Below are 288,358 nucleotides of genomic sequence, written 5' to 3'. Positions count from 1 at the left end.
TAACAATGATACTAGTAGCATAAAAAAACGTTATGGAGGTGGACACCCAAAAACAGCAAAATCGACAGAAATGGTTCGAAAGGTTAAAGCCAAAATTCAACGTAATTCACGACAAAGTGCAGTACAATGAGGAAGTTAAGTAGTTTTTATTTTATTATTAAACTAAGCCAATTTTTTTTTTAAATTTTTATATATACTCATAGTATTATCAGCTCTACGAATTTTTTTCGTTTTGTATTTTTTTGTTTTGTATTTGTGGAAACAACTCCGCGTGTGACGTCATAGGTTCATTTCTGCTTATTTTCATTCAGTTCTTCGCATTAGTCCAAAAACGACAAGCAGACTTGAAATTTTCCATAGCTCTCAGATCAAATGTTAATTTATATGAACCTGTGACGTCATTCAAAGTAGTGCGTTTTTATTATTTTTTCCGTACATTTTCAAGAAACTTTGCCCTACAATTTCATGCTATAATTTTTACCCCGCGCAAGAGAACATTTTTGTATTCAATTCCCCGTAGGGCTGAAGTTCCTCATTGGCGAAAAATGTCAATGTGTCTGTTTGTAGCATGGGGCGCAACAAGACTCAGCGCCATCCCCCATAAAGCCCGTATAACCCAACGTTTTCTACAAGAAAAATATTCCAGCTTCATTTCATCACAACAGTGGCCTCCATATTCCCCGGACTTAAACTCAATAGACTTTTTCATATAGTCCACTCTAGAGGCCAATGTATCAGCTAAAAAATATGAGACGGTCGACGCCTTAAAGATGGTTCTTCGCCGAGAATGGGACAAAATACCATCAACCCACATTCGTGCAGCGTGTGAAGCCTTTTTGGATAGACTTGATGCTTTTATCCACGCTAAAGGTGGCTACATCAAACAATAACACTTTGTGTGGCGACCCCTGTAGTTAGTTCATTTCTTGATATCTCATTTTAAAAAAAATTGAGTTTTACAGTTTGCTAAAGTCCGTGAACGTTCCAGGTTCCAATGCGCATTTCTTTCCTTAATTTTATTTTACTTCCAGTCGTATGGTTTCCACCAAAAGCCTGGTTGCTCGCGCACCCGTGGCCGGTAGCCAATTTCACACCACGCGTCCCAGACACGACACGACGCCGATCGTCAGTCGGATCGCACGACATATCTGTTCCTCTTTGTTGTACTGCCATAACTTTTTTGGGAAGGGTTAATGTAGTGGTTTATTTTAACAACAAATAAGTATTAAAAAGATTTTACATACCTTATTTTTTGTAAACCTATATTATATTTATTTTCTCTCATTTGAAAGAAGAAAGAAAGGATGGCTGATCAGAGGTTACTCCGTGTACATCCGTTGACGAAAGGATTTTTTAAGACAGAGTCAACAAAAAAAAATATCACCATTATGTTGTTTTTCATTATTATTGCTATATTAAATTTTTTTACAAGTGTAATTCCACTTGTAATAAAATGACCCATGTAAAGCCCAATGTACCCGTGTAAAGCCACTCCGTATAATTCTAAGGAGTGGCTTTATACGGGTACGCTCTTTTTGTTTTTGCATTGTATTTACAAATATATAGAATACTATAATTGGCCCGTAATGTTGGTTTCTTTCTTAATATGGTATTTTTTAAAATTGCAAAAGCTGTTGTTTTCTTTTAATAAATAAAATAAATTACTTTAAGGAATCTTCATCGTTCACTACGCAAATATCGCGAGCAGATTTATTTTCTTGATTGAACGTGATCAGATGGAAGTGTTAAAAAGGCTCACTTTCGTCTAATTGACTTTCCATTTGAAAGGTTTGTAATCAAATAAAATAATACACACACACGTAAAAACAAACAAAAGATCCCATTTAAAATATAATTATCTTTCCAATGAAATTTTTGATTTAACTTTTAGAGCTCATTTATAAATTTGGAAGCAAAACAGACAAAACTTATATAAACACCTAATATTTTGTAGAAATTTTAAGTAAATGTCACCCATGTCTGTTGAAATATTTGTCGACGAGATTTATTAAATTTTAAATCAGCTGTTGACGTCAAGGACGACAATTAACTATGCTGATGGAACTCGGTATCGAAAATGAATCGCCCGATTTGACGAAATAGTTCGCCAAGGCTGTTTCGCATAGCCCGAACGAGCGAGCTAAAGGGGTGGCCGCAGAAAGAGAGTCCCCGATAAGGATACATGCGCCAAACGGAGCCTTCGGGAGATAACGGGAGACGAGATAACTGGGAAGGAGATGCGGAGGCAATACGGGCAGATAACTAGAACGTCTCGGAGAAGACAAATGACAAACGACCCTCACTCGCGGGGGTGGAGAAACCCTAAACTTATTCCACTCCCTATATACATATGTTCAAACTATTCCACAAAGTTTTAACAACTGATTATAACTTGCTGAAAAAAACATTTAAAATATTCATAAATTACAAAAGAGGTGAAAAACATTTTTTAGAAGGGAATATAAAAGTTTATGCGCTTATTTATTTTATTTTATTCGGGATTTGAATAACTATTACATAAAAATAAGAAGAAATATATAGCCAATTTAATAAATCTACTGTTGATTAAATAATACATAATATTACTTAGCTAGAAGTTAAATGGATTGTCTCATTCTTTTAAACCAATATTAAATCACCTGCTCTACAAACGTAGAGTTTGTGTTATATTATTGTTCTCTTATTGTGCGTTTTATAATATATAATTTTAATTACTTTTTTAAAATATAATATATTTATTATTTAATAAGAAATTAAATATAAACAAAAATAAGTTGTGTTTAAAACTGTTTGTGTATTTGTGTTACATTTTGTAATTTCTCTTTGCATAAGTCCTCTTTGTATATTCTCACATTAATAACAAAATTAAAAAAGTATATTGTTCAGTGTCCTTGGCACGCGCAACTTCAGTAAGGTCTTTTTTCGAATGTTTTATGGTTTACAATGTCAAAAAGATGAATAAATATTAAAATAAATGTAAGAAACGAGTTTACATGATGTTTTGTATGTGTGCCCCGCCCCGTCTGTCTTCATGTGTATATGTGAATGTGTGTTTGGGTGCGTAAGTAAAAAAAATAATAAATTAAACGTTTATTTTTAGGGGAGAGGGTATCGGAAAAAGTTTGGTAAGAGGTTTGATTATAAAATATTTTTGTTAAGTAACGTTATGTTTTTTGATTGTATTTTTTAAAATTATGGTTAATTTCAAAACCTTATTTTAAAAAGAGCATTTTATTTTAAAACTTAATTGGTACACATTTAATAAATTAATAGAGCTTATTATCCATCATTGGCTGGTTTAAGTGGAAGAATGTTAGAATTGTGAATGTTACGCAGTATTTAAACTGACAACTTAAATCAGCCAATGACAGGTCATAACTTCTGTTCATATCTAAACTTTTATATTCCCTTCGATACAATGCTCTTCATCTCTGTTGCAATATTTTTTACATTCAAACATAAACCCTGTTTAGAACTTATAAAATTCAATAATTAAATTATTAATTTTAAAAAGAAAGTACTGTCAGCGACACGATATCCTTATATCTTTATTGCAGTAATGTATAAATATTTTATCCGTTAGAGCGTTATTATGGTCTAAGCCGGTTTCTCAGCATGCAACTCTATGTGCATAAAGAAATAAATTGGAGAATGTATATATTACTTGGTTGACTAGTGTAGATGGAATAGCTCTCCCTTAATCCAATAATACATGCGGAAGAAAAACACTAAAGTACAACAAACCAAAAATGACAAATATGTTCCTATTAAATATAAAAAAAACAAAAAAACTCAGGCTCAAGAGACGTATTCTGAAAATCTGACTTTTAGAACGTGGTTTAAATATTAAAATTTTTTCTTTTTTATTTGGACAATTTTTTTTTCTACGTGTAACATATTTTTGATGCACATGAGAATACATATTTTCTTTTTTTTCATAGTAATAAGAGTATTTATATGTTGTAGAATTTAAGAAATATGATCATGTATATTTATTAGAACTTAACTATAAGCACTTACTGACGAACTGCATTTTATGCAGTTCAGTAGGATAATTTGTATTTAATTTTTTGTATGTTAAAAAAAAAAAAAAAAATTAAAATAAATAAAATAAATAAAATAAATAAAATAAATAAAATAAATAAAATAAATAAAATAAATAAAATAAATAAAATAAATAAAATAAATAAAATAAATAAAATAAATAAAATAAATAAAATAAATAAAATAAATATAATTAATAATATAAATAAAATTAATAAAATAAATAAAATAAATAAAATAAATAAAATAAATAAAATAAATAAAATAAATAAAATAAATAAAATTAATAAAATGAATAAAATAAAATAAATAAAATAAATAAAATAAATAAAATAAATAAAATAAATAAAATTAATAAAATAAATAAAATAAATAAAATAAATAAAATAAATAAAATAAATAAAATAAATAAAATAAATAAAATAAATAAAATAAATAAAATAAATAAAATAAATAAAATAAATAAAATAAATAAAATTAATAAAATTAATAAAATTAATAAAATTAATAAAATTAATAAAATTAATAAAATAAAATAAATAAAATAAATAAAATAAATAAAATAAATAAAATAAATAAAATAAATAAAATAAATAAAATAAATAAAATAAATAAAAAAAAAAAAAAAATCAAATAAATCAAATAAATCAAATAAATCAAATAAATAAAATAAATGAAATAAATTAAATAAATGAAATAAATTAAATAAATGAAATAAATGAAATAAATTAAATAAATTAAATAAATTAAATAAATGAAATAAATGAAATATAAAAACTTAAAAAAACGTGTTTTTGTGCATCAAATAAAATACATTTTTCACGTGAGCTCGCTTGCCTACAGTGCAGGTTGTAGGCGAGGATAAATAAAAGTCCTCGAAGTTCAAGTTGAGAGGTGAAAAGGCCATTAAAAAACGAAGAAGAAGAAAATATTGAGTCGCATTTATCTGTGTAACTTAATAAGTTACTTTAAACACTTTAAGTTTTTCAGTTTTATAAAATCACTGCCATCGAAATAAATGAAATTCCGACATAGTTCTATTCATTGGAGTTTTAAAAGGAACGTTTATTAGATGCGAGAAAAAATATCGTTCAGCAAGTAGGTTTCAGAATAAGGCCCTTGAAGGGGGCAATCAGAGTAACTTCTGAACGTTGGATCATGTGTGGTTATATTTTATGAACGCAAAAAAGATTTATGGCTTTAAAAAAACGTTTTCCATGTTCCAATGTGGCGCTTTTTCAGAACGAATGTAAAAAGAAAATCCTCCTTTTAATGTGAAATGAAATAATGATTTGAAACTAAAACTCTGTTATTGTATTTTTTCGTTCTTATTTATTATGATTGCATGATATATAAAATTGTTTTGAATATGGATAAAAACTGAAATTTATAACTTGTTTATTTATTGATACTTTCTTTATAACTGGAGTATTGTTAAAACTTTTAACAAATTGGTAAAATAATTGGGGTATTTTTTTGTTAAACCAGCCATTGACAAGTCACAAACACTTTTAGCCTTTTAATGGTTTCTGGAAGCCATAATTAATTGGCATTCTTATCATAAAACATATTTTAGTAAATTTAACCTAAACAATCTAAGAATCTTAGCAACTAATTAAGAAACCACATAAAGGTATAGTAGGCATGATCATGGCAAGATCTAGACAGACATGGAAAGGGTGTCGTCTTTAAAAAAGGAGCAATAACATCGTTTTCTTTTTAAATACTTGCCTGTGCTGTAGAAACACGTCGGCAGTACTGTTTTAAGTGAGCTTTTGAAAACTGCTCTGCGGCCTTATTTTGTAACTAATTCGTTTCGTATCGAATATAGGAAACGAGAGCAAAATACACTTTTGATTGCGTTAGAGTTCCAGGATCCTAGTTTTATTTCGCTCATTGCTGTATTTTCAGCCACCTGGAGATGAATTATACAAACTTTCATCTGAGTCAAAGGACAAACCAAAAAATGTACGTTTAGTTATATAAAAATATAGTTTTTTTTTTTTTAATCATTTTTTTTTAATTATTCTTTCTACCACCGGTTTTAAAGCTTCACAAGCTCATTTATCCAGTTATAATAAATTCATGGATCTAACTATATTTTATTTTAACAGGGTTTTTAAAATATCAAATCTTAACATATGGAACCAATCTCTTGTCATGTTGCCTATCTTTACAAGATCAACATGACAAAAAGACTTGACTTAAAAGCTCCGTATGTTAACATTTAAAATTAAGTAAAAAATGATAACATTTATATGTTAAAATACCTTGATAGAGAAACTTGCGTAACTTTAAAACTGGCCGGTAGAAAAAATAATAAAAAATAATTGTTTAAAAACATAGTTGTTTTGTATTCATTTTGTTATAATGAATAACCACAAAATTAGTGCTTCAAAAAAAAAAAAACATAATAAATTATGAATATTTTAGCTCAATTTTATTCAATTGTAAAAATTACATTTATTTTAAAGTTATTTTATTCAAATTAATTTAAATTTTAATAAATTGCATTAAGAATACGTATAAAAAAAAATCATTTTAGTCTATTTAACATTTATAATGTTTGTTTTGAGATTATCGGTGTTCACATATAATTGGTGAAAGATGCTTAGTGTTATCATTTTTTGTTTTGTGAATTGTATACCTATTTATTGTAAAATAATGTAAATTGACATTGTGTGTTTATAATTTTTCTAAAACCGAATTCGCATTTGAAAAGAAAATTCAAATTCTGTTAGAGATAAAAAGTAACTTTAAATTTTTAAATATCGTGAATTCAAACAAGCACAAAAATAACTTACAAATTAAACGTTTTTGCCTGTACTCATTAAAATAACGGCTTTAACAATTTAATGAACTAAATAAAACACCAAAAATCTCTTATTTAATGCCTTAATTATTTTGTATAGCGATAAAAAATACACGCGAAAAATACATAGAGGTAACAAAAAATATGGAATCAATAATAAAATACAAAAATATTTTACAAGAGAATTTTAGAGAACGGAATATGGAAGTCTTTTCATTTACAAAGCTTATGATCTGTCATTAGCTGGTTAAAGTAGCTTCTTGACTGTATAACATTTACCGTTTTGCTTGTGTTTGAACATTCATATTCCTTCAATTCTTCAATTTGTTGATTTAAGTGAGATTAAAGAGCTGAAACCTTTATTGCCCGAAAATAAGAAAATAAATAATCTTAAATGTATTCCATCCCTGAGGTGGTATTTTGAATCTTTTCTTCCAAAGAATGATTTATATAAAGTTTTTTTATTTTTTATTTGCTTCATATAATGGCCACTCTAGTGATTAGACGTCAAATGGTGTATAAAACAGCTTCAAAAACGGAAAAAAACGAAAATGTTTCGGTCATCAGTGTAGCCATAATTTGAAGCAAAAAAAGAAATTCAAACCTTAAAATAAATCACCCTCTAGGAGGTAGAGAAGATCCAGAATACCACCTCTGTTGTTATAAGTTATTCTCAACGGCTCCGTAGGGGGTGAAATCTAGTCTTTCGTCTACAAACATTTGGACAAACTCAAAATATAGTGAAAAAATATGTGTTCATTTAAACCTAAACTTTCTACGTTTACAACATACAACAACAAACAAGCTATCACTCCACGCCGTTTCCCAATAGAGGAAGGCAGAAGGGATAGCGGGAAACTACTTTAGTATGTGTTTACATACAGACACCGCATCTTTTATATCGGTTTTTTGGCGTGCAATATTTTGATGTTCCATGGCTGGCACCTGAAATGTAAGAAATTAAGATAGGTGCAATCGAATTATCAATTTAGTGCTCTATTCAACAGAAAAGGGGTTGATAATAATGATCGACAATAAAGTGGTGAGTAAGGGTTGTTTTATCAAACTTAGTATTTGCAATGAAATATCAGCATGTCATCAAGGTAACAGAAACATATACTTTACCCATCCACCTAACTATATTTTAGAATTATCTATCTTCGTATTATGCTGCGGGTAAAATTTACCCACCCTGTCATTTTAGCCCCTATCGACAATATGGTGGTGACAAGAGGGATGTTTTATCAGAGTCCAAATCGTGCTGATTGTAGTAAACCAGGTCACGGTTTTTAAATCATGTTTGCCTGTTGTTAAATTAGTTTTAAATAGATACACCTCAAATTAAAATATGTACAGGAATTCGTAGAATTATTTTTTTTTAAATTGCGTAATAATCCATAAATATTTATTTTATTATCTTTGAAGTAATCACTCTTAGAGTCAATACACATTTGCCAAAGTTCTTTCCAATCTTCATAGCACTTTTTGTGGGCCGATTTCGGAATGGCTTTTAGCTCCCCGTGTTATTATTAGTGTATTATATTGTGTTACCAAAATGTTTAAAGAGAAAAATCCCTGCAAAAAAACTGCTTTTGCAGTTTAGCGGGAATAAAAAAAAAAGTTTAGAAAAATGCTTACGTGAAAAAAAATTTCAATAAAAAAATATAAAAAATCTCCATTGTAATATGTCAATAATTAAACACACATGACAACTTTATGAATGCAATGGAATCAATGAATCAATTAGCCTCTCAAATAACTTAAAGCATGGAAAGGTTAATTTGTCTTCTGGTTTTATAACCTTCTTTTTTTTGAAAATTATTATTTTGACCTTACGACGAGTCAGTTGATATACAACCCATACACACATAAACTCTGACCGGAGTATCAAGAAGAATAGCATTCCAGATAAACTGGCTGTTTCTCTACGCAAACAGCGCACTAAATTCAGTGAACGTGCATTTGCGAGGCTGCAAAAGTAAAGTGATGTTTCAAAAAAAGCTTAAAACCCACTTGTTCTCCAAATCATTCGAATAAATCCGTAGCATGTCATAACGAAATTTACGTAAATTACAAATTTTAAAGTTTCAATTAAATTTATTTATTTGTCGAATCACTTTGCAAAGCGCCCTTGAGGTAATATAGTACAAAATTGCGCTTCATAAGTTATCCTTCGTAATAAAAATATCCTTCATTTTGAAGTCATATTTGACAAACTTGGCCTAAGTGTTTTGGATGCGGGTGAAAAATAGTTTGAGGAAAGCTATTCTAAGGATGATTTAAAGAGTCACCGAGATGTTTGAAGGACTCTAAATTATTTTACGCCAAGGGAGCAATTTTCACTTAAACCTCGATAAAAACCGATGAGAAATGATCGAATATGACGCGCACCAAAATTATCTAACATTATTTACAGTCCTTAGAAACAAAAGAGGCCAAATCGAATAATATTAATAAATGTCACTTATTGACATAAGCCATTTAGATATTCCCACTTGTGAAAAAAAATATTTAAACATTTTGTTGACAATAAATATTTAAAACACTCTTTATAATTTTGATATTCAGTTTTAAATTGATTTTCTTAAAAATAAATACATTTAACAATATTTTGAGTTTTTGCCATTTTTTGTAGACAAGGACGGAATTCCCCCTAGAGAGCTATTATAATGAATATGTTACTACTGGCTAGCTAAACCAGCCAGTGACTACTCGTTCATAAGCCCTATAAATGCCTACACTTCCATATCCATTTTTTCAAAATTTTCTCCATTTCTGTTGTAATTTGTTAATCAGAATAGCTCTCAAGCGGGTTGAATCCTGTCCTTGTACACAAAAATTTCAACGACGAATTCAAAATATTGTTGGTATAACCAACTGGTTCGATGAGAAATATATATTTTTTTAAATAATTTCATATTTCGATCATTTGTTATATGAAAACATGTTTTTAGTCTTACGTATTTGACGATAGTGCGGATACAATAAACTATTATAGTATCAGACAACGTTTTAAATAAATATAAAAAGTTAATCTTGCCAGAAATCAAACCTGGGACCTCAAACGCTGAAGGCAAATGCTCCAACTACTAGCACTACAATATATCGTGAAGTGATTCAATTTTTACACAACTGGCTTATTTAGAGTTTTTACTTGTGAGCTGCCCTTGAGTCGAAAAAACTCGTCTAGGGTAGGTACTTGGTGAGTATAGAATGGTGATGATGATAGTTTAATAAAAATAAATTATTTTAAGTTATTATATATTAATATGACGACTCAAAACTAAATTTAAATCTCCAGTAATAAAATAACTCAACTTACATAATGATTTAATAGTATTAACACTTTGAGCACCGGCCAAATACACACAGAATTTACTCTGTGCCCGGCTTATTTTTGTGAAATTTCATGCTTTGTGAAGGGTTTCTTAAACGTGTTATAATTATAAAAATGCTGTGTTTAATCAATTTTTACTTCTCATATTTATTTGAAACCATTAAATAAGTCATTTTTGTATGTAGTTTTGCCAACATTGGCCTTTATGGAGAACCACATTGCAATGTTCGCACATATACCTGCAGCGACTCACTCCTTTTTTTGTTCTTCGTATCCCGGAGCCGTGGAAGCACGTGATTATAATAACCACGCGTTGTGTCTCGGTCCCGTGTTTTCACGTAGTTTACCAGCAACGAAAAAGTACTAATAAAAGTCACTAGATATCAAAATGCACTTTTTTGAACAGCTGGTAAATCACGTGAAAACATGGGACCGGGACACAACGCGTGGTTATATAATCACGTGTTTACAAGGCTCCGGGATGCAAAGTGTTAATACTGAAAGTTATAACTCGTAGCAGATTATTTCAATTTGGTCACGTAACGCCAAGTAGCGGTCATATGAAATTACTGAAAGCACAAATGATATTTTGATGATCCCAAACTCTTGAAGTAGACTGAATCTAGAATACGGAGGATATGAAAGTAATGAGGCCGTAATTCAAAATCGACCCAGAGGTCATTAGATATTTTTTCCTCCGGACTTTGATGAAATAAAAAAATATTGAATATACTCGAAACCACAGGAGAGAGAAATCGTCTATTTTCGTGATGAAATTGAACCCAGAAAAACGGGGAAAAAAAATATCAGCGTTAAAAATTATTTTTATTAAAAACATTATTCAACTCACTATCTAAAACATTTAAGTTTGTAAGTTTAAATTCTTGATGGAAGTTCATTGTAATTTATTATGTAAATAAAAGACGAGTGATACTTTAATCCACAAATTTGGAATATCCAGTGACCGGTTTCATCGCTTTCGCGACATCATAGAGACTGGTATCTTTATTAAGGAGTTCAATGTATTTATACAAAACAGAGGTAAGGATAGATAATTCAAAGTTATATGAAAGTAAATCAAATAAAGTTTTTTTTATCTTAAGGATCATTTTCAAAATGTCACTCATTAGTTAACCCGAAGAAAAATTTTTGGATAAATTATTCAACTCCTTACAAATTTTATCATATTGATGTATTTTTATAATAGTAGGTATATTATTATACAGGGTGTTCTTTAAACTCTGTCACATCCGAAACCACGATGATAAGTATGGGCAAGAAGACATATTAGCATATCCAAAAAAATATTTAGAATAAAGATATTTTTTTAAAATGAAATATTAAATAGAAAAAAATGGTTGCTTACTTCTGCAGGGGAGAAGCGAGGGGGGTGCGGCCGTGTGATCTATGGTGTATCAGACTCCCCCCTCCTCGTTTCTCCCCTGCAGAAGAAAGCACCCATTCGTTTTTTTAAATATTTTATTTTTGTAAATTTTATTCGTTTTAAAAAATTATTTTAATGTGCCAATATGTCCTCTTGCTCATACTGATCATCGTGGTTTCGGATGTGACGGGGTTTAAAGAACATCCTGGATACACATTTAATGTAGGTGATTTTTAAATTTTGAAAAATAAAATAAATAAATTTAAACAACTTTGTTATTAACGTATATATATTGTATATGTATATAAAGTGTTAAATTAATAACATAAAATATGTATATTATACACTTTGTTTTAGTTTTCGTATAAATATGATTGTTTTACTTTTGGAATTTGAAACAGAGAAACTTATAAAAAAGTTTTTGTTTTCCTCATTACGTTGAGCATTGTTCTTTTGATATATGAGTAGGCACTTTCAAGAGGACTTTTAAATTGGCTCTATGTACAATAACCATTGAATGGTGTGCTATTTTGCTTGCTGCTCTCCATAAAATGATACCATATTTAATTTGTGAATGGCATAATGCAGAGTACAATATTTTGGCAATTGCTGACTTTATAATGCCTCGTATTCTTTTAAACACACCTATGTGTTGGTTTCATAATCCAAAATCGATGACTCACTCGTGTTAAAACGTTTCACCTGAAATAGTGTGATGACCGAAGAAAACAATGTTATCATTTTCTATAGAATCCAATACAGCAACTCTGACAGTATTGCACATAAAATCGGAGGGCTATTATTCTGCAGTACATTTACATTGTCTTAACCATGAAGAAATGAGCTACAAAGAAATGTGGTATGTAAAGAGACCACAAGACGCAATGCCCGTCAGTCAGCCCAACAAGTTCAGTCAACCAGTTAACTGTAGTCAGTCCAGTTCACTCAGCTCTAGCACGCAGTTCAAGTGCAGTTACTTCAACTCCTAATCTTCGTTACACTCATCCAAAATAATTCATTATTTATTCACCATATAATAAATGAACATCAAACAGCCACCTCGTATCTCTGTCAATCTCTTTCTGGGGTAGCAACTTCCTCATCCAACCAACCCTCAACAACCTTATCCCACATATACGTTTCTTTAGTCAATTTGTTATTTGTGCTATGTTTATTAATTTAAAAAAAAAAGAAAATTACAATTTATCAGTAGCACGCTTTTCAATCTGCATATTATCGATAAGTAATTGAAAACCTCCCCGGAAGAAAGATCTATATAGTACATGTGGACAAAAAGTGATTTTTTGATGAAAAAATTATCTATATAGCATTTTTTTTTATTTATATATATGGGAGTTGCTTTATTATCTACCTTGCTTATAATATAAAAGTTTTATATTTCAAAAAGTGGATTTTTCTGCAATTAAATATCTTAAAACTTATCTTAACTATTGGGATCAGGAGGGATAGATTAATGTGGGCTAATCAGGAACTTCTCAGCATTTGCTCACGTGGAGAGAAAACCACTTAAAACTCTTCAGGAGAAGCCGGCCTGTTGGCAGTAGTCAACAGGCCTTCCGTTCCACTAGAGGAGTATTCGGCATTTTGTTCCCTACTTTGGTTTATTTTACCAATTTTCAGGGCTATATATATCTATATAGCATTAGGTAGGTGTTCGAATGTTATTTCTCTTTTTTACACTGATTTTGACTCATATCTATGGTTGAAGTATTTTTTTACGCGTATAAGAATCTATGTGAATCAAAATGGCGGATACTAACCAGGTCAAGCTGTCTTTTTTTTCATAAAGACCTTTCTTCCGGGGAGGTCTTTAATTATAGATACCGACAAAACCTTTGGCCTCCGTGGTGTAGCGGTGAAGACGCTTAACTCACGCACGGAAGGTTCTGGGTTCGGTTCCCGATGAAAACACAATAATTGAATGTTATTTTTCTCCAGCCTGGGTGTTCTGTGCTGTAATTAACCACTGTAATTGGGCCTGTTGAGGTGCAAAAAAAAAATAATGGAAACAAAAGATTTTTTACGTTTATCATTGTAAAAAAACTTCCTTAAGTCACTAAATGGAAGCCTGAGGTTACCTTAAGTTAACCTTTACCTTAGTAATTTGAGGTTAGGAAATGATAATCATTGACTCTTTTCATCTTATTTCAATTATCTGCGTCGTGATAAGTAATCTACATCTCTTTCTCACAAATGAATGTATTATATAATATTTAGTTCCAAATATTTGTACCCAAATACATGATCTAATATTTCTCTAATATGTTAAAGTTGACTTAAAGATAAATTTTTTAAAATGTGTTATTTTTCATAGTTGACTGAACAGAACTACTGAGTTTAATAATAATACATGTGCCAGCCAGGATTTGTAGACGGTACCACCTGTTTCATGAAGCAATAAGTAAAACATCGTATGTTAAAAATGCTTTTTTTCGTAGGACTTTTTCAGTGTACAATACAAAATTTAAAGATGAAAATTACATAAACATTACTCTGTCAGATTTCAATTTTACACTAAAAATGCATAATGTAACTAAAGAGGCATTGTAATAATAAATTTGTACATCTCACTTCCCCTCCTTATCCTCTCTTCAAGCATTTTTGTCCTAATCCCGCCCAATTTACAATAACTTACTGTATAAACTTATATGTATTTTTTTTTTTTTTAAATAAATATTTGCGTTCTTATGATTTACCCAAATATTTACTTTTGAGGGACATTTTCAACGAGTTGTAAATAACTCACTATTAGAATTCTCACTATTAGATTTATTTAACATGTAATATATTTATATATATTTTTAAAAATTTTATTATTAATAAAACACATAATACAAAAAGTACATATTTTACTCCAAGGAGTTATTAAAGAAACTCATTTGGGACCGTACGTAAGAAAACACATTTTTTGACGATACATAATATCATACAAATTAATACATCCGAAATAAAAAGAAAACATTATTGTATAATAAACATAAAACACCATCTTATATAAACTACATTAATAATTATCATTTACAAAAATATTTAAGAAATATTTTTTAATTGCGAGACTTCTGGATTTTTCATTCAATTTTTCGTGTCTTAGCTCATCAGCCAGTTTATTATATTCAGAATGGCCAATATTTTCCAAGGACCTACTGCCAAACTTTGTTGAGCGAAACTTTGACACAAGAAGATTCCCTGAAGAACGCGTATTGTAATTATGAATATTATGACCAAATGTGTATTTTAAATTTGAGTGATCAGAAAAGTTTATGATATTTAAAATGGTATTGGTTATATCATGCAGTGGCATTACCTTGAAAGGAATTATCTTTGTTGGTCGGTAGATATCCTTGACATGGGAATCCCATTTAAGTCCAAGAATGTTTCTTAGATCTCTAATTATTTTCATTACTAACTTTGTATACTTTGTGGAAATCTGCTAATAGTTCTGAGTTTATACACTATATCTGTTTGTTTACTATAAATATGTATGTAGGACTGTTGATTTCCCAAATCAAATAAAATAAAACAAAGTAAAATAAAATATAAAATATAGTAGTTGCCGATATATTAATTCATTAAGTGAAATTTGCAATGCCGCGCCGGTTACATCACAGGAACGGGTGCATTAAAAAAATGTATTTATTTTTGGCACTACAATAGGTCTGAAAGCTCAATTACAGCAGTGAAGTTCAGCACAAAGCACTCAAGCTTAAGAATAATAACTTTTTTTGCTTTTCCCCGGGAATCTAACTCCTAACCTTTCGTGCGAGAGTCCGGTGTAAAAAGTTATGCTATTTATAAACACAAACACATGTATGAAAGATTTTTAGAATCTTCAAACTCAAAGCAAAAAAACTTAATTTTACTACGCCACCCATTGTTAAACTTAAAATGTAGTGTAAAGAATAATAAAATTACAAGCCCGTTAAAAGAGCAGGGCATTTCGATAGAATACTTCAACAACTTTCAAATTTTTCGACTTCGTAATTTTATATTACTGGCTTCAAATCCCAAAGCAGTAAGTAAGAAAATAAAAGCAATAACTAGAAGACATCAAATGAAAAAAATCCCTTTAGAATATGTCATCAGGGACAGCAGGGCCTCGGTTGAAAAGGATGGTATGTAATAATAATATATGGATTCGTCCAATGTAACCTTTTCGGATTATACTTTAAGGTTATATTTATATTTGTTAATGTAATTATACGATTTTAGAGACGAGCAAAATAATATATCCACAGTATAACATTCTAATGGGTGTATAATGATATTCTTAAAGTTGAACAAATTTTGATCACAGTATAGGAAAAACCTTAAACTTTTGGGTAACCTATTGAAAAACAGACTCTCACTCAAAGGGACTAGACCTGGGAAGGGATGTAATGATTTTTAGAAAGGTTTACCTTTTGAAAATTTAACGAAATTGATTTTATTCAGTATTGTAGTCATTTGAATGAAGTTTCAATCTGATTGAAATTCAGATGTTTGATGTGATTAGTCACTCATCAAATGACTCGAAAAAAACAGACTACAAAAAAAAAGAAACTACCGGGTGGTAGAAATGAAATGGATTATATCATTTAACTCTACTGATTTTGAAATCTCCGCTCTAGTTAATAAAACATTTTTTTTCTTTAATTAATATAAGTCATACGTATGGAGAACTCGGAAACAATCGTAAAACAGTGTATTTTATTATATTCGTAAATATTATGTATAGAAGTAAATTATTTCTTTACAACAAAAATACATTTTTATGTAAAAGTGTCCGCGGCACCGTTTACTTCTGTAGGGATATATAATTCACTAATTGACTTTAAGTTAGTATCATAAATTAATAAAATTACAGAATCGCACAACACATATTTTGGTCAGAAATTGAAATAAATAAGATTATTTTACAACATTTTAAGTGTGTCTAAGTGGAGACTGAATTCAGTTCTGTGTGTGAAAAAGAACCAGAACCTTGGTAGGGTGTTATCAAATTGAGTGTTACTCTCTGCTAAAATTGTCGCATTTTGTCATCATGCTCGAGGTTCCGGGCTCGGTTTCTAGCAAGGTAAAAAAATAAAAATAAATATTTTAATAAAAATGTACTACTTTGAACGATGTCACTTGTTCACATGAACCAACCAATGATTTGAGAACTGTGAAGGATATCCGGTTTGCTTGCCGTAAACAAATCAATCAGGAAAACTGACAGAGAATAACGTTTGCCGTCACGCACGGAGTTATTTCAGAAATACAAAACTTTAAAAAATCATAGCGCTGACAAAACGATATATAAAAAAAATTTTTTTTTTTGGCTTTTTTTAGCACTATATTAACAGATATAAAAAAATAATTAAAACACTGAACTTTCTTATCGGGCCTCCTGGTCTGTTGTGATGCAAACAAGTAAAAAAATTAAAATAATACACATATAGCGTTAGAAATTTTATTCGAAATTCGCTTTTTAAAGCCTTTAATCTGGATGTAGATAATACGTGCCTCGTTAATGGAAGGATGATAAATTTCCAACAAAATTAAATAAAATTTGTTTTTCACGCATCCTTATCTCGTGTACTGTTGTCTGTTTTTATGTACGGCGTTCATTAACCCTCAGTATGAAGGGTTGTTTATTAGCCACCCTGCGTAATGTTCCATGAACGTAGGCTATATACACGTCTTTCGGGCTACCCTTAAACCAACTACCCCTGTGAATTCCAGGGCCTGATACAACCTTCAGCACAATCCTTCTATTTTACATTTCTGTAGTGAAGTAAAATACGAAATTTCGGTAATCGTAGGGAAGAACTTTACCGCAGAAACATTTGCATAATTAAACTCGGATTGGATGAATGAAACAAAAGCAATAATATTTTTAACGATCTACACACACTAAATATTTAAATCATTGATTCAATTACTGGAATTGGTTTAAACAAAACACCAGCATCTTCTTTGCCAAATATTGTTTATTAGATAAATTTTATCTTCATTTATTTCGTTTTAATCATTGACAATTTTAATTGCGTTTTCAGTTTGCTTCATATTATTTACAATTTTAACAACGAATATTCAAAAATTAAAAATCAAAACTTCTAGTGACACAGTTTTAAATAGTGAATTTGTTGCTTAAAAATCCACAATTCAAATAATACACAGAGTCCCGATACAGACATCTACTGAAGAAATATTCCACAAATCACAACTTATGACACCAAAACAATTATACGCTAAAACAATACTCACTCACATATTCAAAAACTACTCTTACTCAAACGAAAGACATAACCTCCACAATACATTACATATAAATAATATAATCACTATATCCTCAACACAAAAACAACTTAAAGAAATACTAACTAATACCACTCTCGGACAAAGGGATTTTGAGTATTATTTAATTAAAATCTATAACCTACTGCCACTATCTATTAAAACGAATAGTTACGAGAAAATGTTTAAAAAGGCTATAAAAAATATATAGTGGAGCTAGATAGAAGTAAAATGGATTGTCTCATTCACCCAATTTTAAATCAACCGCTCCACAAGTGAATAGCTTATGTTCGGTTTTTGTTATTTTCATTGTGCGTTTTGTAATATAAATAATATAAATGTACATATATACCTAGTTTTTAAAACTGTGAATATTTTGTTAGTTATCTCAGTTTAATAAATAAGTATTATTTGTTTATTTTTAAATGTAAAAACATTTAAAAAAAGTATATTGTTAAGTGTCCTCAGCACAGGTAACCCCAGTAAGGTCACATTATTTTCATTATCAATTATATTTTGTAAGAGAAAAATATGGATAGATAAATAAATTTAAAAAAAATGATACCCAGTGTCAAATTTTAAACAGATAATACTTGAGGATACTCAAACGATACTCGAACATGGTTGTAAATCTTTAAAAGATACCCAAACGATACTCTATCTCCGTGAGATTTTAAATAAAAAATAAACGGAACATTTTAAAAGACCTATTAATAGATGAGAAAATAAATAATTATCAAACAAATTACATTGTAAAATTTTAATGATCAATTTTTCGAAAGAGTTTTTTACAAAAAAAATGTTTAATTAATACAATTTTTAACAATGAAAGGTAGTCAGTGTGCCAGTGAACGTAAACACTTATCAACTAAATTAACACCAACGAAAACTTAATTATAACAAATGCATTTTCCTAAAAGTTCCCTAAAAAATAAAATAATAAAAATAAGTAAACTCAAATCAGTATTTGATTTAAATATAACAATTATAAAATGAAGTTCTACATAATAAACGTAAAAAAAGTGTGGTGCCTCAAAAGTAGGTACCGCCAACCGTCGGGCATAGCCTTCAAACGCGACAATCGCAACGTTGGCAACGCGCAGTATCAGTGACGTAGGTGGCTCAATCAAAGTACCGACGCATTGGTTGCTCGCTCTTCTCTCTAGTTTCTGATACTTGCCACCTACTACCGGGATCAACGATCGTCGCCTTTCGAAATTATTGTTAATTGCGTCGAAAAATATTCTTAAAATGTAAATTCAGTATTCAGTAATATATCTCATTAATTTTACTGTACATATTTTATATTTGCTAAAATAAATCGTATTCTCATGTTAGTACGACTTCTTTTCATCAATTATATTTGAAGTAATTTTTTGAAGAGTAAAGTGAAGGCCACGCTTGAGATGTGGATGTAAGACTTCGAAGTCGGGACTCTTCGATATATAAATCAAAAATATTTATTTACATATTACAGGTAATCAAAAACAATATGCAAAATTATCAAAACAATACACAAAATAATAATCGAAAAATATACAAAATAATAATAGAAAAATAAAAATAATAAAAAATTATAATACATGTCGAAAATGGAATCAAAAGTTATATAATAATACGTATGACAGTGATGACATACACATATACGATATATATAGGATAAAAATGAAAACAGCAGCGATGTTATGCATTTATTCCCGAAGCAATCTCATACAGTGGTCTCTACCCCTCGATACAATCCAACTATGGATCTTCATCTTAAATATAGACGTTGTTTTGGAGAACTTAATATGTTCATCCAAGATGTTGAACACTTTTGGAGCTATATATGAAAAGTGTCTCCGAGCAAACATCGTACGCGTTCTCGGTATTAAGAAGTTTAGGTTACGCGAGAACCTCGTACGGGCATTCTGTTGGCAGTTGGGAGCTCCTTCCGTAGTCGCCTGACCAGAAAATTGTCAATACATTCTTGATATAGATTTGACGAATATCAAGAAATTTTAACAATTAAAATAATGGTTCAGATGGGTAGGTCGGAGGGCACCGAAACATAACTCTAAGAATAAGTTTTTGCGTCTTGATTAGGGGGTTCATGACAACTGTCGAGCAACCTCCCCAGCCAATTATGCCATAAACAGCCACCGATTAATTTATTAATTAATTAACAGTTTTATATACACACGTATATGTGATAGTATTTTTTTTCATTATTGTTTCATACACCTATAACAGTTTTTTATAACATTACTTAAAAGCCATAAAATTACTCTCCTGTTATATTGTGATTATTAAATATTGGCCTTTTTAAACTCAAGCCACAGCATTTATGATGTAAAATTGCTTCAAAATCATAGCTATGAAGCTTGAATTCATAATCCTTTATATGTGGGTTTATATTGCCACCAACAATGGAAAACATCTCTCTTAAAATCGTACAAAATAGCCTGTGAAAATACGAAAACTAAAATTTTACGAAAACGTTGAAATAATTAATTCCTGTTTTCATCGGAGGACATGCTTTGTACGCTTGAAATCGCTCATGGCTACGCTTTTGAAACAAAGTCCATAACACCGGCTGAGCAATTTTGGACTGGGGCGACCAGCATAGTGTCAAAAGATAATGACGTGTCTCGGTCCATGTCTATGCGGACGGCGCACTTTGCATCAACGAGCTTTTACTACGAAGGAACATCGTTTCCGTTAACCTTCCTTACACGAGGTGAATTTTTAAGTATATGATAAGTTCAGTATCTACGGTGTTAGAAAATTTTCAAAAATAATGTAAAGAGAGTGCTTACTTAAATTTACTAGACGCAATTTTCAATTTTATTTTTTAATAATTTATGAGTAAATTTTGTTTTGTCTGCAAACTCTATGCACAGTTCTATGTTAGCAACAGAATTATTAATTGCACTAGAACTAAAAAACGTTAATGTTTTGTATTTGTATTTACATTCAATAAAACCGTAAACTGGGGATGAATAACTGACCAGTTTAAAAATATATGTATTTATTGAAAAAAAATCTTGACAAAATAAGTATGAAATTACAAAATGGTTGGTACGTACACAATAAATAGTTCCGTTTTGACCTCTCTAATTGAGTGAAAACTTGTGTTTAGAAATGGAGTTTGTTTTACATTTATTTTTAAACATATATATATATATATATATTTATTTATTTATCAAAAGCATACAAAAGTTAACATATAAATTATCAAGTCCTACTGAACTGCATAAAATGCAGTTCGTCAGCAGGTGAATATAGTTGAGCTCTAATATATATACATAATCTTAAATTCTATAAACATATAAAAACTCTTATATCTATGGAAAAAAAGAAAAATATGTGCATCGAATATAAAAAATTGTCCGAAAAAGAATCTTTAAAGAATCTTTAAATAAGACAATACATTTAAGTCAATTTAAAAACATCTTTAAAATTAATGACACATTGTAGTAAGGGCAGCAATATACTTATTGATTTCATATACATACACAATATAAGTAATTAAAAGTAGTTTAAAAGTATAGTGAGTATAGTACAAAAAGATAAAGTAGGACCCAAGATGGAACCCTGAGGTACTCCGGCAGTTACATATTTAGTCTCAAGTTTTATAAGTATACATAGGCACATATATTTCAGATTTTATTTTCATTTAATTTTTTTATCTAAAACAGATTGCTTGAAATGTTAAATTTAATAGTACCATAAAAATATTTTTAAATTTATAATTTTAAATTCCCGCAAAAACGGTCAATGCATCGGCCACGTAACGATTTATGTTAATTTTTAACTTTGTTTGCAACCGTTTAATTTTTTATAGAATTATTTTGTCATGAATCTTTACGTCACAATTATCAATGCCAAACATGCCGCCTTATTCTGGGAACATATTTTTTATAATTTATTTTTCAAAGTTATGCATGAAATAATTTTTCCACAATATCCATTGTGATTTTAAAATTACAAATAATTTTTCTAAATCCATTTCACATAATTTTATCTGTTTTTGTAGTACGTGATAATTCCCTTTTGTAAAATCAAAGGAAATTCTTATTTAAATAACTTTCAATAAAAACATTTAAAAAATACACTTATTGTAATTTTAGAAAGTATAAGTAAAATTGTGTGACGGGATAAAATTGATCACATAGAATATATTGATCATATAGAGTCTGTAAAACTTTTATTTTAAACCAAAATAAAACGGCAAAATCGCGTAGTAACTATATAAGTATTGAAAAAAACACATTTTTGTATGAATCTTCACAATTATTGTCTTTAAATATTTATTACTATTTTTATGCATTTAACAGATTTATTTCTGCCTTTTTTTTAATAAACGAAGTCTGTTTATAAATGAAATAAATGAGATAACATAAAAACTTAAATAAATAAAAAATATTCATATAAATAATTGCAAGAATTTTTTTATTTTTTATTCTTATGTTTATAATACAAGTTTATTTTAACATTTTACAACAGAGATGAAGAACATTTAAGAGAAGGTAATATAGAAGTCTAGGCATCTACAGGGCTTATGACCTATCAATGGCTGGTTTAAGTGGCCACTTTACACCCTGTGTTACATTCACCATTCTGTTGTAGAATGTTAATATAAACAGCTCCCCAGGGAGTTGAATCCAGTCCTTGTCTACAAAAATTTGGACAAACTCAAAATATTATTCAGGTTTATTTTATTTTTATTCTTATGTTTATAATGCAAGTTTATTTTAAATTAATTTATTTTCAAGTTCCATAATGTTTGTATTAATAAATATGTATCCTTTTTTTCAATTAAATAATAATAATTTTATTTTTATCATCAGTTATTTATAATTCAGCTGTTTTAGTTTTCTTTATTATGGTGATAGTAAACTGGTAAATAACTACTTATAATTTCAAACACAAAAAATTTCCATCTAAGATTAGACTGAGCCATGTTAGACGAAGACTAACCTAAGCAGAGGATACTCTATATTAATGGTAAAAATGCTCTAGCATCATATTGATTCCCCAGTAAAGTAATATGAATATTAGTATGTGCAATAAATCAACAAATGAACCACTAAGTTAAATTATGAGCAATATTATTACAAATTTATTTTGTGGAAAATAACTTTTCTTCTATATCAAAATTAAAAAGAACGTTATTTCCTGGCAGCAGAAATTCAGTAATTTATCCACAGAGGATGCAAACGCTGAAGCCAAAGACGACGAAGTAAGGGGGTCTCTTATACGCCAAGTAAAAAAATAACGTTCAGGGAGCTTTAAAAAGCTACACATTAAAGCTCGCTTAGTAGCTTCACGTCAGTCTTACTGTGAATTTACCGCTTCAGTTAAACTTCTCCTTAACTCCTTATCTCGTTTCTACACTACACCGCGGCTCTTAGAGATTTTTTTTTTAGCAAATTGTTATTTGATGATTTGACGGGTGATATTTGACTGATTTTGATTTCGTCGTAAATCTTGTACGAGTCAACTGTTCAATTAACCAGATTGTCGCTTTAACATGACTTCATCAGCTCAATTTTTAAAATATTATTTATTATTAAAACATCAAAATTGATACCATTTTTCGATACTCCGTAAAGTTTGGTATAGAAAACAACTAATTCTAATCAGTGAATCGTTTTATTGAAGAAAAAAGTTTTTAAAAAAAACGATTTTTGGATTTCGCCGATTTCGATACCAAACGACTCAAACGAAAAAAAAGTTTTTAAAGCTTTATAATTAATTTTAGTTAAATTTCATAATTCATAACTTATTTGTTATAAAAATCTTTTAAAAGTATTGAAAAAACTTATATAATACTTTTGTATTGAAAAAACTATAAAACGTGTTATAAATTAATATTCAGAGAAACAAAATATCGGTAGAAACAGATATATGGTTGAAAATTTTTTTTTTTTTAAATAGATATTTTTTGTGTTTTAAAATGTTTAAAACTCATAAATATTTTATTACTATTTTTTATCTCTTTATAAATGTTATGTTAATTATATTAATGTTCATTTTGTGTTATTTTTCTATTATCTTATTAACTATTGTTTTGGTATATTGCTTTTTTATTTTGAAATTTATGAAGCAATTATTTTTAAATGTTTTTCACGTCAAATTTTCTTACAATATTATTTGTGAAAGTACTTATATATTTTTACCTCAATTCGTAATTTCATATAATTTGTTTTTACTTAATCAGTGTTAAAAATTGCAAACTACCTACCTTTAAAAACTTTAAATCTGCCAATTGCTTACAACAATTTTAAAAAGTGTTTTAATTATAAATGCTGGCTGAAGAAAATAATTCGATATTCGAAAATATCATTTTTAACTTGCACAATAAACGTCCGTTGACAAGTTTCAAATAAATATGTCGCTGGTTATTCGCGCCAATTTATGGACTGCGCTTCCGCAGTTTTTGAAATGGAAAGCGGTGATTGGCTGACGGCTCGCCTAATTTCAGTAGTGTCATTTTCACGTGCTACCCAACGCAACCCCCACCCTTTACAAGCCTTTTTTTCATTTTTCCCATTTTTTTGGTACAAAGAACAGTCGAACAGTAGGCAATAGTGAGCAAGGTGCAGTCCCGATTTTGTACTGGCATCGTGTCATGCAGGAAAACTAGAAAATTTAAGGGTACGGGCATTTTACAATTCACGTTTTCTAAAATAAGAGAATCAAAAGACATTCTATAATAAAATTGATTAGTAAATATTTTTATTTTAGTTTTGAGTATTTGAATAAAATGTATGTCAAATTAATAATTGCATTTGGTTAATTATGTATATAGAAATAACAACACGTTCTTTTTTCTTTATAATCATATAAATGAAGCATTTGACAAGAATTTTAATAGTCTTGATATTTTTTAAATTCCATATTATAGGTACAGAAGAGAAAAAAAATCTATATTTTTATTTTTTTGTTCTTTTTTACAATATATAAAAGAGGTAGAACAAATTATTTAAAAAATAAAGGATAATTAAGCAATATAATACATATTAAAAGTAAACAAAAAATCCCACAAAGGCATGGCTGTTCGTCGGTATACAAGAAAATGTTAATGAATTTTCGCTTCTACATTAAAAAAACAATTATAATATTTTTGTGTCGCATAAGAAAGAGAAAATAAAATATTTTGTAAAAGATTGTACGGTATTTTTTAAAAGTAATTAAAATATAAGAAAACATAAAAAGATTCCATATAACAAAGGGCAACAAAATATATCATGGAAAAAATGAGCTCATTATCTTTAGTTTGAATCCAAGATAATGCGTCGTAATTAAAAAGTATAACAGAGAATAGACGTTTTGTTTCTTTTCTTGCTCTCAATCATTAAATCAAATACAATTTTTTACTCCTACTTTCCTTTATTCATTCTTTACCATTCCTTAACAATTTTCCTTCTTTTCCTTCCTACTATCTCCTTGTTATGTCCATATTTCTTAAATTTTAATACATGGTAAATTTATTGTTTCTTTTTTTAGGTGTACTTTAACACATACTTTTTTCTACAAAACCCTTAGTTAACTCTGAAAAGGCTCCTGCAATGGTAACCAAAACTATAGAACAAATCCAACACATTCGGTATCACCCAAAAAGAAACATATTGATAACAGTGACCGTAAAAACCTTCGCACCCAAATAGTATATTTATAAAGTTTAAAGCGTCAGCGTCGTCAGTTTATTTGTATTATTGTAGGCTCTACTATTTAATCCAGACTTTTTTTGATAGTTTCTAATTATAATCATTTCACCTGTACGTGGACATCTGTTTGCATTTGAAATAAATAAAATGAACGTTTTTTTGTAATGATATATCTATTTATTTATTAAAATCTACGCCCATGTACACATTAATACAGTTATAATTTATTACAATAATTATAATCCGACTTAAAATTATAATGAACAATTAACGTAATGTATTATTGCAAAACTAATTTGAAAAACAAAACATCACCAAAAATCTAATATGAGAAACAAAGTTGAATTGTTTTTACAAAATAATTAGGTAAACAAGTATATTAACATTGTGGCTGAATTGCTACCGGCGAGTTTGGCAGGTCCACAACGTTCACTAGGCAGTCCTTTCCGCTGGTTGTAAGATAGCGGAAACCGTAGAACTGAACCCAGACTAGCCCTTAACTAGATTTAAAACCGATTCGACTTTTTAAGTTTAAAAAAAGTGCCGCATCCGTAAATTAAGAAGTCCAGTAGTCGAATCCAAAGGGCAGGCGTAAGTCTTGTGAGTCGATATCAGTAGATGGTAGAGCGGAGAGATGAGTCTAACATGAGTAGTAGAGTGAGACTGATTTTTTATGGGGCCTTGCGGCCTATTTATACACAAAAAATACGCACGACCTACACCGGCCGGCCAATAGCGGATATGAATAATGAGTCGACCAATCATACACGAGAGGGACAGCGCGCTGTTCGCCCGCTCTATCTGTCTCCCTCTTGCCACGTATAAGGACTACCTCTCTCCCACCGCCCGACCGCATTAGGGTGTGGACCGTGCGGAAAGCAACATATTCGACACAAAAATATAACAAATAATGATTTTGGAGCAGTGTGTTTTTATTAATGCATTATATTATCTATACCTAATTCTTTATGTCTCAGTATAGCAAAGACCACCCCTGAAGGTAACAAATAAGATTTTTTATCGAGGGGACAGTATTTCGTTAACAAATACCGAGATATCTTAACTATAACAGTCACTCTCCAAGCACAAGAGTAAGTCTCATTTTTTGGAAAGTTACAGTTATAACATTTACTAGATGTATAAAAGTAGGTTTCTTTAGATAAAAAAATATATGTAAAAAACTTAAAATCTATTTCAACCAGGTATGAAAAGACCTCAGTAAGGGCCGCTAAGTTCAGATCTCGTCCATCAAATACATACCTTTGTAAGTTTAAAATTGAAAAAAAATATTACTTATTACTCACCCACAAAGATAATGCCTCTACGCTGTCGTTAAATTTCCTTTTTAAATAAATAATAATTCTAGTTGAATACATATATCTCACTAGGTTTAAATTGTACAGGGGAATTTATTTTATTTTATTATTTAAAAAAAAACAATAGGCATTACAAAAATGACAATGTTATCAAAAAACCCAAATGAGACGCCAATTATTGTTTTTTTTACGTAACGTAATGCCAAATATTTTTTTTTTTGTTAGGGAGCTATACTTATATTATTGTTATCAAAAACATAACTAGATATAATTATGCCTATAAAAACATGTTACGTGTTAAAACATGTTTTTGTGAATATTTTTCATTATTTAATCTTTAACTGATTAACGTGCAGTTTTCAGTGAAATGTAGATCTTTGCGCTGCGCGTGTTCGTAGATATTAAAATTGTCAATCTAATTTGTAAAAAAATAGTTAGAAGCAAAAATCATTTTTTTATCAACCTACCAGGGTTGCATTCGACAAAAATGCATTTACAAAAAATGGAAGGGTGTTATTTTTTTGTGTTTAAAAAAAGTTTGTTTTTGAATGTTTACAAACAACATTCGTTTTTTACGGATCCCAATTAGATTCCTTCCTTACATTCCTTATAATTTCTTCCCATTCATTTCTTTTTACTAGATTTTTAGTCATACTACCGTAATATTAACTGACATTCAAAACATTTTTCAAAATCATATTCACGAATAAAGTGCACCCTTGTTGATGAAAAGAGCTAAGTTCGACATTTGCAAAAAGAATTCTGTTTTTGAAAATGAATTATTTTATGTTTTGGTATTTAACCATAAACAAGTACCTAGGTACCTACTTAAATTCACTATTTTATTAATAATAATTTTTAGTTTTGGAATTCAACCATAAACAAGTACCTAGTTATCTACTTATCAATGAAAATACTTTTTACAGGCTAATAGCAGGCAAGCCAACGTTCGGGCAAGACAACGACTGTCGGGTCCGCTAGTGAACTATAAATTTGACTAGTTAAAAACTATGTGTTTGCATAAAATTTAAATGTATCTGTCTTATTATTTTTGCTAGTTTTGTTATAAATTTAAATGCAATATTTACTCATTACCTTATCTGTAGATGCTTTAAAAAGTTTGTTTCAAAAAATATCAATACACGTTTTCATGGAATTTCATTGAGATAATATTGAACAAAACAGTGTTATTAATATGTTCGATAAAATTATTTTACGGAATTGAAAGTACGCAGCAAAAAAATGCCCTAATTAACGGTTTTGAGAAAATGTGGGCGCCAGCATTGTGCCCTTTGTGAGGTGTTTCCTTCCGCGTATTACATTTATTATGAATGTTCAAAAACTAAATTCGTGAAATTTAAATGCCACGGCCATGCGTATGACATATTAGCATACTTTGGTGAATAATGATCTTATTAACCGGAATTTTAAAATTTTCAGACTTTCTTACTTAGAGGAGGCGCTTGAAAAATACCGTGAGCTATTTTAAAAACTAATTTTAAGTAAAATACAGTAAGGAGGGTTGTAAAAACGTACACCAATGAAGGCACATTTTGATGATAAATGACAGCAACGTAAAATGTAAAGAATGACGTGTCGTTTTGTCGCCCACTCGACAATAGTCGAGTGGTCATTTCGATTGCTTGGTTAAATTGATATTCTTGAAGGTTCTTCCACTGTAAAATAATTAATTGAATGAAAAAGTGTTAATACTAACAAATACGTATTTATCTATGGATTTTGTTTCACTTTTAATCTTCATCAAAATCATATTTCCATTAAATTTGCTCTCTTATATATTTCTTTTACTTCTACTTTTATGACAAAAAACAATGTTTTTCTTTAAAAAAGCTACATTTTAGTCAATTAAGCACACGTTCACATACAAGTATTATGCAAAACATGTTATACTTACTCGCTTAATGCGTTTTAAAGCTTATTATTTTATCAATGTATTATCTCAAATTTGAATTTTAAAATAAACAAGGATTAAATCATTTTAAAATCGTGTTTTACATCAAAAGGGATTAAAAATATGAACAAATTTATTATTTGCGCATTTCTCGATACACCAAAACCATAAAATTCATCAATGCGGTTAATTGTAAATTAAATTCGTTAAAATGTTATTGAAATACTCGTCATTCAAAGATAAATGGCGAGCGTTTTATACGAAAAAAATTTGATAACTGAATGTACGATGTTGCATTCGATTCTTAATGTCTTGTGCTTGGGGCACTTGAGATAAATTCGACTGGTTTTTGATCGATTTTACTCGCATGGGTGTTTCAAAAATACTGTCATTCGACAATTTACAAAAGTTGGGTGCCATTCTTAGGACAAATGACTTAAGCGTAAGGTCCCAGTAAAAAATAATAAAAATAATAATATTAGTAATAATAATAATAATTTATAAACAAAAATTACAATTTCTTTATCTACTATATACATATTTAGGTAATAGATTTCTCTGGATTACGTCTAGTCTGCCTAACTAAGTACAACCAGTTTTAAGGCAGACATTTTTATGCAAAAATAAACAATAACATGGCTACCTACTAGTTAATTTATTATAAAACAATTTATTACAATATAAATCCCATTTACTATTGTAGAATAATAATAACCAGTCGTATGTTTCATTAAACAAGGAAAAATAATGATAAGAGTGGTCAAATACCATAGTTATTTCGTCATGTTATTGAACGCACGTTGTTCTCTACGGATGCGAATTGTGTAATCTCACAACAGCCTGAAACTACAATGGACCAAATTTAAGGAAAAAATGTCCTAAAAGAATCTCGATACTGCGGTGGTTTGACTTTATAAAGAAGAAATAAGATAACGGACGCATCAAACTCCAGTGACAATCTGTCACTAAACGTGATGATACGGTTGGCTTGGGAGCATACCGCAGATACCTTCCGTTAACCTGGGTTGGGAGGATCCACACGAGCTGGCAGCTAACAGAAATGCCTGGAGGCTCTTTGTGGACACCATATGCTTGAGTAATTGGAGCAGTTTGAACCAGGAAGCGTATATGGAATGATGACGATTATTTTAAATGATAACGAAGGAATTGTTTTTCATAAAATTAAAAAGCATTTTTAACATTTAAATAATGATAATATTTATTTTAAAAGTGGCCACTTAAACCAGCCTTTGACAGGTCATAAGCCCTGTAGATGCCTAGACTTCTATATTACCTTTTCTTAAATGTTCTTCATCTCTGTTGTAATATGTTAACTTTGTATTTGAAATTTAAAAGCTCAGAAAAAAATATAAAACCCATTAGCAAATAAAATTCATAACTGTAGTACAGAGGCAAATATTAATCGTTATTTTTACTACCTAATCAGCTTATTGCATGTTAAAATTAAGTAAAAATGAGTTAATTCAGCACAATTTTTTATACCATTAATCTTTCAACTAGATCGTTTACATGATTTTAATTGTTTGCTGCTAAATTGATGGTCATAAAATATTGAATGTTGGCCAACCTCCAATTTGTTCTCAGATAATATTTTAGATATTTATTATTCTCATGATTTAGATGATCGTTTTCTTAAATGAATGCTTCACTTTCCATATCTAGGCCCCAACAACTTTTTTAAACACAATTCAAGCGTTAGTAATTTCAACTTCCAAGCTTTTATCCTGGGTGAGAATTTGTTAGAGATCTCGTGGAACGGTATACATTTTTGATTTCATGGAATTTCATTCATGACGGTTGAGTTGGCTGGTGGTTGCATTCTGAAAGGGGGCGGGGGAAACTCGATGAGTCAATTTTTTGTTTTTAAAATGAAACTCAAAATAAAGCTTTCACGTAATAACTTCTCTTGGATTTTCACACTCCCATTTTATTGTTTTACAATGGCCAAAGAAGAGCCCAATGAAAAAAAACAGAGTGACCTTAAATTGTCTTCAAAGTGAAATTGAGTTTTTTGTACACAAATATGTATTCATACAATAATTTAAGCTTTTTCGTCGGTAACAATTGAACATGTTTGAAAAGAATTCTACCTATGAGTAGTTTTTCTTACAGAAAATTCAATTTCACTTTATTGGCGATTTAAGATAATTCTGTCAACTTTTCATTGTAATCGGGGCCGGGATAAGTATTTTAGACTCAATGACTACTTTTTGGTAAAATTAAAAAAAAAACAAGGAATAGATTTCTGGCTAGGTCGATTCTGATTGATTCTGATTTATAAGATAGTTTAGGAACGTAATATTTTATCATAATTGTCAACTTGAAAAAATTACAAAAATGAGCGTTTGGATCACTTCAATGTAATATTCAAATGTCTCTGGACTTATTTTTCTTTACTTTCATATAAAAGAATACTGTGATTTGCCTAAGTATACAAACGCAGTGCCTTATTTAAAAAAATATTTTATTTAAATTTAATGTTGTGTTACAGTATATTATATATTGTAGATATTATTACCAAAAAAAACAAAAGTCTAACACAGCACCAATTACGTACACATCACGATATACTCGTATAATACAATTTCTGAACAGGCAACAAAATGTGACGAGAACATTTTTAACAAGTGACTCCATTTATATCTATAGTTTTAAACGAGAAGTGTGGTTTGTGAAGTGATTTGTGTGACATGTGGTGTTTGTTTTATTTCCATTATTTATTCAAAAAGAGGGTAATGTTATAATTATTAATTATTAGTATTATTAATAGTATTATTAATAGAGGTTACCATGAGATTGCTTGAATTTTTGATTGGTTTACATACTCTCATTAGTAAGCCTAACATTATATATGATTTTAATAATATTTCTTCTACAAGTATATGAGTATTAATATAATTTTTGTGTCCAAGATGACTCCCAAACCCCTGCAGCTGTTTTTGTTTTGGAAATAAATGTTAATGAAATTACAGTATATTTACCACTTGACACGAATAGGAACAACAATTTTAAAGAATTATCGTCAACACACTTTTTTTATTGCTCTGTTGTTATTTTAACCCAACTATTTTAATTGCAAATTAGAGAAGCCTTTTCAGCACAAAGCCATCTTGTTGAACTTTTGTTTGACTCGGTAAAACTTCACAATACAACTTTTACACGTGAGTGAATCCCTCAAAAGTTCATCGTTTGACCTAAAGTTAGTTAGTCTCTAGTGGCAACTAATACACTATCTTATTTTAAAAACCCTTCTTGAATACGATAAACACTTCTAACAAGAATATCACACTTTCAAATGAGTTGAATATTTTTTTCCAGTTTTTGTTAAATAGAAGTTAACAGTAGAAAGTTCATGGATTAAATTACTACTTGTTACTTTTTTTCTTAAAACAATCTACTTTAATTACCTTTTAATCCTTTATCGAACGAATGTAATTTTTGTTTAAAAAAGAGTATCCATGTATATGTTAGTATTACAGTATATGTGTTACAACTGAAAATTGCATGGAATGCTAGACCTGCAAACAGAGGGCGCTATTGAATATTATTTAACGAAAACAGCAGATAAATCGGATTTGCTAATGAACAAGTCCTGGCTAATTGGTTAAGCAATCGTAGCAAACTATTCTTATGTTTTAAAGTCAGTAAAAAATAAATTTTTCAGAATAATTTACATCGTCTATCATTACCTGATTATTCTTATAATTCTGAACAACCACAATTAATTAATCTCAGTAAACAGTATAATGACAAAATACGTTTTAAAAAAACCGTCAAAAAATTAAGTTTACTATATATAATTTACGCTTTGAAAATACATCAAACAAGGAAAGTGGTGTGGTTATCAATAAATTTGTACATAAATCAATTGTTTCCTGTAGGGGCAATAATTTCGATTTAGGTTACCCATATCACCAAAAAAATATCGTCTAAAAATTAGTTTAAGAAAACTAATGTTTAAAAAAAATTACATGGCTTGTCACAGTTTTATTTTTTAAAAAATGATTGATTATTATGAAATATGAATGACAAATGTAAACTTTCTTTAAAATTACCAAAGGTGTTACCTAAAATATATTTAATGATTTTTTTCTGGTACGTGGTATAAACTTTTAAGTATTCTTACAAACTTTTCTGAAATATAAAACAAGAAATAATTATGCAACACAAAAAAGACAGCATTTGAAAAATACTATAAGGGCCATTAAAATTGTTTTTCAGTTAAAAATAAATAGTTTGTAAATAATAATTAATATGGCGGTTTAAAAATTTTAAGAGTTTTATTTGAAAATAGTAAAATTACTTTAATATTTATGTAAGTAATACTTAACAGGTTTTATAAAAAAAACAACGTATATTGTTACAATAAATAATATCATATAAAAATTAAAACATGATTGTGAAAAAAATTGTAAATATTTAAAAAAAAAACTAATTTACGTAATAGCAGTTATTTCTTTATGGACTCATCAATTAAAACTTATTTCTCAATTTGTCTGTCAGTTAATTTAAAGTTAAAAGGATTAAAAACTGTTTTCGGGGAAGACATTCATTAAAAGTTTTTGCTATAAAAATCTCATTAAACATTGTTCACGGACTTAAAATCTTGGCAAATTACTATTTTCCTCGCGAAAACCACTTAGTATATAAAATATTTTGTTTATTTCTCAGCTTTCTGCAAATCCTTTCTTTGGTTCTAGTAAGTGTCTTATAAATCACAATTTCTGTCGTTTAGATATTAATATTTCTCACTTTAAAGTATCACCACGTTTCAACAGTCTGGTGTAAGAAACCGCTAAGCTTAAGTGGTATAAATGTAACTTTATTCATCACAGTAAAATGGGGTGAGTTTTTTAGCCAAGTATTTCATTTTAAACCATGCCACTTCTTAACATATTACAACAGAGATGAAGAAGATTTAAGAGAAGGTGATATAGAAGTCAAGGCATCTTCAGGGCTAATGACCTATCAATGGCTGGTTTAAGTGGCCACTTTACACACTGTGTAACACTCGCCATACCCATATATATCACCATTCTGACTATATTTGAACATCTTTATTCCTTCAATTCTTTCATCTGTTGATGTTTGTGATGTAAAAGAGCTGAAACCTTTATTTATGCAGGTGAGATTCATCTAATTGAATTATTTCACCTACATACTAGGCAACGCCTGAAAATGTTATTTTTTCAATTTCTATACTTCTTCATGGACCAGGTAATTTATCAACAATATCAAGAAAGGGTAATATAGAAGTCTAGGCAGAAGTCTACACAGTGTGTAAAGTGGCCACTTAAACCAGCCACTGACAGGTCATAAGCCCTGTAGATGCCTAGACTTCTATATTACCTTTTCTTAAATGTTCATCTCTGTTGTAATATGTTAATATAAACAGCTCCCCAGGGAGTTGAATCCAGTCCTTGTCTACAAAAATTTGGACAAACTCAAAATATTTTCATGCCACTTCTAGTGGAAATCCGAACAAAAACTAAATTTGTATTTTTGTAATTAATTTTTTAATATTTAACCTGATTGATACAGTGGCATAACACTAGGTTCTCAGTATCCAAATAAATTGTTGTATAAAAAGGGCCTACTCTTTTAAAGTATATCTGTATCAGTATGAAAATTACTCCTAATTACTGGAATATCAAAAAACAGAGTTTAAATTTGAATCGGGAAAAAGAAAAATAAAATTGTGTTTTGTTTTTTCAATTTATATCAACAACTTGCCCATTATTTTATTTTATTTTATTTGGGAAATCAACAGTTCTACATACATATTTTTAGTAAACAAATAGATAAAGTGTATAAACTCAGAACTAATAACAGATTTCCACATAGTATACAAAGTTAGTAAAGAAAATATATTACATATCAAATAAATACATACAATTTATACATATGTGTTATTTTTATGTACTCAATAATCAAAGATTTTTTAAATATTTATTTTAAGAACATTAAGTTACTGTAAATTGGGCGGGATGAGGATAAAAATGCTTGAAGAGAGGACAAGGAGGGGAGGGGAGATGTACACATACAAACAAGTATCATACGCCGCATTTGAGAACAAAAGTCTCTTTTGCTCCCACACACAAGGAAAAATTTCTCGTTGCCGAACGAGAAAAGATGCCCAAAGAAACTCTCTCCAATCTTGCAGCCCTGGTTTAATTTTTTAGAAGAAGGTTATCCAGAAAGACGTCGAATGCTATTTATTTGATTAAGGAAGAAAGAAAAGTGGTTTTTTATTGACTTGGATGAAATTAATTAAACTTTATAAATTTACCAACATGTTTACAAAACTTTTTAAAAACCTTGAATTTATTTTCGGAAACCACAAGATCATTACATATGACAGGACCTATAAAAGGGCCACGGATACTAGGAAAGAAATTCATTTGGTATTCACAAAGAGAGAAAAAGGACAGGACCCCAGGATGTGTTCAAAATATTGATTTGGATATCCACGGCAGCACAAAGGGGGATTAACAATAATTACTTAACAAATATATATTAAATTCACCATGACCTGATAAAACTGAATAGTCCAACGGATTACATTAACACTAATATAAAAAAAATCACTACAGTGCTTTTATCACAAATGAGGGTGTCGTTATTGTCCAACTCAACCATAGCATTAAACAACATAACTGAAAATTTCAATCCTCTAACATAGATTATTATGCAGCAAACCTCTGCATCCTCTCTATCACTACGGTCTCTCATGTGCGGCCGTCTTAAGGTCTACATATGATCTGCAGTTCATATTTTTGCATAAATTTTCCAGGTATTCTCGGCGAGGGTATCTCCTGTAGTTTATCCCCTCGGAAACCCTCTTATTACCTCTTGTAGGAGACCTCCGTGAAAAATGAATATCGGTTATAATATCGGATTTATAAATCCTTCACTAAACTATAAGCAGAAAAAAATAACTTACATAATTGATGCCAGTATTTTTTAATCAATATATTTAGTATAAAAATAAGTTGACTTTTTGAGAATGAAAACTGTTCACTAAAACAATATTAGTTTAAGTAAGAAATTAACAAATCATAACTAAAAAGTTAATATTGGTCTGCCTCGTAGTGTTGTGATTGGCGCATTCGTCTATCATACATTAAGTAGCAAATTCGATTCTTGGCAGAAGAAATGTAAAAAAATAGTATTTTAGATGGTTTGACAAAACAATATTGCATTGTTCCCTGGACTGGTACCCGAAACGTTACACTGATTACCTTACCTTCTATGTAATAAAATCAATACAGATACGCTGCGATTAAATTACCATTGCGGTGCCATATGCACCAATGTCAAAATAGTCACTAAAAGATAAAGACTTCAGAAGTGCAGAAGAAATGAATAATTATCATGTATGCTCCACTGTAATGATCAACGACTTAAAAATGCGCTTAAAAAAATGGTTTTATTTTTTTTAATATAACCGGCGGCAATAAGGGTTTGAGTTTTCAATTTTCAAAAGACAGGGGTGTATTTACACAAACAATGTAGTCTGAACAAACCTGTCAAAATCACCTGAGGGTATGAAATCATAAAATAAACATTACGGGATCCGTCAAGTAGTTCAACATTTCTATGATAAAGGTACCTTTAAGGGATGCGAAGGGTGTGGATTGAGACAAATAGGTAAACATATAAGGATGTATCTCGTATATAAAGTATAAGAAGGAAGTATTGCATTGTCACAATCAATATTGAATGCCTGGGTTTTCCTTTTTTCAGTTTATATATTCGGCGATTTTCTCGAAACTTTTCCATTCCTTGATCAAGATTTAGAACCCCGATAAAGTCCGAGCTTAACGAAAAACGAAGAAAAGCTCGCTACTGTATGGTAAGGTAAACAGCTTTTTGCTCTTTATACTTGAAGGGGGGTCTTTTATTCATCATTCCTTTTAATAAAGCCTTAAAATTGAGGGGGCTTAAATGTTCACTTAATAAATTTATCGCGGGAAACAATTCTTGATTGCTCGATTTTTTTAAATAAGAATAAAATTAAAGTAATTTCTTAAAACATTTGAACTGTTTATATGGCGTTAATACAGCGTAATATTTTAATTTATTTTTCAACTGAAACATACATTTTTGTTCATTCATTCATTTTTTTATTATCTCTTATTTCTCTTTTCATGTTTCTGTAGTACAAAAAAGTTTTTTTTCCATTTACCTGTTTATTTATGCTTTATTTAGTTAGTTCATAATAGCAAAACTTTTATTTACATTAAAATTTGTATCGAAATTACTCAAAAATACATTTAAAAAAAAATATATATATATATTTCAGTGCTTTCAATTTAGTTCTTCAGGTAACTCATTGTACAGATTCAATCTCTTATGATTGTCAATCCACAATGAATTTTGAGACTCTTCTTTGAGAGTTTTTTTTCTTATCATTATCTCATCATTTTTTCATCCCTAGTTTCATATTTACGACATTGTTGGTTCAATTTGATTTCAATATTTTGAGTTTGTTCAAATTTGCGTTGAAACATTATTTTTTACACCTTTGAAGACAAAGCTATTTCGACCATAACTTATGTGAAATTTAAGAAATTTAATATTATGTTGGTATCTGAGTGACTTATTCATTTCAAATTCTTTTATTTTTTTCTTTTTTTATATTTGTTTAATAGAATTTATTTTCTTGAGTGTCTACAGTATGAACCTTAAATATTTTAAATGGACTTTCCGTATTGCATGTTGAGAGTTTCTTTAATAATTAATCTTTGTACTAATTTAAGAGGGTTAAATATATGCGTATGAATCACCCCACTCTACAATACCATATTGTAACAAAGATTGTACAATTGAGTAATGAGCGATTATTAAATAATTGATTTTAAAAATATTTCTTAATCTAATAAATATGTATATACACTTTCAAATTTGTTTCACTAGTTCACTAGTATGGTAGTATGGTAATAAGCGGAATGGGGAATGTTGTGAAACGTAAAATGGCCACTCAACCCAGCCAATGACAGGTCATAAGCCCTGTAAACGCTCGAATATCGATAATCCTGAATTTGAAAAAAATTCTACCTCATCTCTGTAGGAATATTGATAAAAAAAAAATACACTAGTATGGTCTTTACATTTTAAGTTTTGGTCTATGTATACACCGAGATATTTAATTTTTTCTGTTATATCAAGTACTGAACATCTAAGATCGCAGTAAGTTTTGTTACAATTGCTTTGGTGACTAATTATTTTTTACTACTGAATCTTAATTTGTTTTGTTAATAAAAAATAGAATGATTTTTGTCTTTTCCGTATTTAAAGATAATATATTTTTGTCAAACCATAATTTCAATTTATTTATAACGTCATTAGCTACTAAATTTACTGAGTTCCAGTTAACTCCAATTATTTTTAGATTTTGCATTACCTCCGAATCAATGAAATAAAAGATTGTAGTAAGTTAACAATTGCTTTTTAATTATATTTATAGTCTTATAGCATTAAATACATCCCTATCATAACAACTGAATAACGTTTGTTCAAAAAGATAAAAATAAATATTATAGATAAGCATATTCCTTGAAAATCGGCACTTATTATTCTATAAAATTGCATTCATTTGCCGTAAAGAAATCACAAATTAATTGATATTAAAAATAAATCAATTGATTACAAACAAGAATAATTCACATTTAAAAATGTGACCTTAAACCCCATCATCAATATACCATGCATTTAATAAAAAATACATTCATAAATATTACAAATTGCCTTTAAAAATATACTGATGAAGTTATCATAACTTTGACCTATTGAACAAATAAAATTATTGCATTTGCTAAATATCTAACTGAATTTATCTCAACTAAGGTAGAAAATCATCTGAAATAATTCATTAAAATTTTACCAAATGAAACTATTATTCTATTTAAAAGAATTTTCGCAAGTTAACATAATTTAAGTTTCTAAAAGAATTTGAAGAACATTCAAGAGAAGGTAATATATAAGTCTAGGCATCTACAGGGCTTATGACCTGTCAATAGCTGGTTTAAGTGGCCACTTTACACACTGTGTAACATTCACCATTCTGCCTATATTTGAACATCTCTATTCCTTCAATTCTTTCATCTGTTGATGTTTGTGAAGTTAAAGAGCTGAAACTTTAATTTATGCGGGTGAGAATTATTTAATTGAATTATTTCACCTACATACTAGGCAACGCCTAAAAATATTATTTTTTCAATTTCTATACTTCTTCATGGACCAGGTAATTTGTCAACAATATTTTGAGTTTGTCCAAATTTTTGTAGACAAGGACTGGATTCAACTCCCTGGGGAGCTGTTTAAATAAACATTTTACAACAGCTCCCCAGGGAGTTGAATCCAGTCCATGTCTACAAAAATTTGGACATTCTCAAAATATTGTTAAAAGAATTTGGTTCAAACATATGGTAAAACTGGAGAGTCAGATGTTATTTAACTCTTTGTATGATGAAAACACATGTGGCGGATTGATGATTTGTGTACATCGACGAAATTTGGGGAATTTGTCTTGCATCTCTTCCCAAACCTTCAAAGTTTTACATCAAAAAAGATCTTACAACATCATGGAATGACAATAACTTGACAGTTTGTAGAATTTGAGGTTGGAGTTTGTTTATATGGAACTGTTCCCCCCTTGACACGTGCTGAGTGCCATGTTATATGTTTAAATCGTCAATTCAACCTATAAAATATGATTTAATGACTAAAAATGTAATATTTTGGTGATTTCGCATAATAAAAAAGGAATATAAAATTTTTAGGGGTTTTGTGGAGGCCCAGATGACAAATAAAACACAAAATTTGTCAAGAAATCAATTTTGGAGAACTGCATTATTAAAATTAAATATTAATGTAAATGTTATTAAATATTTGTATAAAACCACTTACCGACTTCTTTATGTCCACCAGTTTCAAAACGTACCCGTTTCTTCATCAGGACACCAATTAAACCAACATGCAAAACCTACTATACACCTTCACCATAGTTGTTGCACAAAAATATAAAACCAACACGACATGCATTTTAATAAGCACATGCACTGATTAGGACAAACATGAGCTGATTAAACGGAAAAGACGGGTACGTCTCGAAGCCCGTAGACATAGAAAAGTCGGTAAGTGGTCATATACAAATATTCAATAACATTTAGTAAAATATTTGACCGCAAAGCTAATGCTTTAAATATTTCAAATGTGTAAGACTAACTTCAGCGTGCGGACGCCTCACTATTACTTATTTCCGATTACATTTTAGCTTCTAACCAACAAAGTACTGCAACCGCTTCTTTTTTCGAGAGAGAATAAAAAATCAAACGGCGCGGTGTTGCCAAAATTCTGCTCCTACAACGCAGGTTTGTTATAAAAAATCTTTTGTGCTGTCAGTGACGGGGTTTATTGAAAAAACGTTCCTACGCATCTAAAATGACTCGTCACAACGTGTATTTGGAATGCATTAGCGTGTTACTATTATTTTCATTCGTACAAATTAAATTACGTTTAGCAATTAACTGTCGTTATTATTTTGTCAAAAAACACACTTTTAAACCCAATTTTGAAAAACACTTAACTTTCTCGTTGAAACACAAGCTCTCAAGCTATTTTTTTGCTCAAAACTGTAACGCTGAAAAATTTGCACGAAGTAACAAAGAGTACCCAAAGCAATTCGTTACTGACAGTTTTATAATTACTTAACACAACGACCGCATTAATTAATGTTTTTACTGAAGTCAAATGAGGCTTTTAATTATTTATATTGCTACCTACGCGTTTCAGGGTCTCGACTTTTTTTTTCATCTGCAGTAAGGGTTGCCTTTTGTTCGACGCTGCATTCTTGCGACATTTAACGCTAACGATTCCAAGCCAGCTAATTACATGACAAATAAAAAAGCATTTAATTCCAGAACGGAAAGTCTCTTAAGGGTAGGATCAATTGTGTATTCTCAAGTTATTAGAAATAATATTTTAAATCAAAACCAAATACGTTTAATTAAATATACACTACGGACGTGAAAAAAATGGCCTTTTAATTAGTGGGTCAATGCTTTTGGGTATTTTTCAAACTGATTTTCATGATGATCTCACGGGTGCTACGAATAATCATTCCACTGTGTGTGATAAAAAAATGTATAAACTACGCTTAAACTCTAGAAAAGTATACAGATATATTATTTGATACTTTAAAACAATCCTTTTAATTAACTAATTGGATAATTAGTCATATTTTTAACCTGCCTCACACTGTAATGTAGCTGACGTAATAATTATTACCACAAAATATTTCATATTATTCAAGTTAACTTTAAAATATCGTTCTTATTCTCAAAGTACCCTTTTGATATCCATCCAAAATTTCTTTCTTCTCTAACTCACGTAGTGTCCACGCAACTTGACTGTAAAATCATCTAAAAAAATTGAACCTCAGGTAACCACACAGTGACTCGGAGGAGTTTTTTTACACAGTAAAATAGTTAAATAGGTTTTTTGCCATTTGAAAGTACACAAATAATAACAGTGACAACTTTCAGCTAGTGTTGTTAATATGGTCAACAATTCAACGTAAATAAATAAGTATTTATTTATTTCTTACATTAATGGTATGTGTGTCTTCATTGGATATCTTTTATTTCTGATTTTTGAGGGTAATGCCATATTTGCTTTATCTCAGCTGTAGCTTATATGGGAGTAATGTGTTTATTTATTCTACGTCAGCGCTAAAAACCTATTTTTTTATTTGTTGTATTTTATTCTACTGAGAAAAAAATAGTATTTCGTTAAACTCTTAAAAGACTGTGGTTAACAATTCTTTTGCGCGCGGTGATGTAACATCGTGTTACAACAAGCAAAATACGAAATATTCTCAAGTTCAGACATTAAAAAAAAAAACATGGAAATGTACTGTTAAATAATTCCTTTTCCATAATTTATAAAAATTAATTATAAAATTAAGCCTCGTTATATCAGAATTAATATAAATACGCCGGTCATCTTACGTGCATGCGTGCATCCCCCATCACTGTCAATAACCGACTGAATATTTTTTCACACAAACACCGGCCACAGAACAGCGTCTCTGTCTTTCTTGCAATGATCCCTTTCTTCATGCTCTCTCTCATACAGATTTATTGTTGTATTGGCGTCAAAATCGTTCTACGCGTAGCGAGGATAAATACTTTTTATCCAGCATAGTTATACAAATTTTACATTCCAAATTCGGAGTGTCCATTTGTAGATTACAAAAAGTACAATTTCATAGTTGAAAAACATAAGAGAGATATATCAAGTCTTGTATCGTATATAGACTAGTGTGACATCACAGAGACGCGGCACAAGAGCAAACATTAATCATCTTACGTACTTTTATGAAAAATAAGTTGTATGTATATAAAATATTCACCAACTTTTTCCATTTTTATTGTATTCTAAAAGAGTTTTTGAGGTCCGGCGTTTTTTTTTTACTAAAAAATATATTATGATAATTATTGTTGTAATCACAAAACAATTTTGATGAATGCTTTACATAAAATACAAATAGTGATTTTTCGATCGGTTCTATGTCAAAATTTATGAATTTTGAAGTAAGAATTCCATTGTTACGACAATTATGGGCTACATTACCAGAAAAAAATACTTAAATTACTGATACTAAGCCCGTTACAAAAAAGCTTAAACATTTGACATTTTTCCTCAAAATGCCATCAAAAATCCTTTACACAAGCATTTGATGATGCCAAATTACCTAAATGTCTTGATTGCGTGTATGATTTGAGTTTAAAATCTAATTTAAATGTCGTATTAAAAAAGCGCCTTTCATCATAAAAACCGACAAAACACAAATAACTGTTCTTCTCTAAATGATCAATTTTTATTACCATGGTTACTTTGAAAGGATGACGCCACAACGCGACGGGTGAAGGGGTCAAATCAAAATTAATTACAGCACAGAATATCGATGCTTCAGGAATCTCACATTTAACTATCATTATCCTACCAGTAATTAACCCTGAAATACTCAGTACGTGAGGCAAATGTTTGAGCTAGGGAACGAGAACCGCGATTTTTAAAATTAACATGTTTAACTCAAAGTGATCTCCGAAAGCGTGAGCATCGACTGTTTTACTTCCTGGTTTCCAGAACCAACCTGCTTCTGGTTATGTCAATTGGAAGAACTGTTAGGCAGCTAAACATTATCACTTCGGAGATCGAAATCATTCACTTTATGGAAACTTTGTTACGGAGCAAATACTCTAGCTATTGGAGAGTATAATCCCTTAATAATATCAAATCATTGCTTAAGGGTTCCTGGTTTGATATAATCTCCAAATTAAACGTCTTGAATATTTAAAATGTTACTTTGGTAAATAAATTAATTTGAATTTTAATGAAAAATTTTTCACAATATTATAAATGTCAAAATACTGTTTTATTTGCTTTATTTCCGTATGACATTAAATAAATAGCATACATTTGTTAGTGAAAAAACATGTGTTTATGATTTTCAGGTGAAACTATTTTCCGCGTCCTTAAATACTAAATTCTTTCACCAAACGAGTTTATGTTTTCCATTTGGTAGAAGCAAAATTGTAATGAAAATATTTTCGTGCCCAAGTTACTTGGCTTCATTTCACCCCTTAAGCATTTGTTCAAAAACCACGAAGGTTGAGGGCGTAAGAAGTTACTTAAAATAATTAATCGCCCCTCTGAGGTGCCAAGGACCATGAAACACGATACAAGAACACAAAAAAAGCAATTCATCTTGATTAAGTTTGTGGCATTCTGAGGTACTCTTTATATCAATTATCGAACGTCAGGGGATGAAAATTGCGGTATTTGTTGCAAATTAGAACGGAAAATTAATTTGTTTAAATTTCTGATAAGTTGTTTTTAGTTAAATAAGTTTACACGTGACATTTACAAAATTAAACACATAAATGGATTAAAATAAATAATAATTATGTAAATGAATAATAATCATTGCACAAATTATTTAAAATATTATGTACTAGATTTATGGATAAATTGTATTCTCATAAAAAAGAATAAGAAGTGCGGCTAGGAGTAGCAGGCGCCACATTCTACAGTACAAAAGCTGTCTGGAGATCAGAAAAGAACTAATTGATAACCAAATGCTACCGAAATAACGCGAGAGTAACACCTATTCTCCTCTACAAATGTGAATCGTGGCCCTTCACTAGGGCTCAAAACAGCCAAGTACTGAGTGTTGAGAATAGGTGTTTCAGAAGAATTTTGGGCGAGTGGTGGTTTGACTTTGTGAGGAACAGACGCAGCGAATTCCGGTGACAACTGTCACTAAGCGGAAGCCATACGGTTAGCTAGGATAAATATTGCGGATGCCTCCTGTGAGCCGTAACCACGCTTGCCTACTTAACAAGTCATCAGGCTCTCGATGTATCAGACGTCCATCGCCGACTGTTCATCTCCATATTCAAGCATTTGCTGGATTCGATCGTGCCCTGTCTTTCTCGGGTTTCCTCGTTTTCTGCATTCGTCAACATTCGCAACGTAGATCGTTTTTTTTATGTCTCTTCGTTCTACATGTCCAAAGCAACGCAGCACTTCTTTCTTGATTGAGTTGATAATGCTTTACTTGACATGTATGAATGAGATAAATAATGAAGCTTTATAGTTTTGTAAATTTAGATTGTTGTCGAAAAAATATCAATAATATTAAAACAGGTTGATGTTCATTTTAATTTTAAAACATGATTGAAATATTATGAGGAAATTGATATAAGCATAAATGTAAAAACTATAAGGCTTCATTAATTATCTCACAATACACACTTGTATGTCAATTAATACTTACTTTGTTATATTTTCCCCGAAATTCAAATATAAATACCTAAATTCCCCATTACCTATTAAACACTTAGCCTCACACTTAACCATCGGTTTTTCCCTCAATTATGATTAATGTACATGCTATAGTTCATAAGATTATTTTTATTTTCTTCTTAAGTACCTTGAATTATATAACTATATAAGGACATTCAATCCAAATAATCTTCACATTCGTTTGAAAATGCCCTAATAAGGCGAAACAATTGTCACGAAGTTTTTATTTTTATATGTTTATATTTGTAAAAATAAAATAAAGTGTTCAGTAGACTCAAATCAGTGTTTGATTTCTAATTATAACTTTGGTTTGTATCTAAATACCTGTTTCTAAATGTTATTAGGTATTTGTATATATTTATAAATGTGTATATATATATATATAGGCGAGTGTTGCGGATTAAGTGGACGGCCAGACGTACAATTGCATCTATTCTCCAGGAACTGGACATAAGAGAAAGACTGATACCCATAAGCGAAAAAGAATCCTGCAGATCTTTGGGCATATTTCCAGGGAAGACTCTGATGGTTTGGAGAAAACTATTTTCCTGGGAAGTGTCGAAGGGACAAGGTCGCGTGGACGTCAACCAACAAGATGGAGCGGCACAGTCACTGAGTTATCAGAATCATCACTGACGAATGCCTATTGAAGACCACAAGACCGTTTCAGATGGAGAGGGACTGTCTACAGACGAGCCATGCCTGGAGTCAGGCGTAATAACCATCCTCAGATATCAGACACGGATATTGAAGAGATATATATATGTGTATATATGTGTATGAATGTATATATGTGTATGTGTTATGTGAGTATGTGTATGTGTGGATGTATATGTATCAAAATGTGTAAACGTGTATGATTATATTTTATTAGTATGTGCTTTCTATTAACTTGTACACTATTATCGTGTATGAAAATGAAAATGCCTAGCTTGGAACGGGGTATGTACCCTTGATAGCTGAAAAAAGTGAACATAAAATTGTATTTATGATAAAATGTATAAATAAAAAAATAAATTTATAAATAACTACTTACCGACGCTCCTATGTCTACCGGTTTCGAGAAGTACCCGTCTTTTCGTCAAAATACCAATTAAACTAACATGCAAAACCCACTATACACCTTCACCATAGTTGTTGCACCAAAATATTAAACCGAAATGCCATGCATTTTAATAAGCAACCCCAACATGCACTAAAAATATTTTATGGGTTGTATACCTAAAAGACTTACACCCCTTCCTTCATCTTCTTCCTTTTTTTTTCTTATTTTTCATTGCATCACAACAGGGTATGAGGCCTTATCACAGTGATGAATTACAGCACAGGACACCCAGGCTTGAGAAAATTCTGTTTATATTTTTACGTTTCCTCGGGAATCGAACCCAAAACCTTCCATGTATGATTTAAATGTCTTAGCCATTTCACCACGGAGACTCTTTACTAATAAGAGTATAAGCATTTGCCTTCGATGCAAGGGGACTCGGATTCGATTATTATCGTGGTTGACATAAAATATTTCTTATTAAGGTGTTTTTACACTGGAATACATCATAGTCGCTAGAATGGCACCTTAAGCATAAAACTGATAATTTTGCCATAATAAATCTAATAAATGATCATGCTTCGCTGCGATAAGAGTACTTATGTAATGCCCTAAGCACCACTAGGTGTGGAAAAGGAATGCTGATGAATTAGATTACTAAAATGAATCTCCAGCATTTTCGGATCTCTTGTTGGTCTTACAAATTTAATTGTTCGTTTTTAAAATAAAAGACGAGTAGAAAATTTAAATTTTCGTCGAAATTTCCCACTTAAGCATCGTCACCATGAAGGGGTGAAAATTGATTCCTTAGAAACTTCCATCCATCACCACGTGACGCGGTGAAATCATCCCTAACGCCGCCCTTTGGATGGATGTTACCCAGTGAGCAACTGCGATATCTTGATCGTTCACAAGGCTCCGGTGATCAAAGCCTCCGGGCTTCAGGAATACTAAATAGACAAGGGGCACTGTTTGTTTATTCAACCCCTTATACCGGATTTTTCGGGAATTTTCAGGGTGGTTAAAAACATGTCTTGAATTTGTCACCGCTTAAAGGAAATCGAGATTTCTCGAATATCTGTGAGGCTTCGAATATTTCAATGTATACTTTTTCCTGTAATAGGGAATAAATCTGAATCTGAAAATAAAAATTTAGACGTATTTATTTAGCCCAACGTTCAAAGTTTATTTACTGCGAATCGCCTGAGGGTCCAATCAAACTACAGCGTTGCTACACTTCAGCAGCACTGCGCGATTTTGGATGAAGTGCCACGCAGTGTAGCGCAGTTGCAGTGCGGATGTTTAATTCAAACCATTGCAAAGAATATTTCATGTTGCCAAAACGCGCCGCGCAGTGCTATGAAGTGATGTTTTAGAGTGGTTTGACCTTTCAGCCATTATTTTTTACATACTAAAAACGCGTAAAAAGTGGATTTATGAAACTATTTTGTATTAGTTACGACTTTGTGCAAGACGTAAACTGCCAGCGCTAATAGGAAAAAGTCTGGATTCACTGATTTTTGTTTTGCAGCGGCTGGTGGCGTGTTGTGGACTGCCTGGCGTTCGATGTTACCGGTGGTGTCCATAATGTTAAAGTTATAAAATAAAATTATAATAATAATAATTACGTGATTAATCAATGCATCTTGATATAAAAGTTTGTGTAGCTTCGAAAACTTTCGGTAATAAAAAAAATATAAAATAATTTGAAACAAAGTTTATATTCTGATTTTAATTGTGTTTTTTTTATATTAAAGCCCTTTTTCAAATAATTTGTTTTAAAGGGGAAATAAATAAAATAAGAGCAGCGGCCAGGCACCGCTGTGCAAAATGGAATTAATTTAAATCTTCAAAGTGCAAATTCCCCACTTGGTCAGCACCGTGCTGAAGTTTCTTGTTTGTTTTCACTCTAATTAAAAAGAGTTTTGCTTGAGTTTTCCCGCGTTTAGTTACTTGGCATGCACTAAGTTGTAGGAATGTCTGCATGATAGCTGTGTCCCGTTTCTCTTAGCTTACGTTTAGAAAACATTTTCATCAGACAGAAAATTGAATTCACTTAAGCGCCTGCGTACCATCCACCATTTAAATGAAATCTTATTTCAGAAGACTTATTCGTGCATTTTAAATAATAAGTGTTAATTAAAAAGAAATTGCTTTTCTTTGATTTCATAATCGAACATTGCAAACGTGTGTGATGAATAAATACTTAACTTACAATTTACAATCCAACGATGAAAAACGAAACAATTAAACAGTTTTTTTTTATTTTTAAATTTATAGTTTTTTTACAATAAACATAAGCAATAAAACGCAGTATTAGAAAATAAAACTAAATAACATAGCAATGAAATCCATATTAATAGTAAAAAAAGTAAACAAAAAAATCGCACAAAGGTATGGCCTGCTCGTGTGTATACAAGAAAATGTCAATGATTTTTTGCTCCTATAATAAATAATTGACAGTTATAATATTTTTGTGCAACATAAGAAAGAAAAAAACTTTTATTCTGTAAAAGATAATATGGTACTTTTTTTGGTAATCAAAAAAGGAAATAAAAAATATATTTAAAAAAACACAAAAATATTCCTTATTATTAAAGGGCAACAAAATAAATCATAGAAAAAAAGAGTTCATATTTTTAGTTTGAATCCAGGATAGTGCATGTTTTTTAAAAGAAGGAAAATTTAAGTTTAATTCTTAAGTACCATCCAATTTATCAAATAAGTTACTAATAATTAAGCTTGGACTTGTAACTTTTTTGCTTTTGTTAATAAGTTTGAAACCAATATAATTGATTATGTGAATCATAAAAATCATAAATTTTAGAAGTTTGTCTATGGATCACCTGTCATCTTAAAGTTTTAAGTTAAATATACAAATTTAATCCTTAAACTGGCGGTACACAACCAACAAAGGTGCTGTTTTAACAATTAACATCCAAAAAATTCAAGAAAAAAAAATTATTTATCGTCCCTATAGTAAAGTACAACCTAGAACTTACTGCGTATGTTTTCACATACTTTTTTTGCATCTATTTATGTAGAGCCACACTAAGTTAAATGCAAGTTGTGGTATCAGAAGGGTATCGCAACCGTAGGCAACACAGCAAAGAGCGAGAGCTAGGCGATCCACGATCATTCGTTTAAATATTTTTATATTCTCTCAAATGACAAAACACCACCTCGCTAACACCACTCACTTTATCTCTGACAAGGTATATACATATATACATACAAATAATACAAAGCTAGCACAACGTAAAGGCTTTTCAGTACCGAGGTTTGTAAACAAGTATTGCCCAAGAATATTTAATTATACAATTCCTAAAATTTTCAATAAGATTTCTAAACCAATCTTAAAAAAAAACATTGACAAAACTTTAAAGAAAAAAATTAATTAATGGCTTATATGTAACAATGCTTTATATTGAATATTTGTTTAGGTTAACAGTCATCTATTTACCTTCTCCATTCAGATTTATTAGATATATCCGCTCCGAGAAGACAAAAATCGTCAGAAAAATAGTCTACACTATTTAACGCTGCTAAGAATGTAATCTTAAAAGCATTTTATCGTTTAAAAATATTGACAAATTACAACAGGGATGAAGAATACCTTAGAAAGGGAATATGGAAGTCTAGGCATTTACAGGGCTTATGACTTGTCATTGGCTGATTTAAGTGGCCACTTTACACACTGTGTAACATTCACTATTTTGCCTATATTTAGTCAGATGAATTTATTCACAACAATAAAGGTTTCATCTCTTTACCTTCTCTAAAATCAACAAATGGAAGAAATGAAGAAATATGGATATTAAAACATAGGCAAAATGGTGAATGTTACTCAGTGTGTAAAATGGCCACCCTAACCAGCCAATGACAGGTCATAAGCTCTGTAAATGCCTAGACTTCCATATTCCCTTTCTAAGGTATTCTCCATCCCTGTTGTAATTTGTCAATCTTAATGACTCCCGAGGGGGTGAAATTCAGTCTTTTGTCGACAAACATTTGGACAAACTTAATTTTTTTTTTAAATATATGTTTTTTTAACCGCAGGGAAATATAGACATCTAGGCATAAGAATTGAATAATTTTCAATTAATTTCACTTATTTATAAGTAAAATGTTATTAAAAGTGTACATTTCTTCTGAATACGATATGAACTAACTAAAGAAAGCAAAAATAAATTAAAAGGGCTAATCAACTGCCAATGGCTGGTTTATGCGACCTCTTACACTCTGTGCATCATTCTAGATATCGAAATATGAATACATTTTCTAGACGTTTTATATCTAGTACCTACTTCAGTGAATAAACGATAAACGGGGCACTAAATTCGGTGAACGCGCATTTGAGGTCGCAGGCCCATGGCATGGAAAACTCTCGCAGCAGAAGCGCAAAACTGTGAGGGTGAAGTGATGTTCCGGAAAAATCGTTAAACCCACTTGTTCTCTAAATCATTTGAATAAATCCGTAATATGTGATAACCAAGTTAATTATTTTATTAAAATTACATATTAAAAAAAATAAATTTAAATTTGTTGGACTTAATAAATAAGATGTTTATTAGCGAGTGAAAGCGATAATTGGTCAAATAAATAAGTGAAAGTGTACCAAGTTTTTTTAATTCGTAAACAATATTTAAATATAAGTTATAACATCATTACATTAATTGGTAACTAATTTCAAATATAAATTATTACATCATTACATTACATCTCCTTTCTCTTCCTTAATCTCTCCTCCTTTCCTCTTTCCTCTTTTTTCCCTTTTTCCCATTGAGCAACAGTTTTGATATAAGGTAATTTATAAACGAATAAGTTTATTTCTATTTTCATATTTCTTTAGCTTTTTAATCTTTATTTTCTATTGAATATGTTATTTAATTTGAATTATAAAAATAAAACTATAATTTTACTGGTTGGTTGGAAGAAATTGCCTTTTGGCAATAAGCCCGCCAATGTACAAATAACGTTATTTACAAAAAGTTAAATTAATTAACATCAAGAATTAAACATAATTGTGCAAAAAGCAGCCAGCCATAGAAAAATGTCATTTTTGTGAAAATAATGAATAATTAAATCTCAGTTGGAGTGTAATCTACTTTGACAATTGTTTCCTACGAAATATTACGAAAAATGGTTAAACTTTGTATTTAACCAGTTTAACCAGTTTTAATAATTTTTATAATCTGGCCGATCACAAGAACTTAAATATGCATTTTGTAGAACACAGCCAGATCTTATATCGAATGATACCTCATTCAGACATTAAGTATATGAGCTGACACAATGTATTAAAAAATATTTTTTTTTACAGCAGGTGTTTCTAAAGTAATGAGTTTATAAAATTAAAATTAAATCTTCTTAAATTTATTTTAGAGAACTGGATTTCCTGAAGTATTTATCTATACCGGAAGATTTTTCTAGTGTTTTGGGTATTGTCTCCAAATTGAGAAATACCGTTTTTGTGATCAATTCTACTTTCAGAACGTGATTATTCTAGTTTTTTGTATTAAAGTGGCTGATCTGTTTCAAGAAAACCATAAAATTGACCTTATTGCACTTGATTACACAAATGTTGATTTTTTTCGAAATTGTGGCCTCGCTGTTTTCTGCATAACTACGTTAAATTGTCAATAAATAACATAACTTTATTTATTTATTTAATAACTTTGTACAGCGCCCTTGAGGTATAACGTTGCGAAAATGTCACTTTATAAGTTAGCTTTTATAATAATAAACGCAATACTTACCTACTTATGTTGGCAGATTTTTTTATTAAATGAGGTGTTTTTCCACTACATAATTATTTGATAATTTCTAAGCTCCAAAAAAATGGGCAGTCAACAGAATTATCTTCAATTGTCGGCAAAGTACAATTTTATTTTAATGAAAATTGGTGTAATTTTGTTAGATTTTATAAAAAAAAATTTCAATAATAAATGTACTCGTACCTATATAGATAATTCTGTTTAAATTTGTTGCAACATAGAGTTAAACATTTTTGAGGAGGGAATATGGAAGTCTAGGCATTGACAGCGCTTACGACCCGTCATTAGCTAGTTTAAGTTACCACTTTACACACTGTGTAACATTCAACATTCTTTCTATATTTGAACAACTATATTCCTTCAATTCCTTGTCTAAAAAAAAATGGGAAACCTAAAAATACTGTTGATAAAACAAAGTTTTATACGCTATTTATATAAATTCCATTAAAAAGATTCGAGTCATATTTTTTTAATTTCTACACTGAGATTTACTATTCGATTTCTTGTTTTTTGTTTTTAGGGCAATTTATTAAATTGAGAATGGCCAATATTTTCCAGACACTTTTTGCCAAACTTTGTTGAGCAAAATTTAGATATGAGAAAATTTTTTGAGTTTTGTGTGTTATGGATTAGAAAATAAAAATTAATCCCATTATACAATTAATAAATAATATAACACCCCATCTTTTTATTAAAGGAAACTTTATATTTTCCTTGCGTATTCTTTCAAATAAAGTAACATTTATAACAGTTATTATTACATTTTATACAAGTTGAATTATTTGTTATTTCTTCATAATATTCCTGATTAAATCGTTAACTCAAATGCATATGTATTCGTTATTTCAAATAAATACAAAAGCTTTCTACATCATTTCGATTTCTATGTCCACACACAATAATAAACAGTACAAAACATGTATACAACAATCGTCACTATTAAAAAAAAAAAATACTTAAGTACAAAAAAATTATAATGAACCAGATTGTGGTTGGAGGTTCAAACCCCGCTTCTCCCCGTTTTTTTAAAACTCGTTGAAAATGCCCTTTGAAATTTAAATATTTCGCTTAGTAATAAAAATTCCTGTAAGTTTTACGATCTTATTAAAATAATATTATACATTTGAGAACAAAGTATTTTTTGGTTCATTAAACTTTCGCAAAAATGTACCCAATAGACATTGAAGGACGGAATATTTGATTTAAAAACCATCAAAATGAAAATTTAGCTCAGAAAAGATTACCAAACCCTTGAAATACACCACATATATATAATACTGTGTAATACTAGAAAGCCATTTTACTTTTCTGAACCCAAAATGAAAAAGTACATGACAAAGTCGTGCTGAAAATCGCAAATCCTCTTGTCACCATTGGGAGCCAGTGGGTAGGCTATACCTGGTTCAAATATGACCCGTCTCTCATAGAAGCCTTCCAGTTAATTCAAGCCACAGTCCTCTCCCTTGTCGCTAGTATAGCCTCCGTGGATAATGCTCGGAAGGCTGCGGTAGCGTCCGCTAGAGCTTTGTGAAAATTAAAGTATTGAAGGAACTTCTCAACGCGAACTAGAATTCAGTCTAAAATACAGATTCTCAACCTTTCAATAGTCGTGACATCTCTTGATGTTCAGATTATTATTTTTAATTAAAAAAATATGATTGAAAGTTTAACACACTTGTGTAAATAATGAATGGATTAAAATTTACGGCCTATGATTAAATATACATTTGACAAGCGCAAAAATGGCATTTCAATTTGTAATAATTCGGTAATTTATTTTTATGGTTTCATTATCTAACATAATTTTATTACGACGAGACGTAACGCTACATAGAAATACGCAATTTTATGTGATCAATAAATGCTTACTTTAATTTAATTTTATATTTTATTATATAAAGTTATTGCAGAATAGAAGTATACATATTTTATAACAGGGAATTTTTATAAAACAAGTGAAAAGAGAATGAAAAAGGAGCGGTCTCTGTTTAGGATAGTCTCTATTTAACATGGCTCACCCTGTTATAAGATGGAGATTTTATTATCTTTTAAAGTATACATAGTTTTCACTAATATAACAATAACAAAAAGCTAAAACTACTTAATTACATTGCACTCTTATTGTGGAAAACAAAAGAGTTTCGATTTTTTTAAGTTTTATTCGCTTATTCACATGCTATCATTAGCGTTTTGACAAAGAGACGGGTTTTTCTCATAACCGGGAGACATGGACAAATTGGTAAACATTTTTGTAAATAATTTTAGTATTATGATATTTTACGAATTTTTACTGACATTTGAGCACAATTTCTTCAAAATGGTTTAAATATTCATAATAAATAAAAAAATCGTATTTTTAGAATAAAAAGCTGATAGGAATTAAATAATTTATCAAATCGGATTAAATTGAGTCTCGAACCAATTAATATTTTGTTTTGACTAGTTTATTGCTTTATTCAATATTAAATACAAACAAATTGTTTTTTTTATTTTGTATTTTTTTCTTTCATTAGAAATGCCTATATCCAAAAAGGCTAATAAATTAAACTATAATTTAAATAAACATACATTTGTTTTAACTCCACATTGAGAACCATTGGTACAAAACAATACGTTTATATTTTGTCTATTATGAAAAAAGAATTCTATCAAGACTATTCTTCATTGAACTTTATTAGAAAAATTTAATAGAAAAAAACAAGTTTCTGTAATTCAAAAGTAGTTATATGTTCTTACTGATTGAGCTCTTTAGTTATTAGTTAAATAAATAAAATAATATTTAACAATCTGTAACAAAAGTAACGTATTTCTTTTTATTTTTTAATATTTTCAGAAATATGTAACGATGGTAAAACATTTTTTCCATTTGTTTTATTTTGACAACACTTTATTTTCATAAGATATGAATGTACTTAATCGCTCCTTGATAATCATTTTTAGTTCTGAAGCGCCAGTCTTTTTGTTATTCTACGAAATGTATTTTTTTTTCAAATGGGCGTTCATGATTGAAGAGCTTATTATTTGCGAATGATAAAAAAATAATAGTTAACCCTCTAAGGACTGTGCTTAAAAATTCCTCTGCGAGCGGCGCTGTTACCTCGAGTTACATTAAACGAGATATTTTCAAATACCTGTTTAAAAAAAAGAATCAATATGGGTTTCATAATTTATTCCAATAAACATATTATTTTTATCATGCCAAAAAATATGACTTTTTTGTTGAAAAAAATATATGAGATAAACCAAGTCTTGAATTTTATGTAGATTTCACAGCCACACAAAAGTTAAGGTACGCCCGCGTCCCTAATACGTCACGATTCGATTTTTAATTTATTTTGCTATTTACAATCGGCCTAATTTATCTTATTATTTTTATAAATTATGAGAAAGGAATTTTTTAACAGCATGTCCCTTTGTTTTTTTTTCAATGTCTGAACTTCAGCATCTTCTATCTTTTGCTCGTGGTAATACGGTGTTACATCGCCGCGTGTAAAATCATTTTTTAGCACAGTTTTTTAAGAGTTAAACTCAGTTCTACTTTAATACAAAAATCTGTTTTCTAATTCATCATAATTTATTTAATGTTCAGTTACATCCACTTCAATTAATTTAATTTATTTAAATACTTTGTATACATAAACAGTAAAGTGAGCAGATGATGTATGAAGTTTTTATTATTTTTTATAGACATCAAAGTGAAAAGGTTCTTTAAAGTTGCATTTTGGATCATATTAAACGTAAACATTATTTAAAAAAATATTCTATACTACTTTTGGCCTACTAAGTTTATAATTGTATTAATATTTTTTTGGTTTGCTATATTGATAAAATTATTTTTCGTTAGTAAAGATATAACTTAATCACATTACAAGTTCAAACATATTTTAAAACCACCGAAATGCAAAACATTTTTACACCGCGGAACTGATTCCGCTCAGCGCCTGGCTAATATTGACTGAAACATTGGCTCATTAAAACAATGCCATCCATTTATTACAAAACAAAGTGAAACTTACGCTCTAAGATGCTTATCAAATAAATATTAATGCTCATTACAAAATTTAATTGGACTAATTTTTTTACTTGAATACAAAATGGCAGCCGGTTTAGCCCAAAAAAATTACTTTTTTGAAAACTTCAAGCTCTGGGTGAAGGCCAAAAGTTGTATCAAATAGTTTTTTGATATTTTTTGCACCCCGAGTAATCTAATAGGCTGATTTTTAGACCTCTTTTATTTTAAAAATTTGAAAAAAAAATATCGGTCCACCCTAATCACACATGTACAATGGTAGGCATATTTCCTTGAAGCTGTTTTTTCTTACTTATCCAAACCGTTGAATTTGAGAAGATCAGTGGTATCTGAACATATTGTTGGGATATTATAATTTTTTTATTCTAGAGCAAAATATTGATGAACATAAAAAATTTTACTAAATATTTACACTTTACGATAAATTTAAAGAAATCACATTCAATTAGATGTATTTATCTAGCAAAACTGTTCTTCTAACCGACTCAACGGGAGCCAGGAACATCACAAGTGGAGGAAAACCATCAATTAACTCTCTAATAGTATTATTTGTTGCACATACTTCCTCTCGATTCTTCTGCAGTATGGACTCCATTGTTTTCTGGGCGGTATAAATCAAGCCAGGGCGGAAAATTCATTGCCTTGCTAAAGATTAAGCTTTGCCGTCGCTCTCGGTAGGTGCTCCTGAAAGTTACGTAAACCTGGAGTCCTAAATTTCAGCACAGGAAAAGGGAGCTTTATAAAAGAGATTGTACGTGTTTATTTGATTTATTTAGGAAATGCAAAAAAAAACACGTGAAATTAACACATAATCATCGTCATCATTTTCCCTTTTCCACACCCAGTGGTGCAAAAGACACTGCATTGGTAACCTAAAAGCAACATTTACCGTTTTACCTATATTTAAACATCTATATTTCTTCAATTAGTTCATCTGTTGATCTATCTGATGAATTCGGAACTTTATTTTTGATGCCCTGAAAGTAAAAAACAGCAGATAAAAATAATAATTAATGGAACCAAATAAAACTGCTTAAAATATTTTTTTAAATAATTCATAAAATCAAAGAACAAACACACATTTCATGAAAGAATTTTTTTTAATACATTTATATTTGAAGCACTTACTTTGCGATTATTCATTATAATGAAATAAATACAAAAAACTTTGTTTTAACCCATGTTTTTTTTATTTTCTCTACCCATATTCATTTAATTAATTGATCATACATTTCAATTTCAAAGCTTATAAAAGAAACGTAGTGGATGCTCATAAATTCAAACAGAAAAAAGATAGAAAAAAAGTAATTAGGTATTGAAATTTGAAATAACTTTTGTTTTTAGATTGTTTAATTTTTTTTTTCACCTTACGCAATCAAACATTTTTTTATCGACAAATATAATTTTGATAATTAAATTACCTTATAACGATGATCCAATCGCTAACAGCATCGTTTTGGATGATTATTTAATTATTTCTATGCAGCTCTTAATTGGATTATTTTTCCTTTTCAGTGACAAGATCGGAGGTAGACGCTGTTCTAGGCAGAACTGCCACTCTTCCTTGCAAAATAGAACCTGAAATAAGAGAAGACAGAGTGTACATGGTGCTTTGGTACAGAGAAGAAGTCGGGAAGCCTTTGTACAGGTAATTTCATTAAAAAATCTAACTAGAAATATAAACACATAGCAAGTTTTACTAAAAATATTTAATAGTTATATTTAGTAAAATATTTTTTTATATCTTTTCCTATGTCTTTTTTATTAATTTATTTCTATCCACGTACAAATATATTTTTTCTCATGTCTTTTACTATGTCTTTTGATATGTGTTTGTTTTAACCACGTATTTTACTAGGTTTTTCAATTATATTTTTTCTATGTTTCTTATCACATTTTTTACTATGTTTTAATACTATGTATTTAAATATGTGTTTTTGTATGTTTTTTCTTATTTCCGCTACCTTTTATTATTTTTTCTTTGAATTGATTACTGTTTACATTTTTTTTCAACTATCTTAAAACTGGGTAAATAACCCTCAGTCAGACAGTCGAAGCAACTTTGCATAGATGTATAATTTTATTTAAATTGTATGTATAATAAAAAAATAAATAAAAAAACATTAAGTATGTAATGATAAATGACGACTAAAAGAAATGTACTATTTATTTGAAAAAAAGACTATAATTCAGAGAGTATATATTTAAATTTTGTCGGCCTCGTGGTATAGCACTCAGTGTGTTTACCTCCCATGGTAAACCAAGAGGTCGTGGGTTCAATTTCTGACATATTTGACATAAAGTATTTATTTATAAATGTGTTTTTAAACTAAAATATTTTATTTTACCTGGACTGGCATCTAAAGCGTGAAACTGATCGAATGATGAAAGTAAATGATGAAAGTGATAATGTTGTATAAACAATTATTTTTAATACAGAAATTCAATCGCCCAGTTTATTAAAATTACTTAGTTGAATGATTACCTAAAATTTAATATTGTCGATATGAGCACGGTTTTTTTGCTGCCGATGTTTTGGGTTGCATATTAATTTGACAGTAAAAAGTTTGCTAATAAGGATGAATATATTGAGAAAGGTATTGAAAGGAGGGTGAATGCCAGGAATGGAGTGAACGGTGCATTTAAATCAACCTTGTCATATAAATGTTTGTCGTGGAAGACTTTTAAAAAGTTTTTTAATCCTTTCGGCAAATTGCTCGTATCCAATCGATATGATCCCAGTCGGTGATTTTTTTTTTCCATATATTTTTCAATCCATGGAAGGATATAATATTATGTTCTTCTGGATTACTTTCTTTCAGCGCATGGATACTAAGGCTACTAGGTCACAGGAAGTTCCCTCAAGCTGATTTTCTCGTTCAGTAAGGAGAATTTTTTTATTGAATGTAGGCGGTGTGAGGTAAATGGAGGGCAAACTTTCACTAAAGTTCTATTCGACCCTGAATAATAAAAAAAAATGGAAAATTAAAAAAACCCGGGTAAAAAATTTCATTGCTTATCAGTTCATGGTTTACCTCTTCGTTCTAATTCTCAAGGCACTCTCTTAATACCCATCCACCACTCTTAAAACTTGGGTGCAAAATTTCAACGCTTATCAGTTCATGGTTAACCTCTTCGTTCTTATTCTGAAGGCACGTTCTTAATACCCATCCACAATTCCTCTTTCTTCTCTAACTCATATAGTGTCAATGCGGCTCGACTGTGGAATCATCTTCCATCCACCATCAAATATGTTACTACATTATCTCTGTTTAAATCACGTCTGAAGAAACATCTCCTCCCTCTTCCTTAAACTCTCCTCCTTTCCTTTTTCCTCTTTCCTCTTTTTTTCTTTTTCCCATTGAGGAATAGTTTTTATTTAAGGTTATATATGAACCAATACGTTTATTTATATTTTTATATATCTTTTGCTTTTTAATATTTTTTGTCTATTGAATATGTTCTGTAACTTGAATTATAAAAACAAAACTTTTATTTTATTGGGTGGTTGGAATTAATTGCCATTTGGCAATAAGCCCACCAATGTACAAATAAAATTTAATACACAAAGTTAAATAAATAAATAAGAGTAAGCTAAATGCTGTCAAAATGCGATATCTCAGACGAATGTATGACTTTGTGAGTAAAAAATCAACTACCACAAACTTAGTGGAATATGTGGACTTTTTGCAAAGCACTGTAGGTTCCAGGGGACAAGTTGACGCAATTTATACGGACTTTAGAGAGGCGTTTGATAAACTATCACATTCTCAAAATAAAACTTGAAATTATTGGTATACATGGTGACCTATTGCGTTGGATTTAGTCATATAAATCAAAAAGGTGTCAAGTGGGGGTCACCAATGTAGGATAAGATGAGAATGGACATCGTTATCAACCTGCATCTAACCTAACATTGCTGACCCTGACATCCACACTCATCAAATCCTACATATTTGCAGAAATTAAATAAATCGCTTTAATAAAATGGTTTCCTCGTTTACACCATTAACACCTTTACATTAAATCACCCGTCTAATGAATTTAAAAGAGTTAATTGTATCAAAAAAGGTGGTAGCCAGCCTCACTGATTCAATTTTAGGGGTTTGCTTATGTAAAAGGACGGAAAACTAAATTAGAGCTTTCAAAGACGCCTAAGGACGATATTACGTAACTTGGGATATATGAACAAATACAGAAACTACGACGAATTTCGGTACGCCCACAAGCAAAATGTAATCACATATTTCCAATCTTTACTTTCAGTGAATTAACAAAGAAAATCGTAATTGTATGGCAGAATATAAATAACTAAGTAGTATTTTTTTATTTTATCACATCCATTGAAACCTAGGTAACGTTGATATATGATACCGGAGAATAAATTGATGTTCATCAATGAGAGATAAATGATGTTTCCAACGTCTAAAATATATTTTAAATCTTCAGTACTTGTTTCTTCACAACTCAAACTGCCATAGTCAAATAGAAATCAAGAGATTCCATTTTGTAAATCAACACTAGGACAAACTAAACTTTAAAACTCCTACATTCAAGACGCGACAGAGAATATTAAATTTATGTGTTAACTAGGTCACAAATATAAATTTCAATGATTTTCATTCCAGATAAACTTTTTTTTTGCTTTTGTAACTATTTAAAATTTAATTATATAATTTTATTTCGTTCATTTTATGCCTTTATCCCTGTTTTTTAATATTTTTTTAAATCCCACTCACTCTTTGAATTTGGCTTTCTCTTTAAATTTTTTATTTTAAATACTTCTCAAAACAGTAAAAAACGGAATTGTGATAATGTAATAATAATAAAAATATGGATTCAGCGGTGGTCTAATTGTTAAGTAAAAGCGCCCGCCCCAATCCCAAAACACATAAAATTAAAAAGATCAAATTATAAGGCGATGCCCTCCGATTTCATGTGAAATACTCAGAGTTGCATTTTACGAATGTATAGGATTCGATTGAAAATGATGACATTGCATCGTCGGTCATTAGTCTCTTTTAGGTGAACTAATTTAACACGTGTCTGTCATCGACTATGGACTATGGACTCTACAGAAACATCAAAAGCTTCAACTGAACTTCTTACTGCAGTATTGTCAGTTTGGTTTCTTTTTTATTTTATATTTTGTATTATTATTTTTAAAAATTTTTATATTTAATCATCATCATTTCCTTTCCGGACCAAATGGTGCATAGTTCAATAGCACCAATCGCAGCGTATCTTGATCATTTTTGTTACATAAAGGTAATATGATCAGTTCTATTTTTCATGTTCTAATCCAGAGACTATAAAATATAAATATTTATTTTTTATATAACCCGAAACCCCTTGCATGGTATGCAAATGGGCTAACCTTAGTATTAAGTAATTGCAAATTCGATTTTTATAAACGCCTCTCTGTGGGATTGATGTAAAGTAATCTAAAATTGGATGAGATTTTACAAAGACATACGTTGGAATGCAATCAATTTTTTACGTTAAATTACAGAAACATCTCAAACATTTGAATGATTACAAGAACATAAAGTTCCCTCGCGTGTTGATTGTTTATCTTACGTGAAATTGTGATTGATTATATTTAGTTTGTATGGGATAACAAAACAATACGGTAGTCTGAGGGAAAACGCCACCCTGGAGTAATCAGAATTCCATATATTCCCTGTCTGTAGACTAAACATACTTTTGCATACTCTCTCATTATGCCCCGTGTTTATCAAAGAGAAATAAAAAATATAGTCGTTTTATTTATTAATTACATGCAAATACGATTAAATTATATTTTTAATTTTCTGCAAACTTACACGATATTTTAAAGGCCTCACGCTGCTGTAATAATACCTCCGTGAAGAATTTCCACGCTTACCAGTATATGGTTTACCTCTTCTTTTTTATGCTCAAAGTGCCCTCTTGATTTCATTTCACAAAAGAGTTTTTCCACAAATATGGGTTTTTACGTTTCTAATGATAAAACATTATGTTTTAATGATATTTGCGATACTAATATCTAAGAGAATAACAATTATTCATAATTGTTTCCATCATTATTCTATCAGGGGTGCTGGAATACAATACTTGCTGATTTCTGCAAGTATATAATTTAAATTTACTGAAAGGGATCAGTTTGTTTGTTCCCTACAACTACACAAGAACGAGATCTCATGCACTGGTTTACGTACTAAGTAATACGAATTTATTATTTTTGCAATGTTAATTATGATCAAATTTAAATGAATCTTTAAATATGTATCTAAGTCATTGAAATTATGTTAAAATACATTTAAAGGAATTGACAAATATCCTTATGGCTTAAAAAAATAAAATTATTAGTAAATGTTTAAGTGATAATATTAAAATAAGGAATTCTCGTGGCTCGAAAAAAAAAATCAATAAATATACAAATACTTTTGTGATAATAATAGTATAAAAAAATAAATTCTCATGGTTTATTTTAAAAATTAATTATGGTAAATGACTTGTGCCATTATTATCGCTGAAGTGCGAAATGGTTTACCATATTTCATCACTAGAGAAAATACATATGAATGTTCAATCATTATAGTTAGACTTTAATTTGCATACATTAGTGTCATAACATTATTTTCATTATGAGGTAAATTCATCCAATAGTTAATTATACTTTTATCGGAATGTTCAATTTAATTTAATGTCAATAAACAGCTACGTTAATTTTCATTATTTGAAATGAAGATTTAAAATTCATAGATATTCAAACATAGCTGCGCAAGAAGAAAAAAAATATGTAAAATATTTTCTAAGGCATATGACCCGACAGTGACGGGTCATATGCCTATTAAAATATTAAAAATTATCCATATTATATTATATATCCATATCCATTCAATTAACCATATTAAAATTATCATGAACAAATGTGTTAACTATTTGTAAATGTTGTGTTTTTGTTGTAAAGTCTGTTGTTTTCTTGAAATAAATAAAAATAATAAAATGGCACTTTCCTGATATTTCCTTTAAAAATAAAACTAACAAATCTTTTTTTATATGGGTTAAAAGAACATTTCATCCTTGTTGTGTTAATGAGTTTTGTATAATTAAGGAAATGTTGTACTAAATTGGAGTTTAAATTTAATCCAGTTCATTTAAGTGAAACCGAAGCAAACAGCCGTTTCTCGCGGGGTACATGTACGTAACATTTATAGGTAAAGAAAACATATTTATTATTACACATGTTTCTTCCTAACCCCTAGTTTCTTAAGTCAGTCTCGTGTTAAATGTAAATGCGGATATAAATCACCCACGCTATTTCGTTTTTGATCCAATTCGGGGTACAGGAGTCTTGTAATAACAGGTTTGGGGTTCTAATTCAGCCGATACACCCCCTTAACCCTAAACGGTACACGAATGGCATTTGTGATGATATTATGGGGTTGTTTACTTTACATTCGTCACGGAAAAAAAATATTTTAGAAAAATATATGTGAAAGCAGAGATAAGAACTTGTATTCGCTCTTATGTTATGCAATGTATTTACTAATCATTAAACGAACTGAATTTTTTTATGTCATGAGCGCCTAAAAGGCATGATAGGGTATTTTTGCAATCACGAGCTTGATCATTGAAACCTTTGTATTTAAAACGTTTCGGTATTTAAAGTTCTGGTATGATTAAAAAAAAAAACAGAAAAATCATCATTATTTGTAATAAAAAATGCTGGTTTAATAGGCAATATTTGGTTTAAAATAAATAAATTAAAAAATATTGGTAAATAGGACACTGGTTTAAAGAAGAAAAAATAAAAGAATTGTTCTCAAATCAAACATTCACGCTTTACTTAAATACTTGGAACATATTGTATTTTTTTTATTTTGAAATGTACTTGAGTATTATTCTTTGAAAGTATATTGAAGTTACTTAAGATTGTGAAAAAATATCTTTATTTATATAAAATGCTTAAGATGAAACGTTTCTCGGACCCTCTAGAAAAGCTTTTGATACAAGAAAAGAAATTTAATGAAAGTTTGTAGAGCAGAAATTGGATTTTGAAAAGGTTTACATTTTATAAAATTGACAGATAGCGGGAGCTTATTTTAACTTTCTTCCTATTTATGTTACCCGGAAACACTTAAGAAAAGGTTTTCATTAAAATTATAATTTGTCTTGTTTTATTTTTTTGCTTTAATCAATTTAACAATTATGTTTATAGACGAACTTTAAAAAGAAGTTTTTTTAAAAAAAATCTTAGTTGTAAATAAGGCTGAAGTCGGGTAAAACGCACGTAAAATGAGAAAATCATACGATTTTGCCATTTTAAAACAGAGGATTATTTTGAAATTGTTTTACGGTTTAAAATTAAGAAATAAAAATAAGATTAGTACAACAGTTTAAATTTTTGTATAACTGAACAATAATTACTTTTGGACCGGTAGATAACGCCATTTCAAATTTTGAATTAAATTTAGTTTGATATGATTCTCATATCAAACCAGTTTAGTTTGAACTAAATATTGAAATAAAATTTGTTCAAATAATTTAAAGATAATAGTTTAATAATGAAGGGAAAACGGAAAATCTTAGTTTTTTATTTTGAAAAGAAAAACAAGCATTTTAAATCACACAAGTTTTTGTGACATTTTGTTTTATTTCTCCGTAAAATTATGCCTCCGGTGATGAAACATTTTAATTTAAACCTATTTTATAGAACAGTATTATTTTAAGAAGATAATTCTAGTGGTAATGTTCAATTTCTAACAATATCTTATTTAGATTTTAATTACCTTCATATGTGTGCCGGTAAGGGGCTGGTATGAATGTAATAAAAACCTTAATAAGGTAGTGTTAGAAATTAAATTTTACAAAAAATATCCTCTTTTTCTATTTAAATAATGCAATCCTTTAAAAAAATTCAACTAAAATATTTCTATTTAAGTATTACCGAGGGCATAATTTACGCTGAAATAAAAGAAAATGTCACCATAGTATTTCGCAAAATAGTCCGTGGACTTGTACCTGAAGTTGAAACTGATCATCTTACCTTCATGTAACAAAAAAAATGTAATCAAGATACGCTGCGATTGATGTACCAATGCAGTGCTCTTTGCACCATTATGTGCAGAAAGGGAATAATGATAATGATATTTATTTTCAAAAACAAAATTTAAAAAAAAAAACAATTTCTTCGGCCATTATAATTCGAAATCTGCCAGTCGAAAAGTAATTATATTTTGGTTATATAAAATTTACAAGTATACTTTTTTGATAGAAATACGTTTGAAAATTATTGTTTTCATCAAATTTTTTTTTTCATTTTAGAGCGATTTAAAAGAACATTTGTTTTAAAGAGGCGAAATTGAATGATTTCCTCATTTTTCGTGCATTGTACCTGACTACAGCCCCAAGTAAATCACTCATTTTTCTTGATAAAAATGAATCCCCTTAAATGCTCACAATATAGAAATTTACAAATGGCGTCTCTTTATAGTTTTATTTTTTGGGTAAATTGTTTATTATGGAAACTAAAGGCATCCATGAACCCTTAAAAACGCCCAGTTTTATCTGTTGTCTTCGGACGTGCGGTATACAAACACGATAACTTTTTTTTGGTAAACACAAACAAAACATACCGATACAGAAAATAACATTCTGATAATCTTTTTAAAAAAATAACAAAATCGGTTCAGGTTGGAGGTGCGGAAAACGGGAGAGCGAAAACTTGATTTCGACGATTTTAATTAGGTATAATCAATCCGTCGTGTCATGCAATGAGGAATTCCAGCCCAACCCAGAGTTAAATTTTAAAAATGTTTTCGTGTACACGTGAATATTTAAACATTTTGGAGTAGAAAGAAATATTTTAAAAACGCACGCATAGTAAATAAAAAATGTTAAAAATAGTATTCATTTTAAAATCGTAAATAATGACGTCATTCCTTATATCTACGTGTTGTATTTCCGGTTTCCGCTTCAAAGCCCCCGCATCTTGTGTAAAACGTTTTGACCATAGAAAAAAAGTATAATTTGTATAATTTGACATTTCAACCAGAGATTATGTTAACTCTCTAGGTTTTTCTAAATCGAAACGTTCGTGAAAACAACCATAACATAGAAATGAGCAAATTACGATCAACTAAATGAAGTAATCAAAGCAATATTCCATAGATTCTTGTCAGTTTTGTGATTGGCTGGAGAAATGCAACTTACCGCGGTCAGTGAAAGTAAGAACGCCAACCGTTTCATGACGTCACTACTGAAAAGTGACACACTAATTACCGTCATTTGGCGCGGTATTTGATAAATGTAACTTTAAAAAATCATATTTTTGTAAATAAAGCACAAAAAAAAATATATATATATTTTTGCTTAGTTAAATAGTACGCTAATATAAAAAAAATAAAAATGAAATTCCTCATTATTTTTTTTTATACATTATGGAGCATTTAACTGTGACAGGAAAGCAATGTTACAAATCATAAAAACAAAAAAAAAATGATTTACCAACAATTTTTAGAATTTTACAAAATTGTTTGAAAATAATAGAAAAATAAACATTAAAATGGAACCAGTAAATAAATGTTAACGAGAAAAATTGAAAAATTCACCGTTGTGCATATGTCATAATTGGAGACGAGCAACCGCACATGCGCTCTGAAGCTGCAAGACATGCTGGGATATTTATTTATTGCACACCGCCCTTGGGGTGGTTTTCACAAAAATGGCGCTATACATCCAAATATACATAAATTTTAGTTTAAATATTTACATTACCTCAACTCTTCCATCTGTTAAATTTTGTGAAGCAAAGAGCTGAAACTTTTATTGATGTTAGTAAGATTCATCTAGCTGAATTATTTAAAATTCTGTTTCGCTTCTGTATCATAAATACGCCAAATTTCACTTGCTAACGTCATCATTAAAGTGTTATTTCAGCTAAATATCTTTACTAATCTGCATTTCTGTTTTGTCTGTGGAATTTGGCGTAGCTTCAGGCGAGGGCTGCGAACTTAGTGGAATTTGTCTAAGCGATTTCGCTTCTTCCGAGCGCGTCTTCGTCTCCGCGTCATAATGCCTAAATTTGTAAATTAAAAAAGTCACAAAAGTTTATACATTATTAATGAGATCGTCTGGACAAATGGCGTCCCGTGTTATTGAATGCCGAACGTGATCCGGGAATTTCAAGTGATATGAAATGCTAAATATTTTCTTAATTTGTTGAATACTGTCATACAATTTTGCAGTGGTATTTCTTGGTTTGGCAGGAATCGATTTCATGCATGGTGCAACTATAAAACACTACACAATAATACGGATAAGTTATTTTTCTGCACATTTTCTAGAGATTAGAGTACATGCAGGTATGGTAATCATTCTTACTCTTTGGGTGTCAGTCCAGGGAAAATAAAATATTCCAGTTTAAACAAACTTTTAAATCAATCATTCACGGCCCCGGGTAATGGATCGAAACCACGACCTCAAGAATGATAGGCAAACGCGCTTACCACTACGCGAAGTGAACTTGTCTCCATTCGATTTCCTTATTCAGCATTTTTATCTGAGATGAGTCATCGAGCCGCAATGTCCTGATTTCTGGCTATATTTCTCACACAAAACTGTAATATTGACCGTGGAAATGTTTTATTGGCTTTGTGATAGGTAAATGCAATAATTATTATTTATTCAATCTTTTTTGTAAAAATCTAAAATATTTTATTTTTTTTGTAAAAAAAAATGAATGTTTATCTTGATTTTTAAACTTGGGAATTGAATCCAGTACAAACGTACAAACTTAGGACATAGTTACTCAAAACATTTTCGATGTTTTTGAAATTCAAAAAAGTTCAGCTCATAGGGTTTTTTTAAATAACAATATTTTAAAAAAGCTTGTGTAGAATTTCGCTTGTCGTATTACAAACTCTTATTTTGAATATATATTGCTACTTACTTACGATTTTACGGTGTAACTATATATCTTGTAACATAAAGTAGAATGGAGTTTCTCATCGTTACTATGAAACTCTAGGTTATTTTCCAATTTGAGAAAGCTGTAGACGAGAGAACACACTTTAAAACGAAAAATAATTTTGCAAAGTGTTTTTTTTGTCAGAAAACCTTATTCTGACATATTTCCTTTAAAAGCGTATTTTTATACACCTTTTATTAGAAGCTCCTTTCTTTTTCCCCATATGAGAATATCATCTGTTCATAAGAAATGATTTTATCGTATGATTTAAGAGTTTTTTTAACTTTATATATTAGGTGTTAACATAACATGTTTCCGTTTTTCCCAAATGAAGAGAACAAAAGGACAAATAACAATAAACTAGTCAATTATTGATTTCTCCTTTATTACCGCAATTAAACGCAAGCAGAAGTAGGTGTCGAAAATGCTCACTTTCATCTACTTGATATTCCATTTTGAAGGCTTGTATGTAACGTAAAAACAAACACATTGTCCTGTAGAAAATAAAATTTTCTTTCAAACGACCTTAACCATTTTATTGTGCTTTGGTGAAAATTTTCAATTTTGAAAAAAATCAGACAAGGGTTATGTTAATATTCAGTGCACAATAGATTTTACCCGCAAGCTTCGCTCGCGTATTAAAGGAGAAATTAGTATTGTCGATTAACAAAAATAATTTTCCAAATAAAATGTTTTTTCTTTTCAACAAAAGTAGCCTGTATCAATTGCCGGCCTTCCAACTATCGCTATGCAAAAAAAAACAACGGTGGAGAAAGCAGAGAAGACGATTCTGAAGAGACCACGCTGAAATGATTGGTCCAGCGAGGAGTCCTAAGACTATGATGCTCGAGATCCCAGAGGGATGCTTACCACCAAAGAGATTAGAGTAAATAGGACGTCTGTGCCACAGAATCAAGACTAATATCCTGCCAAAACATATCGCACGAAGTTGTCTTCGATGATACCATACCTATTGTTAAGTAAATTACAGCATTTATCAATATTTTTCCTGACCTAACATCAGGATAGAAGAAATTTTTAAGGATTTAAAACCAAACAAAACATCATTTTTGAGAATCCATTGCATTGCATAAAAAGTTATTAAATTCATCGCGCGTCGTTGTAAACATCGTTAAATTTCATAGTGCATTTCATCATTCAGTGCCCGAATTGAAAAACATTCACATCATATCAAAGGTAGGTGTCCATTCCATGTTCCTATCCTTTATTCAAATATTCCCAACTCATCACAAAACTGAATGAAATTCGTTTTTCCATTACAGTCCGCCTTTTTGTTAACGCCTATAGTAATTCTCCATCTCTCTTATAATAAGATATTTACCAACACATCTATCGTAGCGCCATTAACAGAAGCTGTGGATTATTTTTGTTCTAACCCCTAAACGAAAATGAGTTTCAATGAGAAACATGGATTTTTGTAACAATAATTAATTGGATTTTCGGCTTTCGTCCTTATGCCTCTATCAATAAACGCGTAACCCAATTTAGAGAGGTTTTCTTTGATTTATGGACATGTAATAAATTGATCAAATTTAGCGTAGTATTGACGTGCGGATTAACGTTCATAAGATAAATGAGTTTTTTCACCTGATTCCGTATTTGTTTCCAACGGGGGTTGTTATTTTCAAATTGAATTATCTGATGATGCGACTTAATAAAATGACAGCGAATAAATATATATCATGAAAAAATAAACCACAAAACAGATATTTGAAATTGAATCTACCACATCGGTGAAATTTGTGGTCATAATTATTCTTTCCGCGCCCACTAAATTATGTAATGTCCCAAGTTTAATCCAAAAGGGCATTTCATTTGTAAACCAAATAAAGCGTTTTTTGATAATATGTTACATTAAGGTAAGGTGATCAGTACAACGCTTCAGATGCGCCAGTTCAGAAACAATAAAATATTTCTATTTCAACAGTCTTTGAAACCAATATTTCACATGCGCCTTCCAAGAAATCGAACTCTGGATCTCGAAAATGGAAGGTGAACTCATCTATCTCTACTTGATTTTCCTGTATAGAATTTTCGCCTGAGAGAAGTCATTATTTCAAAAACACAATTCCATGTTTCTGGTTCTATTTCGCACTTAAAACTGTATTATTTATCCGCTTAGACACAGAAAAGATATTTGTTTCATGATATTTTAAAAAAATAAAAATTTCAACCGGCAGTAAAGTTATGACGCAAATTCAATCCTTTATGATATTTTGTGTTTCATAATACCAGTTACTTAAAAACCAGTCGCAACGCTTCTATATACCTGCGTGAAAAAATTCAACGCTTATCAGTTCATGGTTGACCTCTTTGTTTTAATTCTCAAGGCACTCTCTTAATACCCATCTACAATTCTATTCTCAATTATATTAAGAGTCGCAATTAGAACTAGCTCCCTCGGTATATTTGACAATCTTGATGTCAAATCTATAAAACAACTTAATGTTAAGTCTTTGTTACTATACGCACGTAAACATTATTCTCTACCTTCCGTTACAAATACAAGAGTTACTAGATACTTTACCCTGATGCTGCAAAAAAATAAATACAACTATCGGACAATCTACTTCCATTATCCATAAGGACAATTAGTAAGTTCTCACAATATAAAATTACTGTTGAGAAATGGATAGTGGAAGTGGGTTGCACACGGATCGATGAGTGGATCAAGTCAAATAGGTAAAATGTGTGTACTGTGTATGAAATTTGTTCTTTTGGTCTATATAAATTGGTTTTGTTTTTTATTTTTTATATTTTTTATTTGAGTTTATATTGTTTATTATGTAAATGATAATTAGGTTGATTGGATTAATTTCGTTTTTTTATTGTTATTATTATGTTAACTTTGTTTAATTGCAAATTTAAGGCATGTTTCAAATTTTGTAAAATGTTTCTCTCGGCACGGGACACACCAGTGAGGGGACGTTATTCTGTATAAAAATAAGAATACAAACAATGTAAAAGTATGAATAAATAAATAAATAAAATAAATAAATCTGTTTTTTAACTTGACTTTTAAAAAATAAAAATTTTATTTTATTGGTTGGTTGGAAGAAATTGCCATTTGACAATAAGGCCCGCCAATGTACAATTAATATTACGTACAAAAAGTTAATTAAAAAATAAAAATGAAAAAATATACCCAAACAAACGTTAGTCCACCGGCTATGTTACGGATGCTATGGAATCTTAGTTAACAGCATCATTAGGTTCTGAGTTCGCTAAATCCACTTAATAAATCGGTCCCGAGTTACGACAGGGTAACTTTGCTGGTAGCTTTATCCAAGTCTAGGGCGGTTAAGTAACAAAAGTTTGACGGTCTTTTCTCTACTATCTACGGCCAGCATGTTGATATGTATTGTATTTATACTGCAAATAAGAAAAGGTGGCTTGAAAACGCTAAATACGAGGCGATAATGTTTTTTTTTTAAATAAACTCTAAAATACCATGGTAAATAATTCCTTTGCGCGCGGTGATGTAACATTGTGTTACCACAAGCAAAAAAATATTCAAAAGTTTACATTTTTATTTGTTTTATTATTAAAAGGAAATATTTGAGTTCTTATGATTCACCTTAATATTTAATTTTTAACGAGTTGTTAATAACTCGTTAAAAATGTTTAACAATTAGAAAATGGAAATCAGGTTGGGGTTCGATCCACGAGCCGTGAGTCCAAGACACTTGCTATGGGACGACAATCTTATATATTTTTAAACATGGAGACATATTGCTTAATAATTCCTTTTATTTACTTTTTAATTTATATACTTATTTTTTTTTTAAATATTTTCTTATTTAAAAAATATATATGTATATTTATTAATTAACGGACATTTTTGATTTATACAATAATAAGGTTTATAAATATAGACTTATAATTTAGCCTTGTTATAGTAAAATAAACTAAAAATCATAAATACGCCGCTTATAATACGCGTGCGTCTCCCTTCACTGCCAATACCCGACTGAATCTGCTTCACATAACACCGACCACATAACAGCGTCTCTGTCTTCCTTGATATGAGTTCTTTTTTGTGCTCTCTCTTATACATACCTATGTTTTGCTGTTTTGGTGGACATTTGTTCTTTGCGAAGCAAAGATAAGTATTTTTTGTATTATAATCCAGTATACTTGTAGTTCTACAAATTTTACTTTCCGAATTCCGGTGTGAAAATGTGAACTTGAAGATCGAAAAAATACAACTTCATAATTTAAAAAAATAAAAGAGAAATATTAAGTCAAAAATCGTATGTACACTAGTGTAACATCACAGCCACACAAGAGTTAATGGCGAGGGTGATATGCCTGTGACAATGTGCACCAATACGAATATAGATCCTTGTATAATAAATAACAGCATTTATTATTATTATTTCTGGCCAACTACTTTTCCATCCTTCCCTTGACCCATCCTTACCTACCTTACATAAAGATAAAAGAATTACAAAATTAAAGCATTTGGATTTGGAATAATGGATTCGGATAGTAATAATGGCGGCCTCCGTGGTGTAGTGATCAAGATGCTTGACTCACACACGGAAGGTTCCAGGTTCGATTCCCGGGAGAACACAAAAAATTAAATGTGATTTTTCTCAAGCCTGGGTGTTCTGTGATTTCATTCACCACTGTAATTGGGCCTCCTTGGTGACCCCAGGGAATGAAGAACGTTCATTCGTTATTTTTTAAATTATATTGACTGATAGAAGAACTTTACAACAGACAATTTTAAAAATTACGAGTACTTCAATTTTAACAAAAAGAATAACAAATATTGATTATTTTTATCCTAAAGAAAATTTAAACCGTGTTTATAAAAATAAATTATGAGGAATATTTTGAGATTATCAAACTTTTTGAAGACTTGCAGAACTTTCTAGAAAATTTTGGACAAACTAAAAACATTATTGATAAATCAAACTGATCGTAGCAGAAGTAAACGAATTGAAAAATATTTCCAGGCGTTGCCTACTATGGAGGTGAAATATTTCAATCAGATGAATCTCTGCCGTATTAGTAACGGATTAGGCTCTTTAATTTCCTTATCTTCAACAGATGGAAGAATAAAAAAAATAAAGATGTTCAAATAAAGGCCAAATGGTGAATGTTACACAATAAGTGAAATGACTTCTTAAAGTAGCATGGATGATCGGCCTCGTGAGAGAAGTCTACACTTACGGAGAAGTGGAGTAAAAAAAAAATGTTAAAAATCTTACATCTACAATAACGTAGAAATAGCATTGACTCCAACTCTGACACGTTACATTGGCTGCGAAATAATAATGTGTTGTTCCTTGATTACCACAGCACAAACTATGGCTTTCATGCACCAATGTGTCGACTGTGTTGGATTGTAAACTCGAGACAAGATCTGAACTTTGTTGGTGTTAATCGTTCTAGGTTTAATCAATTATAAAGAAAGACCAGATAAACTTGTCTCGAAGTAGTATTTTTTTGTTTTAGCTTTAATTTTCTTTGGTTGTATTTTATTTCAGTTGTACCTGTATGTATTATTAGGAAATGTATTTGCTATTGTGAAATGGACTTAATAAGTCCGTAAATAAATACATAAACCAGCTACTGACAGGTCATAAGCCCTGTAAATACCTAGATGCTTTATCCCCTTCTTTAAAATGTTCTTCAACTCTGTTGTAATATGTTAATAATAATGATGTTGAACATTTTTACGCTTGTTAATTTTAAGCATTTTTCATACATCTAGTATCAGCTATTTTATGTTACATATATTCTAGTCTTTTGCGATCAGATATACGCTCCAGAAATAATGAAATATTGCAGTTTAACCAACCTTTACAAACCAAAAAATCATTCCCACTTTGCAGGGAATCAAATTTATAACTTTAAAAATGATATAGAAACGCGTCAGCAAGTACATAAAGAAGCGCACTTGTTTCCACTCAATTTTCTTATTGAGAATTTTTACCCTAAAGCAGCCATATAGTCAATAAACACATGCCCAGAGTTCTCATTTTATTTTGCACACAGAACTGTATTTTTCAGCATCCTGGACACTGCAAAAAAACAAATAAGTTGTAATGATGTATACGAAATTTTTAAAATAATATAAATTGGCACTAATATGTTTTCTTCTATTATTTAAAAGGAAATCATGCTTCGATAACAGTTGGCTTATAAAATTCATTTGAGAATTTTATAAAAAAAAAGTCGTGGGGTGTGTGCTTTAGTAATTAGACATGCTACAGTCAATGAACATTTTAAATCTAATGGTCAAAAATAAATCAATTGAAGTGCGTGCGTTTTAAGAAAAAAATCACAAAAGGTGTTTTTTTTTTGGTGGAGATAAATTCTTCCATTTGCGTATTTTTGACCATTAGATTTAGACAGTATAATTTTTATAGCTTCTCCCATGTTAAATTCTAAAATTCAATGTCATATTAAATGTCCAATATTCAATGTCATATTTAATGTCCAATATTAAATATGACATTGAATATTCCTTTTTCGTCCCACTAGACATACTTAATTACTGAGCAACGACTAGGATATTTTTTTTCAGGTAGAGCAATTAGTATTTTTTTTTTCTTTGAGAAGATGTACATATTGATAAATGACAGCTGGCATGTTTGCAAAACTCACACAAACGCATTTAAAATGGACGGTGATTTAAAAATATTATTTTTAATTTATTAGTCTGTCCCCTTCTTATGTGTTATCTAAAATTCAAATGCGTATTTTTTTTTAATCCACGTAATATAAGGGTTGTAAATGTGAAAAAAAAAATGTTTTAGAAAATGTAATAAACATTAAAAAATATTTTTACAGCAGTACATTTTACATTTAATATTTAGTGCTCATCATATTGTAGTAAAAACGAATAAACTGTAATTAAAATGCATACCAAGTTATGTTTTTATAGTAGATTGTTTTAAGTGTATATAATAATGGGATTTATTGTTTATCAGTATGTGTGAATACATATTTTCTCCAATATAATATATTGTACCGAGAATAACTTTAAATTTATTATTATTTTAATGAAAACAAAATAGTAAGTAAAAATGTACTTTTTAGAAAATAAATAAAAACATGAAATTTTCTTGACTGATGTTTTTTTTCATTTACACAATCCTCTATTTCAAAGGTGATTTGATTAAAACATAGAATATAAAACTAACATTAAATACTTAAGTTTTTTAAAACAACATTCTGTGCATCAAAAATGCGTTTGTGTAAGTTTTGCGAACGCGCCAGCACTAGATAATCAATATATGCATCCGTTACTATATTAAATGAGAAAGTTCATTTTTAAACCAGTGTTTTTAATCCATAGCTTTATACCATATATTCAACACAAATTATTATATTTTAACTATAAAAAATCGCAGCGAAATAAAGGTTTCAGCTCTGTAATTTTATGAAAATCAACAGATGGAAGAATTTAATAAATATGGATATTCAAACAAACAAAAAATGGTGAATGTTACACACTGCTAAAAATGGCCACTTAAACCAGCCAATAACAGGCCATAAGTCCTGAAAATGCCTAGATTTCAATTTTCCCTTCTATAAAATGTCCTCCATCTCTGTTGTAATTTGTTGATCTTAGTGACTCCCTAGGGGATGAAATTCAGTGTTTTGTATACAAGGATTTGGACAAACTCAAAATATTGTAATAAATGTTTAGTTTAGAGCGCTAGATTGAAATTCAAGTTGAGTCAGTATTTTTGAGACAGTTTATGTTTCATTCAACATCCGGCAGACTCAAGTTATAAATAGTATCCCGATACCACCCGTCTTAGTGATTCCATCTATATATCTCCGTCGTTGCCCCTCCATTACGGCCAATGAGATAAATTATCTCCCACCGAGGTACAACCGACCTACCCCAGCTCTAGTCAGGATACCAACCTACCCAACCAACTCTTAAAACTACACAGATTTACTTAAAAGTATACTCTTCTAGAAAAAAAAGGAGTTTTCTTAATCATGAAATCATAAGTTCAATACCTAATTACTAATTCCAAAGGATAAATTGATATCCACAATGGGTTATAAACAGTCACAAGGCCCAAAAAGGGCGATATTACAAGTATTTTTCTAGAGAAGACTTTTCAATTAATTCATGTAGAAATTTATACACATATTACGGTAAATTTTTGCTCAAAAAAATCTTAAAGCTACTATATCTGATCTTCAGGAGCTTTTTTCAAAAAGGTGCCTTGCGGTGACCACGATTTATCTAAATTGAATCATCTTAAATGAAAAAAAAATGGAGTTCGTAAATATAATTTATTATTTTGTAATTAATCGAAGTAAGCAATTTTTTTTGACATAATGGCGGCGCGGCTTATTACAAAAAAGTGGTTCTTCACCAAAAATTTTCACTTACATTGTTTTAAAAAAAACAAATATTCATTTGTTAGATAAAACCTCCAATGTATTACTGAAAAATATACTTTTTTAAATTTTATTATTCTTTATTTGGATAATCAACAAGTAAATTTTTCTGAATATAAAACAAAATATATAGGCCAATAACAGGTTTTCACAAGTAACATCACAGTAAGTTAAAAAATATTCTCGAACATAAAACGATCAGTAATCTAATGTAAATTAAAAAGAAAAGAAAAAACACAACAAATTATTTCGAAAGCAAACGCCGCACGTCATTATGATTATTTGCAAATAAATCTTTGTTTAATGATTTTGTTAGCACATTTAAATAATTAAAAGTTTGCCATAAATATGAATTTTGCTTATAATTAAACGAAACAAGAGGAATGTGAATAAGTAGGTTATTCGTTGGTTAATTGGAAGAAACAATTTTATAGATTTTGTAAAGTAGTTCAGGACAGTCAATTGAACCAGGGGAAATTTTTAATCGATAAATTATATCAGCTATTTCACGATGTTTTAGCAGAGGTAATAAGTGATGTTTTTTACATATTTGAATATATTGATCGGGTTTAAACTCAAGTTTCAACCAGAAACACATGTACAAAACGAATTTCTTTTGGAAGTTTTTAATGCGTGATATCTGCACATTGTACATAGGATTCCATATTTGTGATGCGTATTCCAGGTTGCTATGCACCAATGTACAGTAAAGGATTTTGAGTGTCTTTGCCATAGTGAACGACGTAGAGCTACGCATAAAAAGCTTGCTTTAAAATTTAAGACAGATCGGCTCAGCTGTTTCCGAGAAATCTTGGTCACCGACTTAAAAAACCCAGTTTTAAGAAAAAAGCGTTTAAAATTTCAAAAACACTTTATAGAGTATTAAAAAAAAAAAACTAACATCGAGTCGTCTATTTCAGGGCCATATTAAAATACACCTTCAACCCCTTTGGAAGCATCTAATAGCTCAAGCTGGTGTTGTCTGCGGACCATTTTTCTCTCTCGCGAGCTCTTAATAGGCAAGTAAATGAAAGGGACGGCGTTCTAGGTAAGCTCTATCGCTCCAACCTCCTACTGGAAAACGCTCTGACACGTCTCTACAAATATGCATGTAACTTTAAAAATAATAGCCGGATCGACGTTTTGTGTGTGTATAAAGGTATATGTACATTATGCTAATATACTTTTAAAAAGTCGTTTTAAAAAAAGTCTAACTGTATAATATAACCTATGATTCATATTTAAAGGATTATCTTTGAGGTCAAACATTTTACTAAATGTTATTAAATATTTGTAAATTACCACTTACCGACTTTTCTATGTCTACCGGTTTCGAGACGTACCCGTCTGTTCGTCAGGACACCAATTAAACCAACATGCAAACCATCATGCAAAACCCACTATCCACATTCACCATAGTTGTTGCCTAAAAATATAAAACCAACACGACATGCATTTTAATAAGCACATGCACTGATTAGGACAAACATGCACTGTTTAAATTATGAAAATGTTATCTTGTTTGAAAATTACGAAAAAAACTAGAGGGGATGGAGGGAGGTGATAAGCTTAATAGGTTTTATAGGGTGACCATTACAGTAGAACATCGTATAAAATATTTCTCATTAGGAAAGCTTTAAAAAATAATGTTCTTTTGATTATTAATCAAACAAACTTCCAATATAGTCTATTAATAAGTTAGGTAAAAAGTTTTCCTGTCACATTATGATTGATTGATTGATTGATTGAATTTGGTTGGCATTGTGATGTCATGGTCAGCGCATTTATCTACCATTCAGGAGGTCTCGGGTTCAATTCCCGACGTGGTTGATATGAAATATTTATTTAAAATGGTGTTTTGACACTAAAATATTTCATAGTCCCTGGACTGGTACGTATCGTGGTGAGACGTATCTTACCTTCATGTAATAAAAATAATCAAGATACGCTGATTGGTGTACCAATGCAGTGCCTTATGGACCGTTAGGTGTGGAAAGTGAATGATGATGATATTCTTGAATCGAAAACTACTCAAAGCTCAAAGATGAGAAATGTACTACTCGACTATTTTTTTAAGGTAAAATAATTCGAACATATCGCAACCGAGATGGTCAACATTTCAGAGGATGGGATAAAGAAGTTTAGGCATCTTCAGGGGTTATGACTTGTCATAGGCTGGTTTAAGTGGCCACTTTACATCCTGTTTAACATTCGCCATTCAGTATGTATTTTAACATCTCATGTATGAATCTCAACCACATCAATAAAAGTTTCATTTCTTTAACTTTATCAACATCAAAAGATGAAAAAACTGAAGAAAAATATATGATCGAACCCTGAAAATGCGTAGACTTCTATAATCCTTTACCAAAAACGCTGTTCATCTCTGTTGTAATATTTAAGTAGTAATAGCTCCCTAGAGGGTGATCTAGTTCTTGTCTACAAAAATTTAGAATGACTCAAAATATTATCGACAAATACTTTTATTCATTTCATTAAACATAGATTTTTTTAATTATTGTCATGCTTTAGAAGAAAAGATTCAATTAATTATTCCTTTTTTTATTGTCCTGTATTTGCATATACTAGTATATGTTTCTAAATTGTGCGTTTATATTATAATGAATCCTTGAAATAGCTCCAATGATGTTTAAAATAACGTAAATAAAAATCATCAAATAGGCAAATCAGCATTATGGTGAAAGTTCTTATCTAGAAGATGGCTATCGAAAGTTTTACAAAGGTATCAACTTACTTATAAAATAATGAATTCCGAATTAACATCGGTTTTAAAATGAATTTATTGGTTGCAAAGACATTAATTAATAAAATATCCATTTCATTATCTTACAGAATCTCTAGTTATATAATATATTTATTTACATTCTTAAACAGCTTCTAAGCCTGTTGACTGCTAATTCTTGTGCCTAAAACATAATAAAGCTACGACTCTATTAATATATCAATTTATATTAAATGGTGTCATATTTAAATCGAGATGTAGTCCCGTGGCTAGTGTTGCGGACTCACGGATCAGAGGTCCGAGGTTTGAATCCCACTCTACCCAAACTTGATTACCATTTTCTATTATTGAGTTATTTACCTCTCGTTGAAACTGCCCCCAAAATTGAAATATTTGGGTAAATAATAAAAAAGCAAATATTTCCTTTTTTAAAAATAAAATTAAATATTTAAACAGAATACAACATAGATAATATTATTATTAGTATATAAAGCGTTATTTTTTTGGTCAAACATTTTATAAAATTTTATTTAATATTTGTATAAACCACTTACCGACTTTTCTATGTCTACCTTTCAGTATAGCCCATTATACGATTTTATATTGTAATGGTCACCCTATACCTATTAAACTCACGCCTCTCACATTATCTCTTCCCTCTTTTTTCAATTGTTTTTCCCAAAACTTCAAACATTTTCATAAACTAATCAGAACATGTATTGGTTGCCAATAAAAAGCATGCCATATTGGTTCTAAAGTTTTATGCAATAACTGTAGTAAAGGTGTTTAGTGGGTTTTGAGTGTTAATTTTACTAGTGTACGGACGTACAAACGAGTACGTCTCGAAACCGGTAGACAAAGAAATGTTGGTAAGATAATAATACCTTATTTTATATTAAATGTTAATTATTGTAATTTATTTACGGCGCTACAAATTGGGACGAATTATTAACAGAGTGAATGGGTTGAGTGAAGATGCCGGGCCATTAACCCGTTAGAGCATGCTAACTTAATTACAGGAGTTTTTAATCGAATTATCTTCACTGGTAACACTGTTTTAAAGACGGGAAATCTTTTTTTTACCATAAATAGTACAATTGAGAACAAAACTTATGCATCATATTGCTTTACCACAAGATTTATTATAATTATTCTAGAAAAAAAAACTTCGTTTTTGTTGTATTTACTTCAAAAGTTATGTGCAAAAAATATATCAACACGACTTGTAGCTACAAGGCTAATATGCAGTACAAGTAAATCTGAAGGGATTCAACGTCTTTCAGCTACAGAGCGCGTGTCCGAAGGGTTGGAAATCTAACTTACTAACTAACTAACTAACTAACTAACTAACCATCACGCCATTTCCCCAGAGGGGTAGGCAGAGAGGATAGAACGCCACACCACTCTGTCCTGGCACACTTCCTTTGCTTCCTTCACATTCATACATCTTCTCATGCACGCACGTCGATTATTCCGACTTTTCACATGACCACTTTCAAGAATTTGTTGTACTTGATCATGCCATGTCTTTCTCGGCCTTCCTCGACTTCTACAACCAGACACATTCGCATCATAAATCTTTTTAGCCGTTCTTTCATCATTCATTCGCTCCACATGACCGAACCATCGCAAAAGACCTTTCTTAATTTTGTCGATAATGCTTAACTCAGCCTTGCATTCTGCTCTAATTAATCCTAATAGAAATCTAAACCCTATATACTGTTGAAGTTTACGTTAAGAATAAATGACATGTATATTTGGAAGCTTATAATAACTGAAAATCTTGCAGCTGCAAAACGCATGAACGAATAGAATTCTAGCAAAAGAAAATAAAACGAAAAATAAAAAAAATCAAATGTTCACGATATGACGGCATAAAAAACAAACATTTATTGACAATTCTTGATGGAATTCCACTGTAATGATGTAATACCTTATATTTCCATTTAAGTTATTAATTTTAACAGTCTAAAGATGCTCATTAGAGGGTGAAAGCGCTAATTGGTCAAACTAAATAAGTGGAAGTGTACCAAGTATTTTTTTAATTAATAACTTATATGTAAATATAAGTTATAACATTATTCAATAAAAAATGTTGGTTAACACTATGATAAAAGCGATGACCGTAATTAATGACGACCCTTTGGTCATCACAATGATTTTTTACACCAATAAAATTAAGAACGGAAAGCTACCTACAATAATTGTAGGTAATCTCGGATTCCGAAGGGTGCGAAAAGGGTTAACAAGGTACTTTGTGGGCGTAACTACTGGCATATGGTAAAGTATTAAAACATTTTGAAATATATTCGCTAAGAAAAAGGAGTAATGTTTTTTATTTCAACATGTTTTTTATTTCAACATGGCGGCCTCCGTGGTGTAGTGGTCAAGACGCTTGACTCACGCACGGAAGGTTCCGGGTTCGATTCCCGGTGAGAACACAAAAATTTTAATGTGATTTTTCTCAGGCCTGGGCGTTATGTGATGTAATTCACCACTGTAACTGGGTCTCCTGGCCTGTTGTGGTGCAAAAAAATAAAATAAAATAAAATGTCAAACGTGCATATTCCATGTCAAACGTGTATAACATATCAAAATATAGAAAATAGCGCTTAAAAATACCCTAGCCGTAGGCACAGTTAAAAGTCTAACCTAAACGTTAACTTTTTTTTTATTAATCCTAAAAATATACCAATATTTTGAAGAAGATTAAGAAAATAAACATTAATATGTGTATAAATTTTGTCATTGACTTAACTGTATTTTTTTTTAACTCTTAAAAAACTGTGGTAAATAATTTCTTTTGCGCGGTGATGTAACATCGTGTTACCACTAGTAAAAGACGGAATATTCTAAAATTCAGACATTTGGAAAAAAAAGCAGACACACTGTTGAATAATTCATTTTCCATAATTTATAACAATAAACGCTCTGTCAAAGCAAAAAAAAAAATCATAAATACGCCGCTCATATTACGCGCGCGCGTCACCCATCACAGTCATCAATCGACTGAAGACCGAATTTGTTTTACGCAACACCCGCCACAGAACCGCGTCTCTGTCTAACTTGTTATGAGTTTTTTCTCTATGCTCTCTCTCATTCAGTGTTTCTGAATTAGCGAACATTCATTTTTTGCGTAACAAGGATAACTATTTTTTGTAATAACATCCAGCATAGTTATACAAATTAAACAATCAAAACCCGGTCTGAAAATGTTCGTTTGAAGGTCACAAAAAATACGAATTCATCATTTAAAAAAATAAGAGAGATATAATAAGACTTGTGTCCCAAGTTGACTAGTGTGACATCACAGCCACACAAGAATAAATATTTGAAGCACTAACATTGTGGTTATTCATTAAAATAAAATATAATGAAACAGTTTTGTTTTTTACCAATTATTTTTTCTACCGAAAGGTTTCAAAGCTACAAAAACTTCTTTATCAAGGTATAATCAACTTATAATAATAAATATATTGAGAACTTAGTGAATATAATATTAAAAAAATAAATATTATTAGCAAAGACACAAATAAATATGTAATCGTATATTCTACTCCCACAATAAATAAAGGTTACCCACTTGAACAATTTAGGCGGATTATTTTTATAAGTGACAATTTTTCTTAACAATTATCTTATTTCTTACTGTCAAACATAAAACTTGCATTTTACACAACACATAATTCAGGAACATTGTTTAAAATGACAAAAATAAAGCCATTTAATGCAATAAATCTGGTTTATACCAATCAAATTGAGATACTTGAATAACCTAAAATATACTTTAATATTAGAGTGAATGAACACTAAAGGTGCCGCAATTATATTTTTTTCTCTTAATTCGCAAAACCATTTGATCACAATTTCAATAAAAACACTGTGTTAAAAGATCTTCATGTTGAAAAATTAGACAACTTAGAAAAATTATAAATCAAAAAAGCGATTCATAATAAATAAAACAAACCAAAGAAACCATTTTTTCTTAATTCCACTCCTGTCTAGTTTTAAACGTATCCATCTCAAATGACGCTTCCCATACTTACAGGACAAAGACGCTTGGTTTAATTGTACCATATTAAGCACAATATTGATAAAATGATATAGGATAGAATTCATAAGTTAAGTATACCTTGATAAAGAAGCTCGTTAAGCTTTGAAACCAATCGATAAAAAAAAATAAAATGGTTTTATTTATTTTATCAAAGTAATTTTATTTATATTTCTCTAAAATATAACAATCGTAAGTTTCTTACAATACTATCAAATAAATCTTTTTAAGAACATTTTAAATGTTTTGAAAAAAAAGGGTTGGCGTGTTAACAACAAATGAGTAAAATGACGTGTGTTACTCAGTTTATTACCACATTCGCGATGAATTAGATTCATCATGGTTTTAGTTTGAGGTGAATTGGAAGCTTATTCTGCCACAATTTCGTTTCGTAAGTTCGTTTGTTAGTCATATATCTATCTCACTCTAACGCAATCAAAATCGTATTTCGGTCTCGTTCCCTCTCAAACGATACCAATGAATTTACGAAACGAATAAGTTACAGAATAAGGCCACTGAACAGTTGAATAAAAACGCGGACTAATTCGCTTACGTATTATCCAGCTATTTAATTCATTTAAAAGCCTTTGACTATTACAGGGAATTGGATTATCTTAGCGCTAAAGAAAACGTGATAATTTCAGTCATGAAATACGATTCGGAGGTTATTTTATTACTCTTATTATTCGAAACCTAATATGAAACACGTTTTCAAATTACGAAGTTATTTTGAATAATTTATTACGTTGTCTTTTGGACAAATTTCCTTCAATGCAATATATAAAAAAAAATGTTGATTCTGTTTCGCCACTCAACTTTCGGTCAAAGAAAATTGGCCTACTACTCGGTTAAAGTGTACAATCTACTTCCATTATCCATAATGACAATAAGTTAGTACTCACAATATATAATATTGCCATTAAAAAATGAATAGTGGAGTCGGGTTGCGCACGGATCGTTGAGTGGATAAAGCCAAATAGGTAAAAATTTGTGTACTGTTTATTAATTTGGTCCACAGGTAAATTGGTTTTTTTATGATTATTTTAGTTTATATTGCTTATTATGTTAATGATAATTAGGTTCATTAGATTAATGACGTTTTTATATTATTATTATGTTAACTTTGTAAAATAACTAATTTCAGGTATGTTTTTCTTATTGAAAAATGTTTCCCTCGACACGGGACACCCCAGTTAGAGAAAAATTATTATGTTTAAAAAAAAAGAATGCAAACATTGTAAATGTATAAATAAATTAATTAATAAATCAATATTACATTATTTGTAACATGTGTGAGTTTTCATTTTAATTTATTTATTTAACTTTTTATACGAAATGTAATTCGTACATCGGCGGGCTTATTGCCAACTGGCAATTTCTTCCAACCAAGCAATAAAATAATAATTTTGTTTTTATAATTTAAGTCACAGAATATATTCAATAGAAAATAAAGATTAAAAAGCTAAAGATATATAAAAATAGAAGTAAACGTATTTGCTTATAAATTACCTTTAATCAAAACTATTACTCAATGGGAAAAAGGAAAAAAGAGAAAAGAGGAAAGGAGGAGAGATTCAGGAAGATAAAGGAGATGTTTCTTCAGACGTGATTTAAACAGAGATAATGAAGTAACATCTTTGATGGTGGATGGGAGATGATTCCACAGTTGAGCCGCATGGACACTATATGAGTTAGAGAAAAAAAAGGAATTGTGGATGGGCATTAAGAAAGTGCCTTGAGAATTAGAACAAAAAGGTAAACCATGAACCCATAAGAGTTGAAATTTTTCAAGCAGGTATAAAGGAGCGTTAGGACTATGAAGCATATTGAACAAAAGTGATAGGGAGTGATAGTCTCTCCACTGTCTAATTTCGAGCCATTTTAGTTGCCTACGATAATCTGAAATGTGGTCATATTTCCAAAGACCAAAAATGTACCTTATGCATGTATTCTGAAGGCGTTCAAGTTTATAGAGTTGCTTATGGCTTAAATCAGTTATGGAAACATCAGCGTAATCTAGAATAGGTAGTAGTAATGCTTCTACATGTAGTACAACGTAAAACCATTTATAGATTTATCTGTGTCGAACGGTTTCAAGAAGCAACCATCTCTTTTTTCGGGATTCTGGACATAATATCTAACTATAAACTAAAAAAAATGACTTAGAAAAATGATTAATTCTTATTACCTGGCAACATGTTAACAAATTTTTATCATATTAAATTGATTAACAGTGGCGTGCATTTAGATGAACTTTGTCTTATTGTAAAATCTAGGCCTGAATATTTTTGAGTACACAAGAAAAAGGCCACTTTCATAACACTAGGAATTAAAGTAAATTAAAAATTCCATTGGAGAAACAATCATTTATACAAAGAGGGCCCATATACATGGCAGAAAAAAAATATGATGAGATTCCCAAAAAAGTTAAGGAATTTTTTTTTAATTGAAGGAAAGTGTTTCTAATAAAAAAATATTTCTATACTGTTAATACGGATTTTGAAGATGCCATTGAATCAATTTTAATTTAGTAAATGTAAACAATAGGCAACCTTAAAATAAAAAGTTTTTAAATACTTTTTTTATTTATTTTTTAAATTTTTTTTTTATTGTAAAGACGATCAGGACATAGAGAGACAGAGAAGAGCCATTAATGTCAGGGCCTCTATGCTAGCGAGACGCTTCTTTCAATGCAGTAACGAAGTGAAGAAAATCATATTTACTTCGTATTTGACGTCCATGTATACAGCGGAACTTTGGAACAACTATACGCAAGGAGCGTGGAATAAATTAAGGATCACCTATAACAACTTATACCGACAATTATTCGGATTGCCTAGGTACTGCAGTGCCTCTAAAATGTTAACAGCTGGACGAATAAACACCTTCGCTGCCCTGCTTCGCCAAAGAGCCTGGAGCCTATGGGAACGCCTAAAAAAGTCTAATAACGAAATTCTCCAAGCCACTGCAGAGTGGATCCAATCACCGTTGTTCAAGCGATGGCGCGATATGTTAAGACCACCATAAGTGCTGCAATATAAAAATTTATTTTATGTTTATATTTATGTTTATTGTTATATTAATGTTTATTGTTATATTTTTGTTTATATTTATATTTATGTTCATGTTTATATGGTAGAATTGGCTCTGCACTTTATAGCCATTTTACTGGAGTAAAAATTTAAATAAATAAATAAATAATAATGCAAGTGTGTTTTTAATTAATCATTTAATTGTTTTTTTTGTTTTTTGTCAATTTTTATTATAAATGTTATTTTTATTTGTTTTTGATCAGGCTGTTAGAAATTGCAAGTGGCATTAAATCCTCCATTTAACCATGTATGTCTTTGTTTTATTTTTGTATTTATCACATTTTATACTTATATTATGGTTAATTTTTATTTTTTTATACGTGTTTTTCTGCGCCTTTTTATATGCTCTTTTTCCTTATATTTTTTTATTTAAAAAAATACTCTCAAAAACAACAGATATAAAGATAAATATATACAATACAAATAAAAATTGAATTCATTTGATATATAATGGATAAAAAAGAATTAATATTGCTAAACACAATCAAAGAAAGTAACCTAGAGTTCTTTGGACATTTTATGCCAAAAGATAAGAACAAAATAGTCAGAATCATATTGCTAAGAAATGTTGAAGGAAAGCGCAGTTTAAGTAGAAAATGGCTTCTCGCTTTTCTTTTTAATGGGAGTTTCTTATTTTTTCTCACGTTTATTATGAGCAAGGCTTATATTTACTGGAAGCAAACGACTATAAATATTGTGTGAGGATCTAAGAGGAGAATCGGCAGTGTTTTTGTTAAGATTTTTTTCGTCTTTTGCTCAATGAAGAGGAAACCACGAAAAACACATACACGAGAAACTGGACTGTTGGCGGACATCTACACACTTTCCGTTTCACTAAGGCTGTGTTCGGCTTTATGTGTCCTTTTATTTGAACAAATGTCATTATTTTTTTACAATGTATGATATAACCTCACGTGTTAAACACTTACGACTTATTTTAGCTAAGATATTCTCCAGTTCCTCAATAAAACTGCTACATCGCCCCGATAGCTGCATTCGCTCTAAACCGAAAGAGAGATGATGTATCAACAAATGAAGGATGTCGTGGAGTGACTTATAATCACATGGCACCTTTTTGTTTTAGATACCTTAAAACGGTGTAAAATGGTCATGAAACCACTGCGGCTGGTTAACATTTGGGTTTATAATTTTCTAACTTTCAAATTTAAGGAAAAATGGGACCATTTTGGCTTAAAATTCTTATTTAGAGCGGCTGCGGACAAAATAAAAAAGTTGATTGCCGACATCAAACGTGTATTGGCATTAAAGGAATGCGGTATTGATATGTTTGACCATCGGCATCTTATACATTCATTATAGATGTGATTAATATGAATCCGACAATGTTTGATTATGTCAAATGCTTGCAGACTGGCTGGATTTCCTCCATAGGGAGTTGTTCATATTTAAATTTATTTCAACAGAGAGGGAAAAATTTTTGAGAAGGGAATATGGAAGTCTAGGCATTTACAGGGCTTATGACCTGTCATTGGCTGGTTTAAGTGGCTACTTTACACACTGTGTTACATTCACCATTCTGCCCAAGTTCCCTTTTCAAAAAATTTTCCCTCTCTGTTGAAATACATTTAAATATGAACAACTCCCTATGGAGGAAATCCAGCCAGTCTGCAAGCATTTGGACATAATCAAACATTGTTGAATTACTACCTGGTAAAAGAAGAAGTATAAAAATTGAAAAATTGTTTTCAGGCGTTGCCTAGTAGGTGATTTGGTTCAGCCGGATGAATCTCACCCACGTGATAAAGGTTTCAGCTCTTTTACTTCACAAAAGTCAACAGATGGAAGAGTTGAGGAAATGTGGATGTTCAAACTTGGGCAGAATGGTGAATGTTACACAGTGTGTAAAGTGGCCACTTAAACCAGCCAACGACAGGTCATAAGCCCTGTAAATGCCTAGACTTCCATATTCCCTTCTCAAAATTTTTTCCCTCTCTGTTGAAATAAATTTAAATATGAATCCGAGCTACAGATGTGAGACAAAAATCAGCATTGTATTTTAAGCTGATGACGTCATCATAATTGCAAAATCCGAGGATTTTCTAAAAAAAATGTTTACAAGTTCGACTTGACATTACAAAAATACAACATGGAAATACCCACTGATAAAACAAAAACTCTCACTATGCCAAAAATCCGGTGTGATGTTATCAAGCTGTAGATATTAAAATCATCAAGTAAGTTATGGAAATTAAGTATCTCGTAGTCGACATCAGTGGTAAAGGTGATTTGTGCACTGAAACAAATTAACAAGGCTGAAGCAATATCAGGGTACCTCAGAAATACCGTGTGGAGGAATAAACGCATGAGACTAGAAAGAAAAATGAGAATTCTGAGATGCAAACTCTCTGATCCGTAACCGGGAACACGCTGCAAGACCACACGAGAAACATCGATATTCGGAGCACGTGCATGCGGAAGAAATTGTAAGATGGGCAAGACAATAAGAGCAGTACTGGAATAAACATGTCAACAGAATGGCGGAGGACAGACTTCCACGTATCGCACATTAAGGGAACCCCGAAGGAAGAAGACTTCCAGGCAGACCCCCGAAGAGGTGGCGAGATAACTGGCAGTCAGCATCCCAAGAGAAAACAGCGGCACAAACAGATCATCAAAATATATAGAAAATATAAGGATCTTATAAATAATTATCATAATGTAGAAAAATCTCGTTGAATCTATTCCTAAAACATAAGGATCAACGATTTCGCTATTTATATTTTGTGTTAAGGGAAATATAGGAAACGATAAAACAAATTATGGGTAGATTCTTGAAGTATCAACCATCGACAAGATAATCAAATATCACATCCCGCATGGTTGTGGTACTGTCGACCCTTTGTTATGAGTTTTCTCCCAATTTTCGTCACATATTTGTGTCTTTTCTGTGGATTCTTTGGAAAGAAATACCGCTGTTTGTACCTTTTCGTGTCGAATTTCTCAATTGCTTTTCTTTATAGGAAGCGTTTTTTATCCTTACTATTTCTACCCTATTCTGTTCACTCACTGACTGGAAATTTAAAAGAAATTTATCGGAAGACTTGCCAACATGAGAATCTTTTGGGACAATAATGTTGATAAAAATATTAAGTAGAAGAAAACAATTTTCTTAAAAACAATTATTTCATATTATTTATGTTTAAAGCATCAACTTTATGGTAAAACATTTAAACCAATGATAGTAAATATACGTAGATAATTACTTACCGACTTTTCTAGTCTACCGGTTTCGAGACGTACCCGTCTCGATGTCAGGACTCTCACTACACAAACATGCAAATACTAAAATACACCTCTACCTTCACCATCACCGTAGTATATATTGAGTATTTCCAAAACTTCGCATGCAGATTTATAGCAATGCGAACACCACCATGTCTAAACATGCACACTAAACACGTCCAACAGTGCATGTTTAGACATGTTGGTGTTTGCATCTCTATAAATCTGCATAAGATTAATGCATTTTAGGAAATACTAAATATATACTACCGTGGTGGTGAAGGTGGGGGTGTATTTTAGTACTTGCATGCTGGTGTAGTAAGTGTTTTGACGAATATACGGGTACGTCTTGAAACCAGTAGACTAAAAAATTGGTAAGTGGTTTTATACTAATATTTACTAGCATTAGTTACAATTTTTTGAATTATTATGATTTCACCGCTTGATGTCCGGGCTGATAAGAATAGAGATCTGTGAGTCAAATCGAACCATTACTCCGGACAAGTATTTTCCGAGAAAATTCAATCTTGTAGTGTAGTGGTTGGCGCGTTCGTCTACGATCCTTGAGGTCCTGGGTTTGATTACTGGGAGGGTTAGCATAAAATATTGAATAAAATAATTTGTGTAATGAACCTGGACTAGCAACTTAAGGCTAATCACAATTTACCTAATTAATAAGTATGTTTAAGTACATTTTTCACATATTTAAAGTAAGTGAATAATAATAGTGACAGCCAATGTCGTATCTATGGTAACAAATTGTACAGAATCACATGAAATCGTGAAATATCATGTGTGTTTATATCTTTTATCGAATTGTTGACGGCAGCGCTATATTTGCTTAATCTGAGATAAAGTTAGTAAATCAATTACTAAACCATGTTTTGAGTTTGTCCAATTTTTTGTAGACAAGAAGTGGAATCAACCCTCTAGGAGGATGTTAATATTCACATAATACAACAGAGATGAAGAACATTTAAGAGAAGGGAATAAGAAGTATGGGCATCCACATGGCTTATGACCTGTCATTGGCTGGTTGAATGTTACACAGTGTGTAAAGTGGCCACTCAAACCCGCCAATGACAAGTCATAAGCCCTGTGAATGCCCAGACTTCTTATTTCCTTCTCTTAAATGTTTTTCATCTCTGTTGTAATATGTCAATATTAACAGCCCCTAAGGGGGTTGAATCCAGTTAGTTTATATTATTTTATGTTTATACTTTACAAATTGATTGTAGATCACTTTGTTGATCCGGAATATAAAAAAAAGTTTCCCACACTCACAACACTAGATTAAAAACTAAGGGCTCCCGGTCTGTTCCCTGAATTACAAATTACTTCGGAGAGCGAATATTAAAATGCGTTGTTCCAAGATTGTTCAATAATCTCCTACAAACCATCATTAACATAAAAAATCTTTAAATGAAAAAAAAAGAACTGAAGAAATATCTTCTAGATACTTTAAAGTGCCTGTTTATAAATAAATCTATAAAATATAAATAAAATAAATGAAATATAAACCTGTCATAAAAAAAAAAATGTGTCCCACCGAAAAGTCTTTAGACTTAGTGGGAAACAAATTATAATATGTATTTTTTAATTATAAAATAAACGCTGCTCTGCAGCTCTGAAACTGAAAAAACTCACAAAAATCACCTATAATAGACTCAATAAGAATACGGGATATGTATTCAATGCGTTGTAAAATAATGAACCTATGTTTAGAAAAGGGGATTTATCCCGATTCGCGACTGTCTCAACATATCTATAACAAGACCCATTTGGGAAGAAAACATGCACATGGAATACTTTTGCTGCAGACTAACATCCATTTTAATGTATAAAAATATTCTTGGTTCAGAAAATAACAAAATATCTTAAAAAGAATACAATTGAACGTAGTTATGCAAAAAGCAGCCAGTCCACAATTTTGAAAAAATGAGATATTCATGTTATTGGGTGCAGGAAAATCAATTCTATGTTCTGCTAAAAACAGCCAGACCGCTTTGGTACAAAAAACTGTATTTATCACCTTCTGAAAATGGTGTCGATCACAAAAAAAGCATTACTGAATTTGCAGAAAACACCTACAATCAACACCTAAATATCAATTTTGGGAAGGATAAGAAGATTTATTGATAAGGACTCTTGCAAAACTATTTACAAAGCAATTATTGAACCACACGTTAACTACTGTAGTAGCATTTTATTTTTATCAAACAAAGAAAACATAGATTAACTAACTGTATTACAAAATAAAGCCTTTAGAATCATTTTGAAAAAAAACAGATACACGAGGGTAAAGTCGATGGTAAATGAAATGAAATTATTTACATATAAACAAAAAATATTTTACAATACAATGATATTTGTTCATAAAATTATAAACTCTAATAAAAAAACAGAATTTCGGAAAAAAATTGATCGGAACCAGCATGAACACGATCACAATACTAGAGAAAAGAACAAAATTAGACTTCCATTTAGGAAAAAGGCAAAGTCACAAAATTCCATTTTATTTAAAGGAATTAAAAAGTATTACGAAATGGAAAAAAATATTTATGAAGAAAAAAACATATTAAAATTTAAAATAATGGTCAAGACATATGTGATAAACATTTTATAAATTAAATATATTTGCAATGTTATTATTAGAACACACATTACAATATGTATGATATGTGTGCCCTACTTTAAGATTTAAATAAATAAAAAAATAAAAAAAAGATAAATTGTTAAAATATAAATATAGGTTCCTCTTTTAATTGGAAAGACTAAGTTAAAACAGTTTGTAATTAGCTAAGAGTATGCCAAATTACCATATTCAGTGCTGAGACTAGTTTACTTGCGGCCATTTAAGCTGATAATTCAATTAAGATTAGGAAAATATGGCCTTAGTATCAAGTCTTATACTTTTAAATTTTGAAAACTATCGTAACTGAAAAAATATAAGTTGAAGCAAAGCACAATGATTAAAGTCTTGTTTGACTTTGTCAAAGTTTTGCCCATTGTTATTGCCCATATATTTAAAAAAAATCATAAAAAAACAGTTAATGATTGTTAGGTATGCTTTTTTTTAGAGCTCGGAATCAGTGCTATTCAAGCTCCCGACGTCACTGCGACTTGTGAATATCTATTGGGATGGATCTCCGTAAATAATTCAAGACGATATGCTTTATATCGTTTATCTATACGTACACTACGGAAGATAGTAAAACAGATGGAAAAAATATAATAACCAATTATTTTTATATAGTGGCAACATTCTTACGCCTAGATATTCTTTTATGTTAATAGGGCAGAATTAAGCGACATTTTTTTTTGCATCTAGCCACCCGTTTCGGAAACTGACATTAATGTCAGAATTTAATTCAGTTTCTAAATTGACTCATTCCCCTCTTATATTTTGAAAAGGCTTTTATTTAAAAAAACGCCAACCTCAAAACGATTAAAAATTTAAATCAATCGTAATTTAATAAAAAATTGCTCGGTGGAACAAAATTTTTGTTATTTTTGATGCGTAGATAAACGTGTCGAGAGATTCTAGACCCAACGGTATAAAACGGTGTACTAACATCAAAATTTGACGGTGGGGGATCGGTAGTGTATCTAAGTAGTCGGTTGGGAGACTTTTATCTTCAATTATGACGTAATATTGAAGCTGTGTCATTTCAGTGCGTAGATATGTGTACCGTGACGTACGCTTCTTCTTGTTTCATATCAATGTACCTACTCAAAACTTGAAGGTGGGGGGTCGGTAGTGTATATTTGTAATCGCAAGAGAGAATTTATCTTCAACTATACCGTCAGGGTAAAGGTATGACGTCATTATTTTTCCATCATAATCGAGGCCCTGGTGTCGTGTTGCTTTACTGCACGTGGTGTTGCTAGTGCCCCTACTGAACTAAAATAATTTACGAGAAATGAATATTAAAACTAAAAATAAAGTTATTGACTAGTTTTCTTCTTTTTTCTCATTCAATTAAAACGCATTGAAAGGAAAATAGCCTATTTATAACTCGTACAAGGTATATAGGAAGTCCATTTTGAAAAGTATCTCCGTGGTCCAGTAATGACAATAGACATTCATCCTCGCAAAGTTCTATTTCCACGCGTATTGTGGATACGTAGTACGGAGAAGGATCTAACTATTGATGGAACTATGAAATATCGGGGGCTTTGTGCACCTTAACTCTGATTGACGAGCAGAATTACGGAATTTTCCGCCAAGAAATAAGTGTTATTTGGACTTTATTTTGATAATAAAAAACTTTGCTGTTATACGATTCTTACAAGAAAATGTTCAACGAAAACGTTTAAAATACCTAGATTATAAAAACAATATAACGCTTCGTACTTACAGCTAATCTGCCAAACAACGTGGATTTTTTACTCTTGAAAATAGACGCACTGTATCTGAATTAAGCCATTTACATATATTATTAAATAATAATGTAGGCTCTTTTAACGTACTCTCCAAAATTAATCTTTATGTCCCCTTTTCGGGTGACAATTAATAAGAATTTATTCCATCTGCCAGTCTGTAGCACAAACTATACACAACATTCTTTTTTCTATCATTTTTGATCTACCTAACGTTTTTTTTCATCTATTAATATATTTCACATGCCTTTTAATTTACTGAAATATAAATTAAGACTTATTATTTCTGGCTGCGATACGATCCCACTTAATATTTAATGATGCACACACCTGAACACTTACTCCCACACTAATACACATAAATACACATCTACACTTACTCTCATACAAATACACATAAACCCATCCTTTTGTTGTAACACAATTTAATCATATGTATGATTTGTATTTAGACTTGGCTGGTCTGTCTTTAAGCCGTATCTAAAAAAATAAAATATTATATCATTGTCGACTGTTTGTTTCTTTAAAATAAATAAATAAAATCATTTGAAGGGCTCCGCAAATGTCAAAAAGGAGAATGTTTTGGGATACAAAGAGCATTTTTTGGATTTTACTAATCATTTTATTTAACAGTGTTATTTAAATCATTTATTAAAATTACAAATTCTAAAAACGTTTTTATTAAATTGAAAGGTTTGTTAAAAAAAAATGACAATTTAAATTAGAAAAAACCAACTAAATTAGCAAATGTACAATATTTAGGCATCGACCGACAGTTATAACATATAATAATTAATAAGAAAGTATCATTTTATGTCATTCAATAAAATATACTAACCAAAAAATAAAATAAAATTATAAATGAAACAAATTAGTGATAGATTTAAACTGATTTATATAATTCTATAATGGCGTACATGAAATCAAGGACATTTAAAAAAAATAAAAATACATAAAATTTAATTATTGAAATCTACAGTCATATACAATAATGAGATTTTAAAATAATAGGTTCCTCAAACAAGACTAAAAATGATCTAAAACTTATAATTATCAATACACGAAATGTGACAAAAATATAATTTTTATTAAATAAGCACGAGGTGTAAAGTGGGTTTTGAGGGTTAGTTTAATGTGTGTCCTGACGAAGAGACGGGCACGTCTCGAAATTGGACATAGAAAAGTCGGTGAGTGGTTTTAAAATTATTTTAATAACATTTAGTCAAATGCTTGACCACAAAGTTAACGCTTTAAATATTAATATTCAGAAAATTGTTTATGAATTTTTTTATGTAAAATGTGATGTTATTGAATATTTTTATTAGTTCTTAAGATGTAATGAACTGGCTTTTTAAAGCGTTAATATGTGCGGATCAAAGTCCATTTGTTGATTACATACACGTATGCAATCATTTAACCTGATATAAAAAGCAACAACCGATAAAGTAACTCATCATTTTATGTCAAATATTATTTTATTTTTTCTCATTTTGTAGTTTGTTTTTATTTTAAACATTTTTTCTAATTTTTTCATTCATTTTGGAGAAACTCCGCAGCACAATTAAATTTTCTCAGTTTTGCCGCGTGTAAGAAAATATTTTTCATGTTCAATTTCTCGCAGCACTGAACTTCTTCATTATTGCGTAGTTTAGATTTACCGAATTTTAAATAAGCAAATATTATGTACTTTCCATTGAACAAATAGCCTATATTGTGGTTAATAATATTACAGAGTTAGAATTCTAACATTAATCAAAACTTGGGTAATATTGTTCTGCTTTCTCAACCACTTTTCAAACAATAGACCATTTCTAAATCATGTTATAAACTTTCATAAATGTTTACCCATTTAACATTTATTCATTTATCTTATAATAAATTGAAAAATATTTTGTTGATTTGCTTTTTTAAAAAATTGAAACCAACACAAGCATTCGAAATTTTAAAAGAATATAAAAATACAATACCACCTTGATGCTGCCAAAAAAATAAGTTTACAAAGAGTGGGCCGATGATGTATGAAGTTTTTTTTATTTTTTTAGACATCAAAGTGAAAGGAGTCTAAAAAGTTGCATTTTGGATCACATTGAACGTAAAAAATATTAAAAAAAATATTCCATACCTACCACTTTGGGCCCTCAACCGAGGTTTGAAATTTATCACGGTCTGAATATTTTGTTAATTATTTTTATTGATAAATTTTTTCTTTTGTTAGTAAAGATATCACTTAATCACATTACAAATTCGAACACGTTTCAAAACTACCGAAACGCAAAAAGTTTGTACTCCGCGTAACTGATTCCGTTGAGCGCCCGGCTAATATTGACGAAAACAATGGCTCATTATTACAAAATAAAGTACAACTCGTGCTCTTCGATGCTTATTTAATGAGGTTAAATTTTATTAGCCTGATTTTTTTTACTTAAATACAAAATGATAGCCGGTTTAGCGCTAAAAATCGACTTCTGATTGAGGGCCAAAAATAACATCAAATATTTTTAATGATATTATTTGCATTCCGAGTAATTTAAAAGCCAATTTTTAGACCCCTTTTATTTCGAATTTTGTAAAAAAAGTTATTGGCCCACCCTACGTTCATTGTCCATAAGGACAATTAGTTAGTATTCTAACTAAAAGATGTTATCAGGAAGTGGATAATAGAGGTGAGTTGCGCACGGATTGACGACTGGATCAAACAAAATAGGTAAAAATGTTTTTTATTGCATAAATGTCAAGAGAAAAAAAAATTCCACTCCAGCCTTTTCCAAACGTCTCCATTCCTTCCTATCACCCGCTTTTATCATGCACGTTTTACAGGCTATCGAGGCAATATCGTCGACCTATCTTTTTTGTGGCCTTCCAATACGTCTTTGTTTGTCCGTGGTCTCCATTTTATGATTCTGGTGTCCACCTGCTATCATTTTGCCTCGCCAAGTAACTGCCCGCTGCCATTTTGATTTTGCTTTCCCCCCGCGACTTTTAAAAATGTATTGAAAGTCAGTTGACATTATTTTAATTTTGCTAAAAATCCAGTAAAAATATATTAACGGGTAGAAATTATAAAAAAAAACAATTAAAGAATCCGATAAAAATAATTGGGAAATAAAAAAGAAATGTTGTTTATAAACGTTAAAAAAACAAACTCTTTTTACAAACAAAAAAATATGTTTCGAATTGTTCGTACATGCATTCTCGGTAAATGCAGTCCTGGTAAATATTAAAAACATTTACGCCCCTAACTTTTTTTCTACTAAATACATTGAAGATTTTAAAATTATATTTTCTAATGGTAAAGATATACATTTCGCTAAAAATCGCATGTTAATCGTTTCAGTAGTTATTTAGTACACCGAGGACACACAAACAAACATTGCCTTTATATTAATAAAGATGGTACAATTAATCTAAATTACATTATCATGTGAACAAAAGAGCCTGTGTGTGCGTATAAAAAATCATTGAAGTCAATGAAAATGGTAGATATCAACAATTTAATAAAATGCTAATACCGGAACATGTTTAATCACATTCAATTAATATTTTATTTAAATACCTTTAAAAAATTTATCAAACCATTTTAAGGATAGATTGGTTGGAAACAAATGAAAAATTATTGAAAAGTTTTATATTTTGGGGCATTTTTTCTTGAACTGTTCTAAAGCTACGTTTATTTTTGTTTGACCAAAAAAACATTAGATTTATGATACAAAAAGAAACATTCCATGACAGGCAATAATTACTTTTTCTTCCTTCGCCCATAATTATTTATGAAGATTTATTCGTTCCTAAATGCGAAGAAATTTTAAATTCACAATACGAACAGCGGGACCATAAATTACCATATACCAAAATGGAGAACCCACAACTCTACGTTAAAACAAACACTAACCTAGTTTAACCAATCTACTTTTAATAGGCACACACAAAATGTCCGATTTGCATACATATTTTATTTATATATATGACACTTAGTGGCATTCACATCTAAAAACAGTACACAAATGAAACTTTTCAAATTAATAAATAATAAAGCGCCATTTTGGTAATTTAGAGCCAAATTTCGTTAAATAGCGCCATTTTTGTATTTCGCGCAAACAAACAACCGACGCGCGACGGACAGATTTTTATACTCTTTCAATTACACCCCTACTTCTATAACTCATAGTCGAATTCGCGACTTAAGTGTTATTATTGATACTCAACTAATGTTTAATATTTAAATTGAATTAATCCGGAAAAAAACATTTATAATGGTCGGATTTATCAAATGAAAAACTTTATATAACATTTGTTCGTCCCTAGCTAGAATACTGTACTCCTGTTTGGTCACCTTACTTAAATGTCAATTTTAAAAGACTAGAAAGGGTCCAACAAAAAAAAAACTTGTTAAACTTTAACTTCTCTAACTATGCTGAAAGTATGTAGTCCCATAGAAAAAACTCTCTTCAAAATAGATGAATACTCTTAGACCAGTTATTTTGACACAAATTAACAAACAATCAAATTGATTCCTCTAATCTACTTGAATGACTTCCATTTTATGTGCCATCTAGACCAACAAGACAAAATCTTCTGTTTTAAACAGAAAACGCGTCAACAAACTATTTAAAACAATCTACAATACCTAGAATATGCAAGCGATATATATATTGAATTATTGTTATTATTATAAAAATATTTTTTATCTTTTACATTTGTTATATTTTCCAAAACAGACAATAACGACAACAACAACAACAAACCATCGCGCCGTTTCCCCGTAAAGGTAGGCAGAGAGGATAGAACGCCACATCACTATATCTTTGCATAGAGATCTCGCTTCCTCTACATTCATACATCTTCTTATGCACGCGTGCCGATTATTCCGACTTTTGACATGTCCGTCTTCAAGTATTTGTTGGATTTGGTCATGCCATGTCTTTCTCGGTCTTCCTCTATTTCTGCATCTATCAACATTTGCATTGTAAATATTCTTAGCCGTTATTTCGCTGTCCATTCGTTCTACGTGTCCAAACCAGCGCAGAGCTCCTTTCTTGATTTTGTCGATAATGCTTGTGTCAGCCTTACATAATGTACGGATCTAAACATTTGTGCATCTATCGCACATAGTTTTACCACACATTTGCCTGAGAGATCGCATTTCGACAGAATTCAGCCTACTTTCATCCCTGTTTTTCCAAGTCACAAGTCGGGACCAGGACTCCGTTGTGAACTGCTAATGTTGCCTCTTGTGACAAACATTTATTTGCCAAGGTTGATTTAAGTGCACCGTTCACTCTGTTCCTGGCACTCACCCTCCTTTCAATATATTTCTCAGTCATTCGATCCCTAGTAAAAATACTTCTCAAATACACAAATTCCTCTACTTGTTATAGTATAACTTCATTCACAGTGATTTCACATTCAACATAATTTAAATTACCGTGTAAGTGATAACATTTTTTGCGGTGTGTGCATGGGTGTCCCACACAAATATACAAATAAATTGTGAATACGTTTTATACATACTGTTTGTTTACCCAATAAAATAAAATAAAAAATAAAAATTTGCAAAATTGTGAAGCAGCTTACATTAATTTTTCAGCCTTTTTAAATAAACAGTAGTCTTATGAAGCCTGTCAGCAAAATCAAATTTATTTGATAGAAATTGAAACCTCGTTTTATTTTTTAACATGAAAAATCTCACTTGATGATTCACGCGTTAATTTTTTTAGAGTATATTTCTAAGTTATTTCTTATTTTTTATTTATTTGTTTTATAAATAACAGTTTTTTGAAGAAAAATATATGCAAAAACTGAACAAAAATATCGTAAAACCATGTTAAACCATTTTTTAAAACACTTAAACTGTACGTATTTATTCCTTTTCCAACATAATTATTTCAATAATTTATTATATTTGTACTAATAGAATTCAATCAAATTTGATAAAGAATCTTAACGTACAAGGTGAACCGATAAAAACGCAAAAAAATATCAAAGAAGCGTTTTATCCAAAATAAAGTTTTTTCCTTATAAAAAGCAAGGTTAAAAGTTTTAATAAAAACAAACAAATCAGAACGCCGGGAAAAAATGTCAAACATATACTATTAATATAAAAATCAAACACTGATTTGAGTCTAAGAATATATATTTTTTTAAATTGTGATTTTGGTTTTGCCTTGTTAGGGCATTTTAAAACGAATTTGAAGATGTAAAAGATTGAAGGTCCTTATATACCTATATAATTCTAGGCATTTAAGTAAATTAATTAATTTTATAAGGTATGGCATGTACAGTTTTCATTACTGTCGGAAAAATCAATAGTTAAGAACAAGGTTAAGTGTTTAATAGGTAATCGGGGATTTAAGTATTTATATTTCTATTTCGGAAATATATATAGTAAATTAAACATTCATTTATTTATTTATTTATACATCAACGGTTCAAAGAACCTTTTCTTAAAAAATAATATTTTACAGAAATAATCACAGCAGTGCACAATAATCGTGTAGTACATAGTATTAAATGATATAATAGTTGAAACTAAACAATTTAGTAAACATATAATACAAAAAGTTAAAAAGAAACACAACATTTCTAAATAAAGATAGCAACAACCATGAGAATTTTATGTACTAGATATAAATATGACACAGTTAAGTTGAGAATAACTAGATAATAATAATAAAATAATTAATACAACATTAGTACTTAGAAAAATAAAAGTTTTTTGAGCAATAAAACAAAAATAAAAAAAAAGTTAAATTACTAAATAATACCACTATTTAGTGTAATAATTATAATAAGTTGGTTGGAAGAAGTTGCCATTTGACAATAAATCCACTAATCAAGTATTCCAGGAAACAAAGTTAAATTTAATAATATATTTTTAAATAAATCCATTATTTATCTAAAAAATAACGAGCGAGAATTCGTTTTCATTCGGGAACAGAATTGACATACGTATTGTAAAATAATGAATGAACTTTTATCGTTTATATTTTTAGATAATTTTTGAGAAAATTAAATTAATAAGTTAAGTTTGTCGCTCTATAATTTTTATACATGATTTAAGTATTAGAAAGAATTAATATAAATATTACCGTATTTTCTTATTTTTCTATACAGTTCAATTCCTGTTATATCTCAGTAGAAATTTTTGAGATGGTAGTATAAATTTCCATCATTCCACATCATTCAAATTTTCGTTATGTATTTATTTAAAATGTGTTTTTGTTCTTCTCGCTTCTTTGATTTATATATATTTGGATAATTTGAATAGCGCTATTTTTGTAAAAATTACCTCAAGGGCGCTGTACAATTAATAAATATCCCAGTACGTCTTGCAGCTACAGAGCGCACGGACGGTTGGGATTCTAGTTCCTCGTTTTCAATTAAGATCAATCAAAAATAATAACAGATAGGAGCTAGATTACAGGACGTCTTGCATTTTACATTTTTCTATTGACGATGGGTTTTGCCTTATGAAAATGATTTATTTAACCTGAAATATCTATCGAATAATACCTCGTACCTGATATTTATAACATCCCTAGAGGATTGAAACCAGGAACCTTGTGTTGACGTTTTTAAAATTTTAAATTACGTTTAAGGAAAGATTTTTTTAAACTATCAACAATTTTAATAACGATTTGTTGTAAGACAACATATTTTGAATGTATTAATTTCGTGACATTAACGAAAACATTAATGACCACTACTATGTTTGTATATACAGAAAGGTATTCTTATATAGCCAATGAAAATATCAACATCACAATTTCACAGGGCACTGCATTAGTAATCAAATTGCAGATTATCTAGGTGACTTTTAATACCGATATGGTAAGTTGATTAGCTAAACGCTTTAGGCACCAGTTCAGAGACAGTGTAATTTTTTTAATTTTATTTATTAGGGATATCAACAGTAATACATTAAATACACGTACAATACATACTAGTGTGTTTGTGTGAGTGTAAGTGAGTGATAGGGTGGGTGTTATATTGGAATGAGGGTGGACATGTGTGTAAATATTGCACAAGTGTCAAGTGTCGAAAATATAAATATTTTAAAAATATTAAGAATTAGAGATAAAATATAATAAAATAAAATAAAATAAGACTTTATTATTGAAACTAAGTATAAGACAAAAAAGTATGTTTTAAGACGCGCATTTTAAATGTTATTTTTTTACAATCAAATGGATCAATAAGGGAAATTTTAAATTATATTCACTAACGAAACGTATAAGTGGAGAGTTCTGGGCATAGTTCGTACGAACTGCTGGCAAATGAAATAGATAGCTCGACGTGTGACGGGTGCGGTAGCCGGGGACATTTAATGACAACTCCGACAAAAGAGCCGTAATACAGCAGTGTTACTACTACTACTAATACCGTCACGCCATTTCCCCGTAGGGGTAGGGGGAGTAATGGACGTAAATGGGATAATGGACCGCCTCACACGTCTATCTTGGCATATATTCCTAGCTTCTTCCACAGACATACATCTTGTCATACATGCCCTTTGGTTTTGTCTGCTTTTGACATGACAAAACTTAAGGTTTTGGTTTATCTGATCATGCCTCTTCTTCCTTGGTTGTTTTCGTCTCACGTTTCCGTTCATTTTTACTATACATACTCGTTTTACAAGTCTTTCGTCGTCCATTCATTCTCCATGACCAAAGCATCTCAGAGACCCTTTCTTGATCTTATCGATAGAGATCGCATTTCAACCGCGTTCACTCAGCTTTCATCCTTTCTCTGTCAGTTCCATGTTTCACTTACATGCATAAGTTTTGGGACTAAAACTCCGTTTTGCACTGCCAGTTTAGCTTCGATTGGCATATTTTTATCAGCAATTACTGTGCTTAGTGCACCGTTCATTTTGTTGCCCGCATTCACTCTCCTTTCAACATGTTTTCTACTCTTCCATCTCTTAAAAATATGCTTTTGAGATACAACAGTGTTAACCCACCATAAAAACAAATATTTCACGTCAATCCTTTCAAAAATCAAACCCTGGACCTAAATAATGGTAGACGAATGCGCCAACCATTTATTACGAGGCAAACTTATCCTCACACAATTTCCTTTCCCAGTAAAAAGTAGCCCACCTGTATATAAAATAGTTTTTCGTACGGTCGTACTCACAAAAGGTTTGGTTAAATTACAAGGTTATAATGACCTCCATAAAAAACAGCATTTTAAACAAACTAAACAATAGAGAAATACTCGTATTAGGGTTTGTTTCTAAAATTTTAAATTAATCAGGGGATATTGATTGTTTAATATTTTTCATTTATTTATTTCATCATCATCATTCCCTTTCCGCACCTAATGGTGCATAGGGCAATGCATTGGTACACCAATTGCAGTGTGTCTTGATCATTTTTGTTACATGAAGATAAGATGATCAATCTTACGCTTCAGGTTCCAGTCCAGGGTCTACGAAATATTCTGGTGTGAAAATACTCTTTAAAATAAATATTAATTATCAATCATGACGGGAATTAAACCGGAGTACTGGATGTGAGGTAACTGAGGCAATAAAAAAAGCATGACACACTTCCGGTCGATCAATAAAGAGAGGTCTCCAGAGGTTTTTCCAGGAAATGAATTATTTCAAACCCAAAACCAGAACGGCTTTTGTTCAGAGACATCTCTCTTTTATCGCACCGAGAGTATTTAATACTTTGGAAGAGTACATTAAGCACTTAAGGGCAAAATCCGTTTTTAAAAAAGTTTCAGGACTGGATCTTCTTTAGTGGAAGGGTAGAGGGAAGTATTTAAATATTTTTTCATTGTGTATTCTTAAACATGTTGATAAACCATGTATTTTTTAACCCTCTCTCCCTGCTAATGTGTAGCAAGTACACATTGCGTATAATAACCATAACATCTTTATAAATATAATAAATATTGGGTTTAGATTTTCAGTATTCCTCCATTACACATTTACGTATCGACTGAAGTAATTTGTTATTAAATAATGATTACTTATTAGGCACAAAAAAAGCATTTTATCAGGTATCAGGGATAAATTACAAATATAATCAAAAGTATACTCACAGTATACCAATAACACCTGGCGTTACACGTCCACTACATGTTCAGTCACGTAGTCCAGTACTGGCTACTTAGTAGCTCTCGGGAAGTTGGCGCGGGTGCACGTTTCGCCCGAGTTGTTAACTATACCCAATGGGTTTTTCATGTTTTCAGCAGTAAGATTTGAAATATTGATCTTTGAATTAATTGATGGTTCATTGGAGCCATTCCCTATAAATATTCCATTTTTACCTTTTTAAATCTCTTAATTTTTTTATGTGTAGCGACTACACAGCACCGTAACGCGCGGATGTTTTTTGGACAGTTAGGGAAAGGTTACTATCATTTTATTAAATTTAATATATATGGCGATCTGTATATTGTTGGATATATTTCGTTCCAACTAAACACAAGACTTTGGTAACATGGAGTTTACACAAATATATTGTGAATAAAATGAGTGAATAAAAAAAAAATAAATCAACAATATTTTGAGTTTGTCCAAGTTTTTGTAGACAAGGACTGGATTCAACTCCCTGGAGAGGTGTTTATATTAACACATTACAACAGAGATGAAGAACATTTCAGAGTCTTTATAAGTCTAAGTCTTTTGTTGATAAATCCACCTGGTTTATAAAGAATTACAGAAATTGAAAAAATAAGATTTTCAGGAAATGCCTAGTATATAAGTGAAATAATTCAATTAGATGAATCTCACCCGCATAAATAAAAGTTTCAGCTCTTTAACTTCACAATCATCTACAGATGAAAGAATTGAAGAAATATAGATGTTCGAATATGGGTAGAATGGTGAATGTTACAAAGTGTGTAAAGTGGCCACTTAAACCAGCCATTGACAGATCATAAGCCCTGTAGATGCCTTGACTTCTATATTATCTTCTCTTAAATGTTCTTAATCTCTGTTGTAATATGTTAAAATGAATAAATATGTTAAAATAAATAAAACAATTTTGTTTTTTATGACTTTTTTTTTCCACCGACCGGTTTCGAAGCTAAACAAGCTTCTTTCTCAAGGTTGATTGAACAAAACCTTGAAAAAGGAGCATGTTTAGCTTTGAAACCAGTCGGTAGAAGAAAAAAAAAATAGTGGTTAAAAACAAAGTTTTTTAATTAATTTTATTAAATTGAATAACCCCAAAGTTCGAATATAAAATGTATGAATAAATATATTTGTAAATCGTTCTACATTGTCTGACTATACATCGATTACCTGCAAGGTATCTTGTATCCGTGCTAATGTTATTTCCACACGTAACCATCGTGTCTGAAGTAAAATTAATACCCATCGAAGGAAAATGTTTTACCATAACAGCTTTTTCTTCAGCTAAATTTATTTGAATTTTAAAACGACATGCGACTCTCACAGTGTTAACGAAATAACCTGTTTAACTTTAAAAACTTTCATGCAAAATAGCACACAAATATTTATCTGTGCCGACTTGAAGCATTTTAAATTCTTGTCAAACTCTTTCATCCCTAGTGTTAATTAATATTATCATTATTTGAATAAATTTACTAACGGAATACATTTGAAAAGTATATTAAAACGATAATGACAATAGTTATAAACAGTAACATGAAACCAGAAGCGAAACAACACAATTAGCGGCCTCCGCGGCAAAGTGGTCAAGACGCTTGACTCACATACAGACGGTTCTGGGTTCGATTCCCGGTGAGAACACAACAATTAAATGTATTTTTTTTCAAGTCTAGGTGTTATGTGATGCAATTCACCACTGTCATTGGGCCTCATGGCCGATTGTGATGTGAAAAAGTTCAAACAAATGTAAAAATAAAGACAAACAAATATAATAGACAAACATTGGGCGATCTAGGTTGATTACATATTGGAATTTATTAATTACTTTCATATATTTGTGAAAAAATTAGTAAAGCTTTGAAATTTACAACCAAAATAATTCAGATCCTTATTTTCGTTAACAAGTATAATCATTCTAAGCAAAGGTGCCAGAAAACTATAATAATGTATCTTATGATGGCCGAGGAACATTATTTTACTATTTTTGAGTCAAAGTGAAGAAATATAAAGGGTAAATCAATCAGTTTTTTCATCTGCTGATTTTTGGGAAGATAACTTGCTAAAACCTTTATTGACTTCTCGAGACTCACTATTTACTTATCTTAAACGTCCATCTTTGTTTTAATTCATTATTTTTATTTATTTAATGGAATGTATAATACAACAGAACTGCCAATCCCACTATTTATGTATGATAATTATTTACAAAAATGTTTTTAAAAAACGTCGTTCTTGGATTAATAAGGGATAATATTTATTTCTCAAAAACTATATCAAACAACGACCACTGAAACATTTAACTGAAATAAAACAGTGATAATGTGAACAACTGAAAAAATAAACAATCGTTTACTAGTTTAAGGTATTAGAAAGTGCAAATACATATTTATCAGATAAAATATATTTTAAGTATCAATAATTAAAAATATCTTTTTACATAATTGTAGAATCGTTATTAAAAAAAATGTGTTTGTATAAAGTGGTGCATATGCCATTATATTAAACCCTCTTAAAATAATACAAAAATTAAAGAAATTTTAAAAATACTGTTCAAAACGAATAATCTTTTATTTAATAAAAGATCAAATAGTAGAAAGTTTTTACAAAATAAATTATGCTAACCAAATTTACAATGACGAAAGAATAAATTAATTTTAAATAAATACGTCAAATAAAAGACCAAATATAATATCAATACTTTTACACAAATCATGATGAAGATATATGTGTTTTTAACGGAATACAAAATTATAGTCATCTTTCCAGTGAGTTTTAAACAATCATGTGATTAAATAAAATCAAAGTGAATATAAAGAAGCTTTTTGAATATATGTTAAAACAGCATCCCTTTTTTAGTATTTTTTTTTTTTTACAATTTCCTATTTTTAAATTTCTTTAGTATAATTTATTTATAACATTTATTTTTCTATTTTAAACGATTCATTAAGTAAAAACTGATTTATGTATTAAATTAGATGTATGTTATTAAAATAATAACTTGCAAAAAATCACTTGACGTATGAAGGAGTATCGCAGAATGTTTTTAATATTTAAAAAAAAAAAATACTTGAATATTTAGTCAGTGTAAGCACTTTTATCTTTACACTATTTGTTTATAAATTTGTATAAACCACTTTAATAAAAGTGGTTTATACAAGTCTATAAACCAATAGTGTAAAATGTCATACCACAAAGTGAAAAATGTTTTTGATAACAATAACTTATATCTTTATTGAAGAGGAACAACATAAAATAATGTAATAACATTAATAAATTTTAATTATTGTCATTTATTTATATATATATATATATATTTGAAGCCCTGATTTTTGGGGTGTATTCCAATCAATTTAAAACAACTTTTTTTTAACTACTCATTTATATATATACATATATACATAATTTATATTTCTCTAGATAAAGAAGCTTGTGTAGCTTTTAAGCTTCTTAGAAAATATGTAATTATTTGATATATATTAAATAATTAAAAAAAAGTATTTTTATAAAGAACTCATTAATATAAAAATGATAAAATGAAAATAAACCAATATTTTCTACACTTATTGATATTTACATTTTTTTTATTGATTAAGAGGCATGTGTAGCTTTGAAGCTTCGTAGAAAATATTAACTTACATGTAATATATTGAATAATTTTACAAAGTAAATTTATGAAGAAATCACTAATTTAAATTATGATTATTTATCCGTTGGGCATGAAATTCATCATTTGTCTGCAAACATTTGGGCAAATTCAAAACACAGTTGCTTTAATTTTGTGTTTATTTTAATGAACACCCAAGCTGAAAGGTTTAACAAGATTGCCTCGTTAAGTCTTCATTAATATTTCAAATTATTTCTGTAAGATCGAGTCAAGTCTGCAGAATACCGGTACATAATTGCAAAATAAATACACAGACACGCCACAAAGGCGAGTGGTCTTATTCTAATAGGCTACCAAAAGCGAGCCTTGTGACAACAATCCTCTCTCTGCCTCTTTCCTAAAGCTCTTCTCAAACACTTCACACGAGAAGCCTCGGCACTTGGAATCCCTTCAATTTTAAAATACATATGTTTATGAGATGAGCATCCACGACTACTACGGAATTGGAAACGAATGGAAACTTCTTGAACTTTTAATGGATTTTCTTTATTTCCTTCCTGTGCATTCCTCATATTACATTCCAACCTGGCTCCCCTTCAAAAATATTTTTTGTTTGTTAAAAAAAATAAAAAAAATCGATAGCAATTCATTTCAGCAAAGTAACTAACGTTTCGTAACTGTTTAAAAAATGTTCTGTTTAATAAAAGTTCTGATCTAAGCATGGTTTGTAAGCTGTCAGTGCCACTAAGTGGGCACTTTTTTACATTTACTTGTATGTTTGTAAATTGGCAGTAAATATACAAAGCCTTTTTTTAATTATTATTTTAAAAAATGCGACATAGTCTGTGTGTCTACTAATTTATTCTATTTTAACGATTGTAGGAACAAATTTACAATATCGTCACTGAAGCAGCAACGTGACTATTGTGATTTATTTCTACTTTACAGGAAAGACAAAAAAAAACATGAGATACTGGTGGTTTGCCATAAGCTGGCGCGTTCAGAAAACTCACACTAACGCATTTAAAATCTACAGGAGGTTACAATTTTTGAGTTTGTCCAAATGTTCGTAGACAAAAGACTGGATTTCACCCCCTCGGGAGTCATTAAGATTAACAAATTACAGCAGGGATGGAGAATACCTTAAATAAGGGAATATGGAAGTCTAGGCGTTTACAGGGCTTATGACCTGTCATTGGCTGGTTTAAGTAGCCACTTTACACACTGTGTTACATTCACCATTTTGCCTATGTTTGAACATCCATATTTCTTCGGTTTTTCGAGTTGTTGATTTAATGACTCCCAAGGGGGTGAAATCCAGTCTTTTGTCTACGAACATTTGGACAAACTCAAATATTGAAATGAAATCAACTGGTCCAAGAAAAAGTTTAAAAATTGAAAAATGGTTTTCAGGCGTTGCCTAGTATGTAAAATAATTCAGTCTGATGAATCTTTTCACAACAATAAAGGTTTCAGATCTTTAAAACAAAACAAGGGTTATCTAAGTGATGGTTTGAATAGTTCTTTATATTAAAAATTGGTAGTGTATCCAAAATAAAATACTTCTATTGGATTTAATTCTCTTTTTAATTTCTCTATAAAGTGACGCGTTTCGTCTTGTTAGAACATTATCAAACTAACTGAAATAAGTTTTCTTAAATACTAACAATAATTGCAATTCCATGATATAGGTTCATAAAAGTGCTAATAGTTTATGGGAAAATAATTTATTATTTTCAATGTTTAGTATAATTAAAACTGATCCATTTTTCCCGTGAACTATTAGTTCGATGCTTATTTTTCTGACATATTTCATCAACTCATAATATATCATTGAATATTCATTTTCTTCCGTTGTTTATTTATTAGTATCAAATATTGTTTTTTGTTTATTATATTTATGGTATTTGATAAAGTTGACAGAGAGAAATTATGGAAGATTTTATCGGAGTATGGAGTGAATGGTAACCTGATAAGGGTTTTTGTTTCACTGTACAAGGACAGCACAGCATGTGTGAAGGTGAATGGGTCATTCACATCATGGTTTAACATTCTTAAAGGAGTCAAACGGAGATGTGTAATGTTGCCATGGTTCTTCAGCGTGTACATTGATAACTGTATGAAAGAACTGAAAGATTTAAGAATGAGAGCAAAAATTAGTAGTATAACTGTTAACTGTCTTCTGTATGTTGATGATGCCGAGCTTTTTGTTAGCAGCAAAAAAGACCTACAATTCTTGGTGACAAAAATCAACGACGTATGCAAGAAAAACGATTTGTTAATGAATGTTCATAAATCAAAAGTAATGGTTTATGAAACGGATGAAGGCATAATTTAATGTGAGATCAGTGTGAACGGAAGTATTCTGAATCAGATAGAAGAATTTGTGTCTGGGAAGTATTTATACTAGGGATGGAAAGACTGAAAAATATATTGAAAGGGGGGTGAGCGCCGGGAACAGGGTGAACGGTGCACCGAAATCTACATTGGCAAACAAATGCTTGTCACAGTGTTTAAGGCAAAAGTGTTTAAAGTGTTTATAAAAAATAAATTCGTACATACCTTATAGTTTGTCCTCTTCATATAATTGGGTTGCGGTCCCGTGGCTAGTGTCGCGAACTCACCGATCAAAGGTAAATTATACGTAGAGAGTGGACTAGAGAGTTTTAGAAAATTATATTTATTTTAGTGCCTGAAATATGTTTACTTGAATAGGGAATTGTTTAGTAATAATTTAAATCGTATTAGTAATGGATCTAATAGTGTACTGTCAGTTCCAGGATGCAGAACTAAGTTCACATAGAGGCACTCCTTACATGTTGGTTCAAGATCCTTCAATATTCTAACCAAGGAACTACAAAACATTAAATCACTGGTACAGTTTAAAGAAGATTTGAGGTCCTGGATTAGCATGGAAGGAGCAGATAGACACATTCGTAAAAAAAAAAAATTTAAAAAAATAAATGCACACTGCAAATAAATCATATTTTCGTAATTTCAGCATATGTGCTTTGGTTTTTCTTTTATTATTCTTTTCTTTTCTTTTTTATCTTTTTATTGCCATGTCATACCATATATATGTGCTATAAACTATTTAATAATTCAAAAAAGAATGGCCCACGCTCAGATGCTGTAGTCTTTGTGGGTATTTTTTCCAATTCATGTTATGGCTTAATTTTAAGATATATTTTTGTAAGTAATATAAGTGTATTTTGTAGATATATTTCTATGAAAATAATAAATGTATGGAAAAAAAACAAATAAAAAAAACGCCCAAGGTTTGAATCTCACTCTACCCTGGCTTAATTGCCATTGTTAAAAAGTGAGTTATTTACAAATCGTTTGAAATGGTCCGTATATAATCTTTTTTTTTGTTTTATAATAATTCATTTTTAATAAAATCAATCACACAATTCTTTTGGCTACATTAAGCTATTGATATAAAACATCATTAATTATCATTTTTAATGTCTTACCTAAGCAAAAGAAAACAGTTGATTCAAATAAATAATTTATCGTCTTCTCCAATCACTGTTACTTCTGGAGTACTCCGAGGAGCTCACCTTGCTCAATTATTAAAAAAATATACAAATGATATCAATGTTTTTTAAAATACGAAATTCTGGCTTTCTGCTGATGATAACAAGATATTAAAATTTATTGAATCTATAAATGATCGTCTTCTTTTTCAACATGATATTAATTGTTTTAATGAATGGTGCGACATCAATTGTCTTCAACTTATCATTTATATATGTTAGAAAATTATTTTTCTCGCGACGAAAAAAACCCAAACAATTTAATAACCAACAAAAAAATATTCTCTTTTTAATGGTTTCGTCAATAAAAAATATTGGCATTACTTTAAACAGTTAATTCTCCTATTGTGAACGCATTGATAATATTGTTATCAAATCTTTCCTACATTTTCAATGACATGCCCTAACAAGACGAAACGCGTCACAACATACGCTTTTGTATATTTTTCCAGTGAACGTGTTTTATTTTGGATACAATACCAAATTTAATATGGAATTCTACCAACTGTCTGCATAGACAATATGAAAAATGTTTTTTTTTAGTCTAGTAAAAAAAATAAAAAGTTTTTTTTACCAACACTACTGTATGGACGTGGAATATGGAATTTGAGAAATAATAATAAATGTTTGTTAAATGGAATGGTTGAGTTGGAATACAACATCTATCCTCTCTGCCTACCCCTACAAGGAAACGGCGTGATGTTTTGTTGTTGTTGTTGTTGTTGTTGTTGTTGTTGTTGTTGTTGTTGTTGTTGTAAATATTGATTTATTTTTACATATACGGCATAAATTGCCTTTAGCATATATTGAACATAAATATGAAAAAGAAATATGCATGTACAATGTACATATATAAATACATAGCAAAAAATTGTAAAATTGCATAACTATTACAATAGTAACAAGTAACACATAAACATCCAAAAATATTAACGAAACATATAATTAAATAAATATGAAGAAACAAAACGTGGACAATTAAATCACGTGAGCCGGAGAGAATAAATCTCTTTGAGATGCGGTGTTGGCGTCGATTGCTGAGAATACCATGGACAGCCAGAAGAACAAATGTCTTTATACTTAAAAAGTTCAACATAAAAGTTCGCCTATCGGCCACATGCTGCCAATGTATGCTGCAGTTCTTTGGTCACATAGCTAGACGTGACCCAGAAAATCTCGAGAAAATAATAATCACTGGTAGTGTGAGGCAGGACGAAGAAGCAGAGGCAGAGCTGCAGCTCGATGGATCAACCAGGTGAAAACAATCTCAGGGGTGACCCAAATGGAGCTGTGGAGAGAGTACAGAGCCGTAAAGAGTGGAGACGCTTTGTCGATGGAATGGCTGGTGAGAGTACCAATGATCGCAACCTTCAGAACTGAGGAACGCCACAGAAGAAGAAGCGAAAAAGGAAAAACATTATTAAACATGATGAAGAGTTTAAGAATTATATTGCGAGAGAAAATAAAGAAATCAGACTCGTTTTATTACTATTAAGTCCAGAACCAAATATATCAGCTTATCTTTATTTATTTATTCATTCAAAATTACAAAATTAAATATTTATGAACTTATTAAGGCTTTTTAGGCTATGCCCGTGTCAAGCCACAATAAATAACAATAAAAATAAACAGTAAAATTAATTAGATCAAATTATAATGACATAGAATCACAATCTAGAAAAAAAGGTAAATGTAATAAATAATCAAATTCCAAAGAATGCAATGCAAAAAAGATAATCAGAAATAAATTTTTAAATATAAATTATACAAATTAAGAATCACACATAATCAAACATACAAAATAGTGGTATCATTAAAATCAACAAAATAAAAGTAAAATATAGTAGTATTAAAAAAAAAATAACACAAAATAAGAACATGATTTAAATCAACAGAAAAAGAATATACATATGTATAAGCATAATTTAAATGATAATTGAGTTATGTTTTCTAGAAATTCACTAAATTATAGTAAGAAATATAAGGAATAGGAGCAATAAATCATATGCTGATTATATATACTGATTACTTTATACTGATTACCATATCTGTGGAGCCTAGGGATAGGCGAGTGCATGTGATAGTTGGTTCTAGAACTTGCAGAACAAAAAGAAGATCTGTGGCGGGTATGTCGACCAGGTACACGAAAACACACCAACTCCAGCAAATCTGGATAGTCAATAAATGAATTGATACATTTTTAAAGTAATATAAGATCACAATATTTGAGTTTGTCCAAAAGATCAGTTAAGGTTCTTTTATCGGAAAATTTTAGCTGAAGATACAATTATTTATAATCAAATAAAGCAGCAAGAGTATGTGGTTTAAAAATAATTTATTTCAGAAATTTCTTTTGGACGCGCTCAAGTACACTATAATGCTTAATATCAACAAAACTGCAATAATAAGTCAATTTAAACCAAAAAGTGACTTGAACCAATTTTTTTTCACTAGTCTTCAGATATATTTTTATTAAATAAATATCAATAATTGCTGGGGTAAAAAATATTTTATACCAGCAGTAATCTACAACTTCATGCATTCTTGTGTCGTAATTCCACTCCCATAATGCACCACCAACTTGTAAGAACACATGCATAAAAACCGCTCAGCAAAGCTGGCGGTATTCAAATTACCATCGATTCTCTGTGTGAGTAATCGACATGGTTCGGAATCTCATATAGCAATTACGGTGCCGTCCCATGGCGTTGGGCGGCTGCAATTTTCCTTTGGTCTGGGTAATCTTAGCGTGTCGACCAGCCATAAACCTTATTTGTACAGACCATTATGGGATTAGCAGGCGGGCTAGATTACGGAGCAAAATTCTGTACTGGTGGACGCATTTGCATGTAATATGGTATGATCCTCAAAGCGCATGTCAAAATATTATAACGTATTGATAAATTAACTCAATTACACGCTGAATCTGCATACATGTAGCATATTGAATATATTATTACCCAGAAATATTAATAGGTGGCACTTAACCTAGTATTTAACAAAATATGTAAATTTGTATATGTTGCAATAGAGAGGGAAACATTTTTTGAGGAGGGACATGAAATTAAAGGCATTTACAGGGGTTAATTCCTGTCATTCGTTAGTGTATGCCGCCACTACACACACTGTATAACAGTCACTATTCTGCCCATGTTTCAAACATCCTCACAACTTTACTAAAATATTTTTCAAATTAAGGTAACTATTAGATTTTTTTAAAGGTCTTAGAAGTTGCAAACCGCAAAATATAAAATCACTTCGATTCCAATCTCATCATAAATCTCTAATGCACGTAATGCCGTGTCAGAAATGTGTAATTTATATGTTTAACCATTCCAAGGCGGCCAGTATTTACAGGCGATTTTGTTCCTAATGCCTTAAATTTTGTAATTTCCTGAATCGCGAAGCACTGTAATAAAGAAGCGCCGCGATTTACTTCACACGTATTTGTTAAGAATTTCCTTCCAGAGAAAAATAGCGTCACATAAGAAGGAAGCAAAACGTGACGAAACAGGAATACTAAAAGGGAATTTTACACAATTTTAACAAAATCCCGTAGGGGAACCAAATATCCAATTACTGAATAATAGGTAGATCGGTTTGTTGCCCTTGTGAACTGTGAAAAAATTTCAACTCCTATCGTATTTCAAGCGGGAAATATAACATTAATGAAAGGCTCCACCATTATTGCTCAACTCATTTCCAATCTCATCCCAATTAAATTCATATTACAAAATAACGTTTAAACAGCTGGCGTTAGCGAATTTGAATTACATATTTATAAAGGTGAGATGAAAAAAGTTGAAAATTCTGTCTCCAATATTTTCACCCGTATTTTACTGAATCGTGAATATTAAATTATGTTTGACAGACAGTTAACATGATTTTTCCTCTTTTTTTATGAACCTTGACATATTATTTTTATTAGGATGAGAGCTTTACTTGATCACATACCGTGTTGATTGTTTAACCATGTATTTTATCGGTTGTTCACTGATCCACAAAAAAATTTCAATGCAATCTCTTTACCAAATATAATGAAATATTATTTGTATGTAACCACTTACAAAAAATCGAGTATGAAATATTAATAAACTCGTACTGTACACATTATTAATAACTTGAAATACATATATATTTTAAAGAAATTAAACAATAACAAAATACATTGATCAATCCAATTATAACTATTCCAACCCAATCTTCTGAAGATGAGTTGCTCTTTTTGATAAAAATATGTTGGTCACTTTTTTTTTTAAGTTAGGCAGAGATAAACTAAATATATCAAAACGGGACGCATATTCATTCCCGGTATTCTGTAATCTAACAATAGGTGAGTTATATTGAGCTACCGTTCGAGAATTTTGACAATAAAATATTGTATATGTTCTGCTTAATATAGGTGGTACATAGAATGAAATCAATTTCAGTAGATCAGGGGTATCAAACATTGGTTTTATTATTTTATATAAAGTCGTAAGATCGGTCGATGTTCTTCGTTCTTGCAATTTAGTTAATTTAAAAGAGTCTAAAATTTTGTTATAATTTAATTGATTAGTAGAAAAACCCACAAGCAAGCAAGCATCAACCACAACCATAATACAAGATACTCTTATACGGATCTGATACTAAGTAAAGGGGCCAACACTGTTCTGGCATCGAGACAACACTATTACGTAGGCAAAAAGGTCCATAACCTTTTGCCAGAATCGTGGAACGACGGAAGTGTTGTCAAGTTGCGGAAGGTGTTGACCTCGCTCTTTCATAACATTGGTCGTAGGGAGTCAGAAAAGTTTATGCATGCCACGATTGGAGATTCTTACTAGTTGTTGAAAATAAAATATGAAAATAAAAAAATAAAAACAATATGTATGTATACAGATGGTAGCCATGAAGTTTCGCATTAAAAATAAATTGTCTATGTTTTTATGTGTATGTGTATATATATATGTTTATAGATATATATTTATATATGTGTACGTGTGTATGTAAATGCATCAAAATGTGTATACGAGTGAGTTTATATTTTATTAGTCTGTGCTCTCTATTAATTTGTTAACTATTATCATATATTATTATGTAATTGCCTAGCTTGGAACGGAGTATGTACCCTTGTTAGCTGGGCAAAGTGAACGTTAAATGGTATTTTTGATAAAAAGTGTAAATAAATAAATAAATAAAATTAAATAAATATTATCCGTATTTTGTTTTGGTTGCTAAATAATTGATTTTTGAAATATTGTAATTATAAATTAACATACCTTTATAAAAACGATAAATAAAATATGTATTTATATCTGCCCTACTGATTTAAACGTATCTTTTGTATATTACAAAAAAACAGAAAGGATAATAATGTTAATTGAATCAATTTTTAATTTAGGTTGATAAATTTTGATATTATGCGTGATCGTGAGTAATTTAAATCCGTTTAATTTAAATGAACAATCTCAGTAAAGCATAAATAAATACCGTGTCGACTATTTTCTTAACTACATTAATTGGTTATCGCGCGATCAAACAAATTTATCAGAAATATCAAAACTATTTGATTTCAAACTAAATACCATTAACGTTGTTTAATCCTTTGTTACAGTTTTGACGTTCGTGGGAGGCCGTTCAATAAAGCCTTGTATTGGTCCGACCCTTTGGCCTTTGGTCCAAGAGCCTACTTTGTGACAGTGTCAAAACCCGCAGCTCTCACTATAGAGTCAGTGCAGTTGGATGACGAAGGTGTGTACCGGTGTAGGGTGGATTACAAGAACTCTCCTACGAGGAATTTTCAAGTCAGGCTGAATGTGATTGGTAAGTTATTTTTCGTTTATTTATTACACAATTTTAGGACAGAGCATCGACATATTACAATGTATCATGAAATGCAATATATAAATATGCCATCCCTGTAAAAACATTAAAAAAAATATTTCAAAATTTGGAAAGTAGAAAAATAATAAACTTCATTATTACTTTTTAATTTTTTTTTTTTTTTTTACAATAAACATAAGTGATAAAACAGAGTATTCAAAAAATAAAGCATAATTACACAGCAATGAAATACACGTTAATAGTAAAAATAGTAAATAAAAAAATCCCAACAAGGCATGGCCTGTTTGTGGGTATACAAGAAAATATTAATTAATTTTTGCTCCTATAATAAATAATGGGCAGTTATAATTTTTGTGTAACATAAGAAAGAAAATGTAAAATATTCTGTAAAATATGATGTGGCATTTTTTTATTTTAATTAAAAAAGGAAAAAAAAATATTCCTTATTATTAAAGGGCAACAAAATAAATCATAGAAAAAAGAGTTCATATCTTTATTTTATATCCAGGATAGTGCATGTTTTTTAAAAGAAGGAACATTCTAAAAGTTTGTAATCAATGAAATATTATCAGTAAAAAAAGAATTAAAAATTTTTGGGCCTATAAGATATGCATGTCTCTGTGCGAGCTTCGTCTTACAATGTGGTAATTCTAACACACGATTCCTTCTTTGACTTTATCTATTTGAATTACTTGTAAATAAATTTTGGTTCTTAAATATACATAAAATACTTGACTAACAATTAATTTCTTTTTGCACTTTTATACAAGTCAACCTCTTTATGTGTGTTTAAACACATAGGGTTACAAGAAATTCTTACAACAAAGAAGCAACTTGGTTCCTGAGATTTCACTTGTAATATTATAAAGTGACATTGTTAACATTGTTGGTATAGAAAGAGAAATACCACCCCTTCTGGCAGTGGGTGTATGAAGGATGTTTGACATTTCGTCAATATTTTGTGTGTTCCTAAATCACCAAGATATTCGATATCATGCCGTATTTTCCGGTACAGACTTGTATTATTAATAAATGTCAATAAAGAACGTCTTAGGATATTTATCATTGAAATTGATTAATCATTATTTGGCCAAAACTACTCTGAAAAAACATGTACATGATTTTTGAGGGCCAGACCGTGAAACTTTAGAGGAAAGCTCCTCATGGTAAGCATAAAAAAAATTGAATTTTTTTTTTCCAAAAAGTAGAAAAAAATGTAATCTCAAAATGTAGTGAATTTTCAATTTCTTAGAAGGGATGCTTGTTCGAGAAATAAAGGATTAACTCAATTTTGAAATTGAAAAAAAAAATATTGGGATTTTTTTTAAAGCTTACTATGAGAAATTTCCCTCTGAAGTATCGCGGTCTGGCTCTGAAAAACCGTGTTTACCTATATCTTAGACACCCTGATAAATGGTGTAACCACCCTGCTTTAGGTTCCACGACTGATTAATTTGTTTGTTTTTTGTACATTTTCTATAATGACACTATTAACAATACTTTGTAGGTACTATATAAGTTTAATATCACCCGCCGATGGAAAGAGTACTCTCCCGAAACTAAAAGAGTGTTCTTGTAAAATATTAAATTATTGAAAAATAACGATATTTAATTTTTATAATAATTTATAAGGAAGTGTTACGAAGCGAATACCGATCCAATACATAATACATTAAAAACACGCTAATGTTTCGTATCTAATTTGCATAAAAAAATCGTCTCTCTAGAATTATAATCCAGCGAGAAAATAAGGTAATACGTTTGTACGAAGAAATGTCAGACTACGTTTTTTTAACAAAATAAATGTAATAAATAATTAAAATGATTATTTCATATTATTACTAATTAATAAATTTTTTTATTTATTTAACTTTTTGTACATAATGTTATTTGTACATTGGCGGGCTTATTGCCAAATGGCAATTTCTTCCAACCAACCAATAAAATAAAAGTTATATTTTTATAATTCAAGTCACAGAACATATTCAATAGAAAAAAAAGATTAAAAATTTAAAGATATATAAAAATAGAAATAAACGTATTTGTTTATAAATTACCTTAAATCGAAACTATTACTCAATGGGAAAAAAGAGGAAAGAGGAAAGAGGAAAAAGGAAAGGAGGAGAGATTAAGGAAGAGAAAGGAGATGTTTCTTCAGACGTGATTTAAACAGAGTCAATAAATCACTTCCTAAATCCTGCAAGATGTTTTTTTTCCTGTATCATGTGTGATTTCTGCTGCTTGTCAGGTAAAGACAATTTCCTTTGTAATATTCGCTAGCGAGGGTGGTAAGAGGCTTTGTGCCAGAAACCCCAAGAAAGATAAGCATTTCTAACCTCCCAGAATGTTTTTTGTCAATTTTCTTAAAGCGGTTTTGAATTTTCCATGAAACAACCACAAAAAGTACGATTCCATTTTCAGCAAAGTTTTTCAGTCTGTGTTTCTAAATGTATCTGAGAAAAAAAAATTACTCATCAAATATTCTAGTTATATCTGAAGTTTTTGATGACTGTTATTTCTTTAATCATGTTCAAGTATCATATTAAAATTTTGAATCGGTCAACTATAGTATGTAAATCCCTCTCCTCCACTCTATTTCCTCACCCCTAACCTTCTAACGCCTGTTTTCTATTGTCTTATATATCATTTTATTTTTTCTCTTTACTGTGTAACATGTACTGTAATTATATTTGTGAAAAACTTTAAATGGATGTATGCAACATTTTATATTTTTTATATTATTATAGAACAACAACTGTTGTCTTTCCTAAATATTTTTTTTAAAAATAAATACATGTATTGATTTCTTTTTTATCGAATAACATCTAAGGCAATGGCTTTAAAAACTAAAATTATAATACTAAGCAACAATATTTAAAGTTTGTCCAAATTTGTGTACACAAGGACTGGATTCAACTCCCTGGGGAGCTGTTTAAATTAACATATTACATAAATCCAAAAATTTGGACAAACTCAAAATACTGTTGATAAACCCACCTGGTCCATGAAGAAGTATAGAAATTGAAAAAATAACATTTTTAGGCGTTGCCTAGTTTGTAGGTGAAATAATTCAATTAGATGAATCTCACCCGCATAAATAAAGGTATCAGCTCTTTAACTTCACAAACATCAACAGATGAAAGAATTGAAGGGCTATAGATGTTCAAATATAGGCAGAATGGTGAATGTTACACAGTGTGTAAAATGGCCATTTAAACCAGCCATTGACAGGTCATAAGCCCTGTAGATGCCTAGACTTCTATATTACCTTCTCTCAAATGTTCTTCATCTCTGTTGTAATATGTTAATATGATATTAAGATAACAATAATTTTATTTATCTATTTAAATTTATGAATGGGATATTTTTCCTTCGTTTAATTGAGAAATTCAGGATTCACAAATATTCGTAGTAATTTCAACATCAACAGATAGTTATCTGTTGGGTGTTAACATAAGTTGTGTTCGTTTTTTTTCCGAATTTAAAAATGAGCACCAAAAGTTTAAAAAAAATGTAGAGGTTATCCATGATTCAAAAGAAACATTTTTCGTCTACATGACATTGCGTTCGCTTTTGCGTTACAAATATTTTATTTTATTTGATTACAATCCTTCAAAACAGAATGTCTAGTAGACAAAAGTGAGCATTTTTGACACATTTTATTCGCGTTCAATCGAGAGAACAAAGCTGCTTGGTTACGCCACATAAACTCTGTAAAAATGTGTTCACACCTATATACATATCACAATTCTAGGATGAGGCGTAAAAAATTATTTGCTACCTACGGGGCCCTGCTTAAAATGTTGCATTTGCCTACCGTGGTTACCGATATTATCCCGGCGCCAGAATAACAACTGAACTGATCGAGTGTAAATGTGCATCTTATATTCTCACCGCAATTGCAAAGAACATATTTTGCGATCAATAATTATTAAATACCCCTCCTTCCTGACCAGAAGATCGGATCTGATCCTGACTGCCACGACAGAAATTACCAACAATAAAGGTGCCAGAACCCAAAATAAGGTAGGTAATTGTAGTCATTGTATTAAGGGTTCTGTGTCAAAGCAAATAAAGGATAACGCATTCCGCAAACCAGCAATTTGAGCGTTTATCTACTAACGGACAAGTGGCGCGATCGCTTTCAAAGCAGCTTAAGATTTCTGCGCAGTATACGGTGGAAATATAATGAAGTATCAATTAATGTCTCATAAAATAATAAAGGAGAATACATTATTGACTAATTTGTAAATGTTACCATAAGTTGTGTCCAATTTTTTCTATATATATAAAAAAAAACTCAAAATTAGTAAATTTTGTATTTCATTATTTAATTATCAAGTAGACAATAACCCATAGCATCTTTATCGTTCACTGTGCAAATATCGCGTGCAACTTTCGTAGCTGTATCCCCTCGATAGAACGCTAACAGAGGGAGGTGTCAAAAATGCTTACTTCGATCTTCATATTCCATTTCAAAGCCTTGTTAGCATATAAAATAGAACAAATCATGTGGAACAGAAACTGTCATATTGAATGTTTTTTTTAAAAAAAATGGTATTTATTTTTTAATTAAAAAAAAATCTGACAAAACTTTATTAGCACCTTAAACTTAAAATAGCCATATTTAAATTAATTTGCACAAAGAAGATATTAAAAAACACAATTTAAAATGCACATGAACACTGGTATTCAAAAAAAAAAATTCTTACGCCGTTGTATGTTTTAAAAAAACCAAACAACTATGTAAAAAAACCCTAATACGCGATAAATTCTTCATAATAGTAAATTTGAAATCCAAATTAATATTAATAAAAAACAAAACTACGCAAAATACATTGATGGTAATTTATTAATATTGGAATACAGCAAAAACCTAACACAACGTTTTACCACGCATGCTGCCTTTTTCTATTTATGTACATAATATTGGAATAATTATGAAGGTAATCTGTTTTGACCATATTTCATTTTAATATCTAAGTCAATTTAAAAAAAAAAAATATTTTGATTCAATATTTATTTTTGTGAATGTTTATACTGCAAAAAAAAACAAAAACTGTTCTTTGAATAAACAAAAATATTTCTGTATGGTTTCAGAAACCCATCATTAATTGGAGTTTTTACATATGAAAACGAAACGGTGCGGTTTTTGCATCTGTTTCAACCATTGTGGCTCTACATTAAGGGTTTGTTTTTTTACATTGGCCTTCGGGCGCGATAGCGTAAGGTTTTATTTGAACAAAGGGGGATAAAATGTTAAAAAAAAAACATTTTTATCAAATTGTCTTTTACTTAAAGCCTCAGGATTTTTTACAGACTTTTTACAGCTATTTTTTATTTTCTACGAGTCGGAATATGTTCAACTAAAATTATTTCAGGAATAATCTGGCAAAAAGTATTTTGGGAGTCCTTAAACTTTTTGGTCGTTCCCTCAAGATATTTTTTGTATAATTTCTCAAAACATTTGAACATAAAACAAACTAGTTATTCGTTTCAGTTTGTAATCTAAAAGTTCAACTTAAATCCTCAACTTTATTCAACAAAATTAAACTGTGCTTTGGCACAATATTATTTAATTACGTTTAAATAAAATGTGTAGGATTTGATTCAAAGGGATGCATGAAAACTCTTAACTCATTAAAGATTGACAGAAGAAAATGATGGTGAGGGTCGAAGTGTATTTATCACATGGCATATAATGTGTTCCGGAGAGAGTAACTTCGTAAATGTTTTACTTGAAGTCCCAGAGCACTGAACTGGACTTTGTGCTGGAACTGACAGTGAGAACTGTATGAAACTGTAACCGAGGCTGACTAATTGAATTAAATGTGTCACTGCTTATATATTGTCCAGTGTTCACTTTACATCTCAGTGGGAACTTGATTCAGTGAACTTCTTCCTTGGCTGTCAGTGATTTTATCGAATTGGCTGATATCCACGCATGTCAGCAATAATTTAGATGTTGATTTCGTTTCTGCATTGTCCTTAATACCTACGATAGTAGGTCAGCTGACTGAGATCGGATTTCTCGGCAACTCAAACCAAATATTAAAATTAAAGTTAAGTTAAGTTTAAAAATACAGAATTGTTACTGAAAAGATTAAGGTACTGGAAGTGCATTTAAAATAATATCGTCATCATCATTGGCTCTGCACAGCTCTTTCACACAAAGCCAACTACGCTATCAAAAATAAGAGAAAAAACAATTATTAGAGCGAATAAAAGTGTTTATCGTACTGGTGTTCAAATTTGAACCCAAATATCGCCTTTTGTTTTTGTCATTTTTATTTATTTATTTATTTTGTTTATTAACGTTCAAAAGGCATTTACAAAAAAAATAAAAAAATACATGCTAACATACTAAATAATAAATACAGAATATACAGAAAAAATATGTGAAATTAGTTAGAAAGGGTAAAATAAAAAGTATTACAAAGTAAAAAAAACACCAATAACAAAGGTATGCAAGAAAAAACAGTAAGCATATAAACGAAAAATGCAAAGATATAAGCTTATGAAATAAATTTTGTAAGGCAAACAATAAATAAAAAGTTACGGTAAGCAAGAAAGATATTTTTAAGTTAAATTAATAAACAAGCAAGCATAAATTATCACAAAAAAAAAGAAATAAAAATATGTATCTATGAAATGCGTATTTGCCAATACTACAGTGCAATTTGATATAATAGTAAAAAATATTAAAAAAAAGTATAAGGTAATAAAAATAAACAAGTAAGTATTTTTTTTAATTTATGAAATTGAATTGTCAATAATAGTTTGACGAGCAGCTACAAATAAACTTGATATTGTGGACTTATGAGATGGTAAAGAATTGGACAGAATGTCTGCAGCCGTTCCATAAGTGTTACCTAACCTATGCAGTCTCGGTATCAATGAATTGTTTAATTGGTTGGAAGAAGTACTGGAGCAATGAAACAATAAAGTAATAAAGTAAATTAATGTTACACATTGTGTAAAGTGGCCACTAAAACCAGCCAATGACAAGTCATAATCCCCCTAAATGCTTGGACTTATATATTTCATTGTATTAAATGTTCTTCATCTCTGTTGTAATATATTGATAACCAAGGAATCAAAAATTCAATCCGTTCATATGTAAAATTCAATAAATTTATGCTTACCAATACAACATACATAAAAACATCGTCGAAAAAGACAAATCTAAAATCTTGTTAACATTATTTATGTATTTTTATAATGTAAATAAAACATTTGAAGCATCTTTGATTTCATAAAATATTTTTTCATATATTTTGAAACTCTCATAGGGAAAATTGTTAGGAAAGCTTACAAGAGTTTTCTTTTTGACAATCTAAAGTTATTTTGGCTTCTTGTCGAGTAAACGCAAAAGTCTTCAGAATGAGAAATTTTCTAAAAAGGGCTCTTAAAATATTTATTTATTCAACTAATCAATAAAACACACTATTTACTGATTAATGTACTAAATGTCATAACCTACTGAAGTATGAAAAGGACTTCAGATCAGCGAAGTTGCTTTTAAAATTACCTTAAAATATTTCCACGGGTGTTGGTTAACTATACTTTTTCATCATTCCCTTTCCGCACCTAATGATGCATAGGGCTTAAAAAATAGATAGAAAAAAAATTTCACCTACTGGATTCATATTGATTGGATACGAGTTATTTGCCAAAGGGATTAAAAAACTTTTTAAAAGCCTTCTAAAATAAACACTTATATGACAAGGTTGATTTAAATACACCGTTCACTCCATTCCCGGCATTCACCCTCCTTTCAATATTTTTCTCAGTATTTCCATATATAATTATGAAGCTATTTGATTGTCAAATAAATATGCAGCCACAAAACATCGGCAGCAAAAAAACCGTGCTCATATCGACAAAATAAAAATTTAGGTAACCATTAAAATACATCATTTTGATAAACTGGGCGATCAAAATACTGTATTAATAATATTTTTATATAAAACATTATCATTTTATTTTCGCACTTAATGATGCAACGGCACTGCATTGTTACACCAATCGTAGCGAATCTTTATCATTTTGGTTATTTAAAGGTAAGATGATCAGTCTTACGCTTCAAGTGCCGGGGATTATGAAATATTCAAGTGTGAAAACACCTTTCTAAAAAAACATTTCAAATCGACCATGTTGGGAATCGAACCCGAGACCTCTTGCTCATGCCAAACTCACTGATCATTACACCATGAGGCCAAAAACTATACTTTCAAGATTTTAAATCAATATTATCAAACAAAACATCATATTGTTTATTGGTAAGGAGTCAGTAAGAATTCAATTTTTTTAATTTGGTCACCTTTCTATGTTACCCATTGCAACAAAAATTTAAAAATCCAACAATAATTTATCCGGTTCATTTTAAACTGCATTCACCGCGAGCCAATTTAAACATTTATCTTTTCGTATATGCATTGAATTTACTTAAAATTAGTGATAAAAGAAAAATATAGAATTTGTTTTTTTTTTTGTATAAAATTGTAGTGGTAGTAGTTTATTAATTAAATAGGATTCATTGAATCTCTTATACACGTCAATAAAATTATCCCTTTAATTTTTTTAAAATTTTTTTTTTTTTTACCCAAATATTTTATTTTGAAGGCCATTTTCAACGAGTTGTAAATAACTTACTATCAGAAAATGGAATCAAGTTGGGGTAAAGTAGGATTCAAACCACAGACCTTCGGTCCATGAGTCTAAGACACTAGCCACAGGACCACAACCCGATTCAACAATTAGTTCATTAAACGTAACAAATGAATAAATTTAAATCAACAAACAAAAATCAATAGTTTTCAATCAATAAACACGAATCTAATGCCTAGCTGTCTTGTCCTGCATATATTTTTAGACTCAATAGTAGCTCTTTCTAAACAGCCTGTGCTTGACCAAATTTTTCATTTTTATGTTGGCAAAGCTTAGATTTCAAGAGGTACCTAGTTGTAGAGTTGTATCTAGTTTAAGGCAAAATATTTTTAAAAAAAATACAGTCTAGTAGTGGGAACAACTAGAATATATCTTTATTTCTCGTTTTGAACCAATAGAATCTATGTTTCTCCCAAAATCATCAATATTTTTATGAACATACATAAAGTTTTTTTTAAATATATTGACATGAGACAGTCAAAATATTTTTTTAAAACTTATCTCTAAGCGATTTTCTGGGACTTATATTGTAAATTGCTCAAATAGCTCTCTTCTGCAGCACAAAAACAGAATAAAGTAGCACTTCTCCACAGCAGTATACCGTAAGACAAAGCGTCCTGAGACCAATCTTATTTTTAGTCTACATAAACTCTCTTTGAGAAACAAATAATTCCGGTAAATTACTTCGTTTGCTGACAACACGGTTTTGTTATTTGAGGGTGGTGACTAGAAATCTGTCTTTCAGAAAGCAAACTGTGGAATAAACATTATTAATCAATGGCAAGATGATAATCTTCTTACACTTAATATCAATAAAACGAAATATCTAACGTTTTGTCTAAATAATAGTTCAATTCCAAGCTATACGCATGATTTAAGAATTTACTGTAATAAAAAATACCAACTTCTGCATTGGGTAGATTCCATAAAATACCTTGTTGTTATCATTGATAAGAATTTGCGATGGGAGGCTCAAGTCCAGTTGAGGTCAAACTCTAGGTTGAGAAAGCTGTGCCATCTATTCTGCTCTCTTAGATACATTCTGGATATTGGCACTTTCAGGAGTGTGTATTTTGTTCTGTTTCAATTCACGGCAACCTATGGAATAGCTGGCTGGGGGGGTTGTGCGGCATTCATTTTCAAGCCGCTCATAATTCCGGCGCCCTCCAACATACCCGTCCGAACAGTTATTCCTATACATGAAGGTGCTGGATATGGAACAACTATACCTAAAAGAAGCACCTACACACTTCTGGTCAAACAATAAGGAGAGGTCTCAGCAAAATGTCCGTACGAGGTTTTTCAGAACATGAATTATGGCATACCCTAAACCCGTACGACTTTTGCTCAGATACATATCTCATTTTTCGCTCCGAGAGTATTAGATATTTTGGAAGAGCGTATTAAGCTCTCAAGGACCAAAACTATTTTCAAGAAAGTAGTTAAGGACTAAATTTTCCATAGTGGGAGGGATTTGAGTAGGAAACTCTTCGATGATTTTCCGAATGTTTGAGCTTACTGTTTACCATATTAATGTGCCATATATTTATTTATTTATACGTTTACATTGTTTGTTTTCTTTTTTATATACAAAATAATGTTCCCTTACTGGGGTGTCCCGTGCCGAGGGAAACATTTTACAAAATGTGAAACATGCCTTAAATTAGCTATTTAACAAAGTTACATAATAATAACAATAAAAAAATCTTAATTATTAATTTATATGTATTTAAAAAAAAAAAAAAATAAGTTTCTGATCCTATTTTTGTGGTAATATTCTCATGTGTCTGTGTCAACTAATTGCTAGTCCCATCTCAAAACAGGACTTTTAGTCCCATGGAGTTGGAATATATGTATGTCTTAAATAATGTACAAATAACTCATGTATGTAAATAAATAAATAAATAAACTAAAATACACTAATCTAGCCCTTTCTACATCAGTAAGATGTCGATTCGTGTTAACAGCGTAGTCTGCAGAACTAAGTCTGTTCGATTAATCAGCTACATGCGGACCCCATTGAAGCTAAGGATCTCATTTTATGCCCGAAAATACAGTAGAATCCACAAGATCCAGTTCTTTGTCTTAAAGTTTTACACTCAACATTTTTTTGACATTACGTGTCACAAATTATTAACACTTAGTATCTTTTTCGTTTTATAATAAATTGTTGGAATTAAACCAATTCAACACCATGAAAAGAGCATTACAGATTATATAGTCAATAGCCGATTGTATAATAGTCGAGTCATGAATAATTTTTTTATTGTTCCTGCTTTGGTAAAATGTATATTTTTCAACATGCCTAAGAGGCCAATGAGGCGTCATATTTATTTGAGATTTAATATTTATTTATTTTATTGGGTAAACAAACAGCATCTACACAAATATTGTCAATTTCTTTGTAAATTAGTGTAGGACACTCATGCACATACCAAAAAAATTGTTTACACTTAATACAATAATTTTTTTCACGTTAAATAAAATAAATGTAAAAGAAACGAAATGAAAAAAATGTATACAAAAACAAAGTGAAATATCTGTTTCTCTCAAAATTTCTATGATTTTCGACCTAAATTAACAAACATTGTCACAAAAAATATCAGCCTCGGTAAATCTATTGCTATATTGGTCGCATATTCAAGGTATTGTAGAATGTTTCAAATAGTTTGTTGACGCGTTTTCTGTGTAAAACAGAAGATTATATCTTGTTGATCTAGATGGCACACGGAATGGAAGTCTTTTCAGTAGGTTAAGACACCGATAATCAAAAACTAGATGTATTTTTTTCAAATAATAATTGAGCCTTTGTTTTTTTTATTTATTTCATAAAACAAAAGTATTCTTGTGTTCGTAAATGGTTCATAACCTATGTTTATGTAAAAGCTCTTTAAGCGTTAATAAATATATACATAATGAGAGTGTCGAGAAAACTAGCGATATTTATCCTTGGAAAAGAGTAATGGTCGGCCTCCATGGTGTAGTGGTTAGGACTCTTGACTCACACACGGAAGATTCCAAGTCTGATTTTCAGAAAGAACTAGAAAAAAAATAACCTAGGTGTTCTGCGCTGTAAATCACCACTGTAATTGGGCCTCCTAGCCTATTGTAGCGAAAAAAAAAATTTACTGGTTAAAATAAGTGATGCATGCAATACCGGAATATCAGCAATAATTTGTATTTTCGATATATCACAATCGATGATACCTGCATATTTCTTTTAAAAAATGTTTTAATTTAAAATAAAATGTTTATATATAGACCTGAAATATAATTATTGGTTTGCAAAATAAGTAAATAAAATATTTTTAATAAGCTTATATAAAGAACCAAAAAATGCCGTGTGTGAATATTGAAGTCAACTACCGATATGCAGGATGGTAAATGATACACAGCGTATAAAACGATCGCTTATTTCATCCAATGACAGATCTCTAACCATGTAAATGCTTAGCTTTCTATATTTCCAACATTTTCATCTCTGTTAACAACAAACATAAATCTAAGAATAGGTCATTTTCGTGCCACTCTAGAAGGTTTATTATGTGGTTGTTTTTTAAATATTTTGTTTACTTTATTAATTTGAATGCGCTTTTTTTTCACCTTTACATCGGCTTAAGGGCATCCATCAAATTCCTTAACGATCGTCATTTATGATAATTTTTATTTCAGAGTATAAGTATTCTAATAACCTTTGAATCGGCCCTCCCATACTCGCGCTCCAACTGTTGTTACCATAAATACTCAATGCGAGGGTGGGCTGAAAAGTTACTGGCAATAAAGCGTGGAAAGGCAATAATAATCAGGGAACATAAATAATTTTGTGGAAAGGGCAAACAGGAAGTTGCGAAGCGAACCGGAGAACGAAACGTTATATGAAAAACAATTAGGGAAATGGTAAACCGGAGTTTTTTTTAAAAATCAGACATGATTGAATTTTTAAAATAATTTTTTTTTTTACTTAATTGAAACTTTGTTTATTTATTCAACAATTCATACGCACATACAATATGTATACATATAGGGGCGGGCATATTGCCTTTGGGCAATTTCTTCCTACCTACCCAAACCGTTCAGTGTGAGAAAGTTATAAGACATATTTTAAGGAATTATGCGTGAATCTTAAAATTTAATACAAAATTTGAAACAAAAATTAACTGAAAAAAAAATATTAACACTTTACTATGAAGAAAAGATAAGAGATGGGAAGGAAAGAAGAATGAAAAAGATACAACTCAAATATTTATTTCAAATATTTCAATATTGATTTTAAGTGTTGTGTGGTGTGGAGATTATTCCACAATCAAGCAGCTACTATTGTGAAAGAGGAGGCAAGAAAATAAAAGCGACGAAAGGGTATTAAAGAGTTGTTTCGTTACTAGAAAAAAAAGATGGTCCGTGTTGTGATAGAGGTTGGAAGAGCTCTCTCAGATAAATAGGTGAAATGGGATTGTTTAAAATATTGTGAAGAAGTGATAGAATGTGAATGTTTCTTCTTTGCCTGATACTGAGCCAGTGCAGTTGCATATGATATTCGGTTACCTGGTACGTATAATGTATATATATATAAAAATATATACATATACATTATACGTACCGTATTATCAGCACTTTGATTTTTAAAATTTTGTAATTACTCCGCCACTGTCGCACAAGATCTAGCCGTTGAGTTCTGCTGCAATTAGCCAATGTGAGTTGACTTCCGAAAACCACAAATCTATCAAAACACTGTAATTAGGTGATTCGAAAGGAGCTTATGACATAATTCAAAGTAATTAATTTTTATTTTAAGAAAATATTTATACATTTGTGAGATACTCTGCCGTACAAAAAAAATACGAAAACATTTTTCATGCAACATTTCCCGTAGCACTAAATTTCCTAAAAAAAAGAGATTGAAGATAAAAACTGTTAAGTATCAAATCTAAAAGAAAGATAAATAAGTGTGCTTTATGTGTGTGAGACTGAAATGAAATATTCTGCGACGGAGGAGAGGAATTAATTAGCGCCTGTAGCGTAAGACGGATCATTTTGCATTAGTTTGTGATGCATGATTACTATTATTCGAAATATTCAGTATTTTTTTGAAAGTTCTTGTTAATTATTTTCGTCAATTAATAATTACGATTATTTCACTTTCTAACCGAATAAGTTGGGTCGGAAAATCGGCCATTTCTCTAAGAACCCTGGCCATGTTTAATACCTTTATTAATATTAACGACGCGTATACACGTGTATTATACCGCGGCACAATAATTAATATTTTGTATGAATGTTGATTCAGTGGGGAATGAATTATACTATTTCGTGCAACTTTGGTTTCAAAGGTTATACCCGGATCAAATAACCCTCAGAACACTAATTAATTATACAATCAAATGTTTTATACTTTATTGGTTGGGCATTTTAACAATGCGCTAATGTGTATAAATACAAAATATTTTTTTGTGTAATATTGTATAAAATTCGAAAAAAATGTTAGCTAACAAATACATTTAACAAATAAATGTATTTTTTTTGTTTCCCCCACGACAGGCCAGGGCCCTTATTACAATGGGACGTTAAAATTTATTTTTTATTTTATCTACAAAGTAAAATTAAGTTTTTTGTATGAAAAGCAAAATATAGATTTATTTTATTTCCTTTCGAATTTTTCATAGATTACCGACAAAGATTTTTTAAATGTTCATGCAAATATACTCATTTTCGTTTTTAAATATCGATTTTTCTTTATAGCCAGTCGAAGATAATTTTATCAACTTCCTATTAAAAACGGGGCCCTGGGGTGATATCATGGATTTTATCGCTGGGGTAGAGAAATAAATAAATTTGAAGATTCTTTTTTGGCATGCGATTACAATTTACTTTTTATATGACCACACTGGAGTTTAGACGTCAAATAATATATAAAACTGTGTGAAAAACTGAAAAAAACTACTACGGTTTGATTATTTCAACATTATTAACAGCTTTGGATCACTATTGTCCCATATTGATGGACTAACCAAATAAAGGTGGCTACGGGGCTAAAATTTGATGAGTCAGTTTGTCGGGCTGAGGACAAACTGGAGTGGAACAAACTAATCAGAAGTGTTCATGGTGATCAAGACCCTCAGCATTGAGGGACCGACTTGGAAGAAGAAGAGTTTTGGGTTAATGCTTAAGATCACTATTTTATTTCAATTGAAAATGATGATGTTTGAGTTCGTGTGTTCATATTTATTTGATTAATCACCATTATGGCCATATATGAAAAAAAGTGTAAATGCGTGAAACAAATAAAAATCTCCTAACTGGTAACTCTCTAGAAGAAAAAGGAGATTCAGGATAGTACTCCAGGGGCCCAATTATAGTTGAGTAATACAGCACAAATCAGCTATGCTTGAGAAAAATCACACTTATTGTTTGTCACGTGGAATCGAACCCGGAACCTTCCGTGTGTAAGTCAAGTATCTTAGCCATTTCACCATGGAAATCGCATTTCATTAAAATTTAAATAAAATCATGTCGTTTTAACTACTTATGTTTATTCGATTTTTTTTTTTTTAAAGAAATATTTGTGTTCTTATGATTATCCCAAATATAAAAATTCTGAGTGGCATTTTCAACGAATTGTTAATAACTCACTTTTAAAAATGGCAATCAAGATGTGGTAGAATCAGGTTTGAACTTTGGAGCCCTGATTTGTGAGTCTGTGACACTAGCTACATTTATTTTATACCGACCAGCTAAGTTTGACTAATTTTCCACCTGTCTGTTTTAAGATGGCTGGAAGAAACTATTTTTAGCAATGAGTCCGACAAAGTGCATATATTTTTCTACTTTAAGTTTGATTCAAAATTTGTTTTACACTGCATTTTTTTATTCGTTACCTGAAGGAAAATGATTAGTATTAAGCTTCACGTGCCAGTCTAAGAATAATCAAATATTATATTTAAAATACATTTTTAGATAAATATTTGATTTCAACCATATTGGAAATTGAATTCTAGACTTTTTTCATAGAAGGAAAATGCACTGACTACTACACCACGGAAAAGGAATAAATAATTGAATCTAAAATGATACGCAGGAATATTAAGAGTCTCAAGTTCCTGGTATATTTTGAATGTAAATTCTACGAAGCAAATTTCCAAACCGTTTTCAATGAACACAATGATTATATTTTCAGAATTTTCTTCACAAACACTCGTCCAAAAACAAAAAAACGGTAAAAACCATGTAAACGATGCTTCATGTTTGTATTTAAAGCAATATGCCAAAGAAAAATTCAGAAAATCTAAATTCATCCTTAAAAAAATGTAAATGAACATCTAAATTTAACGTATTTTTAAGGAAATTATCATGAAACTGCTTCGTTTTTAACCATTTATTTTATTTATTTACCGACAAAATTATTATCAGATAGCGGATAATTGGTAATTATTTACCTTTGTATTACAGAGTTAAATGTGGAATGTGTATGGTAAAAAATATGATCGAAGAATTAGGAACTATTATGTCTTTATATTTTGTTTGTTTACGTCATATATATTTGAAAAAATATTTATTTTATGTTCCAAAGTATTAATTTAATAACGTAAATACCAAGCAACTTTTTTTTAACCACTTTTTTTTTCTACTTCCGGTTTCAAAGCACCGCAAGCTTCTTTATCATTTATAATAAACTTACGAATCTTACGGTATTTTATTGTATTTATTTATATATTTTACATAAACAAACAGTCAATAATGATATAATAACATAAAAAAAGATACGGTTTAATGACAGACCAGCGAAGTTTCGAAATAAACATCATACATATTAAATTGTGGTAAACAAAAGGGTGTGTTTGAGTGTTTTTGTATAAAAGTAAGTGTAGAGGTGTGTTTGTGTGTATTTGTGTGGGAGTAAGTGTTCAGGCGTACCAGTGTGCGTAAGCGTGAACATTATTAAATAGCAAGAGCGAGCGTATCGCATTTTTACTATCGTATTTTAACGGTGATCTTAATATTACTTCAAAACATATGGAGCTTATGAGTTTAGTGTTTGTGTCATGTTCTCGTGAAGATGGGAAATATGCAGTGAGATGGATACAATCTTTAAAAGAGAAGTCGCAAACCACTGTGTAGAACAAAATAAAGGCACCGGATTAAGAGTTATTCATGTTAAAAATAAAATATTTTATGAAATAGTACGATTCATTACTTAATTATACCTCGATAAAGAGGCTTGTGTAGCTCTGAAACAACCTTCTAAAACGAGACAAAGACAGTCGAAACTAATAAACCGGGGACTGAAATTATACAATGAACTACCAGACAAAACTAAAGAAAAGACTCAGACAACCTTTGAAAAAGATTTTTAAATATTATCATTAACAGTAGAATATGAATTTTAAGAGACAAAATATTTTGTATGTAAGGGCTTATCAATAAAATTTAAAAGAAAAAAATGATTAACCTTTTTTCTTTCCAGTAAACCTAGTAACAAGTGAATGGTATTATAAATGTTGAATCTGAAGTTTCTTTTACTTATTTATTTATACATAAACGGTTCAAAGAACATTTAACAAAAAAATGTTTTACAGAAATAATCACAACAGTGAAAAATAATTATCTAGTACATGACATAAAATATAATAGAATAATTAAAGCTAAACAATAAGATGAACATAAAATATAAAAAAAATTAAAAAAGTAAAACGAATCATAATATTTATAAATAAAATATAACTGTGAGAAAATTAAATGTCCTAAATATAAGTATAAAAAAGTGTTGAGAATAACTAGGTTAGAATAGTATAATTTTAAAAAATAAACAAAACATAAGTATTTTATAAATTCTAAGTTTTTTAGGGCAATAAAAAAAACCTTAAATTTAATAAATTATACCTTTATTTGGTGAAATCATCATCATTAGTTGGTTGAAAAAAGATGCCTTTGGCAATAAATCTACCAATGAACAATTTAAATTATGTCCAACACGTTAAATAAATAAATAAAAAATCACGTATTCCATTTGAGCGAAGGTTTTCACGATCACTGTTTCGACTTTTATTGAAATTGGCTCCTGCAATGATTGCCGAAACGTCGGAACAAATCCAACGGACACAGTATCACCCAAAAAAGAAACAAATTGAAGATTAAATTTAATTATATATTGGAAAAGAAATCCATTACTTGTCTTACAAATGTATTTTGCTACTGCTTACATTTGAAAATGTCAATGTTTTACCAAAAATGGCCGTAAAAATAATATGTTACTTATCTTTAACGCGTATTATTTAATACTGATGAGTTACATAATTCTATATAACTTGTAATTAACTAATCTCAAATCGTAATAATCTTCTGACGGATGATATCCCGACAAATGAATGAATGCCTCGACACGGGTTATGCCCAGTGAGGTGTTAATATCGAAAAAGAAAAAATAAAAAATTTTACTTGAAATAAATAAATTAAACAAAAGGTCTAAGCTTTTTTTAAAATAAAAATAAATATTTACGTTCTTATTATTAACCTTAATATTTCAATTTTGGTGGCCCTTTTTTTATAAATTTTTTATCATTTATAAAAATATTTATTTTTATTTATATATTTTATTTCAACGAGTTGTAAATAACTCACTATTAGAAAATAGAAATCAAGTTAGAGTAGAGTAGGGTTCGAATCTCGGACCACAGATACATCTTTTTTACTTTACAATGATCAACAAAAAGAAGAATTGAATAAATTTGTATATTTCGTATAAATAGGTAAAATAGCAAATATTTCTCTGTCTAGCTACCACTACAACTATCATCACGCCATCTTCCCTTAAGGGTAGGCAGAGAGAATAGACCACCATACACGTATGTCCTAGCATACATTTCTAGCTTCTTCCGCATGTATATATCTTGTCATCGTGCCCTTCAGTTCTGCCTGCTTTTGACATGACCAGACTAAATATTTTGGTGCATCTGATTATGCCACGTCCACCTTTGTCATCATTGTCCCACGTTACTGTTACGGTAAATTGTATAATAATAACAAAAAAAATATATATGTTTATTTATAAATAATACTGTCTGACAAATCAATTGCCCAGTAAATTCTCAAACATGTTTTCTATCTCTGTTTTAATATGTTAATGATGTAAAATCGTTTTTTAAGCCTTCGTTTTAAAACAGTGCTGTAGCTTAGCAAGTGTCAATAAAATGGATTGCTCTAAGCCGGTAGTGGGAGAGAGCATTTCAGACACTAAGGGAGAGTGAGGAGATTGAATAGCAAAAATACTCTAACCAACCCTTATCAATCTTAATGACATCCACGCACTATTTTCCAATGAGCAAAGAAAAATAATGCTTTTAATAATTTATCTAATAAATAATATAAATGAAAATCAGTTAACAACAGCAAAGGCGTCAGCGGTTACAAGAAGAAAACCCAGTAAAACGCTCCTACGAGGTGTTCCTGGAATTAAAATTATTTAATACCGAAATCACATACGACTTTTGCTCGAAGAAATTTATATTTTGTGGCCCAAGAGTGTTCAATGTCTTGGATGAACATATTGAATTCTTACAGCAGAGATGAAGAACATTTAAGAAAAGGTAATATATAAGTCAAGGCATCTACAGGGCTTATGACCTGTCAATAGCTGGTTTAAATGGCCACTTTACACACTGTGTAACATTCAACATTCAGCCCATATTTGAACACCTATATTCATTCAATTCTTACATCTATTGATGTTTGTGAAGTTAGAAAGCTGAAACCTTTATTTATGCGGGTAAGATTCATCTAATTGAATTATTTCACCTACATACTAGCCAACGCCTGAAAATGTTATTTTTTCAATTTCTATACTTCTTCGTGGACCAGGTGGATTTACAAAAAATATTTTGAGTTTGTCCAAATTTTTGTAGACAAGGATTGGATTCAACTCCCCGGGGAGCTGTTTATATTAACATAATACAACAGAGATGAAGAACATTTAAGAGAAGGTAATATAGAAGTCTAGGCATCTACAGGGCTTATGACCTGTCAATGGCTGCTTTAAGTGGCCACTTTACACACTGTGTAACATTCACCATTCTGCCCATATTTGAACATCTATATTCCTTCGATTCTTTTATTTATTAATGTTTGTGAAGTTCAAAAGCTGAAACCTTTATTTATGCGGGTGAGATTCATCTAATTGAATTATTTCACCTACATACTAGGCAACGCCTGAAAATGTTATTTTTTCAATTTCTATACTTTTTCATGGACCAGGTGGATTTATCAAAAATATTTTGAGTTTGTCCAAATTTTTGTAGACAAGGACTGGATTCAACTCCCCGGGGAGCTGTTTATATTAACATAATACAACAGAGATGAAGAACATTTAAGAGAAGGTAATATAGAAGTCTAGGCATCTACAGGGCTTATGACCTGTCAATGGCTGCTTTAAGTGGCCACTTTACACACTGTGTAACATTCACCATTCTGCCCATATTTGAACATCTATATTTCTTCGATTCTTTTATTTATTAATGTTTGTAAAGTTAAAAAGCTGAAACCTTTATTTATGCGGGTGAGATTCATCTAATTGAATTATTTCACCTACATACTGGGCAACGCCTGAAAATGTTATTTTTTCAATTTCAATACTTCTTCATGGACCAGGTGGATTTACCAACAATATTTTGAGTTTGTCCGAATTCCCCAGGGAGTTGAATCCAGTCCTTGTCTACAAAAATTTGGACAAATTAAAAATATTGTAGATATTGAGTTCTCAAAAATGAAATTCATTTTCAGGAGTATACAAGTTTGGATTTTGCTTAAGAGAAGAGACCATTGCAGGAGATTGCTGCGAGATGTTGCATGGATTGATATACTTAGCGTGTTTATTAAAATATGTATGTGTTAACGTAATAATTTTTATTTTGGTACTGTTCAATAATTTGCGTGCTTCCATTTTTCATTACGTGGTATCTCAACTACATACGTTTTTTTTTTGTTATATATGTATTTGTTTAAATAAATAAATACTAACTGCTAAATTATAATGCAAAAAATTAATGCTTTTTGCGTCTGAATTTTATTACTATTTCAAAATTCTTAATATGAAAAATATAACACAATGAACTTTAGCTGAATAACTTTTGCATTCAATCGCATATAAAAGAATTCAGAGTCACATAACAATTTCAAATACTGCTTAATCAAAATGCAAAAAAACGGATATTGCGTCTTGATAAAATAACGGTTTGTTAATTTGATAAATACACGATTATGAATTTATGAGCTTAATTAATTTGTTAGGTATAATTAATATGTCAGTCTAGTTTTACCCGGATCGCTATGGATCGAAAGAATCTTATTTTTTTGTTGGTTACGTAAAAATATTTTCGTGTTATTTAGAATTGAATACATTGATCATTAATTTCATCCCAAAAATTGTGAAACAAATTTTGTAATTTTATGTCGTTACGACTTAAAGTGAGTGGTTTTGTAAGTGAGTATTGGTATTATTCGTTACATATATCCTCAATTATAGAACTCCACACCATCTTTCATTAATTATATAAAATGATTTTTAAGCTTAATTAAACCAATTTTAGTAATAATATAGATTAATTTGAAAAAAAGACTTATTTTTTTTAAAGAAAAGAAAAGAGAAAATAAGAAAATGTAAGAAGAAATAAAAAAAACTTAAATGAATTTGCATGTACAAAAATAAAGATAAGAAATTTGATTTTAGAAACATTTTATTTTTAATTATTTACTCATGATAAATAATGTCAATATCATTTTGATTTCTATTTTGTTAAAGTCTTAACAGTCTTGCAAGATAGTTAAAATGTACCATATGGACATATTACAACAGAGATGAAGAACATTTTAGAGAAGGTAATATAGAAGTCTAGGCATCACACTGGTGAATGTTACACAGTTCGTGAAGTGGCCACTTAAACCAGCCAATGACATGCCATAAGCCCTGTAGATGCCTAGACTTGACTTATTTATAATGTTCTTCATCTCTGTTTAAATATGTTAATATTAACAGCTCCTCGGGGAGTTGAATTCAGTTATTATCTACAAACAATTTGGACTAAAATTGGAAGGTAGAATGTATCCAGTGATCTCAGACGCCTACGGGGAACGTGTCAATTTTCAACACAAAACACTGAATCAACATTATTGTGAATAAAATTATATTTGTCAAATATGCAATTTTATACCGTAGATGTCTTAAAAAATTGGTTTGCGTATTCGCACAGTTGACGTAAAATTAACATCTTAAATGTAGATTGCTGTGTCTAATATTCGTCGCTACGACTAACCGTTAGAAAGTTTATTTTTTTACCTAACTAGGTTGAGATCAATTTTGCTTGAAACTTTTGTGTTTTGTAAGAATATGCGATTGATGTAAAAATGTCACTTAAATAAATATATTGGATTTATATTTACGTCGCTACGACATTAGGTAGTGTTTCTTTTACCGTAGAAAAAAATGGCAAACACAGAGGAAAGTGTTGTTTTCAAATGTTAAAAAGGTTGATTCAGTACCAATTAATAACATTTAATTATGATTTTTATGGAACATAAAGTAAACACTTACGAATTTTAAAATTTATATTATGTAAATTATCGGTCATTGGCCTTGTAGTGTAATGCAAGAGGTCTCCGGTTCGATTCCCGACATATATGATATGAAATCTAAAAGAAATCAAAAAAACAATTTTTAACACGTGTAAAAACTGCATTAAATTTAGTAAGTATGAATGAATTTTTGTTTTATGTTTTTTTCTTTACATATCCTTTGTTTTTTTTGTTATGTTCTCGTTAATTCAAAATTATATAAACTCTAATAAATAAACAAATATAACAGTGTAAGTCACTCTCCAAGCACAAGAGTTAGTCTATTTTTTTGGAGAGTTACAGTGATAACATTTACTCGATGTATAAAAGTATATCTGTGTATAATTTTTAAAAATATGTACTTTTTATAAAAGTTATTAATAAAAAATTTAAAAATTTAAAAAAATATTTAAAAGGGTGTTCTTACGCTAGAATATTTCATAGTCCTTGAACTGTACCTAAAGCGTAAGACTGATCATCTCACCTTAATGTAAGAAAAATGATCAAGATACGCTGCAATTGGTGTGCCAATTCGGTGCCCTATGCACCATTACGTGCGGAAAGGGAATGATGATGATGAAATTTCAGGTACCTATTCTGGTCAGCTAAATAAAAAATATTAAAATGTGAGAGTTATGTAAGAGACCATTACGCAACCCTAAAATTATAATAATTTAATCCAATATGAATGCAAACTTACCCTTCATTTGAATTTGAAACTTTGTGAATACATTGGGATACTTAACTCATGTGAATAGCGAAGGCGCAAAGCAGTACCTAAACGGTACGTTCGTACTGGGTTAAAACCGGTTGAGGGAAACTTCAGGGCGTGTTACTGAGGCCCGAATCGGTAACCCGGTACCGGATACCGGATACCGGAAACGGTTCCGGTTATAATTAGGGGGTTACAGGTTGAATGGGTCGGATTTTCGCTATTGATCTTAGGAATTATTTCAAGCTATACGCGTGTATTTACATATTACGTAGAATAATATACAAAATATATTCTTGCGTGTTGTAAATTAAACAAATAAAGGTTTTATAGGCATAACAAACTGCGTAAAAACATTTGAATGTGGGATTTTTTAAGCGTTTTTTCGTTTATTTAAATTTGTGATTTGAAAAAAGTAAATAATACACAAATAAACGGAAATTCAAGGTTTGATTATTTTTTAGGTTGTTGAAATAAATTAAATTCGTTTATTTTATAAAACAAAGAAAACAGTGTGAATTATACATATTGTTAAATTTTCAATTTCAGTTTTTCAATTCTATTTATTTTTATATATGTACATTACAAATTGGAATATCTCCATTCATACTTATGGAAATAATTAAAATAAAAGAATAAAAGAGGTGTATATAAAAATAACACATAGGTATACATAATATCCGGAGAATACAAATTACAAAAGTAAGATAATCTTGTAACGAAAAACTCCCTCAGAGACGTGATAAATGTCAATGTCCAAAGTAATATTGTTCAGCATGGAGATAGGCCGTCCAACAGGCATAGCTATTGGAAGGTTGATCCTGTAAGTTGGAATGTGAAACAGTCTATGTTGACGTTTATCCGGAACATGAAAGCTTATGCTCCGCATAATTTAAGAGTTGTCAATAATACCGCGCAACAATGGAAAGAAATGCGTAGTTCATTACACATTCCTTCTGATCTTCAAACTACTGTAACAAAGCATACCCTGGAGAAACTTAGTGGGATAAAGCCATGGATAATATTCGCACACCCTCATGTAGAGAAACCGAAGAAATTTCTTCAGAACCGTCTCCACCATTAGAGAGTATTTTAACTAACACGGTTTCCAAATCATCGAGCAACTCTCAGGTCTACTTCGCACCAACGTGTTATAAAAAATTCTCAGTACTCGTGTATTACCAAAAACCCGGGAAGTACGCAAGGCGAATCCTCATATCTTCAACAAACTACTACAAACTGTTTCGATCTGATCATGAAATGTCAGGGAACATACAAAAAGATGCTTAGATCTTCAACCTTCGAAGTCCGCATAAGATTCTGGTCATTTTTTCTATTGCGGAAAAAAGCGCTTTGTGGGCCCAAGTAAAAAACATTGGTTCTAGCCGTTGAAATCGGATCGTTGGATTTTCGGTATAAGTTTGTAACCACAAATTTACGAAAAAGAGATGTGATTTATGCAAAAATCAAATAAAAATATTTCGTATTTTGTAAATAAAAAAAAATGTTTTATAATATTAATCTTTCATCATATTAATTGACTTTAAAAGTGGAATATCTAACAACAAACTAGTAAAATGTAGTTACCAACTTGTGCCAGAATCCCTATGAATACATGCCACATAACTTTGCACATGGGTTCTTAGGTTACCACTGACCATGAAGTTAGTAGTGTAGTGGTCAAGATGCTTGAATCACGCACGGAAGGTTCCGGGTTCGATTCCCGGTGAGAACACAAAAATTAAAAATGTGATTTTTCTCAAACCTGGTTGTTCTGTAATGTCATTCACCACTGTAATTGGGCCTCCTGGCCTGTTGTGGTGCAAAAAAAAATGAAATGAATAAAAAATGAAATCATTATTATGCATGAATTAATTACAAAGCATATTCTGACTTCTATCCACATCCAATGATGTATAAGGCACTGCACTCGATAGTTGCGTGTTTTGTCTATACGAAAAACTTATATTTGTAGTAAACTTATAAAGTTAAGAGAATATGCGGTGTCAGTTAAAAATGGTGAGCGGGTATTTATTTATTGACAATCTTTTTATTTACATATGTTACATTTTTCATGACATAATATTATGTTTAACTTTATTAAAAAAAAACGAAAAATCACGCATGGCCTGTCAATGGAGTATACTTAATCTAGAATACATTTTAAAATCTATGGTATAGATGCATTCATAAATACATGAAAAAACATATAAAATAAAAATTGAAAGTTACATTCTCGATTTTTTTTTTCAAATATGAGTCAGTGAAAAATATGAAAAAGAAAACGCAAAAAATAGATGTGTAGAGTAGTAATAATTAAATTAAACAATATTTTGAGTGTGTCCAAAGTTTCGTAGACAAGAACTGGATTCAATTCCTTAGGGAGCTGTAATATTAACATATTTCAACATAGATGAAGATTATTATAAATAAGGTAATATAATTTATATAGCTCCATTTTTGTGAAAATCACCTCAAGGGCGCTGATATAAAAGTCTAGGCTAGTCTAATCTAGGCGTCTACAGGGCTAATGACCTATCATTTGCTGGTTTAAGTGGCCACTTTACGAACCGTGTAACATTCACCACAGAGATGAAGAACGTTTATTAGAATGTAATATAGAATTCTAGGCATCTACAGGGCTTACGACCTGTCATTGGCTGGTTTAAGTGATATAATTAAATCACATAAATCTAACCCGCATAAATAAAGGGTTCAGCTCTTTAACTTCAAAAACATCAACACATGAAAGAATTAAGGGAATAAAGATGTTCAAATATGAACGGAATGGTGAATAGTGAATGTTACACAGTGTGTAAAATGACTACTTAAACCAGCAAATGACAGGTCATAAGCCCTGTAAATGACTAGACTTCCAAATTACTTTCTCTAAAATGTTCTTTATCTCTCTTGTAATATGTTAACATTAGTAAAAATCACTTATGATATGCCGTTGTTTTACCATTTTCCAAAGTGCACCGACTCATTAGATTTGGTCAAATAAACCTTGCTAGGTCAAAACGTGATCAAGTGATACAGATCGAAAGGCTAGCCTAGATATCGCACTCCTGCAATGCTAATACACGATTCTTGGAAAATGTTGATGGCATTTGAGGCAAAACAATTAACTCTCCATACATATCCGCATTGCGTATTTGATGACTGTATACGTCTTTTAAAATTGATTTCGTCTGTGCTGGCCACCAAATCCAGGATATACATACGTGATAGGTAACCGAACGCGCTCACCACGTGACGGGTATAAATTTATTTATTTTATTTACATAAACGGCAAATCTGCATTTTACAAAAATTTATAATACTAACATATTTGGATTAATTTTTTTTTTTTTAAAACATAACTTTTCTTTTACCCAACATTTATAAAAAAATTGCACCTAAAAATTATACAAGATTTATTGTAAAAAAATTACCAAAAATTACACAACATATTCAGTAGAAGGTTTAAACCATTCAAGAATATATGTGAAAACAAATTAAATAATAAAATATCTTAAAGTAATATAACAAAAAAATCATAAGTACTGTTTTATCCAGCTGGGTAAAATAAACAACAAATTGTTAATATTATGAAAAATTGGATATATTATTTTTGAAAGATGTTAAGTGTTGTTAAATTATATTTAAATTGTTTTAACTTTTATTGTTCGTGAACTGAAAATAAACGAAAAAAATAAATAAATAAAAAGGAGGTATAAATCAATAAATGTAATTACCATTCACCATCTTTGAAAAAGTTTAAAACGTTTGTTCTATAGGAACAATACCCTAGATTATATATCAGTTTTGTGGGAATAACTATTGTCGAGTTCATTAAGTCTATTCAATACGGCATAACAAGTATACACTGTCCGTGAATTGTTGCTACAAAACGGTGGCACCTGTCTAGTCATACTTCCAGGCACCCTGAAGTTGATGAGAGATAACAGTTTAGGGCAATCCCATATTTAAAGTGTATTCTGACATTTCCATACAACGAAATCCAAAAAAGTCTGAATTTTTCGTGTCCCAGATTTAAATCTAACTTGTTCTTATTTTAGAACTTGCTCTTCGTTTATCTAGGGGTCCTCGCATATCCGCAGTGGAACGTGGGATTTGTATAAACGAGTTTGTCTCCAAACTGCTTTACATACGTGAACGAGCTTCCGATTCGATCGAACATACGTCTGGAACCTTCTGTGACGAAATACTTATCTTTGGGAAAGAAAATTCCGAGTTCCGAAATTTCGCATTCAGATTCAACTGAGATTATTTTTCTCGTAGCATTTATTATTGGAGAGGGCTCCACTCACAAGCCTCATCAGATTGATTTCCTGTGATATAAAACTACCGTGTGTGTCCATTTAGCCTTTTAATTCATCATTCCCTTTCCGCCCCTAACAAAGCTGAAGGCATTGCTTTTATAGATACACAGCCTCGGCGTATTTTAATCGTTTTTGTTACATGAAGTACATTGTTTTTGTTCCTCTTTTTTCTTTTTTTATTGAGAAATAGTATTGATTTAAGGTAGATTATAAACAAACTAGCGAACCCGGCATACGTTATCCTTCCCGAACGTTAGTTTGCCTGCTATAACCTGAGAAAAAACAATCATTCATTGATAAGTTGGTACCTAGATACTTGTTTATGATTGAATTGTAAAACCAAAAATTGTTAATATTCAAATATTGAATCTAAGTAAGTACCTAGGTGCTTGTTTATGGTTAAATTCCAAAACATAAAATAATTATTTTTTAAATTTGGCATTCTTTTTGCAAACGTCAAACTCCGGTCTTCTCACCAACAGAGGGGTGTACTTATGTAGAAATACGAATTTACAAAATTTATTTTATTTAATATTATCTAAGAATTACCAAAAATCAAGTTAAAAGAAATGAATGGATGGAAATTATAAGGAATTTAAGGAAAAAATCTGATTGAGATACACAAAAAACAAATGTTGTTTGTAAACATTCAAAAACAAACTTTTTCATACACAAAAAAATAACATCTTTCAATTGTTTTGTAAATGCGTTCTCCTCAAATGCAACCCTGATAGATTAATGAATAAAACAATTATGCTCCTAACTTCTTTTTTACACATTAGATTGAAGATTTTAATATCTACGAACACGCACAGCGCCAAGATCTATATTTCTCTGAAAATTGCACGTAAATCGGTTAAGCCGTTTGGGAGGAGTTCAGTGATATCACACGTACAGAGAAATTATATATATATGTAAAGATACGTTTTACTCTATTTTTATATATTTTTAGAATTTTTATTTTTATTTTTCATTGAATACCTATGTTTTGCAACTTGAATTATAAAAATAAAACTATTATTTTATTGTTTCGTTTGAAGAAAATGTCATTTGGTAATAAGTCCGCCGATGTTCAAATAAGATTATGCACAAAAAGTTTTTAAAAAAAATAAATAAAAACAGTGACACGCGAGAGCATGAAATATCCTTGTATTAAAACACATTTATACATACTTTATAAAAAAACGCATCTTTAACTGTATGAAACCAAGAGCCTTGTTTTGAGTTAGGCTACACCATAATGTAAAGTAGAAGCATACATTTTATAAAAAAAATCCAATACTATTGTTAGTTTTTTTTTTACTTATTGGGGATATCAACAGTATGTAAAAAAATATAACAAATAAAATATTCACCGAATAAAACCAATGACAGATATCTACAGAAATACATGAAATACTCGTACAATACATGTTAGTGTGTTTGTGTGAGTGTAAATGTACGTGTGTGAGAGGGTGGTTGAGTTGGTGTTATGATGGAATAAAGGTGGACATGTGTGTAAATATCATTGCACAAGTGTCAAAAATATAGATAATTTACAATTAAAGGGATCAATAAGGGGAAAGTTCAAATTATACTAACGAGCTAAACGTGTAAGTGGAGAGTTCTGGGCATAGTTCGTAGGAACTGCTGGCACATGAAATAGAAAGCCTCTAATTTCAATTCAATTCATTGACAATATTTTTGATAAAAAACTTAAAATAAACTTTAGGAAATATATCTAACAATAAAAAATATTTCTAACAATAATAAGAATTGGCGTAGAATTTTATTCATTAATTCATTTTCTAATAATATCGCTCAAGTTTAACCTAACAATAACAGGCCAGCTTTTAATACCAATATAACAATATCATTTTTTTCAGTCTCTTTCATACAATATTTTTTAATATAATTTGCAACGCGAGTAATTATAAGTTGGTTTAATTCCTGACGATGAGGTAGTAACCTCGAAACCGGTCAAAGTATAACTCTAAATCAAGTGGTTTATACAAATTTATAAACATATATGTGTCAAACAGTGTTAGCTAAAATACGTTTTTTTGTATCATTTTAATGATTATTTTACTACAAAACAAAAGAAAATTTCATTTTTTTTATTAAATGGGTAATATACATTTGAATTTGAACGAAGACAATAATTAACATAGACTTGGTTTTTTCTCTTTTTTTTACACACTAAACTTAGAATTTAAGAAAAAGATTTTCAAAACCAATTTTACTTTTTTAAAATTAATTTCACTATTCTTTATTTCGTATGGGTATCCATTTATTTGTCCACCACAGCTTGTCCCCCACATACCGCACACCGCATCTGAGGTTATAAGTCACCTTGGCGGGGCCCATATACACGGAAAATTTACTCGTTGTCAAACGAGAAAAGCTGCCCAAAGGAGCTCTGTGTAATCTGGTAGCCTGGTATTTTTTTAAAGCCTTGAAATTCTTTCTGGAAGCCACCAGATCTGTTAATCCGACTGGACCTATAACAGGGGCACGAATAGTAGCGTGAAGCTCCATTCGGTAATCATCGAGGGATTTTCGTGGACACCATATACTCCAACTTCTAGGTAGCAGACATGAAATGATGAGAATGACATTTTTCAAATTAGTTTTCTTATATTATTTAGATTAGTAAATATAGTCCTGTGCCCTTTCAGTGAGATTTAAAAAAAAAAATTGAAGCATTTTTGTTTTTTTTTTTTTTATGGATTATTATAACGGCAGTATTATCTGCAAATTGAAAACGTTTCGTAAATTTTACGTCATTTTCCATAGAATTACAAAACATTAAGGAATCAACGAATGTAACATTTATTGTTGCAATAAAGCATTGAATTTTCCATAATTATTATAAATGTGTTTATAATAATATAAAAAGTCTGTGTATGTATATAAAAAAAACGTTTGTTCTCCATACAAATGTACAGTAAGATAAAGGAGGAACGAACGCATGAACAGGGTAACAAATGATTTGAATATTCTCTAAATAATAACCAAGATAAACAGACAATATATTACGGGGAATGGGTAACCGCAGACGAGTCCTAAATATGAAAATGCTTTAATTCCGTAAAATCAAACAAACTCGGTGTAGCCGGTTTTACAATATCCGTCATTGTCACGGATTATTCTACCACACCGTTTGTTGTGAACTTAGCAAAAATGTAATAAATCTCCGGCCTGACATACATTATTTGTACCGCAATTTCACTCTTCTCAAGTTTTGGCCGCTACCCGAAAACCCCGAGGTTATTTAGTAACTCATTTTTCATAACTTTTTGAGTGTAAGGATGGCTTTACAGCGGGCAAGTTTAGTGTCCTGTGAAACGGTCTTTACCATAAAAATTAAGAAAAGTTGATACTGTCTAGGTAGGAGACACGCTCAAACAAAAAGTAATTAAAATGTGACACTGTTAAGGGGGTATCGAATAGCGTTATCCGTGAGACGAAACGTATTTATGAACCAAGGTGTATAATTCTAATTATGTGATGTCCTGCCGGTAAAACATATCTGTGACTCCAAATTGAATGTAGGTTACTTTGTGATCCGAAACATAAAAAAAAATCTCACACTTAAAACACTGGATTTTAAACTCTCGATTCTCCGGTCATTCGATGAATTACAAATTATTTCAAAAAACTAATATTTTATTGCGTTATTCCAACATTGTTCAACATTCTACTTTAAATCAAAGTTTACACGAAAGGTCTTCAAATTAAAAGAAAAACCTTTTAAGGACTGTAAAATGTTAATTATTAGATTTTTTTTTTGTGTTTTATAATATACCCAGAAAAAAATATGAAATATTATAACAAAATATAATTTTATTCAGATTTCGTATAGATTATGTAAATTTACAATTAAAAAAATACAATCCCTATCTACAAAATTTGCTGTGCGTTCGTATATGTGTAAAAATAAAAACTATTTTAAAAATACTTTGTCCCTCCAAAAAGTCTCAAGTGCGTATTTTTATTATTTTTTTTAAGATAGGTAAGTAATTGAGTTCTTTTTATTTTCTCAAATATTTCAATTTTCAGACCGTTTCCTAAAAGTCGTAAATAACTTGTGCTGGAAAAATAGAAATCGACTTGTGATAGAATGGAATTTGAACCCCGGACCTTTGGCTCGTGAGACCACAATACTACAAACGGGACCACAAGCCGGTTAAAAAAAAATAACATGTTACTAAATATTACAATACATGTACGTTGTTCTGAAACACTCGAAGGAATTACTTAATATTCCAACGGATATGAAAAACCCAATACCATTATGAATGTGTAGGCATGAGACCATAATGGTGGGCGTTTGAAAATTGGTAAACGAATACAAACTAACGTTTCAAAAATTATATAAAACTAATCTTTTGGAAAATAAAAATGAAAAGTATAAAAATCGATCGCACAAATACGATTTATTGCTTTAAGTACAAAAAAAAACCTTAGAAAAAATTAACAAACTTGCCTATGAGGAAATATCAAATAATGTAAAGTCACGTCTGCTTTGACTGGACAATCTGGACATATTCAACAAAAGCAATGATGATGTAGAAATTACATTACTGTGATTTTACTTCAGTAATATTTTTATTAAATTTCTAGATATTGGTATCATTTATGATCAGGTTTGAAAGAAAAGCTTATCTAAATATGCGTAAAACAATTTTTTACCCAACTGAAAGAAATTGTTCGCTTTCTCTTTAGCTCTTTTTACGCCGTTCTCCCTCATACAACCCCTTCCCTTTCCCGGATGATATACCACCCCCACAAGGACAACTCCGAATATAAATATCAACAATTAATTAAATTCCTCTGTTCGTATTTAAATTTCTGGTTCATCCAATAATGGCCAAATCTCTCATCCAAGAATGCATATTTGTGTAAGCAAAAGTGTTATCTTAAATTAAAAGTTAAATGTGTGGATTTGGTTAGTATAAATAAGGAATGTAATAACATTCTGCATTTAAAAATATACAATTTAGATTAACATTTTACAACAGATGTGAAGAACATTTTGAAGAAGAGAATATTATACAATAAATATTACTTTATAAAATATTCATTAACAAGAGTTACTGGACACTCCACCCTGACGCTCCAAAACCAATTGAAAATAAACACAACTTTCGGTCAAAGAGGATTGATCTACTTCTTCACTAAAGTGTACAACCTACTTCCATTGCCCATTAGGATAGTTGTTAGCGTAATGCGATGTATTATTTAGATAGTTATAAAAATACTTAAACATCTAGACTTACATAATAATCAATAAGAACTAAAATAATTTCAGTGACTATATTACACGCATTATGTTTCCTTATTTATGTTTTTCGCATTTTTCGTTCTTCGTTTATTTCTTTATTTATTTTAAGCTTCAAGTACAAAAAATAAGTACTTTAGTGGACTTATTGCTAAAAGCAATATCTTCCAGCCATTTGATTCAATTCTTTGAGTAGCTTTGTATGCGTTATCTCCCTGTTTTTGAAGTTCAAGCAAGGATTATTGTACACTGTTGTTGGTTAGTTTTCTTAAATACTATTTTTTTTATTAGTTATGATATTGTTAATTACTTTCATCACAGAACAATTTTCTCTATCATTTACTTTGCATAAAGGTAGTGCTTGATCTTGAAAGATTTGGCCTTGCCCAAACTACTCTGGTTTAGATTATATTGTTTAGTTCATTAAATGAATAATTATTCCATTATTAAATTAATTAAATGATTTATCATTCGATTGGTCATTTTATTAAATTATATTCATCTCAACTTAAAATATGGTTAAACTTCTTAGATTTTCACGGCCGTTAAGATGCACAATAAGTTTTTCTGGGTTATTATGCCGTGTGTCGTTCGTACTTTTAACCGACGTTTCGGATCGCGTTACAGCGTCGCGTTCAGGGTTGATGTTATTTGCGAAAGTACGAACGACACACGGCATAATAACCCAGAAAAACTTATTGTGCATTTTAAAATATGGTTATCAGATAAACTTTTGAAGTATTTTCTTGTTCAGATACAAAAGTGAGATGATATTTAATATTTAAGGATACTCTAAGTCAATCAAAGTCCATTGGGAAACAACAGGATAAATTGAATTTGTGTTCATTAACTACTTAGGCATTAAAATACCTAATAATTAAAAATGGAGTATTGAAACTGCAATACCGTGCAAACACAATTAAATAAGCTAAAAATATTAACAGAGATGAAGAACATTTAAGAAAAGGTAATTTAGAAGTCTAGGCATCTACAGCGCTTATGACCTGTTAATGGCTGGTTTAAGTGACCACTTTACACACTGTGTAACATTCACTTTTCTTCCCATATTTGAACATCTATATTCCTTCAATTCTTTCATCTGTTGATGTTTGTGAAGTTGAAGAGCTGAAACCTTTATTTATGCGGGTGAGATTCATCTAATTGAATTATTTCACCTACACACTGGGCAACGCCTGAAAATGTTATTTTTTCAATTTCTATATTTCTTCATGGACCAGGTGAATTTATCTACAATATTTTGAGTTAAATGTTCTTCATCTCTGTTGTAATATGTTAATATAAACAGCTTTCCAGGGAGTTGAATCCAGTCCTTGTCTACAAAAATTTGGAAAAACTTAAAATATTTAAGCTAAAAATTCATACGAGAAATATCTCAATATGATTTGTATCATATTATTTCATACGCAAGATTCAGCAGAATAATTGTGTGATCTTATGCGATTTTTTTTTCTTTTAAATGTTACACTAAAAATTCACTATCCCTGTCTGAACGGATGAAAAATACAGTCTATGAGTGGAAAAGAGGAAAAACCAAGAGGAGCGTTAAAAAACTCAGTTAAAAAAGAAAATCGAATGCAGGTTAGCCAACCTCATATTTTAATAATTAAAGCTTACGCCTGGTATGCTTAAGACTCTCAGTTCGATTCTTGGTGGGGTTAACTTGAAACAGGTTATTTTTAAAAAAATATTTACTTTCGAATATTTAACACCGAATCAATTTTTGGTATAGCGAGATTCAAGCCCGGGTCCTTTGATCCGTGAGCCCGCCACACTAACCACGAGACCACAACACGGTTCTGAAGGACTAACGAACCTTCCTTCTTTTTTACAAAAAAATATTATTATATTGTTATACGCTACATTTTTCGTATGAATGCAGGCCCTAGGCATCCTGGGTTAGGACAGGAATATTACAAACGACATTGATTTTCATACATTTTTTTAAGAATATCCCACTCAACCTCTATTTAAGAGCTTTGTTAGCAGGTGGAAAAGACTGGATGTGGAAAGACTTTATGAAAAATACACCGCAACACCCAGACTAAGTGAGAACAAATATTTCTTAGATATCTTTCTTACAACGCCAATGGGTGTAAATTGAACCCGCGATGCCAGTTTTACAGTTAGAGTCTAACTAACTGTGCCACGACACCTGCCTATTATGATTTGATTAATCAAATTAAATTATTTGAGTAAATTATTTAATCCATTATATTTGTTGCGTAGAATAGGCGTTGCCATATATGAATCGATAAATCTGTAAAAAACTGATTCTGTTGTACTACCATACTGAAGATCTGTCCCAGGACTCAACCATTGTTCGTGTGTTAACAGTAATTTGTAGGACAGAAAAATTTTCCAAAACATTGTCACGGAGATAGGCGTGCAGTAACTCAATCACAAATAAATATCAACGTGCGTATAAGCGACGTGATAACAACTTCTCATCGTGGTTGTTTATTTTATTCACGATCACAATGCAACATCCGTAAACATCTAATATTAAATGTCAAAATATTTACGTTTCGCGACGTATAATCCTGCTGCACAATCACATATTTGAATTTCACCGGTGTAAATATGTAAAATATTCCAAAACTGCTATTTGTATTCAATTATTTATTATTAATCATGCTATTTATTGCATGTAGCCGGTGGTTGGCCAGCTAAATGTCAAGAAAAGCAGTCGTCATTGTAATTGTAATTTATTATTTTACTTTTTTGCATTAGATACTCCTTACTATTTACAAATGCAATACATTGTTAAAATTTTTATAGAAAATGCCGATTTTTGCCAGGAACCTGTATTTATTTACGAGGAAAACAAAAATCAAACTGACGCGAGCGTTGACTTATGACTGCAATAACTTAAGCATGTTCATTATTGTTCATTGTGATCGCTCAAATGCTTAGCATGTTTTTAAGCACGTCGATCGTTATTTGTAATTGAGCTTCAGGTTATATCAGTGGAACAGAGATTTCCGCCACCGCCCGGTCGCATTGTCCTCGTAAAAACGTGTATGAACAGTACCTTATGATGATATTGATTTGCTAAATGTGTACGCGTTGCTTGCACGCCTTTTTCTGATAAAAATGGCGGCAGTAAATCATATTTATTACTAAGTTCGTCTTTTAACAATTCCAATAGATCTTGGTATAAAATAAACAATATTTTTCATGAATTCGTTCTTAATAAATGCCGTCGTGTATTCATTTTAGCAGCGTTGACATGTGAACTACGGCCGATATTTGTATTGTCTCGGCATTTTGTCTAGTGAGGTCGAGGCTGTTCACTAGAGTGGGCCAATGATATATGAAGATTTTTCATTTTTTTAGACATCAAAATGAAAGGAGCCTAAAAAGATTTATTTTGGATCACATTGAACGTAAAAATTATCTAAAAAAATATTCCATACTTCTTTTGGCCCTCAACCGAAGTTGAAAGTGTTTCACTGTCTGAACATTTTGTTAACCATCTTTACTGATAAAGTTATTTTTTCGTTAGTACAAATATAACTTAATTACATTTAAAATTCGAACACGTTTTAAAACTACTGAAATGCAAAAAGTTTACACTCCTCGAAACTGATTCCGTTGAGCACCTGGCTAATATTGATTTTCATTGCATTTCATTTATTAATTCAGATATTTAGAACATTACAAAAAAAAGACCCAATTCATTCTTCATACAATAATAGATCACAAATTACAGTAGATAGTTATGTTTTTAAAATAATATTACAAAATGTAAAAAGAAAAATTAAAAGTTCGAAAGTGCTTTCCTAAGGGAAGGCCCACTGTCGTGAAATATATCGACATCCGAGGCGATGGGATTAAGTAGCAATATTGCTCTACCAACCGGCATAACCATTGGCAGGTTGGTTCTGCATCGTGGTAGGTAAAACAATCGATGCTGTCTTTGTCGAAGATAGTTATTTGGTACGAACAGACCTACATCCATCAGAATTTCTGAGTTATGTATGCGACCACCGATCACCTGGAAAAAGTGAACACCCAAATAAACGTCCCTCTTCCTCCATAATGACTGATAGCCTATCATCCCCAGTAAAAAGTTGGTTGGAAAGAACCAAAGATAATATCCACACTCTTTTAGGTACAGATAGCGCAGAATTTTTTTCTGCTATCTCTACCATTAAAGAGTATCGAACCTCATGTGGCAACCAAATAATGAAATGAAAACAATCGCCCAATAAAACAATGCTACCCATTTATTTCAAAACAAAGTGCAACTCACGCCCTTAGACGCTTATTTAATAAGGTTTGATGCATATTATAAAATTTAACTGGACTGATTTTCTCCCCTAAATATCATATGATAGCCGGTTTAGTTGAAAGTAGTATCGAATTTTTTTTAAATTATTTTTTACATACCAAGTTATCTAAAAGGCAACTTTTTAGACCCCTTTTATTTCAATATTCGGAAAAAAAAATTCAGCCCGCCCTATTGTTCACGGAGTTGAGACCAGACAAAATTGTCCTATCCATTGTATTGTCCACACCTAAATGATACTTTACCACTTTGCAATTCAAATAATTCTTTGAACTTAACACAATTCGTATTTTTTTGTTGTTGTATTTTTAAAATTTCAATGATGAATAAATAATAAAAATCAGCATAAGAATATTTAAGAAAAAATACTTGAACTTTAATGTGAATTGTAACATCTGTACAACTCAAACCTTTTCATATACTCGTTCATTTGTTTACATAACTTCCCAGTACGCAAAATCGAAGTACGCATATTTTTTTCCGTTCGTAATATGTAAATATTTTATTTGTGCTCGGTAAAAAACAAAATGTGAAACCACTGCGTTGTAGATTCAATTTTCAAAAATACAAAGCAATTTAGTAAAAAAATAAACAAACTATAGAGTAATAACGCACGAGTGACCAGGTCAAAGCTTTTTGCAATGATTTCAAATTTTTCAAAAGTATGTATTTTGTTTTCAGCAAATATTCCGGTATAAAAACACCTTTGTAAATAAATAAATTAAATCGACCATGTCGGGAATCGAACCCAAAATTTACATTTTATGAATTTTCAAATTCATAAGTACTTGCTTTATTTTCTATAAAATTATATTGGAAATAATATAAGTTATATAAACAATTTGTGTACTAATTATTTAAAGTTATGTTTATGAGAATACGTATAATTTTCAAAAAAATCTCTCTCAACACTTTTTATAAGTGCAATTATTTTTATCTATGTACAACAAAATGGGTATGTTGAACCAATAGAAGTAGTAAGTGTTATTGCTTATGTTTATTGTTTTATTTTGTTTTATTTTATTTTATTTTATTTTATTTTATTTTATTTTATTTTATTTTATTTTATTTTATTTTATTTTATTTTATTTTATTTTATTTTATTTTATTTTATTTTATTTTATTTTATTTTATTTTATTTTATTTTATTTTATTTTATTTTATTTTATTTTATTTTATTTTATTTTATTTTATTTTATTTTATTTTATTTTATTTTATTTTTATTTTTTTTATTTTTATTTTATTTAATTAACAGTAAGTTATCGCAAATTGGGCGGGATTAGAACAAGGATGCATGAAGAGAATGAGGGAAAGGGACATGTACATATTTATTATTGTAATGTATTGCAAACATACTGCATTTTCAGTGTCAATTTAAAATCTAACATAGTGATGTTTGTGTAGTCTATGTCTTAAAATTTCGCATTGTACACTGAAAAAGTTCTACGAAAAAAAGCATTTTTTACATGATGTTTTACTTATTGGTACACGAAACAGGTGGTACCGTCTACAAAGCCTGGCTGGAACATGCGTTGTTATTAAACTAAGTAACTATGCACAGTCAACTATTCCTGTCATAATTTTGTGAAGCAGTAGTTTGTCCGCACTCACTCTGCGGTATTGTAGAAAAGTAATTCCATGGTAGGTGGAGGTAGCGAGAGTTGATACATAAGAAATACCGATTTTGTATTTTAGGTACTTAAAAAATTTGTTCTGAATATTTTATATTCTTGTTATATATATGGCATACTGAGGTTTTATATCTGAGATGCGTTTTACAAATGACTACTAACAAACGTATAATAAAATGAAATTAGGACCTTTGGATTTTCTTTGGAGGTCATTTTATTGATATGCGATTTAAAAAGTAGTTTAGAGTTTAAAACAATCTCAAGATCTTAAATTTCGTGCTTTCTCATTAGCACATTATTGTTTTGTTTGAAATAAAAATACATGTTTAAATATTTGTAACTACTATGCCTAAAAAGCAATATATTTTTCAAAAGGTACTGAGCCAATGATAAAAGATAAAAAAACGTAACAAACTGGATGTTTTCATCTTGATCTTCGATTTATTCGTTTCTCGAAGAAACCACTAAACCCGATGAAATTAACCAATCAAAGCGTTCCATTATTTAGATCACATCCTCGTCCTCAAAGACAGAATCTAAAAGGCCATCGTTTGTGTTATCGCACTTGATTTGTGAACGTTTCCATATATCGTTTATCTTGGTGTCAATATCCTGTTGAAGGAATAGGATGGTGGAAATAGGACGACCCTATCCATCTTTGATGGTCTTCGGACCTGCATAATATGTATGTTAAGTAAACGTATATATGCTATATGAATGATCACAAAAAAACTGGGCAGCCAATGAAATAAAAATATCCAAATTCCACTTATTATTAAATAAATATAACATATTTTATTTCAGAAATTTCTAAATTATGCAAAACCAATCTTTCAATATAAAACAAATAAATATAGCGACAAATTCGTAACGGCAAAATATTTAAAAAATAATTATCTACGTTTTGTTATTGCCAGACCTTACCTATTTATGTGACGTGTTATTATTTTTGTTTTTTCTATGCAAATACAGATTTTCGGAAAGTAAACACATACAAAATGTTTTTTTTCCAGATAAACTTTTTATTCGCTATCGTATTTTTAAAAAAATAATTATTTACTTCATTTCAATAATTATAAGCTTTGGGTCAATTTTTTTAATTTTTTTCGTATTTTCCATTTGCTCGTATTTAATTTTTTTTTAAAAGAAGTGTAACTTTGCATTTTATTTTTTTTTTAAATAAATGTATTTAATATTTTGCATCTATACCATGAATTTTATAATGTATTCTAGATTTAGTATACCTGAGTATACGCCTCTTCCAAGCCCTCACCCCTACCAATTCTCCAACACACCACTGAATATTACTGACTTAATTTTTAGGGCATGTTATCGACATGGTAGTGTTTGCATTCCCGTTAGCTCTGTGAAGTTTAACTCTGCTTGTAATTTATGTATTTTTTTCCAAAATACAATTTATAACACAGTGGTTGTAAAGGTGAAAGTTTATTGTAGTATTTGCATGTTGCTGGAGTGATTGTGCTGACAAAGAAATAGGTACGTCTCGAAACCGGTAGACTAAAAATCTAGGTAAATGGTTATATTTTCATATTAACTAAAATCAATCAAAATATTTGACCACATAGTTGATGCTCTATGCATAAATAACATGAAAAAATAAATTTATGATTTGTATTCTTATATAAATACTAGCGGGTATTTATATAAGAATACAAATCATAAATTTAATTATTTCATGTTATTTATGTTTAGAGCATCAACTATGTGGTCAAATATTTTGATTGATTTTAGTTATTATGAGAATATAAACATTTACCTAGTTTTTAAGTCTACCGGATTCGAGACGTACCTGTTTCTATACAAATCATAAATAATACAAATCATAAATTCAATTATTTCATGTTATTTATGTTTAGAGCATACCCGTCAGACGTTGTCCTGCCCGAACGTTGGCTTGCCTGCTATTAGCTCGGAAAAATACTTTGAGTTTGTCCAATTTTTTTTACGACAAGGACTGGATTCAACTCCCTGGGGAGTTAAATTGAATATGAATATGAATATTATTAACAATATTTTTATTTTAAGAAATCAATAAAGTTTTATTCGCAAGACAAACAATTCAATTGCGTTTATGATTTTATGTGTATATATATGAATGCCATGAAACTACCATGTTGCGTTAAATCTCTGTAACTGGAATCAAAAAATATTTCTCTTTAGACAGGTAATTTTATTTCTTTATAAATTCAGTCATTTGTTGCTGGACGTTGTTTATTGCTTACTATTATAATATATGGGGTTTGTTTATTTCAGTTCTGAGTGTATGGGGATGATAAGAAAGAGAAATAATAGGAGTTGAAGATGCGAGAGGAAAAATGAGGGTGAGATTTTCGTAATAAGTTTTGGTGGTAGAGGTGCTGATGTATGTGTGGGACGGGTGTTATTATATTTATGAACAAAGGCAGCTTTATGAGAGTGGTTTGTAAAAAAAAAATCGGAACCATTCGTCGATTTGACAAACAATTTTTAAGATGGATATTTCTAATTAAAAACATTTATTTTTAATATGTTTATTAGATACGTACATAAATCAAAGGTTATATTGATTTTTAAAAATCAGTCATATAAATTTTGTTTAAAAGGTTTTATTTTAAAATATTTTTTCGTATGGCACTAATTTGTATAGTACTTTAAAAAACAAATAACCTGAAAAATCATTTTTTCTTTGGCGAGCTAAAATAATACGATTCTCATTGCCCAGAAAAAAAAGTAAAAATGTTTTTTTTAGAAGCTCAAAAATGCAAAAATCAACTTTATATCCACCACAAATTGCGGTATTATACCACATTATGAGCAAAAAGTCCTCGTCATCGTTTTTTTATGAGAATAAATAAAATAAAACCATTTTCGTATCATTGGTGCCTAAGTAGGTTGATAATCATTGCTGGACGTTAACTAACATTCGTTTTGATTTTCAGGTTTATTTGCAGCTAGTTAATGTTGAATTTTATTATTTATGTGCGTTGGCATATTTTGTTTTTTTGGCATAGTTGGCGAATTTCTAGACCGATTAATTTCCAAAATTTTCTTCATCTCAACCAAACAAGATAATTCTTTGTATTACGAGTATTACTGTTTAATTATATAATACAATATAAAATATATAAAAAATATCAAAATTAATTATTAAGTGTTATTTTAATTTTTAAAAACACGTGAATTTTTTTTTTATTGATATCAGAGACTTATAAATAAAAAAATATGTACAGTTGATGCTTCAAAGCTTACTTATTAGTGATTACATCTACTGAAAAAAACAAATTTTGAAAAAATACAAAAATTTCCACAAATTAATTATTTTAACATCCAGTAGAAAAAATAAACTTTAACAGATTTATTGGTTAAAATATTATCTTTCAACCAAAAAATACTTTCGAAAAAAATATGTCATAATTTGTAATTTGAAAAAAATGTAAATTAACGTGTTCTCGAATAACTTATATTTTATAGCAAACTGGTTGAGTTTGAACATACATAGGTACATATAAATGTATTTATCAAAATATTTTCGTTGTACATATTATATGATGAGAAATCTAGGATCGTGTAAGAAGTTTGAAAGGACACAAGAAGATAATCTAGGAAAGAAAAGAAATTAAAAATGAAGGCAAGTAAGAATATACTCCTACAATAATGTTTCAGACGCTACTTAAGCTGCCAAAGCACGGCGCATTTTTTCATTAAGGGTAGCTTTTTCCAAAAGTTAGCACCTCGTACTTTTGTAAAATATTGTTTTTTTAATTAATAAAATTAAATTAATAAATTTTAATGAGAATATTCATAACCATACGAGATTAATTCTGAAAGTTAGTTTTCAGATAATTTGTTCTAAATTTCAGCGCCTGCACTCGCTTACAATTATCTAGTTAGCAAAGCACTCCCTGAGCGGGGAACATAGGTAGTGAGGAGATAAATTACGCCATATCTTGTACAGGGGTAATAGATTACCCGTAGAGTCTAAGGTAACTTCCTTATTAGAGTAAGGTGCGTCAAAGGGAGTGTGGGTCATTGGGTAGAATTTAATTAAAGTCACATAGCCGTGTATCACATTTTGGTACACAAAAATATGAGGCGTTGTGTAACTATTTGTTTTTCCATAAAGCGTTTCATTATTACTTTTATTTATTCAGGATAATTTATATAGCACCATTTTTATGAAGATCATCTCAAAGGCCCTGTACAATAAACATTCCAACACGCCTTGCAGCTACAGAGGACATGGGTGGTTGAAATTCTAGTTCCCTATTTCAATTAAGATCAAAATTAAATAGTTTTAAATGATCTAAATTACAACACGAAATAACAACGTTTACAGTTAAACCTGCAGTTATTTACAAATATTTAGAAAGTGTGAAAAGGTAAATAGAAAAATAATAATTCTTTTATAAAAATATAAATATATATATAATATATGTATATGTACATAATATAAGGTGGCACGATTATGATAAAAATAAATAAAACATGATCATCATCATCATCATCATTCCCTCTCCGCACCTAATGGTGCATTGGGCACTGCATTGGTTCACCAATCACAGCGTAACTTAAAAAAAATATTTTACAAAATGTTTTGCATAAATTAATAAAATCGAGAAAAAAAAGCAAACTAAGACAATTTTGAAAAATGTAAAACATTAATGGGAAAAAAAAACATTGATAACTATGGTGAAGGTGTATAGTGGGTTTTGTATGTTTGTTTAACTGGTGTCCTGACAAAGAGACGGGTATGTCTCGAAACCGGTAATTTCGTACAATGAACACATATTAGGACAGACACATAGTGACATAAAGGTAATAACATAATGTACATAAAACTCAAATTAGCGGCGGATATTATGTTGATGTAGGTATCCCATTGAAATATAATTAAAGAGATGAGACTCCATACTAATCTTATCTAAAAGTTGTTTCCAAAGAAAAGGGAACGACAAGCTGAGGAAACAAGGATCTTCACGTCATATCACGCGACTTTGACAAGCAAAACAAGTAGTACAGTAAAAAGCACGGATTGTTTACTTAAGTCTACTGGTTGTATGTCACTCCCTTTCGCATACGCGTCATCTTTGTTTATCGTTTCACTGTACGCCCGACTAATTGAGCAAGACAGAGACAGGAGATGGCTTACATAGTTATAAAACGTTTTTTTTACATTAAAATAGTTATTTTAAACAAGTATCGATTAAGATAAAAACATTACTTTCCGGTGGAAGGTTATACCATCGCTTTTTCTATCTTTTTCAGATCGATTGGTGCAGTATCTTAGCGTACATTTTAGTAATTGCAAGGAGACAAGAGTTTAAAAGTTGCCGGAAAATTCTCGCAACAGACTAAAGTCCGTTTTATCAAACAAATGCCAATTGGCCACAGGTTGAGGGACCATATTTCGAACGCTCATGTTTACTCTAGTTATATACCTTCGGTTCAAACTGTCAGTAGGGTCGAAGTGTGTCACATCTTGCTGGAGGATGTGATTCTATAAAATGCTGCGAACGCTCAGTTGCATTCCACCGGCAACACTACTGACTAGTCCTACTCGTTAGCGTCCACGTCGCGAACCCTGGGCAATGGGACCACACTCAAAACGGTGTGATCACAGCAGATAACGAGAGGGTGAAAGGCGAGTTTTTGGCGCGTCAAAACCAAAACCAACCAGCTAAGGGAAGGTAACCCCGACAGAAAATCCACTAGAGAAGGCAACGGGAAACCACTTTGGTCAAATTTTCCCAGGAATCACTACGGCGAGTACATCAATAAGCAGTCATTATGGTGACTTAATGTAAAATTAGGACAGGACAGATACATATGCTTCCGCTGTAGTGATTGCCAACGACGGGAGAACCCGGCAAGGCACTAGAAGAAGAACGTTTGTTTTTAACGATTTATTTTTTTATTTTTTCTACCGACCGGTTTCAAAGCATCAACTACTTAGCTAAAGAATGTTAGTTAATTCAACCTAAATAAAGAATATTTTGAGTTTGTCCAATTTTTTGTAGAAAAGAACTTAATTCAACTCCCTGGGGAGCTGTTAACATTAACATATTACAACAGAGTGAAGAGCATTTGAGAGAAGGTAATATAGACCATCAGAATTGAAAAAAAAAAAAACAATTTGGTTGATAGACATTGGAAGTAAGGAATCTGAGAATTTATTGAGGATAGTAATCTATATATTATGCTATCTCATTGAATTATTTATAAATTGATTGTATTTTTTTATGTGCATAAATATGTATGTTTGTGTGTATATATATGTGAGTATATATGTTTGTTTGTGTATAAGTATGTATGTTGTCTGTATATATTTATATATTTTATTTTATTTTAAGATTTTACGTAAAATGTATATTTTTTCTTTTCTTTTGGGCGATAGCTGTTTTTCTATTTCTTCAATATTATTTTTATTTATAAGAATCATATTCGAAAACCATATTTGCCGCAACGAATTGGTTTCTTAGAACAGGTATTTGCCCATATAGGAACCGATTGCAACATTGGCATACTAATAGTTCTGGCATGCCGACCCTTCATACATTGAGCCTACTTCTTGTACAAGCAGAATTTGAAAAAGAGTTTTTTTTGTGCTATTTTATTAAAATGTTTGTATAAACTAATAAATAAATAAATGAAAATAAAAGAATAAAATTCAGTCATTGTCTACAAAAATTTGCACAAACTCAAAAAATTGTTGATAAATCTCACTGGTCCATAAAAAAGTATAAACATTAAAAAAATAAAATTTTCGGGCGTTACCTAATATGTACGTGAAATAATTCAATTAGATGAATCTCACCCGCATAAATAAAGGTTTCAGCTCTTTAACTTCACGAACATCGAAAGATATAAGAATCGAAGGAATATAAATATATATTCATATATAGCCAGAATGGTGAATGTTACACAGTGTGTAAAGTGACCACATAAACCAGCCAATGACAAGTCATAGGCCCTGTAGATGCCTAGATTTCTATATAACCTTATATAACAATTCAACAATGATTGAGTATGTCCAAATGCTTGCAGACTGCCTGGATTTCATCCCTAGGGAGTTATTCATATTTACATTTATTTCAACAGAGAGGGAAAACATTTTTGAGAAGGGAAAATGGAAGTCTAAGCATTTACAGGGCTTAAGACCTGTCATTGGCCTGGTTTAAGTAGCCATTTTACACACTGTGTAACATTTCTAATTCTGCCCACGTTTGAACATCCAGATTTCTTCATTTCTTCCAACTGTTGACTTTTGTGAAGTAAAAGAGCCGGATGAATCTCACCCACGTAATCAAGGTTTCAGCTGGCCACTTTAACCAGCCAATGACAGGTCATCATCCCTGTAAATGCCTAGACTTCCATATTCCCTCTCAAAAATGTTTTCCATCTCTGTTGAAATAAATTTAAATATGTTTAGTTATTTTACCTTCAAGTTCTGTTTAAAATCTCTCTTGCTACGAGCACAGTTTCTGATAACTATTTTCTCTCTCAATTCAGTTGCATTGAACTATTGTATCGAGAATTGAACAAAGATGTCCGAACAATACGTTTTCATTGTTCCGACTGACTTCGATATGTGGTGAATTTTGGCTGAAATCGCTCCGGCTACCACTCTCAAACTGATAACAATTCTACGGAGACTCTGGAAATAAATTAAAATAAAATAGTTTATTAAGACTCGATTCATAGAGAAAGCATGTTATCCGTAGAAATATATAGTTTGCTTTGAGGTAAACAAGGACGCGTTGGATATTTAAAATTAAAACTTTTATACTCGTTATTGCTGTTATATTTCTGAATAATAATATTTATAAATTTGTATAAACCACTTAATTTTTCTTTAATTACACTTCGACCGGTTTCGAGGTTACTACCTCATCGTCAGGAATTCAACAAATTAAAAAAATTGAAAAATTCCTGACGATGAGGTAGTAACCTCGAAACCGGTCGAAGTGTCATTTAAAAAATTAAGTGGTTTATACAAGTTTATAAACAAATAAGTGTACAATGTTATACAACAAAGTGAAAAATGTATTTGATAACAATAATAAATAATATTTATTATTATTATATTATTATAACCTTAACAATACAACACATACAAATACCATAATCATTAGATCCCCAATACAAAGACAACTTAAACAAATACAAATTAATACCACTTTCGGACAAAGGGATTTTGAGTATTATGCAATTAAAATCTATAACCTTATTCGACTGTCCATTAAAACTATTAGTCACGAGAAAATGTTAAAAAAAGCTACAAAAAAATTCATAGTGGAGGCGAGAGAAGTAAAATGGATTGTCTCATTCGCCCAAACCACTATTAAACTGCTTCACAGTTTGTTGTTTTTTTTTATTCTTTTATTGTGCGTTTTACAATATAAATAATAAAGGTAGATGTACCCACAGAAATAAAATATAAATACGTGGTGTTGCTAACTGTCTTAATATTTTCTGATTTTTTTTGTATATTCTGACATGTGAGAAAATATAAAAAAGCATATGGTTAAGTGGACCCAATTTTTTTATCATTAATTATTGTAAAAAAAAACGTCATAAATTGAAATTCAAACCATTAAAATTTTGAACTGCATTTTCCATCCTTCCGGCACAGAAATTGAAATGTAAAGAAAACAGATTTTTAAAACTAAAATCTTGCCTCCTTAGAAAACCTTGAAAGTAATAAATTAATTATTTAGGGGTTGGAATTTCAGTTGGTTTGTCCCGCGGTAGTCAAAAGTTCTACACTCCCAGCTATATTACAATTTTCAAAATTTCTTTGTTGAAAATGTTTTGTTAAATGTTTACTTAATAATTACTAAATTCTCTCCAGAAAATGTGGTGTTTGCTGCTTGTTTTATTGCATTCGACGTAGTGACTGTCCTCCGTAACAAGTTCTGGTCAAAGAGAGGTTGCATTTCAGTGCAAATTATTTGTCCCGACCACACACGTGTCCAGCGGGAATACGGGAATAGCGTCCCCAAACAAGACTAACTAAGGATGTGAAACTGAGGAGCAATTCTTACCGCTGCTCTACAAAGTTGAGCGGGAATCCAATTCTTGAAAGTGGTTTATGTAAATGGATTGTGAACAGACTAAGGTTACAAAATATGTTCGTCCTAGAACAAACCGTAGGTTAACATAATATTTAAATAAATAATAATTTATTGATAAAATAAATCGACCTTATGATATTAATGTTTTTTGTTGATATTTCTTGGTAAAACTCCATAGATTATGACAAAATTATAAATAAACTTATCAATAAACCTTCTTGGTTTAGTTTTTCTTTTTATTATTATGACCAACGAACGCTTTTGCCTAAGTAGGCATCTTCAAGACCGGTAAATTGTGTACAACATTTATCATAATCATAAAAACGACCTTGTTTCTAACCACATTTTTTTTATATCTACCGGTTTTAAAGCTACTCAAGCTTCATTGTCAAGATATACTAAACTAAATTTAGTAAGTAGTTTAGTATACGTAAGTAAAGAAGCTTGTGTAGAATAAATAATTAGTAAAAAAAACTTTGTTTTTAGACCACTTAAGTTTATTTTGAAGCACAAATAGTTTCGGAAGTTTGGTCTCCCACCCCTGTCAGTACTTAGATTTTTAATTATTGTACATTTATGTTTAGTTTTTATAATAACACTTAGAGCTCAATCACAAATAACTATCGACGTGCAAATAACCGACATGATAACAATTTGTCTCCATGGTTGTTTATCGTATTCGTAATCACAATGGAACATCCGTGAACACCTAATATTAAATGTGAAAATATTTACGTTTCGCGACGTTTCGCGACGTATCCTACTGCGCAATCACATATTTGAATTTCAACGGAGTAAATATAGAAAATATTCCAAAACTATTACTACTCCATTTTTTATACTTCTTATAACAGGTAATTAATTAGATTTGAGGTTATGTGGATGTCAAAACATGGGCGGAATGCTGAATGTTACACAGTGTATAAAGTGGCCACTTAAAACAGCTTCTCAGTCCTTGCGGTAATTTTTCACACCTTAACTCGTGTGAAAAAATACATCTCACATATTTAGGTGTATTTAATAATTTTAAATGAAATAACTTGTCCATTAGAATCTCCGAAAACGACAATAAATCGAGTGCCTGGAGACAAATATTTAAAACATTGATTTGAGAGAAATATATGGAATCTAATGATGAATTCTACTGTTTTTTAATTTATATTTTTCGTGCGTTATTTACAAAGATATGATTTTTTAAAGTTGCATTTATCAAATACCGCGCCAAATGACTGTGATCAGTGTGTCATTTTTCAGTAGCGACGGCATGAAATGGTTGGCGTTCTTACTTTCACTGACCGCAGCAAGTTGTATTTCTCCAGCCAATAACAAAACTTACAAGAATCTATGGATAATTGCTTTGATTACTTCATTTAGTTGATCGTAATTTGCTCATTTCTATGTAATGGTTGTTTTTACGAACGATTCGATTTAGAAAAACCTAGAAATTTGACATAATCTCTGGTTGAAATGTCAACAAAGTATTTCTATACTCTATATGTTCTCTATTTCTATACTGTATACTCTTTTTTTTCTATGGTCAAAACGTCCCTCACACGGTGCGGGGGCTTTAAAGCGGAAACCGGAAATACTACACGTAGATATAAGGAGTGACGTCATTATTTATGATTTTTAAATGAAAACTATTTTTAACATTTTTTATTTATTTTTGCGTGCGTTTTTGAGATATTTCATCCTACTCCAAAATTTTAAATATTCACGTGTACATGAAAACATTTTTTAAATTATATTCCGGGTTGAGCTAGAATTTCTCATTATATCACTAAACAAGACAGACATAACAAGTGATTATCGGGTAATCATTTCCTTACCTCATGTTACCTAACTTACCTCAGTTTATCACGAATGACTTGAGGGAGTTTGTTCACACATCATCAAATCATCATCATTATCATCATTGTTACTTGAAGATAAAATGACAAGACTTATATTTCAGTTGCCAGTCCAGAGATTCCAAATTATTATATGACTAGTTAAACCTTTCAGCCTCTTGGTGTAATTGGTGGTCAGCGCGTTTGCCTGCCATGCAAGAGATCTCAGGTTCAATCCCCGACATGATTGATGTGAAATTTTGATTTAAAACGGTGTTTTAACATAACAATATTTTAACGTAGGTAAATAGCAGCCAATCCACAATTTAGAAAAAATGAGATATTGATGTTATCGGAAGCAGTAAGGTCAATTATTTGGTCTGTTAAAAACCGCCAGACCGCTTTCAAAAAACAAAATTTTATTAATGGCCTTGTGAAAATGGTGTCGATCACAAAAATGGCACTTCTCAATTTCCAGAAAATACACACAGCACTAGAAAAACCTTACGGTACTTTAAAAATCATTAAAACTGGTCAAATACTTAATTAGGTTCCTTTTGGAAATAAGAAAAAAATCTAATGTATTCAAGTCAAAAACATTCAAACTGTTTTGTAGATTTCATTATTCACTCTTTTCACAAAAGTGCTTTTATCTCAATTTTACTTATCTATAGCTGGCTGCTTTCTGCATTATTACAATCATTTCAAAGTCCTTAGACTGTCGCCAGAAGCGTAAGACTGATCATCTTTCCTTCATGTGACAAAAAATATTAATTTACTTTGCCATTGGTTCTACCATTGCAGTGCCCTATGCACCATTAGGTGCTGAGAGGGAATGAAGAAAAAGTATAAAAACACATTTAAGAATTAATATTGCATATCAAATACTCCCACGTCGGTAATTAAACCTTCAAAGGACTATTTTAACCGATTTAAAAACTAAAGCATTACACGATCGTATACGCATTTGTTCACTACACGCTTGGCGAACTTACGCCACTCAAAACCAAGGGTTATTTTCACCCCGTGGAAATGCTTGTCGCTAAAAATATCCCCGACCAGTGAAGTATGGAGTCGGCCAATATTCCTAAGATCTTCTCGAAAGCAGACTTCCCTTGCCATATGTGCCCCGCCCCGCCCCTGTTAACCCTCGACTAGCCACCCTGCCAATCTCACCCCGGGGGGTAAGCGACGGAATGTTGACATTGCTCTTGAAAGGCGGGAAGACTGCATCCGTTACGTATTGAGGACATCACTGACTTCCGGTTACCCATTCCTTGTTATATAAAAACATATTCTGCTTATGTTGTATTATATGAAATTAAGACTTTTTTTCTATGCATGAAATAATGAATTTAGATATCAATTTATAACAACAGAGAGGCAAAATAAGGCATTCACAGTGCTTATGTCATGTCATTGGTTGAATTAAGCTGTATTTCTAAATGGATGTACCCTCAGTTTATGACATCTTTAAACAAAGCATATTTATTTAACATATTACAACGGAGATGAAAAATATTTCAGAAAAGGTAGAAGTCTAGGCATTATAGGGCTCATGACCTGTCATTGGTTGGTTTAAGTGGCCACTTTACATACTGCGGATATTCACCATTCTGCTCATATTTGAATAAATATATTTCTTCAATTATTTTATCTCTTTATGTTTGTGAAGTCAAAGAGCTGAAACTTTTATTTATGCGGGTGAGGTTCATCTAATTGAATTATTTTACCTACATTCAATTTCTATACGTAACATTCACCACCCTGCATATGCTTACACATTCATATTTTTTCGACTCTTGCATCTGTTGACTTTGTTTTAGTAAAAAAGCAGACATTTTTATTGACGCGGGTGAGATTCATCAGGCTGAATTATTTGACTTACTAGGAGACGCATGAAAATACTTTAATTTTTTTATACATCTTATACAAGTTACTTTAGTTAACAATGTTTTGAGTCCGTTCAAATGTCTGCAGACCGACTGGATTACTCATCCTGAAATTCAGTATGTCTACAATAATTTGAACATACTCAAAACACTGTTGCTTATGTAATTTGCCAATTGTCTTGGCGTTTCAAACGCAATAGATTTTTTTGGACAACATTTCCTGCCATTTTTTTTACTTTATGTACACATGTTGCATTCATATAAGGGATGATCTAACAACTCTTTTTGGTTCATCGATGCAGTACCCTATGTACCTCTGGGTGCGGACAGGGAAATGATGATGATCATGGAGTTTACTGGAGGCCTACAAAGAAACAACTTGTTCAATTACTTACTTAATTCATGACCAATCCCGTGGTGGAGTATACGGTGTCCACAAAACCTCTATGCCTCTTTGTCTGCGGCTAACTACCTTTTGTCCCCCGAGTCAACTTTTGCGCCCCGCAGTTTAAACCTAAACTGCCGATTGACTCTTACATATTATAAAGTAGGCAAACCGATGACGGTGGTCAGCGCAGGCTGCTGCGTCTGTTGTTTATTTCTACATTATTTACGAAGTCACACCACAAGTAATGGACAGATAGTGATTTGGCCAGATACTGGATATTGGGCGATGTTCTTATCCGGATATTCTTCAATAATCAAAAGTTTTTTTTTCAAAGATTATCTACTTAGTTTTCATTTAAACCTTCTTTTATAATATGTCACCCGAATTCAGGTAAAAGGCGGTAAACCCACAAAGGTAAAATTTAACAGCGTGACCAACAAACAGTAAAAACATCCCGGTACTCAAATTTCTCTCATATTCAATAATAAAACCTTTAAATAAAATAAAAAGGGGTAAAAATATTTTTATTGTTCCTTTAAAAAAATTATTTTTTTATTTTTTTTATTTGAAAATTTATTTATTAACAATTACGAATTATTACATTAATTAAACAATAATAACATTTACATTTTTTATTCATACTCTGTTGTAAAAAATATTATTTTTTACATCTTTTGAATAGTTTGTCTGAGTCTTTTGTTTAGTTTTGTCTGGTAGTTTATTGTATAATTTCAGTCCCTGGTTTATTAGTTTCAACTATCCTTGTCTTGTTTTAGAAAGTTGAATATGATATTTTTCTGATATTTTCTTATTATGTCCATGTTTACTACAATTTTTAACAAGTTTTAGTTCTGAATTTAGTTATGAATAAATTTCGATGATTCTAGTTGAAAAAGTTCACTTATATTTAATTGCTGAGTTTGTTTAAACAGTTTTCTGTATGCTGTTAGATAAAGAAGGTCACATACTTACTTCAATATTTTATTTTGTTGTCTTTGTAGTCTGTTTATGTCATTTTGATGTCCTGTTCCCTAAAGTTGTTTTTAATAAGTAAGTTGAAATGATTGAGAGTTGTTTTATTCCTTATGTTTTTTTTTACATGACATATTTTTCAATTTAAAAAAAAGTTTGAAAAACATTTTTTTCAATCGAGTTGAATTTTTTTCTAGGGTGTGTACTGAACGCTGGCAAAAGTTTGAACGAAATAATCCCCATTTTTCAAATATCAAAAGTAACTTATTTTTTCCCAAATACAGCAGATATCAATCAATCAATTAAGTTGCGCTGATTTCATGAATTTTTTGCACTTAAATAAATATTATTTTGTGCAACAATGTCATATTTATTTACTGTGCCACAATCCGGTATTCGGCTGGGTAGAAAAATTAGGCCAGATAGGCCGGATACCGTATAGTCACGGGATGTCCGTTTTACATCTAAACCCACAAGCATAAACCAAATATTTTTTCGAAGCACCTATTCTCAAAATTTAAAAGTTTGCTGTTTGGGGCCCTCTTAAGAGGACAATAAATAATCGGTCGAACTAAATTTACGTTTTTTATTTATTTTATTTTATTTTACACGCTAATTCAACAACGATACACACCCTAAATATATATAATTTGAAGGTATTTATCGATATATTTTCACGTGCATGCATATATGTAATTGTACAGTTTCACAAAATAGATAAAATTATGTTGCGTGTTTGACTCCCGCCAGTTGCAAGAAGAAATTCCAAGAATTTTTTTTTTTCAGTTGAACTGTGTCTTGTAGTGAATTTTTTATTACCTTTTTTCCATATCCTTTCTATAACACCTGCTGAGAAGCCTCGAAATAGAGACTAAGCGGTTTATTCCTTTATTCAAAATTACAATATTTTGAATTTTTCCAAACGTTGTTACTTAAACCAAATAACGACAGGTCATAAGCCCTGTTAATGCCTAAATTTCCATTTTTACTTCTCTAAAGTGTTCTTCATCCCTGTTGTAATTTGTTAAGATATATTATTTATATTTGTTTATTTTTTATTTCACTTATACAGTGTACAGTAAAATTTTAAAAAGTTGTATGCGTATACTTATTGAATAACATTTACACCTTAGAGATTATTCGCAAAAGTTGGGAGAGAATCATGGAAAATGTCAATTTTGTAATTTTGGCTGTATATATATTTTTTTCAACAAATTAGATAGAATTAACGTTATATCAATCAAAACACACTATTTTAAAAGTTGTACCTATCATGATTTAAACTCTTGTAACTGAGACAAAGTATTTTTTCGGGTCAAAGGCACAATAAAATGCTCGATATGACGTCACCGAAGCGCATTTCCATACAGAGTCCATAAAAAAACACTTTCAGGAATTTTTCAGGCATTCAAACGTCCCTGGAAGTATTTTCAGGGCATGTGGAGGCATTTTTATGCTCTCAGGTATATACCGCACGTATGTGAACGTTCACTGTTAAATGCGAATTGCTGAAAGTTTTTTATAACCAAAATTGTTGCATCGCTGAGATTCATATTCTGATGCATTATATGATACGCAATACAAAATTAGTAACATTTGTTAATACTCCGTTTCTATGAACAAAAAAAATATTTTATTTCTTTGTGCCATAAATTTCGAGTTGTTTTCCTTTTTCTGTTGTGATTTGATTTACTTTAATTCAACACTTACCAAAAAATTCAGACAATTAGTACAATACTTTTATAAAATAATTCGTGTTTTCTAATGTACACATTTACGATCATGTATCAATTGTATGACTTTTTAAACAGTTTAATGTTATCTATTATTGAGTTTTAAATAAACACACCCACGTATAAAAACACAACATCGTCTTTAAAAAGAATTAAAACTTACCTTGAGTATTTAAACGATATTTTTAAGTTATAAAATAATAAGAACAAAAAGTTGGTCTAATTAAATTATATTGGAAATACACACAATTATTTTTGTTTCGTTTTATTTTAAAATATTTTTGTTAACATTGTCATTGATTGCCAAACATAAATTTATAGTAAAAATCATGTCAACAAATTCGAAGAAAGGAAAACCAAAAATGTTTTTTATCGGGTTCTAATTCATAAATTTTGATTGTATAATTTTCACTTGTTCCGGACCGAGTTTCTCCAGGGTATGCTTGGCGACAACAGTTTAGAGACTAGAAGGAATGTGTATTTGACTACATATTTTCATCGACTGTTGCACGGTGTGATCGGTAGTTCTGAGATTATGGTGAGCATTGGTTTGTCGGCCTCCGTGATGTAGTGGTCAAGACGCTTGACTCACGCACGGAAGGTTCCGGGGTCGATTTCCGGTGAGAACACAAAAATAAAAAATGTGATTTTTCTCAAGCCTGGGTGCTCTGTGATGTAATTCACCACTGTAATTAGGCCTCCTGGCCTGTTGTGGTGCAAAAAAAAATGTAAAAAAAAAATGTATGTTCCTGATGATGTATGACCTAAGACAGCGTCAGCATAGATTGTTTCATATTTCTTCCAACAGGCATAACCATAGACCAACCTGCCTATGGTTATGCCTGTTGGAAGGGCTACCGCTATGCTGAACAACATCGTTCTGGATATTGATCTGTTCCATGTATCCGAAGGGGGTTTCCGGAGCAGGATTCTCCTCCTACTTTGACATGAGTATATTTCATGTATTTTTTTTCTTTTTTATAATATGTACGTATTGAATAAATGTTTGTTATGTATATGTTTTATTTAAATAAATGAATTGAATCGATTTAAATAAGTTTTAAATCAGGAAACTAAATATTGTTAACCTCAATATTTACAATAATTGTTACCTATACGTTTGCCTAGCTTAAATTTATTTCCTTTATTGTTTTCAAATAACAACAAAATTTATCATATTCCCTTGAGTTGATGAGAAATCAAAAGAAAAAAACACTGTCAAAATGTTTTACATTTAGAGCCATGACATAAATCAATCGAGGGAAAATCCGCGTGTAAAAGATATAAAATATCTCCCTTTCCAATAATACAGTTATTACGTTTTTAATGCTTGCGATGTAGGCGGCCAGGTCACGACTTTAATGTCCATGCAGGGCGTCTCAAAACACGACCTAAAAGGGGGTTTCCCTCCCCAAACAGCCTTTATTTAAACGCCCGTTTATTTTCCACTGTTGTATTTATTTTTAACGCGATCCAAGAAAAAACGTATTTTTTTGGAAAGAGGCGAGAGTTTCATGTTTATTTGAACGTAGAATTTATTGTTTTTAATGCACAATAATCATCAATTCATCGATTCGCGTTTAGCATTTTTTTGGTTAGTGTACTGTTTGCGCTTTTATAGGACCTTTATAGAACCATTGACAAGATGCTCAAACGGATTTTGACGGTAGAGTTAAAATGATGCTTGGTCTTTAAAAAAACGCATACACCATTACGGTAATGTAGTGAATTTGTTAAAACTTAATTTCAGGATTGAAACATCTTTAACCACGTTATGGTGTCAAACGGATTTTACTCCTCTACATACTTTTCTTTTTATGGAATAATTAGATAAAAAGGAGCCTTTAAAATTTACATTAAGCCTTTAGAAACCACACAATATCTAATTATTAAAATTAAACTTCCTAAAAATTCAACTTTTATCTCCAACCAATTATTTAAGGACGCTGAACTTTCGTCATTTCGAGAAATCTATTGCCAGCAATGTCTAAAGTATGTTTTTTCGCGCCAACATTTATTTCCTAAAAAAATAATAGATGTAGTCCAAAATTATTTTAGATTGTGATTATGTTGGTAGAGTTTACATGAAATCCCGTATTGTAAATCCAGACTCGGGCAAAGTCACTCATTTTTCATTGCTTTAAAGCTGTTTATGTAATGCATTTCATAAGAACAATATGATGGAGATTAATTATTTGAAGTTGTTTCTATTGATTTTTTTTTTTAAATAATGGATGAAAAAAGTAGATAAGAAGAAAGATTCTTTGTTTTATGAATGGCATACACTCGCTTTTTTTGATAATTTTCTCATTTTTATTGACAAAAAGCTCTTTTCTAATATGAACAATTATTTTTTATTTTTTGATATCTGTCGTATTCTTCCAGTAGCCGTTACTTAAATTTAAAATAAAATGTATACCCACACATAGGCCGTGTGTCTTAAAACGCAGTTTAGGTAAATAAACCTAACATCGATTTTATTTTCTGTATTTTTCTACCGCGTATGTACTTAAATGTATTTAAATATTTTTTTGCAGAATTTTCCCAATAGTAATTGAGAATTATCGTTGCTTTTCTTCTGTAAAATCAGAAAATATTACAATAGAAAATAGCACCTACTACGAATACCGATAAAAATATATAGCATTTATTTAAAATGACTCATTGTATTTTCAAAATCAATCTAGATATTATGGATAAATGTTGTCATACATAACTTTAATAAAGAAAGTATACACAAATATGTCACTAGAAAAACGCGACATGTTTGGCATTAATAATTATTGTGATGTCAAGATCCCTGACGATGTTCACGTTTTAAAAATTTAAACGGTTCAGAACAAAATTCAATATTAACATAAATCGTGACGTTTTAGGGGCGGGTCAATGTAATGACTGTATTTGTGAGAATTAAAAATGTTATAAATATTTTTTTCACTCAACAGTATTTCATAGACCTTTATTACCTTTAAAATGTTTTTTAAAATGTTATGTTGTTCTATTCATCGCTCAACAGTTTACTCATCTTTAATACTTTGGTTAGTTAGCACGTGTGCTTCTTGCTTGTTAGTCATATATATTTTATAGACCATTAGGGTGTGTATGCAAACCTTTGCAAGTATTCCTTTATTAGTTTTTTCGCTTGGTGCTGACCAGGTACTTTTTCCCAGAGCATTTTGCTCTGCTTCCTGGCCCATGACTTAACTTCACTCCGTGGAATACATTTGGGCTACCCACACTACGACTCAGGGTCTATTGAAGCTGTTTCAGCTCCCAGCCTTGCCAATTAATCAGCTGTCCCGGTACCGTTAATGTTTGAGTGTCCAGGTTCCTGTTTAACTCTTAAAAGACTGTGAAAAATAATCCGTTTGCGCGCGGTGATGTAACATCGTGTTACCACTAGTAAAATACGGAATATTCTAAAGTTCAGACTTATGAAAAAAAAAAAAACATGAAGACACACTGCATACTTATTCCTTTTTTATAATTTATGCAAATAAACATACAATTTAGCCCTGTTATAGCAAACTAAATTTAACATCATAAATACGCCTCTCATGTTACGCGCGTGCGTTCCTCATCACTGCCATCAACCGAATGAAGACTGAATCTGTTTTAGACAGCACCGTCACAGAACAGCGTATCTGTCTTTTTTGTTATGAGTTCTATCTTCTTGCTCGCTTTTATACGTATATTTTTCTGAATTAGCGGACATTCATTATTTGCGTGGCAAGGTTATTGTTTTTGTTTTAACATCCATTATAGATTTAAAAAAAAATTCCAAGTCTGGTGTGAAAAATTCCATTTGAAGTCTTCAAAAAGTACGAGCTCATCATTTAAAAAAATTAGGGAGATATATCCAGTATTGGATCCTATGTTAACTAGTGTGACATCACAGCCACACAAAAGTTAAATAATAAAAATAATCATTTTCATTACTGTCTTATAACATATATCAATATTTGAATTTGTTAATGGAAAACAGAATTTTTTTTTTTTTCTTTTTTTAACGTGCATTTATTATGTTGATATTAACCAACTGAATTCATAAAACTCGCAAGATAACGAATATTCAATACTTTTTTTCAGTAAAACTACAAACTGAATTGATGCTCGATGCAAAAAGTTGAGTGTGTCTCTGGAAAACGTGACGTCACCAAATAGAACCAATAATTTAAAGGCCATCCACAGTTTTTCCGACAGAGGAAAGGTGCAACAAAAAACCATTATTTTTACTAGAAAAAAAACATTTTAAAGGTGTACAGTTTCTTTTTTCATGTCCAGGTGGATGAAGAATACAGTTGAATGTGTAAAATTAAACCAAAATCATGCGCAAATGTTTTCATCTCGATGGCTGATCTTAGGTAAAAATCCCGAATAAGGAAATGGTATGGAGATAAATTCACCTCGTTGTGTATCGGTTGGTGCATTTGTCTATCGTTCTGGAGGTTCCGGGTTTGATTTTTGGCAGGGTCAATGTGAAGTAAAGATTCGCTGTAATATTTCACAGTTTCTGGACAGGCACTTGAGGCATAAGATTGATTAATTTAACTCAACATAAACAAAAATAAAATACGTTCAGCTAAGTAAGTTAAGTTTCAAATATCGGCACTTATAATTTAATAAACGGTGTTAATGCATAATGCTTTTTTTCCAATACGTTTAAAGCTTTTAAAACATCTTTTATAATGTTTATCTTTTTAGACTTCTGAATTTGTAAATAACTATTTAGTGATCATTTGGTAAAAGTTCTATCTTTTATCCATAAGTTTTACTTTTACTTTTAAAGTTCTTCTGATTGTTTCTTATGGAGCACATCACTATTGCTGTAGCACAGATACCGGTATCGTGTAGATGATGATGAACTGTATAATTTAGCTGTTTGTATAACACTAAACTTCACTTTGTACGAAATATGCTGACGCAGGATATGATAAAAAATTATCAGAGAGACAACTTTTCACATGTGACTTACTCACAGGACGGTAGAAGCACAAGAGTTTTGAAATAGGAAGGATTTGGGTAGAAAAAGAATATTTACAGTTTTATATAAGTTGCCTGTATAGAAAATGTAAAATCACTACTTAACAGGCACTAATGGTCATGTTTTATTATTGAAAAACAGTGAGAAAGTACAAATAAAGAAAATTAAGTATAATTAAACTATCTTAAATTCAACAATGTTTAAGTATGTTCAAATGCTTGCAGACTGGCTGAATTTTCTCCCTAGGGAGTTGTTTATATTTGAATTTATTTCAACAGAGAGGAAAAATATTAAGCATTTGGACATACTCAAACATTGTTGAATTACTTACCTGGCAAAAGAAGAAGTATAAAAATTGGAAAATTGTTTTCAGGCGTTGCCTAGTAGGTGATTTGGTTCAGCCGGATGAATCTCACGCACGTAATAAAGGTTTCAGCTCTTTTACTTCACAAAAGTCAACATGGAAGAGTTGAGGAAATGTGGATGTTCAAACATGGGCAAAATAGTGAATGTTATACAGTGTGAAAAGTGGCCACTTAAACCAGCCAATGACAGGTCAAAAGTCCTGTAAATGCCTAGATTTCCATATTCCTTTCTCAAAAACGTTTTCCCTCTCTGTTGGAATAAATTTAAATATCTTAAATTCAATTATTAGCAAACATGTTAGACACTGTCTATCCTCACTAGTTGTAGTAAATACCTGGTCTGAGGTAGGCAGCATTTACTTATTTTTATATAATACAGCATATTTAGTCTTGGCAATGTCTAGAGATGATTCGAATTCAGAAATATTTTCAAAAATGAAATAATATTTAGAAAAATACAAAATCTTTAAAAAATGATAAAACCAAAAAAAAAACAGTTGAAATGTATTAGACTGAAGAATATTTAGAAAAAATTGACGGTTTTAATCCTCGCCAAAGAATTCAAACCTATTTAACCCAAAATGAAATCATTGTTCGTAAATTCTCTCTTTTCCTAGCACCATCATGGACATGGACACATACAGTTTGAGAATTCCTTTTCCAAAATTTAAAAAAATTAACATATAATTTATCAATTTTATAACAAAAAAAATATAATAAATTTGCCTCTCATAATTTTACGGTCAACAATTGATTGAATTTGTTTCACCCAACACCGGTCACAGAACAGCGTCTCTGTCTTCCTCGTTATGTGTTCTATCTTCGTGCTCTCTCGAACGCAGATGTATTGCTGTATTTGCGGACATCATTCATCAGGTAGCAAGGTTAAATATTTTTTGTATTAGAATTCAGAATAGTAATATATTTTTTTCTTTCCAAATCCGGTGTGAAAATGTCAAAAGAAAAGTCTTGTATGGTTTGTCGACTAGTGTGATATCACAGCCACATAAGAGGTAATAATTAACAGTTAATAATTATTTAATAATTAGCATGTAACTCTACTGATATTTAATCGTCATTTAGTAAACTTGTTAAAACCTGTAATTGCCTTATTTATAATTTATTTTGTTTTATATTTAAGATAAATATAACAGTTGGTTATCCAAATAAATAATAATAAAAAATAACATTAAAAATAATAATAAAAAATCACATTGTAGTTTTATTTTCTTCCTACATATTAATTTGTCCAAGAATTGTTCATATTGTAAAAGTTACATGAAATTTTATATTTATTATAGTTTCATATTTGAAACGACATTAAAAACTGAGTAAATACTCGCTTTATTGCGCGATTTTCGCGTTTGACTTTTGTCGTGAAAAAGGGGAAAAATCATTATTTTCTTCTCATAAAATATTAAAACTGGCTGGGACAGGAAGATACAAAATGGCTGGAAAATATGAGCCCATTCTTAAACATTCTAGAAAAATAAATTTCCCAGAAAATAAATATTAAAGACATAAATGGGCTAAATAATCTTTGCTTCTAGCAGTTATGCAATCTTTCTAGCCATCTTTTCTGTCTCCGGTGGCTGAAATAAGTTTTTCGTTTGTTAAATGTCTAGTTAATTTTAATTTTTATATATTTCCCCTTTTTTCTTAATTCTTGTGTGGCTGTGATGCCGCAGTAGTCGACAAAGGACACAAGACTTAATATATCTCTCTTTTTTTTTTAATCATTAGGTCGTTTTTTTAATCTTCAAATTGACATTTTCACACCGGATTTGGAAAGTAAAACTTTTATAACTATCCTGGATGTTAATACAAAAAATATTTATAGATAGCCACGATGATAGAACTCATAATAAGGAAAACGCAGACGCTGTTCTGTAGCGGATGTTGTAAAAATCAATCAGAAGTCTTGTTCACCAATCAGCATAGAAAACACTATTACCAAATTTTCCAATGACCCGTTAACTCAATACAAGATCTGGACTTTTTGGTTTAAGTTTACAACGATTTAAACGAGTAAAAAATAAAAAGTCCAGATCTTGTCTCGATGTTTCTTATGTTTGTCAATGCTTCTTTTCTTTTTTAAAATGATTTGAACTATTCTTTTAAACGAGCACTAAATAAATAGTCCAGATCTTGTCTCGGTGGCTCTTATGTTTGTCAATGTTTATTTTATTTTCTTAATGTTTTTAACTATTCTATGTATGAATTTTACTAATCGATAATGTCAATTAATAAATAAATAAAATAGATTTTGTCAGTTTATGGCAGTAATGTGGGACGCACGCGCGTAATATGAGCGGTGTACTTATGATTTCTAATCTATTTCGCTAGAACTTTACTGAATATGTTTATTTGCGTACATTATGAAAAAAAATTTAAACAGTACGTCTCCCTGTTTTTTTTTTTCAAGTGTCTGACCTTTACAATGTTCCGTCTTTTACTAGCGGTAACACGATGTAACATCACCGTGCAGAGGGATTATTTACCACAGTATTTTAAGAGTTAATTCGTATGTTAGTAAAGCTGATACAAACATTATCGACGAAATCAAGAAATGAGTACTGCATTGGTTTGAGCATGCAGAGCAACTGGAGAGCGAAAAAACGGGTAAAAAGATTTACAAGATGAACATTGATGGATGCAAAAGACAAAGATGACCAAAAAAAGGAGTATGACCAAGCAAATGAGTTAATTTGATTGAATATTTTGTTAAAATTTTCCATTTTGAATTATTTTTGTTTAAAACTTAATCTTCTTTATATGTATAATAACTATGTACGTGTGATGACACTGAACTTCTCCTAAACGGCTTAACCGATTTACGTGCGGTTTTTAGAGGAATATAGATCTTTGCCTTGTGCGTATTTGTAGATATTAAAATCTTCAATCTTATATGTAAAAAAATAAGTAAGAAACATACATGTTGTATTCATCGATCTACCAGTGTTCTATTCGAGGAGAATGCATTTACAAAAAAATGGAAAGATGTTGTTTTTTGTCTTTAAAAAAAGGATGTTTTTGAATGTTTGTAAACAGAATTTATTTTTTTGTGGATCTTTTTTCTGGAAATTTCTTCCCATTTATTTCTTTTTACTGGATTTTTGGTTACACTTAGATAATATAAAATGACATTAAATACATTTTGAAAAATTGCATTCAAGAATAAAGTGCTCCCTTGTTGGTAAGAAGAGCCGAGTTTGACATTTGCAAAGATAATTTTATTTTTTAAAATGAATTGTATTATGTTTTAGAATTCAACCACCAACAAGTACCTAGATACCAACTTTAATTCAATATTTTAATATTCATAATTTTTGGTTTCGAAATTCAACCATAAACAAGTACCTAGGTACCTACTTTTCAATGAAAACTCTTATTGCTAGCCAATAGCAGGGAAGTCCACGTTCAAGCAGGACAACGTCTGTCGGGTGCTCTACTATTATATATATACATTTATTTATTTCCTTTTATAAAATATTTAGCAGGATATTTAACTTGATTTTTAATCTTGTTTTAAGTGTGCAAAACACTTTTTTTATATTCCGGGTTAACAGAATGATCTGTAATCAATTGAAAGTAGTTATGCAGAAAGCAGCCTGTCACAATTTTGAAAAAATCTATATATTGGTGTTATCGGGTGCAGTAAGGTCAATTCTATGTTCTGCTAAAAACAGCCAGGCCGTTATCATACAAAAAACCGTAATAATCACCTTCTGAAAATATTATCGATCACAAAAGTGGCATTTTCCAATTAGCAGAAAACACTCAAAGTACTAAAAAAATCTTACGGTACTTTAAAAATCATTAAAACTGGTCAATAGATAATAAGATTCTTATTTGTCATATGAAAGAATTGAAAGGCTTAAGAATGGTAGTCAAAATGGGTGATATAAATGTCAATTGTCTTTTGTATGCTGACGATACCGTATTTCTTGCTAACATCAAAGAAGAACTGCAATTCTTGGTAACAAAGGTCTACAATATATGCAAGGGAAGCAATTTGATGATGAATGTCGTTTTATCGAATGTGATGATTTTTGAAAAAAATGAAAGTATGACTAAATGTAAAATCACTGTGAATGGAGTAAAACTTAAACAAGTAGAGGAATTTGTGTATTTGGGAAGTATGTTTACAAGGGATGGAATGGCTTAGAAAGATATTGAAAGGAGGGTGAGTGCCGGGAACAGAGTAAATGGCGCATCGACCTTGGGAAATAAATGTTCGTCACAAGAGGCAAAATTGTTAGTTCACAGTGGAGTCCTGGTCCCGACCCTGATGTATGGGAGCGAAGTATGGACGTGGAAAAACACGGATGAAAGTAGGCTGAATGCTGTCGAAATGCGATTTCTCAGGCCAATGTGTAGTAAAACTATGGAAGATAGATGCACACATGTTGAGATCCGTACATTATGTAAGGCTGAGACAAGCATTATCGACAAAATCAAGAAAGGAGCTCTGCGCTGGTTTGGACATGTAGAACGAATGGACAGCGAAAGAACGGCTAAAAATATTTACAATGCGAATGTTGATGGATGCAGAAATAGAGAAAGACCGAAAAAGACATGGCATGACCAAATCCAACAAATACTTGAAGTTGGACATGTCAAAAGTCGGAACAATCGGCGCTCGTGCATGAGAAGATGTATGAATGTTTAGAAAGCGAGATCTGTATGCAATAATATATTGTTGTGGCGTTATATCCTCTCTGCCTACCCTTACGGGGAAACAGCGTGATGGTTTGTAGTTGTTGTTTGTCAAAAACATTCCAACTGTTTTTTTAATTCGATTATTCACTCTTTTCACAAAGGTGCAACTATCTCAGTTTGACATTTTTATGGCTGGCTGTTTTCTGCATAACTACGTTTAATTCGTAGTCACAAAGTTGTTTAAAAGTCAGGACATCACAGAATTGAAAATGTTCACTTTCGTCCATATGTTTCGCCTTCCGGATCATACCATTCGGTACAATCCCTCTTAATTTATGTTAACTTTATTTTTTGTTAAGCAAGTAAATTATATGTACCATTTTTTGCCAATAAACGCCACATTTCAAGGACTGAAATTGATTTGCACTGCAATATCACCTTCATTTATGATTTATTTATTTGTGACAAAATACAAGGTTTATAAACTTTACGTATTACATTACATTACATAACATATTTTATTTGTACGAAATATTCCCATTCAGCAAAAGTGCTGGTATGAGGGGATATAATATATGTAATAACACAATTGTTTAAATAAAAAGTCGATGAAATAACATCACATATCACTCGTCACACGGGCTGTAAGAGCTGTTTTCTTTAGGTGTATTTTAAGTACTTATATGTTTTGTATATTTTTTAGGTTATTAGAAAGTGAATTGTAAAAATTTATTGCTGTATACAAAAAACTGTTTTTTTTTCTGTTGGTCCTAGGTTGTTCGCAAGTTAAATTATTTGATGCTCTTGTATTTCTTTTATATATGTAGGAGTTAAAATTTAATTAAATATTTGTCTTTATTTTATTATTTTTTATCTTAAATATAATTTTTTTTTTTCTGTACAGATTACTTCCTCTAGATTGAGCATTTTTGTTATTCTATATAAATCTCCGGTTCTAGTATATTTATAAAATTAAATGTTACCTAATTTGTATTGAGTCTAGTATTTGTTTTCTACATTGCGACCATACTATTAATCCATTTACAAAGTGTGAAAGTATAAAAGCATTGTACATCATTAATTTTGTACTTTTATCAAAGACTTCTGTTCTTCCCATTATTCCAATAATAAACCCTACCTTCAGTAACAGATAATCGAAATACTCTACATTTGCTGTTTGAATGTAAAACTGGGTGCGGATACGAATATTTTTATCAACGTTTATCCTTAATAATTAAAAACATTTTATTTTATTAAACCAAATACATTATTTAATGAAATTTTCAAAGCCCCATATTTCAAACCAATTTCTTAATCTCCTCGAAACTTGTATTAAATCTTTGATGTGTACATATTTTATTACGTCGCGTAAGAAGATCGATATCACGGTCTCTCGTACAACTTGTTTCATTAAATTCAAATTCTTGCTATACTTATTAATTCAGTTCCCCCCCTCAAGAGATTCAGCCCCTACTTCCTTCCCTCGCTTCCGGTCGAGAAAGGAAATAGGATGAGGGAAATTTTTATTTTGGATTATTTTATTCCCGAACCCAGGTTTTCACGATGGAAAATCTATTGGAGATATAAAATTTAATATTCTATTCAATCAACCAGGAAAATGGATATAAAAATATTCGCACGTGTATCTTTAAATATAGATTTTTTCGAGGATTTTAAACAATCAACACAGATGGAAGTAATAGTTAGATTTTCGATAAGGGAAAATGAAAATCCTGTTATTCTACACAAATCGTAAGCCGTCATTGGTTTGTGGCTATTTTGATTGATCACATTACGCATTGTATAACTTTTACTTGTTATCGTTGTTTTTGATTTGTTATTATCTATTGATGTTAACATAAGTTGGGTTCCTTCGCTTTTAAAATTTAAAAATGAGCACCAATTTTTTTTTTAAATAGTTAAAATTGTTCGAACAAACAAAAGAAACATCTCGCTGTTTCCCCGTATTTTTTTTTTTTTGAAAATTGGTTGTTTAAATTTTTGTACAGAATTTAAATTATACATTAGCGGCTAATTGCCAAATGGCAATTTCTCCCAACCAATCAACAAAGTACAAGTGTGACTAATATCTAAATTTGTTTCAACAGAGAGAAAAAACATTTTATGAAGTGAATATGAAAATCTAGGCATTTACAGAGCTTATGATCTGTCATTGGATGGTCGGGTTGTGGTCCCGTGGCTAGTGTTGCGGACTCACGGGCCGGAGGTCCGAGGTTCAAACCCCACACTACCCCAACTTGATTTGCATTTTCTAATAATAGTGAGTTATTTACAACTCGTGGAAAATGGCCACCAAAATTGAAGTTTTAGGGTAAATTATAAGAACGCTAATATTTATTTTTCTTTTTTTTTTAAATTTAAAAAAGTGGACAGTTAACACACTTTGTTTGGAGAATGTTAAAAAATAGGCAGTATTGTGAGTTACACAGTGTGTAAAGTTGGCACTTTAAAATGCCAATGACACGTCAAAGGCTCTGTAATTTTTGTATTTATTGTACGGCACAAGTGTTTTTTACAAAATAATAAATAATAACAATATAATGCATATTAAGAAAAAATAAAATTCAAAAACAATATTAAAACATGAGTATAAAAAGAAAAAGAAAAATAACAAAACAATATCTATTTACGAATATGTATGTTAGCATACAAAAGATATAATAAAGTTGGTAAATATGAATATAAAATGATTTAACAGCAGATCGTTAGCATAAGTAGCTTTTGCAAATAGTTCCTTAATCATTACTATAGAACATCATAAAATATTTAAAAATATATGTTTTGAATTCACAGAGACTCGAGTTAAAAATGTCGATATGAGAGGTACATTTATTTCCTCGTCTGTGTACACACGGTGTAGGTGAGTGACAAAGATTGTTGGTTTGAGAAGGGTGACAATTATAAATTGTATTTTGTCTAGTTCAACGTGTCGGTATATTAATATTTATTAAATTGCAGGTAGGCAGAGAGAATAGAACACCATATAACTCTATCTTTGAATACATATTTTATGGAAGATAATTAGAAAAAAAACGTTTTTTGAAGCGTCACCTTTATTTTATTATACCTGTTACCAAAATGTAAACGAAAAATATGTAAATAAAAATACTAACTTTTCTTACCTGTTGATTTTTGTTCAGTTGAAAAAGTGAAACCTTTATTGGTGTGTATCGACCGACTGAATTATTTTATCTGCGTACCAGGCAACGTACCCTTTCACAATCAATTTCTTACACATTTGTCACATCATAACTGTTTTTTTTTGCATATTCCTTTGGATATCTGTGATTAGTTTTGATGTACGTATTTTTTGTTAATTATGTGTTTAGTAATTCTTACAATTGATATTTGTAATATTTTTAGTTTTTTTTTTTTTTTTTAATTGGGTAACGACTGCGACATGGTAGAAATCAGTAATTCATAACGTTACACGTCTAATGTTCACACATAATACCAACCCTGATAATGTACGCTGTATTGCGATACGAAACTTTAATTAAGAGTGCGAGTGACACACATCATAATTACACAGAAAAACTCATTGTGCATCCATATTTATATACCGAAAATGTCTTCATCTCTCTTGCAATATATTTAAGGTGTTTAATGTTTATTTCTCAACAACGATACAGTTTTGATGACCTTAATTCAAATGCAAATAATCTGGGATCAAGTTCGGGTCCCTCTCGAGTAACCCACCTATGCACAAGGTCGGCCAAGCGGACCATGGGACTCTGAATAATATTTCACTTTGTCAACGTACGTCCGGCCTTGCCCAAAGCACTATAGGGTGAATACTGCCTTGACCGTCTACCGCATGCATCCCCTATCTCATATATTCATACCTTCCAAATAATCCAACTAACTTTGAAAGCACCAACAGTTCTTTGTATTAATTCAAAACATTCATTTGATCAAGATATATCTTTGAGAGATGAAAATTTTCAATAAATATAAACATTGAATAACTAATACTCATACACATTTTTTTTCTGATTGGCTAGATAATTTTGTGTTAACTCTGAAGAGGCTGTACTGAAAATATATGTACACCTCAAGCAAAAGACGAAATATTAAAAAATTCATACATTAAAAAAAAACAAAGGGGAAACGTGTGTAAAATGATCCCTTCAAGAGAAAATAGATAATTAATGATAAAAATGTCATTTTTTTGATACTTCGACTAATTTTGAAAAAAGTGTAATTATTTTTCTATCTACCACAATTTATTAAATGATGTTATTACTCAACATGTTATTTCTATATCGATTTTAGCAAAACCCTACCACATGATCATTTTGCTCTACCTTGAGGATCATTTCACATGATCATTCAGGAGTTATTGTTACAAATAAAACAATTAAATAATTAATACACTGACATATGAATAATGAAAGGGATAGTTATTTTTAAATAATTTTGTTTCTGCAGAATAACGAATGTGCTATATCACAACTTTAAATAATGTTTAAAAATGACTTCCTTTCGATCAGACAGGTGAAAATTATATTTTTTTCCGCACACTGGTTCTTATAGCACGCGTCTCTATACCTTTATTGTCAAATGTTAAAAACGTTGCTATGTAAATGTTTAAAAAAATAAACAAAAGATGGCACGAGTAGTTTCGCAAAAATCTCTAGGGATTGTTTTACCTCGAGGAATCATTTTAAACACGTTTCCCTTACACTTAAATAATTCGTTTTCCACAATAAATAAAAAATGTAATAAAATATGTCATAGCAAAATACATTTAAAAAATAAAAAAATATATAGTCATATAACTAACGTACACTCTTACTGCGAATAACAGACTGATTGAATGTTTCAAAGCCAGGCACAAATTAGCGTCTCTATGTTTCTAGTTAAGGGTTTCTTTCTTATCCAGAAAAACATATTTTTGTTGGTTTTGACATCACTTTCATTTGCATAGTAAATGTAAACATTTTTTGTTTAAAAACTTGTCATCTTTACACAAATTTTACTTTTCAAATTCGATTAGATTATGTCCATTTGAAGAACACAAAAAATACGACTTTCTTCATTTATATAACTAAATCAAGTCTTGTCTCCTAGGTAGACTCGTTTTACACCACAGCCACATTAGAGGTAAATCGGGACTCTTGTATACTTAAATCAATACAAATATTGATTCTTAAATTTATAATGACACATTTATGTATAAAATACATAAAAAAATAATAGAAATCAAAAAATTTAATACAGCAACGCAGTAATGATATTCGGTTAGTGTAAAATCACTTCAATAATTTTAACTTAATGACCGGTTTCAGAATATTTTTTTTGTTATTTTTTTTATTTGTTCTGTATCTTTTTTTATTTGTTCATTGCTCAAAAATAAACTTACAATAAAAAATATCATAATACATTAGCTAACTTGTGTTCAATTATTTTATTTAGCATGAAAAATCACAATAAAGGTGTTTCAAATAATATTTTTCTCTGAATGTTTTATTTTTTCATTCATTTTTCCCTTTCTACTCATAATGATGCATAGGGCACTGCATTAGTAGGCGTCCTTGAGAAAATTTTAACAAAAATGGCGCATTATAAATTATTATACTATATTTACGAGTATAAACACGATATGATTTCATTGTAGGTAGATTTTTTTTATACGAAAACTAAAGTGATGAGTTTAAAACTTCCAGTAACATTCTAGGCACAATGAAATACCGAAATGAAAAACCACATTTAAAAACAATATTTCACGTCCACTCTACCAAAAATCGATCCTGATACATAAAGCTAATGAAAAGCTAACATGCTTACCACTTCGCCATAAAGCAGACTTATCCCCGCTCAATTTTTATTTTAGGCTTTTTGCCTGAAAGTAGCTATCAAATAGAAAACGCGTGTCCGCCGAATAAAGCCGAAATACCGTTATCGACGGCCTTCCAGAACGGCGTGGCGGGAGCTCGCAGATGTAAAAAAGAGACAAATCGGGTTTAAGTTCTCCTGACGCCGTCAAATCTCGGTCCACTGCTGCATCCTTAAGACGCTTGTTGAGGTTATTGCTTCCTTTTTTGGACTTCAATATTAGTTTTGAAATCGAACCACCTTGTGCCTTATATTTTCCTCAGGCACTTTCTCTCAAAACTAAGAAGTCTCGTGTTTTAAGCATTAGTAATGTGTCAAAATTTACATCCATATACAAGTACTGGCATTATGCAATAGTTAAATAATCGGCACTTTGTTTTGACCGAGTATAGACTAGAGTTTCAGGCAACACGCATCATCTTTAAAGCTGCTCCAGCAATTCCTAGGCGGGTTGCGAGCTCTTTGTGCATGCTTCCATTCTTAGTTATGTGAACTCCCAAGTGTTTTGAGTTGTCAACTTTCTCGATTATCTTCTCATTATATGGGATGTCTCAAAACCTCCCTCATATTTTTATTTTTTACTAAAACACATACTACGGTTTAATTTTAAGGGTGTTTTACTTTCAAAGTAAAAAATAGACACGTTGGTTACGTGTGGAAAACAACATCCGACAAACGCCCACTTTGGCTTTGTTGGTAAACGTTCACCGTTTTTACGAAATTTCCTATCACATTTCGTCATAATTGTGGGTGAATTTCGTCAATTACTCGTTGGATTTCTATTTGAAGCCCCGGAGTTGTCTGTAAATTATTTGCATATACTTATTCTTTTATATACTCTAAAAGAAAAAAGTTTTGAGGTGTCAGATCACACGACTTTCCTGATCTAACTTAGTTTACTAACTTTTCTTTGGTCCTGGAAATTTCATCTGTAATAACTGCGTTGATTATAACACAGTGTTGCATACTGCGCGTGGTCTTTATTAATTTAAGAATTTACCTACTAAACCTCTATTTTAAAGCTTGTCAGCAGGTGGACTAAAGTAGATATGAAGGGAGGCAATGAAAAATACACCACAACAACCAGACCACTTGAGAAAAAAATCTTTCTTGGATTTTTTTATTGCAACTGACGGGAATCAAACCCGCGACGCCAGTTCCACAGTTGGCCATCTAACCAACTGCGCCATAGCGCCATGAGTAGATCTTAATCAAAATTCGTTGCAAGAAGCTTTTGGAGACGTTTTATTGTTTATAACGATGAAGAATGAAGGTTAATGTGTCTAAATGTCGCAATGTTTTCAAGTGATTGACTCGTACCCAAGAGTTTAAATTTTTCTAATTAAGTTCTCTGCAGTGGCTTGAGATGATGCATACTGATGACTAAAAAATGTGCGACTTTTTTGAACAGTCTCTGGTAAGTTCTCAACCATTTCGGTAGTAAATTTTCACGATTTCTATGCGTTGCCTGATAAAAAAATGCTACACGACTAAACCTCAAATTTTGCTGATGACAACTACAAAATATCCGCGTTTGATTTTTGATACAACAATTTTTTTTTAATACTCAAAATTCAAGATGGTTTTGAGCCACCCAATATAATGATCAGGATCATAGCAGAATTTGTTGCATCTAATCTGAATGATTTAAAAAAAATTAAATAATATAATTATTTAAAAAATTCAAATGTTATATTTTTACTAATACTAAAATCCCACCAAGCGACTTTCTGTAGCTTGTTGGTGGAGATTATATTTCTACTAACTTATATAATATTATTAACATTTATAAAATCAATGAATAACAGATATAAATTAACAGGCGGAAATATCAGAATATACATGTATAAACAAGTAATAATATATGCATTTATTTTTTATATACAAGAAAATATATGAAAAATTTAAATATTTACACATCAGCTTCTATTCAAATATAAACTTTTTATTGATTAGCCACGCTCTTATTTTGCTCTTGTTACAATGTGAGTTAAATTTAAGTTCTTTCGGAAATAAATTAAAAATCGTTTTGGTATTAATATTAAGATACAGGCGAACATAGTTTTTCTGCAGTTTGTCAACAATTTCCAAGATCACCAACAGATTTTTCAAGAAGAACCACGGGGGTTAGATTGTAGGTAATATTTCATTATATGCATGCAAAAATAGTTCGCAGAGACGAGTTTTATGTACTCATATATTTTACATTTCTGTACTGGCATCAACGTGTGCGGTTAGATTTAAAAATGTTTTAGTAAAGGTACAATATAACACACGTAACATTCGTGTTGCAAACCTTTTCCATTCACCATCTTAAAACATGGTGGTTGTTCTTATTTTGAATTATAATAGGCAAAGGCGGGAAGAAATGAGTTATTGCCTTTTGAATAATGCATTGTTTTCGGTATGGCAATTTAGCGGTGGGGGAATAAGAAGTGGGGGGTCTGTCTTATGGAAACGATTTAGAATGATAATGAACGCAATTATTATCAATGCGAAAACAAAGAATAAAAATAAGAGAACATTTTCTCATTATTAATTATTCCATTTCATAGGACACTGCAATGTGTTAAGTGAACGCTTCTAACCAGCTTATGAGCAATTATAAATCATGCTCATGCTCGAACTTTTAAATTAAGTTCTCTTAAATACTTTTTGAGTCTGTTGTAAGATTTATAAAATTTTTACTACGCAATGATCAAATCAATGACATTGGTATTATTTTTTGTTTAAATTTCCCGTTTAATTTCTTATTACAAGTGTTAGATAAATTCTAAAACCCTGCAATACGTACATTGTGTGATCTATTGGACATAGTTTACCATATTTATGAAGAATGCACTGCTGAATGCCCTTCAAACAAATCACCCATAGTGGGCAGCTGTTTTGGTTCCATGACCACATCTTAATAGCTTTTCGCATTGATACTACCCTTAATGAGTGTCCAACATCTAACGCTGTGTCTTTTACTACCAAATATGCAGATTCTAGTATCTTCAAATTTCCAAAGCTTTTTAAAAAAAATATTATCTAAAAATGATAAATATCAAGTAGAAACATACTAGACAAAAATAATAATATAAATCTACTTAGAATTTTAAGTGTCTTTGTCATAGTGAACGACGTAGAGCTACGCATAACAAAGCCAAGCGCACGCGATGACTTGTTTATGATGCTGTCAACATTGGCGTCAAAAAGTAATTTACTATCATGGAAGACACCTAGATCCTTTACACATAATAAGCGTTGGAGGTTTTGACCCTTAAGCACAAGGATAGTACGTAAAAAATTTACTTTGCGACTAAATGTAATAACTGAACACTTAGAAGGATTAAGGTCCAAGCAGTTGGAGTTGCAGTAATCCTTCAGACGGTCGAGATCTGACTGCAGATCAAAGACGTCAGCTGGGTTCTTGATTGTTGCAAAAATTTTTATATCGTCAGCAAAACAAAGCAAACGCGAAGAGGTAAAGCATTTATCAATATCATTAACAAAAATTATGAAGAGCAAAGGTCCCAGAAAAGACCCTTGAGGCACCCCGCTGGGGACCCGTACCCAACTAGAAATAAAATTATTAACCACTACCGCTTGCGACCTGTTGTCTATATAAGATGAAAACCATCTGAAGAGGTCACCTCTAATACCAATTTTAGTTAATTTAGATATTGTTTTTCCTACTGACTTATTATGTTGTTCTTGATATAATTTTTGATTAGTTGAAGCTGGTGTAATATCGAAAATTTATCACTGAATTATAAAATGTATTGTCATTTAGTTAAAACCGCACTAATGGAGAAAACTGGCCATAGATTGTTTAAAAATATTTTGTGAGGAAAGCACATCTAAATCTGGTGGTCTTAAATGTGGTTTACTAAAGAACAATGGAAAATTCTTCTCTCCCTCTTATTTTTCACTTTTGCTCCTAAAAGATAAAACATTTATTTTTATTAACTTCGGTGATTAAAGTTGGTGTAAGCTTTTTATGACATGGGTCCTACCTGAACGTTGGTTTTAAACTATATTTCAAGTGAGATTTTCATTTAAGTGTAATTAGTGTTTTGACGATGAGATGGGTACGTTTTTAAATTGGTAGATATCGAAAATAAAATGTTTGGTGACTAATTCATTTCTTTGGGTATCAAAGAAAAAAGTTCATGCGATCCAGACTATCAACAAAAAAATAATGAAGTTAAATCAGTCAAATATTTTTAGACGTGAAGATAAAATATGTAGATAAAAATGTTAGAAATACCAACTCATATATTTTAACTACCGATCAACACGCGGGCTCCGTAATATAATACGAGTACAACAATTTTATTCTAACATAATAAAATTATATCGCGCAGTAAAAGTTATTTCTATGCTTCCTTAAAGGCGGAAATTGTAAATAAGTAAAGATGGCGAACTTGAAATAAATAAATAGGTGCCTCGTTTAAATGATTCACCTTAATTTTTGTTTCCCCTTTTTGCCAAGCGTAATTATTTTTTTTTTTCAAATTTACATTTTGATATTTTTTTTGCTTTTACGACATAATATATTGTTGTTTTTTAATGAAAAGAAATATTAACGTTCTTATGATTAACCCAATTTTTTTATTTTGAGAGCCACTTTCAACGAGTTGTAAATAACTCACTGTAAGAAAAATGGAAATCAAGTTGGGGTAGAGTGGGGTTTGAACTACGGACCTTTGATCCGTGAGTCCGAGACACTAGCTACAGGACCACATCCCGATGTATGATTTTTTATGAATTCTTGTTCTCTATGTTTTTTACTGTAAATAAGGTGTTTACGTAGGTTTTGTCAATTTTTTTTTAAATTTGAAAATGAGCACCAAAAGTGGAACAAAACGGTGAAAATTGTACTTTATTTGAAAGATAATTTTCTGCTCTAAAACATTTTTTTTTTTACATTTATTTTTTTAAATTTTTTTTTTTTATATTTCTTAAACAAGTTTGTTCATTCAACATAATTTTGATTTTGTACTAGTTTTCTTTAATTAGAAGCTTCCCTTGGTCATCACTTTTTTAAAGTTTTTTTTTTTTTTTGTTTTTTTACAATAAACATAACTATAAAACATAGTTTAAAAAAAAAAGCACAGTAACATATAAATAAAGCACAGTAAGCTATAAAATACATATTAATAGAAAACTAAATTTGGACAAACCCAAAATAGCGTGGTATTTTTATTTAAGTGCAACATGTGATAAAAAATGAAGTAAAACGAAAACAAACAATGCATTCAATTCAAATTGCTAAAATACAAATAACTTTATATATATTGATTTTTAAAATTCTTTTTGTAAAAACAGAATATTAAAAGCCCGTCAACTGATTTTCGTCCATTAAATTTTCCTTTATGCTGTTCTGGGTGTTGGGTGATGGTTCAATGGGTTTAGTTTATTTTACGCCAAAAAGCGTGTAAGGATGCATTTAGAGCTTTACTCTGGTAGAGCTTAATTTTGGTTTAATTTTATTTTTAACAACATAACATCTGTGAAAGATTTATGGAATATTTAAATTATACATTTTTATATATCGCGTTTTCGTCGCAATGATTTTTTTCAAGTTTCTCAATTATGAAAATACTATGCCCGTGACGTCACGAGTTGCTGTCGGTGAGTTGTGCTGCCATTGAAAAATAGAATCGGTAGCTATCAATATACACTAGACGTAATAAAAATGACTACGCGGAAATCGGAAATCTATCACAACATAGCAACGTTTTAATAAATTGGTTATTGTTCACATTAACATGTAACGTTTCGAACTAGTTACTTTTTATTTTTACCATTTTTATTTAATTTTCATTTACGTTTTAGAAAAACTTTGCCCCAAAACTAAATGCTTTCATTTTTACCGCGTGAAAGAAAACATTTTCTATATACATTTTCCCTTAACACTGATTTTTTTTATATAAATAAATAATTTTAAATGCAGGTAAAATTACAAATCAATAAAATTTATTCAAAGTTTGCCATAACTAAAATATGAAAGTATAAAAAGGTGAAAATAAAATTTTAACTTGTTGCAACAGAGAGGGAAAATATTTCTGAGACGGGAATATGGAAGTTTAGGCAGTTACAGGGCTTACGACCTGTAATTGGCTGGTTTAAGTGGTCACTTCACACACTGTGTAGAAATCAAACATAGGCAGAATGGTGAATATTACACAGCGTGTGAAGTGGTCACTTTAACCAGCTAGTGACAGGTCACAAGCCCCGTAAATGCCTAAAATTTCCATATTCCCTCCTCAAAAATCTGTATCCTCTCTGTTGCAACTAATTCAAATATAAATAACTCCATAGGGACGAAATCCAGCCAGTCTGCAAGTATTTGGACATACTCAAAACATTATTAAAAATTAAATTATCTGTAATTGAAATACATGCGTTGTTTGAAATACATGTGAAATCATCGATAATTTCTGTACACGAGAAATTGGTCATAGTTAAAATTCATGTGGAATTGGCTAAAATTGAAATACATGCAGAAATGCTCATAAATAAAATACTTGCAAAAGTATCACATTGTTTATTACATGCGTAATTGGCCATAATTACAATACATTATATGTACAATAAAATCAACAAAAAAAATATCTGAGAAATAATGCGTTGAAAAAATAAAAAAGCTTTCAATGCGATTATTCCGCAATTTGTTTTAATGACTTAATGCATTATGTCAGTAAACTCTCGATTTGAAATGCATCTAAAATTAACGTGAAAAAATTTTCAATTGATGTATGGTAAAATTAGTTGAAATTTATTGGTGACGTAATTTGAAATTAAACTTAGATTGACCGTAATGGAAATATTAGTCTTATTTTGAAATAAACTTAAATTAAAATCAACAATGTTTTGAGTATGTCCAAATGCTTGCAGACTGGCTGGAAAAGTCAACAAATTAAAGGGTTGAGGAAATGTGGATGTTCAAACATAGGCAGAATGGTGAATGTTACACAGTGTGTAAAATGGCCACTTTAACCAGCCAATGACAGATCATAAGCCCTGTAAATGCCTAGACTCCCGTATTCTCTTCTTAAAAATGTTTTCTCTCTCTGTTGCAACAAATTTGAATAAATGATTAAAATCATTGGTTTGTCATTGTTTGTAAATATTTTTCAGCATTGTTTTTATAAAAATGTATATTTTTTTCAGTTCCTCCACACCAACTTCTCGTGTACGACAACTCTGGGCGGGACGTGGCTGGGATAATTGGCCCACTTGAAGAAGGGGCGAGTCTTGTGCTGGTGTGTGAAGTTCGAGGAGGTAAGTAAACGTCGACATTTTATTGGACCATTGATAAAATTGAATTAAATTGAATCTTATTTGTTGAGTCGGGACATAATAAAAAGAAAAATTGCTTCAAAACAACATTTTGAGTACCTGTCTACGAACATTATTTTTTTCGCAAATATACGTAATTTTCTACAAATTTGTGCTACCTCACTACAACAAAAAAAGCAAAGTGTTGAATTTTAAGAAAAGGTGTATAAGGAAAAAATAGGTATGTGGTTGTTTGATATTTTAAGAAACGAAATAATAATGGAATGGACGTGGGGTTGACGCAAAATTATCTGACGACAAGTGAAAAAACTGTCATACTGTGAAGGCGATTCAATTCACTCTGTCACATTTACGTTTTTTAAATATCTCTTTACAAGGCATCAGGTTCTCAATTTATAAACATCTTCTGTAAACAGTTTGTCAGCAGTTCATGTCGGGAGTACAGGACGCCGATCTGATTTACAAAGACGCACAAAAAATAACAACTGCGAATGGGCTGTTTGAATACGCTTTATGCTCCAACTAGGGACATATTACTTAAAAACTTTTGTTTATTATTTCATTTTTTCTACGCTTTTTAATATATTTTTAGTACTGAAGTTACTTTTTTTACTCTGACTACTTATATAAGACTAAATATCCCGTTCCTACCTAAATTCTTTTTTTTTTTAATTTTTGCATCCAAGTAATCCAAAAGGTAACTTTTTAGACCTTTTATTTCAAAATTCAGAAGATCAAAATGTATCGGCCCACCCTAGTGTACAATGCCTGAAAGGTATTGAGCGGACCATACAATATACATACATGTTTGTTTTTATTTTTAAATCAATTATGCATTTTATTATTATATTGTATGTAACACATTGCTTAATGTGAACGTGGAGATGGGTTTAAAAAAAAATATTATTTTTGTTTTTTTTTATTACAACAGGCCAGTAGACCCAATTGCAGTAATGAATCTGTTGATTCCAGCACAGAATACCCAGGCTTGAGAAAAATAAAATGACATTTTTGTGTTTTCACAATCAAACCCGAAATCTGCCGTGCGTGAATCAAGTTTCTAGCCATTACACCACGGAGGCCACCGTATTATTTACATTTAAGTCGAGATTGAAATGTCACTATCTAAATATTTGAATTGTTCCTTTATCCTTCTTCTTTCCTTCCCATCCCCTCTCCTCTCTTCATAGTAAAGTGTTATTTTTTTTTTTTATTCATATATTTATTTTTGTTAATCTTTGCTTTTAATTTTTGTATAAAATTGTAAGATTCAATATGTCCATGTATTTATAATTTTCTCAAACTGAACGGTTTGGGTAGGTAGGAAGAAATTGCCTTAAGGCAATATGCCCGCCCTTATATGTATATTTATTGTATATGTATATAAAGTGTCAATAAATAAAAAAATAAATAAATATTATATTTTATCTATGTTTTTAATACTTAAAAAGTCCAAATATCTGTTATCGTTTGTAAACATTTATTTTTCTGGTTAGGTTAAAGTGTAGTGCCAAATTATAAAAGGATTAGTTACTTAGCTGCAAAAAATAAAAAAAACATTTTAACAAAACTAATATTTTTTACTAAGTAAAATACAATTTTATGCATTTGTTTATTTATCAAGACTATAATATTGCAGTGCTTATATCGAGTAACTATTTTTGCTCTGCCACAAGTTAGGTCCAGATGGCCAGCTCTGAATAAATAACAAACTATTTTTCCCCCGGGATAAACGTTAAGCTAAAGCATTTACGGTAATCTTCTGTTGACATACTTGGGAATGGTTAAAGGTCCTTTCCCACGAGCCCTCCCTTCACTCTCTCTTCAACAATCATTCCTCATTCCTCATTAAACCCCTTCGACTACTTCCCACTTCTTTTTCCCTAACATCTGGCTAATCGGGAGCCCGTTGAAGATTATACTCGGAGTTATTTTCTCTCAATCAAACAGAGCTCTTAAGATAAGCTTACTGGTTGATTGATAATAACTTATGTATTAGACATGGCTTTATCTCATTATTAACTCTAATTAAATGTAACAGTGCTTTATGAACTTTTTGTTTTATTAATCCTTTATAATATCTTATTATTTCATTTGATTTTAACATTTATTTTAAAATTGTTTTTAACTTCTACTAAATGTGTTACGTAATTTAAGGTTTGATTTTTCTTTATAAATCTTTGGTAAAAAGTTTTTTTTTCAGTGCTTTATTATTTTCTTGTCAAACTAGTCCTTTAAAATGTTTTATGTTTAAATTTAATTTTTACGTTTATGTTTAAATTGTTTTAAACTTCTTTTGAATGCGTTATATTATTTTTAGGTATATTTTTAGTTTCAAATCCTTGGGTAAAAAGTATTGCATCTTATCTTTTTTTTTGCACCACAACAAGCCAGGAGACGCAATTACAGTAGTAAATTACATCATAGAACACCCAGGCTTAAGAAAAACTACATCGTTATTTTTGTGTTCTTACCGGGAATCGAACCCAAAACCTTCCACGTGGGAGTCAAGCATATTGACCCCTACGCCACGGAGGCCACTACACCACGGATTTTATGTGTTATTTAAACCAAATAGTTTTATATTATATTTTATGTAAAAGGCATTTATACTTCTCAAAAAAAATTACTCAACAGACGGAACAATTTAATAAATATGGAGGTTTAAACAATGGCAAAGTAGTGAATATTACACAGTATTTTGAGTGGGCACATAAACCAGCAAATAAAAGGTCACAAGCCCTCTAAATGCATAGACTTCCATTTTCCCATTTATTTATGTTCTCCATCAATTTGTTTTTCTTAATTACTCCCTAAGGGGTGAAATCTAGTATTTTGTCTACAAAAATTTTATCAAACTCAAAATATTTTAAATTTCAATAAGCTGTGCAAAAAATTAAGCACATTCTGAAGTTTAAAAATACGAAAAAAAGCATTGAGACATACTGTTGAATAGTACTTTTTACATCATTTATAAAAAATATGACATAACTTAGGCCTGTTATAGCAAAATAAATAAAAAATCACAAATCTACAGGTCATTTAACTAGCGTGCTCTCCTGCTCACTGCCAATAACCGTCTGATTTAACGAATTTCTTCTTTTGGTTTTGTCTTTTTCACACAAACACCGACCACAGAACGGCGTCTCTGTTTCCCTTGTTATAGGTTCTATTTTCGTGCTGTTTCTTGTACAGAAAAACAGATTTAATGTGGTATAAGCTCACTATTATCAGTATAATAATTATTCTTCACGTAGCAAGGATAAATATTTTTCGTATTAAAATCCGGCATATTCATATAAATTTTTCTTCATGAATCCGGTGTGAAAATGTCCATTTAAATATCACAAAAAAAACCTCATCATTAAAATAAATAAGAGATATATATCATGTCTTGTATCCTAGTAGACTCGTGTGACAAAGCCACACAAGAGTTCAAATAATACTCTTGGGTTTAACATTTTATCTCATTCAGCAAAATGTAAACAAATGTAATGTATATATATATATATATATATATGCGTATTACTTTATGCTCAATCATTTCAACTTATGTAAGTAAATTATTATTTGAAGTTTTCACACTAACCGGTTTCGAGGTGTACCTACCGTATCTTTGTTAAGACGCTAATTTTAACATGTAAATATTAAAGTAGACCATTATGTACCCCAGTTATTTTTCACAACTATATTCAATAATGTAAGGGATGCAACAGTCACTGGTTCTTAATATGCACTAACTACAACACATTTAATAATTTATTTTAGTTTTTTTTTAAGCCTATCAACAGGATTACGTAAGCCCTAATAGATTGGCATTAATGAGTAGTACTTAATCTAAACATTCTTAAAACCGACTTAAATTAACGAAGCGTATAATCAACAAAAGGTATGTATGTACACAACAAAAACAATGGCTTGCATGCAGCTATGTCCCAATTGTGTCGTATTGTAAACTCGAGACAAGATCTAGACTTTTTTAGTGTAAGTCTTTATAGATTTAAAAAAATCACTGAGATAGACCGAATCTTGTCTTGAAGTAGTATTTTTTTTGTCCTGGGTTTAGTTTTATTTAGTTGTATTTTATTTTATTAGTTTCTGTATTTATAATAAGAAATTGCATTTACCATCGTTAGAATGGACTGCATAAGTCCATCAAACAAATAAATTAATATAGCATAATCTAGGCGGAAATGGCAAGTGTGACATCGTGACAATGTGAGTCAGGAGAGACAACACCGTTTGCTTCTTAAATGCCTGTCCTTGCTGTAGGAACACATCGACAGTACTATTAATTGAGATTTCGTTCACTGTTCTGAGGATCCTTGGCTGAGGAGAAAAGAATCAGATGTTAGTTTTATAATTTCCCACAGCAAAGGCAGGATTGGTACTCAAGTTACGGCGAGGTACATTAAGGTTTATCTGAGCAAGGATATCATGGGTATCTATACAGTTAGAAATTTATTTGGGCAAGAATATTAAGCCAGCTAAAATCCTTCCAAATTTTCAACTAGTTATTAATTAGTAGCTATTAAAGAATCATTAGGAGTAAGAGACAGGAGTTGGTTAAAAGGTAGGAAAGCAACTGGAAAGTTGATTTAATTCCAAATCAATCAATCCCGTTGTACTACGTGGAAAAATAAGTAATACATTTACAAACAATGTTTTGTAATTGATTTTTTTTAGGTTTATATTTTTTTTAATACAAAAATTGAGAATTCATACTTTCTGAATATACCTCGTATCTTTATAATATTATAAATTGTAATATTTTTAATGTTTCCAATCGGCAATTAAGATTGCACAGATTATTTTCTCTTCCAAGCATCATGCATAATATGATAAATCTTACTGCGTCATCACGTATGTTAAGATTTTATAATTATGTAGAAGTAATGCTTATCCGATTACATTATTTTGCTTTACATTATGTTATTGTACGGGACCTGAAACTGAATTTATAAAATCAAATAGTCCCTTATGTTTGGTAAATTTGTGATAACCTAAAATAATGAGTTTAATAATATTAATGTAATTTAATTAAGTTTGTCCGTCAAAAAAAAAACAATTATCTACTAATGTTGTCAACAACGTTTCAAGTATTTCCTAACGTTTGCAGAGAGGGTAGATTTCCTCCCTAGGGAGTTATTTATATCGTAATTTGTTGCAACAGAGAGGGAAAACATTTTTGAGAAGGTAATATGGAAGTTTGGGTATTTACATGGCTTATTACCTCTCGTTGGCTGGATTAAGTAGCCACTTAACACACTGTGTAACATTACTAAAAAAAAAGAAATAACTCGCTAAGCTTCTATTTAGAGAGTAATTTTTCACGAAGCCAGTGGTTGAAACATTAAAAATATACTAATCGAATCATATAAAATATGTTCATTTTTATAAAGCTCGTTTGGTATTTTTATCAATGTGCTTTATGTTTTTATAGACGTCATCACGATACGTATAGCCTTTGATAAAAAGCCTACGGCAGTGTATTTTCCAAAAGCTTTTCACAATGATAATAATGCAAAAATGAAATACGATTTTGTTTTGTTCGAATAAATAAATATTTTCTTTACTTGATTTACTCAAATATTTTGAAATAACGAATCATTGATTTTCGAGCCATACATTTATTTTGAACAACAACTTCAATCGTATTTATCATCAAATCGAGTTAGATTAAAATAATAAATTTTTGTTGCTAGTTTTATCAAAAATTTGTTTGACGAAATTTGTACAACAAAGACTCCCAAAGATATTAATCAAAAGAAAGTATTGCAACATCAGTCAAATTTAGTATTTACGGCGTTCGATTTAGAGGTTTGTCAGCAGGTGGGACAGGGGAGATATGAAAGGAGGTAATGTAAAATATATCACAACACCCAGATTAATTGAGAAATATTTTTCTTGGAATTTTTCTCGCAACTGGCGGGAATCAAACGCGTGACACCAGTTTCACATATAGCCGTCTTACCAACTGCGTCACGGCGCCTATCAAATCCAGGAAAAGTTTTTTTCTCAATTAGCTTGGGTGTTGCGGTGTATTTTTTATTACTTTCTTCCAAATCTTTTCTTTCCCACCAACTGACGCACCTTTAAAAAAGGCAAAAAAGGTTATTACTTTTAGAAAAATAGAATTTATTAGTATACTATATATAAGCACGTACACATTTAAAAATGACCATAATTTGACATGTATGATTTTTATTAATATACTTCCCTGGTCTGTCTTTCAACCTTGTCTTTTTTATTTAATTTAGTCAGTGTTTACTGTATATTTCTTTAAATAAATAAATATAGTACAAACTACCCGAATACAACGATTAATTTATTTGCTCACAATGTTAATTAAATCTTGAAAAAAAGTATCTTGTTATAGACATGAAAGAAACATTTTCAGGATTGTGAATCCTGAAAATTCACCTCGTTTTCACCACAGGAACAACCAAGTAAAAGTTGGTCTTGAGTTTCTCTCTGAATAGATACAATTTGAGATTTTTCGTCGTGTTTTGTGCCGACTAATTTTCCCATACAACAGGAACTCCCCGCAAAACGCGGCTACGCGAATTGAATTCGTAAAACTAAAAAAAAACATCCACCGCCCGCGAAGCCAACTGCTGTTTTATACGGAATAAATCAGAAACAGGAATTTTAATTTGAAAATAAACGCAAAACACTTCATTTCCCTAAATTATTTTTTTAGATAAAATCGAAATATCTTTGAACAGATATGCGGTAGTCAAAACATTTACAGATATAACGAAAAATTATCGGTTATTTTTTTAGCGATCTTCTTACAGAACCAGAATTCTTGACTCAATGACTGATCTGTGATAAAAATCCTAAAAAAAGAAATCTGTTCATTTGCCTACTATGCGTTCCGGTTCGATTCCTGGGAAGGTCGTCATAAAATATATTAATAATAACAAAATATTGATTTTCAAATCTGTTTTAAATTGCAATATTTCATTTTCCTGGACTGGTGCCTGAAGCGTAAGGCCTGATCGCCTCACTTTCATGTCACAAAAATGATCTAGATTCGCAGAAAATGCCTTTTATAAACATATTTACATTTACATTAAACATAAAAGTTTTCTATTATTTATTTATTTTATTTTATTTTATTTGGGATTTTTACAGCTATTACATTAACAAAATAAGTAGAAAAATCTTAACAATGCTAAAGCCAATTAAAAAAATCCACTGTTAATATAATGACACATAATATATAAGAAAAGAAGTTTAGTAATTGTATTTGTGTGACGTTTGTATTCATGTGTATGTGAATGTGTGTATGCGTGAATGAATGAGGGAGTGGATACATGTGCGTGTGGAAATGAATGAGGGAGAGGGTGCGTGTGTGTGGGTGTGGGTGCGTAAGTATAAAAAAATAATTGTTTAAAACTTGTAATTGTATTCAAAATGGTACAATAAAGAGCTTAGTAAAAAGTTAGAAATCTTTTTGTTAAAATTCAAATCAAGAAATGATATAAATTGTATTTTTTTTAAAAGTATGTTAAATTTCAAAACCGTATTCTGAAAAAAAAGCATTTTATTATAAAATTTAACTGATACACATCAAATGAATAATGTGCGACGAGTCCTATACAATACGGTAGGTAACCACAAAATGCAGTAAATACGAAATAATGACAACAATAAAATAAGGTTTGACAATACGTGAACGTTGATTCAAAATGAACACACAAATGCATATAATATGCACCTACATAATATATAAATAAGAATAACATATAAGTTTGATAGAAATGATTCGGATTATAAAAATCAGGAGTCACAAACAGTTGGCCCGCAGTACGGGGATACATAATTATATTAAAAGATCTTCTCACTATTAAGCTTATATTTATTCAGGGATGGAGAGCAACGGAGAGGAGGATGCGGACAAAGACAATTTATTACCTATGGCAGTTTTGATATATAAAACAAAAATACAGATAATATGTTTATCTAATATTTTGAAGTAAAATAATACAAAAACAATAAAAGTATACGTATTATACAGTTTTCAAAATGACATGAATATATTGAACTATGTTATAATGCTATGCGATACATTTTACTTAACATACTTACGTAAATAAAATAAAAATATGAAACAGTAAATTAGGAATTACAATAATCATATTTTTCATTTCTTGCTATTGTTGCAATGCCTTGATATATAATTCCTTGGATATAATACAAATTGTCTTGTTTTAAAAGCTTAGGGGTTCACAATAATTTAAATAAACATAATATTAATAAACCTTGTATGAATCCAATATGAGATTATTATAAATTTACATGACTGTATACTCCATCACTTTTACTTTTATTTTGTTTAACATTAATTACAAATTTACTTTATTTTTGACATTGAATATGTAAATTTATTATTTTTATAGATGTTTCAACAGAACTTTTTTCTAAAAATACTTTGAAAATGATAGATTTTTGGTGATTTAAATGCTCAACAAGCTTGTGTGAATAAATTTAGAATATTGCATACAGAAAAAGGAAATGAGGTTCTTTGAGTCTTATTTTATTTTCGCGCCACGAAGGTGTATGGCGGTATGTAGTTTGCAGCAAAAATTATACTCTATGATTTTTAGTACGCCAATTTGTCTGAAGGCTTTGCCGGGAATGAGCTTTCCGCAAATATATATTTGAAGTATGTAGCAGTTAATCCCATTCTTCAGGGGCCATTTACCTGTGGCTCTAGAGAAATAACGGCTACGGGGCTATAAAGGGGATTTACGAGAGAACTTTTAATGGAGACAAATCAGCTGTTCAAGTCGCACATTTCCTGCTCCCATACAACAAACATGTTTACCTTATAATCTTCTGCTATCCTGGGAGACCCAGTTTGTTGAAAACTTTTCCTGCATTGTTTCGATACACATATGTAAAGTTTTGTTCTTATGATTAAGACTATGCATAGGACGTTAACCGCTTGTCCACAAAAAAAAAGTTTTTTCTTCAAAAAATACTATAAATTAAATGTTACCTAAATTTTTTTTTGGATTGATTTTCTAGCCAAAAATTACAAATAGTTTTGCAATATACTTTAAAAGGTGATACATACATATTGATATATTTCACAGTTATAGTACAATACTAATTTTATTTACATTTTACCTACATCCATATATTATTAATCTAGAAATTATTGATTGCGTCTGTCTTGTACGGGTTATTTTTTCCCGCTGGTGAAATTATTTTGTACTGTAGTAGTATATAAGTATATGTACTGCCGAAGCAAAAAATTTCGTGAATGAGTTGATTTGAGATCGTAATTGTTCGAATATTAGATAAAGTTTTGGTTTAACGTTTCACAGGTCAGCCGCCATATGGCAATAGTGGTGTAATTAATGTTAAAAAAATACTAACAGACAGGAAAAAAAATATCTTTCTGAGAAAACAAAAAAAAGTAAGTAATGGTTTGTGGTTTAATTTTTTTTTTTAAATGGAAAAAAAAAAGTTTTAATCACATTTAATTTTTGTGTTCTCACCAAAAATCTAACCCGGAACCTTCCATGCGTGAGTCAAACAACTTACCCACTTCATCGCGGAGGCTACCGGGATATTAAATATGTTATTACTATCTGGTTTTCGAAGCGTTATTCTGAGTAACAGATTATTCTTTTTTCGTTTATTTTTTTGAATAAATATTTGTGTTTTTATAATTTGCCCAAACTATTTATTTATTAGAAAATTAGAACCAAGTTATGGTTGAGCGTGGTGCGATACTCAGACCTCTGATCCCCGAGTCAACGACACTAGCCACGGGACCACACCCCCGGTTCATTATTATATTTAGATTGCCCCTGACAGCAAAATATAAATGGTAATGCTCAAAAGGGTGAAATTTCACAGTGCCCGGGCCAAATTTCCTAGCACGTAACAATATTATCAATTTATTTAATATACGGCCTAAATTTTTTACTACATTTGTAAAGTGAAACAATGTTAAAAAAACTGAACAAAAAAAAATACAAAACCATCGAATAAAGACACACAGCGGCAAAAAAATGATAGGTTACAATATGTTAATGAAAACGATCAACGTATAAGACTTCGAGCTAAGCCATGCCAATAATTTTTCACCCCACATTGTGGCAATGGTGAAGCGGTCTACGTAAAGCGGGAAGATCCAAATCAAATAATTCCAAGTTGCGTGACGAATTGACTAATCTACACATTCTGGACATTGGGGCATGAAAACATAAATTGCACTTAGAAGATTTGACTAACATACAAATAAATTGATTCCAACTGAGATGGGACATGACCTTTTTTTTAAAGGGAATGCTAAGCCTCTATGTTAATGCTTGACATCAGATAGGAAAGAGAAAATATGGAAGGAGGTAATGAAAAATACACCACAACACCCAGACCAACTGGCGGGAATCGAGCCCACGACGCCAGTTTCACAGTTGGCCGTCTAACCAACTGCGCCACGGCACCTGGCCAGGAGGCCTAATTGCAGTGGTGAATTACATCATAGAGCACCCAGGCTTGAGAAAAATCACATTTTATTTTTTGTGGTCTCACCGGGAATCGAACCCGGAACCTTCCGTGCGTGAGTCAAGCGTCTTGACCACTTCACCACGGAGGGCCGCCGTTATTAATTCCGTTCACTTACTTGGGTCCCACAGTAACAACAATCACATCAATAAATTCAAAAATAGGACTCGTGCTGTAACAACATGTGAATATCAGCACGTTGAATTTTTTTTCCAGCTATAATTTTGAATAAGCGGTATTATAATAAGCTTTGTTTGTTAGTATGATTAGTGTGCTGACTAAGAGACGAGTCCATCTCGAAACTGGTAGACACAGAAAAGTCGGTAAGTGGTTATAAACAATTATTTACTAACTAATAAAATGTTTGACAATGCTAATAAATTTCCACGGTTAGTCAAAAAGTTTAATTTGAGGAAATTCGGTGGTTTTTAGAATATGTTATTATTTATTAATAGAGAATCAAACTAAGGCAAGATTTAAAAAAAAAATGCATCGTTTTATAAGAACTAATATTTTTTAAAGTTTTGATATTTTAAAATTACTCCACTCAAGTTATCGTCAGTGAATTCTGCAGATTGGTGAGTTGGCTTCCCGTAAACCGGAAACCCATCGCAACTTTCTACCATTGGTTGATTTGAAAGAACTCGTAACGTAGTTCAAAGAAATTATAATAATTTCTTAAATAATTTTATTTTTTTTGTACATGTTTTAGAAACTTCGCGGTAAAATTAAATACTTCAATTTTCACAGCTCGTTAGAACACTTTTTTTATCCAATACCCCGTACCATTGATCTTCCTCATTGATGGAGCTTAATCATTAGCCAACACTATGATGTCTGTGAATAGCGAGTGAATATATTAATTATTGGAATAGATTATACGTTTATCTTACCCTCCTTAATTTTCACCTCCTCAACGTCGTTTTTACGGAAAACCCCTCGTTTATATAGAAGTTCACCCCTCGTACAAAAATAAACTGTGTTTAAATACAAGGTAAAATATTAAAAAAATGAACAGTCATCTAACAGACAGTTGTATTTGCTCAAAATGGTGTTGTATCATTTTTATTTATACCGCGATAGTAAAAAGTGTCGGAGAAGCTAATGAGGATTTGCGATACCGGACAATTTGATACATATGAAGGTTAACAAATTACAACAGGGATGCAGAATACCTTAAAGAGTGAAATTTGGAAGCGTAGGCATTTACAGGGCTTTTGACCTGTCATTGGCTGGTTTAAGTGCCCACTTTACACACTGAGTAACATTCACCATTCTTCTCATATTTGAACATATAACAAGGTAATGATGTAATAACTTATATTTACATATAAGTTATTAATTTAAAAAATACTTGGTACACTTCCACTTATTTATTTTGACCAATTGGCGCTTTCACCCTCTAATGGGCATCTTCAGACTGGTCAGACATTAAAGACATCCATGTTATTATTTGTTAATCTTAATGACTCCCGAGGGGGTGATATCCACTATTTTGTCGACAAACATTTGGACAAACTCAAATATTTTAAATATGTAGGTACTTGAACACTGACTCATTTTGCCTTGCTAAAATCGAAAAAATCAACCTTTCGCTGACCTCTTTTTCAGATTTCGAAACTGAAACGTGTTTGATTTTAATTTTTTTTTGTGATCTCTTTAACGATTTGACTTTTTTATTAAACGATTTAACTATTTTTTTATTTTAGGAAGTGTCGAAATATAGTTTTTTTCTGTTAGTCCTATTCCGTTTTTCAAAATGATTTATCATATTTGTATACCGTAAAGCACGGCAATGTTGACGCGAGATTTTCGAAACATAATTTCAAACTATCGTTCTATGAAGCATCATCTCTATTTGATTATACCTAAACGATTAGTAAAGAACATGTCAGTTTTTAACTTTGCTTTAAACTAGCTCGTTTATATATTTTTTTAAAATAAAGTGGTGCTTAAAAGGCAAAATAATTTTAATGTTTAATAATTTTCCCCGAGACCAGTGCTCGAAACATTTAAATATAATTCTTAAATCATATAAAATATTTTTATATTTTAAGTATTTTCATGGTGGAAGTGCATTTTAACTATAATAATAAAAATACGTATATAGTTTGATTCCACTTTTATTTTTACGTTTTGACCAGTGACCGAGTTTCGTCGTGACCAACATCGTCAGACTAAGGTCTGTGGAATAAAACTATATAATAATTTTTATTATTGAAATTAAAATATTTTAATTGACATAAAACGCGTTTGATATTTTTATTGTAATTTGATAATCTTATGACTTCCGAGGAGGTGAAATCCAGTCTTTTGTCTACGAGCATTTGGACAAACTCAATTATTGTAATGAAACCAACTGGTCCAAGAAGAAGTTTAAAAATTGAAAAATTGTTTTCAGGCGTTGCCTAGTATGTGGAATAATTCAGTCAGATGAATATCTTTACAACAATAAAGGTTTCAGCTCTTTAACTTCACTCAAAAAAACAAATGGAAGAATTGAAGAAATATGGATGTTCAAACCTAGGCAAAATGGTGAATGTTATACAAGGTGTAAAGTGGCCACTTAAACCAGCCAATGACAGGTCATAAACCCTGTAAATGCCTAGACTTCTATATTCCCTCATTTTAGGTATACTCTATCCCTGTTGTAATTTTTTAATCATGTTGATGTGCTTTATGTTTTTATAGACGTCATCACGATACGTGTAGCCTTTGATAAAAAGCCTACGGCAGTTTATTTTCCGAAAGCTTTTCATAATGATAATAATGAAAAAGGGAATAATAATTTTGTTTTGTTCGAATAAATAAATATTTTCTTTACTCAATTTACTTAAATATTTTAAAAAATCAAATTGCTGATTTGCGAGCTATAAATTTGTTTTGAAGAACAACTTCAATCGTGTTTATCATCAAATCGAGTTAGATTAATAACAATAAAACTTTTGTTGCGAGTTTTATCAAAGATTTGTTCAACGAAATTTGTACAACGAAGACTCCCAAAGATATTAATCAAAAGAAAACATTGCGAGATCTTCAAATTTAACATTTACGTCGTTTTAAGATCGTCCGAAGTTTGTCTTTTTACTCCCCCTTTTGTTCGCTTTAAAAAACATGGTGGGCATATGCCTCGCGGCGACCGGGCGATGAAAGTTTTATTAAGCCTTTACAAGCCATTTTCATCGTCTCCTACCCCAATGCGCTTCTCGAAACTTCAAAACAACAACAAAACCAACCAACCACGACCTCACGAGACAAGCAGTATTTTGCAGTTCGCTTAACCATACGAAATATGACGTCGCGTGGCTGTTAATCTTTGCTCACGTTACCAAACCTTTTACGAGATAGGATGAAAATGAAGGTCACGATTTGTTCCTTAAAGTTTGCTCCGATGATATTTTAACTTAACTACCTCGGAGAAACACCCATTCACAACAATTTATTGCATAAAGTACAATAACCAGCTGCACAAATTTGTATTCTATGTACTTTTAAAGTACACGGATATTACGTATTTTCTTTATTTGTAAACTCAAAACATTATACAATTATTCGGTATTATATTTGAGGTTTTTTCTAAAAAAAAAATATATGCTCGGTCATTTTCTCAATTTTTTATGACTGTTATTAACCTCTCCATTTACGTTGCCGATTGGCCCGATTTTTCTAAAACGTTTCAAAAAAGCATTTCACAGAATTCGATTCAAAATACGTGCCTTTTGTAAATCGTTCCATATTCATTTAGATCCATTAGCCGTATAAAATGTTTATGCTTTTCTACTGAATTTACCCAAGATCCGATGCAAACAATGAAGCTTTTGTGAACTTATGAAAGAGAAATACATACGTAAATTATGTTTTGATCATTCGCGATTCCTTAAACAACAATTCGCGTATAAAGCACTGATGACACGGCGTATTCTCATTGTCACGGCATTATTAATACTTGTATGTTTTTGTCATACTGGAACCTCCTACGCCTTCAAAGACAAAACCTTTGAAAAGCTTTTGTTTACTGCTTTGGCGAAAAAAGCAAGAACTTAGAAAAGCTTGCGAATCGCGCTTGTTAACGAGGAATTTCCCAACTTTTTGTTCTCAGGTGCGACTCAAACTTACAAGAGCTTTTAATAAAGCTAATTTTCACTATGATACACTAGTTTTCGTCTAGTGCCATGAACTTTTGAATGCTTTTATTGCAAGAGAAAAGTTGGCTTGTTCTTCTAGAAATTTTCACACCGTGCTTATCGTTATTGCTCGCTTTCCGTTTAGTTGGAGAAGTTAAGCGTTTTGTCGTTTTATGCATTTAAAGTTGCGAATCTTCACAATTGTTTTCGTAGTCAATTAAGACTATTGTGTTCGTTTATTTCCTGAAAGTTAATTGCAACTTCCTGTGTTAACGGTAGAGTGCAATTAAAATGCTATCAGAGTTTTTTTAAGCTATCTTCTGCTTTGATTTTTCCAATAAACATGAATCCATTAAAACAATGTCAAAACATGATAAAATGAAAAAAATATTTAGAAAACGTATTTTATCATAAAAAAACACACAATGTTTTTTCTTTGAAATAACTCGAATTAGACGTATTGTTTTTATAACTTAAAAAAGATTTTTTCAACCTGTGTTTTGATGAACATTTAAATAAATAATATTCATAAAAGAGAACACTGTGTACTTTAGATTTTTTTTATGAAAAGTGTGATTAAAGCATTTATTTGTGACTGTTTCTTCCATTTATTTTATTTTTAAACAATAATTGTTTCATCTTGTTTGGTAATTTTTTATTTTGACCCATTGAAGAACGTTCTTTAAAATTTGAAATTTCACAAGGACTTTTAAAAAATAAACGCGCACTAAATAAATGACGCATTTGTTTTATAACATTAAACGCGTTGTCAGGATTTGTTGTCTAAGTTTTTTTTTTCTGCATTATGATAAAATAGTGTTGATTAGGGTCACATGAGCCGCTTTTATCATTGGTTTTTGCATTCAACCCCCGCAAAAAATAAAAATACTTCTCGTAAAATACAAACTAAGTTAATTTTCTAAAGTATTTTTTTATAATTCTAACGATTTAATAATTCTGACTTTTTTCTGAAGCGTTTTCCTTCGAGCTGTTGAAAGACTCCCAAAAACTTATTTTTTAGTATTGCGAGAAAAGAATTTATTCTGAACACTTTTCTTGAAAAGTCGACAGCTGCATCAAGACCAAAGAATTTTATTATAACGTTTCAGCTCTGAAGAATCTTTTTGAGTTTTTTTCTACCAAGAGTCGTGGACTTAAAAAGCAAAAACTCAAATAAGTTTAATGTTAAAATGTGAGAACCCGTTACGATTTCAAAGTCTTATTAAATTGCATAACCTCATACATATTTATTTATTTAAATAATTATTGTTATTAATATATTTTGGCACCTCAAAGTAGGAGAAGTCGTCGAATTGATTTTATTATTACCCTCCGCCTTGTCTTAAACGTAATTTTAATAGTATTCAGTTTTCACGTATTTACATTCTTAAATTTTTTATCATTGATAGTTCATTAAGCAATCTTTTAAGATACAAAGTGGGCTATGCGCGAGATGCCGAATGTAAGATTTCAATAAAACTCTTAGAGCCCCCGCTGATTGTGACAAAAAGTCACGGTGACTTTTTGTCACAATGTCAAGTGCTTTGGAGCTATATGAGAGTGCGCTCACTGTGGCGACATGACAATACGGTGACAAAAGGTTCCAGCGTGACGTGACTGTCACCCAGCCCCGGCCTGCACATTGCTATGGGAGTGCACTCACTAGGAACTTTCTGTCACTCTGCCGGCAGACGCCTACCGAACGGACGTGTGTTGTGAATTTTTCAGTTATATTTAAGATTAACATATTAAAACAACAGTGATGAAGAACATTTTAGACAAGATAATATGGAAGTCTAGGCATTTACAGGGATTATGACCTGTCATTGGCTGGTTTAAGTAGCCACTTTACGCACTGTAAAACATTCTCCATTCTACCGTTATTTGAACATCTTTATTCCTTCAACCCTTTCATCTGTTGATATTTGTGAAGTTAAAGAGCTTAAATCTTTATTGTTGTGAAGAGATTCATCTGACCAAATTATTTCACATACTAGGCAACGCCTGATAATCCTTTCTTTAAGGTATTCTCCATCCATGTTGTAATTTGTTAATCTTAATGTCTACTAAAGGGGGTGAAATCCACTCTTTTGTTTACAAACATTTGGACAAACTCAAATATTGTAAATATGTTGGTACTTGAACACTTATTTTGCCTAACTAAAATCAAAATAATCAACGTTTCGCTGACCTCTTTACACCTCGAAAATATTTTTTTGGCGAGATTTAAGATGGCTGCTTCTCTGCAAGAAGAAATTGTTAATAGAAGACATGAAGAAAAAGCCAGCATTGTATACAAAAAAATATAGGAACTCTCTGATATTCATTTGAAAAAGAAATCGTGGGACGAGATTTGAATTCAATTATTTCAAAACTGTTTTAATTTTAACAACTTGAGAGGGTATTGACGCAATTCAGAATAAAGGAAGTAAAATTTTCCTTTTAATAATCGTTCATTATATATGGGATGTACCCAGAAGTGTTTTTTTCGTTTAATTTTCCCTCTGCGTAATTTAAGAGCGCAAATCACTGCGACCTCTTCGAAATCCATCGCTATATGAACATTTTGTTTTCAGTAGTGACAAAAAGTAACGGCGACAAAAAATCAGTCAGCGGGGGTGGGTTGTTGTAGTACAGACTAAAAACATCCATGCGAGAGAGCGTAGTACGCACACTCAAAGACCCACCTACAAAGCGTACGGTAGAGCCAGGAATAGCCAATCGCCAGAACTGATGATCGACCCACAATTCGGTGACCACAGCTGGAGACACCCAACGTTCGGAAACCACAACTATTAACACTAACAAAGTACAGTTTCTGGTATCCACAATATATATATATATATTTTAAGATATTTAAAATTTACGTTCTTATAATTTACCCAAATTTTTCGATATCCGGGCCGTTTTAAAAAAATTGTAAATAACTAACTATTCTTCTTCTTTTTGTGCCATATCAGGTCTCCCCGACGTTGGCGATCACTCTAGAGAAAGCATTCCTGTCCTGCGCCAACTGGAACAGCGCCTCAACCCCGCGCACTCCGGTCCAGTCGCGGATGTTTCTCAGCCAGGACATCTGTTGCCTTCCAACCCCATGCTTTCCCTCGATCTTTCCCATTATCATCAGCTCTAGAAGCGTATATGTGCTTCCACGCATGATATGGCCTAGATATGCGAGTTTTCTCTGTTTTATTGAGGACAGTAGTTTTTTTCGGCACTGGCTCGTCTCAACACCTCCACGTTGGTCACTAAATCTGTCCACGGGATTTTCAGCATTCTCTAGTGAAGCCACATTTCAAAAGCTTCTTATTGGTTCATGGAGTTCACATTGAGAGTCTATGTTTCAACCCCGTAGAGCAGTATTGACCACACATAGGACTTGACCATCCTCTGTCTCAGTTTTAAATTAAGACTATCACTGCAAAATAATGATTTCACGCCATTGAATGCTGATCGTGCTATTTCTATTCTGCATCTAATTTCCTTATCTGGATCCAGATTATAAGTGATTTGACTGCCGAGGTATTTAAAGTTAGTCACTCTCTCGATTGTTTGACCATTTATTTGCAAAACAGCATTATTGTGAGGGTTTCTGCTTAACACTATCATCTTTGTTTTGGCCACATTGATGTTCAAGCCCATTACTCTACCAGCTTCGTCAATTTTACTAAGAAGTTCCTGAAGGACACATGCGTTGTCAGCCAGGATAACGGTATCGTCAGCATATCTGATGTTTTTGATAATTCCTCCATTAATTCTAATTCCTTTCCTGACATCAGAGAGAGCAACTCACTATTAGAAAATGAGAATCTAGTTAGCGTAGAGTGGGGTTCAAACCTCGGATCTCTGATCCGTAAGTCCGCAATTATAGCCACAGGACCACAACCCTGTATAATAATAAGATAAATTTAACACATAATTGACTTTATTGACTTCCGATGGTGGATTAGTACCTTTTTTAATTGCAGCCTATCTATTTTTTTTATTTTTAATGTAAATTAAATGCTTAAGACGCTTTAATAATAAAATTGTTTTACTTATATGATATTTAATTTTTTTTATTCATACATATAACAAAATAATAATAACCGATCTATCTAACTCTATAAGGCCAAAATCCTTGTGTTAAGATGGGATACAACAAAATGGAAAGTGGAAGCATGCATTTTATTAAATAATACAAAAAGTAACAATTATTTCGTTAACATAAATGATACTGAACATCTGGACAACACGCTTCATATATTAATCTATGCAATTTCTCGCAGTAGTCTCATGCAAAAAGTCGCTTTCCTTAGACAAAAGATAATACAGATATATATGTTTAAAACTATTTAGCAAAATTTAATAAAGCGTGCAATCAAATTTTTTCAAGGTTAATACATTATTGAATCACGAATCACAAGTACCGAACGGAATGAGAACAGGTAAATTACCGTGTAAAAGTGTTGGAAAAAAACATTTTGTTCAAAGGTATAAAAAGTGTGCTTTTTTAATGTACCTACATATTATATTAAATTTGATAGTTGTAAAAAAATTCAAACAACTAGTTATAGATGTAATAACTTATATTTATTTACATATAAGTTATTCATTTAAAAATACTTGGTACACTTCCACTTATTTATTTGATCAATTGGCGCTTTCACCTTCCGATGGGATCTTCAGACTTCTTCAGACCAGCCTGAAGATGCCCATTAGAGGGTGGAAGCGCTAATTGGTCAAATAAATAAGTGAAAGTGTACCAAGTGTTTTTAAATGAATTACTTATATGTCAATATTTTTTATTTTTTTTTAATTTTTTATTTATTAGATAATTTATTTATAAATCCTTACGGATTATTACATTTATTTTACAAAAATAATGTGTACATTTTTTATTTATACTATGTTGTTCAAAATAATATTTTTCACATCTTTTGAAAAGTTTGTCTGAGTCTTTTGTTTAGTTTTGTCTGGTTGTTTATTGTATAATTTCAGTCCCTGATTTATTACTCTTGATTGTCCTTATCTTGTTTAAGAAAGTTGTGTATGCTATTTTTCTGATATCCTCGTATTATGTCCATGTTGACTACATTTTTTTACAAATTTTAGTTCTTCGTCTACAATTACATTAGTGGCTAATTTATGGATAAATTTTAATGATTCTAGTGGAAAGAGTTCAGTTATATTTATTTGCTTAGTTTGTTTAAAAAAGTCTCTAGTTGCATTTAGATAGGGAAGGTCATATACTAACGTTAATATTTTATTTTGTTGTCTTTGTGGTTTGTTTATGTCATTTTGATATCCTGTTCCCCATAGTGATTGCGTGTAACATATTTAGTTTTTACATTCATACTTCATACATTAGAATTTTTTCCATTTTTGGAACAAAGTTATAACATCAGTACAATCGAATTCCATCAAAAATTATAAATAATTTATTTAAATAAAATAACAAGTTATAACTTACATTATAATCAATATGAAGAAAAATTATTTCAGTTGCTCTATTTCAAGTTATAAAATTTAGACGGATTTTGTTTCTTTTTTTTTTTTCGTATTTTCCATTCTTTATTTGATTAAATTCTTCGAATAGCTTTGTATGAGTCTTTTCTCTGTTTCTAAAGTTCACGACAAGGTTATTGTATACCATAATTGGTTAGATTTCTTAAAGATTATTTTTTCAGTAGGCATGATATCGTCGAGTATTTTCCTCACAAAACTACATTCTCTATTATTTACTTCGCATAGACATGTTTTGTTATTATCATTTTCTTTTCGATTATATTTTCTTTGCCGTAATTTCGTTTTTGCCTCTTTCATTTTCATGTTTTTGACACAAATCTTCGAAGAGATCAAATAAAAATATTAGGTCTTGATTTGGATAGTGACAAACCACTGCAAATGTTCCTATTATTTATTTATTCTCAACTTGTAAAGCGAGCCTCGTGAGTTTTGCTTCTTGCAGAATCTCATTTGACATTATTAGGGATTTTATCATTACGCCCCCTGTGGCCGACTTAACGAATCTTATCTGTCAGTCGTCTATCTCAGAAACATCAATTCATTATTTGTTATTTCTTTAGTTACATATGTTTCACTAAACAACAGCATACAGGTTCATACAAATATATTGTGTTAATTCTTAAAAGACTGTGGTAAATAATCCCTTTGCGCGCGGTGATGTAACATCGTGTTACTACTAGTAAAATACGGAATTTTCTAAAGTTCAGACATTTGAAAGAGAAAAAAAACATGGAAACAATCTGTTTAATAATTCTTTTTCCATAATTTATGCAAATAAACATATAATTTAGCCCTGTTACAGCAAAATAAATAAAAAATCACAAATACGCCGCTCATGTTACGCGCGTGCGTCCCTTATCACAGTAATCAACCGACTGAATCTGTTTTAGACAACACCCGTCGCAGAACAGCGTCTCTATCTTCCTTGTTATGACTTCTATCTTCGTGCTCCCTCTTGTATAAGGTATCTGTATAGATGTGTTGCTGAATTGGCGGATATTCATTCTTCGCGTAGGAAGGATAAATACTTTTTGTACTAACATTTAGCATAGTTATATGAATTTTATTTTCCAAATCGGGTTTGAAAACGTCCATTTGAAGATTGAAAAAAATACGAATTCATTATTTGAAAAATAAGTCTTGTGTCCTATGTCGACTAGTGTGATATCACAGCCACACAAGAATTAACAAAATTATAAAATTCAATACATGTTTTTTTTTAAACATTGCTGATCTTAGCACGGGGTACTGACCTTAGTAAGACGCAAACTGTAACGCCCATACCTGGGCCTCAATTATAAACGCTTTCTTCATCTAAACATAACGAGACAGCATTCTTAACTTATGAAGTATCTGTATCTACCTCGGTATGTTATACCTGCTTGTCATCTCGACATCATATAATCAAATAGAACCAATGAATGACCCCGAAATTTTAATCCACGTTTCTTGCTTCATTAACGTTTAAAATAAATCTCATTTATATTATAAATAGGCATCTGTGATAAAAAGTGCCCACTTCAAAGCGATTATAAACTCCAATAAATCCCAACTCGAGCTAAAAATGCTCGCTTGAATTTGATTTTTATATGAATTTTGAGAATTACCAATACGGTATACTTAACGATCGTCTCTATTTATCTACTGAGCAATTACAAGGCCGACTCTCAAAGGCGCACTCAGAAAAATAATAACAGATGGGAAAAATAATTAGACATAACTAATATTTTTTTATAGTGGTTACTTTCTGATGCCTAGATACTTATGTTAATAGGGCAGAAACTAGCGCCATTATTTTTTGCATCTAGCCGCTCGTTTTTATAACTGAAAGTTATGTCAGAATTTAATTCGACTTCTAAATTTTCTTATTTCTCTCTCTATATTTTCAATAGGCTTTTAAGAAAAAAAATCCCAACATCAGAACGATATTAAAAAAAAATCGTAATTAAAGGAAAGATTGCCAGGTGAAGCAAAATTTATATCAATTTCAGTGCGTAGATACGTGTATCGAAGGATACTAGACCTATCGGTACTAACCGATGTACTTACATCAAACCTTGATGGTGGGGGGATCGGTAGTGTATCTTCGTAATTCATCAGGAGAATCTAATCTTCAACTATGACATCGTACTGAAGCTTTGTCATTTTAGTCCGTGGAAATGTTTACCGTGACGTACGCTTCCCACTGTCCCATATCGATGTACCTACCCAAAACTTGAAGGTAGGGGATCGGTAGTGTATCTTTCTAATCGTTAGAGAGAATTCGTCTTTAACTATACTGTCAAGGTGAAAGTGTGATATTTTCATCTTTCCATCATATTCGGGGCACTGGCTTGAAAAATGCTAATATGTTTCATTTGCACTTAAGAAACTACCAATTGGGTATTTCAAAACATGTACAAGTTTTTTTTACATAATTACTTAATTTTCTCCAGCCCTGGGTACTAAGAACTATAAGAACTTAGGACATAAGAGTTTTTTTTTTAAACAATTGGTTTCTTTATTATGGATATTCAAAACTGCATTTTAGTGATCATGTCTTCAACTGTCTGTTTTAGCAGATTTGCAATTCATTTTTATGTTTCAATTTTAAACCAGCCAATGACAGGTCATAAGTCTCGACTTGCAACAAATTGAAATCAAATATCTCCCAAGGAATGAAATCCATCACGTCTACAAACATTTGAACATACTTAAAACACTCTTGAAAAATAATTCAATTCAATTACATTTATGACATTTAGTTTTTTTATTTTTATCCTGTCCGTTTTTTATAATAATTATATTTCATTTTATATTTAATATATCAGTCTCGGAAATATCTTGAAAGCGATGAAACCAGATTACTGTTGCCCCTAACTTGTGGATTTAATTATAACTCGTCCCTTCTTTAAAATACATATACGAGTTGTTTTTAATTTAAAACATTTCCGCTACAAAATGTTTATCTTAAGCTCACCTGAAATAAAAATCACATTTTCCGCCAAAAGCTTAAACTACAAAAGCCTTGTAACTACAAGATTATATCAAGCGTGCCATAAATCATCCGGTCTTTATAAACTTAAGAGCAGTTTACATCCCGAACAACAACACAAAATCAGTTTACACTAGACAATTAATACTAAATGGATTTTAATTTGTAATCGTGAATAAAGGTGTTTAAATTAAAAATTAACAGGCATACGGGGGTGTTATTTTGGTATCTTGAGTTAATTGGTAGACAAATTGGGTTATAAAACATTTCTAGTTCTATAATTGGTGCACAAGTTATAAAAATATAATTTTAAATAACGTCAATATTATATTATTTATTTTGAACATAAACGATTTCTCAACTCTTCCATATGTTGACTTTTGTGAAATAAAAGAGCTGAAACCTCTTTCACCGAGGATGAGATTCATCTGGCTGAATGAAAAACATGAGAAAAATGGTGGATGTTACATAGTCTGTAATGTAGCCACTTAAACTAGCCAACATCAGATCATAAGCCCTGTAAATGCCCAGAGATTCATATTCCCTTCGAAACTCTTAAAAAGCTGTGCTACAAAATTCTTTAGACGCGGCGATGTAACATCGTGTTAACTCAAGCAAAATACAAAATATTCTGAAGTTCAGATATTAAAAAAAAAACAATAAATATAAAGACAAACTGTCAATCAATTTTTTTTTCTATAATTTATAAAAAATAATTTTTAATTTAAATTTTGCTGGTCATAAAACAAGCTTGTACTCCCGCTTACTGCCAATAACCGACTGATTGAAAGAATGTCTTATTTTGTTTTTGTCTCTTTTACGCAAACACCTGCCACAGAACAGCGTCTCTGTCTTGTTATACGTTCTATTCTCGCGCTCTTTCTTATACAGTAAAACAGATTAATTATGGTATTGGTATCACTTTCATTCGTACAGTTATTCTTTGCATAGTAAGGATGAATATTTTCTTTATTAAAATCCAGCATATTTTTGGAAATTTTACTTTGCGAATCCAATGTGAAGATGTCAATTCGAAAATTACAAAAAATACCACTTTATCATTCAAATAAATACGAGGGATATATCGAGTCTTGTATCCTTTGTAGACTCGTGTTACACCACAGCCACACAAGAGTTCGAAATGTTTTAATTTCAATCTTGGTCACCAAATATTTGTATAACAGTGTTCCAACAACGACTGTGGAATAAATTGTATAATAAACTATCTTCATCAATTACAAATATAAAACAACTACCTAAGTTTTCAAGAGCTATGGTGATGGGGCTTTTGGACAAGGCACAATGCCCTTGAAACATAGTATATTATTTATGTATCATTTTTTTTTACTGCCCATATGAATGTATATGTATGTATTTGTGGAAGATATGGTGAGCGATGATGGCGGGGTGGTCCGCTGTCATTCGGGTGAATATAAAAGTGAGGTTGTATTTGACAATGTATTATTTATGTACAACTAGCTTTTTTCGCAGCTTTGCTCACGTTGTATTAGGGATAAATTCAAAAACTATTTTATCAACAAAAAAATTCTCAGCCTGTTCTAAGATGGAGATTTTATATATTTTTCAGTATAAGTAATTCTTAACTAATATATAAATGACAAAAAAACTAAAACTATTTTATTATAAACGCATAGCTAATTAAATGTTAAAGTTTAGCCATCATTATTGTATAAATATAAAGTAAAATATATATATTTATTTATTCAAATTTTTTCTATTTTAAATTATAATTAATAACAAAAATAATGTGACTTTCCTGGGGTCATTCGTGCCGAAGACACTTAACAATATACTTTTATGTAAATATTTTTACATAAAGAATAAACAACGAAGACATTGGTCTTTTGTTAATTATCTCTGTTTATTAATTTGTTAATAAACAGAGATAATTAACAAAATGTTCAGACAGTTTTAAACAATACGTATTTATGTACATCTATATTTTTTTTATTACAAAACGCACAATGAAATAAAAAAAACATAACATAAGCCATACACTTGTGGAACAGTTGATTCAATATTGGTTTGAGCGAATGAGACAATCCATTTTACTTCAACGTGGCTCCACTGTGCAGTTTTATAGCCTTTTTGAACACTTTCTCTTTACTAATTGTTTAAATAGATAGTGGAAGTAGGTTATAAAATTTGATTGAATATTACTCAAAATCCCTTTGTCCAAAAGTGATATTAGTTTGTATTTGTTTAAGTTGTCTTTGTGTCGGGGATCTAGTAATCTAGTGATGTAATTTATTGTAGGGGTTATGTATTTTTATTTGAGTAAGAGTAGTTTTTAAATCTGTAAGTAAGTATTGTTTTAGCGTATAATTGCTTTGATATCATAGGTTGTGATTTGTGGAATATTTTTTTAGTAGATATGCGCTAAGAATTTATAATGTAACTTAAACTATACCTGTGCAAAATAATAAGTAGTCCCATCTCTCCATTGAGACGTGAAAAACCCACAAACAAACAAACTTTTGCATTGATTTTATAAGTTTAGATTATAAGGTTATGATTTTGTCCCAAAACGTGTTTTTGTATAAAACTCATAATTAATATTTAAAGCACGTATAACATGCGCGGTACGTCTATTGATTGGATAAAATCAATATTTCTCTAAAAATATGGCTTTTGAACAATCAGTACCAACTTATTTTCTTATTGCATAATAAAATCAACCATAAGTTGCCTTATCATTTTAGTAACTATAATCAATATTTTTTATCAAGCCCACACACAACCTTTCGCCTGCGCAGTTATGTGCAAACTGAAGTAAAATTCTGAAATAAGGAACTGCGTAAGTCTGTTTGTTTCGATGAGGCGGTTGCCCAGCACTGAATTCACAAGTCAGCCCATGCGCAATTCGAGATTTTTTATAGTTCTGTGGAAGCGATTAGTCAAACCAATTCATGTTAATTTTTCATGTCGTGTGACTGTTTATAACAAATTTAGCACTTCATTTGATTGACACTTGCTAATATAGTATTAAACTGGGAAATAATACCTGTTTTATTCTGAAATTATGACATTAATTGCTTTTTAGTTTATTTCTAAAATCTTAAGTCGGGTCTTACCAAAAGCAGACAGAACCAAAGGGCGTATATGACAAGAGTAGATGTGTGTTGCGATTTATCCTATCTGCCTACCCCTACGAAGAAATGACTTAATAGTAGTAACAGTAGTAGTAGTAATTCGAAATAATCAGTTAGTAGTAGGCTCATATTTATCCTATGCATGTATCGAGTGTGGCTGCTTCCCTAATCGAAAACCTCACCTCACGCCCCTGATGCATATATTTTATTTCAGAATATTTTTAACATAAAAATTAAAAAAATAATAATTTGATGTTATTTTGTCGACTTTTAAGGTACTGAGATATTTATTTTAGCTCACGTAAACTTCCACCAGTCGGTCTCGTGGTGTAATAGTCAGCGCGTCTGCCTACCATGCAAGAGGTCTCGGGTTCGATTTCCGACATGGTTGATATAAAATGTTTATTTAAAGGGGTATTTTCGCACTAGAATATTTTCATAGTCCCTAGACTGGTACCTGAAGGGTAAGACTGATCATCTTACCTTCATATTGGAAATATACAAATATAATCATTTTTAAAGAACGCATTGTATTAAAATTATTTTTGATATGTAAATGTGATTTTTTTCTCAAAATACCCGATTAATATTATTATTATTATGTTACAAAAACTATCAAGATACGCTGCGATTGGTGTACCAATGTTACATAAAAGACTGACCACCTTACCTTCATGGAACAAAATCGATCGAGGTAGTTTTAAAAATTTATTTTGAAGATCAACAAGGATATATAAAATACATACAATTTTTAAGTTAGCATGACTTACATTCTTTTGAAGTATCCTTAATTAAAAAACTCCACCACCTTCCATAAGTTATGCTAAATCAGTGTGTAGAATCAATGTAAGTAATAATAAAGATTAAGTTTAGTGAAAGATAAGAATAAAGATAAAGTTAAAGAAATAAAATTGATTTAAACATAAGAAGCTACTTTTTTTATGCTTCAATTGGTGTACCAATCCAGTGCCCTATGCACCATTAGGTGAGGAAAAGAAACGATGATAAAACTTCCATTAATATTTTTTTATGTATTCATTTTAAATAATAATACATAACAAACACAGAAAGGATTGAAAATGTTCAAATAGGCAAACTGTATCTGAATTATGCTATTTACATAAATTATTAAATAATAAAGTAGAATCTTTTAACATACTCTCCAAAATTAATCTCAATGTCCCCTTTCGCGTGACAAGGAATAAGTATTTGTTCCATCTGCCAGTCTGTAGCACTAACTATGCACACAAATTTTTCCTCAATCGTTTTTGCTCTAACTATAATGCTTTTTTTTCATCTATTGATATATTTTACATGCCCTTTAGTTTATTTAAAAATAAATAAAGACTCCTTATTTCTGGCTGCGATACGATTCCACTTACTATTTAATAATGCTCACACTTGAACACTTATTCCTACACTAATACACATGAATACACATCTTTACTTACTCTTACATATGAACACACCCTTTTGTTGTAACTCAATTTAATAATGTGTATGATTTTTATTTAGAAACTTTGCTGGTCTGTCTTTAAGCTGTATTTTTTTTAATGTTACTATATAATTGTTGATTCTTTGTTTCTTTAAAATAAATAAATAAATTTAATGTACAAAATAATTATCATTATTCATACTTCGCTATCTCTAATAAACACTATGGGAATATAACCGCATTGTACATTATGACGTGTAGTTATGTAGATTTATGTTTGTCTGTATTTGTATAGTATGTGAAATTTATGTACACAAGCACATCCTTATAAGGGTCGTGGCTAAACAAAATGATATACAAACACTTAGGAAGTTTAAATCGACCATATATTACCAGAAAGTTATGTTATTACCCCGCCTGACCTTGCTTTCTTACAAAGGAAAAGTTAGAAGGAAGTATCTAAACTAACTAAAAATATATATTTATATTTCCAAAACCCTTCCATTAATTCATTATCAAATTTATCAAGCAACGTCGATGTCAACGTTAAATATTTTTTCAAGTTGACGAATACAGACGCCTGAGTAAAAAAAACTATTTTGCTTGCGAAAGTATTGTTTTAGCACCTTAAATATATTGTTTTTTTTTTGTATGGCATTTGCTTTGTTATTTACCTTGCTTATATTATACAAGGTTTATATTTCAAAAGTATTTTTTTCCGCAATTAAATTTCTTTAAATTTATCTAAACTGTTGGGATCAGGAGGGATATACTAATGTGGGCTAATCGGGAACTTCTTAGCATTTGCTCATGTGGAGAGGAAACCGCTTAAAACTATTCAGGAGAAACTGGCCTGTTGGCAGTAGTCAACAGGCCAGTTTCTCCTGAATAGTTTTAAGCGGTTTCCTCTCCACATGAGCAAATGCTAAGAAGTTCCCGATTAGCCCACATTAGTATATCCCTCCTGATCCCAACAGTAAAATAAATCAAATAACCCAGCAGGAAAAATAAATCAAATAACCTGTCAAATAAATGTTGTTTGCTGGAGCCAAAATTAGCAGTTCACAATGAAGTCGCGCCGGCTCTTGTGTATAAAAGCGACGAATGAAATTAAAAAACCGATGATGAAATTAGAATGAATGCTTTCCAAATGCAATCTCTCAGGCGATTGCGTGGTAAAAACTAAGAACGATGGGTGCAAAAAAAATGACGAGATCCGGACAAGCGGAGATAAGCGTTATCGGAACCGAATGCAACATTAGGCATACTAATATTTCTGGCTTGCCGACCCTTCATATACTGAGCCTACTTCTAGTACAAGCAGAATTTGTCAAATTTTTTTGCGCCATTCTGTAAAATATGAAATGTCTGAAAGTTTTGACATTTCAACAGCGTTTTTGCGGCGAATAATTCGATTACGATCTACGACCTGAAATCCGGCAAATAATACTTTGTTGACATTTCAACCAGAGATTATGTCAACTTTCTTGGTTTTTCTAAATTGAAACGTTCGTAAAAACAACCATAACATAGAAATGAGCAAATTACGATCAACTAAATGAAGTAATCAAAGAAATATTCCATAGATTCTTGTCAGTTTTGTTATTGGCTGGAGAAATACTACTTACCGCGGTCAGTGAAAGTAAGAACGCCAACCGTTTCATGACGTCACTACTGAAAAGTGACACACTGATTACAGTGATTTGGTGCGGTATTTGATAAATGTAACTCTTAAAAATCATATCTTTGTAAATAACGCACAAAAAAAACATAATGTTTTGCTTAGTTAAATAGTACGCTAAAAGAAAATAAATACATTAGAAAACAGTGGAATTCCTCATTGCAAGTTCCTCAATTCAAGAAGCATAGGTGGTTCCTGGTTAGGCCACTATAAACTGTGTATTTGTGATCAACTTAGTTATGCAATTTTTTCAATAAAAAAATATTAAAAAAGACGAAGAAAAATTTTGTGTTCACAGTATGGTTATAATTAAAATGGCAAAATATTCTCCCGTAAAATATTTTTTTTGCCGGTTACGATATTTTGGCGATCATTGCTCCAAACGTCGGATGTAAGGCGATCATAGAAGATCCGAGTCCTTTGTAAGAGAGAGAAGCTCCAGTACAAACGTTAATGTGAAGATAACAAAGGCTCTAGCAATCGCTGCTTTTGTGATATCCCGAGATGTTCGGAGTAGAGGTTATGTCAGGTAGGCTTTGTTGCTCCTTAATTTGTGGTATTTTCGGAGATGATTTGCGGACAAAGGCTTTTTTGGGCCTTCAATTATATTAGTACAACGAATATGTTTTATTTGACTAAAATAAGTCGTTAAACATTCATGTGCTTGGAAAATTGATTGTATTAACAATATAGAAGCAGTCATGAATTTTTAAATTACGATTTTTTACTCAGAACATTAAATTTGTTAAAATTTAACGATCGAAGAAGAATTATAAACCTTTTAAATTTATTCAAAATTGTAAATTCAAAATGGGATTGCCCTGAACTATTATCTTTCATTAATCAGGGTGCCAGGAAAAATGACTAGACAGGTGCCACCGTTTTGTAGCAACAATTCACGGACAGTGTATATTTGTAATTCCGTACTAAACAGAATTCATGAACTCGGCAATAGTTATTCTCATGTATTCGATATATTTAGTGTAGGATATTGTTCCTATAGAACAAACCATTTGAACTTTTTCAAAGATGGTGAATGGTAATTATATTTATTTATTCATGCATTTTATAATATACACAGTTTTTTGTTCACTTTGCCCAGCTGTATGAAACAGTACTTATGATTTTCTTGTGAAAAATAAAACATATTAAGCCAAATACGTAGTATTATAAATGTTTGTAAAAGGCAGATTTGCCGTTTATGTTAGTAAAATAAATAAAATTAAATTGACAAAAATATCTGTACGTTAAAGGATAAAACATAGGAATCCAATTTTACCGTTTTTAGGTTAAATATCCAGAAATTATTGCATCAACTCTGAAAAGACTGTGGTAAATAATTTCTTTGCACACGGTGATGTAACATCGTGTTACCACATCTAAAGTTCAGACATTTAAATAAAAAAACATGGCGATTTACAGTTCAATAATTATTTTTCTATAATTTATAAAAATAAACCTTTAATTTAGCCCTGTTAAAGAAAAAAAAACAAATATTCGCTGCTCATACTTCACGCGTGCTTCCCCATTACTGTCAACAACAGTCTGAATTTGTTTCACACAACAGTGGCTACGGTGGCTACAAAACAGCGTCTCTGTCTTTCTTGTTGTGTTCTATCTTCGTGCTCCCTCTAATACATATGTTTTGCTGTGTTTGCGGACATGATTCTTTGGGTAACAAGAGTTAAGCTATTTTATAGGTTCATAAAATACCAAAGTCCGCTTTCGTCATAAAAATGATTTTTTAAGTTGAAATAAAAATTTGAAGTGTACTTTATTTTAATGCAAAAAGTATTTTTTAAGAGTCAGTATTTATTTATATAATTTTTAGTTATTAAAATTCCAATAGTTCATGCGCTTTGTAGCTACACGACGATTGGTAATCTAGCTTCCATATGTAAATGTTATCAACTATAAAATACTTTTATTTTGTAAATGGGGTCTAGAATTCCAACCGTCCATGCGCTTAGTAGCTGCAAGACATGCTGTCATCTTACTCCGTTTTATTATTTACTTTTTTTAAATTTCATTAATGCATTCAATTTTTAAAATGTGTAAATTGAGGCAAGATTTCTTAACGTCCATGCGCTTTGTAGCTGCAAGACGTGTTGTAATCAAGCGCTTATCTGCCTAAATATATCACGCCAGAATCATCAAGGCCAAACGGGTCGCGTTTTTGTAGAGGCATTTTTTTTTTTTTTTTTTGGGCAAACTCAAAATATCGTTGTTAAATCGACCTAGTCCATGAAGAAGTATAGATATTGAAAAAATAACATTTTCAGGCGTATGTAGGTGAAATAATTCAATTAGATGAATCTCACCCGCATAAATAACTTCACAAACATCAACAGATGAAAGAGTTGAAGAAATATAGATGTTCATAAATAGGCAGAATGGTGAATGTTACACAGTGTGTAAAATGGCCAATTAAACCAGCCAGTGACAGGTCATAAGCCCTGGAGATACCTAGACTTCTGCATTACCTTATCTAAAATATTCTTCATCTCTGTTGTTATATGTTAAAATCGACACCTCCATGGGGAGTTAAATCCAGTCCTTGTCTACAAAAATTTGGACAAACTCAAAATATTTTTAGTCAAAAATCTAATAATAACTTTTTTTTCAAAAATCTGACTTTCAAATTATTGAGTTCGTTGCAAACATGCCAACCTGGAGTTGGCAATCAGATTTCAGAGTATTGCAAACTTGGCAATCTTCAAAATGAAATGATTTATTTAACTGTTGTTTCTTGAAATAAACATCACAAGTTACATATGGCATATTAACTGGTTGTAATTTAAAAAAAAAATAAAGTCATAATTTGTATCAGTTTTTTGTGCTTGAAATATAGATTTTGCCAGGTTTGCAGATAGTACTCTCAATACTTATACGTCATTGATAGCAGTATTGAAATTGTTTCTTTATTCAAGTGCGTACTTAGTAAAATATCAATATATCCGCTGTATCATTTCAACTTCCGGCTCTGTTAAGGCTCTGATCCGGGTGTCTTTTCCGCCCGAAACTCCGGAAGTGTTCCTAAACTCGGCGTGTATCGGAAATGAACATGCTCCTTCGGCTTCGATCAATCATTCCAAACTTACCTGAGAAACTTTTCCAGAAAAAGTGTTGCGCCCTGACCGACACGCTCATCCGTCTTCATCAATCATATCGATATTACGGCGGTAGCGGCAGCGGCAGATCCTATTACAGAAGTATCTTCCAAAAAACAATATTCATATATCTATCGCGAATAAGAAAACACGTTTTAAATATGATACATTAAAATTATCACGATCATTCCATGTCCCCTCCGGAGCATATGGTGTCCACAAAGGGCCTCCATGCATCTCTATCTCTCTTTGCTTCCTTCTAAGTCAGGTTCGCGTCCCGTAGTTCTGACATACACTGCCGACAAACAGTCAGCAGAGGACGTTCAGGACAGTGAGATTCTGATGCCTTGTAAAGTAGGCAAGCGTGGTTAAAGCTCTCAGGAGGCATCCGCAGTGTATGTCCCAGTCAACCGTATCGTTTCCACTTGGTGACAGTTGTCACCGGAGTTTGCTGAATCGGTCTCTTGTTTCTGCATCAAACTAAGTCAGTTACAAAGTCAAACCACCGCACACTCTAAATTCTTTTCAGACGTCCATTCTCAAAACTCTTTATTTCGCAGTTTTAGGCCACAGTGTGGTGCCACAATTTAAATCCGTAAAGTACGACGAAAGGTCGGCCTCGTGGTGTAATAGTCAGCGTATTTGCCCGCCATGGGAGAGGTCTCGGATTCGATTCTCGACATGGTTGATATGAAATATGAAATATGTATTTAAAAGGGTTTTTTCAAACCAGAATATTTGATTGTCCCTGGACTGGTACCTGAACTGATTGTCTTACCTTCATGTATCAAAAATGATTAAAATACGCTGTGATTGGTGAACCAATGCAGAGCCCAATGCAGTGTTAGGTACGGAAAATGAATGATGATCATTATAATGATAAAAGAACGATAGGTGTTATGCAGGTATTTACAATTTACATTACATCTTACTCGATCTAAGCAAAATGGCGGTTATTCAGCAGTATTTCGACGTGGGTGCAAATTCATGAGCCTTATTTTAACTCAAAACACCAAACTTTTGAGTTTTAATAGTAAGTGTTTTAGGAAAATATTAGACTCAAGGTATCAGTTATAATAACAAATGAATTGAATAATTATTTGAAATTTAGTACCCTGATACAAATATAAAATAAAATATACTATGCATAATAACACAATATACATCAGAGCTTTACTAATGCTAGCGGTTTTCTGCAAAATGTACATCTTAGGTTGTATAGTCAGCCAGATTTAAAAATCGTCAAAACTAGCAAACAAAATATAAATTTATTTTTTGTATCATAAAAAAAAAATGTATGTTTTACTTATAATTTGTCAGAGCAAAAAAACAGTTCAACTGCTGTGAAGGTTTGTGAAGATCAAATCTTTTCACAAAAGTGCTATTATCTCAATTTTACTTTTCTATAGCAGGCAGTTTTCTGCGAAACTACGTTTATTTGTAAACTACAAAGCCATAAACCATACAAAATTTACTAATGCAAAATAAAAATTCAATTAAAATTGTTAAAATAAAACCACAAAAAGAATAATGGGACTCGAACACAAAATGATTACATGATCCAATAAATTAATGTGTTATTAGCATTTTTTTCAATTTCAATATTTATTAGCAAAATATATCAATTGAGCCACATGCATTAAAAATAATGTTTATGTAGTCTCTAAATAGGCGAGTGAATGAATTATGGGTTTGTTAATATAAAATAATAAAAAACGCCACCTGTGTTAGTCGGGTATGAGATTAAGAAACATTAAACAATGTAATGAGCTAATATGTGTTATATTATTTTAATATTTTTCGTATTTATTCGAAGTATAAATGCAAGTTTTCTCGGATATCCTCGTAGTGCGGAAACCACAGGAAATAAACAAGGGTAATGCTGGTAATACATTACCCTCGAGTGTAGATTGCTCTTCTGTGTCCCCATTAGCGACAAATGACCTTCAGTGTGCGACTATTTACCCCATCAGCAATGGCATTCCTTCCAATGGGAGTACATTTTATGGTGTTGCAGAGTAACTCTCGGAGCTTAGTATATCGAAAATTCACAGCATGTTTCAGTTCGATACAATTTTACTCACAATATTTTTTTATTATTTTGACTTTACCGCCGGTAAAGTCACTACGTCTTTGAAAACACAGTTATTTTCATCGAAATTAAACATGTCCGTCTTCGAGTTTTACGGTCTTCCTCGTTTTCTACACTCATCGGCATTTGTACCTTGAATCTTTAAGCCGTTTTTACGCTACGCCGCGCCGTCCATTCGCTTTACTCGTACATGGCCTTTAAACTTCTGAACGGCTTAGTTTATGATCCTATTATAGTCTATTTGTTCTTCGTAAATTCAGGACAAATTTACTATGATGATGCCTGTGAGGAGGATGATTGGTCTGTTGAACTGTCTACCGAGAGAGGTGAAACTTTTTCATGCAGGGATTGCCAGTTTTAGACTCTTCCTCCCTAACTTTGTATCATAATGTGTATTATTGTCTTTGTTTTCAATTGCTTTTATGAAATTTATATTCTTTTTACGGTGCCTTATTAGGTCCTCTTGACGTTGGCGATTACTACAGCGAAAGCATTTCAATTCTGTATTACTCCGAGGCCGGGACAACAGCTTGTTGGATGTAATTGCCATAGTGATTCCTGGGAAAAGATGACCCGAATGGTTTTCCGTTGCCTTCTCTGATGGATTTTTCTGTCGAAGTTACCTTCCCTTAGCTGGTTGGTTCTGGTTTGGAGGCGCCAGAAACTTGCCTTTCATTCTCTCGTTATTTGCTGTGATCACACCGCTATGAGTGTGATCCCATTGCCCCAGTGTTCGCGACGTGGATGGTAACGAGTTGAACTAGGCAGTAGTGTTGTCGGTGGAATGCAACTGGGCATTCGCAGCATTTTATAGAATCACACCCTGCCGCAAGATGTGACTCACTGCGACCCTACTGACGATTTGAACCTCATGGACTATATGTTGGACCATAACATTTTTTGGGCATTTTTTCTTCTAATCATATAGTACATTGTAATTGGCAATCGTGCTGAATTAAATATTAAAATACAATTTATAAATGTCAAAAACAAAACGATTTTTTTTTCTTGATTTCATCGATGTTGGATCAATATTCAAGTCAATCATATCTAGTTTTAAAAATAAACAATTGTTAATATTTTATTCCGTATAATAAATAATGTATTGTTTGTATATTTAGGTGAGGGAATGAAAGAGTTAATTAACTGGATGACTAACAGTTTGCAACGACTATGGTATTATTATTTTGTATATGCATATTTGTGTATTTATGTATGTATGTATGTATGTATCTGTATTATTTGTGCGTATTTCTATGTATTTGAATGTTTTTAAGTGATAATTATTATTTTCTTATTTTTATATCATATATTGACAGGCACACACATAAACACATTCTTTACACGTACTATATTCGCACACGCACACATCCTTTCATACTCATGTATATACAATCACACGTAAGACACTAAATGACACGTCTATTTTTCACACACTATAACTGTAATACTTACTGTAGACATTTAATTGGATTTAAGTTAGTAGATCATCTGGCACTTTGTTTATATAAAGCAGTTTATTTCGCTTATATTCAAATAAATAAATAAAATGTTGTTTATCGAGACAGAAAACTATTCATAAAAAGTTCTTTGGTAAAATTAAAAAAATTCTAACTAACTGTAACTATCAACTTGACTGAAAAAATGTTTACTTGAGAGGTTTTATTTACGTTTACTTCATTAGGCTCCGCTCAGCAACAAAGTATTTTTGTTTCTTCGGTACTTCGTGAACTTACCCTTAGCACAAGAAACGAACCCTTATGTCATGTCGAAAGTTACTGGAATGAAAGCTAACTACACCCTTGTGAATTACACGGATAAGAAAACCAGAATTAAGGTGAAACCAAAGAAAATAGACTTCGATCGAAGAAATAATGTATTATTAAAATTAATATCATATATACTTTCAATAAATTTATTTAGATTTAAATTAAGCTGCATGTACGTTTATTTGTTCCATAAAAATAAATTAAAAGTTCTTTAAATAAAATAAAAAAATTACACTTAATATTTAAAGAAGTATAATTCATATGAGTTACATTCCCAGGAGTTATTTTACAACTCAATTCGGAAATTAAATATTATTATTATTTAAAAAACAACGTATTAAGAACAAAAAGAAACAAAGCAAGTTTTACACCTTTGTAACTAAATATAACACAACAATATACAAGCTAAAAACCTTTTCTTACAGAAAAAAAATAAATACGCAAAAACGCTTTTAAGAATGCAGGAAGTAGTAAATCTAGAACTGAGGGAGACAAAGTCATTACCATTACATGCTACTCAGACGATGCAATTAATAAATAAACAATTAACAAATTTCATTAGAGATGAAGAATACCTTAAAGTAGGGAATATGAAAATCTAGACATTTACAGGGCTTATGACCTGTCATTGGCTGGTTTAAGTGGCCACTTTACACACTGTGTAACATTCACTATATTGCCTATGTTTGAACATCTATGTTTCTTGGATTCATCCATTTGTTGATTTTAGTGAAGTTAAAGAGCTGAAACCTTTAGTGTTGTGAAGAGATTCATTTGACTGAATTATTTCACATACTAGGCAACGAATGAAAACAATTTTCCAATTTTCAAACTTCTTCTTGGGCCAGTTGGCTTTATTACAATATTTGAGTTTGTCCAAATGTTAGAAGACAAAAGACTGGATTTCACCCCCTCGGGAGTCTTTAAGATTAACAAATTACGACAGGGATGGAGAATACCTTAAAGTAAGGAATATAGAAGTCTTGGCATTTACAGGGCTTATGACCTGTTATTGGCTGGTTTAAGTGACCACTTTACACACTGTGTAACATTCACCATTTAGCCTATATTTGAACATCAATAATTCATAAATTCATCCATTTGTTGATTTAGTACTCTCCATCCCTGTTGTAATTTGTTAATCTTAATGACTCCCGAGGGGGTGAAATCCAGTCTTTTGTCTACAAACATTTGAAAAAAACTCAAATATTGTAAGTTAATAATTATCTTTATTATAATGTTTGTTTAACAAAACACGGAGGCGTAAGTATAGCCTGTGAGCTCGCCAATACATGACAGATGACATTAACATAACCATAGAAAAACATAGCAGTTGAGCTCTCAGAAGTAAAGCAACGTGAATGCAGCAATGCTTGAACTACATGTCATTAATATTCTAATAATAAATAATATTATTTGGCCATACGGAACTTTAAAGCACACCTTGGTTTAATTACTAATAGTATTTTATCGGTTAGGTAGGTGTATTTAAAAAAAATGTTGCGTACCTGAAAAAAGCACAAATAATTATGTTTTTGTAAATGATGTCAGTAGCGAGAGTGGCTTTGTGACGTTTTGACATTTTTTATAAGAAATTCATGGCGTAGCCGAAATACTTTTATAAAAACGAGGATGTTTTTGTTGATTGACGTTAGCAGGCGTTACCCAGGGGCGACTTTGTGACGTGAGAAATTATTTAAAAAAAGAGATTTATGGCGTAGCCGAAATATTGTAATTAAAACGAGGATGTTTTTGTTGATTGACGTTAGCAGGCGCTACCCAGGGGCGACTTCATGACGTGATGAAATTATTAATTTAAATATTTTTTTTCATTTTACATAGCGTAGCCGAGATAAGAAATTGCGTGGTATTTCGAAATTTAACCGTGTAGGTAGCCACCTAGTTACAATATTATTTTTGTATTTGTATAACTCCTGTTTTATAATGTTTATGTATTTATCGCTAAAAGAATTAAACTAAAGATAGTTTTTACTTTTAATCGCTATCCGTTTTTTAAATTATGTTTGTAACACTCAGTAATATTTATTTTTCAAGTATTCAATGTTATTTTTGCATTTTAATTAATATTGTTAATATTAAGCGTATTTTTATTTATTCGAATTTACTAGACTGTTTTTATTACAAAAAATAAAAATGCATATTTCTCTATGTATTTTTCTGTTATAAACAATCTATTAAAATAATACACATCAAATTTCCATTGTCTGTTGATTTTATTTGCAATCTTCTTTTTTTTCGACGGTTAAAATTCTAGGAAATTCAAAGACAATAAAATTTTTACTGTCATATATTGGCGAGCTCACACGCTATACATAGCCCAACACGGACTATTTGGAACAACTCTGAACTGTGACAATATGTACTTTCCTGTTCTTTCCATTTTCTTATCGCAGCTTACGTAACAATAATCACGCGTGCGAGTGCCTGAAAAAACGTTCAACCTTCAGTACACAAATAACATCCTATAAGTGAAGTGCGTCCTTCAAATAACAACAACCGATCTGTGTCAGCTTTGAGAGACCGCCAGCTTCTCCACCAGATTCCAAATCACGTCACGCCTCATCATTAGCAGGTAAATGCAGTTCCGCAACCTTTCTACCCCAACAAATCAGTCCACTCTTTAAATTATCCTCCTCAGTACTAGGTATTTCTTTAGACCTCGTCCACTCCTTAACATGGATGTTCAAACCGAAGCAGAATGGTGAATGTTACACAGTGCGTAAAGCGACCACTTTGTCAAAAGTTTAGGTCGGAAATTTACACATCAACGTAAATTTACTAACTAGTATAACAATACAAGAAATCAAAATAAAACATTATTAATTTTTAATTTTAATAAATACATCTAATCTACAATGCATGTATCTAAAAAACTACATAATACACAAATGAATTTTCTTAATCTCTAATTAATCTCTAATATACTAATAGCATTTTGCTCAAAAAGTGGAGATGCTTTCAGCTTCCCTAAAACTTTCTGGTCACTCATTAAACATTTTTATATGTTGTTTTAAGTTCCAGCCAGTTTTACCTTAAGAAGTCTAAAAATACCTCCGCTTCTCGTTCTATAACTGCGGAAATCCATAATGTATTGTTTTTTCCTGTTCACTGTGTTATTTTTTTAATATGTATTTTACTATGTTTTTCTTTTTAAATGTCTTTTTTGCTATGTCTTTAACATTGTTTCTTGCTATGTATTTTGTTTTTTACTAAGTACTTACTACATTTTCAATATGTTTTTTTACCATATCTTTTACAACGTTGTTTACTATGTTACTATGTATTTTATTTTTATTATGTATTTTACTGGGTTTTTAATACGTTTTTACTTTATTTATTGCTACATTTTAACTTTGTTTATTTTTAACTGTGAGTTTTACTATGTTTTTCACTGCACTTACTAACTTTGTTTATTTTTCTTTGTATTGATTACCGTTTTTTATATATATTTTTTGACTTGCTTAGAACGGGGTAAATAACCCTAGTTAGATAGTTGAAGCAACATTGTATAAATGTATTAACTCTATGTGTATAATATGATGATAATAAATAAATCTTAAATTGCATAATTTTCGTCATGTTATAGATGTTGATGGATAATCCTTTTAAATATCTAGACTTCCATATTACCTTTCTTAAAATGTTCTTTACCTATGTTGTAACATGTAAATTTTAATAACAGCCTTAAGCGTGAAATCCTGTCCTGTCTACAAACTTTTGGAAAAACGTCAAATAATGTTTAAAACTAAGGTTTTCTTTAAAAATGTTTACAGAATAATCTTAAATATTATTTATGTTCAAAGCATTAACTTTTTTGTCAAACATGTTAATTAACGTTAGTATATATAAGTATTTGATCATTTTCCGACTGTTTATGTCTACCGGTTTAGAGACGTACCCGTCTGTTCGTCAAGACACTCACTACACCAACATAAATCAATACCGAATTTACGAATTAATACAGTATTTACGAAAAAATACATAAATTACACGCAAAGGGGATGCAAACACCATCCGTTATAAACGGGTACGTCTCGAAACCGGTAGATAGACACAAAAATTCGGTAAGTAGTCAAATACAAATATTTACTAACATTAATAAATCATCTTAAAATTAAATTCCTGCAGAATTGAAAGCATAAAACTCGTCAGCAGGTTCTTATATCATATAAAGCTTCGATTGTTTTATATTAAACCTACATTAAAAAGAATTTATTTTTGAAAACATGACATATTGAAACATATATTTTTTTTTATATATTATAACAAATGAAAACTATCATTAAGAAAAAAAATAAAATTCATTAGCCATAATTTGAGCATACGTCTCTTGTATTTAACTCACTATTCTTAAAATTGTTTGGTAACTTGTTACATACTTCAGTGTCTTTTTTGACAACCGGTCCAAGAAGAAGTGTGTTTTTTTTAGGAATTGCCTAGTATGTAGATGAAACTCACCTGCATCAATGAAGGATTCAGATATTTAACTTCACAAAAATCAACAGATAGGAGAGTTGAAAAAAAAAATCAAAAAACCGTCGATTAACTCATTTTTTTCCTGGTTACATACATACAAAATTTGTTTTATTGTGTGGAATAAATCCTTGTTAAGCCAATCGAATATGAGTAAATAATATTGAATAGACAAAATCGTTTGAATTTCTACGTACAATTGTTATAAAACGAGTGTTTTAAGTACAAATATTTTGAATGGCGAATTATTTTAACAGTTTTCGGAAGTAGTATTAGCTATTTCAGTACTGAAAATAGTGGCGTTCATACCTTTGTTGCGTTTTGGCTGGCATATTTACGTCCTCCCTCGACATCCATAAATAAATGAGTGCAATTACATGTGCACGGTCCTTAGGGGTAGAAACAAATGTAACTGCTGGAAACTATTATTCATCTTCAATGAATTTTAATCGTCATCATTATCATAACTTTATTCACCCCCAATGTGCATAGGGCAGTTTATTAGTCCACTAAATACAGCGTATCTCAATCCAACGAAAATTTTCTGAAGTTTCATATAAGTATACACATTTTTGTACATATATATCGATTTTATTCCATACCATCTCGCTATGTACTGATGAAGATAGCTTTCATAATCGCGGCCCTGGGATCGATTTCTTGCAAAGTGGACGTGAAATGTTGATTATAAAGGTTTTTTAAACTCCAATATTTCATTCCTGGACTTGCAACTAAAGCGTAAAACTGATCAATTCACCTCACAAAACTATCATAATTTAAAGCAAAATTAAAATTCATTTTAAACAAACAGCTTTTATTCCTTAAAACGAATTCATTGCAGTAAAACATTTCATTAAAAAAAAAACAAGTTACGCGGTATAATCAGCGACGATGTGGCGTTCTATCCTTTCTTCCTACATTTACGGGGAAACCCTGTTTTGTTTTGTTTGTTTATTTACCAAAATATATTTATTTATTTATTTAGTTTAGAAACAATGAAAAATAATACATAATAAACATAAATATTGAAATAATTTTTAAAAATTTACACTTTAATCCATTACATGTAAACACTAACTAAATACATATTTATATAAAAAGAGCCAGATTATATATTTGATTGAATTTTAATTATTGTAAAAATTAAAATAAAATTTTACAAATTGTACGAGTTAATAATAAAATAAACATGAATAAAATACGTAATTAAATAAAATTAAAAATTAAAATATTTTTTTTTTTTTAATAATCATTCATTAATATTAACAATTCATAAAATACTAATTAAAACAATAAACAAAATATGCATCGAAACAAAACCAGCAATGAAGTCCATCAAAATTAATATATCAATATAAAAACGCATTTTGTATACGTTTCTTAATCTTAAACAATCCAGCGTAAAAAATGTCGATCTTTACGTTTTCAATGGTGTTATATAATCTGCTCATTCTAGATACTGGATTGAAGAAGGACAAATTATTCTTAAATTAATCTATGTGGAATGTTTTTGGGTTTCTCAAGGTATGACTATTAGGAACACGAATTTTTATCGTACTTAAACAGCTTGAACTTTCCAATCTACCATTTACAATTTTATATAAATATAAAAAGTCATTTGCCTTTCTTCTAGTTTCTAAAGTTTTGAAGTTAAAGTGTTGTATAGTTCAGTTGCTGTATTTATCATCATACATCTATGCTGAAGGATGAATAAGACGCAGCATTTTTACACCTAGTGCACTACACATCAAAAAAAAATTTTTTCAACAATATTTGAGTATGTCCAAATCGTAAACGAGGTTCGATTTCACCCCTTAACCCGCCCGTTCCTGTGATGTTACCGGCGTTGCAAATTGCACTTAATTCATTAATATCTTGGCAACCATAATGAATATTGCTACATTTATTTGTAATTGTCAAGTAAATCCTAACACATAAGATAAAAATTATATCACATATTTAGATATATTAGATCATCAGGATCTTCGAAAATGATAAAATACCCAGTAACCTGAGACAAACGTATAAAGCGTTTGTAATCTAATTAAATCACTAAGCAAGACACACATATTTTTAATAAGATGAAAAGAGACAGTGATTATCAGGTGATCAGTTTCTAACATCAGATTACTTAAGGTAACCTCAGGTTACCGCACAGTGACTCGCGGGAGTTTTTTCACTCGGTATGTATGTTTAAGGTTAAAAAAGTTATGAAACTGACAAAATTAAGTTGATCGGATTGATTTTAAATAAAGTCTTTAGCATTTACAGAGCAAATGACCTATCACAGACGTTGCACCCCCCAAATCAATAAAGACTTCAGCTTTTTTACTTCACAAAAGTAAAAAAAATATCTGAAGACATACAGATATTTGAGTAAAGAAAAAGTGGTAAATGTTACACTCCACATAAAGTAATCACTAAAATATGCGACCCCCGTAGTTGAATAGCTAATAAATTTCACTCAAGCTCGGAAAGCTTCGGATTGGATTCCCATTGAGGAAAACTTAAATTTTCATTTTTAAACCATTGTGATTAGGGCCTCTTAGCTTGTTTCATGAAAAAAAATTACTTACAACAGATCATTTGCCATATAAATGTCTAGACTTTCATAGTCCATTCTTTGTGTCTCTTTGCTCTCATATTTTTTGTTGTTGTTTTTTTCTTTATTATTTTATTTTTTTTTTTTTGTTTTCTTATAATAAACATAATAATAAAACAGAGTATTCAAAAAATAAAGCATAATTACATATAAACAAAATACATATTAATAGAAAAATAGTGAACAAAAAAATCCCACAAAAGCATAGCCTGTTCGTGGGTTTACAAGAAAATATTGATGAATTTTTGCTCTTATAATAAACAATGGACAGTTTTAATATTTTTGTTTAACATAAGAAAGAAAAAATAAAATATTCTGTAAAAGATAATATAGTTTTTTTTTTTTTATAGTAAATAAAAAGGGACATAAAAAATATTGAAAAAAAACACAAAAATATTCCTTATTATTAAAGGGCAACAAAATAAATCATAGAAAAAAAGAGTTCATATCTTTAGTTTAATTTCATTGCTTTTCAGACTTTTCTATAACTAAATAATAAACATAATCATGTACGTTTTCACGTATTTACATATTTGTATTTTTTATCTACAAATATTCAGAGATGCGCTTGCGTTAAAATCCAAGGTATTCTCCACCGCACAGAGCTTTAAATGAAAGCTTTGAGTGTCCTTTGACTTTCAAAACGTTCTTCCGTGGTCCATTACTATTTGCATCAAGATTTGCGAGCCCATTTTCTCTGAATACCTTCAAAGGACGCTAGTGCAGCCACCGGACCAGCCAGTACTAAAAGACTTCTGGCAATATAATTTAACCCCGGTCTTAATGTTTTAGCGAAACTACCACCCGTTGAAAGAGCTTTAACTGCAATGCATTTTTAGTGCACCTGCATCAAAGATAAACAAAATCGTATCGTACATGTATTTGAACATAAATCAAATAACATATTACAACAGAGATGAAGAACTTTTTAGAGAAGGGAATAAAGAAGTCTAAGCATCCACAGGGCTTATGACCAGTCATTGGCTGGTTCAAGTGACAACTTTACATTTAGTGTAACATTAAACATTCTGCCTATATTTAAACATCTGTATTCCTTCGATTCTTTCATCTGTTGACGTTTGCAAAGTTGAAGAGCTGAAACCTTTTTTGTTGCGGGTGAGATTCATATGACAAAATTTTTTCACCCACTTACTAGGCAACGCCTGAAAATGTTTTTTTTAATTTTTATACTTCTTTTTGGACCAGGTGGATTTATCAACAATGTTTTGAGTTTGTTCAATTTTTTGTAGTTATGGACTGGATTCAACCCCCTATGGATATTTAAGTACAAACATTACTACAGAGACGAAGAACTTTTAAGAGGAAGGAATAATAAAAGTCTAGGCATCCACAGGGCTTATGACCTGTCATTGGCTGGTTCAAACTAGTTCTGAAAAAAAATCTTCATTTCTATTGCAATATGTCAAAGTAATATGTTAAAATTTTTGAAGTTTTTCATCTCTGTGTAATATGTAAATGATTAAAATAGATAAAATGAGTTGATTATAAAATGTTATTACTTAATATTATGAAATATTTTTTCAGGAGTTGTAATATAGGTATTATAATTCTTTTAAGTATTTCTAAATAAAATATATAGATGTGGCAACTTCTTGATACTGAGCGTGAATCATTTTATTTAAATTTATCCTATCATTTACACCAATTTCATTTCCGTATCTAATGGCGTAAAAATTACTGTATTAAAACACAAAATTAAGTGTAGATTGATTATTTGTGACATTAAAGTAAGGTTATCAGGTTGACGCTTTAAGTGCAAGTCTGTGAACAATTAAATATTGCAGAGTAGAACCACCTTTGAATCCAATATTTTATTTTGTCAAGAATGCTTGTCTGATCTTTAAATAAGGAAAAGCGGTGTTTTTTTTTTATAATAATGGTCTGTATTTAAAAAAATAATTTTAAGTTTCGTATTATTCTATGATTATTTTTTTAATTATCATATTTGTATAATCGCTATTGTTATATTTAGTTTAGTTAATTTGAAAATCATCGCCAAAATTTTGAAATTACGCTACTCTCAAGGTCACAAACCCTGGTCTAAGAGTGATTAAAACACATCTGAACGGTTAAATATAACTGACAGAAGAAAAAAAAACATAGGTTTAATTTAAAAATTTTGTACGAGCAACTTAATAGTTTGTACACACGCTAAACGTCTAAATTTGTTACAACATTTTTAAGAAAGGAATATGAAACCCTAGGCATTAAAAGGGCTATTGATCTCTCATTGGCTGGTTTACGTGACCATTTTACACACTGCGTAACATTTACTATTCTGCCTACCTTTTAACATCCACATTTTCCTAACTCTTCCATCTGTTGCCTTTTGTGAAGTAAAAAAGGTGAAACCTTTATCACTTGGGTGAGATTCATCCGGCTGAACCATTTTTTATACCAATTGGTTTAATCATCAACGCTTTGAGTGCGTCGAAATGTTTACAAACTGGTTAAATTTCTTGAAATCTGCCCTGAAAAATACAAATAAAATAGTAGTTCTTATCATGCGGGTATCAAAACCATTATAACATGCAGATACATATTATGAAAAACTTTATAAAACATTTGTTCGTCCCCTATTTGGTCTCCTTAATATAATGTTAATATTAATAGACTAGAAAGGATCCATTTTTTTTTTCTAAACATGTCCACTACCGATTTAAACTTTTACTTCTCTAACTATGCTAAAAGTATGCAGGATCATGGAATAAACTCTCTAAAACCAAAAAATACTGTTAGAGCAGTTATTTTCATACAGATTAATAAATAATATAATTGAATCCCTTAATCTACATGAAAGACTTTTATTCCGTGCGCCATCTAGACCGACAAGACAAAATTTTCTGTTTCAATCCGACAACGCATCAATAAATTATTTAAAACAATATATAATACCTAGAATATGCGAGCAATATAACAATATATTTACCGAGGCTAATATTTTTTGTAACAATGTATGCAAATTTAAGCAAAATATCATTGAAGTATTAAGAAAAGCAGCTATTTAATTAATATTATTAATATAATTATAGTTTTCATTTCTAATCTTTTACATTTGCTATAGTAGACGTAATTTCAATGATTTTCTTTAGTGTAACGAATTTTTAGGTTTGTGCATGAGTGTCTTACACTAATATACAAAGAAATTGTCAATATTTATGTATATACTGTTTGTTTACCCAATAAAATAAGCAAATAAATCAATTTCCTCCTTGGGCAATGATTAAGTCCCATTTTACCCTGTTGCAACAAATTTACATCTTAATCACTCCCTAGGGAGAAAATCCAGCCTGTCTACAAACATCTGGACATATTCAAAGCATTGTTGATCGATAAAAATGGCTATATCGGAAAACGATAATCTTTTTCCGGTTGCCACAACAACATAAAAACGCCATATAAGTTCTTGGCTAACGCAAACACATGGTCACATAAACCTTTGACGTTGTTTGGTAATTCGTTTTTATTTAAACCGTTTTTTTTTTATTGCATATTTTTTTGAAAAGCTTCGTAAAAAACATTTTGAATACCAAATTTCCTGTAACACTGAACTTCTTCTTTATGATGAAGTATTTTATTTATTTGTTTGTTTACTGCATTTTCGCCTTTTAAATATATGTGGTTTAAAGAGTGCAAAAAAAAAAATCGAGTATGATCTATTAATAAAGGTAATATACACATTATAAATTACTTGAAATACATACATATTTTGAAGTAATTAAATTTGTAATAAGTTTCCGATAAAATAACGAAATACTTCAATTAATCAAATTATGAGTATTCTTATCTGATTTCCTGAAGTTGATTTACTTTTTTTGATAAGAATATGTTGGTCACTTTATTATTGAAATTAGGCAGAGATAAACTAAATATATCGAAATATGATGCATATTCATTCCCGGTACTCTGTAATCTAAAAATAGGTGAGTTATATTGAGCCACCGTTCGAGAATTTTGACAATAAAATTTTGTTGATGCTCTGCTAAACCTAGGTGGTACATGAAAGGAAATCAACTTCAGTATATCGGGGGTATAAAACATTGTTTTTTTATATTTTATGTAACGTCGTAAATCGGTAGATGTTCGTCGTTCTTGCAATTTAGTTCATTTTAAAGAGACTAATATTTTGTGATGATTTGATTAATCACTAGGAAAACCCATCTTTAAATTAATATATCTAAGAAACTTATTCTGAACTCTCTCAATAGACTCTGAGAAAGTGATTTGATAAAGTGACCATATTGAAGAATTATAATTCAGTTGGCTCCTAACTAGAGATGTGTAAAGATATTTTATGTATTTAATTTATTAAAATCTTTTCCTGTTCTAAGTACAAATCCTAATATTTTGTAGCTAATAATAATTTTACAGTATAATCTAATCGTGTGAGTTGAATGAAGCATAAAACATATATTCTATAAGTCGAAAAGCGTAGCTAGAGAATTTAGTTTAATCTGCTCATACATAGATTAGAGGTTTAGGCTAGTTCAGATACAAGTCTCCGCCAAAAACTACCAACTCCATTATACACGCCGAAATCGCGTAGTTAGTGGTGTGAGCGCTTTGTTTCACGAGCCAGTGTTAAATCGGCTCTCGAACGAAGAGTTCATTATGAGAGAGTTTGGAAGACGGCCAACCAGCGCCATCCAGCGCTCTGTTATGATTTCAACTACAAATTTAAGTGCTCCCCAAATCTGAAGTGCAAACACTAATCGCACAACAGAAACTTTCTGTCATTTGAGGCGAAAGGGTTGTTCCAAACCAACAGTGCATCTGTGTCTTCTTGAAAATAGAGCGATAATTTTGAACAACACTTGTAAACATGTAAAAATTGCTTTTGGTAACAATAATGAGGAAGTTCATTGGTTTTTTTCGGTTTTTTAATTTGTCAATAGACTTTCAAACTAAACCAAAAAAAAATAAAAAATTCGGAAAATGTGTTATCAGCGCTACGATGTTTTAAAAAGTGTTCGATCCATGGCAAGCAAACCGGATATTTTAAGTTTTTTTTTTTTTTTTTTGCACCACAACAGGCCAGGAAGCCCAATTACAGTGGTGAATTACATCACAGAACGCCCAAGCTTAAGAAAAATCACATTTAATTTTTGTGTTCTCACCGGGAATCGAACCCGGAACCTTCCGTGTGTGAGTCAAGCGTCTTGACCACTACACCACGGAGGTCGCCATCGGATATCTCAGATAACTCTCATATCAAAGGTTAATTCATATGAAACAGTGACGTCATTTAAAATAGTCCGTTTTTTATGTTTTTTATTATTTTTTTCGTACATTTTCAAGAAAGAAGTTCCTTATTGAACACCTGGTTTTAAAAACCTCAATTGTCACAAACCAGCAATTTTTTGAGAAAGTGTTTAAAGTGAATTCCAAGATTGTCTATTGTTTTTAAGCTTTTTAATGAAATAGCATCATAGTTTTTATTGATCAAATTTTTGAAGATCCTCATTACCTTTCATATTGTTTTTTTTGACTGTTTATACACCTTTTTTATGACATGTTTTACTTTTTTTTTTAACAAATATTTTGTTTACAACGTCTATGTTTAATTCAAAGGTGTTTTATGCTATACAATTTTTTTTTAACTATGTCTTTTAGAATGTTTCTGACAATGTATTTTGGTTTACCTTCGTATTTTACTGGGTTTTTAAATATGTTTTTTACTATGTCTTTACACGGCGCTACATAGTGGTAGAAATGCTAATTAAAATTTATTTTTTGTTTAATCATACAAATCGATGTCGACCATTTGTAAATATCAGATACTACAAATACCGATAAAAATATGTGAAATGGATTAAAAATAATTAATTGTACCTTCAAAATCAATATGAAATTGTGGAGAAATGTTTTCATACATAAATGTAAAAAATAAATTTAATAAAAATACGTTTGCCAGAAAAACGCGACATGTTTGGCTTTGGCGGATGTGATATCAAAATTTGTGATAATATTCTCAACAAATTTAAATGGTCGGGAACAAATAAACATCAATCGTGATGTATTAGGGCGTAGCCAATGGAATGACCGTTTTTGCCGGAACTCAAAATTACAAATTTAACAATATTTTTTATGCTACTAATAATAAACAAAATAAAACTTTTTTACTGGACAGTATTTCATAGACATTATTTTATCAATCAATTTTTGACCATAACACAATTTTTTGAACTTTTTTTTCATTCGTTAATTTTTATTTAACATAAAAACAATACATAAATAAAATTTAAAAATTGAACAATTCAGGTTTAACTTGCCAAAAAAGAGTCAGGCTCCCGTGTTTGGCAAGTGTAGAAAATACGCGTAGTATAAAAATAGAAAAAAATGCGATACGAATAAAAGTAATACATAAATAAACAACTAAAAATTTAAAAAATACAAAACTTATAACTTATATTATGTACATATATATCTGCGTATAAATATACGCAGATATATATGTACATAATATTTATACATACTTGCTTTTACAATACATACGTTGAATACAACACAATACACAGTACAATACAACACAAGAGCTAGACTCTTTTTTGGCAAGTTCAACCTTAAGTGTTTCGTATTGTTTATTTATGCAAAAATAAAGGTTTTTAAAAAAAAAAATATATATATATACTTACAAACATTTTACTTGCTTAACTTTTTCGTAATGTATTTCTTTCCGTAGATTTTGTAGTAAATTATTGAAAAGCTTCCTTTCTATATCCGATTAGTGATGTTTGGCTGAAAAAGTTTTTATTTTCTGTAGAGCGTGGCATTTTGTTCTCAATCTGCCGTTATATCAAATCATGAGAAGCATCTCAATTTTCAGTTGAATTTTCAGAGTAAAAAGTGCTTGGTTTGAAAAATACGGTACTGTGTTCAAACAAATTTATCTATAAATTGCTGTTTTCAAATAAATAAATGTGGATAATTGCTGTTTTCACCAAAACACTATGTTTTCAAAAGTAAATATGAGGTACTTACGTTTTTTTTAGAAATATTTGGAATGAATGATTGTATGGGCGCAGAGAATAATAAAATCCAATAATATCTTTACAGAAAATTTTGGACATTAGATGTTTTTAGAACAAAGTATTCAACTCTCATACATAAAATAATAAAAATATAAAATGGTGATTAACAAAAAAAATATAAAAATAATATGCTCCTTAGGTGGCCTAGATACCCCTCTTATGCCCGATGAGATTTAATGACAGAATAAATAAATGTTATAAATGACGGGTTTTAAAAAAAAATATGTTTATTTATTAACCCTTTCGGATTGTTACATTTATTTTACAAAAATAGTGATATTTTACTTTACATCTTTTGAAAAGGTTGTTTGAGTCTTTTATTTAGTTTTGTCTGGTAGTTTATGGTATAATTTCAGTCCTTGATTTATGAATCTCGATTGTCCTTGTCTCGTTTTGGAACGTTGTATGCGATACTGTTTTGATATTCTTATATTCTTATATTTGTTTATGTTTATTATAATTATTTTCAAGTTTTAGTTTTTTTTCTGCAATGATATGAATGGCTAACTTATGAATAAATTTTAAAGATTCTAGTTTAAAAAGTTCGTTTATATTTATTTGTTTAGTTTTTTAAAAGAGTGCTTTAGTTGGTGTTAGATAAATTAGGTCATAAACTAGCCTCAATATTTAATTTTGCCGTCGTTGTAGTCTATTTTTTTATTTTATTTTTATTTATTAAGGAAAAACAACAGTTGTTATATAAGAATACAAAATATAAAAAATAGTACATACATCCAGTTAAAGTTTTTCACAAATATAATGAGAGAACATGTTACACAGCAAAGAGAAAAATAATATATTATATAAGACATAAGAAAAAAAAAGAGAGCTCTGAAAAAGATGAGGAAATAAAGTGTAGAAGTAGAAGAGAGGAATTTTCATAATATAGTGTCCAATTAAAAATTTTAATATTATAATAAAATAAACATAATTAAAGGAACATTAACTTATTACACACTGACAAATGTTTTATTTTACAGTGTTTCAAAAAGTTTTTTTTTTAATTCGCAAAATTTTGTATTAAAAATATCTAAATGGGGACAAAGCAAATTATGTCATTTTGGTTTCCTGTTCCTCAAAGTTTTTGCGTAAAACGTATTTAAGATTTGACATAGGCTTCAAATATAAGATTTTTTCCATTTTTGGAAAATAAAAAATGATTTTTGAAAAAAGACTCGAATATGTTGCTATTTCGCTAATCACATTATTGATGTCAATTGTCCAAGTCAATTGTCTGTCTATTGTTAGTCCAAAATATTGTACATGTTCAATACAATATAAAGAAATAATGCAACATGCTTACAAAAACGTAATTTTCCGTACTATTTTTGGACCGCTTTTATGTCTTTCGTTCATTTTGTACAAAACGAAACCATTATTACCGCTGGTTGTGGAAATTTTGGCGCCAACAGACAAGCCGCTCATCTAACCTTTATAGCTCTATTTTAACCTAGGAGAAGTTTGGCACTACTGTTTCTGTAGGACAGTTACTGTCTTTCCGTGCCTCGGATCATCAAATATAACTATCTCTGTGATAACATAAACTTGAGATTTACAGTTCTGCCTTTGCTTGGTCATAATTTTAAACAGACTAGGTAAAATACAATTTAAAACACTATTATGTTTTACTTTATAGACGTAATGTGGTAATTTTCGCAAATTAATGATTAAACTTCAAACAAAACAAAGTTTATACTATCATTGGTCTCGTGGTGTTATGGTCAGTGCGTTTGCCAACCATGCAAAAGGTCTCGGGTTCGATTCCCAACACAGTTGATAGGTAATATTTATATAAAAGGATGTTTTTAAATTAAAACATTTTATAGTCCATGGACTAATATCTGAAGGGTAAGACTGATCATCTTACCTTTATATTGGAAATATGCAAATATTTTGAAAATTATTTTTGATGGGTGAGTGTGATTTTTTTCTCAAAATGCCCGATTAATATTATTATTATTATTAAAAAAAAAATATCAAGATACGCTGCGATTGGTGTACCAATGTAATGTTTTATGCACCATCAGGTGCGAAAAGCATTTTTTTTTAAATTATATCATCAAAAGTAATAATATTTTATTAGTGAGGACGTAAAGAGTGTGACGTACTAGGAAATTCAGTTCTTCAGGCTTATTCAATCGGCTTATTTTATTTTATTCTTTTTTAATTTTTTTTAAAAGAAATATTTTTTTCCTTTTAACAACAAATGTTACGATGCAAAATACGCTTTAAACAAAAAAAAGCTTTCAAAGTCATGGGCTGTGTGTGGGTATGCATTTAAAATAAAAAAATATTAAAAGCCTGGAAGAATGCTAATCAAAAATCAAAAACATTTCCAATATTGAGACATGTTTGTCAAGGAAATTGAATTAAATTTTAAAATGCATTAAAAACGAAGCTAATAAAATCTTTTTTTCTATCCGTAATTTGGAAATAAAATTAACCGAAACGAATTCAAATAATTCATATCTATCACGTTATAATTATTCCTAAAAGATTGTTTAAAGTGTTATCAGTATACGTCGGTGTTAGATTCTAATTGCGTGTATACTATCCGTAAAAATCCTGATGATGAGAAGGTGACCTTAAAACCGGTCGATGTATAAATAAACATTAAAGTATTTTGTACAAATTTAAAGACAAACAAATGTTCAATATCATACAAGAAAGAAAAAAATGATTTTCTAATTTGAAATATACTTTTAGCGCGGCAATCACGATGATTTCAGGTATTGAGAATTACCACAGATAATTAATTGAGAAGTATGCGTTATACCTTGTGTAGTTACATTTGACATACACAAAAGATAACTGTTTATTTTTACTATCAATTTTTACTATCAATTCAAATGATTTTGGTTTAATTTAAATTGACGCTTATGAAACTTAAAACTTTGTATACCAAAGCCGTGTAAACACGTGATTATATAACCTCGCGTTGTTTCCCGGCCCCGTGTTTTCACGTGATTTACCAGCTGTTCAAAAAAGTGCATTTTATTGACATCTAGTGACTTTTTTTACTAATTTTTTGCTGTTGATAAACTACATGAAAACTTGGGACCGGGACATATCGCGTGGTTATCATAATCACGTGTTTACACGGCTCCGGGATACAAATCACAAAAAAGATTTTGACGCAGTAGGTATATGCGAATATTGCAATTTGGCTCTCGGTAAAGGCCAATGTTGGCAAAACTATCATACAAAAATTACTTATTAAATTATTTCAAATAAATATAAAAAGTAAGAAATGATTTAACTTAGTATTTTTATAATTATGACAAGTGTAAGAAACCCTTCACAAAGCATGAAATTTCACAAAAATGGGCCGGGCACAGCGTAAATTCTATGTGTATTCGGCCGGTGCTCAAAGCGTTGAGGAAACTCGGTCTGACTTATCTCGATGCAAACGATTTCCTGTATTTTCTCTTTGCATTATGGTAAAGTTATAAATCAGCATTTTTTAATGACATAAACCATTGAAGTGTCTTTATTTTTTTATATTTTTTGTTAAATTGTTGTAAATAGGAGCTAGGACCATCCAAAACCCAATAAAAAGCCCAGTTTTATCTGCCGTTTTCGGACGCACAGTATACAAATAAGAAAAATAATTTTGGTAAACGGAAAAAATACCGACCAAGAAAATGTTATTTTTATTATATTTCTGAAAACATAAATGTTGACTGCCTTTTTGCTTATGACGATATTGCCCGCTTATTCTAGGTATTGTAGATTGTTTCAAATAGTTAGTGACGTATTGTCTCTGTAAAACAAATGATTTTGTCATGTCGGTCTAGATGGCACACAAAATGAAAGTCGTTCAAGCAGATCGGAGGAATACATTTGATTGTTTATTAATTTGTGCCAAAATAATTAATCTAACACTATTCTTTGATTTTGAAGAGTGTTCATTTTATGCTACAGCGTGCTTTCGCTATGTTATTCTATGTTTTTTTATTTTGACTTAACAATTTTTGGTCACCTTACATACTTATCCTTGTGATTTACCTTTCATACTTATCGTAAGTATGTTTTCATTTGCACGTGATAATTAAGTCAGGAACACGTGAATTTACTTTTGGTAATTAAGATGTTAATTCACCATACTTAACATTAATTGCGACATTATTATGGGAAGGAAAAATCAGAGTGTATACATTTTCTTCGTATATATTATTTTGTTATTTCTAAGCTTACACTTCCAGACGGGTCTCTATTCTTAACATTTCCTAACTCAAACGGATAAACTGACGAATGAAATGTGGTAAAGTATTGCTTGTGTAGGACTTTTGTTTGTTGATTCAGATGGCCATTACACCAGTTGGAGTTGACAAAAGAAATCAACGATTCGTTGTATATTACATGCAAAATTAAACACCGAATTTGGTGTTGAAGTGTGAGAGTATCAACAATAACAGAATTAAATTGATCTGAACTACTTCATGCCTAAACTAAAATCTCTTTGCGCGCAGTGATGTAACATCGTGTAGCCACTAGTAAAAGACGGAATATTCTAAAGCTCAGACATAAAAAAAAAAAAACGATTAATACTGTTTGATAATTCATTTTAAATTAAGATAAAAAGATAAAATAATTCATTCATTTTTAAACATATAATTTAGCCCCGATATGGCAAAATAAATTAAAAATCACAAATATGCCGCTCGTGTCACGCGTGTGCGTCTTTCATCACTGTCATCAACCGACTGAATCTGATTAAGACAACACCCGCCGCAGAACAGCGTCTCTGTCTTCTTTGTTATGATTTATATCTACGAGCTCTCTCTTGTATAAGGTATCTGTATAGATGTGTTGCTGAATTAGCGGACATTCATTCTTCGCGTAGCAAGGATAGTTTTTTTTTGTATTATCATTTAGCATAGTTGTACAAATTTTACTTTCCAAATTAGGTGTGAAAATGTCCATTTGAAGATTACGAAAAAAACGAATTCATTATTTTAAAAAATATGAGAGATATATGAGGGCTTGTGTCCTATGTCGACTAGTGTGACATCACAGCCACACAAGAGTTAAGGAAGTTGTAAACAGTGTTTTCTTAATTTCCGAGTAAAGATTTGACGTCATTTTTTATTTTCCTTACTGTCAACAATTGGACATCCGTGCTGGGCTATTAATATTTTGGATGTTTTGATATTGATTTATTTTATTTTTACCATTTTTGTATGTAGACAAATATCTCAAAAAAATAATTACGTATTGCTAACTCTATGAGTCCAATAGCCTTTTGCTGGGTTGGGATATAACATAATGGAAAGTGGAAGAATGAATATTATTAAAGAATACCATAAATAAAAATCAATTTTATAAACATCTGGACAACGCGGTTAGTAGTAAATAGCTCTTTGCAATGTCTTGCAGCAGTCTCCTGCAATAGTCTCTTTTCTTAGACAAAATCCAACTTGTGCACTTTTCCTGAAAATAGGATTTGTTTTAGAGAACTAAACATGTGCATCCAGGGCATTGAATACTTGTGGGGTCACAAAAGAGAAATATTTGTGAGCAAATGTCATTGTGTTTTTGATATTAAATAATTAGAATTCCTGGAAAACCTCTTACGAGTTTTCTGCTGGGATCTCCTCTAGTAACTGCATGACCAGAAATGTGTACATGCCACCAAACAAATCTAATGTCCAGCACCTTCATAGATTGAAACAATGTCTCAGATTGGAAAGTTGGGAGACATCGAAGCGTCACTCTAAGTATAAGTTATTGTACATTAAACGAAACCTAACACGTGCTAGTCTAGTTCTCGTAATGTTTAATAATACTATGTTGATGTACGAGTATAAGAATGTTTTCAAATAAAATATTCTAGTGTGTCTACTTACATTAACAAAATTTGTATATTTAATTGATTCACCGACAGGCACCCACGCATTTAGAAGACATTTTTCTTCATACCAACGCATTTTCGTGTTTTCTCCCTGCATTATGGCACTAAGGCAATGATTTTTTTCACTCACTGTCGTGTCGATAATTTTAAAATTCCTCTTGCACTAGTGTTTCATCAAGTTTTTAATAGATGTCTCCAAGAGTACGAAATCAAAAATTGTTCGAAATACATGACCTCGAAGGGTAGAGCAAATGAACAAAGGCACACGTCTTTACGCGCTATTTTTGTATGGCCGGCTTTCCGAGCACAGAAACAAAAAGCGCGTTAACGCGCCTCTGGAACTTAAATAGTTAAACATTTAAACACATTTTACGTTTTTAGAAAATTTAAGAGATGGGGAAGTCACAAACATTAGGCAGAATGGTGAATGTTGCACAGTATGTAAAGAGATAATTGTATATTCATGTTTATGTTTTGTACCTTCCTCGATATTTTTTTTTATTTTCATTTTCTTATTTAAAAAAAATGTATTTATAACTGCACTTATTTACCATATTTACATGTATTTTATTTTTAATTTTGATTTTAATATATATGTATTTTAAAAACTTTTTTATTATTATATATTATATTTACATATTTTATTTGCAGTTTCTGAATTATTAACATTTCTGAACTTTTAAATTAATTTCATTATATTACTGGGTTATTTCAACATGTTCATTTGATTATCACTTTGTATCCCGGAGCCATGTAAACACGTGATTATATTACCATGCGTTGTGTCCCAGTCCCGTGTTTTCACGTGATTTACCAGCTGTTCAAAAAAGTGCATTTTATTGACATCTAGTGACTTTTTTTACTAATTTTTTGCTGCGGATAAACTACATGAAAACTTGGGACCGGGACATATCGCGTGGTTATCATAATCACGTGTTTACACGGATCCGAGATAGAAAGCAAACTGAACAACTGTGGGTGGCTTCAGCCAGACGACAGAATTTGATCCAGGATACGGCTCTACCCAATGTAGGGAGTACCGTTTTACCCACCGTTAAACTACTGGGAGTTTTACTCAATTCTGACCTATCTCTTGACGCTTAAATTAGTAGAATGATAAGTTCATGCTTCTAACAGCTGAGACAAATTAAATGCATACGCAAAAATTTGCCGGTTGATGCCGCCCGTCAATTAATAAATGCGTTTGTAGTGCCTAGAGTCGATTATTGTAATGGTATCTATGCAGGTCTACCAATGAACAAAATGACTCGCCTACAATCTGTATTGAATGCCGCAGCGAGACTTATTTTCAGAATCTCTAAGTTCAGTCATATCACTCCACTACTTCGGGAACTACACTGGCTACTTTTTCCACAGAGGGTCGAATACAAGCTCTGTTGGCTTATGTATAAGTCACTGCACAACTCAGCTCCGGAATATCTAAGGGAACTATGCATTCCAGATGAACTAGCTGACAGGCGTCTCACGCTTAGATCAGCTGCGTCTACGGCGAGAGGAAAAGTTATTATACCTCTACGCAAACAGCGCACTAAATTTGGTGAGCGCGCATTTGCGGTCGCAGGCCCTATGGCATGGAATGCTCTCCCAGCAGAGGTGCGAGGCTGTGAAAGTGAAGTGATGTTTCGGAAAAAACTTAAAACCCACTTGTTCTCTAAATCATTTGAATAAATCCGTAGCACGTGACAACAAAATAAATTATTTTAAATAAATTACAAATTTAAAAGCTTCAATTAAATTAACTTAACAATAGAATCACCATGTAAAGCGCCCTTGAGGTATTTTATTACGAAAATGGCGCTATATAAGTTACCCACAATAAATAAATAAATAAATAAATAAATAAAGCACAAAAAAAGGAGCGAGGCCCTGTATATGTGCAAACATTGCAATGCACAATGTGGCTCTCCATAAAGGCCAATGTTGGCAAAACCATCATACAAACATTACTTATTCAATTATTTCAAATAAATAAATATTGTTTAAATTGATTTAACCTAGCATTTTCATAATTATGACACTTTTAAGAAACCCCTAACAAAGCATGAAATTTATCAAAAATGGGACGGGCACAAGGTAAATTCTATGTGTATTCGGCCGGTACTCAAAGTGTTAATAACTTACATAGCCGTGAAAAATGATTATTGATGGTTTTTACAATTAAAGTTACGTTGTAACTTTATTTTCTTTTTAAATTATATGAAAAAATTGTGGTTTTTTTTCCAAATAAATCAATAAAATAATAGTAAAATTATTTAATTTACCCAATGGAGGATCATAAACCCTGTACATGCTTCCTAGACAACCACAATCTTCTTTGTTTTCATCTTGGTTGTATTTTCTACATTGACACATTGTAATAATTATTTATATTTCAAACGTCTACATTTTAAATGAGTCTCAGGAATACGTTAAGTGTTTGTACATTTTACGAATGACGGGAAAGTTGTGCTGAATTGAAAGGCATTATTTTAATTTATTCAAATTACGGCTTCGTGTATGAAATGGTGGAACTATTACAGATTACTTCGTAATAGATGCTTTTAAATTTACCAACGAAACTCTTTGTAGGACTGTAGGTAGAAATAAAAATGCTTGATGTAACCATAGGTTGCTGATAGTGCTGTAGAACAAAATAATACTAACATTTTGATGAACTACCGCTGAAGTAACAATTTTAAAAAATTGTAAAAAATTGTGTAAAAAAAACTTCCTCGAGTCACTGTGTGGTAACTTGAGGTTAACACTAGTCGGCATACGATACAAGATTTGAAATATCTCTCTCATTTTTTTAAATGATGAACCCATATTTTTTGTCATCTTCGTATAAACATTATCACACCGGATTTAGAAAGTAAAATTTGTCGAACTATGCTGGATATAAATACAAAAAATATTTATCCTTGCCACGCGAGGAATGAACGTCCGTTTATTCAGCAACTCCTTTGTATTAGAGAGAGCACAAAGATAGAACTCATAATAAGAAAGACAAAGACGCTGTTCTGTGGCCGGTGTTGTGAAAAAAAGATTAAGTCTTTAGTCGGTTGATGACGCTGATGGAGGACCCACGCGCGTAATATGAGCGGCATATTTATGATTTTTAATTAATTTTGATTAAACAAGGCTAAATTATATGCTTATTTGCATAAATTATTAAAAAGGAATTACTAAACATTAAGTTTGTCTCCATGTTTTTTTTTTCAAATGTCTGAACTAGAATATTCCAAAAAATGTTGACGATGCATAAATAAATAAAGTGCAATTAAATGCTCGTCCGAAGTTTCCTGTTACGTAAATTATTTTATGCCAAAAACAGGTACGACTTTTAGTATATTTGCTACCATCAAAATTGACGATATTTATTTTTGTACGGTTAATTTGTTTTTTAAACATAAACGCGGTTTTTAATAAAAATTATTCTAAAGATTAACTTTATGATATTATATCCATCTAATTTTTTTAATCAATTTATTCAGTAGTTCGACAGTTTTAATACCATAAAATTTCTGTATGGTAATTATAATTTTAAAGTAGGTGGATTTGCTTGTTGGTATGACAAAGAATTTACAATTTCCTAGAAAATTTATTTATAAGTTTAACGTTCGTATTACTGGCAATTAGGAGAGATTTAGAATTAAACAATAATTTATCAGCACTACACTTAATTTATATGAGTGCGGTCAAAGGGTAGCGAAAATGTGGTTTCGATTATAAATTGGTTTACGTATTTGTATCAGATATATTTATAACTTTTCAGGTAAAATCACTTAATCATTTAAAATAATGCGGAATTTTAGAAAACACTGAAAAAAACAAACACTGAGTTAAAGTATGTTTACAAACCATCGCGCAGTTCTCCGTAGAGGTAGGCAGAGAGGATAGAATGCCATATCACTCTGTATTTGTATGCAGACCTTGCGTCCACTAAATTCATGCATTTTCTCATGAACGCACGCCGATTATTCCGAATTTTGACATTTTCATCTTCAAGTATTTGTTGGATTTAGTCATATTGCCTTTCTTGGTCTTCCTCGTTTTTTGCATTCATTGTAAGTTAATGACATCCTCAGAACAAATACGAAGTCTAAGTAACATTAAATTTTAACAAAATATTTATGACATGATTTTGTTTTTTTTCAACCGACCTGTGTCAAAGCTACGCAAGCTAAAAAAATCTCGAAAAAAATGGGGTACAATTAACGAATGAATTCTATTTCATTTTATTTCAACAGTAATCGCTAAATATTGCATGGAATCAAAAAGCTAATAAGTCAAGTTTTTTTTGACAAATTGTTCTTAAAAAGATAAATATAAAAAGTATGAAGTGAGATGGATACAATCTAAAGATTGTATGGTTTTAAAAAACTAAACAGAATTTTTTCGATCTTACTTTTCTCATTACAAATTTTCCTTATTTATTTTTAGAAGAACAACGTGACAAAAAACATGACTTTTTACCTTCATAAGTTCAATACAATATTAAGTTTACCTGTTTTAATAAAATAGGATAGAATTCATAAGTCAATCATTATTATTTTTTTTAATTCAACTTTCAAAATATTTCAATTACAAATTTGTCACATCAGAGAGGGAAAATATTTTTGAAGAGGAGTTTGGAGATCTAGGCATTTACAAGGCTTTTAACCTGTCATTGGCTGGTTTAAGTGGGCACTTCACACCATTCTGCTAATGTTTAAACATTCGCATTTCTTTAACTCTCCCACATGTTGTTTTTTTGTTAAGTAAAAGACCTGAAAACTTTATCATGTGGGTGAGATTCATCCGGCTGATCTTTCAATTCCTTTTTCCATCCTAACTTGTGAGAGCTTTTTGCTAGTTTTTCTACAAATTATTCCAGTTTTTTTCAGTTGTGTTGCAGTTCAAGGTACAAAGCTATAATTTTTATTGAATAGGCAATAATTTATTCACTATGATAAATTATTATAAATAAACCAAGTTTTTTATCACACTTCTACGGAAAGAGTGCTTTCCGGAAACTGTAGTTGGAATTAAATCTTGAATAAATATTTGTTACACCTATAATGAGGTTATTTTTTTATGATAACTTACAAAGCTGCTGCTCATTGAAAAACTTGTACGTCTATCTTTAAACACATTCTTACATAAAGATTTCTGGTCTTACCCCTTTTTATGAAAATGTGTTTCTGGTTTTCTCCATTATAGAGTATCTTAACAAGTCGGAAATAACGATCAAAATATCATAAATATTTACAGCAAATTTTTACAATTATAATGATATAACTATCAATGTTTTAAAACAAGTTTTTATTCATAATTTTCGGGTTGAAGAATGCGCACATACAAAACGGCTCGCAGATGGTAGCGCGGCGTTTTGACGTCATGCGTTATGACCGCCGACTCGCTTCTAATAAACATTGCACACAAGTTCGCCGCCAAAACGTCATACATGCCGTTTGTCCCACTAGGCACAAAACGTGTCTTTTTTGGGTTATTCGAAATATGCATATTTAAAACCTTTGTAGAAAATTTACCAGACATTGCACGAAAAACATATTAATACCGTTGCTATATTTATGTTTTGTTTATTTAAAAAAAATAGTAAAGTGAAAATACCGTATTTCAAAAATCTTGAAACGCCTTACAAAAATATGGAAGTCAACTAAAAGTAATTAGTTAATCCAGCCGATGATGAATAATAAGCCTAGCATAGTCTACTGTATTTTAAACAATTTTGTTTCTTAATTTGTTGCAACAGAGAAGGAAAACATTTTTGAGATAGGAATATAGAAGTCAAGGCATTTACTGGGCTTACGATTTGCCATTGGCTGGTTCATTCACTATTCTACCTAAGTAGCTACTTCAACCAGCCAATAACAGGTTCACATTAAAAAATTCAGCCTGTCTACTAACATTTGAACATACTAAAAACCATTTTTTTCATCCCTCTTAAAAAAGTGTCTTATATCGAAAAATATTTGAATCTACGTTTTACATATCAAACTTTAGACATTAAAAGTATCACGTACGACTTACTTCTTGGATTTTCTTTAAAACGGATCCTGTCTAACGTCAATTGGAAAAGTTTTTTCACTTGTAGAACTGTCTAACCCTTGATATTTCATCCTTTCTTTATTCACACCCGTTGGTTCTAAGTTCACCGCATTGGTTCACCGATTGCAGTATCTTTACAAATAGTTTATCTTACACCGTTGTAATTATTTTAACATAGAAAACAACAATACTTTTCAATATTATTTAAAACAAACGTATTGCGATTCCATAAAAGATATCCAAAATACATAACAAACATTACTGCGAGATACAGGACTCAAAAAGCCAATTAACATGACGTGTCAGGTTTTTCACCTGAAAGAAACTATTGAGTCTTTTTATCATATGAAAAGGTAAGTATATCAGTCTTACTCTTCAATCGACATTACATATCGTACCTTTTGGAAGAAAACGACTCATCTAAAAAAATGAACTTTTTGGGAAATTGCAAAAGAAAAATGCAAATTGTGACATCTTCGTATTCTTTCGTCGATTGTTTCGTATTTTTCAAAGTAAGCACCAAATTTCTACTTAAAAATTATACCAAAGGCTTTTAGCTATGAATCTCTGAAAAAAAAACTAAATAAAGTATTATAAGTTTAAACAAGAAATTTATTTAATTATTCATTATTGAATTGAAAAAAAAAACAAACAAAAGCACCTTGGTAAATGAGATAATGACATATTTTTTATTGAGTCAGATCAGGTCACCAAACACATGTTTTTATATTTTCACGAAATGACATAAACGTAAATAAGTTACTAAGATTAAAGATCAGTCTTAACGAAACAATCACAAAGCTAAATTGATCGTTTTATATATATTTTTTAATAATATAAACGTGCTTTTTGGTCAATATATGTTTTTCTGCGTTGCGTTCTTCACGCAGCAATGTAAACACAACACTTATTGCGTCGCTTTCATACTGACACGGAATCTAAATTTTCTGAGTAATAAAGAGATTGATGTAACGGTCTTGTCCTATTCGAACTCGAATGTTGCATTTTTTTAATGCAGAAAGATGGATAGTGTTCGTTGAAGACGTTTTATGATCTTAAGTCATTTTAAGTTTTTATTCAATTTGGTCGTTTTTGTCCTAAAAGTGCGATATAATATGAAATAAAGCAGAACATTATTTTTGGTACGTGTACTTGTACACTCACAAATCTGGATTTTCTCCCAAGGGGGAGTAGGTATATATTTTTATTTATATCCCTACAGAGATGAGGTAGATTTTTTTCAAATTCAGGATTATGGATATTCGAGCGTTTACAGGGCTTATGACCTGTCATTGGCTGGGTTAAGTGGCCACTTTAAGAAGGTACTACAACATTCCCCATTCCACACAGGTAACATTTTTGATTTTTGTATACATGTTACGAATCGAGAAACCATCCACAAGCGAGTTGGAGCGCCATCTATGTATTGATATTGAAGTTAAGTATAAATCCATTTTGTAAACCAACATTTTATATTATACTTTGAGCAGAAATCAAACCCGGTGTATACATAAATTCTAGATGTCTTATACAATCATAATGGAGTTAACCAAAAATGTATTTCACCCAGATGATTATTTGATTATTTATTTATTCATACAAAGATAAATATAACAAAAAACAATAACATATCCCTAACTCCACGAGGCCATGAGCCCTGTGTTGAGTTGTGATACAACATAACGGAAAGTAAATGCATGCATATTATTAAAGAATACAAAAATAACAATTGTTACACAAACATCAATTTGAGTCAAACATCTGGAAAACACAAGTAATAATATTTATATAAATCTATGTAATGTCTCGCAGCTGTCTCCTGCAATGGACTCTACTCTTTGACAAAATCAAAACTTGTACACTTCTCTTGAAGATGTGCTTTGCAGAACTTTGTTCGTTTTCATCCAGGACATTGAGGACTCTTGAGGGTACAAAAGATAAATTTATCTGAACGAAAGTCATATTTATTTATTTACTGTTTTTTTTTCCATTACATGCAATATTAAACATTAAAAAAATGCGTTCTCACTACCATAACCCTTATAACGTTTTATTTTTTTAAAATGAGAGAAAATATAAAACAGAAAGAAAAATGATCAAAATTTCAATACAATTTAAAACACAACACATGTTATTTTATTGAACTTATTTCTATTAACCTCACTTACTAGTTATAATTATAAAAATACGATGACAGTTTTATTCCATTTTTATTTATTAACTTTTACCAGTGACCGGGTTTCGTCGTGACCGACATCGTCAAACTGGTGGGAGACAAAACAAATTTCTATGTTTTATACAAATGCAAGCACGGGTTGTAAATCATGATTTTATATAATGTAGAAAATAAAAGAGTTTCAATTAAAATCATTTGAGTATATGGTAGTAACAATTATTTGAATTTAAGTTTTGTTTGAATTTGTTTGAATTATATGAAGTTTTATAATGAAAATGTATTTGAATTATATATATTTAAATTTATTGAAAACTAAAACAGGGGCCGCTGATTGATAGTTCCATCGACAGCTATGTCCCTCGGGCCTGAGGTTATTATGTAATTCTCTGAAAGCAAATATTAGTACTACAAAATAAAATAATTAATATACAATTCATTTTTTGAGCAGGTATTCCAAATTCCATTTTCCATTGTTCTTCTACCAAACCTCTGATTTCCTTTTTTAAAGCCTTTTTAGCATTATTTCGTAATGATTAATTATTGTTTTAATGTATAGTGGAAGAAGGTAATATACATTTATCCGTTATATGTTACGAACGATAACTAACAATATTGGTATTAGAATTAAAACATGACAATGGCTTGTAATAATAATATGTTTGTTTTCCGTTTGTTTGTAATTTTATGTCGGCTTCGTTGTGTAATGGTTAGCGCGTTTGCCTATCATGCAAAAGGTCTCAGGTTCAATTCTCGACATAGTTCATATAAAAAAAATATTTAATAGGGTGTTTTCACGCAAAAATATTTCGTAGTCCCTGGACTGGTACCTGAATCGTAAGACTGATCACCTTACCTTCATGTAACAAAATTGATCGAAATATTCGGCGATTGGTGTACCAATCCAGTGTCCTATGCACTATTAGGAGCGGAAAGGGAATGATGATGATGATGTAATGAGAAAGTTCAGTGCTAAGGAAAATTTGTTTTATAAAATATTTTTTAAGCATTTACTAGAAAATGTATGAAAAAAATATAAAAAATAAAAACGAACTACTTTGAACTACATCACAATACAACTTCAAGTCTTTTAGAGTCAACTAATCATTTACGGCGTTGATATTTGTTTTGATAGATTTCTTGTTTATGAAAACCATTTATTTTAAACGTTTAGGTTTACTCAAAGGGGCTTTATTTTTAAATGTCAGCAGAACTCACTGACGAGAACGTATGACGTCCCGGACGGAGTATTTATAAAACAAAACTAAAGCAATGATACGATAAGCAAAAATACAAACACTTTTTATTTAAATTTAATTTGATTTTTTTTTTTTTTTTAAACACAGAACTTCCTTATAATTAGTGTGTCGGTTTAGTATAATTATATATATTATATAAAAGTAGTTATTATTTTTTATCACGTGTTGCAAATGAATATATTCGCTTACCTACTTTCTGTTTGAAAAACATTATTAGCGAACCGCGGCAAACTTTGAATGTTACCACGATAGGGGATGACGGGCAAAGTGGGGTTCGGAGCGGGATTTAGGCTCACCCCAGAAGATTATCACCTCTTCCTCACAGCCTTCGGATTACCCGCTTCCTAACTACCCCAGAAACCCGATCCGCCCCCCGACCGCCCCCCGACCGCCTCGCTCGAATGGCGTACTCATTTCATTACTCGACTACTGAATTAAGGGAAATTTCACTGCTAGCGTCAATATATGATTTTGTCCGCTTCGTGGTGCAAAAGCACATATAAAATCATTTCGATTCATAGTAAAGTTTACATTGGTGCGTAAAAATTATCCTAGGGTCGTTCTCTCTTCCTTTTTTACACTTATTTCACAAATAGTTTCTAGTTTAACAATGTTTTAAATATGTCCAAATGCTTGCAGACTGACTGGATTTTCTCCCTAGAGAGTAATTCGTATTTAAATTTATTGCAACTGAGAGGGAAAACATTTTTGAGAAGGGATTATGGAAGTCTTGGCATTAACAGAGCTTATGAGCTGGTTTAAGTGGCCACTTCACAGATTGTGCAACATTCACTATTATGCCTATGTTTGAACATCCGAATATGCCTATGTTGAACATCAGGTGACTTGGTTCAGCTGGATGAATCTCACCCACATGATAAAAGTTTCAGCTCTTTTGCTTCACAAAAGTCAACAGAAGGATGAGTTGAGGAAATGTTGATTTTCAAACATAGGCAGAATGGTAAATGTTACACAGTTTGTGAAGTGGCCACTTTAATCAGCCAGTGATAGGTCATGAGCCATGTAATTGCCTAGACTTTCATATTCCCTTCTCAAAAATGTTTTCCCTCTCTGTTGCAACAAATTTTAGTTGGTATTCCTTTTTCGAAAAGCGATAAGTAGTAAGCAATATAAAAAGCAAAATTTATTTTATATATGAGTACTTAGAATATATATTATTACCTTTCACTAGCATTTCACAATTCAAAGTGATCTATGAGGTTTAAAAATAATGAATGTTTTCACATTAAAATTCAGCCTAGTTGTGTAGTGGTTAGCGCGTTTGCCTACAATGATTGAGATCCTAGATTCGATTCCTAGCAAGGTTGATATGAAATATTTAATTAAATAATGGTTTTATATTTCATAGTTCCTGGACTGGAAACCTGATCCGAAGGCTGATAACCTAACCTTCTAGGTAACAAAAATAATTAAAATACGCTGCAATTGGAAAGCTAATTCTGTGCGATATGCACCAGTAAGTGCCGATTGGGAAATGAAGATGATCATCATCTGCCATCTCTTGTCCAATGGTGAACACAATCCTTCCCCTAAAGTTTCCATATCTCCATACCCTGAGCCAACCACATCCAACCACTTCCTGCAACCCGTTTTATGTCATCAGACCAGCTTGTCTGAGGCCTGCCGATACTTCTTCTGCCTGTTCTGGATCGCCGCTTTAAGACAACAGCATGAAGGATGTCTGAAAATTGGATATTAATATATTATTATATATAAACCAAATTCTCCCTATATTACACCTGTTTTCTAATTGTGGCACCTCAAAATTCATTTCGAGCCCGTCGATATTGTTGAAACACATAGAGTAATGTCACTTGCACTCGACCATATCTCTTCATGGACAGAAAACATGGACTTCTCATAAATCCAACAAAAACCCAAATTGTACTTGTTGGTAGTAAACAAATGTATTCAAAGGTGAATTTTTCCACACTTCCTGTTTTCAAAATAGATGGTACAGAAATTCCATTCATGACTTCAGTCAAAAACTTAGGTATTATCATTCATAAGCATTTAGAGTGGCACGATCAGGTTAACGAAGTTAGTCGTAAACTTTATAGCAGTTTGCACTCACTTAAAAGATTACAGAATTTCTTGCCAATTAATGTTAAGCAAACATTAGTCCAGAGCTTACTTCTTCCACTCCTTGACTACGCGGATGTATGTTATCCAGATGCTAACTCTGAATTGCTTGATAAGTTAGAACGATTGCAGAATATTTGTATTCGTTATATCTTTAATCTTCGCAAATTTGACCACATAACCGAGTATCGCACGCAACTACACTGGCTCAGTATCAGGCATAGAAGAAACATTCACATTCTATCACTTCTTTACAATATTTTAAATAATCCCACTTCGCCTGTTTATCTGAGAGAGCTCATCCAACCTCTTTCACAACACGGATTATCTCTTCGTTCTAGTAACGAGAGAACCCTTTTAATACCCTGTCATCGCTCTATTTTTTTTGCCTCCTCTTTCACAGTAGAAGCCGCTCGATTGTGGAATAATCTACCCACTAATGTTAGAGACGCCCCTTCTTTATTTACATTTAAGTCAAGATTGAAATGTCACTATCTAAATATTTAAATTGTTCCTTTATTCCTCTTCTTTCCTTCCCATCCCCTCTACTCTGTTCATAGTATAGTGCTATTTTTTTTTAAATTTATATTTATTTTTGTTAATCTTTGGTTTTAATTTTTGTATAAAATTGTAAGATTCAATATGTCCATGTATTTATAATTTTCTCAAACTGAACGGTTAGGGTAGGTAGGAAGAAATTGCCTTAATGCAATATACCCGCCCTTATATGTATATTTATTGTATATGTATATAAAGTGTCAAATTAATAAATAGGGCCCAAAACAGTAAAATACTGAGTTTTAAGAATAGTTGTCTCAGATAAATCTTATTCATGCGGTGGTTCTTCCGTTTCTGAGTCAAGCGTCTTGACCACTACACAACGGAGGCCGCCGAATTTTAAAATTAAAATAAAATGTACACCCACACACAGATCATGCCTTTGTGAGATTTATTTTCTGTTTATTTAAAAGTTTTTATTGTATTCGCTACTTATGTTTACCTTTTGTACAATGAAAATAAAAGATTTTTTATTTTTTTTAAAAACCACGCACTTGATTTTCATAATTATCGGTATGTCTTTATTTTGATTTTTTTTTTGACAAACACTATTATTTGTAAAGGGCCGCGAATTCCTTTAACATGCAACAAGGTTATTTTCTGAATAGGAAAAACACATTGCGTTTGGTGCACCAATAGCACTTGTCTTATGTTTTATTAGGTGTAAATAATTACAGTGGCTTTTAAAGTTGATAAAATAAACTATTGGTATTTTATTCTGCTCTATTATTTAGCGTTTCATTACGTTTCGTTGTATACCATTCCGTTCTTTTCCGTTACATATCAATCCGTTGTATTCCGCCCCATTACGTTCCACCCCGTTACATTCAGTTCCATTCCATTCGACTCCATCTCGTTGTGTTCTGTTCTCTGTATAAATCAATTTCAGTGAAATTGCATTTTCTTATTATTTACAATAAAACTTTTTTTTATGATAATAATAATAATAATAATTATGGATAACTTATATAGGGCCATTTTCGTAATACAATACCTCAAGGGCGCTTTACAAAGTGATTATATAAAGACATAAATTAAATTTTAACTTTTTAATTTAAGAAAAATAATGTATTTTTTCAATGACATGAAAAAAAATATATTTATAAAAAATATTTAATCAAGAAGTTGAAAATTATGTAATATTCACTTATTTTTTAGGGTTCCTTTTCAAATAGAATAACCCGCTACAGGGATATGGAAGGAGGTTATGAAAAATACATCATAAAACCCAGACCAATTAAGAAAAAAATCTTTCTTGGATTTTTTTCTTGCAACTGCCGGGAATCGATCCTTCCACGCCAGTTTCACAAGTTTCCATCTAATGAACTGCGCCACGGCGGCGGCTCCTGTCTGATAATTTTATTTTAAACCATTGTGAATATCTTTAAAAATGTAATAAAAAATTAAGTCTTCGTAAGACGTAATCAATATAAACTTTAAAAGTAATAAACAGTTTAAAAAGATAACAAGGTTTATAAAAACTATACATGTTTCGAACAGAAAAAAAAGTTTTAAACAACAAAGAAGTATTTTAAACAAACATTTTTTTTTCAATCTCAGTATTACTCAAAAGTGTTTATTTTGCATTTATTATAATTAGTTACCCACTCAGTCTAAACATTTTTTGATTAATTAATTAATTAATTAATTATGGATAACTTATATAGCGCCATTTTCGTAATAAAATACCTCAAGGGCGCTGATGGGATACGATGTCTTAGTACAGGTTGATTTTACACACTTTTATATTATGTAACATACATATATTTATTGCCTTTTAACAGTCACCATAATGTGTTCAGCTGGTATTTTTTCATTTATTTATTTTTAATCGTAGATCTTCCATATTAATTATGGTTTACGGGAGATCATTGATAAACCTTGAAACAACGGAATTTAATGTCTGTTTTCCGAAGTAATTTATAAATCAGACCGGGGAACCGTTATTTTTTTTTAATTGAAATGATTAACTGTAATAAGGTTAAATAAAATTCAAGTTGACTTAGTTCATTTTAAACGAAGTTTTTCTCTACTCCACCCAAAGCTAATTTTCTTTTCTCAATTCCTATATTTCTTTAAGTATGCAAGCTCAACACAGCAGAACAGTGCCTGCGGTCCTCGGCGAGCGTCGCGACGCTAATAAATCTTTCTTTTACCTCCTCACGGTTATGTTTGCGCAACTTATTTTTCTCGAATCTTCCCCTTTCTTCCAGAAAGACGGAAGTTTGGGGTATTTAATCATTTCCCAGGAAAACCAGGATCAGAGGTGGAAAAACTAACAAAGACTGTTTATTTATTTTAGCTATTTTTGTTTAATTAATCTGGTGCTTGCTTTAGAAAAACTAAATAATTAAAGCAGCCAGTTTTATTTGCAAAAATAATCTTAATCCCTTCTTTGTTTCTTATTTTTTAATTAAAAAGAGAATTTTTGAATTATTTTGCCAGGGTGGCTTTGTTATTTTCTTTGTTATTTTTTTAAGGATTTGAATAATTTGATTATTTCATTAATTTAAATAGGTACTTCGTTTTAATTTCAAAAGTCAACTAAATTATACGCAAAGTATTTTTATTTTAACAAACGTTTTATGATTCAGATAAAAAATAATTATGTTTGTTTTACTGAAGCAATTAAAAGCCCTAATTTGTTAGATCAAATCAATATTGTTGATTTTTTTTAGCGGTGGTTAAGAAATAGTGTAGAAATTGTTTTACTTGTATACGTTTATAGGTTACAACTTTTTCTGCTGTATTTACAAAAACAAATTTAAAAAAATATTTTTTTGCGAACACTGCCATACATACAAAACTAGAGGTAAAAAAAGAGGAGAAAAACAGAGTTTAAAAACTTACTTTGCAAGAGTTAAGAATTGTAAAATGAGAAGAATCTGAAAGAACAAAAGAAATACAAAGTCTTTAAATATTTAAATTGATGTGAAAAAACATGTTCTTAATAATCTTGCAATGAACCAACTGTAAAAAGCATAAATAAATCAATAATATTAAGTTTTGTACCAGATCCTAAATATATCTTAAATCTACAAAAATAATTTATCTGTCTAGATGGATTAAGAATACAGCTTTGTGTCTGAAAAAGAAACAGATTCCACAATCGAGTCAAAAACAATTATTTGTGACTCAATGTCTGTTCTGCTGAATAAAAATATCGAAGATAAGTACGCCATGTTTTGAAGTAGTTGGCACATTTGCCTACCATTCTTTAGGTCCTGAGCCCGATATCTCGAAAGGTAGTAATATAAAATCGAAATTCGCTGTATTTGGTTTTTGAATGCAGTGCCCTATGCACCATCGGGTGAGTTAAGAGGAATGACGATAAAGATATAATTAAAAAATATATATATCAACCCGTATTGCTTATAACATACTTACATAAACAAAAGTTTAATCGATAATATTACACGCATTGCTTTTAAAAATATATGTAGATTTTTTCAAAAGGAAACTGGAATTTAAATAAATTGATCGATATTAGTTTTAAATTAAAAAACCTAATAAAACTCTAAATATATTCACTGGTGACGCGAGAGAGAGCCACAAAAGTTATTTCCTCGATAGCTAGAGAGAGCATGAACTAATCCAAGATGGTCCAATAAGGTCAGACAACACACACGCTACTAAGGACATTTACTGCCACTAAATACATAATGGAAATGGACTCACCTGTTTGAAGTGTCCCCCCCTGAATCCACCAGTAGCTCAATCACAAATAACTATCGACGTGCTTAAAAACATGCTAAGCATTTGAGCGATCAAAATGAACAATAATGAACATGCTTAAGTTATCGCAGTTATAAATCAACGCGTGTGTAATCACTAAGTAAACGCTCGTGTCAGTTTGTTTTTTGTTTTCCTCGTAAATAAATATGGCTCACCGTTTTACTTGCGTTTACTATAAAAAATATTGCATTTGCAAAATTGTAAGGAGTATCTAATACAAAAATGTGAAAAATAAAGTACAATTACTATGGCGACTGTTTTTCTTGACATTTGGCTTGACAATCAATGGCTCAATGCAATGAGTAGCATGATAAATAACTAATAAATAAATGAAAAATGCAGTTTTGGAATATTTTCCATATTTATACCGGAGAAAATCAAATATGTGATTGCGCAGCAGGATTATACGTCGTGAAACGTAAATATTTTGACATTTGATATTAGGTGTTCATGGATGTTCCATTGTGATCGCGAATACGATAAACAACCATGGTGAGAAATTGTTATAACGACGCTTATTAACACGTCGATAGTTATTTGTAATTGAGTTACTAATATTATTTGCGGGAATGATGCGGTTTTTTTTCTAAATCCGGTATCTTTGGATATTATAATGGGTAAATAAATGCGGTCGTTTTCAGTTTATCATGCGTTGATCACAGTAGACATATTATTTTGTTTTCGGTTATAAACAAAAGCTGTCGGTTTTAATTTTTAATATGGAATTTGTAAATTATAACTATGCCGTAGGTTTTGCCAGGCTACTCAGGTTCCTACCCCTCAACGTAAAGCCGCCAACCAAAATACACAAACGGCTTGCATAATACATAAAACACTCACGCTTAACCACTGACTATATTTTAAAATTATAAATTCAGAATTAACATAGGTGCGTATATGCTTTTTTAAAGTTTTAGTTGAACCCTTTTTTATTTATCACTCCTTTTACCGTTTATTTTTTTGATGTTTTTTTTTTACTATGTTTGTTTTTAAATATGTTATTTGCTAGACGAAATTGTACATGCATTTTTTCTGTTTTTTACTTTGTCTTTTCCTACGTATTTACTGGGTTATAAAATATGATTTTACTCTGTCTTTTATTATGTTTTTTACTTTGTATTCTCTTTTTGTTATGTATTTTACTGGGTTTTTAAACATTTTCTCACAATGTTTTCTACTACATTTTTTTCTTTGTTCTTTTAACCATGTATTTAACTAGGTTTTGTACAATGTATAATACCTTTATTTATTTTTTTGTATTGATTACTGTTTTTATTTAGTTAGATAGTCAAAACAACGTTTTATAAATTAATAATTTTATCTTTATAATATGATAATAAACAAATAAACAAATAAAAAATATAGTTAACGCATTGTTACAATACACACATATAGTAAAATGAATTTTATGTTGGGTTTTATGGCTTATTATGAGTATTTACGATCAATCAAAAGTACCCATTGTAAACAGCATACTCAAGCAACAAAAATGTAAAAATAAATTTGTTTCTCACAGGAATAAAAGGTCATCTGTTTTCTAGTTTATTATCCAAATAATAAAATAACTTTTCTTTTCTATTTCAGCGTTTTCAAGTGTTATTGTATTTATGTTTTTATTGCAATCCTCAGTAATATGTAAAAAGCAGTCACGAAACGGGTTCGTTTCTTATTTTTGGACTTGTCAAACTTGACATGGCATGTCAGAAAAGGAAACGGTAATTTTATTTGCAAGTCAAAAATAGACGGATAATTTTGACATAGAATAACATGTAATTATATCAATACGATTTCTAAATTGTAAAGCTTTTTACGTGATTGAATTTTCAGACAAATTATCTTTAATGGCACCGTTCTATTTACATGAAAATGTCACGTTTTAAGAAATCATTATTAGATTAACAGATAACATTTTTTTTTTCCAAAGGCAGGGAAAATTTTTTAAAGGTTTTTTTTGACAAATTCTTATCGGCATATTTTTACATGACTACGATTTGCTAGTTAAATCGTAGACAATGAAACAAGAAAGTCTGAACTATAACTTTAAAAAAAAATACGTAAAAAGCGGATATTTTTAATAATAAAGTATCTAAATTTATTGCACTAGAGAGGTAAAACGTTTTTGAGATGGAAACATGAAAGTCTAGGCGTTCATATGGCGTTGTGATTTGTCATTGGCCGGTTTAAGTGGCCACTTAACACACTATTTAACATTTACTATTCTGCCTTAACATTCGGTTTTAACATCCATATTTTTTAAAATTACTCTTATTAAAATTACTTCTATATAAATAATTTTACTAAACGACCATTGAAGATAGCTAACTTTGTAAACTTTTCATTCTAATTGAGGCCCTGGACTGGGTACAAAGTACAAAACTGATAATCTTGCCTTTGAATAAGTGGAGAATCAATAAAGTGCCGTAAATCCAATTCTGTGCTAATATGAAAATTGAAAAAATATTTTATAGGCATTGCCATAAAATAACGTTTACAAGAAAAAGATATCAAAGCAGTTTTACTTATAGCATAAATATTATAAACATTAACACAGTGAGCACACTCTGTGATGTTGGAAATTCATTTGACTCGCGTTTAACTTGTTTCAATCATTTCAATATTGTAAAAGAGAAATCTTTAAAAATGTTGAGCTTTATACCCAAAATATCAATGATTTGTTTTTATAATTCTCTTAAACGTAGCAATTTAAAATTCGGATGTATTCTTTGGACACCTCATTGTGTGACTTATAAAAATATAATTGAGACTGTACAAAAAAAAACTTCGTTCTTTGTCATTTAAGTGTAATATGGACACAGTACTTTAACGTTGTAAAGAGCGCTTAGAGTATTTTAAAATTCAAAAGTTAAAAACTAGGAGACAAATTACATGGGTATATGATGTACTTGTATATTATAATTCACAATAATGTTGATTCAGTGTTTTGTGTTGAAAATGTGTCATTGTACGTTCCCCGTAGGCGTCTGAGATTACCTGATACTTTTTACCTTCCAATTTTTACAAACAATATGACACATTTTAACGCTCTTGCAAGAATTTTAAGACATCCAAATAAAATTCAATTTAAAAAAGTTTATTGACATTTATCATGATAGAGCAAATGTTTATAAAAAAAATACTGTTTCTTCATTTTTGTGTCAGCAAATTAATTTTGTAAGCCTCGTGGCGTAATGGTCAGCGCGTTTGCCTATGCGAGAGGTCTCAGGTTTGATTTCTGACATGGTTGATATGAAATATTTATTAAAAAGGGTGTTTTCACACCAGAATATTCCACAGTCCCTGGATTGGTACCAAAGCGTAAGACTGATCATCTTACCTTCGTGTAACAAAAATGATCCAGACACGCTGCAATTGGCGTGCCGTTGTAGTGCCCTATGAACTATTAGGGAATGATGATGGCAAAAAAATTAATTAAGGGTTATTTTATTTTTTCTTATGTGTTCTTATTTTCTCTTTTATTTTCTTTAAAAACAATTATTTTTTTATCTTTACCTCAATTTTATTTCTTTATCTCAATCTTAATTCTCATCCTTAACTTAATTTTTCACTTAATATTTATTATGATATAATTAAGCTACACACTTATTTTAAAGAACTTATGGTGGAGTTCTATAATTGAGGATATATTATATGAAGAATGATACCAAAGCTTATTTTTAAAAAATTGTATCCTTGTTGAACTTCTAAAAAAATTTTTTTTTCTATTTCATAATCGATGAATTATTTTATTTTATGTACAAAACAGGTGTTAATAAAATAACTTTTAACAAAAACAAGCATTTCATATTTCTTTTTTGCAGTATTAAACCGTACGCTGTCGCTTTTATTAACTCCCTACTACCGGCAGTCATTAGAAACAGTCTTCAAACAAGTAACAGACCACGTTTAAGCAGCTTTATGCCACTGCAAGTGCACAGCAATATGGTTGTGTCATTGAATAAACAATTTCAAAGGAGATACCACAGCTTGATTTGAGTGAAGCCTCTTTTACCTAACTATTACTTCAATAGCTAACTATCTGTTCAGTCATTTCTACAAAGACAACATAATCCTATAATGTCGCAGTATCATTATATATAGACAATTCCAAACATTCAATCAATCAATAAATATACATACATACGTCCACTTCACTGTTCATCTTGTAAACATGTTTGTCGTCCATTTACTCAACGCGCCTCTGCTATTAAATAAATTATGATTTAACTATTTAGATCTGAATCAATTCCTGTGAAAATAAAATAATAAAAATTAAATCTGTGTACTAAAGAAAGTATTTGTTTTTTTTTTGTATTTTAAATGTTTTTTTTTAAAATTTTTATTCTCTTAAAATCTAATCAACATAATTTTTTAATAAACAATGTTCCTAAACTGTACATTAACCTGAAATATGTTAAAAACTTGCTATATTGGCACGTATATATTAAAATGATATGATAAGCTGGCTGTTGGCTGGCCAAATCAGTCTTTAAAACATCATCATCATCATAATTCCATGTCAGCTCAATAGTTGGAGCATATAGTATCTACAAAGAGCTCCCATGCATCTTTCTTGGCTGTCAATTCTTTTGCGCTCTCTCGAGTCAAGTTCCCGTCTCAAAATTCCGACATAAACTGCCGACAAACAGTCAGCGTTGGACGTCCGAGGCGTATTTTTATAAAAAGGTTTTTTGAGGATGACAGCGTCAAGAACCTGATGCCTTGTAAAGTAGGCAAACATCGTTAAGGTGCTTAGGAGGCATCCGCAGTATATGGCCTAGTCCCCTCCGCTTGACGACAGTTGTCATCGGAGTTTGCTGCGTCTGTTCTCTTGTTAATTTGTTCCTCACAAAGTTAAACCAGCGCACACCCGAGATTCTTCCGAGACACCTATTCTCAAAACTCAGAATTTTGCTGTTTTGGCTTTAGTAAGGTGCCACGATTCGCATCTGTAGAGAAGAATAGGTATTATACACGCGTTATATAGGCGGTACTTGGTTTCCACTGACTAAATATCGGGTCTTCAGAACAGGACCATTTAAAACTTTTTAAACTTTTCATTTCTCGACATGGCACATCATTTTTTAGCTATTCCTTTAACATTTTAGCTGCTTGACTTTGGAATAAGCCACCTCATAATTTCATTTATATTCCCAGAATCTTAAACTCTGTGAATTTTTACTCTTTTTTTTTTAAATATATTTTTTTATCCCTTTTCCTTTCCTTGGTTCCTCTTTCTCTCTCATTCCAAGCTCATTATTTGATTTTACATTACTAATCATTTAATATGTTTAACATAATGTAATTTTTTTACAAAAAGTTAGTAAATGCAAGCATTATCTCCCAATAAAAAACATCTGTTAATTTTAATTATAAGGTTATTTTTATTTTATGTGTGTATCTTTTTAAGTACAAAATTTCAACCAACTCTTCTTTTGACTAGTCTGTTTTTTGATTGGCTGAAAGATATTACTTTAAGCAATAAGTACACCAAAGTACTTATTCTCTTAACTTAAAATTTCAAATCAATAAATAAATTGCTGGGAGGACAAATTCTAAACGATGGGTTCCAAAATAAATGCCCGAGATGAACACATAACCACTAGATATCTGTATTAACAGGGTTACTGCGACAAGTTAATAACTAATTAATAATGAATTTTCTAACAAAAATATATTTTGTTTTTTGTGAATTAAAATATCTTTAATTTTTGGCTGGATTTTTGTTGTTTTTATTCAATGTTTAGAACAGCCTTATGTTGCTTCTAATGCGCGGCAATATGGTTGGTCACACATCAAGCGGCGCGCGCACCCACTATATCTGACACTTATTGCTTGCAACAAATGTCACGAGGTCTTCCTTGTGCTATCCTTATTGAGATTAAACCACAGAAAACGGTGAGAATGTTTTGTATAATCTTCCATTTAAGAAACAAGATAAATATACCTACCCGGCGCGGCGTCTATCATGAACCCCTAATAAATGTACAAAAATCATTATTGGAGTGACGCTTCAATGTCCCCTTACTTTCCCATATGAAACATAGTTTGATTTAATTGATTAATTTATTTATTTAAAAAATTTACGGACAATGTCAAATTTAAACAAATCATATAACAAAAAACAATAATAAAACAGTAACAAATAAAAAAATCAATACAAAAAAGAAAATTAAAGACAAGATACCACATTAGGCAGGCCTTATGGAATCCAGGTTAATTCTACAAATATACAGTCAATTTATTGAGAATATTTTTTCAGTCTTTTTGTAAAAAAACAAGATATACAATCAAAATAATTAAGATCTTGAATTTCATTTACAAATCTTATCATTCTGGGTAGAGGTCTACGTGAAGGAACATTAAGAGATATTTGTTGGAGAATAGTCGGGACATCAAATAAACTATTGAGTATTTCAAATTTGTTAATTAAATTTGCATTAAATCGACGTTGTGAGATACTGAATATATTTAGAAAAAGTTTCATGTCTGTATAGTTATAGTAATCTCTTGTGATTCCTAGTTTGTACGCAATTTTTCTTATACATTTATGCTAAACTGATTCCATGCAATTTATATTAGTAATATATGAAGGAGACCATAATAACGGAGGCATATTCAAGAATGGGACAAACCAATAAGCAGTAAAGCCTTTTTAGAGTTAATATGTTTTCAAAATCGGAAGTAGCTCTATTAACAAATCCAAAATAAATTAAAAGATTTGTTAATGATAAAGTGAATGTGTTCATGAAAATTAAGTTTCATATCTGGAATCGCCTCAAGATCTCTCATTGAAGTTACAACATAAAAAATTTGGTCATTAAGTTTTTAATCAAAGGTAATATTTTTTTAGATGTTCTTCATGTAAAATTTTAATGTCCTTTGATCCGTCAAAATAACGTTAATCGTTAAATAATACAGAGTTCTCTGCATCATTGGCTGCAAATTAAGCAATGATTTTATAATTAGGAAATCATTTTAATTTGCTTTCAATTCAACCGTTTATTTAGTAGATTTTGATGGTAAATACTGAGCATTTTTATTGTTAATTATTCCAAACATTAAAAGCAGTGTAGGTCTAAAGTGTAACTCAGTTAGGGGTCGTTAATTAATCTAGATATTAATTTGATTTCCTAAACCAACATGTCCAACTTGTAAACAATAGCCCTTAACCCTAATACAAGCACCCATTCAATTACTCAAATCTAATATTTAGTCAATAAACATACATAATTATATAACTAGGCCAAGAACATCTTACGTAATTACTAATTTAAGGGTTCTCGGCCTGAAGTTTCCAATTGTTCAATTACAAAAAAATGTTTACCTTAATAATTATTTAAATACCTTTCAAAAAAGTGTATCTATCAAACTTCATTGTTTGTATTACTTATTTTTTTATTCACCATGGACATTTGCATGACATTGCACGGCTTGGCGTGAAATATAGTTTCTTTACAACCGTAGCTTAAATTTTGAAATAAGTTATTAACTTTTAAAAAACGTTAAGTTGGTGTATATAAGTCGTTTATGTATATTCATATTACTGACAAATAGTAAAAAAAGAAGACTTCATTTCAAAGCATTGTTTTACACGTTGCTCTTTAAAATATGTTACAAATAGTAAACGATGGAAACTTTCAAACAAAAGTGAGCCTGTTGTTTTTAAAATCGTTAATATTTATATGAATCTGTTAAAACCGTTAAAGAAAACATCAATTTTACTATCCAGAACACAATCCCACACTATCCCCCATAATTCCCAATAAAAGGAATTTCCTTAATGATTTTACAAATGTTTGAGTTTACGGTTTACCATATTGATGTGCCATATATATAGTTATAAAAATATTTTTTTAAATTATATATTTTTTTTTAAATTCTATATTTGTGGTGATATACTCATGTGTCTGTTTCATATAATTGCTCGTCCCATCTCAACCTAGGACTTTTAGTCCAAGGAACTTGTTGTCTCAAATAATGTTCAATAAGCTAATGTATGTAAATAAATAAATAAAACAATAAATTAAAACAGAGCTACTAAAAGTGAACGTCAGTTTATTGATAAACACATAATATATTAAATACCTACCTTCTTATGACAAACAAAACCATCAATTAAACCTCTCACATACGTGTTAGTGTAATATGAATGTAAAAAAAAAACAATTGAACAGGAATGTTGCGCCTCATAAAATGAAACGAAACGGAACAAAATGGGCACCAAGTCATTGAAACAATGTGCATCATCCCTCTGGAACTACAATCTGCATATACCATCTTCCAAGAACTATCAAGCAGCCAGTAGGCCACATGGTGCCAGTATTCACCTATAATCTACAATAGCTACTCTTTGGAAATCTATCTTTATTTTGTTAACAATAATGTAAGAAGAGTAATAGATTTATTTTTTAAATAAATCATTAAATTAAACATTGTTTCTTTGGATATGTATCTTTTTCTTTCTTTATTTTAACGTGTTGTACATTATGTAAACTTTACAGACGTGGATTTATTGGCAAATAATGGCTACTACTTCCAACCAACTGATAAAAAAAATATGTTTCTTTTTCGGGTGATAGCGTGTGTGTTGGATTTGTTACGACGTTTCGGCTACCATTGCGGGAACCATCTTCAGGGTAAACTATTTCTTCAGTTCTTCAATAAACTTCAGTTTACCCTGAAGATGGCTCCTGCAAAGGTAGCCGCAACGTCGGAACAAATACAACACACACGGTATCACCCAAAAAATAAACATTTTGATAACAGTCACCATGAAAACCTTCGCACCTATTTGATAAAATAATGGTGTTATTTGGATAACTTATTTTTCCTTATAGCTCTAAAAAACTTATCATTTATAAAGTACAAGTTTTGCGTTAATTTTTTTTTTTAACCTAGTTGAACACTATTCCCCTTATTTTTATGTAAAATTATTCTCAACTTTACTTTGTTATATTTATATTTAGAACATAAGTTTGTTTCATTCTTAATTTTTGTTTTTTTTTTTTTAATATTATGTTCACAAAATTGTTTAATTTAAATTATTGTATTATATTTTATACTAGCTGACCCGACAAACGTTGTCCTGCACAAACGTTGGTGTGCCTTGGAAAAATACTTTTTTTTGATAAGTAGGTACCTAGGTACTTATTTGTGATGAAATTTCAAAACTAAAAATTCTTAATAATAAAATACTGAATTTCAGTAGGTACTTGTTTATGGTTAAATTCCAAAACATAAAACAAATATTTTTTCAAATATGGTATTCTTTTTTCAAACGTCAAGCTCCGGTCTTCTCACTAACAGAGGGGTGTACTTATGTAGGAATACAATTTTTAAACATGTATTGAATTAATTATTTTTTTAGTACTATCAAAAATCCAGTAAAAAGAAATAAGAAATTATAAGGAATTAAAGGAAATAATCTTATTGAGATCCACAAAAAACGAATATTTTTTGTAAACATTTAAAAACATATTTTTTATAAACAAAAAAACATCTTTCCATTTTTTTGTAAATGCATTCTCCTCGAGTGCAACCCTGGTAGATCGATGAATAAGATCATTTTCAATAATCATTTATGCTCCTTACATCTTTTTTACATATTATATTGAATATTTTAATATCTACGAACACGCACATCACAAAAATCTATATTTCTTTAAAAATCGGACGTAAATCGGTTAAGCCATTTAGGAAGAGTTCAGTGACATCACACGTACAGAGGAATTATACATATAAAGATGATGTATTACATAATGCATTGTTCAATGCTGTGATTATTTCTGTAAAACTTTTTTTTCGGTTCTATGAACCGTCGACGCATAAATAGATAATATAAAATATTTTATTTAAGACATAAATTAAATCAAATAAATAGCTTCTTCCGTTATAATTTTAAAATAAAAGCCTTAACATTATTCGCGAATTAAGCTTCTGAGATTATAATCAACCTATTTCTGTAATCGGTGATTACTCAGTCAGAACAAGTTAAGCAAATATGCCTCAAAATCTACAGCTTAGGAAATCTGTTATGGGAAAGCTATTAAATACATTTACCACGTAATTATATTATAAATGATAATATTGAGGAACACATCGTTTCCAGAAATGATCAAATAATTTAAGTATATTTCTAAACGCAAATAATAAATGAAATAAAACCTGATGGATGCTATTTGAATATGACAATCTATTCGTTTACAAAGTTCTTATTATTTATCATAATCATCATCATTCTCTTTTCACTCCTAATGGTGCATAGGACACTGCATATGTACGTCAATTGCAGGGTATGTTAATCATTTTGGTTTCGTGAAGGTAAGATAATCAGCATCAGATTCCAGTCCATCATCATTCTATATCGACTCCTTAGTTGGAGTAAATGGTGTCCATGAAATCTTCTCGGCATCTCTGTCAGTTGCCGGCTCCTGTGCATCCTCCCAAGTCAGGTTTGCGTCCCATAGTTCTGACATGAACTGCCCACGAACAGTCAGCAGTAGACGTCCAGGACGTTGAGAACCTGATGCCTGGTAAAGTAGGCAAGCGTGGTTAAAGCTCTCAGGAGGCATTCGCAGTACATGGCCAAGCCAACCGTATCGCTTCCGCTTGATGACAGTTGTCACCGGAGTTTACTTAGTCCGTTCTTTCAGTACTTAATTTTGCATAAAGTCAAACCACTTTTCACCCAAGATTCTTCTGAGGCACCTATTTTCAAAACTTTAAATTTTGCTGTTTGAGGAACCAGTGAGTTGCCAGAATTCGCATACATAGAGGAGAATATGTGTTATGCAGGCGGAAAAAAGGCGGAATTTGGTTTTCATTGAGACTCGATGCATTGAAGATACGTTTCTAGAATCGCGGTGTTGTGATGTGTTTTGACGTGCTATAACCCCCATGCATCCCCTGGTGCAAACTTCGTTGGGTCGGGACTGCATCATAACACGCCACGACAGACCACGTTAGAGCAGTGCAATTCCAACCACAGAAAATACTTGTGGTACGCGCCAGATAACGCGCTCAACTGACCACTCCACAACATGTCATAACAATATTTATATATTTTTAATGAATATAAATATTTGCGTTCTTATGATTCACCCAAATATTTAATTTTGAGGGCCATTTTCAACGAGTTGAAAATAACTCACTATTAGAAAATGTGTATCAAGTTGGGGTAGAGTGAGATTTAAACCATGAACCTTTGGTTTAAGAGTCCGAGATACAAGCCACTGGACCACAACCCGATCCAATGTTACTGCTAGTCTCGAACGACATTGTCTGTATTATTTTTTTACTTATTAATATGAATATTGCTTCTCTTATTTAAATTCTAAGTTGTATTACGATTGAAATAAAACAGCTGATAGACACTGAGGTAAAGTTAAACAGAGATGATGCTTCATAGAGTGATAGTTTGAAATTATCTTCCGAAAAATGAGCGTTGTAGCGCAACATTGCTGTGCAAATAAGGGTACTACTTGCAAACCCAGCAAAATCCAAAATGTAAAAAAAGTGTGATATTAATTGAAACTTATTCATTATGCAATTTTTATGATAATTTTGACATTGTCAGTTAAAAATACGGCTTAATTGGTAAGACTTGACTTTGTTGCAAACATGATAACCTCTACTTCAGTATTGCAAAGTTAGTTATGAATAAAATTAAATTTATTTTATCACAACTGTTTCTTGACATAGTCGTGCTTATATCATCATCGCTTACGTATAAAATATTTATTCTATCAGTTTCTTGTGATTTGCTCAAAATTAAGAAAGATGGATTTTGCCGGGTTTGCAATTAATACCCTCAAATGCGTAGTAGACTAAAAAAACTTATTCTGTATGCCAGTTTACTATGTTTACACTACAAGTTAAGTTCCACTTGAATAAAACACAAGACGAGTGAATACTGCTGCATCCAGTGTTTACATATATATTTTATTTTGTTGTTTTATTTAAATTTTTGTACATAATTTGAATTTTACGTAGGTGGGCTTATTGCCGAATGGCAATTTCTTCTAACCAACTGATAAAATTAAAGTTTTTTTTATTTTTTTTATTTTTATTAATAACAAATAAAAATACAACATTACAACTTAATACAATTTTTTACATTAATCAAATACATGTATTTACTTTAACATATTACAACAGAGATGAAGAACATTTTAAAGAAGGTAATATAGAAGTCAAGGCATCTACAGGGCTTATGACCTGTCATTGGCTGGTTTAAGTGGCCACTTAACACACTGTGTAACATTCACCATTCTGCCCATATTTGAACATCTATATTACTTTAATTCTTTCATCTGTTGATGTTTGTGAAGTTAAAGAGCTGAAACCTTTATTTATGAATCTCACCCGCATAAAAAAAGGTTTCGGCTCTTTAACTTCACAAACATCAACAGATGAAAGAATTGAAGTAATATAGATGTTCAAATATGAGCAGAATGGTGAATGTTACACAGTGTGTAAAATGGCCACTTAAACCAGCCAATGACAGATCATAAGCCTTGTAGATGCCTTGACTTCTATATTACCTTCTTTAAAATGTTCTTCATCTCTGTTGTAGCATGTATTTACATTTACGTTTCCTATTACGTAAAATAAACAAATAATTATTTTGTACATAATGGGGAGTGACGTCTTACAATAGATTATTTTATTGTAATCAATAATATTTTTAGAATTAGATAATTAAATTACAAAAAAGATAAACACGATTAACAAATTACAACAGGGATCGAGAATACCTTAAATAATGGAATATGGAAGTCTAGGCATTTACTAGGCTGGTTTAAGTGGCCACTTTACACAATGTGTAACATTCACCATTTCGCCTATGTTTAAACATCCATATTTCTTCAATTCTTCCATCTGTTGATTTTAGAAAGTTAAAGAGCTGAAACTTTTATTGTTGTGAAGAGATTCATCTGACTGAATTATTTTACATACTAGGCAACGCCTGAAGTTTTCAATCAGTGTCACATAAAGAAGAATTATAGATGTTATTTTTTACTTCTTTCTTAAATATATTGTATTCCTGACTGTACTTTTTATTATCTTTGTTCATTTCATTAAAGAAAAATATTCCTCTGTAAGTATAATGATGTTGTGCAGTAGTTGTTTTTAATTTGGGGATCAAGATATTACCACCTGTTCTAGGTCGCATACTTGCGTTTTGAGACCTAGAAATACTACTATTTATAATTATAATTTAAATTAAAACATATTCAATAGAAAATAAAGATAAAAAATTCTGCAGATATTAAAAAATACAAATAATGTATTTGTTTATGAATGACTGAAAATCAATACTATTATTACTCAATAGGAAAAGGGAAAAAAGAGGAAAGAGGAAAGGAGGAGAGATTAAGAATGAGAAAAGAGATGTTTCTTCAGACGTGATTTAAACAAATATACTATAGTAACATCTTTGATGGTGGATGGACACTATATGAGTTAGAAAAGAGAGAGGAGTTGTGGATGGGTATTAAGAGAGTGCCTTGAGAATTAGAACAAAGAGTTTAACCATGAACTGATAAGCGTTGGATTTTTTCACGCGATAAGACAATTTTTTTTTTATTGTCCTAATAAGCTGGAATTCATTGCAATGCAGTTCCCTATGTACCACAAGGTGTGAACGACGATGATGACTCAAGATTATTATGTATATTTCTTTATTCTTAGATTTTACGTCATGCTTATCCTTATCAGGACATTCTCGTACTTCTAATAACTCAAAAGTTTCACACGTGTCGTGTCGAAGTGACACGAGCGATTGTCAACAGCGATCACGGCACGACACTGGTGACAGTAAATGTTGGTAAATATCCGTGATAGGCGACACGGCCCCTCACAGGGTGTCATGTAGTGAGCGGGGGCGATTTGCCATAATATGCGATCTAGAGCAAGATGGCTGTTGGTACAGAAGCACGTAGATTGTATGGGTTAGCAGCAAGAACAATACTTCCACTGAAATACTATTGTATAAAGGTATGAAAATGAATTAGAACAAATATTTGATATTTTCAATACAAATTCTGTTCAAATTCAAACGTATTCTCGCTCGTTATTTTAAGAAAAGTAATGGATTTATTTAAAAATATGTTAATCATAGAATTAAGAATAGTCTAGAAACCGCATACGCACATCAAAAAGAAGGCAACTCAACTACTCATAAATGAGTAGGTTTACGTTTTCGTCGCTCAGTACGCAACTCCTGATTTGAATTAGTATTGTGTGTAGCTATGCCGTGTTGTGTCCTTTTAAAGTTTAGAAATACTGCTAGGATCTTAAGGAAACAGGATGCAATCACATTTCATCTGTAATTTGCAAATGAATGTGTATATAACAAATGCATTACTTAAAAATTTAATTATTTTTCCATCTGTCAGATTGTCGAAGAAACAAAACGGAAGGTTTATTAGTGTTGCCAGGGTAGAATTTTTTTTACCCTACTTTGCTTATCTAATAAAAGAACTAATGAAAATTAGACCTCGGATAAAACAACGCCGTGGGGGATATTTGAACGACATTATCTTTAAAACATTTAATATTTTTTAACATAATTTAAAAGTATCCGTTTTATGTAAAATAAAATTTGTTTTACATCTTAAGTTCAAAGTTCATTAATTCAATTACTCTTATTAAATGACCGTTTATTTATCTACTGTGTTGTATCAATCAATGTTTCCGCGTGCACAATAAAATTTTAGAGAAATTATCATATTACTTTTTATTTACCTTACATTTGTGTTATGATTTTTTTTTCCATCAAGCAACATTACACGGTGACTTCACGAATACGCCCGGCGAAAGTAATCCGGAGTGAAGGAATTATTGGACAAAGTCCGATGTATTCAAATATGATTCTACGCTCCTTCTGGACTATTCTTAATTCTATGATATTATTTAATTTAACTTTGTTTCCTGAAATACGTGATTTTTTATTTCTTTATTTTAACATGTTAGACATAATTTAAACTGTACATTGGTGGATTTATTGCCAAATGGCAACTTCTTCTAACCGACTGATGATGATGATTTCACTAAATAAATGTATTATATAGTTAATTTACGTTTTTTTTAATTTTTATTTTATTGCTAAAAAAATAGAGTTTTTTAAGTACTAATGTTGTAGTAATTTTTATTTTATTTATTTATTTTATCTTTAGTTTGTTATATTTACATTTAGAATATAAGATTTTCCCATGGTTACTGTTATCTTTTATTGAGAGATGTTACGTTTTTTTTTTACTTTTTTGTTTTATATGTAATAATAAATATGTTCACTATTTTTTTTAGTTTTAATTATTATATTATTTGTACTATGTGATTTTTGTGAACTGCTGTGATTATTTCTGTATTTTTTTTTGTAATAGGTTCTTTGAACCGTTGATGTTTAAATAAATAAATAATTCAATTGTTGACAGATAAACAATTTGAATTAGCAGAATTAAAAAAACGAACTTTATAAAATCGTTAAGAAATTTATGGCTCATAACGTTTTATTTATATGTGGGATTTTTTTTTTTTTTTAAATTTATATAGTTATATAATCGATAAATATTTTTTTTTTATAACAATCTACTATTATATTTTTAGTTAATGTTATAACTGTAAGTTTCCAAAAAAGATAATCTCTCTTGTGCTTGGAGACTTACACTGTTAAAGTGATTTATTGTATAGAACACTGTATGAATAAGTTTATGTTGCGTGTATATGTGTAATGTAAGTTAAAGTACGATATAAAAAGAAAAACAGAAAATAACAATAAGGTAAAACTAATTTAGATTGAATAGTGTTTTAACTCAGGTTCAAAAAAATGTTCTTAATTTACTTTGAATTTATTTACGGATTTATAAATAGTTTGTAGTTCATTGGGGAGATTATTGTAATATTTTTTTCCTCTAAAAAAAAATATGTTAACCATGGCTTGTGTGAAAATAAGGAATTATGATATTATTTTGGTGCCTGGGTGACTTATTCATCTCAAATTCGTTTATTTTTTCTTCTTTGTAAATTTGTGTAACATTATTTATTTCGTGAATAGTGTCTACTGTATGAAGTTTAAATAATATATATAGATTAACCGTGTTGAATGTTGAAGGTTTCTTTAAAATAACTTTGATAATTTATTTATCTTTGTGCTTTTAAAAGAGGGTTAAATATATTGATATATGCTCCCCCATCCAACAATTTGCTTAAATGTTTGTTTTTTAAATTTCTGTAACATCAAATGAACACTTGTAAATAATTAACATATTACAACAGGGATGAAGAATATTTAAGGGAAGGTTATATAGAAGCACGTACAGGGTGTATGACCTGTCATTGGCTGGTTTAAGTGGCCACTTTACACACTGTGTGACATTCACCATTCTGCAAATATTTTAACATATATATTCCTTCAATTCTTTCATCGATTGATGTTTGTGAAGTTAAAGAGCTGAAACGTTTATTTGATTTATCTCCAAAATTGATGTAGTCAAATCCATCAGATATTTAGGAGTTGTTTTGGACTATAAACTGACATACAACGAGCATATAGATAAAACAGTAAAATAATCACTGAAATTACTTGGCTTCATTAACAGAATATCCTCTGATTTTACTAATGTCCGTACAATCAAAACTCTTTATTGCTCAACTGTTCGCCCTCTTCTTAAATATGCCTCAGTGGTCTGGTCTCCATTCTATGTCAATCGCATAAATCACATTGAATCAGTCCAACATCGCTTGTTTCGAAAAATAGCGTGGATGCTTGGACTAGAGAGAGATAATTATTCTTATGCTGAAATAGAGTCAATGTTAAATATTTCTAGTCTACAAAAACGTAGAACTAATATTGACTCCATATATATGTTCGGCATACTAAATGGTATAATCGATGTTCCATCATTACTGGGACAAGTAAAATTCAATATTCCTACTCGTAGATTGAGAAACAATGAAGTACTGTTCATCGATCAGCATAGAACAAACTATGGCCTAAATTCTCCAATGACCCGCTTTTGTCGTATTGTTAACTCAAGACAGGATCTGGACTTTTTTGGTTTAAGTTTACAACGATTTAAACGAGCACTAAATAAATAGTCCAGATCTTGTCTCGATGTCCCTTATGTTTGTCAATGCTTCTTTCTTTTTTCTTTAAATGTTTTAAACTATTCTTTTATTGTAATATTTAAACCTTATAAATTGTATACATGGACAATGTCCGTTAATAAATAAATAAATAAATAAATAAATTTCACCTACATACTCGGCAACGCCTGAAAATGTTATTTTTTCAATTTCTATACTTCTTCATGGACCGGGCGGACTCGTTAATAAGATTTTTTTTTTAAATGATCTTTTAAGCTTTGTTTTAATATATGCCATGTGAGTGAATAGAATTCTATATATTCTTCTCAATAATGTTTTCCCGCTCTGTTGCAATCATTTCCAAAGCTTATATTTAAAGTTTATTTAAGTTTTCTGAATCCAATAAAATTCTTAATTTTAAATCTGTTCATTACTATAGGGTAATCCTTATACAGGTAGAACACAAAAGATACGTTTCGATCAGTCTCTTCGGCTTGTCAAAGGGACCATTAACATCGCATCAGACGGCTTCTGGTCGTGTCACCTGGCAAAGAGATCAATTTCATCGCGAGAAGCCATTACGACAAATCGATACATTTATATGTATATGTTTATTATTATAACATATATGCATATTGTATATTATTTAAAGGTAACAGAATACAATAAAACAAATATATCAAAACAACTAAGGATAATAGTACATTATATGATGGGGAATAAAAATAAATAGTTACAGTAAAATTACATTTACCTGGCTTAATGAGTGCCAGGCGTTATCCGGATATGCAGAAACCCGGGTAATTGGATTTCCTATTTTTTTTTTTTTTTTTTTGAAACACTTAAGGTTGAACTTGCCAAAAAAGAGTCTAGCTCTTGTGTTTGGCAAGTTTACAAAATAACATAAAAATAAAACATAAGATGCAAAACAAAATAATAAAATAAATAAAAAATTAAACAATTTTAAAAATTGAGAAAATATAACACTAAAAAAAAATAAAAAATATATAAATATAAATAAAAAAAACATTAAATAAAAACACAAAATTTGTAAACACGGGCACATATTAAACATACATCTCTTTTTTAAAAATACAGTTAATGTTAATGGCAAGATGTCAAGAGTTATGTCAAGAAGCTTTTTTTTAATCTATCCTTAAATTTTTCGTAATTTATTTCTTGACGTAGATTTTGAGGTAAATTATTGAAAAGCTTCCGTCCTACGTAAGTATAATGATGTTTGGCCGTGGTAGTTTTGATTCTCGGTAGAGCGAGGCATCCTGTTCTCAACCTTCCCGTAATACGGTCCGATGGGAGGCTATCCTTATGCACCTGGAGCATACAGCACTTTCCGTAGATATCCTCCACTCTTAAAACATTAAATTCTTTGAACAGTTCGGTAGTTGAGAACAAGGATGGTTTATAAAGTATAATTTTGATGATTTTTTTTTGTAGAATTTTTAAGGGTCTAAGATGAGCGTTATAAGCCCCCCCCCATCCAACTATTGCATATTGAATGATTGACTGTACTAGAGCATAATAAACTGTCTTTAATTGATTCGTCGATAAAATACCTCTAAGCTTTAAAAATATGTGGAATAATTTTCTTAGTCTTTTGCACATTGAATCTATTTGTTCTTTCCATTTAATATTTTGGTCGATTATTATTCCCAGATATTTCATCTTAGATTTTTCGGTCAGGGTAACACATTGAGAAGAACAGTTTGTATGGTCTCCGCAGTTTTTGTCGTGAGATTTTAGGTCTATATGGTTATGTCTATTTCTATTGTTTAATGTGAATGTTAGGTAGTGGGTTTTTTCTGAATTCATTGTTAAGTAACTTTGATCCAACCACTCTTTAAAAACTTTTAAGTCTTTATTAGCCATTTTATTAAGCTCATTCCAAGTTTTTTCATTAAAAATCATCACAGTATCATCGGCGTAAGAAATGATTTCGCCTTTAAGTGGTAAATTGAACATTATATTGACATATATTATAAATAGTATAGGACCTAGAATAGTACCTTGTGGGATGCCAAAACAGGAGGAAACTGAATCGCTCAATGTTTTGTTTATCCTGGTGTACTGGGTTCTGTTTTTTAAGAATTCTTCTAACCACACAAGAACCGTTCCACCAATCCCATAAAATTTCAATCTGTTTATCAGTCTGACGTGTGATACACTGTCAAAAGCTTTTCTTAAATCCACAAATATTGCAAGTACCTTATTACCCTTGTCCAATGAATCGTATATTATTGACGTTAATTTGGCTATGGCATCTTGGGTGCTTATATTTTCTCTAAAGCCATACTGGTTACCGTTAAGTATGTTATTTTCTTTTAGATAAATTAACAGTTGCTTTTTGACTACTTTTTCAAAAATTTTGGCAATATTTGATAGAAGAGAAATTGGACGATAGTTGGTAAGTTCTTCGTGATCTCCGTTCTTATACACTGGGATTACTATAGTTTTTTTATAGTTTTTCGGAAAAACTCCATTTTTTAAGCTTGTATTTACAATATGAGTAATTGGTTTAGTTATAAAAGGTAATAGAGCTTTGATTAATGGGACAGTTACATAATCAAAACCAGGACTGGCAGAGTTTCTTAGACTATTAATGTGTTTTTTAATTTCATCTTCTTCTATTTCATCAAAAGAATCAAATTTTACTTCATTTACACTGTTTTCGAGGATATCGTTTTTAAAATCTGGATTAATATTTTTTGCTAGATTTTCACCGACTTTAGAGAAAAAATCGTTAAAGTGATTAGCCATCTGTTTTGGTTCCTTGTCTGCCAGAATTAATTGTTTATTAAGTTTAATTTTTTGTATCGGATTAGAAACATTTCGTTTTCTTTCAGTTATGTCGTTTATTATTTGCCAAATTTTTTTATTGTCATTATCACATTCTAGTATTTTTTCTCTAAAGTATGTTTCTTTAGTCCGTTTAATAATTTTTGTTAGGTTGTTTCTATATTTTTTATAAAACGATGATAATTTTAAGTTTTGTGGATATCTTTTAAAAAGTCGAAAAAGATTTTCTTTTTTGCGGATAGACACAACAATTCCATGGGTAATCCATGGCTTTATTTGTCGAAATTTAGATTTTATTTTGAAGACAGATTGAGTCGAAGCCGCTTCGATATAATTATTTAATGTTTTTTCAAAAGACAACGCACAATCATGTGCATTATTAGAAGATAGCGTGGATAACCAGTTTTCGTTTAGTATGTTTTCACGCAATTTTTTGATATTAATCTTACTTATAATTTTAATATTATCCCTTTTCTGACTAGTTATTTTTTGATCATATATTAAAATAGCAGTATAGTGGTCTGTAATGTTTGTTTCCCATATAACAGTTTCCATTTTATCTATATTTTTGCAGTTTGTCCATATGTGGTCTAAACATGAAGGAGTTTGTCCCGGAACTACTCTTGTAAAATTTTCCATGCATGAAATAAAACTTACTTCAGCCATCATATTAAGATATTCCTCTTTGATTTCACTGCTGTTGTTATCAGCAATATTTATGTTGAAATCACCCATTATTATTGAAGGGTATTCTTTGTTATTGAGAATGGTTTGTTTTAGTTCCTGAATAAATTGGATAGGTTGTGAACTGTGTGTGCGATATATTGCAAATATTTGTAAACTTTTACTGCCTATTTTGATTGTTATTAATAAACAATTTGCAAGTTGTAACTGTATTTCCTGAACCTTTTCAATAGTATGGTTATTGTGAATAAAAACTACTATTCCGCTATTTTTATTTATATGATTATGGGTTGAGACACAATTATAATTATCCATTTTATAATTTTCTTGACAATTGCTATTTAGATGTGCTTCAGTAAGTATAATACAGTCCACAGATTTTTTCAATAGACTTATTGTTATTAGAAACTCGTCAAAATTTTTATTAATGCTTCGAATATTTTGATGGACAAATGTCAAGGAATCAGGATATTTGTCTAAAATATTATTACAATCACTAGCGTTATGACCAACATTTTGAGTTATGGTTAGTAGTTTATCTATTTCATTTGTAATAAAACTAGCGCCGGCAATTTGTGAATCGACTTTGCGACCAGTGCCTTGGTTTTGAAAAATATAAAAAGTTATGTTTTGTTTTACGTTTATAACACAGATACCAAAAGAAATTTATAAATGTATTTTTGATAGCTTCAAAACCCGTTATAATCGTTAGTAGTACACAATATATATACAAAAAGTAAAAGTAGATAGAAGAACTCATGCATTCAAAACTTAAAAAACAATAGTCAAAGACATAACAAAATCTTAAGCCTTCAAAGACCTTAAGAATATGTTTAAAACCATAACAAAGATCATAACTATAAAAACATATGTCTAAAGTACTTATAAAATAAAGATTAAGAATACAATTAAAAACAGTTATCAAATTTTCAAATTTAAAATAAAGAAAACAAAAGGGTAGGCATTCAAAAGTTGTTAGGTAAAGATTATTACCACAATAATGTATGTCTGCAATATTTATAAAATAAAGATAAAAAACATGTGCCTCTGTAATATTCATGAAATATACATTTGAAATACAAGAAAAAACGTTATTCAGATTAGTAAAATTTAAAAAATAAATATAAAGGAAAAACATGTTCTTAAAATATATAAGACAAAGTTTATGTCCCCAAAAATATATGCCTGTAATATTTATAAAAGAAAAAAGGTTTAAAGTAAAATAGGATATATTCGAATTATATAGTAGAATTGCAAAACAATAACGAAATAAAGTAATGTAGTAAAAACAGACAAATATTTTAGATAAATAGCGTAATAAAATAACATAGTAAAAACATGCAGCAATAATACGGTAGCAATATAGTAAAATACAATAATAAGAACATACTTTAGCATTGTAATAACGTAATGAAATAATATAGTTTAATTTTTCATGACTTGTATATATATGACGTAATAGAATTATACAATGAAAAAATAAGAAAACAATAAAAAAGTAGCATGAGATAGAAAAATAGTTTAAAACTATTACTCGTATCTGAGGTAGAAATATAGTATATTTACAGATCAGTAGCATAGT

At 30.6% G+C, this 288,358-nt stretch overlaps 1 protein-coding gene across 1 annotated transcript; it reads left to right on the top strand.

Annotated features, from left to right (window-relative positions):
• Positions 1-55,552: 55,552 nt before the first annotated feature.
• On the top strand, positions 55,553-194,046 carry LOC148279977 (Ig kappa chain V region 3368-like). Its single transcript, XM_088229117.1, has 4 exons — positions 55,553-55,622; positions 57,004-57,136; positions 116,189-116,397; positions 193,845-194,046. The coding sequence occupies exons 1-4, from the start codon at positions 55,553-55,555 to the stop codon at positions 193,961-193,963; spliced, it is 531 nt and encodes a 176-aa protein (XP_088085243.1). The 3' UTR covers positions 193,964-194,046.
• Positions 194,047-288,358: the final 94,312 nt, after the last annotated feature.

This window comes from Micrasema longulum, unplaced genomic scaffold (genome assembly GCF_059751315.1).
Source record: "Micrasema longulum isolate JH-2025_06_02 unplaced genomic scaffold, ASM5975131v1 h1tg000635l, whole genome shotgun sequence".
Classification (NCBI taxonomy): Eukaryota; Metazoa; Arthropoda; class Insecta; order Trichoptera; family Brachycentridae; genus Micrasema; species Micrasema longulum.
This window is presented reverse-complemented; position numbering and strand designations above follow the sequence as displayed.

Bases quoted from the DNA above. Each gene is read 5' to 3' on its own strand.
- LOC148279977 (XM_088229117.1), top strand. From the start codon at position 55,553: ATGGCAGCCGGTTTAGCCCAAAAAAATTACTTTTTTGAAAACTTCAAG. The intron at 57,137-116,188 runs GTAATTTCATTA...CCTTTGTTACAG, and splicing joins GTCGGGAAGCCTTTGTACAG to TTTTGACGTTCGTGGGAGGC. The intron at 116,398-193,844 runs GTAAGTTATTTT...TATTTTTTTCAG, and splicing joins AGTCAGGCTGAATGTGATTG to TTCCTCCACACCAACTTCTC.